This window comes from Meles meles, chromosome 10 (genome assembly GCF_922984935.1).
Source record: "Meles meles chromosome 10, mMelMel3.1 paternal haplotype, whole genome shotgun sequence".
Classification (NCBI taxonomy): Eukaryota; Metazoa; Chordata; class Mammalia; order Carnivora; family Mustelidae; genus Meles; species Meles meles.
The window spans coordinates 51,512,218-51,771,158 of NC_060075.1; the positions used below are offsets into that span (position 1 = coordinate 51,512,218).

Below are 258,941 nucleotides of genomic sequence, written 5' to 3' on the forward strand. Positions count from 1 at the left end.
ATAGAGGTTACATTGAGGTCAGTGATGTAGGAAAGATGTTAGGTTTCAAAGCCAATGACCAAGAAAGAATTCTTGAGACATCTTTGGTACAAAAAGATGGTTTTATTAAAGCACAGGGACAGGACCTGTGGGCAGGAAGAGCTGCCCTGGGTCATGAGGAGTGGCCAATTGTATACTTTCAAGTTGGGAGGGGGTTAGGGACAGAACAAACTTCCAAGGTATTTTGGAAACAAGGTTCCAAGGCCCCGAGGGGCGTAGTATTGTTAGGAAAGGTCATTTATTACTGTTTAGTAAACAAGTGGTCCTGAGACTCTACAGATGTCTATCATGCTTAGAGGAGGACAGAGGAGGATGATTCCTAACATGTCTCTTGAGGATGCAGAGGATAAAGAAAAAGGGAGCTTCCAAAGAAATTTCTGTATGTTAAAGTAGGTTTACAGGATCCTGGAGGGTCGGGCTAAGATTGCCTTTGCCCTCAGCAAAGTCGAGGCAGCTCTGAGTCCCTAGAGGAAGGTCACTCTGCCTATTTCAAGGACTTAGCACTGGACTATAAGTAGTAAGGAAATTTAATAATTTTTCTTCTGCTTTTGTTTCCCATATCAGGACTTTGCTGTGGCCTTTATCTCCAGACCAACAGCTGAGACAGATACTTACCACAGCAATGAATGGAAGTGCAGCTGGCTCTAAATGGGGACAGACTGTTGGAATTGAAATTTAAGGCTCCGTCAGGATACACTGATCTGGGCTGTTAACCAGAACATTACCTGGTGGTGACCTATATTATGCCTGGGCCTCTGAAGCCAGTCATCTTATGTACTCCCCAGGTGCTCCCTTAATGCCACTCACAAACGTTTCCAACACACATTTACTTATTTATTTTTAACATCCTATTTTTAAGTCATCTCTATACCCAACATGAGGCTTGAATTCATATCGCTGAGGTCAAGAGTGTCATGCTCTACTGACTGAGCCAGCCAGGTACCCCAAATGCTTCCAACATTTATTTATTTATTTTAAAAGATTTATGTATTTATTTATTTGAGAGAGAGCATGCACAAACATGATCAGGAGAGGAGCAAAGGGAGAGAGACGAGCAGACTCCAAGGTGAGAGGGATGCAGGGCTTGACCCCACAACCCTGAGATCATGACCTGAGCTGAAACCAAGAGTCGCAAGCCCAACTGACTGAGCCAGTCAGGCGCCCCAAATGTTTCCAACATTTAAATCCTCTCACACAGACTGACATTTCCAACAGCCAACCAGCATCTATGGTTATGACAGCATCTTACAAAACATCCTTAGAAAATCAATGAAATTTTTTTTGTGTTTAAATATTTAGTTATTAATAGTCCATTGAAAACCATTTTAATTGATTTTCTTATAAATACAAAATTGTTTTTAGTACGATTTACAAACTCACTGATTAAAAAAAAAAACAACACTGATAATATCCCTTAAACTATCACCCCAAACATTTTCAAAGCTTCCTGTCTGAGGTAAAAATGATCCCTATAAATAGGCCAGACAGTTATCTGCTACCCTTTTTCCATCCACTATCAGATCATCTGAGGTGATGAGGCTGATTTCACCACTGTATCATTGACCCCAACGTCTGATACCATCTCTGGCCAAGTAAAAGGTTTTGATGGGCTGAACCACTGATGAGCTCATAATTGCTGGTTTACCATCATGCCTCTGGGTCCTGGGTCACTCAGAAAAAGAAGTATCTGTCCCGGGGCTCACTCTGGGTGCTCCAGGCCAACACCAGAGTCCTTTAATGACAGCTCTTCAGGTGTAAATGCACACATTTTCCCCAGAGACATCACATCACAGCCAGGGTAGCTGGGCCCACAGAAGGCTACGGACGGCAGGCTCAGAATGTCCTAAGGAATCTTCTCTACCCTGATCTATGCATCTTGGAGTTCACAGTTGGGGGAACCCTTTCTCTCTTCTCATCCTCAAGCCTCAGTCTGTTTCATATCAATGGATGTGACCTTCCTTGGGGTAAGGGAACTTGCCCATTATTACATAACCAACAGTGGCTTTTAGGCAATGTCAAATAAGCCAAAAAAGCGAAAAATGACAAAATGTACAAACTGCTTTTACTTGTTTGAAGAGAGGGAGTCACCATTAACTGTAAATGTGTGACTTCGAAGTAAGTAGTAGGACCTCACAGCCAGAAGACAAGCAACAAAAATTAACTACTGTACCTGGCTTGTTCTTTTGGAAAACAAGTAAATAAAAATGTCCTTAATCTTTTAGATTATGTGCTAATTACACAGTTGTTAAAAGGGTAAGAGGAAAAAAGAAATTTCCTGGGCAGTGAGTTTCCTGCCTGAAGTCCAGATGGCATGAGGTGGGGTGGGTGGGAGAAGCAGGACTCTGTATATTGGCTAAAAGGTCAAGAAAAAGACCACTGTCGTAAAATGACTCTGTGAAGGAGTTGGTGCAATTAAATGTCAATCTCGTGCTCTCTGTTCTGTTTTGTGCTCTTCTGTTCCTGCCTAGGGAGCCTGTAGAAGCCCTTTCTATCCACTTGCTTTGGAACCTTTGCTCTGCTCCTTTCAGTTTTGCGCTGCAACATTTTTTAAAGACAGAAGGACAATTTAAAGGGAAGACTGATACCATGGTGTATGGTGGCTTATGGTGGCTTATGGTGGCTTATTTATTTATAGCCTCACAATTGCATAAGGCTACTTTCCCTCACAGTGCTACCGGGATGAATGCATATATGGTAATTGTGATTCTATCTTGATAACTGTAATAACTTTGATATTACAGCTCCAAATAGTGTCTGAGTTCTTCAACTTTCTTTCTTTTTTTTTTTTTTCAAAGTCATTCTCATTATTCTAGATCCTGTGTAGTTTCATGTCACTTTTGGAATCAGTTTGTAGATTTGATTGGGATTCTGTTGAAACTCTTGATAACTTGTAGAGAAATGATATGTCAACATTAATGAGTGTTCCACTGCATGAATATGGCATCTTCATTTATTTCAGTTTGATCAGTTTATCTTAACAATATTGTAATTTTCAAAGTATAACTCTTACACATATTTTGTTTAATTTAACCCTAAGTATTTCATGTTTTTTTAATGCAAAAAGTATTGTTTTTGTTTTTGTTTTTTTTAAGGATACTAGTGGGATGGATGACCGGTATTTAATTATTTACAAAGTACTGTGCCAAAACTTTTATTTGTTTTTCTCCACAGCACCCTAATACTGACAGATGGAATAATGTATAGAAAAGATTTTAAGGCATAGATTTTAGTCAAATGACGTTATTATATCATTTTACCATTATTCTTCTTTATGTCACTGTTATAGCTGTTAATCTTTTCAGAAAGCAGTTGTTGAAAAGCGAAGGAATAGCTGAGACTTCTCAAAGAAAAAGCTAGGAAATAGAGAACACAGGCATCTTCCTAAAATTGCTCCCTGACGACAATGTACAAGATGTAAGACGACTGAGGAATCTCGTAGAACCCCAGCTTTCATGGAGCATCAGCACGCATGCGTGCTGTGTGCAGGGACTCCATCCGCTCCTAGTTTGGGGAAGGAGGAGGAAGAGGGTCTGGAACGTTTTTCCATTGTAGGAATCTCTTTGTTGATATCTGCTGAGTTGCCACTCATGGCCGGTACATCACTAAATTCACCATTAACTTCATCATTAATGTCTTTATCAGTCAGGAACCAGCTCATTCCCCACACAGACTAGGTCCTTCGCAGAAATCATCTTCCTCTGGTGTCACCTGTTCTAACGACCCACGCAACCACTAATTGACCTAACTGACTTATCTCTGTGGTGACACTCTCCTTTGCTTGGGTCACCCAAGCCTCAGTGTCTGCGACTTCCTGCCCCCCTCCCCCACACCCCCGCAGCGCTCCTTCCTGGGGCAGTGACTGGCATTTAAACTATCAGACTGCTTTGGGCTGAACTGTTTAATATTTCACACCCTCTGCTCTGTGTGACTCATTCTATCCAAATAGGCAGCCTGAGCTTTCTCGTGCCTCTGGTTTCACTCTGAGCACATTCAAGGCCACCTGAGGGACCCCTGAATGTCATTCTCTAAGGCCAACACAGGCCCCCCTTTGGTTGCAATGCCTTAGGGAGTCATGGAGCAGAAACGGAGAAACTTCTGCTACCTTGGGCACAGGAAACCAATCCCTGACCCCCATACATCCGAGAGGTAGCACCTCCAACAGCTGAGGGCAGGGCAGAAAGCCGGAGTGCTAGTCATCCTCCCACCTGCATTCCAGCCAGCGGACCTCTTCTGCAGGGACAGAGAGGGGTTGGGGGCACTTGGGGGCGACACAGCAGGGGCACTCCTCTCCTTTAGCCTGGGTGGAAGTGCTTGCTGGGCACCTTCATGCTTTTTGACCCTAGCACTTGCTCTCTGTATCCTTTGGGCTGATATCAAGACTTGAAAGCACAGGAGCCGCAGGGCTGCATCTGTCTCACATGTTTCTGGAGTGAACACTAACTTCGGCTGTGAAGATCCTTCCCTGGCCGGGGCACTGCCGCTGGTCCCTCCAGTACTTTTTGTGAATTAGAAAAGGCAACCCTAGTCAGTGATATTCTCATAGCATCGTATAGGGACAGATGGTAGCTACACTCATAAGCATGGGGAAGTATAGAGAGAAGTTGAGTCACTATGTTGTACGCCTGAAACTAAATACTGTGTCAAAGAGACACCCCCCCCCCCCCCAAATCCTTTCCTCAAGGCTCTAGACTGCCATCTATTGGAAGGTTATTGTAATAGACATGCGCACGTACAGCCGTGAGAGGAAGACTGGCGCTCTGGAAACCTGTGCCCTGTGGTCAGAGGGATGGGCGAGGGGATAGCAGGGAGGTACGGCTTCCGTGACTTCAGTCGCCTGGGTGAGCCCCACAGTCCTGCAGAACTGGCATGTGGGCGACAGCAGTGACAGAGGAAGCCCCATCTTGCGGGCCCCCTCCGCAGATAACAGACATGGAGACCTCCAGAAGGTTAGGAGTGCGTGGGTCTGACCGAGGCGCGGCTCAGGGCTTGGCCCTAGTGTCCCAGGCTTCACGGAGGCCGCCCGCATGTCAGCAGAGGAAGGAGGGAGGTGCCGGATGCCGGGGAGCTCAGGCGGGGTCCTCTGCTGGGGAGCGGCAGTTAGAAATGTGCTCTGCAGCAGAGATGGCGTGTGAGTAGCCCCAGGTCTCCCCTGGAACCGAAAGGCTCCTGTGGGGATGGGGGTGAGGTCTGGAGCCCCTGTAATTCCGCAGGCTGGGGCTCACGCCAGAGAAATGCCATTTAGTTGCTATTATTGTGGCCGATTGTGCTCCCAGGACCCCGACCTGAGAAAACACCTGTTAAGCCATGAATGAAAACTAAAGGGGCCACCTGCCAAGGAACGAAGGCAGCCTCCAGAAGCTGGAATGCAGCCCTGCTGCCATCTTGATTTTAACCCAGGGAGACCCATTTTGGACTTCTGACCTCCAGAAATGTAAATTCGTTTTAAGCCACCACAGTTGTTGATTTGTTAGGGCAGCCATAAAAAACGATCACAGTAGGTATACTTGTCTTCATTTTAAGGTGAGAAAACGGAAACTTGAGCCAGGATCAAAATCTAATTCTCTATTACTTCGACGGCCGCACTTTCCCTATAATCCACTGATGCCCTCTTAAATTTTTATAGCTAATGTCCTTACTGAAATCATCATCAAATATTTAACTGCTGAGACAACTACTTTAGAAAGAATCACTAATGGCATACTTCTGAATATATCTGCTTGCTACAAATAATTTGTTGACAGAAAAGAAATCATCAGCCGAATCTTCCCTGGAGAGTTCATGAAAAGAAAACCAGAATGTCCAAATTTTCCTGTGGGAGCTCTCAATTCTAAGGAAACTTAAAAAAGAAAATCATTCTTTAGCTTACTTATTCACTTGGTTGAATTTATAAATTACTCTATGTACACATGACAGTATATTGGTCATAATAAGATGGATGACATCATTAATCATTAGGGAAATACAAATTAAAACTGTAATGAGATAGTTCTATATCCTTAGGATGGTTAAAATTTAAAAGACTGAGCATATAGGTGTTGGTGAGGTTGTGGAGAAACGGGAATTCTCATAGTATTATATATCTACCCTATTACCCACCAATTCAACTCCTAGACATGTCTCTTAAGATGTATACATTTGTCAAAATTCATCAGACCATTTGCTTAAAACCTTTATGTAATTTATATCTCAAGATTTGAAAAATGGGGGTGGATGGGTGGCTCAGTCAGTTAAAGCATCGCACTCTTGGTTTTGACTCAGGTCCTGATCTCATGGGTTGCAAGAACTGCCCCACTTTGGGCTCCTCGCTCGGCACAGAGTCTACTTGGATATTCTCTCCCTCTGCCCGTTCCCATGCGCAGATGCACGTGTGCTCTCTCTCTCTCTCTCTCTCTCAAATAAATAAATCTTAAAAAAAAAAAAAAAGATTTAAAAAAAGAACCGGGAATTGAAACAAGAACCTCCCCTCCCCCCACCACTCCCACACCCCCACACTGGGATTCGTCAGATGATCAGTGTGAATAGAATTAAGACTTTTAAAATGGAGACAAGTGAAGTGGTGGAAAGAGCACCAGGCAAGAACCAGAAGCTTCCTTGTGGTCTCAGTCCCTTCCCTGACTTAACTATATACACAAACTTGTGGGATTCATTTTGTCTCTATGGGTCTCAGGGTCCTTATCTGTAAAATAAATGAACGGCCTTAGATGACTCACAGTTCCTTCTAGCTCTAAAATTCTATTATTTATCATTTTAAGTGGTGAATCAGATTGCTTTTGAAGTTTCTACTTGATAGAACACTGCTTTTCCACCAAACTCTGATTCTAATCTGTGATCAGTTGATACCAGGTCATTGGCAACATAACTCTCAGAGATTACATTTTTCTATGGGAAACTTGAATCCTCTTTATCAGATAGTTCCCAGGAATATATCTTTGAGAAAGGCAAGCATGGGCAACATACGTTCAGATTATGGGCATTTTCCATATTTAGATATAGCTCATATGTATATATTAATAGAGATATGAGCTTTACTAAAGATCATGCTCTTTTTAAAGCTTTGAGGGAAAGGGTAAGGTGACCACAGTAAAAATACCACCAGACCGAAAGACCTGTAGCTTCAGACAAGCCATTCACATGTTCAACGGACACATGGATGTCCGCGCCATCTGCTTGCCCGCAGTTGTTTAAGGATGACTTGAGGTCTCACCAAATAGGTAAAGCATGTTTTAACTTGCAAAATGTTATGCAAATATCAAGTGAGTTGTTCTTACTGAGAATAAGAAGCAGGCAGGAACAAGCGTCTAGGAGGGGGCCATTCTACAAATGAGCTGAGGTCTGGTCAGTACCGATCACTGCTCTGAGGAGATAATAAGAGAGATGGGCTTTTTAAGACACAGAGGTCAAGGTATTTTAGGATTCCCTTGGTTTCAGAGACTCATAGTGATTTCAGATGCTTCCTGCTGTCCCTCAGCTCATCTCCTAGATTGTGTCGGAAGAAGACCCAGCCTCACCCCATGTGCACGATGATCAGCCTTTGGTTTGCCGGGTTAGATGGGGAAGACTCACGAGAGCTGACTGTGCCCAGCTGGAGGTAGGGAAAGAGTCACAGACGGTTCTTGGGGGAGCTGACTGCGTAAGGCTGCTGAGACTCTACCCAGTGTGGAGAGAGGATGGAGGTGGAAGGGTTGGAAGGGAGGGTGGATTGGTGGAGGGATGACCCAAAGAAAGCTTTATAGAAGATTTACAGAAGGGAGAGGTTGTCAGGAAGGGGAAGGAGAGGGAGGGATGGCGAATGGCCCTCTTCCACAGAGCACAAACTCTCCCGATACACTCTTGATATCCGACCATGTTATTTCTCTGCTGCTTTAGTTTCAAGACCTATAATGGTGTTAGCCATACAGGAATGCTTAGTAAGGACTGGCTGAATGAACTGAATGGATCCACAGCAAACGAGGATCAAAAGACAGCACGGACAGCTCCTCTTTGTCCCCACTTAGCCGGGAGAAGGACAGTCTTGACGTATCTCTCTGGTCCTGGATGCAGGAATAAAGAAGGATTCCACAGGCTAACACAGCCAGGTATCTCCCCTATTCAAAACATGCATCATTAATTCCCCTTTCCTGACTAACCAAACCTAAGAGGCATACTTGATTCGTTCCTTTCCTCTACATCTAGTAGCCCCATCAGCAGCACCCCCAAAATGTTTTTTTGAATCTTTTCTGTCTTTGCTGTGGCTCTTTCCCCAAACCCCATCATCTCCCATTGGGACCACTGCTCTGGTCTCCTAACAGGTCTCCCTGTTTCCTCTCTGCCCTCCCATCTGTTGTCTACCCAGCTGCCATATGGTTGTTTATAAAGTCACTCCTCTGACTGAAATCATCCAGTTGCTTTGAACTGCATGTAGAACAGTGCCCTAATTCCTAATTCCACAGCCCTCGAAGCCCTGTGAAAACTGACCTCCACTTTCCTTCTCTGCTGTGTCACCCACCCCTCTGCCTCACTCACTTTCCCATAGCCACACTGGGCTTCCCTCTGTCCCACAAATTTGCCAACTCTGTCTGTGCCAGGACCTTTGCACCTGCTAATTCCCCAGCCCCGGCTTATGTGGCTGGCTTTTTCTTGTCATACTTTCCCAAATAACATGCCTTCCCTTTGTCACCCACTATACTCTTATCTCCTCATCTTGTTTTTTCTTTATAGGACTAATCTCTATCTGGAAATAAGTTTAACTGTTGTTTACTTGTCTCTTGGCTCATCTTCCTTAGGAATTTGCCCCCTTCTTGAGGAGGGAATTGTAAGTGTTGTTGACAGCTGCAACCTCTGTTCCCAAAGGTTTCTGGTACCCCTAGTAGGCACTAAGAAAATTTTTTGGAAATGAATCCCTACTCACCAAGTGACCTTCTGACTCTAGGTTTCCAAATAGACTGCTTATAGAGAATGTACCAGCCAGAGGACAAGGATGTCCCCTGTTCCCTTTATTTTTCATATAAATAAATACATGCAGGCTTGCATTTGTATACTTCAGCCTCTGTGAGATTAGTTAATGTGAATCTGTCCTTAATAGATGGATTCTCTCTTGAGGCACAAATCAGGTGCCTGAACTTGCAGACCTGAGAGTTGTGCTCCACCCTGAGAAGCATTAAATGAGGAAAGGCACCCTGTTTGAGTGAGCACTGACCTTCCACCCATGACCTTTACAGCCTTACCATGAGTGTGCCCTGGGCTTCTTTTTGGGACTTCTTAAGGAACAAGCAGAGAAGAGCTCCTGATGGAGAAAAGTCTCCAAAAGGGAAAGGAAGGCTGTATAAATATTCAACAGGTCCTTTATCTTAAGCATTCGTATTTGTGAAATCTTTCAATTCTATCCCAATGTCACTACCACATGAGACCCTCTTTTTCTCCTGTTTTCCATAGCACAACTGAGATAAGCCTACACGACTGAAGAACAAGAAGGAAGACAAACTAATAGCTACTGAGTGCTTTAGTATGTATCAGGCACAAGGACTTTATAAATGTCTCACCTAAAGCAAGATTTTTAAAAACTAAGGGAAATAAAGATAATACAAACTGTGTATAAGACTTGGATTTTCAAGATAACACAAAGCGGGGGCGCCTGGGTGGCTCAGTGGGTTAAAGCCTCTGCCTTCGGCTCAGGTCATGATCCCAGGGTCCCAGGATCCCGCATCGGGATCTCTGCTCCGTGGGGAGCCTGCTTCCTCCTCTCTCTCTGCCTGCCTCTCTGCCTAGTTCTGATTTCTCTCTGTCAAATTAATAGAATATTTAAAAAAAAAAAAAAGATAACACAAAGGGTCAGGTTGTCAAATCAAACTCAGAGGAGATAGAAATCTTGCCCAGTAACAAGAGTTACTAATAATTTCAAGAATACAGGTTTTTGGGGCACCTGCGTGGCTCAGACAGTTAAGTGTCTGCCTTTGGCTCAGGTTATAATCCCAGGCTCCTTGGATCAAGCCCCATGTCAGGCTCCTGGATCAGCAGGAAGTTTGCTTCTCCCTTTCCCTCTGCTTCTCTCCTTGCTCATACTTTCTCTCTGTATCTCTCTGATTCAGATGAATAAATTTTTAAAAATCTTTTTTGAAAATACAGGTAATTGTGAGGGACAGGTGAATGCTGGAGACTCTGGCCCATGAAAGCAGCTCTCTGGGTCCTTTCTTGTTACATGAGAATTTGCTCTGGTCCAGAATAACATATGAGATCTCTAAGTCATATGTATTGTCATCACCAAAGCAAAAGAACAACTTGGGTCATAAAACATCTCAGTTTTATACTCACATGGTTACGTAGTTTATATGTGGTTTTCCAGGGAACTATGCCCCATAAAGCCTTAGATTCCAGGTGCATTTTTCATAAGCCATCCTAGACTGACCAGGTACATCCCGCTAAAAAGCTTTTCCTAGAGAAGTGCTCTCTCATTATTAAGTATCCATTTGTTTCCTTTCCAGGAGGCATATCATTAGTATATTTACAAGGAGAGTTGATCCAGTCAACTGACTTTATTTTCCTTCCTTTCTTCCTTTCTTTCCAGTGGCTTCTCAGAGAGAAAGAGAATGGTCTGCTGCCAACCCTTTCTTTCCTCCAAAGAATAGGTTTTGGTTTTAAGAATTCCACTGAAAGCAGTGCGGTAATTATTTTCCTATGTCCTCAAAGCCTTTCACCTCAAATGAACTCTTCCCCCATCTGGGGAGAACTAGCACAGATTGGTAGCTTCTCTTTAACCAGCTTCCTTCCTGTTAAGCATCTACCGTCAGCTCAGGTCATGATGAGCCCAGGGTCCTGGGATGGAGCCCCCAGTCGGGAGTCCCTGCTCAGCATGGGAGCCTGCTTCCTCCCTTTCCCTCTGCCCCTCCCCCTGCTCGTGCTCACTCTCTCTCACTCTCTCCTCTCAAATAAATTTTAAAAAAATCTTAAAAAAAAAAAGAACTTGTTTTTTGAACAGCTCTCTTTTTAAAAAAAATTATTTATTTAAGAGCAAAAGCTGTATGAGTGGCAGAAGGAGCAGACTCCCTGCTAAGCAGGGAGCTGGACACAGGGCTCAATCCCAGGACTCCAGGATCATGACCTGAGCCAAAGGCTGAGACTTAACCAACTGCGCCACCCAGGCACCTCTGAATAGCTCTTAATGGCAATGTTTTGTTTCTTTTGTTCTGCTGATAGACATCTACCACCACCAACCAGTAGGACTGGGGTGATGAAAGCAGTGTTAGCACACTGAGCCCACGTTCTAGTCAGATGTTATTGAAGCCTCCCCACGTGCCTGCTAGAGGATGAAAAAGACGTGGTCCCTGCCTTCAGGGAACTCACAGTCCACTCGGAAATGAAAATGTGTCTAGGCCCACATCCTCCGATGTTAGGAAGTCACGTTGCCAATATCTAAGTCAAAATGGCTTGTGCCCTCAGAGAGGACAGAAAGATCGTTCTCTCCCTAATGATATTCTGGAACCAATTTAAAACAATCATTTGTTCCTAATACACTAATAAATAAATAGTAGCAATGGAGAGTGTTTGGTATTGTAACAAGTGGAAGGAGGAAGTAAATAGTTCTAACTGGAGATGTAAAAGAAGGCTTAAGACTAGGCGATGGTCAGATGAGTGACTAGAAATTTATCAAGTGGGGGAAGGGCACCTCAAGCAGCAGGCTTATCATATACACCAGAGAGAGTTATGAAAAGACAAAGACTACCTGGGACCTCCCGATGATTGAGTATGACTCAAGCATTCTGTAAAAGAGAAGACTGAAAGGGAGCAAGGATGGTGTCCTAGACAGAAGACAGCTTACTGTCAGCATTTGCTAAACCTAAAAGCAAGTCAGGGATACTGTCCTAAACAATCTAGGAGTATCCCAGACAGGGACAGCGCCAAGGTCAGGCAGTTAAGGTAGTTGTCTTGGATACAAAATTTCAGGGGCCACCAAAGCCTCAGTCATCAAGATCGCATTTTAACACAAAATTTTAAATAAAGATAGGATCAGTGTTGAGTTTTCCTTTTACCTCAGGCTCTAATATGGCTCAGCAATGCAGTTCTTTATCTAAAATTTTGGCATTTGTTCATAATGGATTTTTTTGGCGCTGGTTTTGATTTTTTAAAAGAGTGCATTAAAATATTTATCTTGATGACTGAAGGGTTTTTGCGGGGAGAGGGGATTCTCTTAACATTTTTGCATCTGAGGTGAGTGAGTGCTTTACTCACTTCGTCCTAGTCCCAGTCCTGATTCCGGCCAAATTTTATCTGTTAGCCTAGATCAAAGACACTGCATGTCACTCTGGCATAAGAACACTAATTAGAAAGGATAAAATTCACAGCACGTGGTGGCTGATAGGATATGAAAATAAAAGGAAGGGAGGAGTCAAGAATTTCATCTTGGAAAAAATTATGCTCTTGGCAAATTTATAGAATACCGGGGATGGTAAACTTGAAAAGAAGAGAAATCAGTATCATATGATAAGATTTATAAAGGTAGATCAACAAAGGGCTCTGAGATATAGAGAAGCTATCGGCTTTCCCTTTGGAAAAAGAATTCAGAATCTAACATGTTAACAGCCTCTGCATAAGTATGTGTCAGGAGCATACAGTCATCCACAATGTAATATAACGAAGCTGGCAGAGATGTTCTTTAACAGGAACAGAAGTGTTGGATATCTGGTTCTCCTCCCTCTGTTTGAAGGACAAGAACATCCCCAAAAGCTGTCCTTGGGGTCAGCAGTCAGTAGCAGGTGGAAGAAGTGGAAAGACTTTCTTCTGCAGGGAACAGAGCGTCCCCCCTCCAGCTCGTGCTCACAGGCGCTGCCCATCAACTGCAACTGAAATCAATTTTCCTAAAAGGAGAGTTAAGGGGTGGCCACGGGCTCAGCTAAATGAAGGGAGAAGGGAGAGGTCAATCCGATTCTCATCAAAGAACTCAACTAATCTATCTCATATTTGAATTACAGCCTCCCCTGAGCCTCCTTGGCAGGTACTAGCTATCATGCCATTGTTTCATAATTGCAGGCCATTGAATAATTGGCACAGTTCACCTCTCTGGCAAGACTTTCCTGCCAATTCTGTCCCCAGGAGCCTGCAAGGACCGGAGGCATCATGGAGGGTTGCTGCTCTCGGTCTCCCATCTCACACACTCCTGCATCTTTAGCCTCCTCCTCTTTTCTGGTTCCTTCCCTCCTATGGAAAACATGCTATCTCTCTCTCCCCCACTTCCAGCCACCCATCCGAGTTGGACTACACGCTCCTTGGACAAAAGGCAGATGGCTGGAAGCAGAAAGGAAATATTTATTCTGCTCAGATAAATATATAAAGGGCAGCAAATGAATGTATAAATAAAACAATTCTTTCCTTGACCCTTTCACCATCTATAGCAGCTCCCCTGTCTTTCCTCATCCCATCTCCTAGCATTTGGTGCCTCCAAGTCCTTGGGTCAAACACTGGACCCATTGTCTATCTCCATGTTGGTGAATGATCTCCCCAAACCACTCTGTCCCGGCCTCGCCATGCTACTTTTGGTTGCAAGACTCAACATGCCTTTCTCCTCCTTGAGAACTTCGTCTGTGTGGTTCTTCTACCCAGAACGTTCACCCTCTGCCTGCTGCCCATGGTGCCCACTTGCCTCCTGCTCAAGTGGGCACCATGGGCAGCAGGCAGAGGGTGAACATTGTAGCTGAATTGTAGCTGAAATCTTAGATCCTTCAGGGAACATTTCCTGGCCCCTTAGGCTCCCGGGGCCCCCTGCCTGCCCTTCTCCTGTGCAGCACTGAACACATCTGTGTGCATTTGATCAACAGCTGGCTTCCGCTGGAGACAGCGTGTTTCATGAGGGTAAACTGTGTCTGGCTTGTTTGCTGCTGCCTCCCTACCACCGAGCCCAGTGCTGGCGTGGGAAGAGATGAACAGATACGTGTTGAATATTTGTTAAAACTCATCTTAGGGTTTAAAGTAGGTCTAAGAGAGACGATCTTTTTTTAATGATTTTATTTATTCATTTGAGGCAGATACAGAGAGAGAATGAGAGCGAGCATGAGCAGGGGGAAAGTCAGAGGGAGAAGCAGACTCTCCCCTGAGCCAGGAGCCCAACGTGGGACTCGATCCCAAGACCCAGAGATCATGACCTGATCGAAGGCAGACGCTTAACCATCTGAGCCACCCAGGTAGGTGCCCCTAAGAGAGGTGATCTTATGTAGTTTTTTAAAAAATTATTTTTGTTAACATATAATATATTATTTGCCCCAGGGGTACAGGTCTGTGAATTGTCAGGCTTACACAATTCACAGCACTCACCATAGCACATGCCCTCCCCAATGTCTATAACCCAGCCACTCTATCCCTACTCTCCACCACCCAGCAACTCTCAGTTTCCTGAGAATAAGAGTCTCTTATGGTTTGTCTCCCTCCTGATCCCATCTTGTTTCATTTTATCCTTCCCTAGCCCACAAAATCCCCGCCCTGCCTCTCAAATTCCTCATATCAGGGAGATCATATGATAATTGCCTTTCTCTGATTGACTTATTTCAGTCAGCATAATACCCTCTAGTTCCATCCATATCGTTGCAAATGGCAAGATTTCATTTCTTTTGATGGCTGCATAGTATTCCATTGTGTGTGTGTGTGTGTGTGTGTGTGTGTGTGTATACCACATCTTCCTTTTTTTTTTAATACCACATCTTTTTTATCCATTCATCTCTTGATGGACATCTAGGTTCTTTCCATAGTTTGGCTATTGTGGACATTGCTGCTATAAACATTCAGGTGCACGTGCTCCTTTGGATCCCTACATTTGTATGTTTAGGGTAAATACCCAGTAGTATAATTGCTGGGTCATAGGGTAGCTCTATTTTCAATTATGTAGAGTTTTTTTTTTTTAAGATTTTATTTATTTATTTGACAGAGATCACAAGTAGGCAGAGAAGCAGGCAGAGAGAGAGGAGGAAGCAGGCTTCCTGCGGAGCAGAGAGCCCAATGCAGTGCTCGATCCCAGGACCCCGGGATCATGATTCGAGCTGAAGGCAGAGGCTTTAACCCACTGAGCCATCCAGGTGCCCCCAGAGATTCTTAATTCTGATGTGTGAACATGTCCAGGGGACATTTCTTTTCTCACAATGATTGAGGGGTACCTCTGTTAACTTAGTGGTCCGAGGCCAGACCTACCAGACATCCCTCAGTGCTCAGGACAGCTTCCTGGAGAAACATTTTGCAAAGATCTCTCTACCTGTGCAGGGGAAATGTGTGAAATATGGAGGAAGAGGAAGTGGAGGTTGAAATCAGAGTGACTCGTAGGAACACTATTGCAGTCATTCCAAATCAGGAGCTGGCCAGGCAGCTGGGGAGGAAGCCTGCACTAACTTAGAAGGAGGCAGGTTGAGCGGTAACTAAGAACAGAAGCAGCAAACTCTGTGATCAGTGACATGAGTCTCCCTTCAAGGAAAGAGAAGGGATGTAAACATGAAGGAAGGTAGGCAGGTATAAGTGTGAGAACTTGTGCAAGGTACCTAACCTCTTTATGTCTAATTTCCTCATCTGTAGAGTGAAGATAAAAATAATACATCACAGGGATGTGAAGATTACGGGAACTGGGTTAATTCATACAAAGTGCACTGCCTGACATAGAGGAAGCACTAGGGAAGTATTTGACATTGTAGCTGTCGACGTATAGATAAATAGATATGTAGAAATATTAACAGATACGTGGTGGGAAGGATAGATGAGTGGATAAGTGAAGGGATAGAAGGATGGACAGACAGGTGGATGAGTGGTTGGGTGGATGGTAAAGAAATTGATAAATGAATTTTGAATGTGGAGGATGAAAGAGAGAGCGTGATCCCTGCAATGTTTTTCCAGAAGCAGTTTTGAGCACAGATTTGAGCCCTTCTACCAACAGTCTCTCCCTTCTTCCTTTATGTGCCATGACCAGGGTACCAAGGGGGCTTTGGTTTATGGAACAGAGCCATGACAAATGACAACTGACCCCCATGGGGCCACTGGAGCACGCAGTAGGCAAGGGGCTGAATGACAGAAATGGGTCACAGGTGTCTCCCGTCTTGGGCCATGCGCTACGTGGAGGAGCGAAGTCAGACAGTTCTTTGCCACTTTGGCTCAGGTTATCACAGCCTCTCCATTCTCAGCTCTCTGGACATTTTGTCACTTGCTCCCTTTCTCTGTTCTGCTGTTTACAACATTCACCATCAAACAACAAATCCAGGACTCCGTGTACATTACCTCAAAGGACACGGACCTGGGACTCAGAACACCTGTGCTCTAGCATGGACAATGAAGCTAGTTTCTGGTCTTGAAACTAGCTGGTCATGTCACCTCTCTAGCTTCCGTTTGGGGATATGTAAACTAAATGGAGTGCATTAGAATGCGCCTAAAGTTTCTTACAGCTCTAACACGCATGTACCTGCAACCTGACCAGACCCTTCTCTCATTGTCCTTGTCCCTCAACTCAACGCTCTCCTCTGTATCTTCACCTTTTCCTTGCCCTCCTCTCCTTGTGCATCCACTAACCTCCTAGACAGGTGTCAAATGTCAGTGCTACCTTCCCTGTGAATCATTCCTTTGCACCCTCCAGCTTAGATGCTTGCTCCTCTGTGTAACCAGCTACTCTGTAAGCCCCTGAATTACAGCGATATCCTCTGGGACTTGTCCACATGCCTCTCTTCCCCATAAGGTGGCATTGCCTTTAATGCAGAAATTACATTTGTATCAGTCAGGGCTGGAGGTCAGAGAAGAGAATCCACTCCAACCAGTTCAAGCTAGAAAGGATTTACTGTAGATATTATATGGCTTATCGAGTCATGCGGAGGGAAAAGTAAGCTCAAGATTAGGCTTTCAGGAACCACTCACAAAGCTACTCAGCAGATACAGAGCCCTTGCTACCTCTTCTGGTAACAGGAAATCTCCAGCTTCCCGACAGTACCATCTTCCTCTCTGCATCTATCTCATAGGCAAATTCTCAGAAAGAGACCACGAGTCTGTTAAGCCATCCCCACTCCTGTTTGGACAGTGTTTCTTGTACCAGGGCCACCCCCTAAACTTCTGACCGATATGGAGATGGCTGGCATTGGAGTCGGGAGCTGAGTGTGGTCCAAAGAACTGTAGCCAAAGGAAGTTCTGTTCATCGGACACAAACGTGGCGGAAGGGTCTGCTGGGGAAGAGGGCATGGCCACTACGTTCCCTCTTTCCTTTGGCTGAGAGCAATTTTCCCTCTGCCAGTAGGGTTCTTAGTGATCCGTGACAAGTCCATCACCTGGCAGGGTATCAGTTACATTTAAATCTGCTCTTCTAGCAACCTCTTCAGCTTGTATCTTATATAGAGCACCAACCGCTCTCACAAAATAGGCCAGGATCATAGAATCTGGGGCATCAGAAGAGGTTCAGGGGTCATAAAAATCCAGGAGTTACCAAATACTGCTTTGTAGCAGAAGGAGAAAAATCGGACGTTGTATCTACATGTATTTTATCTAAGTGTATTCAATTTATCTAAATGTATTCAATTTAAAGACCTGGCCTAAGATTTTCTTTGTCTTCCATTTCCTTAGTGATAAATGGTATTTGTAGCTCATAGCTTTTTTCTGTTTGGGCTTTTCTTGGCAAAATAACAATGAGGATGTCATTGTTAATCATCCCTCTGAGTTGCTTATTGATTTTTAATCTATTCTGATCACATCCCTAGAGGTCTATACCCCAGCTCCACCATGACCCCTTTGTCCGTTTCATCCTTCATTCCCAATCATCTATCAGGATACAGACTTCAGGGTCTCAAGACACTGAACACATATACCCGGACGAGTGGTAGGACTTCAAGATAGAGAGTCATACCTTCTGTGATTCTTTGTCACAGGCCCATCTCATGTCACATCACACAATTATTCTGACACGCTACTGTTCTGAATAAGGCCCAGCTCATGTGTGAGAAAGGAAGATGTGTGTGTAGTTCATCTTGATGTGTTCTCTCTACTTGGCCAAGGTTATTTCCCTCTTTCTCTTATCACTTAAAATATGCGTTCCACTTGTATCTATCTGAACTCCAGCTTTCATTCTACCTGTATCTGTTACATTTCTGGGACTTCTCTTCCTCAAGTGCTTCTGATGATCTCATTTCTCTTAAATCCAAACTCACTCTTTATGATAAGGGACAGGCGTCTGTGACCTCATCGATCCGTTTGCAAGCAATTTGCTTATCAAAATACATGTTATTTCACTCAAGGCTGCTCTCCTGGGCCTGTAAGCCCTCGGAGCCACTTCCTGCCCTCCCTGGGTTCTGCTCTGTGTCCCTGGGGGTGGGTGTACTCTGCAGGCTGAGCTCCTCAGACTCCTGTGTCGCCGTTTCCAGCTGGACTTGCTGGGTGGGAGGTGGAAATGGGGGAAAGTGAGGAGCCTCAGGTTCCAGCGCAAAGTGTCTCTCTCCTTGGTGGTCCCACCACTGCCCGACAGGTGCATCAAGGTCCCTGCTTCTATCAGGTGACCCTAGACCTTGGTCCTCTCCCCCTATCTCCCTTCAGCCTAGGAGCTTGAGAGGCTTCTTGATGATGGTGCTCTGGGGCACCCCTGCTATAACCATACAGAGAGATCACTCTTTTCCAGGTTGGACCTCCGCTGATATAAGGATAAATTCTCAGAAGCAGGGGCACCTGGGTGGCTCAGTCCATTGGGCCTCTGCCTTTGTTCAGGTCATGATTTCAGGGTCCTGGGATAGAGCCCCATGTTGGGCTCCTGCTCAGCAGGGAGCCTGGTTCTCCCTCTACCCCTCCCTGCTACTCCAGATTGTGCTCTCTCACTTTCTTGCTCTATTTCAAATAAATAAACAAAATCTTTAAGAAAAATTCTCAGAAGCATAATGATGAGGTCAAAACCCAGGATTTGTAAAAGCAAAATTTAAAGACATTTCTTCCTGCTGTCTTTCTCTCCCGTAAGCCCTCCCCTCTACCTGTAGACCTCCATATGCTGCCAGGCCCTTCTCCTGTCACCCCATCTCTTTACATGTCTCAGCCTCTGGGCACCAGTTGATCCCTCTGGTCACATGACACTTAAAAATTGATAAAACAAAGAGGTAAGGGGGAAAACCACCACTTCCTGGTGGTAATTGATATCTATGCTTTCAGAACATGCTCAGGCAAGTGGAAAGAAGAAGCAATTATCTGGATCATTCAAGCAAACATTAACTCCCCTTTATCTGGCATGAGTGAGTGCTGAAAGAGAAGGAAAATTAGAATTAATTATTAACATCTTTGAAATTGCCAGAATTAGGTAGAAAGTAAGTGAATTCACCACTTTTTTACAAAATTTTTTAAAGATTTTATTTATTTGACGGGGAGAGAGAGGAAATACGAGCAGGGGGAGGGGTAGAGGGCAAAGGAGAAGCAGGCTTCCCACTGAGCAAGGAGCCTGAGGTGGGCTTGATCCCAGGACCTTGAGCCCAGGACCCTGAGCCACCCTGGCACCCCACCACTTCATTTTCTATGAGAGTCTCGTGAGGGAATGATATCTGCTTGGCCATTGCAACACCAGTTTTTAATTTTGGTAGGAATCCACCAAGGAGTGAAGTGCCCTTTGCCATTTGTGGAACTGAGCCAGTTGGTGGCTTTGACTCCGCACTGCAACTCCGCACTGCGGGGTAAGAGGGCTTGGGCACTGCCTCCCAGGCCGTAGAGATGGGTGCTGGGAAGCTGAGCCTGCTTCTTTGTATCGCATCAGCCTCTGCTCTCAGGAGAAATGAAGCTGTCACCCAAACTTGGGGAAATGTCTGACTTCGGGTTGTAATTTGCCAAATAAAAGCTATCAACTGTCTTTTTTTTTTTTTTTTTAAGATTTTATTTATTTATTTGAGAGAGTGGGAGAGAGAGAATGAATGTGAGAAGCGGGAGGGTCAGAAGGAGAAGCAGACTCCCTGCTGAGCAGGGAGCCTGACATGGGACTCCAGGATCATGACCTGAGCCGAAGGCAGTCACTTAACCAACTGAGCCACCCAGGCATCCCTATCAACTGTCTTTTATAGACTGCTGGTTTATCTTCAGCTTTCTCTGGATTCGTGGCCCTTTAAAGACTCTGCTCACTTAGCAATACACCGTAGTTATGAAAAATTGTTTTTATAGCAAACCATTCTTTGAATATAAAGGTTAGAGAGGCAGTTGTAGGGGCGAGAGCCCTGATCTTGGAGTCTAGAGATCTGAGTTTGAATTCTGGCCTTGCCACTAACTAGCTGAAGAACCGAAACCCCCCATTTAATCATGGTGAGTTTCTTACCTATGAAGTGCTGTGAACGTGAATACATTAAGGTCATTAAGAGTAACATACAGGTGCAAACTAATCAAATGATGAAATAACACATGTGTTAGGGCAACGAAGTCTGAGCCACCATTGACATTGGTATACATATGAGGAATGGGGGACAGGATCTGAAGGCCATCACCAAAGTGACTCTCTGTTTGATGGTGTGCTTTCCCTATCAAACTATGAAAGAGCCCGGAGAGACTTAGATGAGAGCCTGGCCCGTGTTGTCTGCCTCCTCCCTCATTTTCCAAGTGAGTCCCCAGCAGCTCTCCTCCCATAGGGCTGTAGGGGCAGGGCACCCTCAGCAAGCCGGAGCCTGTCTCAGGCTGACAGGTGAGCTCGGGGGCAGGGAGCATGATAAATGGGAACCACCTTATGGAACGGAGCTGGAAAATAACATTATCCCAAGAGCAAAGTAGATGTCATTTGTAATTTAACATGTGGTACTACGGGAACAAGGGCATTTTTACTGTCATTGAAGCTTTGTTTTCCCAACCAGAAAACTGATTAGAAGAGAACAACTAGCAACAAATTTATCAGCTTGCGGTTTGGTTCTTATAAATGCTGGACTAGAGCAACCTGCCTCAACCTCCTGCCTCCCTTCCATCCCCTCGAATAGCCAGCAGACCTCCCCCTTCCCTCTGTGACAATGAGCCAAGTGTCACAGATGTCCCTCAGACAGCAGTTTCCTCCTTCATCTAGGAGGGTTTTTCCGAGTGGTTCTAGAATTATATCACCCACTGAGACCATGAAAATAGCATGGAAGTCAAAAACAGATTGGAGTTTAATGAACTGGTTAATTAAACAAATATTTGTTGGGTGCTTTCTGTATGTCAAGTACTCTTCTAGTCAGCATGCTGAAAATACGCCAATGAACCAGAGTTGATCCTGGCCCTCGAGGAGCTTATAGTCTGGTGGGGGCAGATAGATACCCATGGGACACAAATCATAATAAGACAGAAAAAGAGGTTGGAGAGTGACTATTTTAGGTGAAGTTGTTAGGGAAGGTATCTCAAAGACATTTGAATCGAGACTTGAATGAGAGGAGGGAGAGACTTACCTGTTCTGGGCAGGGGAGACAGATCCCACAAGGCAGGACACGATCTTGCTATGTTTATGGAAAGGCAGTGTGGAATGGTACTCTCTCCCCCGCAGAGAGTGTGAGGGGGAGAGTGCATTGGGGTCTGAACCCCACCTCCTACCAGTGAGTAGCCTTAGAAATTCTCTCAACTAATTTAATCTCTAGGAATTCTAGAGTCCTTGTAGTTATTAGTAATTCTGGTTACAGGGATACCTGGTGGTTCAGTTGGTTGAGCATCTGCCTTTGGCTCAGGTCATGATCCTGAGTCCTGGGGTCGAGCCCCCCGTTGGGCTCCCGGCTCAGTGGGAAGCCTGCTTCTCCCTCTGCCTGCAGCAATCCCTGTTTCTTCTCTCTCTCTCTCTCTTTCTGTCAAATAAATAAATAAAATCTGAAAAAAAGAAAGTACAGACAGGAAAGAACTAGAAGCAAGGTCTGGGAATAATAAAACACCACCACCCACAAAACAAGACTTGTACTTGTCACTCACCTCGGTTTCTCTCTTCGTGCCAGATTTCTTCTCTCTCTCCATAGCCGGGATTTACCTGCTCCCTCTCCACATGGACCTCCCTGAGCCCTGGAGCTTACCCACTCAGCCCAAATGCTGGCTGTCTCCCTGTCCACTCCCTGGTCCTGTTTCACCCCTGACACCAGACTCAGCACCGCTGCAGAAACAGCCTGCTCTCTGGAAATCATGAGGAACTCAACCATGTTTAAGGTTCAAGGGAAGGACGGAACTGGAGTACCCTGTGCACTGCCCAGATGCTTTTCAAATCCCCCCTATGTTCCCGGACCTTCCGGGCAGCATGCTAATCAAGGGTCCTTCTCTTTTGTCCCTACATGTCATCCACTTTGCTCCAGGGTTTCCCATTCCACACTCCACCCCACCCCCACCAGGCTTCTCCATCTCTCACCCTGTGCAAGCAGGAGCGTGAACTTTCTCCCAGCTTCCAGAGCTGACTGAAGTCTCAGCAGCACCCATCCTCCCACGGCAGTCCTCCAACAGAGATTCTCCAGACACAGCACCCGCTCTCTGAGAGGGTTAATTGTCTTACGTTCCAATTCTGTCTCTGAATCGCAATTCCAAATTTCTGTGAAAGAATGTCTGATCGGCCCACCTTGTGTCATAGGCTCACAACTCTGGTCCAGTCAGCGCTGGCCAGGGAAGAAGTTCCCTTTGTGGACAGGGAATTTGACAGAATTCCTAGAGAATGCAGGGCTCCTTCGGAGACAGGTGAACAGGTACACCAAATGTGTCTGTTACCTTCCTCACATGTAAAACGGAGACTGTGGTGGGGCGCCTGGGTGACTCAGTGGGTTAAGCCTCTGCTTTCGGCTCAGGTCATGATCCCAGGGTCCTGGAATCGAGCCCCGCATTGGGCTCTCTGCTCTGCAGGCCTGCTTCCCCCTCTCTCTCTGCCTGCTGCTCTACCTCCTTGTGATCTCTCTCTCTCTGTCAAATAAATAAAAATAAAAAATAAAAATAAATTTAAAAAACAAAACGGAGACTGTGGCATATCCTTCTCAGCTAAACAAAAATAACACGTGATAGGGGGATAGGGATGTTCCGCCATCTCTTGGACTCAGTCAACATGACTTGCCTCTTCTTTTCAAGAAACAAACCAATAAACCACAAAAAAATCTCTCCCTTGATTTTCCAGAATAATCTCAGCTTCAATATGATGCCCGGTTCTAGATTGTGCATATAAATTGTTCATCTGAAAAACATTAGTCATGCTAGGTATATTCAACATGTACAAAAAAATATATGCATATATATATATATTAGGCAGAAGTATCTAGATTTTGTCCCATCTCTCATGCCTTCTCCCCTCCTACTGGGTTTATTTTGATGTTGTCGGTTAAGATTGTGCCCTTCCTTGTCTGTCCCTACTCCAGGGTTCTAAACTATTTATCACGGGCAATTCGTTGGGAAGAACATAGAAGCAAGGATGGCAATTGGCTTTGAAAGGGAGAAATTAAGGAGAGCCACAGGAAGAGAGGTGTTTGGCCAGATTTTGAGAAGGGTAGGAAATGCAGAAGGCTAGGGAAAGAGCATTTGGAGAATTGTCACCACAGGCTATGATTTGGATCAGCTTTAATGGTATTTGAGAGATGCCAGTAAGATTGGAATTACTTCTAATTACTCTTGACGGCTGGACTCAGTCGGCAACTCCCTGTTGAGACAGAGCCAGGTGGGTGCCTGGGATTTACTTGGCCTGCATATAGATAAAAGAATCCTTTTCTCCAGGAGATTGCCATATCTGGGGGACTCTTGGCTTAAACGTTTAAATGAAGGTATGAAATGATTGAAACACAAAACAAGACATGTATGGACCTGAGTACAATCAAAGGTTTAAGCTCTATCCCAGGGAGGCAGAGGCAATCGTGAGTCACAAAATCTCCAACCAACTGCTGCTTTCTGGGCATGAAGAATATGTACAAAAATTATAGAGAGTCCTTCGACATTAAGACAGATAATCCATTCTGTGCAAAAAGCAAGCTTCCTCAAGGGAGTTTCCAAATAATAATTTTGCTTTTCCACAGTGCAAGCAGGAGTCTTTGTTGATGTGGCAGGCAGCATGAGAACGCCTTCCAGATCGCTCATGCACCCTTTCACAAACCATCTTTGATGAAAAATTAAACAGAGACTAAAAGACTTCCTGCTTCATAGCTAATGAGCTATGTGAGGCAGGAACACGTTCCAGAAACTTGAGTCACATTGAAATTTCGCATCTGAATTCCTTTAAAATAAAATATGTGCTTTCTAGAATCTTGATTATAAAAATGATGTGTACTATGGAGTACTAAGTGAGAAAGAATGAGGTAAAGCTATGTTGACATGCAGACATATTTATAATTTGAAGTTTCGTGTTTTTTTCAAGAAACATTTTCAGAGCAATATGTTAAAAGGATCACAGTGACACAGACAAACACCTAGGGAGGCCCGGCAGGTAACAGAAGTGTGAAGGGCCAGGTCCATGACAGCAGACACCAAGCTGTTTGTGTTATAGAAAAGTACTATTTGTGTAGCTATACAACCTTTTAAATCATTGTTTGGGTCAAACCAAACACTATACTGGGCGTATCCAGCTCCCCTAAGGCTGTTTGTAAACAATAATTTAAAAAGCTAACTCTGCTATGCATATTCCCTTGTAAATATGTGTGCATATTTATAAATACAAAATAAAATACCTGGGAAGATACATATATAAATTTTTCTTGGGACATATCTTTGAGAAACCAAACTTGGGGAAGTGGGTTGGTGAGAGAATATGTTAAAGGAGACTTTTGATGTTTTATTTTATCGACTTGTGCGATGGGGATGTATTATGCCTTACAGAAATAAAAAGTAGGGGTGCCTGGCTGGCTCCATTAGAAAGGCATGTGACCCTTGATTTCGGGGGGAGGGGCGTGAGTTTGAGCCCCACCCTGGGTATAGAGATTACTTAAATAAAGAAATATTTAAGGGCACCTGGTTGGCTTAGTCAGTTAAGTGTCCAGCTCTTGGTTTTGGCTCAGGTCATGATCTCAGGATCATGGGATTGAACTCTGCACGAGGCTCTGCCATCAGGTCTCTTCTCCCTCAAAAATAATAAATAAATAAAATCTTAAAAAAGAAGAGACATTACAAAAAAAGAAATTAAAAAGTAATTCATAAAGATCATAGACATTTTGGAAAAAAATTGAAAAGAATAGATGTGAAAAATCACTCATTATCTCATAAAGTCATTGTCTTTGTCTGCTTGGGGCTGTCATAACAAAATACCAAAGCCTGGGGTAGCTCAAACAGCAGACATTTACTTCTCACAGTTCTAGAGGCCAGGAGCTTTCAAGATGAGGGTGCTAACATGGTCTGTTCTGGTGAGATCTCTCTTCTTGGCTTGTCCATAGCTGCTTTCTTACTGTATCCTTTTTTTATTTTTTTAAGATTTCTTATTTATTTATTTGACAGAGACACAGCCAGAGAGGGAACACAAGCAGGAGGGGGTAGGAGAGGGAGAAGCAGGCCTCTCGCCAACAGCGAGCCCAATGCGGGGCTCGATCCCAGGACTCTGGGATCATGACCGGAGCCAGAGGCAGATGCCTAAAGACTGAGCCACCCAGGCACCCCATTCTTACTGTATCCTCACGTGATGGAGAGAAAGAGCTCTCACACCTCTTCCTCTTCCTTAAAGGGTGCTACTCGTTTTGTGAGAGCCCCACCTCATGACCTCGTCTAAACCTAAGTACTTCCTGAAGGCCCCACCTCCAAACACCTTCTCAGTGGGGTAGAGCTGTGACTTGTGAATATGCATGCGTGTGGGTAGGGGGATGCAAGCAGGTGGGAGGACACAAGGGTTCAGCATACAACAACCATATTTTGGTATCTTTCCTTCCAGTCTTTTCTTTTTGTTCCAAATGTATTTAAAATAGTTGGGATTGTAGTGTATAGATAGTTTTAGACATAGCTTTATATCCTGTCAGAAATCTTTTTCCTTGTCAGCCTTTAGCATGGATCATCACCTAAGATAGATTCATGTAGATGGAATTAATGGGTCAAAGAGCATAGACTTTAAAAAAGTGTATGCATGTTGTTAATGTGTTTTCCGGAAAGGTAGAATCAATTTACAGTTCTGCCAACAGTGTATGAAAGTACTCATTTTCTGTTCCCTTGCCAACATTGAGAATTATCAATTAGAAATAATAAAGACTGCTATTTGATTGTTATTTTTAAACCTTTTACTGAAGCATAAAGATACATGCAGAAAAGTGTCTGATTATCACAAGGCAAGCACACCTGAGTAATCAGCATCCACAAGAAAGAGAATGTACTCTCCATCTTCAGAATCCCCCTGATGCCCCAACTCTGTATTTACTCTCACAAGAATAACTACCATTCTGACTTCTAACGACGGTAGGTTAGTCCCACTTCGTTTTTCATTTTGGTGTAGGATTCTATTTTATAAATACAGTATATCACCTTGTAGTTAACTATTCTATTAACGAACATATGGTACTTTCTGGTTTGGGATTAAGAACACATTCTCTACATTTCTTTTGGTGACTACACGTATGCATTTTTAAGAGGCATGTCCCTGAAAGCAGAATTCCTGGACTATATGTTCTGCTTCAGTACATACTGGCAGAGAGCCATTTCCAGAATGGTGGTGTCAATTTTCACTTCTACCAAGTGTGTATAAGAGTACTAGCTTCTTCTAATTTTGGTTAATACTTGATAATATCAGTCTTTTTTCACCTTCGCTGCTTGGCTGGGCTATGTCGTGATACATCATTGTGGCTTTAATTTGCATTTCTTGGTGATTCGGGAGGCAGAACAGCTTTTCAGAGTTTAGTGATCATTTGGAGATGTCCTCTTTTGTAAATAGTCTATTTGAGTATTTTGTCCATTTTTAAAAAAAGATTTATTTATTTATTTATGAGAGAGAGAGAGAGAGCACAAGCAAAGAAGAGCGTCAGAGGGAGAGGGGGAAGCATACTCCCCTATGAGCAGGGAGCCCAATGCAGGGCTAGATCCCAGGACCCTGGGATCATGACCTGAGCCAAAGGCAGACGCTTCACCCATTCAGCCACCCAGGTGCCCCTTGCCCATTTTTTAAATTAAGTTTTCTGTCTCATTGACTTATATAAACTATTTTTATATTCTAGGTTATAATCCTTTGTCAGGTATCAAATATCTTCTACTCTTCGGGTTACCTTCTTCCTCTTTAATGGTATTTTGATGAACAAAAGATATACACTTTTTTCTTACCGATTTTTTTAAGTTAAAAAAAAATTTTTCCCCTTTCTTTGATTTGGGCAGCAGCATATATTGTTTTGATTTTTTTTTTAAATTCCAGGATAGTTAACGTACAGTATAATATTGGTTTCAGATATACAATACAATGACTGAACAATGGTGTACATTTCCCTGTACTCATCATGACTGGTGTGCTCTTAGTCCCCAATGCCTATTTCACTCATCCCCCCAACTGCCTCCCCTCTGGAAACCATCAGTTCTCCATAAGTAAGAGTCTATTTTTTGGTTATTCTCTTTTTTATTTTGTATTTTTTTCTTTTTTTAATTGAAATATATTTGGCATATAACATTATGTAAATTTAAGGTGTAAAATATGTTAGTTGATACACATACATTGTAATATGATTGTCATTGTAGTAACAATTAGCACCTCTATCATGTCACATAATTATCACTTCTTTTTAACGTTTATATATATTATATAATATATATAATATATATAATATATATAATATATATATATATATATATTATAATCTAGGTTCAGCATATTTAATGATTATAGTATTATATTGTTGTCTATATTCACTTTGCTTTAGCAAAAGACATACATGTAATAGATTCCATTTATAGTTAATGTATGTTGTGTTCATTTAAACAAAATTTGTACAGTTGAAAGGCCTGAACATATTTTCCTCTTATTAAATTTTCAAATTTTCAAATTTTTATCCTTTGATGCTCAGTGAGATTGAATTTTCTTCTTTTAAAAAAATCTCCTTTGGGGGCACCTGGCTGACTCAGTGGGTGGAGCATGAGTCTCTTGATCTTGGGGTTGTGAGTTCAAGCCCCACTTTGGATGTGGAGATTACTTAAAAAGAAAATCTTAAAAAAAAATTTCCTTTGGTCTTTTGGAATTTGTCAGCCCTTATCTTTTGCTTATTTTTCTATAACTATATTACTGTTATCTTATTGATTTCTAGAAAATACTTATATATTAGAAAAAAATTGCATTTTTGATCCTAGATATTTTTCATGACTTGTTAGCCTTGTACTTATTTGTAATAGATTTTTTAAAAGATTTTATTTATTTATTTCACAGACAGAGATCACAAGTAGGCAAGAGGCAGGCATAGGGAGACAGGGGGAAGCAGGCTCCCTGCTGAGCAGAGAGTTGGGCAGATGCAGGGCTGGATCCCAGGACCCTGAGACCATGACCTGAGCAGAAGGCAGAGGCTTAACCCACTGAGCCACCCAGGCACCCCTTTGTAATAGATATGATATCATACATATATATAGATATGATATCTATATATACATATGATAGGATATAGATAGATATGATATGTAATAGAAATGATAAATCATTTTTTCTTTTGTGATTATTTTCCATTTACTTTAAAACTCTTATCTGTGAGGAAAAATATTTTTTCTCTAATTTTGTGGTGTTTGTTTTTATTTTGTTTTGTTTTTCTTTTACATCCAGTTCTTTGATTTATGTGGGACTTATTTGGATGATATTGTGAGATGAGAATCTAAACTGCTTTATTTTCCCCAATACCTAAGTCAATTTCCTTTTATTAATGGGATGATTCTTCTTTATCTAGTTGATTTATAAAACTTCCTTTATGATAGAGTTGGTTTATATACTTTAGTTTGCTTTTTATTTTTTAATTTTTTTGAAACAGTTTTTTTAAATTTTTTTTTTATTTCTTTTCAGCGTAACAGTGTTCATTGTTTTTGCAACACACGCAGTGCTCCATGCAATATGTGCCCTCCCTAATACCCACCACCTTGTTCCCCCAACCTCCCACCCCCCGCCCCTTCAAGACCCTCAGGTTGTTTTTCAGAGTCCAAAGTCTCTCAGGGTTCACCTCCCCTTCCAATTTCCTTCAACTCCCATCTCCTCTCCATTTCCCCATGTCCTCCATGTTATTTGTTATGCTCCACAAATAAGTGAAACCATATGATAATTTACTCTCTCTTCTTGACTTATTTCACTCAGCATAATGTCTTCCAGTCCCGTCCATGTTGCTACAGAAGTTGTGTATTCATCCTTTCTGATTGAGGCATAATACTCCATAGTGTATATGTACCACATCTTCCTTATCCATTCATCCGTTGAAGGGCATCTTGGTTCTTTCCACAGTTTGGCGACCGTGGCCATTGCTGCTATAAACATTGGGGTACAGATGGCCCTTCTTCTCACTACATCTGTATCTTTGGGGTAAATACCCAGTAGTGCAATTGCAGGGTCCTAGGGAAGCTCTATTTTTAATTTCTTGAGGAATCTCCACACTGTTCTCCAAAGTGGCTGCACCAACTTGCATTCCCACCAACAGTGTAAGAGGGTTTCCCTTTCTCCACATCCTCTCCAACACATGTTGTTTCCTGTCTTGCTAATTTTGGCCATTCTAACTGGTGTGAGGTGGTATCTCAATGTGGTTTTAATTTGAATCTCCCTGATGGCTAGTGATGAAGAGATCCCGAATCGCTAAGGAAATGTTGAAAAACAAAAATAAAACTGGCGGCATCACGTTATCTGATTTCAAGCTTTACTACAAAGCTGTAATCACCAAGACAGCATCGTACTGGGATAAAAACAGACACATAAACCAGTGGAACACAGTAGAGAGCCCAGATATGGACCCTTAACTCTATGGTCAAATAATCTTCGACAAAACAGGAAAAAATATACAGTGGAAAAAAGATAATCTCTTCAATAAATGGTGCTGGGAAAACTGGACAGCTATATGTAGAAGAATGAAACTCGACCATTCTCTTACACCGTACACAAAGATAAACTCGAAATGGATAAAAGACCTCAAGGTGAGACAGGAATCCATCAGAATTCTAGAGGAGAACATAGGCAGTAACCTCTTCGATATCAGCCACAGCAACTTCTTTCAAGATATGTCTCCTTAGGCAAAGGAAACAAAAATGAAAATGAACTTTTGGGACTTCATCAAGATCAAAAGCTTCTGCACAGCAAAGGAAACAGTCAACAAAACAAAGAGGCAACCCTCGGAATGGGAGAAGATATTTGCAAATGACAGTACAGACAAAAGGTTGATATCCAGGATTTATAAAGAACTACTCAAACTCAACACATACAAAACAGATAATCATATCAAAAAATGGGCAGAAGATATGAACAGACACTTCTCCAATGAAGACATACAAATGGCTATCAGACACATGAAAAAAATGTTCACCATCACTAGCCATCAGGGAGATTCAAATTAGTTTGCTTTATACCTGTCTATGCTGATCCACTGATTTGTATGCCAGTTCTAATGCTGTGATAAAAAATTTAAGTTTTAAAGTCTTTGTGGGGGCGCCTGGGTGGCTCAGTGGTTTAAGCCGCTGCCTTCGGCTCAGGTCATGATCTCAGGGTCCTGGGATCGAGTCCCGCATCGGGCTCTCTGCTCGGCAGGGAGCCTGCTTCCCTCTCACTCTCTCTGCCTGCCTCTCTGCCTACTTGTATCTCTCTCTGTCAAATAAATAAATAAATAAATAAATCTTTAAAAAAAAAAAGATTTAAAGTCTTTGTGGGCTTTTGTCAGGGGCTAGGAATGTTTTTCCAACATTTTTCATCTTTTTCACCCATGATTTTGGCTATACTAGTTTGTTAGCTCCTCTGTGTGTGTGTTTTTTTTTTTTTAAAGATTTTCTTATTATTTATTTATTTGACATACACACACACACACACACACACACACAGATCACAAGTAGGCAGAGCAGCAGGCAAAAGGGGAGGGAGAAGAAGGTTCCTTGCTGAGCAGAGAGCCCAATGTGGATTTTGATCCCAGGACCCTGGGACCATGCCTTGAGCCAAAGGCAGACACTTAATGAACTGAGCCACCCAGGCACCCCGTTTAGTCTTCTGGACAAACTTCAGAATCTCTTTGTATTTTTGTTCCAAAACAGTCCTTTGAGATTCTAGATTATAATACTTTAAACCTATAGGTTAACTTGTAAAGAGCTGTTTCTTTTTCCCTTTGACATTTCGTCTTCTAAATATGTAATCTGAGAAGAAGTTAATAAAATTTTTAATAATTTTATTAACATTAAAGTCCCCTTTAATGGGACTATTTTTACAAATTTAATAAAGGGACTGTGTAAAGGGCAAGGTGTAAGGAAGCCACTGGGAGAGTGCAGTACCTTAAGGCTAGAAAGAGGGAGGGCCAGTTTCATCCCTACAGATAAGGAGAAGAGAGGCAGGTTCCCTCACCCAAACGCAGATGAAGCACATCTTATTGAGGCCAACCCAACAGGGCCTGCACCTTTTGGGAAGACTGATATCACAAAGATATGAGAAGCTGGGAACACAAGTAACCCGTGCTCAGATGGCCACTCCCCCTCACCTGCTGCATGTGCTTCCCAGCTGATGAAACCAACCTGAGTCCAGAGGGCGAGAGAGCCTGCTGATAAAGTCCAGAGCTCTGGGGCTTGGACCTGCATCAGAATCACCTGCGGGGCTTGTTGAAAAACAAACTTTGGATTTAATGGTGGTGGGTGGGGAATGGATTTTAGGGTTTTAACATGTTCTCAAGTGTTGCTGATCCTGCTCCTCAGAGGCCCACCCGGGAGAACTGCCGATGACGTCTGGCACAAAGGAAGGTGGAGGATGGTGAGGAGTGGGTCTGAAGAGGTCAGCGGAATATACCAGGTACACTCTCTCCAGTGTCATTAGTGGATCGAATAGGATATATATTTAAAGTGCTTGTCATGCCATTGGTGATAAGTAAATGTCCCCTTCCCTTGACTTTGAACCCACAGACTGGGTCCAGAATGCTCTTAGACTCCTCCTGGCCCTTTTGGCTTCTACAACTGCCTTGTTCAGAGCTCCAAGACCCGAAACAAAGGATTCACCAGGAGCTTGACTCTGAACTTGGCCTCGGTATCTAGTTTCTACAGCTTCTCTCCAGCTCAGACCATTCCTGTGTCTGCCTCACACTTGCCCAGATTCTGACCTTGAGACGTGTTCTTTCTCCGTGAGTCACTCTGATTCCAGTATGCCAACACTCTCTCTAGTGTTGCCGACCGATGCTGACTCTCTCTTTGGTTCTGTGAAAATTAGTGGAAGGGAACCTTGTTTACAATAGAATTGGGAGGTCAGAATGGGGAGCTCTCAGGCCCTACCACTCCTTGCAAACTGCAGAACCAACAGGAAGAGAAATACCTAGTAAGTCCCTAGCATGTTAGCTATTACTTTACTACCCCCAGCAGGAGGAAGAAAACTTCTCTTCCCCTGACAACAGCTGAGTCAATGAAAAACCACAATACTTTTTTGAGCGAGCTCCACAACCAGCCTAGGGCCCAAAGCAGGGCTTGAATGCAGGACCCTGAGATCAAGAGTCCACCACTTTCAAGTCTCCCAGGGGTACCAAAAGAAGGCACCATACTTTGAACTTCCAGTTTACCCCAGTGGGCCTTCTGTTTATAACCACCCTCTCAACTTCTCCCTTTCCTCTCTAGAAGAGTGTTCCTCTCTTTTAGCCTCTGAACTTGCCTATGGTTTTGCTGTTGCTGGCTTGTCCTGGATTGTAAGTGTTTGCTATTTCTGAAGAAAACACAATTTTGTTGGTAAAATAATTGGCAGGTTTATTTTTAAGACTAGTTCTCAAGATTTTTTTTTTTTTTAAGAATTTATGATCCAGTAGTTGCAAGATTTTTTGGGGGTGGGGGAAAGTTGTCTATATAGATGTTTTCTTTTTTGGCTCCAAGTGGGTAAACAAATACAATGACATTTTTGAAGGTGTAGAAAATATTTTTGTATTTCAGTGGAAAAATCTGCATTGTCTATAGCATACCATTTCAAGTTTTCAGATTCTTGCCCTAGTCCTTGTGTTTGAGCTATTTTGCAACTCTTCGTAAAGTGTAGGTAACTGATAGATATATAAATTCCATCCTGTCAGGTAGTGATTTTAATGGCCTTCCTCCCCTGTGTAGAAAAACTAGTTTGTATTTGCAATTATTGTGTGAGATAATAAATGTTTCTCATTATGTAAACTGGGTTTTCCATCACTTGCCGCTGAAGTCCTCCTGGCAGACATAGCCCTCCTAAATTGGGGTCAGTAAGACTTCCTGCCTATCCCACGAGGCTGTTCTTTGAAAGCACTTTGAAAGGTGTCTGACAGTTTTCTGAAGGATGATGTACAGTATGTGGGAGGTATGACGTGGAGGCCCCAAGGTGGCTGGATGCTCAAATACCCACCTCTCTGAGTCCAGAAATTAGAAAAGAAATTAGTTCATATACACTCTCTCAAGGCTTTAACATAGCTGCCGAGTTGGCTTTCGATAATAACTACAAAACCAGGTCTCACCTGTTTGCGGTAAATTGGAAAGTAGTTGTTGGAATTCAAGGGCAAATGGTCAAATAGAAAGGTCACCATGAAAAGCACAGTAATCAATATTCCAGGTTTAATTAACTCCTACTGCATTTCATTACCAGTGGGTCATCTGTGTTTGATTATCTGCCTCCATCCTGCAGGTGGTTGAGTTTCTAGCTCACTGTAGAACTGAGTACAGGTTTCCAGCAAGATACCTAAGACCCCTTTGTCCTCTCTAAGGGGTACCACTTAGTTTGGGCAAGCTTTTAGCACACGAACAAGTGACTGTTTATTAAATCCCCTTTGAGGGTTGGAGTTACTATAGAACCCTCTTCCACTGCTCCCTCCCTCCACAATAGTGGCAAGCACTTGGAAATTAGAGTCTAAATTCCTTTTTTGTTTGTCTGAGCATGTTCTGAAAATTGGGTTAGAGTTAGGCTTTATTAGCACTCGGTCTTTCATCCCTAATGTCCTCAGTCTCTGAGCAGCATCCATTGAATGGACAGAGAGGAGGAGACACCATCAAAAAACGTTTGTTTTCTTTAGAGTTTGAAATCCTGTGATCAGAGTCATAGTTTGAGCCAGTAGTGGCTGGGCTCAGGCTAGCTAATCTTTGCTATGGTTTGGGATTTAATATTAAATCATTTTAAAAAGCCATTGCAGACTCCTCAGACCTTCTATTCCCAAGCACAAAACTCTAACCAACCAACGTATCCATGGATGTATTGTGCTGTGTTTTTAAAAGGTCTATTTTTAAAGGGTGAATGTGTATTCTCTAGTTCCTTCTGATTTCAGATAATGTAGTATGTATGTTTGCTATTGATAAGACCTTCTCATTTCCTCTTCCTCTTCCACTGTTGTGTGTTTTAAAGCCAGTAGTGGTTCTCAATTCTGACTGCACACCATAATCAGAAATATAATCAAAGTAAAATCAGTGTAAAAATTAACAATGTGTCTCACTTTTTTTCCATGCTGAGTCTTAAAATCCAGCATGCATTTTATCCACAAAGCATATCTCAGTTCAGACCAGCCACATTTTAAATGCTAATAGCTTTGTGGGTCTACTGTGACCATATGGGACAGGCCAGATCTAGACTAGGAGAGTAAATGATTTTAAGAAAATAAAGAGTAGGTAGGGAGTACGAGCATTCTGAGAGTCTTGTCTTACTCTCAGGATTGGGTAGGTAGTAAGATACAGATCCTGACAAAAATATCAACCAGTCACCATGAATACAATGGATAAGTTCTATAAGGGCCTATTTCGCTAGAGCAATTCCATCCGGTTAAACAGTGATTTTGTTGTTTATGCAGTAAATCTTAAACTGACTCTGCCCCCCCTCCCAGGGGAACTTCCTTAAAAGCAAGTGCCAGAAACCAGTCCCAGGTAACAAAGCCCAAATACAAGGGTGGGTCAGGCCAGGTGGAGGCATCTGATCAGTGCAGGGATGCATGCATACTGTCTCCCTAGTTACCAAGGAGTATGGGCCCCGCCCTTTGGGCGCCAATTCTGACCAAGGTGATAGGCTAGTTTAAATATCTACTATAGGGTAAATTGTAATTCAATTGGTCACTTATGTGTGACCTATCATGACTGTGCAGCTTTCTCTGTGTGTTACAAGCTCTTTGGCCACATGGCCTTTGCCCTTAAAAGCTAGTCTGTAAGGAAGAGAGGGGTCGCCTCTTTGTAAGGGGTGGCCCCGGCCGGTGGGTTTGATTCTCGATGCTTGGCACGAGATAAAGCTTTGCTTGACCTTCACTTTGTATCAGTCTCACTCCTTTAATCACAGACCCATTATTGGGGGACCTCTCAGTTCCAAAACACTGGAGAAAAAAGTAGAACCGATCAAACAAAAAGCAGAAGTGAAAAGAGAATTCAAGAAAATAAACAAGAAATCATGGCTGATGGTTTTAAAAAGATCATAGTCTGGTCCAAACTTTGGAATACTGTATTATAACTTAGAAGAATAAGGTAGGCAGTCTCTGAGGGCCCCTGATGATCCCTGCCTACTAGCATTCATGTCCCTGTGTCATCCCTTGTCCCGGAGTGTGGCTAGACTTATTGATTCTTTCCTAATGAACAAAATAAGACAGAAGTGATGAGATGTCACTTCCAAGATTAGGTTATAAAAAGGATTTGGTTTCTGTCTTGGACGCAATGTCTCTCACTCTCTTAGATCACTCACCCTAGGGAAAGCCAACTGCCATGTCCTGAGACAACCTTGCAGGGAGGCCTGTGTGGCAAAGTACTGAGGCCTGCCAACAACCAGAGGAGTGAGGCTAGGGCTTGAGAAAGTTTTGTGATGGAGCATATCGGAGATCCCAGAGTAGCTTGAAACGTGTAATACGTGCTGTGAATTAGGACAACTTGAAAGGTTTTCAAGAAATGGATACTATGGAAATTTTTAAAAAATATTTTATTTATTTGAGAGAAAGAGAAAAAGCACGTGCCCAGGGGGAGTGGGAGAGAGAGAGAGAAAACACCAAGCAGACTCCCCACTGAGTGTGGACTCCCACACAGGGCTCAGTCTCATGACCCTGAAATGATGACCCAAGCCAAAATCAAGCTGAATGCTTAACTGACTGAGCCACGCAGGCTCCCCTTCCCCACTTCTGTTACTAACCACTCTTTGCCTCCTGCAAAGTAGCCAGAATCCCATCCCAAATATCATATGACTAACCCTAGTTTGAGAATTTCCCTACTTATTTATTTATTTGACAGAGACATAGCAAGAGAGGGAACACAAGCAGAGGGAGTAGGAGAGGGAGAAGTAGGCTCTACACCGAGCTTAGCGACTGAGCAACCCAAAGGCCCCTCCTTTTCTTCTTTGAAGCTATCATGGCAGGTCCACTGTGTTTGTATCACACTTGACCGGGGGCGGGGTGACAGTGGGGATGGTGGTGGTAGAAGGAGCATGATGTCAGGCTTCAGATTCAGAGAGCCCCAGTTTCTTTGTTTTTGTTTTTTTCAGATTATTTATTTATTTATTTGACAGAGATCACAAGTAGAGAGGCAGGTGGGGGTGGGGAGCAAGGGGGAAGCAGGCTCCCTGGTGAGCAGAGAGCCCAATGCAGGGCTTGATCCCTGGATCCTGGGATCATGACCTGAGCCAAAGGCAGAGACTTAACCCACTAAGCCTCCCAGGTGCCCTGAGAGCCCCAGTTTTAAATGCTCACTTTGTCATTTCCTATCTCTGTGATTAGACAAGCCATTGTCAGGAAACAGTCTCAGTTTCCTCAACTGTCAGATGGGAATAACAGTACATGTCAAACACATGGGAAATAATACACATGTAATTATTGACTGGTATTATTACTTACAACTGAGAATGTTATTTTCTATAAATCTGGATTCCTAAACCCAGGAAAATTGAATGATATGTCCAGAGTTAGAGCTGTATCTGCTATCTATGTTAGAATTTTGAGGGACTCTTGGGTGGCTCAGCTGTTAAGTGTCTACCTTCAGCTCAGATCATGATCCCAGGGTCCTGGGATGGAGTCTTGCATCGGGCTCCTTGCTCAGCAGAGAGTCTGCTTTTCTCTCTGCCTCTGCTGCTCATGCTCTCTCTCTCACATAAATAAAATCTTTAAATAAATTAGAATTTTGTAAGTTATACTCACAAAATCTTTCTCAGGATAAAATAAGTGTTGCAGGTTTGAAGACAGAAAAACAATGGAAATATATATATCCACCAAAGACAAAGAGAGGACCTTTGGTAGTTGCATTTATGGAGCCATCATTTTCTGTCAAAGAAACCCATCTGGATAAGAAGCTTCCAGCTAAAGCACTTTAGCTATTGGTTTGGCAACAGTAAAGGCCTGGTGTTGGAAATTTTAAGCACCCTAAGATTCTGAAAAGCTAGAGTCAGGATTTTTGTTCCTGGAAAAGTGATGTTAGATTGTTTGACTGTTTACATCCAGTAAGACTATTAGCCACTGATGGCAATGCATCACGGCCCTCTGGAGATGTTTGCGCATTCTTGGCTCCTGGCTGCAACTTTTCTTTTTTTTTTTTTTTTTGACACCTCAGCTTTATGTAAATGAACAAATTGTTGCCATTGGATGTACAGTATTCTGATCAGTTCTCAGGGAGGAAGTTATGGGATACAGCCGAAGAGTCCAGGGAGCCCTACACCCAAGCTGGCGGCTTGGAGACACCTTGATGTAAGGGATAGTGTTTGATCCTCATGAGCTGAGCAACTTGGCCTGGTCACCAACTTCTCTGAACGCCAACTTCTGGATATTGGTTTCCTGCATCTGGCCCATAGTAGGCTCTTCATAAGTGGTTTAGGTGTTACTACTGTGCCATAGGTTTTATTCTCCCCATTTTTCATGGGGGAGATTGAGTGAGGTTTGGAGGGGTTAAGCTCAAGGCCATGATAAAATGAGTGTTTAAACCAGGGTTTCTCAACCTCAGCAGTATTGACCACATAATTTTGGAGCAGATAATTCTCTGTTGTAGTGGCTGTCCTGTGGATTTAGGGTATTGAACAGCATTTCCAGAAGTCAATTTAAGGCTAATTGTGAAGTCAGAACATCTTGTCCTGAGTTTCCCTCTCTTGCTTTTAGGCCTCTTAATCTATTAGTGGTTCCCTCTTTGACTTCTGTCCACTCCCCACTCTGGTGCCCACTGACTTCGTGGTCCTCCTTCCTCCATCAGAATCCTTCTTCTACCTTCAGATGGCTTGAAGTTGTAGCTATTAAACGTTTGTTTGGCTGTTGTTTAGATCTGCCTTTTATTTTTTAAGACCGAGTCCAACATTTTGAAAGAAAAGCATGGACGCCCCACCGGTGGTTCTCAATGGAGGATGTCCATTCAGAGCACCTGTAGCATATTTAGAAATGACTCCCTAGATCTACTAGTGGGGACTCTGATTCAGATGGGGAGGGAGGTTGGAAGTTTTAAAAGCTGCTCCATTGATCCTAACAGGCTAGGTGCAGAGAGGCTCTTCAAAGGCACCAGAGATCACAGATGGCATTAATAGTGTGTGTCAGTCAGCATCACCAGGAGAATTTTGTTGATAAACAAACAAGATTTTATCAGGAGCAAGATTCATCAAGCCAGTAATTCTGGAACTGGGTCCCCTGGTTTATCTTACCAAGTGATGGATGTGGTTCTGATGTGGGGGCCACAGATCACCCGTGTTGAAACACTGGCAGGAGCTAAGTTTTTGGGAGGCATGTTGGGCACTGCCGTGTGCAGAACGCAGGAGCTGGGGTACGAGGTGATGCATTTGAAGCCCAATTTTCTAGTCTGAGAAATGAGGATACATCGGGATCGATCTTGAAGAGTTTCCATGAGATGAAGTGAGATGAGACCCTGGTGGAAAGCTGCAGCAAGTGTTGTGGTCATTCAAATTATTCATGGATTAAAACATCAAGCAATTTTGATGATTATTCTTACTAAGTTTTGGGTTTTTTGGTTTTATTTTGTTTTAGTTAAACCTAATGTATAAGCTATTTATAGGTTGCCTTTTTGCGGACATAGGGATCCTTTTGAAAACCAGACATAACCAAGTTGGGAGTTCCCAGGGGTGCCAGACAGTGAGTGCTGTGTGTCTGTCTGCCTCTCTTGCCAGACTGTGGGCTCCCCCCAGCGCCTAGTCCTCTTCTGGGCCTTTGCAGGGCTCTGCATACCTTTGTTGAATCGGGTCCTCTGAGTTTGCTAGAGCTACCATAACAAAGTACCACCAATGCAGTGGCTTCAATAACAGACATTTATTGCCTCCCAGTTCTGCAAGCCAGAAGTCTGAGATCAGTTTGTCAGCAGGGCTAGTCCCTGCTGAGAGCTGTGAAGGAGAATCTGTGTCAAGTTTTTCTCCTAACTTCTGGTGGTTTACTGGCAATCTCTGCCATTCCTTGGAGGCACGTCACCCCAATCTCTGCCTTGATTTTCACATGGCACTCTCCCTTTGTGTGTATCTGTGTTCATATTTCCCTTTTTTTGTAAGGACACTGGTCATATTGGATTAGGACTCATCATAATGACTTCGTTTGAACTCGGTAAAGGTCCTATCTCCAAATAAGGCCACAGCCTGAGGTACTGGGGGTTAGGGCTTCAACATATGAATTTTCAGGGCCATGCTTCAATCCATAGCAATGGTCCACTCAGTTGGGAATTGAAGACATCATGCAAAGCCAAGATACAGATTTTCCATTGCAGAGTGAAGAACATTCTATTTCGCCGCTCCCAGCCTACAGTTTGAACAACACATATCCATCATCATAACCTGGGAAAATAAATCAAATCCAGTACTACTTTGACAGAAAGTTTCCATATGATCACTAGTGAGCATCCTCTTCCTAAACAGGGGGCAACACCTTCTACATCGGATTGGCCCAAGTCCCTGCCATGACACTGTGGGATGTCCCTACATGTTTGCTGACATTACGAGGTCTTCATTTCTCTATTGGGAATATTGTTTGTGAATGTGATTTCTCATTCTATTAGCCAAGGCAACAATGGGCTTTCTTACTTGCTTATCATTAAAATAAGGGTAAGTGCTTAAAAACGCATGACCACTTGGATTTATATATCATGATGGCTAATGACACTGCTGGCAGACAAGAGGATGGGAGAAGAGGGATGTGAAGATTCTAAATGCCATTGAAGGGTAAGGCTCTTAAAAAAAAAAAAAGAGGTGCGCCTGGATGGCTCAGTGGGTTAAGGCCTCTGCATTTGGCTCAGGTCATGATCCCAGGATCCTGGGATCAAGCCCTGCATCGGGCTCTCTGCTCAGCGGAGAGCCTGCTTCCCCCCCCCCACCCACCTTCTGCCTGCCTGTCTGTCTACTTGTGATCTCTATATGTCAAATAAATAAATAAAATCTTAAAAAAAAAAAAAGACAGTGAATACATGGACTCGTAATTATCTGATTTGAGCACAGCCTCAGTAACCTGTCTTGGGTATTCTGTGAACAGCCCTACAAGGGTTTCCATATTAGCTCCCTCAGTCTAACAATGCATGGGCCCAGCAAAATGTTGCTTCATTTCCCTGAAAGCAAACATGTGGGTCCTGCCATAGCCAAGACAGGAAAGAGAACCTTGGACATGCACCTGCCCAGCCCACTCTTAAGAACCAACAATACAGGTCATTATTTTAAGGAAGTTTGTAGGTAGGCAAGCCAGGCTTCAAGTGTAGAGAGGATGTGCAGAAGAGCGAACGACAGGCCCCAGACTACTCTCCCGTGAGAGTCCTGCTCCCAAGATTGAGTGTTGCCTGGCATCTGGGCACTTAGACATAGGCAAGGTTCCCACAATTCCTTAACTGCTGAGTGGCTCTCTGTGCCTGAAGTGTTTGTGCAAACAGTGGGGCTTATGGTGAACACCTGCTTGCCTTCTGGGAGTCTGGAGCTGTAGCATATGCTAGGCAGAGAGTGCCTGTGGAACCGGCCCCCAGGAAACACCCCGAACACTTAGCCTCCTTAGTTAGCAGCACTTCACTGGGTTTTTGCAACACTCATAGTTGGAGAAATGAAGCCTGTCTTGCCCTTTGTGACTGCGTGGCGGGTGGGTCCAGATCTCGCCCCATGCGCCTTTTCTTTTTGCTGGTTTTGTGTTGTATCCTTTTGCTGGAATAAGTGATAGCCATGAGTATGACTGCGTGGCGAGTCCTGTGATCCTCCCAGTGAATCTTCCAACATGGAGGTGGTCTTGGGGGTCCCTGACACAGGGAGCAACTGTTAGCTGAAAGACAAGACTCTTTAAGCCAAATGCTTATGAAACTTGATGCTTAACATGGTTGGAACATTTACATTATTTTTTTTAAGTTTTTATTTATTTGACAGACAGAGATCACAAGCAGGCAGAGGCAGGTGGGGAGAGCAGGTTCCCCGATGAGCAGAGAGCCCGATGTGGGGCTCAATCCCAGGACCCTGAGATCATGACCAAAGTCGAAGGCAGAGGCTTAACCCACTGAGCCACCCAGGTGCCCCTGGAACCTTTACATTATTAAGTGACAGCACTACAGCTGAGACAACAATAGAATACATAGTTTGTTATACAAAAAATAATTTCCCGGATTATTAGGAAAAGGCAATCAAACAAGCAGGAGGCTCTTTTTTACCTTTTATGGAAAACAAGCCTAAGAAAACCATGGAGGGAGTTGGAAGTAGGGACCAAGTGGCTGACATTAATTAGAAACCATTTTTCCTTCTCTCCTTAACCATTAATTGGCACCTAACCTCAGGTCATAATTTACTTGGAAAATTCAATTTTGTTTTGAAGACTTAGACCAAGTTTTTTTATGCTGGAGGGACAGACACTGTAGAAATATAGACAAGCATTATCTGAAGCTTGAGGGCCATCCTGGACAAAACTTCAGAAGACTGTGATTTTAGACAGCCACAAAAAGCCCTCTAAGAAAGGAAAGCAAAAATGAATAATGAACAGTGAGCATACAGAAAGCTGAGGATGACTGTCCTCGGGGAATGGTTTGCTGGAGCTTTGATTTCTAATGTGTGGTTCTCAGATTCCTTTGAAGTGAGTCTCTCATCCAGCCTCGGTGTTTCAGAACTTGGAACTCGGTGCCACACCTGGAATCTCTCCGGGCACTTTTTACCAAATGGATTATTCTCAGGGTGCTCGGGGCAGACCCAGGAGACAAAAGATCTGGGGTCAGATATGCTCCTGAGGGGTCCATGCTTCCCCCACTTCCCTTCATCTGTGGCAGAGCCCACCTGGCACTGAACCTGGCCGCTCCAGGCATCAGTATCAAGGGGCAGCTCATGCTGTTCAGCTGTGGGAAGGCTCCTGGCTTTTGTGACTTGTTTGTTTTCACTGTGGAGTGGGCAGAGAGCTGACGGCAGCTGTATTAACGCGGAGGGCAGATCCAGCTGGGATAAATGGAAATGCGTTGCTGGCGGCCTTTGGTATACACAGCATGGCCTAGGGAAGCAGGGACCAGTGGAGATAGGGAATCCATTCCTGGCCTCCAAACCGTGTACCACTGAAATGTACATACAAGAAATTTACCCAGAAGAACAAACTGTGTATTCAAGGATTGGTTATCTAATAATCCCAACTTTCTGGAACCCAGAAAAAAAAAAAAAACCTTAAAAATTAAGCACAGAGGTCCCTGTACAGTCAAAGGGGGTGGCACAAAGTCCATATACTTTCCTCATTGCTTAAAGTACATTTATTCTTGCTTTACATAAAAAAAAAAAATCTGTCTTTATTCTCCACTAAACCTGTTCTCAGTGGACATCAAAACCTTCCTCAAGAGGGGCACCTGGGTGGCTCGGTGGGTTGAGGCCTCTGCCTTCGGCTCAGGTCATGATCCCAGGGTCCTGGAATCGAGCCCCTCATCGGGCTCTCTGCTCAGCAGGGAGCCTGCTTCCCTTCCTCTCTCTCTGGCTGCCTCTCTGCCTACCTGTGATCCATGTCTGTCAAATAAATAAATAAAATCTTAAAAAAAAAACTTTCCTCAAGAAAATAACACTCTTTATTTTATGATTTGTTTCTCTATGTAGCTTTTTTTTTTTTTTTTTAAGATTTTATTTATTTGAGAGAGAGCGGGCAAGCGAGAGAGCAAACCTGAGCCAAGGGGAAGGGCAGAGGGAGAAGCTGACTCCCCACTGAGCAGGAGCTCCTGACCCAAGCTGAGCGGAAGGCAGAGGCTGAACCACAGAAGTTAAACTGACTGAGCCACCCAGGAGCCCCTCGAGGCAGCATTTTTTAAATGTTGACTCTTCTTTCCCTCTCCCTTGACTTAAAAAAAAATTAAATTATTGATTGAGGTGGGCTGTCTGGGTGACTCAGATTGAGGTGAAATTCACATAAAAAAAAACTAACCATTTTAAAGTGAGCAATTCAGCGGCATTTAGAATACTCACAGTGTTGTGCAACTACCATCTCTATCTACTTTCAAATCATTCCCATCAGTCCACAGTCAAAGCTCATACTCACTGAGCAGCTCCTCCCCATTCTGCGCCCCCCCAGCCCCTCACAACCACAGAGCTCCACCCTCTGGATTTCTATGGATTGAGCTGTTCTGGACATTCCATATAAGTGAAATCTTACAATTCTTTTGGGGGCCTTTTGTAAAAGGCGCCTTTCACTTAGCATAACGTTTCGTCAAGTTTCAACTACATTAGGCACATCAGTACTTCACTCTGTTTTATGCTTAAATAATATTCCATTAGATAGATATCCCAAATTTTGTGTATCTAGTCATCAGTTGAAAGACATCTGGGTTGTTTCCGCTTTTTGGCTGTTATGAATGATGCTGCCAGGAACATTCATGTGCTCCCTGACTTTTATCACTCTCCACAATGGTGATGAGAATAGTACCTATTTCACAGGACTCTTAGGCTTAAATGAGAATTAAACATTTAGAATAGTGCCTGGAACAGGGTCCAAGTTCAAGAAATCCTTGTTCTTCTTGTTTTAGTGTTTTTTAATACATGAGAACTCAAAAAGTATCAGGAGTCAGTTTGCATCAGGGCAGATAATTTTATACACCTCAGTAATTATTGAGGTCATCATGTATCATGTCAACAATCACTGTAAGAAGTATGACCCTGAATCATTAGGGGATGTTTAACAGTGAAACTATGGTCAGTATTTTCTGGGTAAGAAGGCAGGAATAATTATACCACATTGATGCATTTCCATCCAAACTTAGCATTGGGTATGGAAATAAATATGACCTTAGAGGGACCTGCAACAGAATATCTTTTTTAAAAGTAATGAGCTATGAGTTTTCAGAGGATAAGTCAGCTAGTAAGGACCTTTGAGGGCTATTTCTCAAGCTGTAGGTGTGGGGAAAAGTAAAGGAACATGCCAGCATGTGTGAGCCCAATAGATTTTCATGGAAGCACGAAGACCAGAATGGATACTCGTACTGGAATTGAGGTAATAGCAAGGATCAAGGAAGATTCAGAACAAATGCCGTGAGCTCTGGTGAAGGGAGGAGTGGTGATGCCATGGCGGGTGATTGGAGGGCTGGGAAGGCAGCTGCCCCAAGTGAGGGTGCAAAGGACTGCTTTGACACCCAGCGTCAGGTGTGTCGTGTCACTTCTATGTTCAGACAGGCTTTCCTTATCCTTCGGAATGAAAGGATATACAGCAACACTCTGGGTTGCTTTCTCCACATCTACTTCTCATTTTTTTCTGTAGAAATGGGTTAAGATATGCTATAGTAACAATTCCAAAATCTCAATGATCCAACCTCAAATGTTTATATTTCACACTTCAGCTCAGTTGGGTCCATACTCCTGCATCATCATCTTCCTCACCCCCGGGGAGGCAGGCAGAGGGAGCGGTCTCTGACAGCTGTAGTGCTGGTGCCTGTGGTAGAGGATATTAGCAAAGCAAAGCAAGGACTGGCTCTTAAAGCTTCTGTTGTCATCTTATTGGCCCAAGTAGGCCATGTGACCAAGAACGACTTTGGTGGGTAGTGCTGATGGGGTTGTGGGTGGGAGGAAGGGGAGTTTAATTCTCTCTTGGTGAAAGATAGCAGATAATGGCGAAAGGTAACACAGTCTACACTATTAGCTAATTTAACTCCAGCTTTTTGTTTTGTTTTGTTTTTCTGGTATGAACCTGTGGTCTCAGTCGATCATGGCTGACAGTTGGCTGGTAACTGCTTTAAGTGTGAATGGACATGTGCCCCAATTCTGGCCAATGAAACATGAAGACCACCAGGCTGGGGGACTTGTGGGAGAGGTTTCTTTACTTGCAGAATGTGACCCAAGGAAGGTATATTCTTTCCTGTCTCTGAACATGATGTTAGTAACTGCTGTATCTGTATCACATCCAGTCTGAGGAGGAAGCCCTCACTGGTGAACTTGGCAGAAAAGACAGACAGAGCCTGAGTCTACTGCTGACATGCTTGAACTACTGAATGAACCGCCAGGGAAGTCATTAGGTCTGCAGAACTTCCTGTTATGTGAGATAATATGTCTCCTTGTTTAAGTGATTTTTAATTGATTTTCTCTTACTTGAAGCCAAAGTATTCTAGCAGACAAAAAGAACATACTTTCACTACCTTGCTAAATGAATTTAGATTGTAGTTTTGGGGGAAAATATGTTTATGTGTTTGTTGAATGAACAAGTGATAAAACATCTTCTGTGTGAGGAATACTGTGCTACGTGAAGGGAAGACACTCAAGAAGAATAAGAAAAAGTGTTTATAATCCAGAAGGGAGATAAAATGAGCATCCAACTAAATATGGGCAAGAAATGATGGTGGTTTAGACGACCGTGCTGTTGCTGGTGGAGACTGAAATGGGAACTTAGGGGGATTGGTGAAGGTCGAGGCCTTCTGGTTTACTCCATAACTACAGAAATACATCAGAAAGGATGTAACATATGAAGCTTTTTTTCTGCCAACACATTTGATGGCGCTTTGAAGGAAAAGGCAGGGTGGGTGCCATGGCTTGGTTCACTCAAATTCTAACCCAACCTCCTCCTAACGTGCCTTTCTGTCAAAGTTGAACAGCTGAAAATCACATTTCCCAGCCCTCCTTGTGCTAGATTAGTTAACGTGATTTGGAATGTACCAATCAGATTCGTTCACGCAAGGCATGAACTGGGAAAGGTAACAGAGCTGGAGAAGCAGGATTCGAGGCATATGTTTTGCTGCTGTGGCTTGTGGAGGGAGGGGTGTGGTTCTGGCAGTCCTGCCAAGTCTTTCTGGTTTGACAGGCAGCCTCCTGATGGTGGCAGGAGTGACAGAAATCTTAGCACCCTGGTTCAGCAATGGCTGCTACCTAAATGCTTCATACGTGTGGGCTGTAATTATTATACTTAATATTTACCATAAAGAATACTATAGGGTGACTGTGTGCCATGAAGAGAGTCCCTAAAGGATAATAGAAATGTTCAGCCTGACTTTTTTTTTTTTTTTTTTTTTTTTAAGATTTATCTATTTACTATAGAGAGAGCACACAGACAGGGGAGCAGAAGGCAGAGGAAGAAGCAGGCTCCCTACTTAGTGAGGAGCCTGATGTGGGACTTGATCCCAGGACCCCGAGATCATGACCTGAGCTGAAGGCAGACGCTCACCTGACTGAACACTTAGGTGTCCCTCAGCCTGACTTCCAAGGTAGTTTCGTCCTGAAGGAAGTATTGTTTCATGGTTCATCATATAGGACATTAGTGTCCCTTCACTCCTTTTATGTTCCTTTCTTACAAATAGCCCATACTCCCACAGCATATTGTTAAAAGACTGGTGCTGGTCAAATGCTTGAGAGAAAGTTAGACTGTTGTCATTAAAGATGAGCTGTCTTCCTCTAGAACATCCCAGAAATTTTCAACATCTGATGAAGAATGCTAGGAGAGTGAGAATGATCTGTGACCTTTAGATGCACTGATAGTATCTGAGTAAGGAACTGTGTCTAAACCAGGAAGCCTAACAGTGTTGCAGCTCCTGCTACAAGGATAAGTTGATGGCGATAAATAAGAATTTTTGATCTGAAAAAAAAAAAAAAGAAAAAAAAAGAATTTTTGATCCGAAAGTTAAAAATGTCGACAAAGATATGCAGGAAGTGACTCTTTACTTTCCAATTCCCAAAATAATTTCACCCTTCTCTAAATACATTTTTGGTACCTCTCTCAGGACATTTTTTCTTTCTTTTTTTTTAAAGTTTTTTTTTTTTTTTTTTTTTAAGATTTTATTTATTTGACAGAGAGAGAGAAAGAGCTCACAAGCAGAGGGAGCAGCTGCTTAACTGACTGAGCCGCTCAGACACTGCCGGGACATTTTCTATTTTTTAACCTTGTATTGGAGTTATTTATATCCATTTCTGATCTGCCCAATATATGAAACTGTAAAAGCATTAAGGGCAGGGACACCCACTGATTCATCTTTGGATCTCTTAGAGTGCCTGCTAAGAATGGATTCTTTTACAAAGAAGCCTGTCAATCTATATTTAATAGAGGAATTGGTGAGTTCTTGTGCAGTCCCTAGCCATGAGGACTAATACTTCTGTGAATGAATGCTGACAAGGTGTTCCTATGTGACTAAATACTTTGATTCATATTCCAGATTAAGGAGAAAGAAAAATGGGTACAGGATGGGGAGGGTTCTATCAGTGCTTCAGACAAGGGTTTCCTCCACCTCCCATTCACAGTGACAGTGGCAGAAAGAGGACACTTTAAGAAGGTAGGAGACCCACCTCTAATTACCCAGAGGCTGTATAATTACAGATAAGATGCTAGAACAAACTCTCTCCTCCTCCCTCATAAGAGGGCTTGATGAGGTGATGAACTATAGTTCCTTCTCATCACATTTGTCTAGTAGGCACCATTCTAGAACAATGAAGCTCTAATCATATGATGATTTAAGATCTTTATCTTAAACAGCTTAACAATAACCCACAACCTGGGTGGCTCGGTGGGTTAGGCCGCTGCCTTCAGCTCGGGTCGTGATCTCGGGGTCCTGGGATCAAGTCCCGCATCGGGCTCTCTGCTCAGCGGAGAGCCTGCTTCCCTTCCTCTCTCTCTGCCTGCCTCTCTTGTGATTTCTCTCTGTCAAATAAATAAATCTTTAAAAAAAAAAAAAAAAAAAAAAAGATCTTTATCTTAAAGTGGCTTGAAGTTCATATAGCCCCAGCATAGTAATTCTGTATCACCTACATGTGGATACCGATCCATCAGTAACAGCTTCCTTTAAAAAAAAAAAATCTTATTTATTTATTTGATAGAGAGAGGGAAGAAGCACAAGCAGTGAGAGTTGCAGGCAGAGGGAGAAGCAGGCTCCCCTCTGAGCGGGGAGCCTGATGTGGGGATCCATTCCAGGACTCTAGGATCATGACCTGAGCTGAAGGTGGAGGCTTAACCGGCTGAGTTACCCCAGGTGTCCCCAGTAATAGCTTCCTAAAGCACTGTGTTGAGAAGGATTCTGAGGCTTTATTTGGACTCAGTAGGAAAGACAGCCTTGACTTAATAGTGATGTCTGGCATGAGGCAGGGAGGGGAGTAGCAAATAAGCCAAGCTATGTCACTGCTGATCTAATCCAATGCCCTCACTTCACAGGAAGAAAATGAGAAAATAGAAAATGGTGCTCTCAGAATCAGGAAGTGGTCATGATGGGAGAGATAGGAACCCAGGTATTCTGACTCTAGAGGCCTCTGGACTTCCCCATCATGACATACTATTACCATCAGCTCCCTTTACCATCTAAATATGTACACTTGAGAGACATCTGCTTACCAATTATGAATTTCAGAGGCTTAGACCATTCAGCCAACTCTGAAAAATTCCCACCGTGGTGGGTATGTTTCCAAAGAGAAAAAGTATTTGTTCAACAGTTCAAAGAGGGTCTTCAGAAACTCCTACTATAGAACCATTGATCTCCACCAGAGTAGACATTCGGGTCCTTGCTTTAAAATAAAACTCTGAGGAGAAAGCTAATTTAAGACATTAATGCAATTTTTCAAGAATAATTAGCTCTGCGTGGGATTCAGCTTTAATTATTTTTCCTCTTGTTTTTGGGAGCTGGTGAGCCTGGAAGCTTATTTAGGAGAAGAGGAAATGAAACTATGAAAAGGCACAGTACAATTCCTTTTTTCCTTGGAGGCAAGGCACAATATGAATATGAATAACTCTCACATCCCGTCAAATTAACCGCTTCAAGTACAAATAGAAAAAACAAATAGATACACTTGGTTATTTGGAAGAAATTGAAGAAAAAGCCAAGAACGGTTTGCTAGTTTCAACAATAAAATCCTATGCAAATAACTTAGGATTAAAGGCTTGTCTCCTGCAGGAAAAAACAAACCAACCAACCCCACAACAAACCAAACAATGCTAATGAAGCAGGGTGAAGAGTGGGAGGTGGAGAGTGGAAATGAAAAAAAGAAAAAGAGCTTGGAGGAGGAGGAGGAGGAAAGAGCGAGCTTCTCTCCTAGAGAAAGAATTATCGAAAAATGGAAGGGTTAGGAAAACAAAGTCTGAGCTGCTCCGGCACTCCGGGCTGGGCGTGGGCAAGGTGCTTCCTTGAATTCATTTTGAGTGGTCCGGGCACCTCCCAGGCATGTTCGTCCAGCTGGCGCTCCTCGGGTGCGGGCGGGGTGACTGAACAATTTTGGAGTCATTAGATTTTAGATCTTCTCCACTAAGTTTCTCCATGTGTACGACGCAGGCAGCTTTCAGTGAGTTCATTCTGCAGCGTGTCCGGATCCTCCCGCCCTCGCTAGCCGCCTGCCAGGTTCCAAACTGACAGTCCCAGACATTCCGCGACAGGGATGGTTCCAGAAAGCAGAAGATGGAACGCGATGAATTAAATGTGAATAGTGTGGCTCTGGCGGGAGACAGAAACCTCAATATGGGGCTAGCTGGGAGACTGGAAATGCCTCCAGCGCCACAAGTGATACGCGGCGCTGGAATTTAACATTTTGGAGCCTCTACTCTGTGTGCGGCACCAAGCCCAGCGAACCACACTCGTTGGACAGCTGGGTCAGGTAGGTTAGCTGGGTCTTTGGGGAGGTTAAATACCTTGCATATTCCATTTCCTTTGCTTGGAACGCCTTTCCGGAGACTGAGGTGTGGTAGCTCCTTTCCCTGGTTCAGGAACCTGCACAGAAGCCAACTCCGCCGAGGCACTCAGAGCACTTTGAAACTCCCAATGCCTACTTATGAAAATTCCGCATAGCAATTACCCCCGTGGTCATAGATCATCGCATTTACTCGTTTGTTTATATTTGTATATTTTCTTGTTTATGGTGTGCTTTCCCTTAAAATCTCAGCTCCTTGAGAGCAGGAACCTGGTGTGCCATTATCACTGAAGCGAACCAGCATCTGTTCCAGGCGCACACAGTAGGCGCTCAGTAAATGCACACGGTAGGCGCCAGTAAACGTTAATTTCCTTTCCACCCAGCCACCTGCGGCACTCGACACATCCGCAGGCTCCAAACCAGCCCCAGGTGATCAGCTGCTGCGTTCTTGGTAGGACCAAAGGAGGCGGAGGAGCGAGTGGGCAGTGAAGTCGGGTGGATTTCCTTGTCTCTCAAGGAGCTCCAGCAGTTTAACTATGATGCTCTTTCTCCCTTCCCTCTTGCACACGAACAGCCTAACAAAACGACCACACTCCCTTTAAGTCTTCTCCTGGCACCCCGGCACGAATCTGCACCCACTGCCTCTGGATGCTAGGGTCACAGTCTTGGGCGGGTGTCCCAGGCCGAGTCTGTCCGTCGCCATCCGATGCTTGCAACCCTCCCTTCACTACGTCCCGCTCCCCTCCTTTGCCTCTGACTTCCTCAAGAGGTCGAGTCCTCTTTGCCTGTTCGCACGTGTGTGCCCTGGAACCGTCTCAGATCAGTCCCTCCCGCGCCGCCCTCACTTCTCCCTGTTTCTTTCTCTTCCCTCCTTCCCGGGCCTGGCAACGCCACTCGAGGAACATTTATTGAGCTCCTACGGCAGGAGGGCTGCGCGCTAGCCTGCCAGTAGCTCCTCTGCGACGCTGCTGCGGCTCTCCTCTCCCTCCTACCCTCCCATCTGCCGGAAACAGGAGTCCCAACTGCCATGACGGCGTCACGGAATCCGCTCTCTCCTTCCCAGTGCGTCGCCCCACCTTCTTCCTCAGGATCGACTCCTTATTGGTGAGAGTGTGGTCACTCAGCCGCTTTCCCCGCCCCTTATGTGGCTCCGCCCCCAGGGCGGCCACAGGCTCCTCCTCCTCGTCCCCGCCCCTCGTGCAGCTCCTCGGGCTACTCTACTGGCGGCGCGCGGAGAAGTTCTGGGCAAAGTACCGGGAACTGGCCGCGCGTCCGCTGCGCCAGAGAGCCAGGCAGGGCAGCGCAGGGGGACCTCAGCGCAAGGCGGCTAGTACGCGGCGCGGGCTCCGGACCAGCTGTCCTTCCACGAGTGCCCGTCCCCGCCTCTGTCTCCTGCGGTTGGCACGGGAACTGTCTGCTGCGCGTTGCGGGGGGACCGGAGAAGCGGGCTTTGCTTCCTCCCGGGTCTGTGGACGAAGCCCGGAGCCGCACACCAGAGAACTAGGCGGCGTCCCCGGCGGCGGAGCGTGCAGGTGAGCGCTGGGACGCCCGGCAGAGTGGTTCTGGGGTGGTGGGGGCCAAGGGCTGCGACGTGGGGGGCGCCACCAGTCGCCGTGTGACCAGGGTCTGTCTCCTGTCGCCCAAGGAAGAACCGGCTCCTGGGGCAGCCCCGAGCAGGGGAGACGGCTATCGCGGCCAGCGCCAGGCTCCGGGGAGGTAGGACTGGGGTGCTGCTCTGAAGGGGACTGTTTGGCCGGGACTGACGGCGAGAAGACGCCGAGCGCTGGAGCCTCAGTCGGGGCGCCCGAGGGTTGGGAGCGGAGAGGTCGTCCTGGGCAGCCGAGAGGCGCGGCGCCGGGGCGAGAGGCACAGGAAATCTGTGTAAAGTGGGCCGAACGCGAGGCTTTGCCACATCCGCGGAATGGGGTGTGCTTGCAGGCGCCCGCTCGCCTGCATCCCCTGGCTCGGCTTGCCCCACTCCCGGTTCTCCCCGCCAGGGGCACCCGCCCCTTGGGCGTCCCAGCGCCCTAGGAAACGTTTGCAGCCTCTGAGTCCTTGCAGGGCATTGTGATAGATCGTCCAGATATTTATTTCTTACCGGGGCAAGCCACCCTCCTTCGTTAACGCAACTTGCCGGCCACCTTGGGCACACTTTTACTCTTCCTTCTCCGTCTCACAAAGCATCAGTCTCAGTCGGGACCCTGAGCTGAGGGGACTCTGAAGTTGTCGCTCTTGGCGTGTCTGGGAACTGTGCTAAGGTGCATGAAGCCCCTCCATCACGGCCCTCCCCGATATTGGACTGACCCTCACAGTTTGAGAACTGGGTTGGGCGTTTATAAATATTTTAAGCTGCAGCTGCAAAAGAGATCCTAACACAGGTAAAGATGTAGGCCTGACTTCTGATCATCCCCACTCTATATCTAAGCTTCATACAAGGCGAGCTTCCCCCTTCTGGCCAAGGGACACCAATCAGGCAGGCCTGGGCTGAAATGCACCCTACCTAAATGATTATTTCAAACACCCCCCCCCCCCCCCCAACTCCCCAGCTTGCCGGCACTCCACACTGTTTGGTGTTCCTCATAGCACTCCTCTCTCTCTGAAATTATCTCCTTGGGCTGTTTACTGTCTGCCTTCCTCCACTAGAATGGAAGTTCCAGGAAAGCAAACACCTTATCTGTCTTGTTCATCTCCATCCCCCAAGTCAACAACAGTGCCTGACACACAGTAGATATGCAAGAAAAAATTATGAAATAAATTAATAAGAACTTCTCTGTAAAATATGGAGAATGGTGACTTCATACCTGGGTTTGATTTTCATGTTTATTTATCCGTTTTTTGTTTTTTTTTTTTTTTCCCTATTGGGAAAATTAACAAATACCAGTAACTACTACAGATTGAGTACTTACTAAGAAATGGATATGTGCTAGAACTTTATACAGATTAGCTCATTAAACATTATCATAGTCTTATTATTAACTAGGTGTTTTTTTTTTTTAATTTTATTTATTTGAGGGTGAGAGAGAGCATGAGAGGGGAGAAGGTCAGAAGGAGAAGCAGACTCCCCATGGAGCAGGGAGCCTAATGCGGGACTTGATCCCCAGACTCTGGGATCATGACCAGAGCCAAAGGCAGTGGCTTAACCAGCTGAGCCACCCAGAGACCCCTATTAGCTAGGTATTTCTAAGCAGATGGGAAATTGAGGCTCTAGCAGGTTAGCCAATTTCCCCAAGATTATCCTGGCGAACTAAAATTCAAGTTCATTTTCTGTTGTGCTGGACCACTCCCAAGAAAGTAAAATATGGTTTTCACTAGTACAACCAATAAACGGTTAGCCTTATTTATAATAACAACTATTGCTTAGTCAAAAGAATATTTGGTGCTTTATCATTATTGAGATACAGTTTCGATACTAGCTAGTAGTTACATTGTAGCTACACACTAGCAAGCTGCCAAAGGTTGCGTTTTCTCATTCAATCTTCACCATCTTATAGGCAGTGTTTTGAGGTTGTCTCCGTTTTTCGAGGTTGTCTCCGTTTTTCGGATCAAGAAACTGCAGCCTAGGTTCAAAAACTTGCCCCATCAATAGTAAATTGCTGAGCTAGATTTTGTTAATAGTCTTTCTGACTCTGAATCTTTAGCTCCTTCCACGATACGGAAATCTCTCCTGCTCCCATGATTTAATTAGTTGTTAACGATGGAGTCCAATGATGCGTTAAAACCATGTGAGGTTGGGCTGTAAACTTACCGCTGCTAGTATCAAGTGTCTAGTTGTATAGTTTTCTGAATTGTTGAGACTCTTACTGCCTTTGATTTTTGTGGTTGAGTTTATGATTTGTGGGCTTGGTAGATGGGGGACTTTTAATAAGGAGGAAAGGAAATAATTTCACTTACATTGAAACTTTCACCGAAATTTAAAGAGAAATCGGTTGGGTTTTACACATTATGGTAAATGAATTCTGAATGCAGTAATACTGTATGCCTCTTAAGGAAAGTTCTGGAAAGCCAGCTAGTTGTTCTTTTTCCATATGTAGAACCGAGGAGAATCAGAAACCACAGCTAATTCTAAATGCTTCTGCAGCAACCTTCTAGTAAAATAACTACATTTCAGCTCTTTGTATTCTTATAGGAAACTGAGGGCAAGGAGAAGTTAAATAAGAGTTTCATGGTTACCACCTAAAGGGCTAATGACAAAATAGAGGTGGAAAGGAATTTGTGATCCTTCTTTTCCCCTACTTCTATTCCAGTTTTAGGGGGTAGTATAACGTTTTTCCCTTACATGAGGGTCTGAATAATCCAGTTTTATTTATAATGTGCTTCTTGGAAGTGCTATGTTTTTAAATTGTTAATTCCATTTCAGGAGTACTCCAGGGAGGGTTGGGGAACCCTCCAACCTAGAATACCCACAGAAGTAATGGGGGTGTGTGTACAAAGGAGGATGGAAGCTGTTCAGCTGAAAGAGCCTTCCATGGATAATTGAGAGTTGTTTGTAGTTCCCTGTGAATTTCTCTTCTGTCTGCATCTTATTCATCAGCTTTTGAGCTCTCTCTTCTGGAAAATTCCCTCTTAACTTCCCAATCACTAGTGTTCAGGCCACATTCATGCGTACTCCAATTCTTGGTGCTCTCCTCCTCAGCATCTTTCATATCGATCCTTTCCTGTTGCCCCTGCACCATGATCACTGCAGGGTCTTAGGGACTTCTGCACGCTGTGCTAACGTTATTTACAGGTGGATGTTCCTCCCTCAGGCTTTCCTGTACATTACAGTCAGGTGAATTCTTTAAGTGCTCTCATTATGTTGTTCAAAGTTCCTGAGTGGCTTATATAGTTAATAATAATGAAATTAGTGGGGCGCCTGGGTGGCTCAGTGGGTTAAGCCTCTGCCTTCGGCTCAGGTCATGATCCCAGGGTCCTGGGATCGAGCCCCACATCGGGCTCTCTGCTCCGCAGGGAGTCTGCTCCCTCCTCTCTCTGCCTGCCTCACTGCCTAGTTGTGATTTCTCTCTGTCAAATAAATAAAATATTTAAAAAAAAATAATAATGAAATTGGTAACAGCAGTGCTGCCAAACTTCTTGTGCCATACCGTCCTGTGTGATATAGATGAGTTGTTCCTTTAATCCTCAGAGCAACACCAGAGTAGGCACTGTGATTATTTTTAGGTACTGTCATTTTTAAAGATTTTATTTATTTATGAGAGAGAGAGGGAGAGAGGAAGAAAGCATGTGTTGGGGGTCAGAGGGAGAGGGACCTCCCTCCATGCCCACCGTCGGTGAGCCTGATGTGGGGCTCCATCCCAGGACCCTGGAATCATGAGCTGAAGGCAGACGCATAACTGACTGAACCACCCAGGTACCCCGAGTAGGCACTATTTTTATACCCAGGTGAGGCTGCTTTACAGCTAAGACTAGGTGGATCTGAGACTGAAACCCCAGGTCCTTTCTGTCCCCATTTGAACCTGGAGCCCTTAGCCTAGAGTCAGGATCTGGCAGCCTGGGCCCAGTGCCCACCTTCACCCTTCATTCCGCAGCCCTGTGCACAGGCAGCCTGAACTTTCTTCAGCAATGGAGCATTTTGCCTTTGCGCCTACACTCCTGTTGCCTAGAAAGCTCTTTCACTATCTCTTCCTGTGAAAATCCCAAGTCTTTCAAGGCTGAACTCATAAGCCACTTCTGCCAGAATAATCTCTTTGAACTCAATCTCTTACAGCATTAAAAAAAAAAAAAAAAAAGGTGTGAGTCCCCAGTTCAGTTTCTGACCTTTGAGTATGTGGATTTCTTTCTTTAGCACTCTGTTCCTTTCATTCCTCCCCCATTCTTTTTTTTTTTTTTTAAGATTTTATTTATTCATTTGACAGACAGATCACAAGTAGGCAGAGAGGAGGGGGGGAAGCAGGGTTCCCGCTGAGCAGAGAGCCTGATGTGCTGGATCCCAGGTTCCTGGGATCATGACCCAAGCCAAAGGCAGAGGCCTTAACCCACTGAGCCACCCAGGGACCCCCTCCCACCATTGTTAACTAATTCCTCTACTGCAGTGCCTCTTGGCTTGTTACTGATTCAGATGTATTGCCTCATTTACTAGATTGTAAATGCCTTGAAAGCAGGGCTGGTATCATTCCTCATATTTCTGTCCCTCAGACCACTAAGCGTGGTATCCTATCCATAGTAGGTGCTCAATTAAAAAGAATATGAAAGTTATATTTGGTTCTATATTCTGTCAGACTATTCTGTGAAAAAAGTCATTGCAGTGTAGCATTTGTTTCCTACTTCTTTTTTTTTTTTTTAAGATCTTATTTATTTGAAGGAGAGAGACCAAGAGAGAGAAAGCACAAGCAGGGTGGGGCACAGAGAGAACAGCAGACTTCCGGCTGAGCAGGGATCCCGATGTGGGACTTGATCCCAGGACTCTGGGACCATGACTTGCTCTGAAGGCAGATGCTTAACCAACTGAGCCACCCAGGCACCCCCTTTTTTTCCTACTTTTTGATCCATGATGCTGCAATGCCTTCATCAGTTTGGGATGAAGTAAAAGAAATCCCAGTTGTTAAAATACATGGGAAGTACCCATTCTGGTTGTTTCCACCTTGGAAATACTGCAAGGAAATTTTAGACCCATTCACAAAACAAACATGGTCTGTAGAATAAATGTCTTTTATCTTATATGCACTATTTTTTCATATATGTTATTTATGCTGTTAAATCACTTTTAATGCTGTTATTAAAAGTGAATTAAAACTATTATGGAATTTAAACTAAATTTTGTCCACTATTTTATTGATAAATGGACATTTCACATTTTAGCCTGATTTACTCGATGACTCCTCTATGAATCAGCTGTGGTTCACGTTTCATCATTCGTCACTTTGCTCTGTGTTTTCCAGCCACATTGAACTAAGTTCAGCCCCTGCCTGTATCCACAGGGCTATGCGTAGTGTGCTCTGGTCTCCCAGTTTTGCATAAACTCTGTCCTCTCTAAAATCTCTTCTTCCTCACTCATGTCCAGCTGGCTAATTCCCACTCGTCTGCCACGTTACAGCATGGATGGCACATGCAGGAAGTCTTCCTCTGTTGCCTCCAAGTGGAAGTTGGAGAACCTTCCGGCACTCTGCCCCTACCCATTTCATAAGGAGCAGTTAGCCTCCCATTTTGTAACTGTCCACCACTGGCCTGAACCTTTCCTGAAACTGCTGACTCTTACTTGGTTTACATTAGAATCCCTTGGGGATCTTTTAGAAAATGTCCCTACTTAGGCTCCACTCCCAAAGCTTCTGGATCAAATGGCTTGGGGTAAGGAGGGTTGGTCAATGGAGTTTTGTTTTGTTTTGTTTTAAAGGGGTTTACTCATTCTGTATTATAGGTGCATAGTATTCCATGTGTGAATGTTACATATTCCATCTAGTTACTTATTTTTAATTTTTAAATTTTTATTATTTTATTTTATTTTTTATTATTAACATAATGTATTATTTGTTTCAGGGGTACAGGTCTGTGATTCATCAGTCTTACACAATTCACAGCACTAACCATAGCAGATACCCTCCCCAATGTCCATCACCCAACCACCCCATCCACCCCTTCCCCACACCCCTCCAGCAACTCTCAGTTTGTTTCCTGAGACTGAGAGTCTCCTATGGTTTGTCTCCCTCTCTGGTTTCATCTTGTTTCATTTTCCCCTCTCTTCCCCTATGATCCTCTGCCTTGTTTCTTAAATTCTGCCTATCGGCGATTTTCTCTGATTGACTTATTTCGCTTAGCATAATACCCTCTAGTTCCTAGTTACTTATTTTTAAATAACAGCTTTATGGAGATATAATTCATATTTTATACAGTTTACCCACTTAAAGTATACAATTCAATGATTTCTGGTGTATCCACAGTTGTGTAACCATCACCATAATTAATTTTAGAACATTTCATCACCCCAACAAAAATCATACCCATTAGCAGTCTTCTCTCTCACCCTGTAACCACTAACCTATTTTGTGTCTGTGTGGATTTGCCTATCCGGGACATTTCATGTGATTGGAATCATAGAGTATGTGGTGTTTCTGTGTGTAGCTTTTAGCACAGAAATGTATTCCTAGTTCATCTCTGTTACAGCTTGAATCAGCACTTCATTCTTTTTATTGCCTACCACCACCTCGATGTACATAATACTGTGTTTTATTTATCCATTTTGCCCTTTGAGGGGACTGGTCTTGCTTAGTAAAGCCTCGTTGAGTGGTCCTAATGTGCAGTCAGGAACTAAAACCACAAGTCCCTTGAGTCTTGTTTATTGTCCTGTCTTGGGGCTAGAGCAGTGTTTGGCACAAAATAGATGTGTAAGAAACATGTGAGTGAAAGGAGCATTTTACTAAAAGTACAGCTCCTGTTACATCAGTGTCCTCAAACAATGTCATTAAAAAGCGATCCTCGTGATTCATTGTTTAGATCCCAATCTGAGCAACGGTACAACTGCTAAAAAAGAAGATAAGGAAATTTGAACATGGATGAAATGTTACAATTTTTTAAGCATTTGCTTCGGAATAATCTGCAGTTGGGCAGGGAGTTTGGAGAGAACCAGTAGTGATGACTGGAAGCTGGGTGATGAATTCGTGGGATTTTTTAATACTGTTCTCTATGTTTGCAGTTGACTAAGGTGGTCATTGGCCACATGTGGCTGCTGAGCACTTGAAATACAGCAAATCCTTATTGCGATGTGTGACAAGTGTAACGTATAGGCTGAGTTTCCAAGAGGTAGTACGAAAAAGAACGTAAGATCATCTCAATTTTTGTTTCTATGTTCAAATGATGATAGTTTGGACATATTACAGTGATATATAATTAAAACCAATTTCACCTGTTTCCTTTTACTTTTTTTAATTGGCTACTTAAAAATTAAAATTACATATATGGGACATATTACCTTTGTGTTGGGACACTGACTTTGAATGTTGGGAAGTGCTGTATACTTTTACATATATCTGAGATTTTTCAAAATAAGTTGAAATCAAAGACATTTGATCTTTTTTAGAAGTCCAAAGTAAAATATTTTTCATAAATGACCTCTCTTATAGGAAAAGATTGAGAAATATTGATTTGTTCGGAGATGAGTCTTTGTAGAAGCTTAATAACAGATGGGCTTGCAGTGTCATTCCCGGGCTTGCTTCACCTGTGTGGACATTTAAAACCTCTGACAATAAATGGAGTAGCAGCATGAGGGACTTGTTCCTTTAGTGATTTATCTGAATCTTTTGTTTTAAAGTTGATGAAATATTTCCCTCATCTTGGAAAAATAGAGAAAATGCAATGGTAATGTCATTGTCCTTACTCACAGTGTTTATACCCTGAAATTGAATTTTCCTGGACTTGATTTATAATCACTCTGCCTAAATCTGTTTGTTTGTGAGTCAGAATGTGATTGTTTCTAGGCTCCCCAAGACCCCTGGAATATGAGCGGAGTATGATGCTTAAATAATAATAAGTGGATTTATGGCTGAGAAGCACGTTGCTTTCATATAAAATTTCTTTAGAGGAGCATTATGTCTGTTTCAGGATGTCTGTGTTTCCTCACAGAGAGTGGGCCTGAATTGAAAAATAGCTTTAATGTAAGTAGAACAGAATCAAATTGCCACGAACAGCCCAAGAGATCATCAAAGGATCTGTAACTGTCCATATAAAATCAGATTTATTATTTTGTTTATTCTCTACAGTTAACATGTTAAAATATGATTTTTTAAACAATGCGTGCATAGGGGCATCTGGTGGTTCACATGGTTAAGCACCTGCCTTTAGTTTAGGTCACAATCTCCAGGTCCTAGGTTTGAGCCCCGTGTCAGCCCGTATCGGGGGAGTCTGCTTCTCCCTCTCCCTCTGCCTCTCCCCTTGCTTGTGCTCTCTCTTTCCCTCTCAAATGAATAAATAAAATCTTTAAAAAAATGTTTGTGTCAAACACTTTTCTCCATGTAATGTTTCTCCACTTACATATTAAAATGTAGTACCACTGAAGATTCCCTTACTTGTTTTCTTTCTTGATATCAAATACTGTAATACAAGAACTTCATAGTTTAACTTCTGTAAAACACATTTTTCTTCCCCAAATTGTTTATGGTGGACAGTGATCTGAAATGTTTCAAAGCAAAAGCTACATAATATTATTTTTTAAATCTCACAAACATTGTTAAACTTGAAGTAAATGCCTCCCTGGAATGAAAACTTGGGAGTGGGATTTCTGCTCTTATACGTAAGAAGTATTTATTGAGGATGCACACTGTGTCGGGTGCCAGACTGTGTACTGGGGCTATGGTAATGAATAGACTGATGTGGAACCTCCCTTCAAGAAGCTTAGAGTTTAGAAAGGGGAGGGAGATATTACACAGTCACAGAGAATTTGTTAGTTACAGTGGGGCTTTGTGGCTCAAAGGGAACTGAGTCTGGATTTTAATTGGGACCCTGGGGAGAAAAGTTCCATTTTTCTGTAGGTCATGATTCAGGCTGCTGATTGTCTAACGAAGGAGGAGAAAGAGAACGGGGCTGGGAATCCTCAGAGGATGACTGAAGCAAAACCCTGCCCTATTTGTGTCTTTTTGCTGCTTGTGGGAGGGGAGGCCAGGTGGAACTGAGTGGGAAGAGGGATTCAGTGTCTCTTTTGAACTTTTGAATTGCTTTCTATGATGCTACACAGGTTTATTTGCTACTGGGAATTGAATCTGAAGTTGAGTTTTTACCACCTTTGTAACTGAAATTGAACAAGATAAAACAACCTGTTCTCTAGCATAGCCACAAAAGTAGCTGAAAATCACTCGCTGGTTCTAATTCCAACGTAGCTCATTGTCTAGCAGCTGAGATAGCGTGAGTCTGGGGTATTTGATGAAGGCCTCCAAGAATATAGGGAAGACCCACTTGGGTTTTTCTCATGGGTTCAGAGCTGCTTCAAGCAGAGTTCTAGCGCATATGGAATTAACTAAGGTGTCCTTTGGAGCCTGTTGGCATCCTTAGGGAATGGGGAGCCATGCTGCCTTGAAGGCAGTGATGATCATTACCAAGTAATGGAAACAGCAGTCGCAGCTAGTAACAGAAGCCCTTGCTGGGTGCCACAGACCCCTTAGATCTTTGGATAACCTGAGAGGTGGCTGTCATCATCTCAGTTTGCCAGTGACCAGACTGAAGCTAGGGAACCATTACTGGTTCTTTGGTTGTCCAGCACCCACTCACCCTTCCTGATTTCCATTTGAGGAATCACTTCTTTGCATCTGGTTTGCTGAGACCAGAACAAGGGCTCCATTCTCTTGGGCCCCGGGTGGCCCTGCGAGCCAGGCTGGACTCTGGGTCCAATGCCAAGGGCCGTGGAGATTCTGCTGCTGAGGGTGTGTCCTGACTAGACCATGCCTGTCTGTGCTACATGGTTGTGGTCTGGCTTCCATTCCTGTGCAGCTGTGCCAGGGCTTGCCTCTCAGCTCCTCCTAATTCCTTAAGCTGGTTGTGGCCAGCAAAATGGAGGCTCTCATGTCAAGGAGAATGTGTCATCAATAAGGCAAGCAGTTAAAGGTACTGCAGCTAGAAGATACCCTCTGCTACCCATGTCAGCTGATTCCCTGGAACTGATAAGGAACTGAACCAGAGGAGGTCTGCTGGGGCAGAAACCCATTAAATCCCATGAAAAGGGGAGGATTGGGACACCTGGGTAGCTCAGTTGGTTAAGTGGTTAAGCATCTGCCTTCAGCTTAGGGCCCTGGAATCAAGCCCTACATCTGGTCTCTGCTCAGCAGGGAGCCTGCTTCTCCTTCTCCCTCTGTCTGCTATTCCCGCTGCTTATCTCTATCTCCCCCCTCTGTAATAAAGTCTTTAAAAAAGTGGGGGGCATCAAACTGTCAGACTCTCCAGACCTGACCCCTCTATGTCTGACCATGTAAAAAAGGCAGATGCCAGTAAGGCTTGACGGATTGATCTCAGCAGAATGGATCCTTCCTGCTTGAACATAAGAAGCAGTAACTGCCGAGAGCTGACCCAGACCAGGCCAGAGCCAGGCCTTATCTCAACAGCATGCCCACAGACTGACTGCATGTTTGCTTTCTTAACTTCCTACACCCCTCTGTTATGTGTTTGTTGTGTGGCCCATCTTATATTCCGCTCTGAGTGCTATGTAAGAAGCCAAGTTTAATCACATGGTGAAATGTCACTGAGTTTGGAATCCTGAACTTGCTTCAGAATTAGGATTAACTTTGCGTTATGACTAAATAAAGCTGGCTTTAGAAAGACAACTCCTGTGTGTGACTTCCTAGTGTGCTCATTACACTGGTGTTTTTCCAAAATATTTTTGGGGGGTTTCATTTGCCAAGTTGCTTTCTTTGACTTCCTTGACTTTGACTTTGACTTCCTCTTCCTCTCAGAGAACCCCTGGATGTCATAGGCCTGGAGAGGCTTAGGTAGTTTACTGACAGTCACAGAGGGAAAAAGTGAACCAGCATGCAATCTGATCATCCTGCTTCTCCTGCCAGGCCCTTGACCAGAGGGCCCCTTGGTGTGGGGAGAGCCCTGGACTGGGAGCCAGAGAATCAGCAGATAGGTGCCATCCCAGCAGTGTCTCTGCCTCTGTGGCCATGGGCCATTCACTTCCTTTTCAGGCCCAACTAGGAGGACAGGATGAGATCTACCTATATCTAAATGATACCAGCTTAAGAAGATGTCCTCCCCCATGAGATGTTTGGACCTATGTTTCTAAAGGCCCTCAGTTTGAGGTTTGTGGTGTGGTCTGAGACTGTGGTTTTCAAAGTGGGTTCCAGGATTTGCTGTGTCAGCCTTCCCTGGGAACTTGTTAGAAATGCAGATTCTTGGGCCTTCCCCCAGACCTGCTGAATCTTCTGATTCTCTACCAGTGGGCCCAGCAGTCCAAATTTTTGTAAGCCCTTTGGGAGATTCTGATGCACACAAAGGCATTTTCATTTCATTAAAAACAATTTATTGCATATAAGGGGCTACCTAGAAGCAGGGAGCATGAAAAAATTGGTATAGCACTGCTCTCAGGGGACAGTCATTCCAGGAGGCAGATATAAAGGCACAATTGTGAGAGACAAGAAGGGGTGGGTGCTGGCTGGGAACAAGGTATTGCCCAGTTGCAGGAGCATGGAGGCACTTTTGCAGAGAAGTGGGCATTTGAGCCAAGCCTCAAAGGCTGCATAGGGTGAAGGAAGGGAACAGAGGGCTAGGTAGAAAGCACATCCTACAGCGAATGCAGGGTGAGTCAGGGCCATAGCATTTCGAGGAATGAGGAAACTTCCAAGGTAGTGATAAAAATGTCTTTAAATGGGGAAAGTAAAAGGATATGAGAACAGAGAGGTAGGTTGGAGCAGAGCTGGAGTGGATCCTGAATCCCCAGGAGGGTTTGGACTTTATTCTGTAGACAGTGAATACAGAGGGGACATGGCGGGAGCCCTCTTAGAGGAAGTATCCTAGTGCTGGTGAAGGTCCGAGGTTTGGAATACACGCACGGCGAGCCTGACCTGGGGTGGTGACAGTGGAGAAGAAAGGAGAAAGACAACTCAGAAATATTGGAAGGTTAGAATGACAGCCCCTAGGTACTCTAGCGATCTGGGTGAGGCAGGGGGTGTGGGGGCATTGAGGGAGAAGGCAAAGATGATTCTGTGGGAGATAATAACCGGTGTTGGTACCAACAGGTATAAAAGTTGGAGCCTTACATCATACCTTCCAGAAAAATAAATTCCACATAGATTGAAACTTTTAAGACAATAGGCAACAAATCAGGGCTTTTGTTTTTGTTTTTGTTTTTCCAGAGAACTGGTTGACAAACATTTTTTGGTACCCCATGTGGATCATACATATAAAGTATGGTTTGAAGGGTGCACAAGAGGTTGGTAACATCAGATTCCCCAAGAAAGGGAGAGCGGTGGGAAAAGGACAGGTACGCTCAGGATTGAAACTGTACCTCTTGAGTTTTGTTCCACATCAGTGTGTTATTGTGCAGTAAATATTAAAGCAAACACATAAAGGAACTTTAAAGCTTCAGGCATATGTGACGGTGTTATTTAAGGTGCCATGAATGCTCTAAGGGAAAATAGGAAGATTGAATAGATTTTAGGGAAAAGGAAAGCTTTTGGGTTTGAATGTGCTGAGCTTGAAGTGTCTGGCTGGCATCACTGGAAATGTCCAGCGGGTACCTCAGATGAGAGGGTGAGGCTGGTAATCACCTCTGTGAGTCAGCCAGTTTGGTGAAATTGTGGCAGTTGAGGTTTCCAAGGGAGGCCCAACCTGTTCAACCTTTTGGGTGGGTCTCCGGAGAGAAGGTGGGGGTTGGATGCCTGTGGTCCCTTGCGGAAGGCCAGCTAAGAGGTAGGTGGGGGAAGGGCAACCTGTCCTAAGATGGGAGGACCATATACGATAATAGTAGTAGCTTCCTTTAATAGATTATCCACAAAAAGTGAGGCAGTCTTCTCAGTACTTTTTGAAAGAATAGCACTTAATTTCCTTCTTGCAGCCACTCAGTGGTGGTGGCAGCCAGAATATTACTTCCCAGATTGCCAGTGAACGCAGGTGAGTAATTCCAAAGAGTAAACCAGGAGAGAGCTTCTGGGACAGGAGGGATGTGAACAGAGCAGGACCTTGAAATGTGGTAAGATCGTAAAGATCAAGACATTTTAGGCCAAGGGGATGTTGAGCAAGGGCTGGAAGAGGTGCTGTCTGATGTAGCTGGAGGGTAGCGATTCTAGGGAGCTTGCGGGCAGGGCAGTACCCCGGCCTCTGCAGCTGGGAGCCACAGAATGTTGTAAAAATTGGAATATACTTTCATCAGTGTAAATGCTCTCTTACTGGAGAAGGTACTTGGTGTTCCTTGGTGGGGAGGAGGGATGGTGGGAGACAGGAGAAGTTACGGTAAAACTTCAAGCTGGATCATGTTGGTGGCTCTAAGGACAGGTGTTCAGGGTCCCTGCAGACTGGAAGGATGAGGCTAGTACCAGCTCTCGCCTTTAGTCGGTTTTCTGACTCTCGGTCAGTTTGCCTATGTGATGGCATATCGTTTATCTTTTTTCTTTCATCTGTCAGTATATTATGGGCTACAGCCTCTATATTCCAGGAGGCTGTCGATGGGGAATAAGGAAAATGGAGGTGAATGAAGAGGAGTGTTGGCCGGCATATATTTTTACGCCAGTATTTTATTTATGAGCTGTGCTGAGACATCGTCTTCCTGTCTCAAGACCCAGGCAAGTCGTGCTTCTGTTCTTCAGAGAGACTTTATGTCGGCACTTTTTTACCTTGTGTCAGTGTACATGTACACAGACAGCGTACGGTTTGCCCTAATTAGGTGTTTCACGACATCTTTTTCTAGCCCCATCCTGTCTGATGTTTACTGTCTGTACATCCTTAGGAATAATGCCAGTATTGAGTCAAAGAGGAAAGGGGTGGTAGCTGTGGCCTAAACGTGGTTCAGAGAAAGGATTGCATGGGCTTCTTGGTGCAGACCTGCTAAGGAGCTGTACTCCTGACTTACAATTCCTGTTCTTCTAGTAGCATTCCTGTCGGTTTGTTACTTTCAGTGCTGCACCATTTGTTCCTGGTTTAAGCGCCTGGAAATCTCTTTGGTTCTCTGGCATCCCAAGGTTTTATTTTCACAGGTGTTTGCAGATAAGCATGGATGGGTGTCTGCCTTTTCTGATGCACAGATTAAGACACCTTGTCTGACTAAGGCCTGGGACCAGAAGGACAGAATGTTGGAATCTGGGTATTGGTAAACTGTTTGGCGGGATGGTCCTGAGGGGTGCCCTGATTTCCCTCATTGCTAAGAACTTGACAGATTAGTTGGGCCAAATAAAGCCATGTTCTTGTGTCTTGCTCTAGCTCACACTGATGCTTTCCATATCATGGCCTTGTGCACCTCCCTGCGGCTAGTACTGTGTCTCCTCCATGCTGTCAGAGGAGTTGTGGGAGAATTGGCTAAGGGTCAGTAGAGGTGAAGGGGACTCCGGAGGAGATGGAGCCACGGGGTTGCTAATGGGGAAGGAAGCCAACTGGAGGAATGTGGCCCATTTGATTGGGACTCACAGTTATCCTCGAGATCTGTCATTTTCTCTGAGGTGATGGTTCCAAGCTCCAGCAGCTCCAGAATGATCTGCAGGGCCTGTTCAAACACAGCTTGCTGATCCTCAGGCCCTAGAGTTTCTGATGTAGTGGATCTGTGGTGGGGCTCGAGATTCTGCATTTCTAACAGGTTCTCAGGTGCTGCTGGTGCTGCTGGCACTGGGACCCCTTTGAAAATCCAAACATTGGTTCAATAGGCAGAAGACTGAGTCTTGACAGTCCGGAGTCTGCTCTGACTTGGGAAAGGACCGGAGAATTCTGGTTATCATCATGGCTAGGTTATCATAACCACCATAATTTGTAGGGTATTTCCACATTTCTAAATCACATTGATCTACTTTGCTTCTCACAACAAAATAACACTGTGAGGTAGGCAGGACAGGTATTAACTTTGTTGCATAGTTGGGGAAAATCTGACTGCGGACCTTGGGTAAGGTGAGTGACTTACCTGAGGGGCAAATTGCAGAGCTGAGACTGTGTCTAGATTTTCTCACTGTAGCTGTCGTGGTCCTTATAGTTTCATTAGCCTTTACCGCTGGTGAAAAGCTTAGAGAGGAGCTGCTCTGAGAATGCTCAGACTTTGTTTTAATCACTCTCCCGACTCCAAAATAGCTTTTCATTTTATTCATTATTTTTTAAAGATTTTATTTATTTATTTGACAGAGATCACAGGTAGGCAGAGAGGCAGGCAGAGAGAGAGGAAGGGAAGTAGGCTCCCTGCTGAGCAGAGAGCTAGATGTGGCAGACATGACCTGAGCCAAAGGCAGAGGCCTTAACTCACTGAGCCACCCAGGCGCCCCAGCTTTTCATTTTAGAACAGTTTTAGATTTCCCGAAAAATACTAGATCCTAGATCCTAGATACTAGGTACTAGAGTTCCCTATGCCTCATAATCAGTTTCCCCTATAGTTACTATCTTACACAAGGAAGGTTCATTTGTCTCAGTTAGTGAACCAGCACTAATACATTATTATTAACCAAAGTCTCTACTTCATCCCAACTTCCTTGGTTTTTACCTAATACATTTTTGCTATTCCAGGATCCCTTGTTTTTGATGACCTTGACAATTTCGAGGCAGGCTGGTTGGCCATTTTGTAGAATGGTCCTCAGTTTGGGTTTGTCTGGTGTTTTTCTCATGACTAGACTAGGGTTATGGGTTTAGGGGAGAAAGATAACAGAGATGAAGTGCCATTCTCCTCACACCAGACTGAGGGTACGTACTGCCAACATGATTTATCACTCTCCATGTGACCTTGGTCAGCCACTTGAGGTGCTGTTTGTCAGGTGTCTCCACTGTGAAATTACTGTTTCCCCAACCCACTTGTGCAGGCCACACCTAAGGAGTGGGGGGTTGTGTTCACCTCCTTGAGGTTGGAGTAGCTACATACATTATTTGGTGTTTTCTGCATGTTGGGTTTGTCTATCCCTCATTTATTGATTTAGTCAGTTAATATTTATATCTTTGGGTTCATGGATGTTTATTTTATGTTTTGGGTTATGATCCAGTAATGCTTTATTTTGTCGCTGTAGTTGTACCGGTTTTGGCTGGTAGGTGCACGTCCAGTTGGTTTCTCTGTTCTTTTGACCTAAGCCCATCATTGTCGTTTTTTTTTTTTTTTTTAGGATGTTCTTACTTTCTAGAGCTACAATTTGCTCTAGATTCATCATATATAATTCCTGTGTCAGCCCTAGAACCGTGGTTTTTTTTTGTTTTTGTTTGAGATTTTATTTATTTGTTTGACAGACAGAGATCACAAGTAGGCAGAGAGGCAGGCAGAGAGAGAGGGGGAAGCAGGCTCCCTGCCAAGCAGAGAGCCCAACGCGGGGCTCGATCCCAGGACCCTGAGCTGAAGGCAGAGGCTTAACTCACTGAGCCACCCAGGTGCCTCTAGACTAGTGTTTTTAATATTGGTCTTGATCCACTAAATTTATTTTATCATCCGCTACCTAAGTCACTACCCACAGTGAAAACACGGACCCATTTCTGCCCATCATGTGTTAAAAATGAGGACATCAGCATCTTAAAAGGTGAGAGGGCTCACCCAAGGTCATGAGTAGTTGGTAGCAAAGCTGGTGCCAGGACCAGCTCTAGGTCCTCTAGATTTCTAGGCCCGGGTCTTTTCTATCATTTTCTGTTGGCAACTTCTGCCACTCGGAACCTGGGTCAGCATTCTCCCACCTCACCCACGTGCCTGTGCGTAGGCAATCAGATGTGAACTCAACTTGACATACTGCTGTCTGCCCAGGATAGATATGAGAGCGTACTGGCCACATTCCCTGGGGAGACTGCCCCGGCAAGTGTGTGTGTTTTCCGGTCAGAGTGGAGTTGTGTAATGTGAACGACTTAACGAACCCACAGAATGTGACCACTGCTGTCAGCACTTCACTACTGCGGTTCTCCGTGACTGGTCTGTTTTGTGGAGAAGTGGGGACAGAAGGGAGGCTCCTCGAACCCAGGCACTCTTCATCTGAATTCTCCCCTTTCAATGGGAGAGGCAAACAGAACGGAATTCAAGCAGCAAAACCGTCAAAGTTCACTTCATGCTATGAACTCCTGGGATGCACAAAAAGCTGAACAAAAAGGATTTTGGTGTCCTGAAGACCCAAGCAGCCTGTTATTAGGGTCTGGTGTGAATAATCAATTCCACCATAAAGCTTACTTTCCTGGAAGGAAATAATCCAGTCACCAAAAGGCTCCTAAGGCACTTGGAATAATAAATGACAAACTTATTTCATATCCATTTCTCAGAATCTTTAATTTCAGAAGATATTTTGGAAAAAAATTTAATGATTGAAGGTGTGTGCTCTGGCTGAAAAATTATTCCTATAAAGAGGTTTAAGGGACTAGGGCAGTAGTGATGCATTAGGGCATTTTATTTTTAAGGAAGAGAAACCTGTCAAGCTTAAAGACAATTTAAAAGAAAATTTGCAGGGTGCCTGGTTGGCTCAGTTGGGTAAGTGTCTGACTCTTGATTTCAGCTCAGGTCATGATTTCAGGGTTGTGAGATTAGGCCCTGTGTGGGGGTCTGCATTCATCACAGAGTCTGCTTGAGATCCTCTCTTTCCCTTTTCCTCTGCCCCTGCCTCCATTTGTGACCTCTAAATAAATAAATCTAAAAAAAAAAAAAGAAAGAAAGAAAGAAAATTTGGTGACATATGTTGCTGAAAAGTCCATGAGTAAGTCTAGCTTCAGGCATGGTTGGATCTAGGGGCTCAAATCATGTCATCGGGGCCCTGTTTCTTGCCATGTCCTACCCTGTTTTTATCTGGCCTCATTCTCAGGCAGGCTTTCTCCACCTGAGTACCTCTTGGCAGGTATTGGCTTATTTCCTACAAGCCAAGTGAATGGAGATGCTTATTGCCTCTGGTTGTCCCTGCCTTGACTCATGCTCCTAATTCTGAACCAGTAACTGGGGCCAGAGTTATCAGGGCTGTCATTGGTCAGGTGTGGGTCTGGTGTTTCCTATGGACAGGGCAAGGGATGGTTCCTCTGAGAAAGTTTGGGGTGCTGCTACCAGGGAGATGAATTGGCTGGACAAACAAGAATAATGGATGTCCATTCTTTACAGTGTTGTGAACACTCGGGGTAAATGCTTGATGGATAAGTAAATGCTCTCCTCTTATGCTCTTTATTCATTTGTTTATTTAGTCCCTTGCCAAGCTACTCATTTATTTTGTGGACTTGTGAGTTCTTTTAGAGAGACCTCCTAGTCATTCCTTGATTAATGTCTGGACTTGACTGCTAGCCCTTGTTAAGCCTTCAGCAAACACTCTTCTTGCCGTTAATGCTAATTGCAAGGCCAGTTTCAGCTAGTCATGGCTAGATGATGGTGATCCTTTCTTTGAACCTGTTTAACCATGTCAGTGTTCAACAATTTATGATTGTTTTTGGCTGAATGGTCAGCACAGATGCCTTTAATAAATCTGCTTTGCTATTGGGGGAAGGGAGATAACATCTGATCTTTTTCCCTTGATGCTATTTCTAGGTCACATCATTAGTAGTTAATTCTAATCCTTCCTTCTGTAAGGAGAGACCAGTTTTTATTTTTTATTATTACAGGAGCCAAGAATTATTTCCCAGGTTTAAGAAAAAAATTCACCTTCAAGTTTGATTATTCCAATCTCTTGCTTGTTTTCCATGTTGCTACCTGCTTTCTGCAAATTTCACTGCTTATTAACACCTTTGCCTGAAGGCAGATAAGATAAGATCAAGGAGTTTCTGTAATTAAAACATTAACAGCATCCTGTCTTTTTTCTTGTTTCCTCCTGGAGGGGCTACCTCCTTGGCAATGTTCTTGTGCAAAACCAGTTTGTACATTGACCAGCACAAACAGTGACGGATTATCTGTGAATTTCAGTTGATCATCTTTCTCCTGTCTCTTTTACAACAGGAATTTGAACGTTGGCTGCAAAATCATTCCCTCTGGGAGTTGCCTGGACTTCAGATCTTTTTCTTTGCCTTCTTCTTAAGCCCTATTGAAATCAAGTTAAATATAAAAGTAATGTCAAGTTCAAAGGAGCGTAAGTGTTAGGGTCTGTTCATCAGTCTTGGAGGGGTTGTTATTTTTATACTTCACAACCACATGGAAAAGGTTTTTTGAAAAATGTCTTCAGGGGCGTCTGGGTGGCTCAGTTGATTAAGCATCTGACTCTTGGTTTCAGCTCAGGTCATGACCTCGGGGTCGTGAGATTGAGCCCCACATCGGGCTCCACGCTCAGTGTGGAGTCTGCTTGAGATTCTCTCTCCCTGTTTCTCTGCCCCTACCTGCCCTTCAAATAAATAAACCTTTACCAAAAAAATCTGTTTTCATTCACACAGATAATTACCTTTATTTTATCTGTTTCCGTGTTAGTTTGGAGCACTGCTTGACCAGTTCAGTGCCGTCAGTTTTTTAACTTCCATTTGGAATCTCTTTGTATCTGGGTTATGGTCAGGATTCACAAAAACTGTTCTGATGAGGTTTCTCATTCATATATATATGCATATGTATGTATGTGTGTACACACACACACACACACACACTACGTAAGCAGGGCAGGCCTTTGTATTACTAGAGTATTTTTAGAACACTAATGAAGTGGAAGGGTTTGTGTTTCATTTCCCTTGGCCTTCCTCTATTCAGACACCTGCATTTGCCATTAATTACTACTCCCATGGTACTCTTTCTTTGTCTGTTGTGCAGTGTTTTAAAATAATACTGGGAGGGAAGCAAGGTTTTGAGGCACATAACTGCATTGGAATAAACAGTTTTCCTTAGGAGCTCCACAGAAGGCTCCTATAAGAGTAGTAGCTATTTTTGTACATTTTAAGGAGGTTTTATTTCTTTCCATCTTTTCTGCAATCTTTGCTTATTCCATATAGCTGATCTCCTTGGTCCCCTCAATTCTTTTTTTTTTTTTCCTCAATCAAACAAGCCTGAGTACCATTTGTGGCTCCTGCATTGTTTCAGAAATAGAAAATTGCTTTTGTTGGGATCTCTTTTTAATCGTAGGCTCTTGGGTTAAACCAAGGCACATTAGTTGGGTTTGCAAGTGGCAGATAATCACCATGATATTTAAAAAAGCATTTATACATGAAGGGTATTTAAAAAGAAATATATTCCCTTTTGGAGGTTTAGCCTATTGCTTTTATTTTATATAAACTTTTTAATTGAAGTATATGTGCAGAAAATTATATAGAGCACAAATGTGTACTTTAATGAGTTTGCATAAGATGAACACATCTGTGTAACCAGCATCCAGGTTAAAAAAACAGAATATTACTGGATTCTCACAAGTGCCCCTCATTTGTCCCCCATCCCTATCCCTATCCCACAAGGCTCTCTTAATTTGTAACGCTGTCAGATTAGCTTTGCCGGTTTTTGGAATTTACCTAAATAGGATCGTATAGACTCTTTGGGTGTGTGAGATTCATTCATGTTTTGGTGCGAAGTTGCAGTTCGCTCATTCCCGTTGCTATTAGAATTTCACTGTGTGACTGTACCAGAAATTTACTTATCTACTCTTTTGATAAGACTTGGGTTTTTCCCATTTTAGACTGTTATGATTAATGCTGCTATGAACATTCTTAGGTGAACAGCATGTGTGTTCTGCTGGCTGTATACCTAGAGGAGTATTTCTAGGTTACAAGGTTGGCATATGTGTATCTTTAGTTGATTTCTCCAAACAGTTCTCTAAAATGGCCGCACTAATTTACATTTACTCCAGCGGTATATGAGACTTCTAGTTGACCTATATCCACGCTTGACATTCTCTTTTTCATTTCAGCTGTTCTGATGGTTGTTTGATGGTATCTTGTGATTTTTAGATTACATTTCGTTGACTAGTAACGAAGTCAATCCTCTTTTTGTGGGTTTACTGGGAATTAACATATTGCTTTAAAAATACTTTGATCTTACTTATTACATTGTTTGGTCATTTAAGTCATAGGATTTTGGTGTTAAACAAACATTAAACAAAAAAAAGGATTTATTAGCATTTATTGTGATATGACCTTCTGGACCTAAGAACAAGTTCCCAGATCTTTATTTTATTATGCCCATCACTAGATTTACAGTGTTGTTTTGGAAAGTTGAGGACACATATACAATTAGAAATTCATAGTTTCTGAGGCGCTTGGGTGGCTCAGTCAGTTAAGCATCTGACTGTTGCTTTTGGCTCTAGTCATGATCTCTGGGTCCTGAGGTCGAGCCCCTAGTTGGGCTCTCTCTGTGCTTCTCTCCCTCTGGCTCCCCCAACACCCACTTGCAAGGGCTCTCTTTCTCTAAAATAAATCTTAAAAAAAAAAAATTCACAGTTTCTATTTCTACTTCAGTCTTTTGTCCCACATTAATTGAGTGAATATGTTGGTTATCATAGGGGATGGTAAGATGGAGAATTTAGTTTTATAATTTATGAAGCTCTAAAAATGTGCCCTGGGCTCCCCAAGGAAGGAGGGAATAAATCCTATGAGAGGAATACAGGAACATTTTGTAAACATCGAAATGCCTTTGAAGTTGACTGTCCAAAAAATTTTGTGAGTGGAGCTAGAAGGAACGGGTATTTCCCCAAATGTGGCCCATTTGGGGATAGCAAGCAGCTCAGAGTGTCTGGGTCTTAGGATGTGCAGAGGGATACAGAGGAAGAAAGCTAAAGGGAGCAAAATAAATTTTCTTAATATTCAGAGAGTGACTACTGATTAATAAAGGACCAAAAACAATTCATTAGAAAAAGCAAATTAAAACACATGGAGATACTGTTTTTCACAGCCCTGTTGGCTGAGATTTAACAACAATGTTTGACAAGAGATTTTATTGACAAATGTGTGGAGAAGGTATCTCCATTTATGGCTGGAAGGAGAATAAATTGCTATAAACTTTTATGGAAGGCAATCTGGCAGTCTTTTTCAAAGTTGAAAACGTGTATACTTTTTGACGCAGCAATTCCCTTTAGGAAGTGTATCTTAAGTATGTCTATACATGAGCAAAAGGCTATAACAATAAAAGATGGAAGATAACCTGTATGTGGGAGATGGGAAAATAAAATCATGGTTCCTCCATTTGATGACTTCCCGTGCAGCCAGTGAAAAGAATGGGGGAGCTCTCTACTGATATAAGGAAATGAAATAATCCCCAGGATGTACTGTTCAATTGGAAAAAAAGGTGTGTAATGGTGAATAGTATGATAGCTTTTATGTGAAAATTGGGGGAAAATGTACATGCATCTGAAAAGTAAATAAATTGATTTTATTAGTTGCTCCCTGACAGGGGACTTAGATGGTTGGTGGGAAGGAATGGGAGACTTTTCACTGTATACCCTTTGGCAACTTTAGAATTCTGAACCATGTGAATGTATTACCTACTAAAAGCAAGTAAAATTATTCTCCCTGACCCCCTCCTCCAAATAGGAAGTGAGATCACACAGGACTTTAAATTGCAGTCTAACAATTGAATTTTCATGCAGTTTGTTAGCATTTATAAATTTCTTTCACGTGTATTCCTTCTTTTCATTTTTATTTTTTTTAAAGATTTTATTTATTTATTTGACAGACAGAGATCACAAGAAGGCAGAGAGAGAGAGAGGAGGAAGCAGGCTCCCTGCTGAGCAGAGAGCCTGATGCCGGGCTTGATCCCAGGACCCTGGAATAATGACCTGAGCCCAAGGTAGAGGCTTTAACCCACTGAGTCACCCAGGCGCCCCACTTCTTTTCATTTTTATAATAAACAAGTGAGGAAGCAGAATTTATTTTTGTTCTGGAAATGAGAAACCTGAGGCTAAGGTATTTAAGCAACTTTCATAAAATCTTCCAGTGGCTGATACTAGATTTGGGACGAGTAAGTGTATTGTTTAAGAGAATCCATTTACTAGAATTTTAATAAATGGGCAAGAGGCAAAATGTGAGGGTAGTTTTAGGCAGAATGAATATGTTCTGAATGATAGTAGTTGAAGCTGTGATTTGAGAATTTATTAGCAATTTTTATCTGTGTCCACTGTTAGCACTATGATCCGATCTCAGCGCTTCAATCTAGATTCGAGCTGGGTCTCAAACTATCCCTGAGCGAAAAAGTTGAAATTCATTAAGAAAGAGGTGGTTGAAAGCTTGATAACACTTTGTTTAATGCAACCTGTGGATTTGTTTGTTTTGGGAGGTCTGGAAGTGTAATCTCGTTTTATCGATGGGAAGGATTTGTTTCTCACAAACCTTAGTTGACGATGGCAAATTTTGTGTGCTTGTGTCTGTTCTGCCATGATCTTGGCAAAGACCACATGAGCAAATTATGTTGCTTCAGCTGGATTGGGCCCCTTCCTTTCAAGCTTTTTTTTTTTTAGTAAGATTTTATTTATTTGAGAGAGAGAGAATGAGCGTGCACAGCATGAGTATGGTAGGGGCAGAGGAAGAAGCAGCCTCCCCCTGAGAGGAGGGTCCAACGTGGGGCTCGATCCCAGGACCTTGGGATCATGATCTGAGCAGAATGCAGACGCTTAACTGACTGAGCCACCCAGGTGTCCATTCAAAGTATTAAATTCCTTATCAGAAGCAAGGGGCCTATTCAAGTAAGTGTAAAGACCAAAACTTTCTAGAATGGCTTGAGAACCAGTTCCTACCCACTTGGTCTTACTTGACCTTCACAGCACCAGGTGAGGCAAAAGGCTATGGGGACACAACTCATTCCAGTCATACCCATAAGCAGTTAGAACATGCTGTTGAGTGTTTAATATTGGAGGCTTAAGTGGGGGGGAGGCATCGATGAGGAGAGAAAAATATTTGAAAGGACATGCCCAAGATCTCACTCTTTCAGTTAATGGAGCCAACCACAAACCCAGGAACCAGAAATTCAGCAGAACAAAAAGAATCTATCTTCAAAAGCAATTTCATCACCAAAGGAACTAGACTGAGAGGAAAGTAATGGCTAAGAGGGGACAGAATTTTTTAAAAGTAGAGGAACAAAACAATATATACTCATTGAAAAAATAAAATTTGGATAATAAAGTGAAATTATGCAAATAGCTTAAAAACAGTTGGGAAAGCCAAAAATATGTAGAAAAAAGGCCAGATTCACAAGGAAGAATACAAAAAAAAACCTTAAAGTTTTAAACAAAGTTTAAGTCTAACAATAAGACCAAGTTTATAAACAGAAACACCTCCTATGAGAAGCATATGCATCCTGTGTACCGAATAAAGATGAAAGAAGATGCCTATTTGCTAGTTAAGGAAGATGGGAAAGGGGACACATACCCTGGTGTTTTACTCTTCAGTGCTTCACAACAGCAAGAACATGGAATGTTCTTGGAACATGGAATGGGCAGGTGGGAAATAAAGCTAGAGGAAACCGATTACTTTTTTTTTTTTAATTAGTTGTAATCTAAATTTGCAGATGAAATGCAACAGAGGTTTATAATAGTTATTACTGGATGGTGGAATTACAGGTGCTATCAGTGTGTGTGTTTGTCTAAAATCTCTAAGTGTGATGAATATGTATTACTTTCCTTAGTCACAGAAAAGAGGGAGTTTAACCTAAAGCCTAAGAGTTTTGTTGAGATAAGATTTTCCTTCAATCCAAACTTTAGGACTGGGGAAGATTATGGTCCCTACACCCTCTGCCCTCACTCCTGTTACAGGGACTCCCTGGTCTCTGCCCTGGTCTGAGGCCATCCACCTGTACATGGGTCCCCAACGTCTCTTGCTTATTCAGAGGCTTTGCGCTGTGGATGGATCCTCTCTCTCCTGCACTATCAATTTCTGTATCACCTCGATTATTCCCATGAAGCTCTCAATGTACAAAACGTATCCTGAATCCAGTCCCTTCTCACCAGCTCCTCCCTGCTCTGAGCCATCATCGCCTCACCTTTGGTCTGCACTAGTGTCCTAACTGGCCTCTGTTTTTCCTTCCTATCCCAGCAGCCCGTCCTCCACACAGTAGCCTGTGCGAATCTAGGATGGAAGCCCCATGAGGCACGAACTCCATGTCTTGTCCACCACTGTGTCCCCAGCACCAGAAAAGTTGACTGCACATTGCAGGTGTTCAGTATATTTTTGTTGTTGGAATCAATGAATCCCTGAATGATGTAGTGGTGCCCAGTCTTATGGGTTTGGTTTTTTTTTTGTTTTTTTTTGGGGGGTTTTTTTTTTTTGGCCTTCTTAATGGGGAACTAATTGGTAAATTAATGTGCTACTGTCTTTAAGCAAATTCACGAGTAACTGCACTGGATCAATGTATTTATTCAAAAATAATTTGGGGGGAGCCTTTTCTGGGTCAGATACCGTTCAAGTGCTGGGGTTATGTATAGCAGTGAACAAAATAAAGGCCCTGTTCTCGTGAAACTTCTGGTGATCAAAGGACATCATGGGTTTTTGAGGTCATGATTATGAAGGGGATAATTACATTGTCCTTATTTGCCCAGTTGCTTTATTCTTGACTCTATCCCCTTTAGTACCATTGGCAAGAACCCTTGACCAGAGGGACCGTTTATCAGACCTGGTGTGATATTTCTTATGCTTTCAGAGTGTCTTCTGCCCTTATAATTTTTAGGTAATATGGTTTGGCTACTACAGTCCTGCTAAAAATTTCTAGGTTTGAATCGAAAGGGAATGTGTCAATGCAGAATGATTTTTGTTTGTTTATGGTCAAAGTTTTCAGTTCTTTTTACTGTGCTATTTGGACAGAACCTAACTTTTTTTTTTTTTTTTTAAACAATCGACTGACTTTTTTTTTTTTTTTAGTGGACCCAGGTGCGACTTCTTTGGCTTTAAAGCCAATTCAAGGTTGTTGGTTTTATTTTATTCTATTTTAAAGATTTTATTTATTTATTTATTTGACAGAGAGAGAGAGATCACAAGTAGGCAGAGAGGCAGGTAGAGAGACAGGAGGAAGTAGGCTCCCTGCTGAGCAGAGAGCCCTGTGCAGGGGCTCGATCCCAGGACCCTGAGATCATGACCTGAGCTGAAGGCAGAGGCTTAACCCGCTGAGCCACCCAGGCGCCCCTGGACAGAACCTAACTTTGTTTGCAGATGGTGCGGTGGGAAGGATCACAGGACTCTTCTTTGGACTCCACTCCACCCTACACTTTTTTCCTGATCTGTGTGAGAAAACTGGCCAGGCAGCATTGAATGATATGGCTGGAACAGTGAGAGTGCTGTTTGTCTAAATGCCTTCTTTGGAGCAGACATGCCTAGGTGAAGTGGGTCTGTAGGGAATGTGTTTATATGAATTCAAGTGGTATAACGTGATTCTTGGTGTAAGAGGAGCTGTAAAGACTTTCATAATTATATGGAAATTGAAAGCAATTTGGGTTTGATGCCTTACCTTGAGGCTGGAAGATTTTGACACACTTACGGAGAAAGGCTTAAAAAATAACAGTCCATGTTGGTACAGAGAATAAATAATAACTTCATGAAAAAACAATCCAAAACGTTTTACTGGAAAGACTTTTCATCACTTAATAAAGCAACTGGTTTATTCCTGGGATTCAGGATGCTGATTTTGGCTTGAGTGACTGTCTAATTGGACATCACAGCTCCTTTGTTTGCCTACATGAAAACTGTAGTCGTGGGGGAAGGTAGTAGAGTGAAATATAATGAAAGAGAAAGAAAGTTCTTGAGTAGAAAAAAGCTTCATGTGATTTACTGGGGCTGTTACCCCAGTGTTACTCAGACCCTTTCTCTGAGTATGTTTTAAGGCCTGCCCGAATGCTGGCGGGTGTGTTTCAGACTGTCCATCACTGTTGTTATGTTGATTAGCATGAAGGTGACTTTCTTCACGAAGTGATTTAACACTTTGAGCAAGAGTTATCTTGGGCTACATGTGGTATCCTTCTAGTTCATGCCGTTGAGCGTGTAAGGTGGTGCCAGATGGCAGTGACCATTTATAAAGAGCCTCAACTGTGCCTTCGTCCTAAAGCAATATGCAGTTTTCTTTCATTCATTCAACATTTGCTGAGCATCTGTTATGCCAGGTCCTAAAATAGGGAATGGAGATAAACCTGCAGCTTCTGTCCATGGCTGTGAAGTATTTAATCAGTGGCACAGTCCGACTGCTGTTTATCATGCTTCATCCTTTCTGTTAATCTCTTTGGCTTTCATATGGAGAATAATAAGCCCTCAATTAATAAACTCCTATTTAAGACGATGATTGAAAATCTGGTCATAATTTAGCAGGCAGGCTATACTTTAATAAGAGGCATTAAAACTCTAGCTCTGAGCAACCTTCCCTACAGGGATAGGAAATTAGAACTTGCTGGTATAATTCTCCTTGAAAGAAACCCCAGAGAAGAGTTGCCTGGTTTGGAGAGATATGGGCAGACTCCTTGGCAGAGCCGGGGATTGGTTGGGTGTTGGGAATCAAGCTGGAGATGGGTCATTAAAACAATTAGAATGATGACATAAAACTACTCAAGAGAGGGAAAGTTTTCACCTTTTAAGGTGGTATTATGTTTGAAATAGCCCAGAGTTATTTTGGGTGAGATAGAGGAGGGGAAAGGGAATTGGGTGTGTGTGTGTGTGTGTGTGTGTGTGTGTGTGTGTGTGTGTGTGTGTGTGTTTTAGATCTGGGAACACTGACGGTACTCTTATTTATAAATTTAGTTAATGATTTGCAGATTTTAAGGCCAGGGAATCCTGGAAATTACTTAACCAGAACCTCGTTAGGGTTGATGTAATACATAGAATTAAGAATGTTGTAGAATTTTGTCTATAAATATACTTCTTCCTGGCATGAATTATATTGAACTAGATGAAAAATTTAATACCTAGTCTCTTGAGATGGCTCATGTGAGGCTTTCCTTATCAGTAAAGCAACACCAAAAATTTCACCCGATTTCATGTATTAAGGATGTTAAAAATAAATTTTCAAACATGGAAGGTTAGAACTTAACCTTCCGAAGTTTCAGTCTTCTATTGTGCATTATACTGAATGACAAAGAAGACACAAGGTAGACCTAGATACACAGCTGTACGGTTAGTGGTTACATGACATTGGGCAGATATGAGTCTGTCTAGGGGCCTCAGTTTCCCTGCCTCTAAAATAAAAGGCTCACCTCCTGATGTTTGACTTAGCTTCCTAAATTCCTTTCCTTAATCTTGTGATTCTTGATCCTAACCCAAATCGAATATTAGTCTTGTTCATAGAATTTTGTGCCTCATTCTGGTACCTGGGTAGTTCAAGGGCCTCTTGACTATTGCATTCTAACAATATCCATGTCTGAGCTCTCTTTTCCAAGCATGGAAGAATGGCTGGGAGGAGGACCCTCCACATTCACTAATATTCTTCCTTTTAGTTATTTGGTGATATCCACTTATTAGTATCTCCAAGAAGTGTTGCTGTCAACAACACAAAAGCTCTCTACAGTCTTATTCGTGCTTGAATAACATGATTCCATTTTATGTTTTAAGAAAATAAAAACAGTTGAGGTCTTGCTGGAAGTGTTTACTCATTCAAGCCGAAAGACGTACTGTGCGTGTTATGTCTGATTTCTGAGAGCTTTTGCAGCAGGTTGGTGTCTAGAGTGTTTTTCCTCTGTTTATTTGTATTTGTTTAGACAGAGATTAATAAAGAGCTTTTCTTGCAAACCATGAGGATGATTAATACATGTTTCTCCCCTGTGGTTCTTTTTGTCAGCCCTTACATGGAAGAAAGAAGTGAAAGAGTATTGTTTCTTTCAGCTCAACTCTTACATCTTACATTACCCCAGTAAACTGGGGAATTTGGGGAAAAGAGAAAAACAGAACATGGGCAATAATAAGGTTTAGGTCATAAACACCAATAGTCTTCTGACTTTTGTAAACAATTTTTTTTTCCTGCCTCTAAAAGTGTTTTTTGTTTTTGTATCCACATTTATAGTCATGGACAGTAGGTATTTCTTTAATATTGCTGTATGACCTTTTTGGTTTACATTTACTTTTCATTTCGTTACTTTTGAACAGAAGTCCTATGAAATTAAATACAGATCCTCTGTGCACAATTGAAAAAATAATTATGTATACTTTTTTACTTGGATAAGGAGTTTGTTTCTTCCTTTTTTTCCTTCTTTTTTTTTTTTTAAAGATTTTATTTATTTATTTGACAGACAGAGACCACAGGTAGGCAGAGAGAGAGGAGGAAACAGGTTTCCTGCTAAACAGAGAGCCCGATGCTGGGCTCCATCCCAGGACCCTGGGATCATGACCTGAGCCGAAGGCAGAGGCTTTTGCCCACTGAGCCACCCAGGTGCCCCCCTTCCTTCCTTTTTTAAAGGAGTTGCTTTTCTTTGAAAGCACTTTTATTTTTAAGAAACTTGAGAAAAGATCACTTAAGGATCCACTTATGTCAAGCCATGAAAGATTTTTTTTTTTTTTAATATTTTATTTATTTGTCAGAGAGAAGGAGAGAGAGAGAGAGCACACAGGCAGGCAGAGAGGCAGGCAGAGGTGGAGAGAGAAGCAGGCTCCCTGCTGAGCAAGGAGGTCATGCGGGACTCGATCCCAGGACGCCGGGATCACGACCCCAGCTGAAGGCAGAGGCTTAACCCACTGAGCCACCCAGGCGTCCCAAGCCATGAAAGATTTTTACATAAGATTTTGATTACTTTCTTTGACAGTCAATTTCCACAATTCCAGATTTCTTCATTTCTCTCCTGTCCACTTTCTATCCCCTGATGCCACAATTATTAGTAATCAGAGTTAGGAAAGTCAGTCTCCCTCCTGCCCTCCTTCCCTCCCTTCTTTCCTAGAGCTGTTAAGGTTTACTGTCTTAATAACCTCCTTTTTTTTTTTTTTTTTATTACTTTCTTGAAGGGTTTATAGTTTTTTTTTGTTTTGTTTTGGTTTTTTTTTTTTTTTTTTTTACATGGTAAAATCTTTTTTTTTTTTTCTCATTTTATTTTTTTCAGCGTAACAGTATTCATTCTTTTTGCACAACACCCAGTGCTCCATGCAAAACGTGCCCTCTCCATTACCCACCACCTGTTCCCCCAACCTCCCACCCCTGGCCCTTCAAAACCCTCAGGTTGCCCCAACCTCCCACCCCTGACCCTTCAAAACCCTCAGGTTGTTTTTCAGAGTCCATAGTCTCTTATGGTTCGCTTCCCCTCCCCAATGTCCATAGCCCGCTCCCCCTCCCCCAATCCCACCTCCCCGCAGCAACCCCCAGTTTGTTTTGTGAGATTAAGAGTCATTTATGGTTTGTCTCCCTCCCAATCCCATCTTGTTTCATTTATTCTTCTCCTATCTCCTACCCCCCCATGTTGCTTCTCCATGTCCTCATATCAGGGAGATCATATGATAGTTGTCTTTCTCCGATTGACTTATTTCACTAAGCATGATACGCTCTAGTTCCATCCACGTCGTCGCAAATGGCAAGATTTCATTTCTTTTGATGGCTGCATAGTATTCCATTGTGTATATATACCACATCTTCTTTATCCATTCATCTGTTGATGGACATCTAGGTTCTTTCCATAGTCTGGCTATTGTAGACATTGCTGCTATAAACATTCGGGTACACGTGCCCCTTCGGATCACTATGTTTGTATCTTTAGGGTAAATACCCAGTAGTGCAATTGCTGGGTCATAGGGTAGTTCTATTTTCAACATTTTGAGGAACCTCCATGCTGTTTTCCAGAGTGGTTGCACCAGCTTGCATTCCCACCAACAGTGGAGGAGGGTTCCCCTTTCTCCACATCCTCTCCAGCATCTGTCATTTCCTGACTTGTTCATTTTAGCCATTCTGACTGAATAACCTCCTTTTTTTAAAAATAGAGAGAGCCAGCACACGAGCGAGTGTAGTGGGGATATGGGGGGAGGGGTGTTGGGAGCTGAGGGAGAGGGAGAATCTTAAGCAGGCTCCACACCCAGCACAGAGCTGATGCAGCGCTCCATCTCATGGTCCTGAGATCATGACCTGAGCGAAAATCAAGAGTGGGATGTTTATTTATTTATTTTTTTAAGATTTTATTTATTTATTAGAGAGAGAGAGAGCGAGCAAGCACAGGTAGACAGAGTTGCAGGCAGAGGCAGAGGGCGAAGCAGGCTCCCTGCCGAGCAAGGAGCCCGATGTGGGACTCGATCCCAGGACCCTGGGATCATGACCTGAGCCAAAGGCAGCCGCTTAACCAACTGAGCCACCCAGGCATCCTAAGAGTGGGATGTTTAACTGACCAAGCACCCAGGAGCACCCCCCACCTCTTGGCAACTTTTAAATATGGAATACAGTATTCTTAACTCAGTGACCATGCTGTATATTACATCCCCAGGACTTACTTATTTTATAACTGGAAGTTTGTATCTTTTGACTCCCTTTACTCATTTTGCCCACCCCCCACCCCCCACTTCTGGCAGCTGCCAATCTGTTTGCTATGAATTAAGTTCTCCTTCCTTCCTTCCTTCCTTCCTCTCTCGCTCCCTCCCTTCCTCTTGCTCTCTCTTTCTTTCTAGATTCCACATGTGAGTGAGATCATACAGTATTTGCCTTTCTCTATCTGACTTATTTCACTTAGCATAATAACCTCCAGGTCTACCTGTGTTGTCACAAATGGCAAGATTTCCATTTTTATAGCTGAATGATATTCCATTGTATATAAATATCACAACTTTTAAAATCTATTCATCCAACAGTGAGCACTTAGAGTGTTTCCATATCTTTGCTATTGTAAATAATGCAGCAATCACCATGGGGATGAAGATAGCTTTTTGAGGTCATGTTGTGATTTTCTTTGGATAAATCCCGGATGTGGAATTGCTGAATCATGTGATAGTTCCATTTTTAACTTTTTGAGGAACCTCCGTACTATTATCCATGGTGGCTGCACCAATTGACATTCCCACCAGTAGTACACAGGCTTCCCTTCTCTTCATAGGCTTGCCAATGCTTGTTTCTTGTTTTGATGATCACCATTCTAACAGGTGTGAAGGGCTGTCTCATTTTGGTTTTGATTTACATTCGCCTGATGATTAGTGACACTGAGCATCTTTTCATCTACCTCTTGGCCATCTGTATATCTTCTCTGGAATAATGTCCATTCAGATCCTGTGCCCATTTTTGGTCAGATTGGTGTTTTTGCTATTGAGTTGCACGAGATCTTTATATATTTTTGGTTATTGACTCTTTATGAGATACATGATTTGCAAGTTTCAGGAGAGTCCAGTTATGACAGTGGTGGTGGTGGTTGGTCATGGTTGGTGGTTGATTAGAGGTTAAATGAACAAATATTAATTGTAGGGATTTAATATAATTTCATATAAATGTAATTTTGATCTATTAAGATTTAAGGCTTAACTTTAAAAAATATGAAACTAATTTTTTTTTCAACTTGGGTTTCGTCTCTTGTGATTTTTATAACTTGGCTTTTAGCTGTTAGGCATTAACTTTAAACAGTCCTTTGTGGTGATCTGAGTTCCATATTATATAACCACTTTAATTCTGAACACACTTGTTTTGAATGGCCGTCTTTGTTTCCTTCAACTCTACCTTAGGCCAAGAAGTTTTACATGTTTTGTGTTGAACTTAATTGTCTCTGTTTTCCCCTTTGAGAGCTATGGTGAGTTCAAGTTTTTGTTCCCTACCTGGATTTGAGGCCAGGTATAAGAACTTAAATAAACACTCTGCAGGCATTTTGATTCTTGAAAAATCCCCTTTCACCAGTTTGTTTGTCTGTAGGTATGCACGTTGGGGTGGGGTGAATATTTGTTCTGGGAGTCTTCGTTGCATAACGAAATATTTTCTGTGGTTAGGAAATACAGTGCGGTAAAGTTATGTGTTTCCTTAGGAAGTTTTTTGCTGGTGCTTTTGCAGAATAAATACATTAATGGCCTGGCTTGGGAATCTAATCATTTATAGCATTTCTGTGGGAAAAGTAAATCGCAAATGCCAAAGCAGTTCATTTACAACATACTTTTGAAGCATAACGCACCGAAAAACTGGAGGCTATTTATTTATTTAAAAATAAAATCTTTTAAAAAAGATTTTACCTTTTTGTCAGAGAGAGAGAGAGCGCGCACAAGCAAGAGAAGCAGCAGGCAGAGGGAGAAGAAGGCTCTCATGCTGAGCAGAGAGCCCAACGAGGGACCCTGAGATCTTGACCTGAACTTAACTGACTGAGCCATCCAGGGGCCCCTGGAGGCTGTTTAAATAGTGCAGTCCGGTTCGTCTCTCCAACTGGGGCCAGATGTCTGTGTAAGTGACATGTCAGGTGAGTTCTTTAATGTGATGATCGCACCATTCTGAAGCCGATCACACACCAGCTGTGGCATCTCTGAGCTTTTCTTGCTTTCTCTTTGTCTCACTTCAAAGGCCTGGTCCTATATTTACCAAAAAGTTGAATGACTTAGTTTTAGAATATCAGAGCTTGTGGTGTGACGAATCACTTAGCCTCAGGAGAAAGAAAGAGGTGGTTTGGTCCTTTGGGCTTAAGAGGTCGCCCTTATTATGATATAAAGGAGAAGGAGATCCTTTGGAGTCTTAAGAATTTGAGCGTTGGAAGGAATTTTAGTTCCATTTTCTCATTTACAGATAAACTGAGACCTAGAAATAACTGAAATGACCAGCACCTTAGTTTTGATTCCCCCCCGAAGTATATAGCCTAAGCAAGAAGTCGAGTGCACGTAGTTTATCGGAGGTGATCCCAAGAAGCAGGAGTGAGGGAGCAGGGAAAGAGGCAAGGAGGAAAGAAAAGCCAAAATAAGAATGTGTGAGGAAGCTGATACTGCAGGCAACTAGGGCTTGATTCTACCCCCAGATTCCTCCTTTGGAAAGGAAGGACACTAGAGCATTTATGCAGCCAGCCCTGTTCCCTTCTAGTTGAGGTTGTAACTGGGGCCATTAATGTTCCCACGCGTTTGCCTTCAGACTGAGCGGGTGTCCATTTTCAGCGAAGGCCCTGGAAAACCAAGGAGATCCCTGTGTGCCTGTGGTGGGAGTCATCAGCCTGTATCTGTCCCACTTGGAACTCCTTACCATGACTATGGCTGAAATCAGAGCTGGGCTAGGGGACTTTGATGACAAGCATCAAGAGTATCTGCTGCCAACCCCAGAAGTGGGTTGGTTATATAAACCACAGTCAACTATATCAATGAATCAAAGGCTCTTAATGGTAAGATCCAGCATTAAGTTATATGCCACCAAAGAAGAAAAATATTCTGCCAAGTAAACTTGGATGACCGTTAAATATGAGGCACGCCTAATATCAGGGATGTTAAAATGCAGGAAAAAACATTTCCTAAAATGGATGAAACAGTATATGATGAATACTGTGGAGCTGTGCATAGGTCGGTATGTCTTATCATGGAAAGATGTCCTAGTCAATGAAATCTGTAGAATGCACATGTAACAACATATAAATATGATTCCATTAATATAAACAGATCAGTAAATTCTAGGTGGATTCACATCAGACTTCTAACATTAATTCTTCCCAGGGTGGTGAGATTACTTAATGATGGGGAGAATGTACAGGGTACCAAGAAACTTACAAGGAGAAATAGAGGCCCAGAGAAATCATGACTTGGTGGAGTCTTTTGGTGAGTCATTAGCAGATCATGACAATCATGCCTAAAACTTTCTCCTGAATATTGTTCAATTAATTACTGCTCTGTTGACTAGGGAATGGCAGTCACCACTAAGAATAACTGATTTCCTTTGCTGAATCATATGCAACCAAACGTTCTGTATGTACATCTCAGAAGAGCTTTTTTTCCGGAGAGCTCCCCCATATGCCCTCCCAATTAAGATGCGTTAATCAGAGTTTCCTAAGTATCTTTTTCTCTATTTTAATACATTTTTGGAAGGAGGGTAGTGAATGTTAATATTTCACAAATTTATAGGAATTCAATTTTCCTTTTATTTCATAAATCCTATATTACATCATTATGGAGCTCTTACTCAGAAAGACCTTTAGAATCTTTGAGTCCAACCTCCATGGGACATTTTGATCCTCTTTAAATCCCTTGAAGACTCGATGGTCATCGTCAGAAATGGGGGGCCTCCCGTCTCTGTTTTAGACAGCTCTGAGCCTCTCTACAACTCAGCAGTCCAGCCTTTGTAATCCAGATGGTCTTGTTTCAACCATTTAAAAGTATGAATGGGGCAAGAATAATGAGCACTGAGACTCTGAGTGCAAGTCAAAGAACAGACCTTTTTTGGGGTGCCTGCTGGATGCTGTGGGAAAGAGAGAATTTAGACAGTTCTTAGCGTCACAAAGCTAATGATAGAGACGGAGTCTCTGTCTGTCACTGCCTCGGCTCCCACCTGCTTCTACCGCTCATCCGCCTGAAGTACATGATGAAAAGTGAGGGGAGCAGAGCAGAGAAGGGAGAAATCACTGCCATCTGGGGTGGGTAAGGTGGACCCAGAGCCTGTCCTTAAGAAGTTCTAAAGAGAGGGACTTTGTGCTCATGTGGCCTTTTGTTGCTTAAGAGCCCCAAAGTTTGAAAGCCCTTCGTGACCTTCTTGTTAGCTAATCAGTTAAGCTTAACTTGTTTAACAAAAGAAAATATTTGGACCGAGCCAAGTAGCAGATAATATTTCTCTCATAATGACTCGTATCTTGAATGCGGTATTTTGCCTCCCCACATTTTATAAGTAATTGAAACTTATCCTTTAAGAACTGTGGCAATTTTTTAGAAAAATGGCCAGAATTCTCCTGACATTGATAGATGGGGTCTGTGTACCTTCTTCTTGAATATGAGTTAGTTTGTGACTACTTCAACCAATAGAATATGGCAGAAATGACACTGTTGGACTCAATATTAGGTCATAAAAGGCCATCCACTTCCACCTTCTTCTCTTGGGAAATTCTGGGGAAGCCAAATGCGGTATAGAAATAGCATGACTCTGAGGTCCACATGCTGGAGAAGCCATATGAAGGAGCTCCCAGCCTCATGAGGGAGCGAGCCCTCTCGACATCCCCCTAACTGGGGCTTCAAATGACTCCAGCATCTGAGACCCTGAACCAGAATTGCCCAGCGAAGCCTTTCCTAAGTTCTTGACCCTTCCAAATTATGCGCCATGTAAAATAGTTGTTCAAAGTTGCCAGAGTAATCTGTTACATAGCAAGAGTAATTGGAACACGTACAAAGAAAGAAAATATTTTAAATCAGCTGTGCCTTACATTTCTTGAAAATATATTATCTATACTTTTCTATTTTTAATTTATTATTATTTTTTATTTTATTATTATTATTTTTTAATCTATACTTTTGAACAGAGTGCAGACGTAATTTGAACCTCATAATGTAGTTATGGCCTTGAGCTGTATAATGAGCTAGATGGCTCAGCTTTTCAAAGTCTTGCACATACTTTTAGCTTTTTCTTTTCCCTAGTTGTCAGTAATCATTACAGCATCTCCAAGTGAGCCATTTTCAAGACGTGAAACCTCAAGACGTGAAACAATATTTGGAATATTGTGTTCAAATGCAGGCTATACATTTCATGAGAGGTGTTTTGTTTTGTTTTTTTAAGTGAGTGCTTGCTTTGTGTCGGGCATTGTTCTAGGTGCTACATGAGATGCTAAGCTTTGAGAGAGCCGTGACTTTGCCGGACGTGTAGCCCTCGTTCCTAGAGTAGTGCTTGTTGCTCACTAAGCCTCTGTTGAGTGTGTAGATACAGGACACTATGGCAGACAGTCAGAGCACATACTCACCATGACTCTGCCCTCAGGGGAGTGACCAGGATGGAGAAGGGGCAGGAAACGGTGTTGTGGGAGATGAGTGAATGAATTGGAGAAGCTCAACCTGGAAAAATAAGGCTTGCTTGAAGGAGGGAAAGCCTGTCATGGGGAAGAGAAATGGTGCTTGATTTGAAATAAAGTGGATTGTCTTTTGTCTCTTTATTATCAAATAGTGCCTTAGGTGGACTTGATCAAGTAACTTGGCCATGGCTGTTTTGGCTGACGAATGTTGCTTGCTCAAATACAAGAAAAAAGCTAACCATGGAATTCCCGAGGGGAAAAAAAGGTTCCAATGTTGACTCATTGGGACAGAATTATTGCTACGTGTTTTATTGTTTCGAAAATATTTTTGATGACAGTGTAGATGCAGGTTGCTCATTAATTTATATGTCACCATTAAAGAAAATAAAAGAAGGAGTCATGTATTTCCCCAGGTGAGAAAAATAGAAACACAAACACCATTCTGTGGTACAAACGTTTGGATAAATAGAAGCTTACAGAAGAGCCCTTGTCTTTTAGAAGGGAGAGATGGGTCAGGTTTATTGAGCATTTTAATTCTTAAATAAAGGCTTTTTTAACATCTGAAATTTCTTCTTGTTAGCACTGCCGCTGTGATCTCAGTAAGCCAGTCAGGTAAGCTTAATGCAAATAGGAAAATAGTAGCTCTTGATCAAAGTTTTATCCTAAGCTCGGGAACTGTTACAGCCACATTTGTAGCTCAGAAAGTCATATTTTAGAATACACAGAATGCGATCGCCCCATCCCTCCAAGTCAGACTGCTTTTTAACCTTTGGTTTCTGCCCCATAAAATTGTTTTCTTTAATTATTCTTGACCTCAGATTGACAGATTTTAATTTCTTCCTTGGTTTTCTTTTGCATTTGAAAGGAGATTGTTGACTTCTTATGGCTTCCTATTCACACAGGGAAGACTGGTTGAGTAAAGGATTCTTAATTTGGCTATTATTGCCTCTTCTGGTTTGTGTTTAACCTGAAACACAAGATAAGCGTCATAAAAGGACTACCCTAGAGTACAGTGATGTGTGCCGAAGAAGATTCAGATGGACCAGCCAAAGTCCCATCTGTTTATAATACTGACTGTGGGTAGAGACCTTTTCAGTAGTCCATCCCAATTTAGTTGTGACATTGTGAAGACACAATCAGCATCAGGGAGCATGAAAGCTCTTCTTAGAGTCACATTTTCATTTTATTAAATTCTACTTGCCTGGTTTCCTTCAAAATTGAATCTGTTTCTTAGCATGACTCTAATATTAGATGGGTTTCCTTGGAGATATGCATAGATATAGATTTATAGCATTAACCCTGATCTTACCTAGTTTAATGGTCTTCATAAAAAAGTATGTTCTTATTTAGGTCGTTAAAATTTCCACAAAAGCAAATATAGAAGCTGCAGAGATGAGATTTGCGGTGATGCATTTCTCCTTTTGAATTTGGTGTTCTGTCATAGGGGCGATTTTGAAGGTAGAGATGAGGATGGGGGGAATAATGGCATTATCAGCTATCACAATAGCCAGGTCTTCCAGAAGGAACAGATTTTGTGTACCTGGCAAATCCCAAGCCCCATCCCAGCAATTTAATGACCATTGAAAGAGAGTGAGCGTGTTACTGACATTTTCTATTTATTGATAAGAGAAAAAGGGTTCTGCTTTCTCAGTTGTAAACTTTGAAGCCTAGAGAAATCTAGAAGGAGCCTGGGAGGGAATTTGTGACATCTTGCTCAGAGAATTGAGGTTGGTTTTTGTTTTTGTTTTAATGCTGGCCAGTGTTTTCTCCAAACTAAGCCAAACACAAGTGTGTCTCTGTGCTGAAGTCTAATCTGCAGAGATGCAAATCGACATGGTTCATAAATCATGAGACAAACCCGACATAACCCCTCGATAACTACTTTTATAGCCCTCAGGCTGTTTTCTTTGGTCATGCATTTCAACAAATGTTTCCTCAAACTACTTTATTTACATCTCTGGGTATGCATATGCCCCGTTTCTTTTCTGGTTCATTTCCGTTTGTTTCCTGTTGTTCTTTAAACTTTCTGCTGATTACTAAATACTGGTTGTCAGATGGCCAGGAAGCAGTATCCTGGGAAGTTGTATGTGGGCCTGTCCTCCCGCTCAGTGATCTTTGGTGGCAAGGGGCCGGTTAAAAGCCAGCAACCTTTTTTGTGATTTTTGTTTTGGAATGAAATGGCTGAATGAACGAATAGACTGAAATGCTCCCCCCCTAGGATGAATGAGCAGATACGCAAAGCTGCCTGTGTGCTGTAAGCATTCTTGTGCTGCCGGCCGGGGTGTGATGCGCTGTGGTCTGACCCAGAGCACTGTGGAGCTTGAGCCCGACTCTTCAGTGTGAATATTGCCACATTGCATGGTGTATGGTGCAATTATGGAGGCGGCAGAAATTGCTTAAGTCCTAAAACCAGGCGCTACCACAGTCCGGATAGAGTAGAATAAGGAATTTGTGATATTTAGTCCTTGAAATAACCAATAAGTTGGGGAAATTTGTAAGTTATGGGGGAAAGCTCCCGAACTTGCATCTGATCTTGATATTTGCTGTGGCCCTTGAGTCCCGAGCTGCAGGGAAGACGGGCTTTTCAAGCAGGCATTGCCATAAAATCATCTTATCTTCGCAGAAGGCACGACAGAAGTGGTCACCTTCTTGAGCTCAGCATTGCACAGTCATTTGTAACTCAGTCTCTTCTCACAGCTGTGAAATCTGAGCAGGAACAGGTTTTGATTTGCTTTGGTTTGGGTTTTTTGGTCGCTCATTCGAAGGCCGAGTCTGACCTGAACTTACAGGAGGCTATTTATGGTGGTGGTTGTGGTTAATAAGAATGTTCCTACATTTCGCTACACCATATTTGTCTATGAGATGCTGCTCCAGGTCCTGCTGGAATGGCTGTTACATGATATGCATACCCTATTCCCTTTCTAAAATGAAAAACAAAAAGAAACACAATTCTGAATGTTTCTGGCCTCAAAGATTTCAGCAGAAGGACAGAAGACTTGCACCTAACAGGGCGAAAAATGGCCATCGTCATAGACACTGGAAACTTTTGTACTTTGCATTTGTCATAATTTCATGTTTCAGGGACTTAGAATTTTCTCTTGCCAGCTAAATGAGACCTGATACCAGGATGTTCCTATTCTGGTGAGCAGCAGCATGGAATGTGTGGATGGATCATCATGTGACCGAGAAGGGGCCTGGGAAGGATCTAAATCCAGAAACAAAAGAAGCAGAGTGTTTAGAGAGGAGCTAAATTTTCTGTCTAGACACTGAAATTTCCACAGTCATGAATTTCGTCACCCATGGCTTCAAGGGGGCTTAATGCTGTGTCCGGGGGTGGGGAGTGGGGAAGACACCTCTTAGCTTTATTTGAGCTCTATTCATTATTGCCATATGTGAGAATGTCTATACTTCAGCTGACTAGCTCGTAAATTTGGTATAGATTATTCCATACTCTGCAAGTTCTGTTTTTTTCAAGTAATCCATTTTTCTTTATATAAAGTTTCATAAAATAACTTCTTGAGTTTTTTTTTTTAAGGTTTTATTTATTTATTTGTCAGAGAGAGACTCAGAGAGAGAGGAAACACAAGCAGGGGGAGTGGGAGAGGGAGAAGCAAGCTTCCTGCTGAGCAGGGAGCCTGATGCAGGGCTTGATCCCAGGACCCTGGGATCATGACCTGAGTCAAAGGCAGGTGCTTAATGACTGAACCATCCAGCACCCCAACTTCTTGAGATTTTTTTAAGGTAAATTTACTTGAATCAGGTGGACTCAACATACATTTCTGGTGGTGCCCAAAGTAGGTGAAGTAGATAAGCAGGGGACCCCGAGAACAAAGTGCCCCCTACGTGCTGTGTTACATGTGACGCAGAGAAATGCGAGCAAGATTCAGCCTCGTGTCCTTAGGGAGTATCAGTGTGGGTACAGATAACTGTGAAGTCTGTCCAGCTGGCTTTGCATTTAGGGTAAGTAGACTACAGTGTGCGAGGCAAGGTTGGCAAGGATCGGGCCAGAACTGGGGAGGGTCGAACACCGCCTTTGCATCGGTGGACTTTATTTTGTATATCATGTTGTCACAAGGTTTGCATGTGGAAGAATTCCACAAAATGATCTGTTATGCTTTGAGTAACTAAATATATTACGTTAGATTAGCTATCTCTTCTATGAGATGGTAATGTGGACAAGAGGGAGTCAGTGCCAAAAATTAAGAAAATATAAAAACGAGAGAAACTTAAAATGGAGGAAAAATATCTGTTACCTCTATTTTTTTTTTTCTATCTTCAATTTGAGAACCGGTTGCATCATTGGATTTTTGTGGAGGGAGCACTTGCCCCCATCTCATGGGCTATAGTGGCTCTAAGAGCTCAACCTGAGAACCAGAGCCCTAGACAAGGTGAGTGCAGGCACACGTTTGCCAAGCGGAAGGATGGGCCCAGGGAGATGCTCTAGGAGGGTGGCTTTCGTAAGCATGTAGGGGACGGTTTGGCTGGGAGTGCCCAGTGGCTGACAAGCAAGGTAGGAGCTATTGTCATCATCTGGGCAATAAGCAGCAATTTCTATCTGAGCCTGGCAGGCGGTGGTGGGAAGGGAAAAAAGAGAAATGCTGGAAGCAGAAACTTTAGGAAATCTCTTAGATGCAGTTTTCTCATTTCATTCCTCAAGGGCATTTTAAATTGGTAAGAAGGAAGACCCAATTAGAAGGAGTTGTCTGATAGCAGACGGAGTTTTTGAGGATTTTCCCAGGGCTCAGGGCCACATTGTGTGTGTGTGTGTGTGTGTGTGTGTGCACGTGCACGCATGCGTATTTGTGTTTATATATAGAGAGAGAGAGATATATATTGGTGTGTGTGTGTATGCGTGTATGTGTGTGTGTGTATATATATATATATAAATATATAAATATAAAGTTGTCTGCCTGGAACTACTGTGTAGGCTAGTAGAGTTCTCCTTTTTTTTTTTTTTTTTTTTTAAAGATATTTATTTATTTATTTGACAGAGATCACAAGTTGGCAGAGAGGCAGGTAGAGAGAGAGTGGGAAGCAGGCTCCCCGCCGGGCAGACAGCCTGGTGCAGGGCTCAATCCCAGGACCCTGAGATCATGATCTGAGTTGAAGGCAGAGGTTTAACCCACTGAGCCACCCAGGCGCCCTAGAGTTCTCCTTTTTAAGGAATCTTTGGATTCCACAAGTTTGGGTTTGGGTAACGTCAGCTCCCAGTTAGTAGCTGTGTCCTGATTTCCTTTGATCTCTTGGCTTGTGGTGTGCCGCTTTGGGGGACTAATTGGACATCCTCATTCACTGTGCCCCATCTCCTTGGTGTCCGTGACCTTCCCTTCCACGCCACCTCAGCAACCCACTCCATGACCACACCCTGGGACTCTGGCGTCTTAGATATCTTCCCTCTGTCAGAGCCTCCACATTTCTCATTTGCTTTCTCGCACTAAACCTGTTCTTCAGACTTTGTGAATTTATTCCCTTGATACCCTGTTTTCTGTCTGTCTGCGCTTGACTTCCCCTACTCCTTCTCTTTCTCCCTGGTATACCTGGACAGTGTGGTCGGTGATTTTGATTATCTGTCAAGGGGACAGCGATTTCCTCCCCACCGATCTTCCGCAGAAGTACTCACCTTTTTTTCTACCTCTGAATCAACACCACAGCCTCTTCCATCTCTGTACTCACTCTGTAACTGATCGCAGGCTTCCTTACAAATATATGGTTTTCATAAGAGACTCTTAATATCAGGAAACAAACTGAAGTTTGCTGGGGGTAGGGGGAGTAGGGTTAGGGTGGCTGGGTTATGGACATTGGGGAGGGTATGTGCTGTGGTGAGTGCTGTGAAATAATGTAAGCCTGATGATTCACAGACCTGTACCTCTGAAGCAAATAATATATTATATGTTCATAACCCCCCCCACACACACACAAATGTATGGTTTTAAGGTTACCACAACACTTGATATTACTTGGAAATCTTTTTGCTGATCTGAGGTTTGTACTCTTTCCCATTCTCTGGAGCAGCCATTCCAAGCCTTTATTATTCTCTTCAAGGATGCACCTTTCTTCTTCCTCATTCTCAGCATTTGAACTTGTCCTTGTTTTGTCTAGAGACAGAGGTCCCTAAGAAGCAATTCTCCAAACTTTATATACAGCCCCCAGAGTTATTGATATTTCCCTCAGTGATGGAACAGTGTCATTCCATTCTAAATCCCATGTCCCAAGGCCTCCTGGTGCCATCCTACCTGTCTGTAACTTTTAATACTGTTGACTTTCTATCAGTTGGGTTGATTTTGGCTGAAATTATAGAAAATTCAAACACAAGAGTTTTAAAGATTTTATTTACTTATTTGACAGAAAGAGACAGCGAGAGAGGGTACACAAGCAGGGTGAGTGGGAGATGGAGAAGCAGGATCCCTGCTGAGCAGGGAACCTGATGCAGGACTCAATCCCAGGACACTGGGATCATGACCTGAGCTGAAGGCAGACGCTTAACGACTGAGTCACCCAGGTGCCCCCAAACACAAGAGTCTTAAATAAGAGGCTACATAGGGACGCCTGGGTGGCTCAGGTTAAGTGACAATGGGCTCTTGATTTCGGCTCAGGTCATGATCTCAGCGTCCTGAGCCCCACATTGGGCTCCCTGCTGGGTGTGGAGTCTGCTTAAGATTCTCTCACTCTGCCCTTTCCTGCTTGTACTGGCTTGCTCACTCTCTCTAAAAAGAAAGAGGCTATATATGAGAAGTCTGGAAGCAGGACAGTTCCAGATTAGCTTAATTGAATGGCTTGGCAGTGTCACTAGGACCTAGTGTCTTTAAGCTTTCCTCCTGCCAATCACACCATGTTAGCTGTATTTTCCTCTTCAAACTGACCCTGGACGCCCACTGGCCTTGAGTGCACCACATTTCCTTGCCTAAGCCAATCAGTTCCAGGGGAATGGGATTTCCTGATAGATTTGGAATTGTCTAGGTTTCTAGCCTGGAGTTGGGGAGGGGCTTAGGCTCCTCCCAAATATGTAAATTTTCAGTGTCTGAACAAAACTGGAATTCTGTTAGCAGTGAAGAAGCCAGGGAGAATGGCTGTTGGGGACACAGTTTCTAGTGGCTTCTAAACCTGCTTCCTCAGTGCTCAAAGACTTTGCTCTTTTTGAATTATGAGCACTGATTTCCTTTCTTCTCTGAATATTCTCTTTCTATATGTTGGCTTCCTTCATTGACTTTCCTCCTTCTTCCTATTAAATCTTGGCTTTCCTGGTGTAGTCACCTCACCACGTCTTTTTCTTGATCCGTGGTGTTTTCCAGAACTTAGTCACTCCTATGATTATATCTTATAGCTCCAAATCTGTTCTTTTTTTTTTTTCTTAGCAAGAAACAGATTCTTTTTTTTTTTTTTTTTAAGATTTCATTTATTTATTTGACAGACAGATCACAAGTAGGCAGAGAGGCAGGCAGGCAGAGAGAGGAGGAAGCAGGCTCCCTGCTGGCAGAGAGCCCTGTTCGGGGCTTGATCCCAGGACCCCAGGATCATGACCAGAGCCGAAGGCAGAGGCTTTAACCTACTGAGCCACCAGGCACCCCTCTGTTCTTAAATCTGTATCTCTACATTGACCTCTGTCTTTTGAGCTTTATTATCTTTCTTCTTGTCTGTTCTTGTGTTCTGTATCTTGGTTAATCATATCATTTATTTACAGCAAAGAATTTTGCCTCCCATCATACACTTTTTCATTAGTAACAGAATCTTGTTTTCTTCCTGGGCACCTTACCTAAAAACAAACAAACACAAACAACATAATAAAACCTCATTATCTAATCTTCCTGGAAGCTAAGTATGGCCATAGAACTAAGATCTGGCCAGTGAATCTTACCAGAAGTCTCGTGTGGGAGTTCCAGGAAGGCTAAAAAAAGAAGCTCTTTAGCTGGGAAATAATGACCTTTTTGCCCAAATTTCTTTCCTTCTTCTGGCCTTCCAATTTGAATTACGACTAGAGTTTCAGAAGTCATCTTTGACCCTTAGGTGATCTTGAAGATGGAATTCAGGATAAAAGGATGCGGGGCTCTTTGTGACCACAGAGCTGCCTGCCATATTAGCTTTGGAATGCCTTCTGGATTTTTTCATGGCATGTAAACCCTTGTTTATTTAGGCCACCATTTGTGTGTGTGTGCATGTGTGCACATGTGTGTGCGAATTGCAGCTAAATATAATTTCTACAGATATTTCTATGCTTGTTACCCAAGCAGCACACCCAGTAGTTTTTCTCCCTCCCCCTCACTACCCACATTCTAATTCATGGATTATATTTTGGAAATAGCTCTAGGCCCTGGAAAGAGTAATATAAAACCAGGACAGGGATAGCCATTCTACACTCACAGATTTGTTAAAATTCAATAGTTTAACTATACCAAGGGTGGACAAGGACATGTAGAATGGAATCCCCTCTTTTTTCTATGGGAATATCATTTGGAGCAACCATTGTAGAGATTAATTTGGCAAGAAATAGCTTGTTTAAGATGTTCAAACCGTATAACTCCTTAAACCAGCAGTTCTGTTTCCAGTATGTTAAAGTCTCATAGACATGAACAAGGAAGTAGATACACTCTGTTCCCCACTCTGTTGTTTGTTAGAAAATTGGAAAATTAGAAAATTGGAACCGATGTCAATGTTCATAAATGACATACGGATGAGTGATCATGTATTCAATTAATTAAATTCTATAGAGCTTAAAATGAAAGAACTAGGACTACATGGGTCATGACAGGTAAATCTCAAGAATAATGTTGAACAAAAAGAGTCAGGTTGTGGGTTATATACAGCATGATGCCATTTATATAGTTGGAAAAAGTACAAATCAAATTTATTAATCTGCATCCTTCTCTTTTACAACTGCTGTTGCTGCCCCTATTCAGGTCTCATCTTTCATCTAGGACACCAGTCAGAGCTCAGTAATTTATCTTTCTTACAATTCCCTCCTAACTCACTTTAAACACTGCCAGCAGTCCCGTCCTCTGCTTAAAAATCCTTGGGTTTTCTACCACATGTAAGATAATGCTGTCCAGAGGCATCTAGGTGGCTCATTTGGTTAAGCATCTTGATTTCAGCTCAGGTCTTGATCTCAGAGTTGTGAGTTTGAGCCCCATCTTGGACTCCATGCTGGTCTATGGAGCCTACTTAAAAATAAAAAAAAAAAGATAATGCAGTCCAAAATTTTAGCATGGTATTTAAGATTGTTTCTAGAATCATCTCTCTTCACATCTTCCCTATCTTGTAGGTATCTGTCCTTCAGCAGGTCCTCAAAGTTCCTATGCCTATAGCAGTCTCTCTGACTGGAATGACTCTTTCCTCTTTCCTCATTCCTTTTCACTTGGCCCAAATATAAGCTTTCAAGGCCCAGATCTAGAGTCATCCTTTGTTTAGAATACTTCCACCTTCCTGCTCCTGGACAAAATTTGTGATTTACTCTGCTCTCTACTCCCAGGACTTTATTTTTCCTGTTGATATAAGAACTTGGCATATTGTATTACAATTTTTTTAGAAGATTTTATTTATTTGATAGAGAGAAAGCAGAAGCAAGGGGAGTGGCAGGCAGAGGCAAAGGGAGAAGCAGGCTTTCCAGAAAGCAGGGAGCTGGATGCAGGACTCAATCCCAGGACCCTGCGGTCATGACCTGAGCTGAAGGCAGATGCTTAATGACTGAGCCACCCAGGTGCCCTTGTACTGTAATTTTTATCTCATTGAGAGCAGGATATTTGTCTTCTGCTTTTTGAGGTCCCTCGGACCTTTTTGCATACTTAGCCCACGGTCTGTGGTCATTGAAGGTTATAGCAAAAGAATGTGTTGTGTTTTTTTTTTTAAATTGTGAGAGGAAAAGTTAGCCCTAAATGCAGTCTGTATGCAGTGTCTCAGCTTTCTTTGGAAAATTCACACATATTCTAACACACTGAGCTTCAGAAGGAAGGCCTTTTCAAGTTCATTTTTAACTAGAACTGATAGCCTGAGATCCATTCATTACAAACTTGATTGACATTGCATTTTAAGGGAGTGATAAAAAGGATTGCATTGGAGATATAAAAGTTAACTTCCCAACCAGGAGAAAACGAAGAATGAATTAAATGGTGATTAAAAAAGACTCCCTCCTGGAGACTGTATGTACTTTTTTTGTTTTGGGATTTCTTTTTCTTGGTACGTAGAAACATAGACTTGTACAAAAATGGGATTCTCTTATAAAGACTGTTTTGTAACATTTTTTAGCCTAATCTCTCTGGAGTAGTTGCCCATGTCAACCAATAGAGCTTTATCATCATCATTTTTTAAAAAATTCAGACATAAATTACATTCTAAATTTCGTAAATGTTAAGAGTACAGCATAACCATCACCCAGATTGACAGAGAGAACATGTACTAGTGCGGCAGGAGGCTCTCTTTTAACTCCTCTGTGGTGATGAAACATTTCTGTGTGTTAGTTGTGGTGGGTACCTGGATAAAGGAATATACCTGTGAGAACATTTTACAGACCTGCACACGCTGCACACACACGCACACAAAATGAGTGCATGTGAAACCGGTGAAATCCGAGCAGACTCTGGTCTGGCAAATTGTATTGCACCAATGATAGTTTCCTGATTTGGGCTAATTGTACGGAAGATATTATCATTGGTGGGAGCTAGGTGAAGGGTACACTGCACACTCAGTTTTGGCAACTTCTTGTGATTCTTTTATTTTTTTTTTTATTTTTTTATTTTTTTTAAAGATTTTATTTATTTATTTGACAGAGAGAGATCACAAGTAGACAGAGAGGCAGGCAGAGAGAGAGAGAGGGAAGCAAGCTCGCCGCCGAGCAGAGAGCCCGACGCGGGACTCGATCCCAGGACCCCGGAATCATGACCTGAGCCGAAGGCAGTGGTTCAACCCACTGAGCCACCCAGGCGCCCGATTCTTTGATTTTTTAAGTTAAAAAAGCCTTCCTTGTGCCTGTCTTATTATTTTAATGGATGTCTTACAGGTTACGTTAGATACATAAAAGCTTACATAACTGATTCTCTGTTCATTTTTGGGAGTAAAAATGAATGTGTTTTTCAAAGGGGTCTTATCTTAACAAGAAAAAGCTACTACAAGGTTCTTGAAATCATTTTTCATGACTATATAAAATTTTTAAGATCATGCAGTTCATAGGGTGAGACAAACCTGTGCAGTGGGGATAATCACCTCTCCCAGGAAGATGGCATTTCAGCATAATTGTAATTTCTGGCTTTTCTTGCCAGAATTTTCTTGCCCAAAGCCCAAGGATATTGAACTCTGCACCAAGGAAAAGAAGATATAAATGGACGTGCAGCCTAACTAAAACATAGGTCATTACATTGTTTCTCAAGGGTGAAATATTTTAGAAGATTCACTCAAAGGTAAGCTGCTGGCAAACTCTATTTTACAGGCTTTATTTCAAGGACAGAGCCATCTGAACAATTATACTAAGTTTTCCTGCTATTGTTTATCCTGATTTTTTTTTTTTTTTTTAAAGTAAGCTCCATGCCCACCTTGGGGCTTGAACTCAATGATCCCAAGATCAAGAGTCACGTGGTCTACTGAATGAGCCAGCCAGTTGACCCTCTTCATCCTGATTTTTAATCTGATTTTAAAAAGACCAGCCTGGACCCAGGCTTCTGGAAGCCATAATATACTCTGTGCTCCTCCTCAGAGGTTAGGGGGAAAATAGATATATTTTTGGCAAAGCACCTGTTAAATGAATGTTGTTTTCCATTTTGGCTCAGCAGATACCTTATACTCTAATAATTGATGAAGGTATTTTTTGGTTGTTGCTGTTTTTATGCACTTGTTTTCATTTCACGTCTGTTACTGCTAGTTTGTCTTGGATCCCAGGAACTCAGTTGTTTGTCATTAACTCAGATACAAGAGGAATATAATGAAAGATTTCTGCATCTCAGGTGGCCAGCAAAGACTCACACTTGTCAGTGAGATCGGCATTGAGCGTGCTGTGGTTACTTGTTAATATTTGAATAAAAACATACTGAGGTCATTGATACTGATGTTTTTCACAAGGCCTTCATTGAAATGGTGAGATTTACCTTTTCACCTGTGAAAAATTACTCTCACATGACCTTATTTCCCATCACTTCCAAACTCTTACTTTCAACTCCAGCTGAGAAAATTGACTTTCTCTCCGAGTCCCATTTTAGAGCAATGACACATATGGCCTGCCTTTTCTCATCAGCTTCATCACATTCTGTCTCTTCCTTCTTTTAAACTTTGCTTTTCTCGTTTTATCCACGCGGCTATTTTTAGACAAAACCACTGTAATGCCAACGAATCTTAGTGTTTTTTGTTTTACTCTTTCTATTTATGCTGTATGTAACTCTTGTATGTATCTTTGCATAGGTATGTTTGACTCTTTGGCTGGAATACCAAATTTTGATAGCAAAAGCAGATAGTGATTAACTTTGTAAATTGCCCATCTGTTTACTTGTCTAATAACTAATTATGTAAACGTTGACTTCAGAAGAGAACAGGGAACATATGCAAATACTTGCCTCACCTGGAATTTAAGATAGATTAATTATGAAAAAGCAAATTTTCTGTTTCTTTGCACAACATGCTTAAACTTTTGCTTGACTGTTAGTTTTCCTTGGGAACAGGGGTATAATCAGAAATATCATTAATGACCTAAGTGTTCCATATTGTGGGGTTATTCAAGTTTGGTTTTCTAGACGGGCCTACAATTGTTGGTCTCTTTATGGTTTTCTGGGTATTTTTGTTCCCCTTTACATGTTCTGTTTCTTTTAAACTATTCATAAGCATAAGATGTGGTTGTGCATATGAAATTTATTTGGCAGATCTGGGGACTCAATCAGAGCCTTTGAGAGAGAAGACATTCCGAAGGGCTTTTGTTTGCATGGTTGCTTTTTACCTTTAGGTCTGTTGCTTTTGAACTCTAGGACAGTGTTAATAAATTGTGGGGCTGAATTACCTCATATTTGACTTCCTTTCTGGGAGTTTGCAGGTGGTACTAATGATTTTTCCCTCCTTGAAAACGGGTAATGAATGTCCTCTTTATTCTCCATTGTAACCTTGGGCCGTGAAACCCCCTCTCAGCTGGGCCCCAGTTCTGCAGGCATCTGCCTGCTTGGCCTGTTATTACTCCATGATTCATTGCTGGCCTTATTAAACTATTTTGGGCAGCAGCCTTTCCATTCTCCTCCCGTGAACCATGAAGACTAGAGTTGCTGTAGCAGTAGAGACCCAGAGTGGAATTTGCATGTGAAGAAAGGAAGTTTCGCTGGTTTGGAACATGGCCTTCTACCTCCTAGAACAGTAGGGTGTCTGCCCTCTGAGCCCACTTTGTGTCATGAAATGTTTCTTTTGTTTTAAAAAGTGCTCCCAGAAAGTTCATCCTTGAATGTCTAGCATTTAAAATATTTGGATATGAGGCAATGTAGTCTCCCCACCACCCCCAGATTTTCTTTCATTTTCTCAAGCATCTTCACGATCCTGGTTGGTGTTGGTGGTCTTCTTCAGCTCTTCTAACCCGTCTCAGATACATAGACTCACAGCGTGAACCCTGGCTCAGAAAGGCAGCACAGGGGGCGCCTGGGTGGCTCAGTGGGTTGAAGCCTCTGCCTTCGGCTCAGGTCATGGTCTCAGGGTCCTGGGACTGAGCCCCACATCAGGCTCTCTGCTGAGCAGAGAGCCTGCTTCCTCCTCTCTCTCTGCCTGCCTCTCTGCCTACTTGTAATCTCTATCAAATAAATAAATAAAATCTTAAAAAAAAAAAAAAGAAAGAAAGGCAGCACAGTACTGTGGAGAAGGAAGTGGCCCTCCATCAGACATGCCTATGTTCAGATCCCAAAGATGGTGGGCAAATGACCTAACTTCTTTAAGGTTAAAACAGGAAACGTGAGGCCAACCTCACAGAGTGGTATAAGGATTAAGAGGAGACATGGAAGCAACTTCACAGGGTGGTATAAGGATTAAGAGGAGACATGGAAGCACTAGGGAATGGGAAAACTGGCCACTGGTTAGAACCAGTCAGTAGAGAAAGCTCTCTGGCCTTTGTTAAGGAGACATTATAATTTGTGTAATCTACATGTTTCATGTTAAAGATCAGTCACTGAGACCCAAAGAGGCTGTGCTTGCTTGATGCCCAGAGTTGTACGTTGGAAGAGCAAGGATGAGAACCAAAATTTTTGAATTCCTAGTCCAGTGGTTTTTCCATGATACTACTTAACTTCCCCATGAGTTACTGGCTCAGGGCCACATTTGAACTATCCTTAGCCTTGTTCATGGAGGTATTATTTGTTGTTCATCAGGAAGTACTTGTTTCATGTGCTGTTCCTTTGTTTCCTTAGCATCTTAAAGAAAACAGATGGAGAATGTGTTAGCTTCCTATTGCTGCTGTAACAAAACGAAATTGTTGAGTCTTGTGGCTTTAAATGATACAAATGTATTCCCTTATGGTTCTGGCGGTCTGAAGTCTAAAATCAGCTTGTCATCAGGGCTGTATTCCTTTTGGAGGCTCTTGTGGAAACTCTACTTTTTTTGCTTTTTCCAACTTTTCCAGGCTACCTACATTCTTTGGCTCAGGGTCCACATCTCGTCTCATTTTCCACCATCCCATCTCATCACATTGCAGTCTGCTAACGGATCACCTGTCCCTCTCTTAGAAGGACCCTGTGCTTGAAATGGCCCTACATGGATAATCCCAGATAACCCCCTCATCTCCAGGGCCTCACTTTAATCACATCTTTTAAGTCCATTTTGCCATATAAGGTAACATTCACTGGGTCCAGGGATTAGGCTCTGGATATATTTGGGGTTGTTATTCTACTTGCCACAGACAGACATCTGCCCTATAAGCCAGAATTCTCAAATCATCCTTTTTCACTTGTATTTCTGAATGTCTCAAAATTAAATCACATCAGTTTGTTCCCATACATTTTTCTAGCCATTTACTCTCCTCCCTCTGTGCCCCATAAAGAATTCCTCCTTTTAGAATAAACCTGTTCTAGAAATGGAAGGTACTGACATCACCCACTCAAATGACTATTCATACTTGGCTTACTCTGATGTTGGAGGGGCAGCCATTGGAAAATGGTTGTCTGGGAGCAGACAACCTTTCTACCTCTGAACATATACTTCTTAAGAGAATGTTCAGTAATTTTTAGAATTAAAAAAAAAACAACAAACAAACTTTGGGGCACCTGGGTGGCTTAGTCGGTTAAGCATCTGCCTTCTGCCTGGGTCATGATCTCAGAGTCCTAGGATTGAGCCTCATGTCATGCTGCCTGCATGTGGGGAGTCTGCTTCTTCCTCTCTCTCTGACCCTGTTTGTGTGTGCTCTGTCTAGCTCACTTTCTCTCTCAAATACATAAATAAATAAAATCTTGAAAAAAAATTTTCTGATTCTACCATGTACGATATTGGGGATTTGGACTAGGAGACATTTGCTTTCGTCTTCTTGGATACAGATTCCGTTTGAATTATTGTCAGCAGAAATCACACTGATGAATTTATTTAACCAGGGCCCTTCCTCTAGTCCTAGGATCCCTAAACCCTTAAAGACTCCATGGAAGGCCTTCATGGAGCTGAACCTCTTGGGGCTGGGCAAAGCCATAGGATTGCTTTTCTGGAAAGTCTGCATTCTAACTTTCATTAGACTTAAAGAGGTTAGTAACCTAAGAGAGGTTAATGATCTACTCAACTGATGGCAGGTAGATTATTCTCCTTTTCCCCTCAATGGGTACACTGGAAGTGTACACTGCTCATTTTTTTTTTGTTTTTAATAAATGATGTGATCTTTTTTTAGCTGCAACTCCACTTCCCTCATTCATATTGAAATAGACCTCCTACTGAAGCCCATGTCTTTTTTGCTGTCAGCAATAAAAAGTTTATTCTGTGTCTGCTGGCATATTCTGAGATATCTTTAGAACAAACAAGATATGGGAAACCTTTGTTAAGTGTAATCTGAATCTTGGGTAGGCAATATATGATTTACGTAGATAGGAATTGAAGGTAAGAAGTGTTGTGTTCTTCCCCCCATATCTCCCTGAACATGATGTTTTATCTGTAGTTTCTTTCTTTCAGTACATATTTCTTTGGAACTGAAAACTCATTTCCTTTAGTGTTTTGCCATGTATTCCCCCCCTTTGATCACTATTTACCGTTTCTTCCAACTCCTTGGGTTTCCTCATAAAGAATGTATGATGCATTCCTGCTCTTATCATTAACTTTGTCTTCACCTTCACTTTACCCTTACCTTGCCATATGGGAATGAAAAGGATGAGGATTAACTTTTGGAATTTGCTTAATATCTGTAAGTTGCTAGATAGATGAGACTTAACAGTAGTAAAGAAATATTGTATATGCATAAGGCAAAATCGCCAATGAAATCCAATAATTTGCTAACTGGGTCACTATAAGCAATTTAACGCTTAGTCAGCAAAACTTAAAAGATCAAAGGTGATTATTTGTGTTTTATGAGTTAGAAAGGTTTTTTTTCAATTTTATTTTTAAGTTTTTTTAAAAAGATTTTATTTCTTTATCTGACAGAGATCACAAACAGGCAGAGAGGCAGGCAGAGAGAGAGGGGGAAGCAGGCTCCCCGCTGAGCAGAGAGCCCGATGAGGTGCTCGATCCCAGGACCCTGAGAGCATGACCTGAGCCGAAGACAGGGGTTTAACCCACTGAGCCACCCAGGCGCCCCTCAGAAAGTTTTTTTTTTTAAAGATTATTTATTTATTTATTTATTTGACAAACAGAGAGATCACAAGTAGGCAGAGAGGCAGGCAGAGGGAGAGGGAGAAGCAGGCTCCCTCAGAAAGGTTTTTAAAAGCAATTTGGAAATTAAGCTCAGAGGACTATGAAAGGGAATTCAGGAAGGTTAACTGATTTAGCAAGCCAGCTTTGTAGCACCAGGCAAAAGAGGGAGCCTTACATTAAATGGAATCTCCTTTCTTTTTTTTCTTTTAAAAATTTAAAAATTTTATTTCTTTATTTGACAGAGAGAGAGAGATACAAGTAGGCAGAGAGGCAGGCAGAGAGAGGGGGGAAGCAGGCTCCCTGCTGAGTAGAGAGCCCGATGCGGGGCTCCATCCCAGGACCCTGAGATTATAACCTGAGCCGAAGGCAGAGGCTTAACCCACTGAGCCACCCATGTGCCCCTTTCTTGATGGGTTCTTATCCCCCCTTTTTAAATGTGTGATATTTTGGAGATAATTTATTCCTTTGGCATTGAACAGGACAGATAAGAATTCTCTTTGAAAACTGTGGGACATTATGCAAAAATAATGCTTAAATATTATGAAAGGAATATGTTGCTTTTGATAAAACTCATTTATGCTCATTTTCATTTAGAACAAGAATTTAAGTCTCCTTTGGGCTGACTTAACCCTTTTATAGATGGAGCAAAAATGAGGTCACGGTAGGTGATTTCTACAGCATTATGCAACTATTTAGTGACAAAGTTGGTAATAAAACTCAAGATTCCAGAAACTAACCCAGTGATCTTTTATTATAGCATATTGCCTGTATTCTATAGGCGGAGAAGAAGGTTGAATGATGTTCAAGGTTGATGATCTACCTACATAGATCAAGCTACGGTGAGGTAACCCTGTACCTGCCAGCATGTCTAAAATTTAAATGACTGACAATACCAAGTGTTAACTATGATATGGAGCAAGTGGAGAGGTCAGGAGGCATGACTGGTGGGAGTTAAGAAAGACACAACCACTTTGGAGAGCAGTTTGGCAGTTTATAATGTTAAATACATTCACCCTAATGCCTCGGAGTTCTGCTTCTGTGTATTTACCCATCAGAAAGGCCTCTATGTGAATGTTCATTGCAGCTTTATTATAACAATTAAAAGCTGGAAATAGTTCATATGTCCCTCAACTGGTGAACAGATAACTTGTGGTGTATTTATACAGTGGAATATTACTCAGCAACCAAGGGGAAGGGATTGCTGATACACTGTGGCTGGAAGTCAAGAATGCATTGAAAGTAAGAAAGAGATACGAAAAGAGTATATTCTGCACAATTGCATTTATGAAGCTCTAGAACAGACAAAACTAATTGATAGGGTTGGAAATCAGAAGGGTGAGTGAGTGTGGGAGTTGACTGTAGAAGGGCACTTGTGGGTGAGGGAAGTGTTCTGTCTGTTGCTTGAGGTGGTGCAAGTATACACATTTGTCCAAACTCATCACACCTAACACTTAACAGGGGTACATTTTGTTGCATATAAATTATACTTCAACATAGTCAAATTTTTTTAAAAATAAGAAATACGATTATGAGAGGCTGAGGTGTCAAACAGCAAAGCACACTTGGTATAAGGCAAAAAATATTTTTACCTTGCCTTTGAATTTTCTGTGGTTCCATTTCGTCACCCAAACTTGTGGTCCTTCTGTTGTCATCCCCTTGACACTTGTCTGAGAACACAGATATAACTACAAGCAAGCATACCATTGTGAAAAAAACTGAACAGTCCACCCATGCACATTTCCATGAGCAAGTTTCTTCTTTGTTGGAGGATATTTTGCCAACTTAAGCCGTAATCATAGGAATCATTTAGAACTTCAGTTATTAATTCTTCTTTAGTTACCAAAATTTTACCAGCATCATTATACATGCAAATAAAATAATACCCGGAGAAATGCCAAGTGTTCTTGGCATTTTTCTTGAGGAGGAAGTTTAGAGGATTTGTAGATTGAGTAGGTTGAATTTATAGCCATCTTCTCTGCTAAAAAATCTAAAAATAAAAACGTTGGCATCATGATTGGTGTTCTGAGTCATATTTTAAATCCTGTAAGCCTGTAACTTAGCAAAATGCTATTCAGAAAACCCTAAACTGCATATATAATGTATCCTTGTCTTGCCAATTCTCCTGCCAACTTCTTTCAGAGATTTCTTTCAGCAATGTCTGAGACTAGAATTGAAGTCATAGGAGTCCCCTTGAAATGAGTTCTAGACATAAGATGAAAGCAGCATTGCTTCTCACCGAGTCAGAAATTCCCAAGAGCTTTCCCTTTAGTGTGCTGGAGGATTATTCAGTAACTTTTAGAACCTAAGGTACATGATGGAGACTCTAACTGAATAAAACTGATTTTTGTTTATTCATGTTTTCTTTTGGCAACAAAATAATGCCAATGCTATTATTTATCACATTTTTGGCTATAGTACTTTCATATGGTGCATTTATTAGTTTATTTACAAAAAAAAAAAAGATTGAGTACCTATCACATGATAGGTATTTTGCCTGACAGCACGATATAAAGAGGAAGAATGATGTCTGTCCTCCAGGAGCTTACCGTTCATAAGGAGACATGCAAACAAATACTTTGTTGTGATGAATGTGATTGCCAGAATCAGGTGTGTGGAAGAGAAGTCTGGTGTGTGCCCGCCTGGGAAGGTTAAGTCCATCTAGTCTAACTTGTCACTTAAGGCTAATGTTTCCTTATTGATCTTCTGCCTGGATGATCTAGCCATTGATGAAAGGGGGCATTAAAACCCCCTGCTATTATTGTATTGCTTCCTGTTTCTTCTCTTAGGTCTGTTAATATTTGCTCTATCTACTTAGGTGCTCCTATGCTGAGTACATAAATATTTACACATTATATATCTCTTGTTGGGTTGACTTCTTTATCATTATATAATGACCTTCTTTGTCTCGTATTACAGCCTTTGTCTTAAAGTCTATTTTGTCTGATATAAGTATAGCTACTAAGTTTTCATTTCTATTTGCATGGAATATCTTTTTCCATTCCTTCACTTTCTGCCTGTGTGTGTCTTTACTTCTGAAGTGAGTCTTTTTCTTTTCTTTTCTTTTTTTTTAAATCCATTCAGACACTCTCTGTCTTTGGAGAATTTAGTTGATTTACATTTAATGTGATTATTGATAGCTGTGCACTTTACTGCCCTTTCGTTCATTATTTTCTGGCTGTTTTGTAATTCCTTTGTTCCTCTATTCTTCTGTGGTTCTCTTCCTTTGTGATTTGATGCTTTTCTGTAGTGGTCTCCTTGATGCCTTTTCCTGTATCTTCTGTGTATCTGGAAATGTCAGGGAAGAATGGACAGAAAGCCTCATTGGAGCCACACCCTAGATGTGGTTAACCTGCCATACTCACCATGAGGGCAGGAGTGACTGCCACAAAGGCTCAGAGATAGTTGGTGAGAAACTGCAAGTGAGCGGGTGTTGTTAGAAGATGGAATGTGAGGTGGGTAGTTACAGGAATTGAGGCTTGTGTGTCGTAGAAGGCTTGAGACCTCTTCTCTTAAATTGGTAGTCCTTAATCCTGTGCATTTTATTTTATTTATTTTTTTAAAAAGATTTTATTCATTTATTTGACAGAGAGAGATACAGCAAGAGAGAGAACACAAGCAGGAGGAGTTGGGAGAGGGAGAAGCAGGCTGCCCATAGAGCAGGGAGCCCGATGTGGGACTGGATCCCAGGACACTGGGATTATGACCTGAGCTGAAAGCAGATGCTTAAATGACTGAGCCACCCAGGTGCCCAATCCTGTGCATTGTAACCATCTGGAAAGCTTTTTCTTAAAACAAAAAGTTCATCCTTAGATACCAGGACCATTGAATTAGAATCTTCAAGAAGAGGACTGGAGCGTGTTTGGTTTTTTAAATGTCCGCAGATTCTGATTCGCAGATTATCTATTATTTATAGGTAATGAGTATCTACCGAGGAAATTTGAGCAGGGGCATGACATGCCCTGACATGTTCAAACCAAATATTGGAGAGCTTTTTATAAACTGGTGTCCATCTTGCGAACACTGTTTCTATAGCTGCAGATAGATCACTGTTATTTCCCTCAACTCTGAACACCCAGAGGGTCTTTGTTCTAGATATAAAGAAATAGTGGGTTCCAATTACCACCACCTATCGAGCCCTATTATGGGAGTCCTAGTCATGGTGTCTGCCTCTTCACCGCACCAGCGCGAAACCGAAAGCTGATAAGCTTTCACTCTATAGCTATTTAAGGATTGTTTTAATGCAACAGAAAAATTGTTATGTCTTTTTAACTCCAGGTGTGTCGGCCTGTCTTAAAAGTGATCCAAGGTGGGATTGGGAGGGAGACAAACCATAAATGACTCTTAATCTCACAAAACAAACTGGGGGTTGCTGGGGGGAGGTGGGATTGGGAGAGGGGGAGTGGGCTATGGACATTGGGGAGGGGAGGCGAACCATAAGAGACTATGGACTCTGAAAAACAACCTGAGGGTTTTGAAGGGTCAGGGGTGGGAGGTTGGGGCAACCTGAGGGTTTTGAAGGGTCAGGGGTGGGAGGTTGGGGGAACAGGTGGTGGGTAATGGGGAGGGCACGTTTTGCATGGAGCACTGGGTGTTGTGCAAAAAGAATGAATACTGTTACGCTGAAAAAATAAATAAAATGGGGAAAAAAAAAAAAAGAAATTCCGTGAGCTGTCCAATATCTTTTCAATAAATTTCTTTTCTACTTAAAAAAAAAAAAAAAAAAAAAGTGATCCAAGGAAGCCAAGACAGTTATTCTAGTCAGCCTTTTCTGTGTCACAAATATGGGTCAGATAATGGCTGTGGGGTTGCACGTGTCAAAGCGGCCAGCTCTCTGAACTGTAGCCACAATGAAGTGTAAAGGAGGAAAGCCTGATTTAAATAGTTAGTAGAACCCAATTCTCTCCCTGTTTTTTCCCTCTTCTGCGGAACCCTGTGATGGCCTCTGCTACAGACAGTGACAAAGACGGTGGAATGTTCCCAGGTGAACAGGAAATGTGGAAAGCCATGTTTAGCCCTAAGAAGCTAGAGATTTCTCCTAAGGGGAAGTTTTCCTTCCTCAGGAACTGAACCTGAAAGAAAAGCCATCTGTGTAGAAATCACTGGAGACCTTTCAGTACTTCTCCCTTCGAGCAGGCCTGCCCATTGGCCTCTTGGGGGGAAGAAAGATTTTGTTGTTCATTGAGAGGCCCAGAAAGCAGAGGTTTGGAAAATGTCTTGGGTTTTTGAATATCTGGGCTGGAATTGGGATATTACTTCTAGTCTTGAAAGGGCATCTGGCCACATATTATAATAGGTGGGCACCCTTTTTTTGTGTTCCAAGACCTAGACAACAAATAAGAAAGTCAGGTAAGTATACTGACCTTGCCACCCTCCATCTACACTGGGCTGCATGTTGAAAGGGGTGACTGAGGAGCCTTTGTTGTTATGGCTACAGGTCAGTGAAGAGCCTACCAGAAGAATTTTTCTTTCATCTCTTGGCCCTTGTTAAGCAGACTTCATGCTCACATATACGGTATTTAAAACATTGAACTCTATAGTCATACAATTTATTTAGCAACCTTTAATAATGTTTTTTGAATGTTAATTATGTATATAGGCCTACAGTGCTCTTATGTTGTAAAGACCTGAAGATGTATATAAAAATGATAAATTGCTATGCCTCCTCCCTTGTCCCCTTTGCATATATGTATGTATGCACATAAAAAAGAAATGGAAAAAAGAGGACATTAATGGCAGCCAAATAGGGCTGATTTGTATTATCCCCAAAGGGAAAATAGCAAAAGCAACCAACCTGAGCCAGGACAAATCTGATTCCTGGGCAGAACCTTGAGTAACACTGTTACTCAGTGTCCTGACCACTGGTGCGTTGGTGAGCCTCTTGCAGAGGCCTTGGGGCTGCAGATGAAGCTGGAGATCATTGACATCATCAAAACATTTAAAAATGGAATGGCTGGGACACCTGGGTGGTGCAGTTGGTTGAGTGCCCAACTCTTGATTTTGGCAGGGGTTGTGATCTTGGGGTCATGGGATCCAGCCCCGTCTTAGGCTCCGTGCTCCCTGTGGAGTCTGCTTGGGATTCTCTCTCTCTGCCCCTCTTCTCACTTGCGTGTTCTCTCTCAAAAAAAAAATAAATAAAATTTTTTAAAAATAAAAATTAAAAAAGATGGAATGGCTGTCTCAGAAAGTAAGAGGAGCCCATCAGTGTGTCTGCACCAGTTAAACCCAGCCTTATACAAGGTGGGCAGACATTGAGGAAATGTGTAGTTAATAAATACCCACATGACAGCGTTGGCAAGAAGCCTCACACTGTTATTAGAGTCGGTAGTTCTGTGGAGGAATCCAGAGTGGGACCATAGCTATAGGGTAAGTCACAGCTTGAGAGAAACAAGTGTGAAACTGTGAGGGGATAGACTCTCACTACTTTCCTCCCCTTATTTTAAGTGATTATATCATCTTGAATACATTCTCATAAAAGTATTGAAAATATATTAATAAGGAAGAGAGGGGGAAAACCACCTTGTTTTGATAGCCAAATGTAGCTAGCCCCTCACTGTCTTGTTGAGTCTTAACTAAGGTCTTTATTTTCAGTATACATTTTTACAAAATTGTCTGCATTTTTGTATTTAGCATGTTTCTTTTAACATGAACAGGTTACAGGTTACGTTCTTCATAAATGATTTTAGAGGCATTATTATTCCTGTTAGGAAATAATATATTCTAGTCTTAATTTGCTTAACTTTTCCCCTTCTGTTGGGCATGAAGATTGTATCAACTTTTTCCCTATTATAAATATTGAGTAAAAGGTTAAGAGTGTTTTATAACATTTGAATAACAGTTGCTCAATAGGTTTCCCAGATCCTTTTACTTATTCATACCGTAATCAACAATATGTGTCTAAATTTCCCAATCCTTCCTCTTCTTGGGTATTGATATATATATATATTTAAAGATTTTATTTATTTATTTGACAGACAGAGATCACAAGTGGGCAGAGAGGCAGGCAGAGAGAGAGAGGAGGAGGAAGCAGATTCTCTGCTGAGCAGAGAGCCCGATGGGGGCCTCAATCCCAGGACCCTGAGATCATGACCTGACCCAAAGGCAGAGGCTTAACCCACTGAGCCACCCACATGCCCTGGATATTGATATTTAAAATTACTTTTCTAGGGGTGCCTGGGTGGCTCAGCAGTTAAGCATTTGCCTTTGGCTCAGGTCATGATCTCAGGGTCCTGGGATTGAGCCACGCAGCATTGGGCTCCCTGCTCAGCGGGAAGCCTGCTTCTCCCTCTGCCACTCCCCCTGCTTGTGTTCCCTCTCTCTCTCCCCATGTCTCTCTCTATCAAATAAATAAATAAAATGTTTAAAAATAAAAAAAATAAAATTGCTTTTCTATCTGCACATGTGGAAAATAGTACATGCAGTGGGATCAGCAAAGGGAGGGTGCTTCTGGATCAGGGGCTTTTGGAGGGATGCAGGGGTCGTGCCCAGGGCAGGTGGTAGAAAGCACAGCTGAAAACTGGCAGGACCTCAGACATCGCAGCAGTCCCCCAAAATCTGTGTCCCCCTACCAGGTTGCCAAGCCCACGAAACCTGTCTTGATTTGTCTCTTTATGTCCCTCTTCTTTACCCCTGGCTGTGCCTTATGGCCCTCGTGTGTTGTCTGTCTTTCTGTGTCTCATTCTGCATGACCTCTCTTTGTCTTCCAGCCCCTCTCTGTCTCCGCACCCTGCTGTCCCATTCTCTCTGCTTTCCCTGCATATGGTTCAGAATAGCATCCCCAGCAGTCCCACGTGTCTCCCAAGCTAAGTGTCATTACAGTCAGCCTCGCTCCCCTTGTCTGCCTTCCAAATTCTGGACAAAGAGAATGATGTTGGTGCAGGTGAGTCAATACAGGTGAGGCTGCCCTTGGTTTGGGTGACTCCGGTGGCCAGGGAGGGGCTGGCTATCGGAGAGAGGGGTGCTAAGGAGAGGAGTGCCTCTCACAGGTGCCTATAATGAGACTGTGGCACGTCCTGCCCCCACCTGCCCCCACCGACCCGTCACGGTGAGCTCCTCTCTGCAGAGAGAATTCAGCAAGCAGGCCTTGTGTTCTTTGTGGGCCTATTAAAGGAAGAGGATAAGTGCAGACCCTTTCTTGATCGTTTCCATCCATTGTGATAGATGACCTATCTTTTAGGATGAGATTTGCCATCCCTGAAGTGGAGAAGAATTTGCTGGGTTGGCCCCATCTCTGACATTGTGTGTGTGTGTGTGTGTGCGTGTGTGTGTGTGCACGCACACACAGGGGAGGTGGGTGAGGCATATGGCAGACTGATGGCCATACTTACAGGTTTGCCTTTTCCTTTTCTTTTCTTCAGTTCCTAAAACTCTAACTCATCCAGCCTTTTCATTGATTTTTCTTTCCTTTCCTTTTTTTTTTTTTTTCTTTCGTATTGACTCAAAGGTAGGAAGCTCATTTCGTATTCAGAATTAACCATGGGGTTTTCCACAAGGAGGACGATTCCTCACTCTGACCCCGGAAGCCCCGGGTCAGCACCAGCTTTGGCAGGCCATGGCAGGTGTGGAGACAGAGCCTTCACCAGAAAATCTGACTCGGGGCTAGGGGGATTAGTGCTGACCTCAGGGTTAATGGCAAAGCTGTGAGTCAGGCTGGAATGAGGTCAGACTGAAGAATGGGGGCAAGCCGGCCACGCAGGGTAAGTCGGAGGAGAGCCGGGAGGTGGTGGGAGAAGAGCCAGGGGGGTGGCCTGAGTTAGCACATGCTTCCCAGCTCTCCTGTGGGGTTGCTGGAATGATCGATCCCCAACGCATCCTATTTCTTCAGTTGTTCGATGAGTGATAGCTATTTGTGAAACCACATTCTACAGGCATCAGGGGCGTCCACTGAATACTCAGTTTCCCTCCCATCCTGGCCACTTGGCCACCCAATTCCCTGAGTGAGAATAGTTCGGTGGTTGAGGAAATTGAGGCACCAAGAGGCAGATCTCAAGGTCACACTGTGGCGAGGGCAAGCCCATCTTTCTGCCTCCCTAGTTTGTGCTGTCCCTGCTGTATCCCACTGCTTCCTGTTGAATTCTTTATAACACAGTCCAGACACTGAAGCATTTGATGATAGTGATTATTTTTTTAATTATCTGTTTTCTATTTTCCACCTATATGATATCTTTTCTGAGGCCAGGCCATTCCTGTTAGTCCCTATTGCAGTGTACATAAGTTACTTAGGGTATTTTTTTAAAAGATTTTATTTAGGGGCGCCTGGGTGGCTCAGTGGGTTAAAGCCTCTGCCTTCGGCTCAGGTCATGATCCCAGAGTCCTGGGATCGAGCCCCGCATTGGGCTCTCTGCTCTGCGAGGAGCCTGCTTCCTCCTCTCTCTCTGCCTGCCTCTCTGCCTAGTTGTGATTTCGCTCTGTCAAATAAATAAAATATTCTTTAAAAAAAAAAAGATTTTATTTATTTATTTGACAGAGCACAAGTTGGCAGAAGGGGCATGGGGAGAGGGAAAAGTAGGTTCCCGCTGAGCAAGGAGCCCGACATGGGGCTTGATCCCAGGACCCCAAGATCATGACGTAAGCCGAAGGCAGACACTTAAGCTGCTGAGCCACCGAGGTGCCCCTATTCTAGGGAGTTTTAAAAATAAGTAGCAGGCACAATACTAACGATGTTAAAGGTACAGAGATTTCATAGATGTCTTTGAGGGGCTTGCTATGTGCAGCCTCTCTGCTATCTGTTGGACTTAGTAGTATTGAGGAATGGAATCTGCGCGGACTGTAGAAATATATGAGCAGTTGCTGAAATTCACTACTTTTCATGTATCTTCTCTACAAAATGTGTTTTTAAAAATTGAGCAATATAGGGATGCCTGGGTGGCTCAGTCAGTTAAGCATCTGACTCTTGATTTCTGCTCATGTCATGATGTCAGGGTCGTGAGCTCGAACCCTATGTCCGGCTCCTGGACAAGTGTGGAGCCGGCTTAGGATTCTCTTCCTTTCCCTCTGCCCTTCCCCTACCTCTGCTCACATGTGTGCTCTCTCTCTCACCCCCCCCCCCCAAAAAAAACCCAAACCAAAACAAAACAAAAAAAACAACTTTGAGACAGTAGCAAAAATCACAGATCCCCCAGCCTTAAGGTCCTTGTGAAGAAGGATTCTTTTGTCTGAATGGGAGTAGGGAGGGATTCCCACTGTGGAACATGACCTGTATTTGTCCACCAGGTTAGAGTACCTGGGGAATGATGGGACCAGAGCGTTCCTATCCTGTTTCCTGATGCTGCACTTGGGGTGCTGCCACTCTGAGCTACATTCTGGAGTTGACTTCAAAGGCATCTTCCCCCTATAAGAAGTACCATCGTCTCTCTAAGCGCATTGAGTAGGTCTCTCTGGACTAGCTTGAGTACAGGATCATGAGTTAAAAGACTTCTATAGAAAAATATTTTGAGTTTGAAACAGCTGATTTAGAATACCTTCTAAAACATAACCTCTCAAAAGTTGGAATTATCTGTGCTTGCTCAATTTTATCCTGTTCTTTATTGCAGACAATAGAATCTGGGCTTTTATTTAACTTGGGGTGCTCTTTGGACTAGTGATGGGTTGACTTGTGTGAATATTTTGACCTACATGGTGGTATTTCTGAGAATTGAAGTCATAGTAAAAATAATTTTTCTTTTTAATGTGGGTCTGAGTCATTACTGAATGTAAAGCAGGAGTACAGATCGAAGATCAACCAACCGTTTCAGAGCCTGAAAGTCATTTTAACGTCACATCCAGATTTGGCTTTCAGTTGTTCTGTAAGGGTTTTAATTAGACCCAATTGCTTGTAACTAGGGCCTCGGTGATGGAAGCTGTTACTGCTACCCACGTAGAAGAATGCCTTTGAGATCTTGGAGGGGGGACCAGTGTTTCATTTCTGGGTATGACTGTCAGCAACCTCTCAAATGAGGAGGAGTGTCCACAATCTATTCATTCATGATTTCTAGGATGACTAATGTGGTAGGCAGGGTTGACAAGTCTTGTGATTTTTATTGGTATTTCCATGTGTTGAGGTTGCCTTTGACCTTTGACTTGGATATTCTTTCATTCATTCTTTCCTTTCCATGAGTTCATTAGAGCATATAGATTCAGAAGCTTTATGTAGACTGATCTGAAATGTTGATATTATATTGCTCACTGGGTTTTTTTAAAAACTTATTTGAGAGAGAGAGAGAGGCAGAGAGTGAGAGAATGAGCGGGAGGGGCAGAGGGAGAGGGAATTTCAGGCAGACTCCACTCAATACAGAACCCCATTTGGGGCTCCATCCCATGACTGAGATCATGACCTGAGCTGAAGCCAAGAGTTGGTCACTCAACCAAGGGCACCACCCAGGTGCCTGTGATCATTTGTTTTTAATTGAATACGCTGTTTTAAAGCACTTTCAGAACACAGATAGTTCTTTTTTTTTTTTTTAAAGATTTTATTTATTTATTTGACAGAGAGAGATCACAGGTAGATAGAGAGGCAGGCAGAGAGAGAGAGGGAAGCAGGCTCCCCGCTGAGCAGAGAGCCCGACGCGGGACTCGATCCCAGGACCTGAGATCATGACCCGAGCCGAAGGCAGCGGCCTAACCCACTGAGCCACCCAGGCGCCCCATTCTTTTTTGAATCTTAGGACTAAATATCAGTGTCACGGGGCGCCTGGGTGGCTCAGTGGGTTAAAGCCTCTGCCTTCCGCTCAGGTCATGGTCTCAGGGTCCTGGGATCGAGCTCCGCATCGGGCTCTCTGCTCGGCGGGGAGCCTGCTTCCCTCTCTCTCTGTCTCTGCCTGCCTCTCTGCCTACTTATGACCTCCGTCTGTCAAATAAATAAATAAATAATCCTTTAAAAAAATTAAAAAAAAATAAATAAATATCAGTGTCACAGCTGGTGTCAAATTTGACTCCACAAAAGTGGATTTACCTCATGCCAGTGGTTTTTGTGGGAGGAGATGGATAACTATATGTTTGATTCAATTGATTCAAAGATTAAGATTATTTTTAGGAAGGGAGGATTTTTTAAATTGTGTAATTAAATTACACAACTTAATTGTGTAATTTCACATACCACAAAATTTACTCTTTTAAAATGTGTAAGTCAGTGGTTTTTGTTTTTTTTTTTTAATTTATTTACTTGACAGAGAGAGAGAGGTCACAAGTAGGCAGAGAGGCAGGCAGAGGGAGAGAGGTGGAAGCAGGCTTCCCGCTGAGCAGAGAGCCCAATGCAGGGCTCGATCCCAGGACCCTGAGATCATGACCTGAGCCGAAGGCAGAGGTGTAACCCACTGAGCCACCCAGGTGCCCCAAGTCACTGGTTTTTAAAAAAAAATTTATTTATTTGACAGAGAGAGAGCAAGTGAGCACACAAGAAGGGGGAGTAGCAGGCAGAGGGAGAGGGAGAAGCAGGCTCCACAGAGCAGGGGGAGCTCGATGTGGAACTCAATCCCAGGACCCTGGGACCACAACCTGAGCTGAAGGCAGTCACTTAACCAACTGATCCACCCAGGTCCCAGTGATTTTTTTTTAAAACACATTCACAAAATTGTGTGACCACCATCATCATCCAATTCTGGTACATTTCTCTTCTTCCCCCCCCCCCCCCCCCCCAAAGAAATCCCATTCTTCCCCATTTGGCCTATCTTCAGCCCCTGGCAAACACAATCTACTTTCTATAGATTTGTTTATTCTGGACATTTTATATAAATGGAATTACATAATGGTGTATGGTCTTTTTTATCTTTCTTCCTTCACTTAGCATGTGGTTCATCCATTTGTAGCTTGTTTTATTCCTTTTTATAGATGAATAATATTCCATTGTCTGATTTCTTCGTTCGGGCTGCTGTGACAAATCACCACACACTGGTTGGCTTAAATAGCAAGCAACCATCTATTTCTTTTAGTTCTGGTGTCTGGGAAATCTAAGATCATGGTGCCGGCAGATCTGGTGTCTGATGAGAGCCCACTTCTAGCTGTTATCTTGCTATATCTTCACATGGCTGCGAGCAGGGAGAGGAATTAAGGGTTTTTTTGTTGTTGTTGTTTTAAGTAAGGGCACTAATATCACTCATGAAAGCTCCACCTTCATGATCTAATTAGCTTTCAGTGGTCTCAGCTCAAATACCATCACACTGGGGATTAGGCTTCAATTTACGAATTTTGGCCGACACAAACATTCAACCCATACTATATAGACAGTCCACTTTTTGTTTATCCTTAGGCAGTTGATAAACATTTTAGTTTTTCCATTTTTTAACCGTTATGAATTATGCTGCTATGAACATTCTTGTACAAATTTTTCTGTGAACTGATGTTTTCAAGTTGCTTGGTTATCTACCTAGGAGTCGAATTGCTGCATCATATGGTAACTATGTTTAACATTTTGAGGAACCATTAGACTGTTTTCCAATGTATACGTTTGCACCAAAGTGTATGAGGGTGCGTTTCTCTAGGTCCTTGCCAATCTGCCTTTTGTTTGTTGGTTGGTTTATTTATTTATTACCCTGGCTATCCTAGGGGGTGTGAAGTGGTATTTTTTTGTAGTTTTGCTTTGCATTTTTCTCATGATTAATGATTTTGAGTATTTTTTCATGTGCTATTGACCATTTGTGTGTCTTCTTTGGAGAAAAATCTCTTCAGTTCCTTTGTCTGTTTAAAAAATTGGGCTGTTTTTCATTATTGAGTTTTAAGAATTCTTTATATGTTCTGGATACTAGACCTGTATCAGGTATATGATTTGCAAATATTTTCTCCCATTCTTGGAAGACATGGAGCTCAGTTCCATGACCCTGAGATCATGACCTGAGCCAAAATCAGGAGTCAGATGCTCAACCAACTGATCCGCCCAGGGGCCCCCAAAGTTTTTTAATTTTGATAAAGTCAACTTACTATTTTTTTTTCTTTTATTGATTTTGCTTTAGGTGTTGTATCTAATAGACTATGACATAGTTTAAAGTCAGGAAATTTAATCCCTGCGTTTTCCTTTAAGGATTTTATAGTTTAAGCTTTTATGTTTAGGTCTTTGGTTTATTTTGAGTAAATTTTTGTATATGGTATGAAGTTAAGGTCCAGCGTTATCCTTTTGCATGTGAATATTCACCTTTTTTCAATACCATTTATAGAAAAGACTATTCTTTCCCTGTTGAATTGTCTTGACACCTTTGTTCAAAATGAAGTGACCGTATATGGGAGTTTAATTTCCATATTCTCAATTCTGTTCCCTTCTATATGTCTCTGTTTATGTTAGTATGCACTGTTTTGATTCCTGTAGCTTTGTGGTATATTTTAAAATTGTGAAGCATGATTCTTAGAAGTTTGTGAGGAATACCTTCTGATGTGATATTGATGTCCTCTCTTCTACCTCATGTGTTTTGACCCATCTTTTCTCCACCATCATAAAGTCATATTAGAAATGCTGTTTTGGGGAACGACTGGTGGCTCAGTTGGTTAAGCCACTGCTTTTGGCTCAGGTCATGATCCCAGGGTCTTGGGTTCAAGTTCCGTATCGGGCTCCTTGCTCGGCAGGGAGCCTGCTTCTCTCTCCCGCTCTGCCTGCCACTCTGTCTGCTTGTGCGCTCTCTTTCTCTTTCTCTCTCTCTGACAAATAAGTAAATAAATAAAATCTTAAAAAAAAAAAAAAGAAAGAAATGTTGCTTTGAAGTGGCCATGAATTCTGTTTCAGGTTAAACCTCACTATTCTTGTATAAAAGGCATGGATTTGGAATCAGGTATATTATAAAAGTTTGACCACTAGATCTATTTCGGTTTCTTAACTGTAGACTGAAACTTAAAACCCAAGTCAAAGGATAGTTCTGAGAATTAAATAACATAACATATGTAAAAGCATCTAGCATAGTATCTGGGAAATGACAGGTACCAAATAAATATCTCTTGCCTTTCCCATACGCTTCTCAGAGATGCAAGAAAACTTTCTTTGTGCCTTATAAGATCATTTAAAATTCTTCCTTAAAATCAGCCTCTTCAAGTTAGAAACTGTTTCCCCCGAAGTTATCATGTAGATTAGTATTAGTGAGTTTTCTAGTCTATAGTATTGTTTGTAGCACAATATTTCAGACTTTGCTCACTGCTTTATTCCCACTGTCTAGAGTTGTCCCTGGCCAATAGTAAATGATGAGTAAACATTTGCAAAGTCAGTACTAAATGTCGATCCCATTTTCTTGGGATTCCCATTACTTGGGTGAATATGTGCAAATTGCTTGAGCTATGTTTTTAAGCCTACATAACAGTTGTGTGAGTACTTAATTTCTGAGATAATTTCCACAAGATTTCTTCGAGCATTTTGTCCAGTTAATTAAGAGTGCCTCTCTCTGAAGTGCTACTTCTTTTCTCCAAATGATATTTTACTTCCCATTCAGATGTTTCCTCTTCAGGGCAATTTCAGACTGTGGTAGAAAAGATTGAGTCTGAGTATAAACTTTAGAAAGCAAGAGGGGAACGAGAGTGGAGAAGTTGGGTTTGGGGGAAGATATGTGATAATGAGAGACCAGAGAGGGCCTTTTAGAGGACTGTTGGGTCAAACAGGGAAGCATGTTCCTAGTTTCTGACACTTGCTTTTGGTTTTTATGGGATTTTCATGGTTTCTCTAGACCAAGTCTAGACATGAAACTGTAAACAAAGAATGTCTGTTATTTACCAGTTGTTGTGTGCCTAATTTATAACCAAGAAGTGGTACCTGTGCATACTAAGCTACTATCTACATGACGGATAAACCAACCTTTAAAAAAGTAAGAGTTCAGATAATTTCATGGACTCAGGATAATTGAGTTTTAAAGTTAGGCAGGATTGTCAGGCTGAAGGACTATTAAGTATCACCTCAAAGAAGACATTCCGTGGTCACGTGTGTTTGAATGGTTTCAACAAAATAAACAGGCATTTGTTTTAACTGCAGGACTTCTCAGAGCCTTTGATGTGCCAATGTGTATCACACTGTGTCTTCAATAGGGAAGGTAGGAGCAGCAATCACCAAGGTCACTGGTCTGTGGGGAATTATATTTCACTGCCACAGAGAACCCTGTTTACCAGAGCACTATTTTTTTTTTTAAAGATTTTATTTATTTATTTGTCAGAGAGAGAAAGACAGAGCACACATACAAACAGGGGGAGCGGCAGGCAGAGGGAGAAGCAGGCTCCCTGCCCAGCAAGGAGCCCATGAGGGACTCCATCCCAGGATGTTGGGATCATGACCCAAGCTGAAGGCAGATGCTTAACCGACTGAGCCACTCAGACCCAGGTGTCCCTAGCAGAGCACATTTTGAATAATTATGATCTAGAGTTGCTCCTTAATTTTTCAGACATGAACTCTAATTTTTTAATCTTTCTGAGCTGCTATTTCTGGGAAGCCATGACTGTTGGTACATAGAAACTGCTTATGTCTCTCTGTTGTGTTACTATGAGACCTATCCAAAAAGAAAACATTTAAAGTAGGAGCTATAATCAAACTCCTGAAACACCACATATATGTATATATAACTTAAAAGATACTTTATAGCTTCCAAGAGCTACATATTTATTTATCTTTAATCTGTCCTGTGTATAACTTGGTTTGTGTAGGGCCTAATAATCCCTGATCTAATGAACTTACAGAATTTGATTCTTGCAGCTTTTACTGTGATATGTACTCCTTAAGATAAAGGGCAGGAAGAAGGAGGAGAAGGCCACTGACTTCTATGTTATTGAATAAACAGAGCTCAGAGGCTACCTTGTTCTGAGTTGTCAGATAGGCGTGTTATGGCTGGAACGCATTCCTGGGGTTCCTGGTAGAACAGTGTGGATACAGGCTCCTCTATTCCCCTCCTAGTTCCTCCCGCTGCCCTCCTTCCACCCAAACACTCCTTGCTTCCAAGTCCCATACAGTCTGTTTCTTTAACTTTCTTTAAAGAGAGGGGGTGAGGGTTCAGGGGAAGAGTAGGGAGAGAGAGTCAGAAGGGGACTTGGTGCTCCAGCTGCCTTCATGTCTGGTGGGCGCAGTGGGCTGGTGTGTCACCGCTGTGGTGAAGCCGCGCAGGTGGGTGCTCGGTGTCAGTAGTTTCCATTCACACCACATGTTTACAGACCCCAGCACCACCGCTGGTCTTATCTCCGTTCTGGGGGGGTGGCCGCCTCACCCTGCTTGACGCCTGTGGGGAGGCCTGACGCAGGCAGATTCTCTCTCTGGGAGCCTAACATGTTTCCAATGAGGGAGACAAAAGCCGGAAAGAAAGAGGATCAGAGAACGCAGAGGATGGGTTGCGGGTATCTGAGTTCGAACCTGAGGTTGGTGACATTGGGGGAAGAAGGTGAAGCTGGATCGGGTGACCTTTTGAGGACAGTGAGCCATTCAAGTCAGAAAGTAATTGCTTTTTCATTTTTGTATCAGTGACATGTGTTCCTTATGTTTAAAAATCAAGCAAAACAAAAAAAGGTCAAAGGAGAAATTAAAATATTACCCCAAAAATCTCAACCAGAAAATAACCAGTGTTGGCCTTTATTTCAGGCTTGTCTCTGTACCTCTAATGAGAGGGATGGACAGATAAGTAACAGACAGAAGTAATTGTGTATGAGATTGAGCTCATAGTAAACGGAGTTTTATTTTTTATTTCTTTTTTTTTTTTTTTTAAGATTTTATCTGTTTGAGAGAGAGAGTGATCGAGAGAGAGCGAGCAAGCAAGCACCAGCGGTAGAGGAGTGGAAGGAGAGGGAGAAGCAGCTCCCCACTGCCCAGGGAGCCCGACACAGGGCTGGGTCCTTGGACTCTAGGATCATGACCTGAGTTGAAGGCAGGTGCTTAACTGACTGAGTCACCCAGGTACCCCTAAATGGAGTTTTAAAAGTAAAATATTCTAGTTGATCTTACTGGAATTTAACAAGAGGAAAATAAATTGCCAATCCTCTGAAAAGTCATCTTTTATCTGAAGAGGGTTAGTTCTCTCAATGCAGAAGAGAGATGAGCACCTCCAGCAAGTTTGGGAGTCAGAGTGAGTTGCGCACGCTCTAATAGTATGATAAACAATCTGTCGCTTTTGCCCAGCCTCCCTGCCCTGGTTTCAGATGGTTTTCCCTTGTTTTATTTTTATTTTGTTAGGATTTATACTTTTGACCCCAAGAGTCATAATTCCCCTGGTTATTTCCTCACTGTTTCAGTCATAATCAATGCACTGTTAACTATTGGTCTTTCTCCATGACTTGGTCATTCTTGGCCATTTAACATGTGGTGGGGGGGCCTCATTGTCATTAAGATTTGTTGGAAAAGGGCGTTTGGATGCCATGTTTTCTGAGTGGTTTTATTTTTGGAAGTTGCCTATTGTCTTTATTTTTGAAACACAACCTTGCTATTGCCCACGTCGTCTTCTAAAGGGGTGTCAGAGTCTACTAGCAATTTATGAGAACACCTGTCATGAATTGGGAACTTTTGGGAATTTGAGGCAAACAGACAAACAGAAGAGGTTATTATACTGGGCAGTGGTAAATTAAGTTGGTAAATCAGATATTGGATTATGGAAACACTTGAATATTAGGAAACTGGGAGATTGGCTGTTTTCTTGGTTAACTTCTCATTTCCTTGCCAATCTATAACTTTCCTGCAGGCCAAATGACAGTTACCGGGCAGATTTGTGGAGCTGTTTCTAGGACTTTGTAAATTGTGCAGGAACCTCCTCAAAAGGGCTTCTCGCCTTCCCTCCCCACTCTCTGTGAAAAGGCACCTGGCTGGCCAAGAGTGGACCTTGTTGCCTTCTGAAGATAGTAGAAAATGGTAAATATTTTCATCTACCAAAAAATTAACATCTGATAATTGTGTGAGCTAACATCTTTCTGTTCCAAAATACGACCTTTGCCTATCACTGACTATTGTCTTAAAACTAAGCAGCCATTATAAGCCATTCCTAAATGACACATGACCTTTACACATCTTTTTATAACATTCCTAATGGGTTATGAGTTGGAGGATCTGATCCTTTTAAAGAAGCTCATCTCCATTCTGACATAGTTTGAGGTACCTGTTAGTGTAGGTTGGGCTTATTACTAAAATTCCCCACTGACCTTATGTACTAGCTTATCTCTCCCTGTAATTCATTCTCAAATGGTGGAGGGAATGGGAAAGCAAATGGCCCAGATGAGTTACTACGTTTAAATTTTGGCCATCATCCTTTATGGTGATGAGCCGCACACCAGCCATTGAGTTTTTCTAGTTGGTAGGGGTGAGAACACACCCGGAAGATTTCAGGGGCGGCAATGTCCTTCAGGACATTCTCAGTTCAGGCCAAAGAAAAGCTGGGAGGAAATCAGGAGTTTAGAATGGTGTGGTAAAGCTGTGTTGTGTAATGGCAGCTACCAGCCACATGGGACTATGTATATTTAATACTTAAATAAAATTTAAAATTCAGTTTCTTATTTGCACCGGCCACATTCAAGGGCTCAAAGCTACCACTTGGGGTGAAGAGGCCTTGGTATCAGACAGCACTGAAGATTCTGTTGGCTACCTCTGGTTTCTGTGCTGGTCATGGTGTCATGATGTCATGGTTAGGGCTCATTACAGTCCGCATGAGTTAGTCTTCTGGCTTTTTCCCCTCCGTCTCTCTGCTTTCAATCATTCTTCGGCTCCAACTCAGATGATGAGGGACTGCTCTCTTTAATGCCTTGTTGTCACCCTCTGGTCTCTGAGCTTAAATAGCCTGCTGGGAATCCTGTGTGTGGCCCAGGTTAGATCTTTGCACTGAGGGTCAAGTAGGCAATGGTCTGGCCAAGGCCCAAGAGCTAACCAATGTTCTTACCAAAGGATTCAATGGGGCTTGGGATTTTGACTCTTTTTTTTTGTTGTTAAAGATTTATTTACCCATGAGAGAGAGAGAGAGAGAAGGGGCAGAGGGAGAGGGAGGGAAACTCGAGCAGACTTACTGCTGAGCGTGGAGCCCAATGTGGAACCCAATCCCACGACCCGGAGACCATGACCTGAGCCAAAGCTATGAGTTGGATGCCCCACTGACTGCCACCTAGGCACCACTTGACTCTTTAATTTAACAACAAAACTGCTCTTCAGAAATATTTAATGTATCTGCTCCGGACTTTTACTTCAATTCCCTCTTTGTCTCTGGGTGTGTGTTCTTGATGGAGAGTATGGTTCTGGGTTCTGTCCTAGTTGTACTCCCATGACTGACCCTGTGACCTCAGTAGGAATGTCTCTGTGGCTCCTTGGCAAACTAAGAACTCACTCCCAGCCTAAGCAACTGATAAATGCCAAATGATGAGTGAGAAATTCTGTGGTCTGTGCTAAAATGTATGTTTAAATGGTTCTTAAGGGTTTGTTTGCCTTCTCATCTTTCCCGTTTTAGATTCCATTGTCCCATTTGTAGTTTATGACCATCAGGTACACAGCCACCTCGATCAGCTGATTGACCCACATGCTCTACTGTGTGCTTCGTGTATGTGACTTTCTTTTTTTTTTTTTTTTTAAAGATTTTATTTATTTACTTGACAGACAGAGATCACAAGTAGGCAGAGAGGCAGGCAGAGAGAGAGGAAGGGAAGCAGGCTCCCTGCTGAGCAGAGAGCCCGATGTGGGCCTCGATCCCAGGACCCTGGGATCATGACCTGAGCCGAAAGCAGAGGCTTTAACCCACTGAGCCACCCAGGCGCCCTGTATGTGACTTTCTAAGGCAGGTCTGGCTTTGTTGACTAAGGAGCCTGCTTCCAAGTCTAACTTACATGACAGAAGCACCATGCTCTGGTAGGAGGAGCCTGCTGGCCTGAGGGCCAGGAGAAGGGGGCATTACTGCTCATTGTTCATTACTGCCCATGTTCTCGTGCTTCCCACCCGGAGGAGGGTCTGCTACAGTTCTTGCCTAGTGCTATGGTTATGTGATGCTTTGTAACAAACAACCCCAAAACTTGATGGGTTAAGACATGAATATTTTATTTAGCCCTCAAATATGTGATGCGAACAGGATTTGGGGGTTGGGAGGAAGCTGGCGTCTGCTCCACTCAGGGTCAGCTGGGATGGTGAGAAGGCTGGCAGGGGGAACCTCTAAAGACTGACTCATGTTCCTGAGAGTTAGTGGCGGTGTTCAGCTGGTGTGGAGTGTGGCCTCAGTTCTTTTAGAAACGAACCCCTCCAAGTGTTCCTTCTGCACTGCCCAGTCTGGGCTTCCTCACATCATGATGGCTTAGTTGAAGATGGAGCATCCTGAGAGACACGGCATCAGACAGAGACTGTGTTGCCATTTCTAATGTAGCCTTGGAAGTCACAATGGAAGCCTTGGAGAGGGGGGTCACTTTGGCCATAATGACAAGCTCAGTCAGGTCCAAGGGAAGGGAACAGTGGGGAGTATTTGGGGATGAGGTGTATATTGGTGTCGTCATCTTTGGAAACTGTGTCTTCTACATTGGTAATGATGAATCAGAATTGGCATCAGCTCTCTTTAAGCCATAAATATAAGCCCTGAGATCTGACCTGTGTCTAGAAACTGGGGCACGTCTCCTTTCCAGGAGAGGATTGTCACTGCTCTGTGCTGGCGTGGCTCGTGGGTATGAGGGTGGGGGGTTGCCGTTTGCATAAAGCTGGGACTTCTTTGATGAGAGATGCTGTCTGAATACAAAACAGGACATTGAAACCCTTCCAGTGTGTTCACCTCCCTGACTCAGCCTAGGTCTGCAGTCCATTGGGGAATTCTGAGTGTAGAGCAGGGGTCTGGCTGCTGACCCTCATTTTTTAAAAAATGAATCTGATGGAATCCAGCAGGAGTTTTGATACGTTATTTACATCTCACATTCTGACTTCGGTTTTCTTGTAATTCTTCTTGCTTATTACTTTTATAGTACCCTCAGAAGACGCAAACTTCTAAACAGGATCCATCCAGACTTAACATTATCACATTTGATAAATGGGGACAGATAAATGAGAATATTTCTTCTTCAGTTTCTAGATTAAAATAGATTCTAGTAGAAATCTAGTAGCTAGTATAAGGGGGAGGGGAAACACAGGTCATCCATTTGATAAATGTGTCACACGCCGGGTTCTGTGCCCATTGTAGGCGATGTAAAAAATAGAACCAAGAAAGAATAAAACATGGCCTTCCAGTTGTTTCTGATGTATATATACACTCCTGGAGAGAAAAAATACCACGACGTTGTTGGCATGAGTTACAGAGAGAGGTGCTTTTACGTTTTTCTTCCCTTTTTAGCTCTAGTCTCCTTATATCCACCCCAGTTTTTAAAAATCTCTTCTCTCTGCCTTTTCCATCCAATTCTTATAATTTTGTTCCACTCGCACAGTTTAAAAGTGTTGTGTGTTCACTTTCTTGCAGCAGCCTTCCCTGAGTAGTAAAACTTCCTGTATCGCTTTCTCTCCCCACCTGCGTTCACCGAATTAGTGAATTCTTGCTTTCCTTAGAGCCTTTTAAAACGCCTTGCTTATTATCGCCCCTGCAGTTTTGGAAGGTCGCCCCCAAACTGTATCTCGAGAAATTCATTTGATAGAATTTTTTTTATCAGCTTAGATTCTTCGTCCTCAGGTTATTTTTAGTTAGACGCCCAGACGAACTTCAAGTGTGCCCATCTGATACATCGGTCCCTGGGTATTTAGTTTCTTGTTACTTGAGAAGGTTCAGGTGGCTCTTACAGACCATTGTTCATGTTTACATTTAGCTTCCTGTTTACATTTCTGAAAAGACAATTAGTAGATTTTTACAGTTGATAGAGAATTTTAAAGTTGGCATTCATGTTTCACAGTGACTCGGCTGATCGCCTTTTTAGATAAGTACTGCAAGGCAGCCTGTGGTTGCCACTTGTTAAAACTCTACCCTGCTTCCGCCAGCAGTTGTCAGTTACGGTTGGTTAACAACACCCACTGATAAAATTCAAACCACAAGATGTTATTTTAAGTTCTTGGGTGGCGCGCTCTCTTCTTACCCTTTAAACTGCTAAGTCACATCCTGCTTTGCATTTTAATTTGCTATAAATTAGATGCAGGAGACGTAGGTCTGGTGTTAGATACCAAAATGAAATTTAACGCCAAAATAAAAGAAGGCAGTTTTCTGTGGAGTAAATCTTGCTGTCATTCCTGGAGGCCAGATTGAGGGTAGTGGTTCTCAACCCTCAAGGTGCATCAGAATCACCTGGGGAGCTTTCCAGTGCCTCCCCCACCCCCCGGGGGCTCAGGCCTCAACCCAGAGCTCCTGGATGAATGGGTTTGGAGGGGGGCCAGACTGGTATTTTGTAGAAGCTCCCCAGGAGGATCCTGTCCTGCCACAATATTTCTCAGGCCTGGCTGCAGGATGGGATCCCCTTGGGGAGCTTCTCCCCACAGACCACCACTTTCAAGCTTTTGATTGCAAATCAAGCCCCATTGAGCTCTTCCCTGTGACTGCCCATAACCCTGACTAGATGTCCCACGGTGAACTGGGTTCTGACTTGCTTCATCTACACGCCGCTTATTTCCTTGATCAGAGTGGTTTCCTCCTTGCGTTAAGCTTTGGTCACTTAGTTTCCATCCATCCTTTACGGGTTAGCCCTGGATGCTTAGTAGGTACTGTATAGATGTATCCTGAGCTCAGTTTTCATCAGGGTAGCCCTTCATTCTCCTTTGGCTTGTTGTGTTTTCATGATCACTTTCTCCCCTCTTGAGAAATGGCAGGGCTAGTCAGAGTGGCCAAATGGCAGGAGGGGGAAACCCAGACCATTGCTGGTTTTGAGGTTCAGGCCTGGAGGGATTGACCTGTGGACTCCTCCTTCTGCAATCAGAACACTCGGTCATCCTGTTCCTTAGTGGCTCTTAGGGCCATGTGGTCGACAGATACAACATGAGGGGGGCTGTCCTGCTGGAGAAAGCGATCGTGCTTAAAGGAACAGATCTTTAGGAAAAGCCTGCTAAAGAATATGGGATTGTTTCAGCAGAATATGCCCTGAGGACTGGAAAACAGTAGCTTTCTGAACTTTGTCTAACAGTTGAGGATTCTCACTGCCAGTGTTTCAAAGGCTTGTTTCTGGCCCAGAATGCTGACCAGGGAGGGGTGGGTGACGCCCTCCTGTGGAGGGGTGCGGAGGTTACCAGGACTCATAAGTTTAAGTCATGCTGCCTTCTTAGGGCATATGTTATTGGCACTCCAGCTCTGTCACTGACAGACACACAAATTAGGTGGTTTTAACAAGATTGAAATTTATTTTTGTCTTATATAACTGTCTGGATGCAGTGATTCCTGAGTGGGCATGGTAACACTATTCTCTTCAACCAGTGGCTTTCGTTTCTGGTTCCAGTTGTCCCCGTCTCTCAGCCCTTAGGAAAGGACAGAGAACAAGTGTGTATCTCTTGTTAGCACAGCGTTTTCGGCACCTCACTGGCAGAACTTGGTCATAACCCCCTTCCCCACCCCGCCACGATGCTGCATTGATGGCTGGAAATGTAGTTTCTAATTAGATTACCTTGTGCCCAACTGCAACTTTGAGAGTTCTCTTATGATAGGAACGGAGAATGGCTATCAGTGAACCGTAAGCCAGGGTATATTAGCATAATAATCTGCCAAAATAGGAGATCTACCGACTATCACCCCTGTTGCTTGGTTTGGTTAAAAATACATTAAACTATTAAAAGGAACCTCAGATGTATTTCTCATGCTATAAAGTCATGGTAGGACACCGAAGGTCTCCAGCAGACCAAGTCATGTTTCTACATTTCCGGGGAAGGGAGCCAGGAATTGGAAGGGGTTGTGGAAAGTGGACATCTAACCATAACACAGGGGGTGTTGACAAATGGGTTTGGTTTGTGGGCAGCCTCTTGGCATCTTTGTAAACAAGCATGTTTGGCAAGAAACTCACCAACCTGGTCAAGAGAGTTTTACTGAAGTTTAATGGCAAGGAAGAAATGTTAAGACCTGATTGGATAGAGAACGGTAGGCATCGAGAAGGTAAGAGTGCTAACAGAGGAGAACTTTAGTAGTAATTCGTATGGACCCCTGGGAAGCGAGGTGGTCATGTACCATCTGTCCCAGTGCAGCCTGTGAGGGTGAAGCAAAGTAGACACGAGGCATGAAAACGTGGGCATAGATATGTAGATACAATCATCTGATCATCTCATCTAGAAGGTGAGGGTTGTTCTCATGGCTAAAGTATGATTCTAGAAGGGCGTATTTTGCTTTAATGAAGCAGACCTATGAAAATCCAGACCTTGCGGGTGAATCGCTGGGGAAGAGGGGATAAAGCCACAGGGATCGATATTATGGATTGCTGGACGGAGGTTATGGATCATGCTTTCTCCCCAGAGACTATATGTCTAGGGCGGCTGCCAGAGGTACTGACGGAAGCACCACAGTCTCATTCTGCTCATTTCTGGTCAACTCTTGGCTTGTTTTGCCAATCATTTAATTTTTCAGACTGGGAAGATAATACAGGGGGTGACATCTCTGAATCTCTTTCTGATCCAACAAAGAAGCGTTGGCCAGTGCTGTAAAGTGACAGAGCCAGGAGGTGAAATCCCTGAAGAAGCGTGCTGTGGGCATAGCCATGTACTCTAGAAACATTTCAACAGTCGGGACGAAAGAGAGAAATAAACTCTCTTGGGGCCAAAGACAGCATGGTAAGGAGACCTCACAAAGAAGGGATGGTTAGAATGTTCTGAAACTCCCATCAGTGTGGCTCAGCAATCACAATTATTATTGTTACTGTTGCTACCAGTCTTGGTAAGTTTGCTTTCCCATAGGATGTAAAGATGAGGAAAATGCAGTCCCCCAGTTAGAGGTAGACCTAACACCTAGTGGACAGTGTATCACTTGAATCACTACAGGAAACAGAAGACAGACTTTCAGAGAGCACAAAAGTAAAGCAGGGGTTCAAAAGAGACCCAAACCAGAGGTGGGGGTGGTTTCAGAAAAGGTTTCATGGAGAAGATGACGTTTGAAGTGCTTTTGGAGGGTGGAGGACATTTCCACAGATGGGGGAGAGAGAGCGTGCTTCCCAGGGCGCTTCACGGAGAGAAATGAGTCAGGCTCAATCAGAGTGGGCTAGTTGTAGGTGTTTCTATCTGCTAGAACACAGGGTGTGCTTTGTGAGCTTTTGGAGATGAGGTCTGAGTGGCAACAGCCTAAGTATTAATGGAGTGACGTGTGCCAGGCACTGTGTCAAGTGCTTTCCATGCACTGTTTCAGTCCGTCTTCGCAAAAGCTTAATATTACCGTTCATTCTCTTTTCGGATGAGACACAATTCAGAAGCTTTGTCACGCACAGTGAATGGGAGGTAGAGCTGGAGTCCAGAGCTAGCTAAATTTAACCGAACTATGAAGGGCTTGGGGATTTTAACCTAGTTCCAAGATCAGTGGGAATTTTGAGCCGAGAAGAAACACTGGAATCTTTTGGGGAAGGTGAGTTGGGCAAGGGAAAGTAAGGTAGATTGACGTGCCGGGAGAGACCCTCAGTGGAGGTCTAGGGCGGACGGATGCTTGTGGGAATGGAAGAATGGGAAACTAGTTGGGAGTGCTGAGGTCAGTGTCAGGTCAGAGTTGGAATCTATAGTATTGAGAGATCTGGGCAGAGGGCTTGGGGTGGACCAGGAGACAGTGAGTGTCTCAGAGTCCGGGAGCTCAGCCCAGGTGTCAGCATGTGGGAGTGATGAGTTTGCACTTGAAGTAAGCAGTAGGCTTCATGTTCCAGTGATAAATCCAGGCTGTGGTCTGGAGAAGGGTCAAGATCACAGAATGGGTAGACAGCTGCCTTACTGAAGTCAGGGGCATGGGTGAGATGACCAAGAGCTAAAGTTCAGAGATAAAAGCAGATGAAGGACAAACCTTTAATAAAATGCCCGTGTGCCTGGGAGAGAAGAAGAGGAGCCAGCATGCCACCCGTGGAAGAGGAACGAACTAAGAGTGTCACACGTGCTGGAATAAAGTCTGCAGAACTCATGTCAGGAATGAGCTGAGGCTTCCAAAAAAATATTGAAAAGCTACAAAACAGCTTTTCAAACATATATCCAGAGCCAGATGAACAAATGAAAGTAAGGTTCTGGGTGTGGACACTTTCTCTTAACAAAATATCAGGAGTGAAAAGAATTATTCCAATTCCACTTTTAATCCCCCCTCTTAATCTGTTTTCTAAAGGAGAAGCACCAGCTAAAAAGAATTAAATACACACAAGAGGAAAGTGAAACCCAAGACAGGGGAAGGGGTAGGAAACATGTACCTCACTCTGGGAGATGAGTTCGGGGTGTCCGTTCAGACCAAAACACACCAGGGGACTGAGTTCCTCCAGTCTTCACAGAGCCTCTGAGAGCAAGCTGTGCTGTATGAAAGAGGATGTGGTGGGTTCCCAGTGGGTAGATGCTGTCAAGATTGTTATAGAAAGAGAAAGGAAATTTCTGAAAACTCTAGAACAGGGCTTCTCAGTCCTGGCTACACATTGGAATCTACTAGAGAGCTTTTACTGAACTGTTGCTGCCCATGTCCTACCCCCAAATTTCTGATGAAAGGGCTGTAAGGACATTCCACCACCCCTTAGGACATTCCCACAAGCACCCAGGGCTAAGAGTCCCAAATGCACGCGATCAGTTCCGTCCAGCCACTGCAGAATTCTGTCATGTAGTATTACGAATCAGGTGAACAGTTTACATTTAGAAAAGGAGTTGGTTTGGGTGCTTGGGTGGCTTAGTTGGTTGGGCAACCGCCTTTGGCTCAGGTCATGGTCCTGGAGTCCTGGGATCGAGTCCCACATTGGGCTCGCAGGTCCACCGAGAATCTGCTTCTCCTTCTGACTTTCTCCCCTCTCATGCTGTCTCTCACTGTCTGTCTCTCAAATAAACAAAATCTTAAAAAAAAAAAAAGAAAGAAAGTAAAGGAGTTTGTTTGGGTTTACCCTTGTGGTTAGGTTACCATATGGTAAAAAATGAATCAAGAATTAAGAACATCACTGATAGAGTAGATCTTATTTCTACCAGTCAACTGGGTCATCCTCAGCTCAGGAACTTGTCCTGGGAGAGCTAGGATGGGACGATAGGTGAGATCTACAACCCTGGGAACCATGGGGAGAGAGAATGGTGAGAATATGGAACTGCTGAGGAGAACATAGCCTGATGAAGTCACACCAATGGCAAAAACCACTCTCTTGAGGGAAGTCGGCAGTTGGGGGCAGGGGGGGAGGGGTAAGTGCCAAGAGTGGAGCCCACGTGACCAGGACTAGGGGCTCTGCATGGGAGCAAAGCCCTGGGCATCAGGGTGGCCAGCTGGTATTGCCAGACAAGAGGGTTTTGGGGAGCATGCTCCTTTCCCGTTTTTTGAGGAGGATGTCAGACTTCTCAAAGTGTGTTTGAAGTATCTGCTAACGTATCCGTCTTGTGATAGCCTTGTGAAACTAAGGTCTGAGTCAAGAGCTTCTCTTCTGGTGAAGGATAGGATTCATGTAGGTGTATGACATGGAATTTTCACAATAATCACTTGGACAAAAAATAATCATCATTTGGAAACTACCTCTATTTCCGTCTCCATATTTGCATGCAAGTGCTCCGTCCTAGGAAGCCTGCCAGCTTGGAGCCGCCCATCTGTACACTCGGAAAGGCTAGTGTGAGCAGCCGTGGCCACTACGTTCTTCCCCAGTTGTGCTGTCCTTTGCCTTTCTTCACCACAGCTACCTTTGATAGGCCACTCTCTGAGTCTGTGAACTCTTTATGTGTCTATCCCTCCCGTCCCTCACTTGTTCTAAGCATCTCGGAGGCATTTGGATGGTCAGGTTGAGGCTGGGGCTCCCCCACAAGACAGCATGGGGGCATCCCGGCGAGCTGAGGAGAAAACTGCCCACTCTCAGGACATCTTGCCAACAGCAGGTCGCATAACTTTCTAGCTAAAAAAATACATTTTTTATTTAAATGTCGTATTTCACAAAGTATTTGAAGTGGTTCCCAAGAATATGCACACAATCCAGGCAAATAGGTGGGTAGTTGAGAGAATTTGAGTACAGTGACAGTAAAGGTGAGCTCATCTTCACCACGGTGGTTCTCTGTCCCTCCGCGCACCCCAATCAAACAGGGATATGGTGTCATATATATATTCCCCGGTCAAGGGGCGCCTGGGTGGCTCAGTGGGTTAAAGCCTCTGCCTTTGGCTGGAGTCATGATCCCAGGGTCCTGGGATCGAGTCCCGTCTTGGGCTCTCTGCTCAGCGGGGAGCCTGCTTCTCCTCTCTGCCTGCCTCTCTGCCTACTTGTGATCTCTGTCTGTCAAAAAATAAACAAAATCTTCAAAAAGAAAAAAATAAATTCCCCGGTCCAAAAGCTGAGAATAAGTCATTTAGGAACAACACTCTGATCCTGAGACCTGGCTATTTCATTATCAAGGTCCTTTAAAGAAATCCTTGTCCAAGTTGGTCATTGGCCATTTTGAGGAGGAATTTAGACTATCCAGCAAAACCTACCTTTAAGATAGAGTCGTTCCGCTTATTTTAGAAAATCATGCCACAGCCTCACAAGGAGCAGACCCTGCAGCTCTGTTTTTAAAAGCCAAGAATCAGAGACGAACTAAAGGAAGAATAAGTTAAACAAGGCATCATCATACGACGAAACTGTGCGGCACGAATGAGCTGCGGTGTGTGTGTAACAGTTGTGAGCGAATCAGCCAGCTGCAGAAAGAAATGTATGGTATGATCCTATTTATTTGACACAAGTTTTTAAAAGCCAGAAAAATAGTAGGTATAGAATATAGTATGAGCAAGGATGGAGACCTGTTGATGCTGGGTGGTAGGAATGTGGATATTTGTACATATCCTTTTTTTTTTTTTTTAAGATTTTTATTTATTTATTTGACAGATCACAAGGAGGCAGAGAGGCAGGCAGAGAGAGGGGGAAGCAAGCTTCCTGCTGAGCAGAGAGCCTGATGCAGGGCTCGATCCCAGGACCCTAGGATTGTGACCTGAGCCGAAGGCAGGGGCTTCAACCCATTGAGCCATCGGGGCCTCCCTGGACATATCCTTTTAATTTTTCTGATTTCAGGAGCAGAGCAGCCGTGGTGATGTTGTGCACCAGAGTGACCACAGCATCGTACACTGGCTAGCTCATCAAGTGATGACGGCCCCGTCCACCTTATGTAGACTTTTCTATGCATTAACTCATCTAATCACCTCAACAACCCCTTTGCGGGGGATCCTTTCATTATTTCCATTTGTCACATGAAATACAGAGGATCTAGAGAGGCTAAATATTTGCTGAAAGCCACTTAGTAAGGTTGGCTTTGGACCCAGGCAGTTTGAATCCAGAGCTTATGGCCTCAATTATTTTATTATTTTCTTAAAAGATTTTATTTGACAGAAAGAGACACAGTGAGAGAGAGAACACAGCAGGGGGAGTGGGAGAGGGAGAAACAGGCTTCTTGCCGAGCGGGGAGCCCGATGCGGGGTTCGATCCCAGGACCCTGGGACCACAACCCAAGCCGAAGGCACATGCCTAATGGCTGAGCCACCAGGCGCCCCTCGTGACCTTAATTATTATACCACTCTATAAAACCTCCCAATATCATCAAGTAGGTTCGTGGTTTATTTTCGTATATATGATCGCTTGCATTGTAGGCAAAGGGCACAACCCAGAGGGCAGTGCAGGCAAAGTGGTTCATCAGAGGTGAAAACAGTGCCATGGGGCCAGCTCCTCCATCTGATGACCTGGCTTGAGCTATGTGCATTCATTGTGTTACCTTTATAGGGGCGCCTGGGGGGCTCAGTCATTAAGCGTCTGCCTTTGGCTTAGGTCATGATCCCAGGGTCCTGCGATTGACCCCCACATCAGGCTCCCTGCTCAGTGGGCAGTCTGCTTCTCCCTCTCCCTCTGTTGCTCTCTCTGCTTGTGTGCGCGCGCTCTCTCTGTCAAATAAATAAATAAATAAAATCTTTTTTTTTAAAGTTACCCTTTTAAATTATTACTGATGCCCCTCAACCCGGGATCCCCATCAGAGTCACCTGTGGAGGTCTCAGGAAGTTCAAAGCCTGGCCCGACCACGAAGTCCACCACGCTAGATCATGGGCAGGGCCTGGTCCCCAGCATTTTTAAAAGCTCCCTGCATAAATCTAATGTGCAGTCCAAGTTGAGATCTACCGCTCTCCAGAGTCTGGACAGTGCAACATTCAAGCTTATGATACTTGGCGAGCGCCTCCAGGGAGGCAGTTTGTGTTGAGGATCAAGGACAGATCCATATAGGGTGATTCTCGGGATCAGACTGCACTTAATGTCTCATGAAATGATCAGGAAAAGGGAATGCCTGGACCTCCACTGACCCCACCACGTCCACACAGGCCTGTGTAGGATGGGATCTCTCTGTCCCACTAATGTCTTTTAGTTTTCTGGAGGTTGCCGTGGTGATTTAGCGTGGGAGTGGGGACTGGAAGCACGTGGATCTGGTATTTGCCGTCCCTGGCTTAAAGGCATCGTTAGGCAGCAGGACAGAATCTTCTTGAGAGGAGAACTCAGGGTCAATTTCTGACAAATATATCCCAGAAGCCTCAAGATTCCATGAGGAGAAGAGTATTAACCTAGGGCAGTGATACTTAAACTTGTGGAGAACTTACTAAAAACACATTGCCGGGTCCCACCCTTAGCCCCTGCTCTGCGGGCTTTGGCAGGCTCTGAGAACTCGCATTTCTAGCAAGCGTTTCTAACAAGGTGATGTTGGTACTGCTGGCCTGAGCACCACGTTTTGCAAAGCATAGGCCTAGGATAATAAAAGAGCTTTGGCTTCCTACCTACTTGTTACATCACAGATACACAGAGAGAAGGATCCGCTTGGGGTCAGAAAAGCAGGGTTAAGAACGACCAACTCCATCACGCACAAAATCCCACAGAGACTGTGTCATGCGTACAGGATATTGGGCCCATCCCCAGATATTCTGATTCAATCCGTCTAAAGTGGAGCTTCCAAAATCTGCATTTGAAACAAGAACCCTGGAGGTGGGAAGAAGGTGGATCTGGACACTTTGGGAAATTGGACATGGCTATACAGTTGGGATTGACTGTGGGTGGGTTGGCAACTTTGAACCCAGAAAAGCCACTGAAGGGATAAATTAGCATCAAGCATGGAAAGGATTTTAGTACCCTTGGTGCTCTTCTTAGGAAATCTGCTGGTAACATCTGTTAGATGAGGACAGAATCCACATGCCTAGGCAGTCTGCGAATGCTCCCACAAAGGAAAAGCTGGCCGAGACCACTGAATGGCGACCGGTCTTCAGAAATGTCCTAACAGACTGGAATCAGGGATCAAAACTAATGTGAGGAAATACAGTAATAAAAAAGAATAGGCAAGTCCCGAATTTCAGCCAAAGGAAGGAAAGGAGTCCTTTCCTAAGAGAAGAGCCCAGCTTCTCCACAGCTCCTACCACATCAGAGTCCTAGGGAATGGTGGGGACGGCGAGTGTTAAAAAGAGGTGTGGGTGTCCCCAAAGCTCAGGCAAGCATAGATCGTGGTCGTAGCTATGGCGTGTACGTGGCCAGGGAGGCTGGTGTGCCCGTCCCTCCTGCTCTAGCCAGGTCACACCTGGAGCTGGTCTCGAGGTCTGGGCACCCTTTGCAGGGAAGCACAGACAAATTGATGTGTGATCAGAGTTGGGTAGCTGTGATCATTAGGGTCACATAAGACACAGCAGATGAAAATGTGACTGTTTGGTCTAGAAAAGAAAAGGTTTGCTGGGTGGGATGGGGAGTGGTGGTGGTTCCAGTATAGGGACTGATGAAAAAGAAATTGTTAATCTTGTCCTCTGTCATGACAGAGGGCAGGTCTGGGAATAGTGTCTCCTCCTAGTGAGATAGATTTCAACCCTAAATGAAACACCGTCTAGAATAGACTTCTTTGGAGATGAGTTTGCCTGTGAGTCTCGGGATTCACCGCCCCCCAGGAATAGTCAGCACCGTCCCTGGATCAAGTCAGCCGTCCAGGTTGTTACAGCAGATTGATCGGCATGACACACAGAGGTCCAAGATCAGCCATTTGAGGGCATTGTGGCTAGAAACTTCCTTCCAGAAACCTCTGATTAATTTATGGATCTTAGAGCCAAATGACCAGAGGTGTACTGTTGATCATGTAACATCTTGGAAATCAAGGGGTTTCAGCAGGCATCATTTCTAAAAAGATACACATACAGGATTTGAATAATTTTCCTTTACCAAAGAAGACTGGAAGACCAAAAGTGGATATTCCATTATAATTTTTTTTTGGTGTTAATTTGGGACATAATTCTTCTATATATTTTACTGGGAGATGTTAAACTAACTGGAACTATATGCCATCTGGTCTTCATGCAAGTTGTTTTCAAGGATGGAAGGAGAACCTGTTTCTTGGCCAAACATGACCGAGTGTGTGAGTGCAGGCTGCCAGGCCTAATAGAATAATAACTACCTGTGTTATGGGTCACTGTTTCAAACGCAACTAGTTAATATTGAGTTGCTTCCTTGGACAGCCAATGGTGATGAATTAATGTGGCTTTTATCTTTTTGCATCTGTGTCTTATTCAAAGTAAGCATGCTGATTTGATGGTTTAAAAATCTGTTCACATTTGTGATACAGATTTGGGGAAATGTTAATATGTTTTAAAATTCCGCAGAGTCCTTATTTGTTTTTGGTTGCAAGGAGAGTATGGGATCTTGGTGCTGTGTGTGCCATTTCCAGGAGGCCAGGAGAGGAAGAAACGGAACTAACATCAGTTGAGTGTCTATTCTATCCACACGAGACACCTTGTCCTCATTTCTCATTTAATCCTTAAGATGCCCCATTTCCTACATAAAAACCCTAAAGACCACAGAAGTTTCTACGCATGTCAAGGTGTGCATAGAGTTTGTAATTAGAAAACACTAAATGCAAACTTAGGTCTGGCTCCTTCTGAGTCACATACATCTTGGTCTGTGTATCTCCTTTGCATCTTTGCTCAAACTCTGTTCTTTTTTAAGTGAAAATGGCCAGAATAAGTCTTAAAATCAGCCTTTGTGGCCAAAAAGCTTGGTAGCGCTTGATCATTTGTTCTTCCCGATTTTTGGTAGAAGTCAGAGTTCTCTTTTCCCTAATGGATGCTCCACACTTACATGTCTCATGCATTGGACTTGTAGTGGGAACACCATTTTCACCTGGGCCTGACCCATCAGTTTCCCAGGTGAGTAGCAGTGGTGAGAGAGGACCTAGCTCATTTCAGAAACATATTTTAAATTTTTTATTTTTTTAAAGATTTAGTTTATTTATTTGAAAGAGAGAGCACAAGCAGGGGGAGCAGCAGAGGGAGAGGGAGAAGCAGGCTCCCCACTGAGTAGGGAGCCTGATGTGGGGCTTGATCCCAGGACCCCGGAATCATGACCTAGGGTGAAGGTAGATGCTTAATGACTGAGCCATCCAGGCACCCCCAAGTAGGACATTTTTCAACTGACTTAAGTGCATTGAGCTTCTCATCCCTGTTGGATTTGGCTACCAGCTGGTTCGTTGAAATGAAAGCAGATCCCACGCTGACTTCTGTCATGCGTCAAACGGTTGTATCAGGCAGACGGCACAAGAGCAGTCCTACAACCTGCTCCTGTGAGTTTGGGAAGTCCCAGCTGTCTCTCTCTAGGGCACAGACAGGTAGTCCCCAGACTACCTGACAGGTTTACTTGGGGCAGGTACCACAGCATTCAGCAGGAGGATTAGCCCCCCCACCTGTCAGATCAGTGGCCAAGGAAGAACCTTCTGAGGAGGCTGCAGATGTCCTATTTTTTTTATCTGGGTGGTGATTATTTCAGTATTTGCAAATGTAAATTTCATAGAGCTGTCTGTGTGCTTAAGATTTGTTCACTTTACTATGTGGAAGTTATGCTCAGTAAAAAAATCAAATAAGGGGGAAATAAATGATTGTCCTTAAGTTGTTCACAACTTGTGAGTAGGAAAACTATTATATTTTATACAAACCCCTTGAGTTAGAGGTTTTCCATGGAATGGTCACTGCGAGAGGAGAAAGCCCCACAGCTCTTTCACAGGTCCCATACCCCTGAATCAGGGACCTTCTCTCCTGGCCAGTATCCATCACCCCTTAGGGGTCCATCTTCCCCATTTTACTAGGTCAGCACTGCGAAGTCAGCTAGGTGGAGTAGGAGACACCAACCTTTCGTGTGACTCCTCTTTGTTAAGGTCCTCTGTCTTGGGACTCCTGTCAGGGTCTTCCCTCTGAGGACCCGCAAGCCAGCCCTTAGGTTCTCCAAGGTTGACACAATAACTACCTCATTCCACAGGACACCCTCATTCCTGGGACATCTCGGTCTCAGGCCTCTGTTGCCTTCACGCTCTATTCTACCCTGTTTTAAGTATTTCCTTTTCTCTGAATTTGACCTCTTTTGCCCTTTACGCTGTAAAGGAACTGAATTTTATCTGGTGATTTTAACTGAATTTCTCATGAGGCTAGGCTGGAAGGTTCTGGGGGATGAAACAAGATATAATTCCCTAGGTGATAATCCCAGACTCACTGGGAGATGGATGTGGGAGAGGCTGGAGTCTCACCCTCTCTTTTCCCTGGAGAAGAAAAAGAGGCTTGTGGTGCGTGCAGAGGCCTTACCTCAAAGTGCCAACTTAAATGAGTATGGGCTTTGGCCGGCTCCCAGCCCTGGCCCTGGTAGCTCTTTCCTTCAAGGTGAAATTTGGTGGAGCTGAGCCATAAAGACGACGGACCCTTTGTATCAGTTGCCTCTGGGATGGGGTGATTGTGTTTCTAATTCGGCAGTTTCAGAATTGCTGGGACTCTCTCTTACCTGAGTATCCCTTTCTGCCCCTTCTGCACATGACAGACCACCCCTCCTGGTCTCTCTTGTCCCGAGCCCTCCCTGTCAGAGCCTCGGCTTTGAAAAACATGACAAAAATGCTGGCGGGCACACACACAGAAACCCTTTGTTGGCATTCTGGATCTGCTGTGGAATTGGTTGTCATGGCAACGGCTGCCCCCACACGCAGTTCATCGTTTGGGGTTCCCATCATGTTTCCTTTGCCCTCTCTTTCTTCAACAGCAACAGCCAACATGCTATTAAACCAACTATTAATATATCCGTACAGCCTTTCTTGGCAGTCTTGAACTCGACTGCATTGGCTTCTAACTTCGGGTCCAATTAGTCACGCCCCACAAGCCAAGCTAACTTTGTGAAGAGGCTGGTGTTGGTTTGGTTTTATTTAGTCTTAGTTATTGTTGGATCCAATATGTATGAATACAGAGATTTGGGGGGTTTCTATGAACGCAGCATACGAATTGAGTTCTCTGGCTATACACTTACCTTAATTTTATTTTCTTACATGATACTTCTCATTGACTTGGTTTTAGTTGATGACTTTGGCATACTCATTTGTTTTTGTTTTTATTTAAATCCCAGTTAACATACCAGATAATATTAGTTTCAGGTGTACAATCTAGTGATTCAACACTTCCTTACAACACCCAGTGCTCATCAGCATACTCATTTTTAAAGAACTATGTGTCCATGGGAAGCATAGGAGATTGAGTACTTATGAATGAACCAAAGGTTTAAAATAATATCTAACTAGCTGGGTCCCGGTTATATCATGTCATAATTATATAACGTGCTTCTTTTAAAATTAAGACTATGTGAACACTAAGGGTTAAATAGATTGAAGATATATATCTATCTTTTTTTATTTTATTTTATTTATATATATAAATATTTATTATATATAATAAATATATATTTTGTTATATATATAATTTTATTATATATAATATAATTATATATTATTTATTTATTATATATAAATAAATTTTATATTTATTTTATTTTATTATATATAAAATTTTATTTATTATATTTTTTATTTTTATTATATATATTTTATATTTTATTATATATATTTATACTTATTATAAATATATATTTATTTATTATATATTTTATATATATGTATATTTTATATACAAAATTTTATCATATATAATATATTTATATAAGGTATTTATAATTATATATTTATGTATTGTGTATGATATAATCATATATTAAATATATTTATGTAATATATTTATTATATATATAATCATATATATTATATATATATAATTGTTGTTAACATGCATGGGAAATTTACAGAGTTTGTTTGAATTTCGTGTGTCAAATAAAAGACTGGTCTTCTGAAGCCAAAACCAAACATGTTAGTCACCCTTGACTCAGGGCTGCAGATGAAGGCAGTGGTTGAAGGAATGGGGCAGGGCCTCCGTGAAGCTGGCTTACGATGTGCCCCCTCCTGAATCTTTCTAGGCAGTTCCTCAGTTCTGTTGGGTCCCAGAGTTGGGCAGTAGCTGTTATTACCACACCCGGCTATTAAAGGGCTCATTTCCAACACCAAGGTGAAAGGTCTGGCGTCTAGCCTGAATGCCATCTCTTGCCAGCTGTGTGGTTGGGCAAGTTACTTAACTTCTCAGAGACTCTGTTGTTTCCTCTGTGAGAGAGAGATAATCTCCCAGCAGACTGTTGATTAAATGAGATCATGTGTATGGGAAACTCTTACTATGGGACTTGACAGTAGGTAGTGTGGGTACTCCAAGGTGATTATTGTTTCAGTTACTGGGATACTATGGACGATGTGGGAAATTCTGTTTTCCTTCATAGTTTTGTCACACTATGTAATGATGTTTTAAAAGATGTCTCCAAACCTTTGGTAGAACAAATCTTCCACCCCATCCCTCCAAAAAACAGTTGTGTGTGTGTGTTTTTTTTTTTTTTAATTATACTGAAATACATATAACATAATCAACGTTTAGCCATTTTCTGCTATAAGTTTAGTGACATTTAGTCATTCACAGTGTTGTACAACAACCACCATTTTCTAGTCCCAGAACATTAATCACCCTAAAAGGAAACCTCATAGCCATACCCTATTTCCCAATTCCCCCAGCCCTTGGCAACCACTACTTGGCCTTGTGCCTCTGTGGATTTGCCCACTGTGGTTATTTCATATAAATAGAAACATACATATGTGGTCTTTTCTGTCTGGCTGCTTTCACTTAGCGTAATGTTTTCAAGATTTATCCATGTTGTGTCATGTATCACCTAACATCATTCCTTTTAATTCCTGAGCAGTGTTCCATTGTATGGCTGTGCAGTCCTAGTCCATTTGGGCTGTTATACCAAAATGCCACAGATGGTTGGCTTATAAGCAACTGAAATTTATTGCTCCCAGTTCTGGAGGCTGGGCGCCCAGATTGAGGGTGATGGGCAGAGGGCCTTCTTCCGGTCATAGACTTACTGTATCCTCACATGGCAGAAGGGGTTAGGGAGCTCTGTGTCATCTTTTTTATAATTAATTGCATTCATAAGGGCTGTGTCCTCAGGACCTAAGTACCTGCCAAAGGCCCCACCTCCTAACACCATCACATTGAGTTTAAGATTTTTAACACATGAATTTCGGGGGGACCCAGACATTCAGACCGCAGTGTATACCATATGTGCTTCTTCCATTCATCAGTGGATGGACATTGGGTTGTTTCTACCTTTGGCTACTGCCAGTAGCGTTACCGTGAACCTTCTTGTACAAGTTTTTGTTTGAACAGACAAAATTTTGTTGGATCAGACGAAAATTCTGCTTCACTTTTTTAAAAACTACCGACCTCTTTCTAACTACGCTGTACCATTTAATGTCCGTACCAGCAATGCCTGAGGGTTCCAGTCCCTTCCCATACTTGTTATTTTCCATTTTTTTAAAAAAATTATACTTATCATTTAGTAGGTATGAAGTGGTAAATCTCATCATGGTTGGATGGTTTTTTATAGTTCTGATTTTGTATGTGTCTGGATTCAAATTTTCTTACTACTGTTCTTAATTCTGGCATATTGCAAAGCTACATGAAAAACCCGTTATACATAATTTCCAGTAAAAGATGGGTGTAAAGCATCTTTTCCTTCATAGCTCCTGATACAACTAAGCATAGTAGCTTCTGTGATCTGTACTGTAGACAATCGGGGGCTAATTACAGATGGTGTCTGGTGCCTCTCATCTTCTCTGTAATCCTTTTCTTTTGCTTTTAGAGATTTCCTCTGGGTGATCCAAAATGCTTTTAAAACAAACTGGATAAGAACTGAGCCACCTGCCTGCATGGGACTTCTGTACTCTCGGCTCCACTGTCTTTGGATGGAATTTTGACCGCACCAAAGACAAGTGACCCACTGCTCATGATGAGTGACGAGAGGAACCTCGGCGTGTCCCAAAAACTGGTCTCACCTTCAAGGAGCACAAGTAGCTGCTCCTCCAAGCAGGGAAGTCGACAGGTAAAGTTTAACCAATGCAAATTTTAAGATGCAAATTTATACCAAGAAATTGGCCGTTTAAGATGTGTGCATTTACTGGGGATCCCCTACTTCTCAGCGAAAGAGCGTTTGCTTTCAGTCATATCTTAATTACATGAGAAGAGTAAACTTTAGGTACTTTTAATAAGGCAGCTTGAATGCTTACCTGATGGGAAGGAACTATTGTTGGCTCTTTGCATTATTTTTTTCTGATCCTTGCAACTGTCCTCCAACACAGATATGCATATCCCTATTTTCTCCCCGAGGAAGCTGAGTCGGACCAACTGAGTTATTTGCCCAAGGATACACAGCTAGCCAGTGGCAGAATGAGAAGTCAGAACTCAGTCTGACTCCAGAACCCACACTTTCCTTTGTACCATACTAATGAAGACAAAAAAACAGTCACTGTTCCAGTAAGTTTAATATCCTCCTGCCCTCCTCTACCTTCCCCTTCACCACAGATTGCCATGTGGGTGACTTTGAGTCTCTCCTGCTCTCTTTCACCCCTGGAGGAGGGAATTAAAGCCACAGAGAAGTGGTCAAAGGAATTCAGTAGGAAGAAGAAAGAAGTGAAACAAAGAGCTGAATATGTAGCGCCTGAGTGCCAGCTGTAATTATATGTTATTTCTTCATTTTCTTTCTAAGAACTCTCTGTTGGCAGAATTCACTGACTTTAGGTCAGTGGCAGTAAATGCATGATAATCATTATAATTGTACCACCTTCAGTGAAGTAGAGAGTGGGCTGTCAGGAAGCTGTGGGTTCATGACCACAGTGGTCTCTGAGCCTTTTCAGCATTTGCTGGCTGTGTTGGCATTGCCTTTCCTCCACGGGAAGCTCTGGCCTAAGAATTGGCCCAGAGTCCTTGGTTCCAGATTTGGAAGCAACAATCTGGCAACCTCCCACCTCAGGCATGTCCGCACATTCTGACGCATCATCACAGGTCTCTCCATCTGAGCACTGCCTGGGACAGGGAGCTGGCCACTTCCCAGTGCCGCTTCATGTCATTAGAATCTACGATTCTAGACAGGTCAGATTTTGCCCCAGGCTGGACATTTGGGGAGCTCTCCAAGATCTCCTGTGAGGGGTTAGGAAGACAAAAGATTTTTTTAGCACTGTAATCACTTCTGTCTGGGGTTTTTAAAAAATGACTAAAACTAGTCCTTGGCTAATGCATCGTGGCCCCCTTTGGAGTTCTGGCTTCAGAAGGGTGAGGTAGCTCACTCAGCTTTCCATGGGGTGCTTCTCTCCCTGAGCCAAGAGTCCAATGGGGATTAGAGCCTGAATGTGAGATCTTTCCCTCACCCTTTGTACCTAGTCGCGTCTATTGCTATGTCGTTCTTGGATAAAGAGAAGGAACATGGTACATTTAAATGGCTGATGCTTATAACAAGCATAGGAATCAGAGCCGTGCGGTGACCTTCTATAACTGAATACTACAGAAATTTTCTTTAGCTGTGTTACTTGAATTGATGAATTTGGTTTTCGCACAGCTTCTTCTGAGCCTGTCCTAAAGATGGAGAGGAATGTGCATGAAGCCTCGATTTTTTTTTTTCCTGCTTAGAATGGACGGCCATTCAGCTATTCATTCATCAGATGGTCATCTTCTATATTTAGGATCTCCCACTTTACAGTACATGTAACATTGCTTTATAGACATAAACGCTTCGTGGCGGGGCAGGTGGAGAATGTAATAAGTTTATTCCAACTCTAGACTGAATCTAGTTCTACAGGCCATGTTTAATTTCGGGGCCATTTTCTTATTCTGCCCACTTTCCCATCCTTCTATCAGAGAGAGGTGTTCTGTCACAGGAGTGGCTTAAATATTCCATCCATATCGTCCACTTCAGCAAGCCATGTCCATTCCGCCATCACAAGCTGTCCCAAGATTGCCTTTCATACTCTAAAGGTGCTGGGGAGGTGCAGGCACCTTGGAAGTTCAACCTTCATGGCTCTGAGGGAGCAGAGACATATCCCGTGGTCTCACAGGTGCTAAAGATAGTAACACTGTGTTTCTAGTCACTTCACTGGACAGTACGAGTTCAACACTTAGAATTTCAAGATTTATATAATGAGAAATTTAATGTGAGGAATGTTGAATTCTAGCTGATAAAGATGATCTGTGCAACAACCTTCTTGTTTTTTAAAGCTTCTGTTTAAAGTCACTATGAGGCTGTTCTTTACATTTTGTGGTAGGGAGGGGGTGGGTAAGCCTGATGGTGACCGTGTTGGACCCTCCTTAATGCTGGGTTTTCTCCTGTGCTTTGGAATTATGCTTTAGAGGGTCATCTTGAGTTGAGTTTCTTTCCTTGCACCTGCCCTGCCCTACCTAGGGATTTGCTCTTACCTGCTTCTTACCTCCGAGGACCCCAACCCCGAGCCAAGGGTTATATTTGCAGCTGGAGGCTTCTGTTCCATGTCAGTGATAGAATGTCCAAGATCCACCGCCAGGCCAGCACACTTGGCCCAAGTCTGGTTGTAAGGCTGTGTCTGCCTTCTGCCACCTCCCTGGATAAGGCAAGTTTTAAAGCCCCCTTTCACTGTGGTGTGGAGCCCCACTCCACATTTGTTTATTTCCAGCTGTGACCCTAACTCAGGTCCCAGACTTTTCCTACGGACATTTTTGGCCCCATTAGCCCACAGAAGCAGGACTCCTAGACACTTCTGTCTGCAATTTTCTTTTGCATTTCTATTTTGATCCATGGAGATATTTAAATTTTTTTAATCACACAGATTTAATCACACTAAGCCCCTACATGTCTATAACTTTATATATTTTTGCTGTTTTGGACCTGGGGTGGTGACAAGAGAGGGTCACTGAATGCGCATGCTTACAACATAGTCTTGGCTGAAAGACTCTGTTGTCTTAGGTTGTTTTACTTAAATTCTCTTCCAGCATCGCTAGGTGACATTGAGAGTGTACGTACTCCAGCCACACTGGCTTTCTTTCAGTTCCTTGCACTGAACTTGCTCTTGTCCTTGTTTCTTGAACTGAATTTGAACTTGTCCTTCCCTATCCCAGAGTCTCCTCACATGAAATCATGAGGAACTATGCATTTATATAGAGGTATTCCTTATCTGTATGTCTTGTTTGAAGAGCTTGCTTCCCTGAAGGACAGAATGATCAAGAATTGTGATTGGTGTCTTTGTTTTTGCTTCTGATCTAAGACAGAGTTGACAATTTAGAACATGAATACCCAAGAAGGATTCTGTCATCTTTTAGCTTAAATACTAGGGCTTTTGAAATTTAAATACAGCATGCCTCATTTTGTCAGTATGGGAACAACCTACAAATATAATCTTCTCGATATGATTTTGGGAGGAATATATGCGTTGGTGATTAGAACTTGAACTCTCCAGCCTCGGTTCCATCCATTCATTGGTTCTGTGACCTTAAATTCTTAAACTTAAGCCTCTGTTTTCTCATCAGTAAAACTGAAATAATAATAGTTATTTTCACATAGATTATTGTGAGAGTGAAAACTAAAACATCTAATTCAGGGTCCGACTCATAAAAGGTCCTGAGTTAATATTAACATTCATTTTTGTTATAGTTAACATTAATTTGAACTTCATTCTTATGTATGGAGAATGTAAATACTCATAGAGAATAGTTGAGCTTTTTGCCCCTAGGAACTTCTACAGGCATTGTACATGTACCTACCCAGTACTGGTTAGTGTGGTACAAAGGCACACAAAAGTATACAGTGTATCTGTGAATATATACTTTTAACATAAAAAAGTGCCTTCCTTTATACCCATTAACAAAATGCTTTTGTTTATTCATTTATTTTAATTTTTTTTTTTTTTTTTTTTGAGAGAGAGTGCATGGGTCGTGGGGGAGGGACAGAGGGCAGAGAGAGAGAGAGAGAATATCAAGCAGGCTCCATGCCCGGTGCAGAACCGGACACATGGCCTTGATCTCAAGACATTGAGATCATGATGTGAGGCGAAATCAAAAGTAGGACGCTTAACTGACTGAGCCACCCAGGTGTCCCCGAAATCTTTTTGAGAAGAGTGTAATAAGATATTTAATGTCTGGGCTGCATTTGCAATCTTCACTATCTGGCCTAATCCTTACCTACAATAAGTGAAGCAAGTTGGTGAATCCTCACCCCTTTCCTGTTCTGCCGGGCCTTGTGCTCTCATGGGTATAAGTGATTTTTCCTCTTCCGTGCCAGCACCTATCTGTTGGGAGCAGCTGCTTAGAGCCTGGTTTTGGGAAGGATTCTGGGGTTGAGTCTGACTCGTGGGGAAGAGCCCCATGTTCTCAGCTCTAGCTTGCGGGTGTGGGCAGGGTGAATGGTGGCACAGGTGTTGCGTTTGTCGCCCGTTAGTGCTATTAGAGGGTTGAGATCGAGCCCTCTCTGCTAGAGCTTTATATTCTGCTGTTGCAAGAACTTTAGACAAGTGAAGTTTGCCTCAGTTCTTGATCCATGAAATGGAGACAAAACTCCCCTCCTGCTTCCTCTCCAGGGTTGTTATGAGAAAAAAATGGAATGTTTTTCCTGACTAAAAGATGTTAAAACTCTTTGGAGGAAGATCCTCTGTCCATTTATGAAATTCTCACAATTACAGATCAGTTCCCTTTGAACTGAGGCTCGTTCCCGAGCCAGAAGGGAAATGGTCTTGTGTTAGGAACCCTGACAGTCTGCGGAAGAGATGGATCTCTTTGAAGAAAAGCAGAACATCCTTCTGATATAGTGCCTTCGTCCGCAGGACGGGAACCTCTTCTCCCTGAGGAAATCCCCAGTTAAAGGAACCAGCTTACCCAAGGAACAGGCGGTCAGCCCCTTCTGACTGTCTTACTCATACCCTATTTTTTGTAGTGTGCTAGGTCCGTCTTTGCTAGTGTCCCTCCCTGTTCCAGGCTTTGCTTCACCTGCCCCTCTAGCTAGATTGAGTCATATGAAACTGTTCTTTCCTTTTGAATTTTGTGATTTTTCTGGAAAAGAATCTTCATTTATCACTTTTATTTTTATTTTTTTATAATTAAAAAAAAAGATTTTATTTATTTATTTGGCAGACAGATCACAAGTAGAGAGGCAGGCAGGGAGAGAGGTGGAAGCAGGCTCTCTGCTCAGCAGAGAGCCTGATATGGGGTTCGATCCCAGGACCCTGAAGTCACAACCTGAGCCGAAGGCAGAGGCTCAATCCACTGAGCCATCCAGGCACCCCTATCACTGTAATATTGTTAAAGTAACTTATAAAAATAATATGTACTCCCTGCAGATCATTTCCAAGATATGTGCAAGTCTGTGTTGAATTGCAACACTTTAATTCATTTACTTTTAATGAATGCTGCTGGTAGTTCCAATAAATTGAATCCTGGAAATGACCATTGGTTGTGGAGGTCACTAGTGCCATTGTCTAGTGGGAGAGGTAGGTGTGAAAGTCTGGTTAGAGCTCATTCTCGTAGAGAGAAGAGGAGCAGAGAAAGAGGGCAGCCCAATTCTACCAAGCCCCAGATAGGATTTGAGATAGGCCTTCACATGTTCCATTTGGGAACCTTGAGTTTGACTAATGCCAAGCTAAACACTGCCCTTTTCTCTGCTCATGTGGATACCCTCTTTTGATTGATTCATTGGTCGAAAGAGTGTATACTTCTCAGAATTCTGAGTTTCTATTTACACATCTTTTTAGTCCTCACAGAACCTAGCACAGGGCTTTGCACATGGCAGATGCAAATTATTGGACTAAATTTACTGAATGCCAACAGCAAGAATCCATACGTTAGAACAATAGGGCCAGGTGGGCATGGGGAGTGGGAACAAAATGCCCACCAATTCCCGAGCTCCCTCCTTCCAGGGGTGTATCATGAGGATCTTCAAAAATGAACAAAGGCCTCGCCATTGAATTTCTTCTGGCAAATGATGACATTCCTAACCGCTTTCTGTACCCGTAGTCTCTGAACCAACACTCTGTTGGAAAGCGTAGAGCAGACGTAAAGGCGTCTTGTTGCAACTGACCTGTATTCACATGGGCTCTGCTTTTTTGCTAGCTGGCTGACCTTGCCACGTTACCTAAAACCTCTGAGTCTCAGCTCTTCAGCTGTGAAATTGGGATCATTGTGCTTACTTTGGAGAACTAAGTGAAATAATAAATATGAAGAACCTAGGGTAGCACATGGCAGACATTAGGTAAGTGTGGATCAATGAGTGAATAAGCATGCCATTGCTAGGTTGAGAGATAACTGTTCAGAAAGCTCTGTGGATATATTAAGTAGGTTAAGGGATACCTAAGTGGGAGAAAGAATTGCTATTTCTGAACTTGTAAAATATGAGTAATTTCCTCTCGCCTTCTTTCCACTGCCCCCTTACATTTTTTTTCCTAGAACTTTCAAAGTAACACATTTCAGAAACCAGACTGTGTTAGATAAAGATGAGTAAGTTTTGTCTTTATTGAAACAGTCCAGTATGCCCAAGTTTTTAATTCTTTAGGCAACATCTATTAAGAAGCTATCATTAAAAGACCCTGAGCAGGGATATATGAAGCTACCAAGGACGGGACAGCTGAATAGACCACTAAAGTTAAGAAATCAACACTATGGGGTGCCTGGGTAGCTCAGTCATTAAGTGTCTGCCTTCGGCTCAGGCTCAGGTCATGATCCCAGGGTCGTGGGATCAGGTCCCGCATTGGGCTCCCTGCTTGGCGGGAAGCCTACTTCACCCTCTCCCACTGCGCCTGCTTGTGTTCCCTCTCTCATTGTGTCTTTCTCTGTCAAATAAATAAAATCTTAAAAAAAAAAAAACCGACACTGTGGGGGAGACTGCTTTGTAAGGAGAGCATGCTTCCTTTCTTTCCTAATGTGTTGTTAGTATTTGCTATATAATAAGTTAGGAATCAGGAAATGAATCCTTTTAAAATAATTGGCAAGTGTTTCACTCTTGATTGTAGGGGATTTAAAATGGAGAGAGAGAGCCATTGCTAGGTAAGTCTCCATATAGTTATGCAGTTTGCTCTGGTCACCCGCCTGGTCCTGGGCTAATCCGAGATGGTGTTTGAGTTCTCCCAGGGTCACCTGATGAGGGTGTATTTATGCAGGCTATTAGAATATGTTGTACTTCCAGGAGCCCAGGCTGTCTGGATTTGGTGCCAGAACCCCTAAGACTTGAGGCTGAGTGGGAGAGAATATGCCACGGAGCGAAAAATGAATGAAAGCTCCAGTGCTCCAGTGTTTATCGAACTTGCGTAGTCCTCGGGTATTGAACATGCTTCATCCTACTTATTTCTGTTATATAATCATATCTTTAGAGACGCTGAGATTTAACATCTGCCTTTTAAAAGTATGAGCTGTATAAACACTGCAAGGAAGACCAACCAGTCAAGGAGGAGAGACTTGAGAATGTCGTCATTGTATCAGTTATTATTCTGTGATGGTCACAAAAGATGACAGGCGACGAGCATGAACTCCCTTGGATGCTGGAGGGCCTGAGTTATAACCTCGGACTGTTGATAAACAGTTTGACCTTGCACAAGTTACTTAACTCTCTTTGCCTTGGTTTCTTACAAGGCTGTGCAAATTACACGAAAGGCTTCAGGCAGTAGGTTCTGTGTAAGTGTCAGGATGCATAAACCATTGACCTTCCAGAAGCAGGAGTCCCAAGCGCCCTCACGCAACACCTCATGGTGACTGCTTCCCCACTTCCTCCTTTCCGCAGCCAGCTGCGCGGCACAGCAGTCACATGGCTGGGCTGCTTCTGTCTGGGCTGGTCTGAGAGGAAGTGTTAGTGAGGGATACCAGAAATTAACAAGTGTCTGTTAGCGTTTTTTATAGCTCATGTATCCTTTCATACTATCCCCTGGAATCTCAAAACAACGCAGCGAGGTCTGTATTATTTTCTACACTTGAGAAAGAAAATATGGCTCAGAAATATTAACTGACTTGTTCTGAGTCACACAGCTTGTAAGCGGTAGGGGACCAGGAAAGCAGCTATTGGGAGAACACCAGATTTCGGATTTCGTTAGGTACTAGAAAGCTGCTTTAGACATTCATTCAAGTTTCATGTGCCTTAGGTACAAAAGATTGTTATTGAAACAAACCTCCATAGGCAAACACCTTTGTGGATGTAAGGACGAGAATAATGCAGAAACGTTCTTAGGATCCCTGAGGTCTCTCTGGAGCTGCTGTTCTGTTTCATTTTTGTTTTTTGTTCCTGGTGGACCCAACAGAGCAAAATAATTAATTATATGTTTTTGTGTTAGTTTTCCAGATTCTCACTTTCTGGCCCTTTTATTTATTCTTGCCCTATTAATTTATTATTCTTTTAATAATAAATAAATATAATTTATTTATTATTCTTTTAATAATAATAAATAAATATAATTTATTTATTATTCTTTTATTTATTTATTATTGCCTACCTTTTGGTCATACCTAACTAAGCAAGTCACACTGAGAAGAGGTAGGGCAAAGATACAGGCTCAGTTCTCAATGTGTCCCCACTCTAAGTCTTGGAAAGAAAAAAGCAAACAAATGTTTGGTAGAAGAGGTAAAGACTTCAGCTAAAATGACATATTTGAGTTGTCAGGGCGTCTTTGTTACTCTCCATGTCCACAAATGATAAACTGTCAGCTACATTCCACACTGTGAAAAACAGGAGAAACCGAGCTCCTGTAACACTTCTGGAAGTTGCTGGACTGTTTATGCTGTTGTGCAGTTGCAGGATGACGAGCACAGAAACTATATTCCAGTGGGATTTAGAAATACTACCTCGGGGCCGCCTGGGTGGCTCAGTCGGTTAAGTGTCTGCCTTCTGCTTCAGTCATGATCTCAGGATCCTGGGATCGAGTCCTGCATAGGGCTTCTTGCTAAGCAGGAAGCCTGCTTCTCTCTCTCTCCTTTCGCCCCTCTCCCTGCTTGTGTTCTCTCTGCCTTTCTAACAAATAAATAGTATCTTTAAAAAAAGAAAAAAAGAAATACTACTATGATAGAGACTACATGCGGTGCTTTAGGAATTCTGTTTATTTATTTACAGTTGGTATCAGCCATAGTGTAGTATATATGAAAGCAGAGCAGTGACCCCAAAGCTCTTCTTGAGAGCACAGCTTACTGGCTATGCAGTTACTGGAATTTTCTCTTCAATTTTTATGCAGATATAAACTGAACCGACTCAACAGTTCTTTCCTAGGGAGGGAGAGTCTAAATCAACTTTGGTGATAGGCTGATATTAAAATGCTGAAGGCCCAGAAATGGCAGTATAAGAAGTAGGACCGTGGCAAAACAGAAGCCTTCTCTAGAATAATCTGACACCCTCCCTAAATCCTCTACACGCTGGCCCTGCCATCAAGAGCAGCTGTGTCTCCCTTCACATCTGTACACAAGTCTGCCTCCCAACTAAAGTCACCTTCTGTCTGTCCCATGTCAGAGCGGGCCCATCCCTGGCGCATCTCTGGCTTCCTGGTTCCTTTTGTCAAGTAGTGGGGGAATGGTGTCCCCATCTCCCAAATGTTACATCCACAGCCTAGTCCTTGGAACTTATTTGGAAAGAGGATCTTTACAGATGTAATTAATTTAAGGATCTTGAGATGAAGAGATCATCCTGGACTATCAGGTTCAGCCCTAAACTCAGTGACTGGTGTCCTCGTAAGAAGCACACGGGAGAATACAGACATGGATATGAAGGCAGAGGCAGAGGTTGGAGCGATATGGCTCCAAACCAAGGATGCCAGTAGCCACTGAAACTGGAAGAGAGGAGTAATGTTCTCAGTGGACTGAATGTTTTCATTCCCCGCCCCCACTTTCATATATTGAAGCCCTAACCCTCCTGCTGGTATTCAGAGGCAGGCCTGCAGGAGGTAATTAGGTTTAGATTACGTTCTGAGGGCTGGTGCCTTCAAGATGGGATTAGTATCCTTATAAGAAGGGGAAGGACACCAGCGCTCACTCTCACACACCAAAGGGCGGTGGGAGCACAGGGCGGGAAGGCAGCTGTCTACACACCAGGAAGCAGAATCTCACCGGGATCTTGGACTTCCCAGCCTCTACCAAGTCTGTGGTGTTCTGTTACAGCAACCTTAGCTGATACAAACACATTCTCCCTGAGAGCGTCCAGAGCTGCTGTGGTTCTGCTGAGCCCTTGACCCCCGTGTCCATATTTCTTTGAGTCCCAGCTCAAGGATTCCTCCTGAGGTGGGTCTAGCTCATGGGATTGTGCTTGAGAACTCTGGTAGCACGTTCTTTTGAATCTCCCATTCAGCATTTCCAAGTCTTCAGCCTCATATCTCTTTATTTTAAATATATGCTAACTTCTGGGAAGCCAACCCTGGGTTTTCCGTCTTTCCATCTCCAGTATCTGGTGCTAAGCCTCAGACCTCTGGGTAGAGCCTGCCTTATTAAATGGAAGGTCAGTTACAAACCGGACTCTAACTTCCGTAACACCTCAGTCATTCCTTCTTTGATTCGCAAGGCTCCCCGGGATGTTATCCTGTCACTGGGTTCTCATTATGAGAACGTTATTCTTGTACAGACTGAGGAGGAAATCGCCGATGATTTGGATCAGAGACAGGAAGAGCCTATTCTGGTACCTACTCCTATGATTCTAAATTATATGCGCATTAGTTAGCCAGAATGTGTCTCTACTTTGATTGCAATTTCAATTAGTTCTGGAAAAAAAACCAACACAGTTTTGAGCACCCTCGCCGGAGAGAACACCGTTATCAGCTAGCGCCATCCAGCAACGAAGAGGGTTTTCTTCAGGAGTTGTGTGTCCTGTAATTGGAGAGCAGATGTGTGATGTCTGCACACACACACACAGTCTGCGGTTCTCTCCAGGCTGACACTGAAGTGCAGAGCTCTATGATATGCCAAAGACAGTATGATTTTTAAGATTTTATTTATTTGTCAAAGAGAGAGAGCACAAGTAGGGGAAGTGGCAGGCAGAGGGAGAAGCAGTCTTCCCACTGAGCAGGGAGCCCGATGCAGGGTTTGATCCTAGGAACCCCAGATCATGACCTGAGCCGAAAGCAGATGCTTCGCCGACTAAGCCACCCAGGCGTCCCTACAGTATGATTTTTTTTTTTAATGAAAAGGTAGTAAAGATAAAATATTAAAATGGTGATGGGAGGTATACAATAAAGAGTGCAAGAGAACATCCGTACTTTGTGCGTCTGACTGAGTTCCCTTCACAGAAGCGTCTGCATGGGAGAGTTTCTCGGGCCTCACATGCACCTGCCCCTGTGTGGGGAGTGAGCCCGGGGGCTTTTCCGTGAGACCAACTGCCCCTGTGACACTGAGGGAATTCTTAGAAAAGGTAGTGGGAAGGGCACTAGGTCGGAGTCCTCAGAAGTCCTTCACTCATCTTCGTGGTCCTACACAAATATTTTCTCGTAGCTTCCTCGTCTCTCAACGAAAGAGCCGGGAAGATGACTTCACATTCTCTTTCAAACTCTGAGGTTTAAAAGAATGACTCCACGACTCTGCAAGGGAAAACTAATCATTCCTTCTGTACCCAGAAAACTAAATAAGCCTGGAAGAGACTCTTGAGTCCCTTGAGTTCAGAGTTACCCTGTCCTCACTGCCTAACACGCGCGCCTGTCAAGTGCGGGAACATGAGGCAGACTGATTGTGCTGGGGGGAGAGCAGGCCCCGGCGGCGAGGAGCTGGACTGGCAGGGCAGCAGGTGGCCTTGGGTGGCCTCTAGTATCCTCGTGGGTGATCTTGTCCGAGTGGGCGTTGGGCATAGAGGTTGTGTGTGCGGTCTGCAGACCACAAATGGGACCCTCCACTTCACAGCGGGTGATGTTGGTCAGACTCTGTGCACCTTCATTACAGAGTCATTGGAGACGCGCAGACCATCAGGCAGTTGTAGCTGATGGGCTGCATGGCCCAAGCGCGGTGACATTTGTAGGTTTGGTGTCTCCATCTTTAACAGTAGGTGCAGCTCTCAAGAGGCCCTGTTGCCAGAGCAGAGCATCACAGAGAACAGAGCCCAGTTGGTGAAGCTTCTGGATTCCTTCAGGTCATGATCTCAATGTCCCAGGATCAAGCCCTACATTGGGCTCCATACTCAGCAGAGGGCTCTGCTTGCCCCTCTGTGCCCACCCCCCATCATGCTCTCTCTCTCAAATAAAGAAAATCTTTTAAAAAAAATCAGAAATGCCTTTAAGATCATTAAATTTGTTAAGTTATGCTCCATGTGATCTAATGCTGGGTATTGTTGCCTTGTGAATTTTAAAATCCTGAGATTAAATAATCTAGAGCAACCCACTCCCCAGTCATGCCAGATAGGGAGAGGCAGCCACAAAACTTCTTCCCCAACACTCTTCAGCTGCAGGAAGAATGGAAGTTTTAAGTCACTTTCTATTTCTGACATCACCGCAAGGACAGCACTGAGAATCCAGCATTTGAAAGTCGCAGAGGAGACGTACACTGTGGAAACAGCTGTGCTGGGCGGGGGGGGCTGGGGGGGCGCTTTCAACTCGTGCACTCAGCAATATGGAAATGAACTGTGCCAGCTCATGAGCACAGATAAATGCTTAGTTGCCTTTCCAACTACAAAGCAGCTTTCTATATTTGGCACTCTTTTGACATTCAGTAAAACAGACTGAATTTAATGCCGGACAACAGTGCCAGACTGTCTTCAGTTAAACTGAAGCGGAGATCTTAGGAAGCCGCTTTCCCCAGCCCCTGTCACATTTCTCTCTCCATCTGATACTCATTGTGAGCTTTCAGCCTGACAGCCTCAGGGCACATCAGCCAGCCGTGTTGGGCTAAGTCAGCAGGGCCTCGATCTCCCCCGGGGGCCCAAGGCCTCCCTGTCCTGTATCCTAGGACATTCAGCTCAAGGTGCATGCTCTACTCCCTGGTCACCAGGTGTGTGGAACAGAAACAGCTCCTTCGGGACGCCTGGTCCCTTGAGCCCAGAGAAGCTGGCATCTTTGCTTTTTTCTGTCCTGAGTACCAGTTCACCCCCGTTCCAGCACACCTGATTAAAATCCCTCATCCTGAGGACTCTGCTGGGCCCTTTTCATACCCCCTTGCTCCTCAGACTCGTTCATTCAGTGAGTATTTTATTCAGGCCCCATACGTCCCCAGTAGTGAGATTACTTCATAGAGGACCTTGTCCCTGGTCGCACGGAACCATGTTCTGGCTCAGAGAGAGACTCATTTGTGAGGTTTGTGGAGGTGCTGATGAGGGAGAGAATTTGTCCCCCAAGGAGAAGGTTTGGGGCAAATGAGAATTCGCAGGTTGAGAAGTAGATGGGACAGACATTCCAAATATAAAAAAGTGAAGAAGCCAAGAATTGGCAGTGTTAAAATGCACAAGCTGATTTCCTGCCCTCATTCAGTGGGACTGCAGGATAGGAAACATGGTAGCTCTGAGCAGGACCCCAGACCTTGCTTGTCTCTACCCGTAGGACAGTGTTCCCTAACTCCTTCAGACTGCTTCAGGATCTTGGCTGCTGCTTGGCATTTACCCCAGTTCATCATCAGAATTTATATATTCAAATTATAGCAGAATATGTGTTATATTATAATACATAGCAGCCTGAATAAAAACGGAGGTTCTGAAGTCAGGTGGCTTTACTATTTGGTGGCTTTATCACGTTAAAGAAGTTACCTAATGCTCTCTTCCTCATTCCAAAAATTTCCGGAAGTTTCCACATTCCAACAATAAGGATACTAATCCAACCTCACAGGATAGGGCAAGGATTAAGTATCATAATGTAAGTATAGTGTTTAGCACACAACCTGGCAGATAGTACATGCTTAATACATTTAGTTATTGTGTTTCATGTATTTGTTCAACATATTTATTCATACCTACGTGCCCTAGTAAGTAGTGAGCAAGGCAGAAAAGATTCCTGCTTTCATGGAGCTAAAAACTGTTCTCCAATTATTTTATGTGATTATTGTTTATATTGTTGTTGTTTTAGTCGACTCCCTTGGGTAGTATTTCCTGGCCCTATTCTTTTGTGTTTTAAATGTCAGCCTATATAGAAGTATGGGTACGACTTAATACTTCCTAGTTAACCATCTATCTAGCACCATTTACTTGGTTTGAGGACTTAATCCATTTTCTTGGGTTGAAAGCCCAATAGTTAATAAACCTGGGAGAATTCTTTTATTTGAGATATATATATATAGCATATAGCATAAATATCACATATATAGCAAAAATTTTAAATATATATATAGACCATTGCTGGGTTTCTAAGCAGTGTAGGGTTTTCCCCTATAACTGTTTTGAGGAGAAAAAACCAAAGTCCTAGGATAAAAGTAGGGAAAAAAAATCATGAACCAATGAAACACTAAGTCATTTGATAATAAATAATACTACTTTATAGTATTGATTATAATATAATGTCAATAATAATTATTGATAATAAATAATACCATATTTACAGTAATATATAGTTGATGTGGGTTGGATAATTTAGGAAAATTTCAGAAACTGAACTAAAATTTTGAAGGGTTTGCATGGGTGGAGAAGATCAAGAGAAGATTCTGGGAGGCTCAAACAATATGAATAAACCACCAGAGTGGAAATGCAGACAAGCATTGCATTATATTCATTTGTATACTGCATGGAGTATAGGGCATAATGGGGCCCCATAAATGATTATGGAAGTGGAGAGTCTTGGGAAACCAGGTTGGATGAGAGCTTGGGTCAGGATAGTGGCTGGGGAACAGAGAGGAAGGGACAGAGAATATAAACATTTTTGAGGATGAAAATGACAGTACTCACTTATGAGAAAATTAATTAAGCCCTCTCAGTTCCGAATGATTTCACTGCACCATGAGGGCATAACATTTCTTCTCACAGAATTTATGTCAGGTTCAGCAGTGGTCCTTAATCCCAGCAAAACAATATCCCTTTATTGTGACCAATATTTTAGTGACCCATTACTCTCCTCAAATGAAATTCATTATTAATTCATAATGAATAATAATTTTGAAAATAATCACTGTAATGCTTTGCTGTAACATAAAGGAAAACTCAGAGAAAGTGGTTAATATTAAAATATTTATTTTAAAATATAGAAGTCCACAAATGATCATACCAGAAATATAATGATGTGGTCAGATATACCTATATGTAAATCATGATAGCTACTAATGCAGACCCATACCAGTGTGTTGTGCTAATAATTCAGATACCACAAGTGACACAGCCTTCAGTGACACAATTCTCCAGAATGGCAGGTGATGCTTGTTAAAGTCCCTAACAGAAGGAAATAGAGCCTCCCCTCAGTTACCCAGTAGTTACAATATTAAGAATTCAAAGTGTCTAAAAACCTTGCAGAAATACTTCAATATAGAGTGAAACAGAATCAGATTTTGTGCTCAAGAAATTAAAAACAGGTTCCACCTACAAAAAAGTCCACTGGCACTTTGGAAAGTCTCATGGGAAGTGGGGCAACTTTTTCATTGTCTGAGATGGAGGCCCTGTGGGACTTTGACCATTCCTGGATCCCATCCATTAGATCTGGGGAACCGAGACAACAGGAAGTACCCCACCACTTGACAGCCCCGGACGGAGAGGTCTGCCCCCAAGGAGAACATTGGCTCTCAGGTTTCAGCCGGGTAACTCAAGGGTGGTGACAGACGAGGAAGTTGGAAGGGGAGGATTTGGATGGCAAGCCCAGAAAAGGAGCTGGCTGCAGAGCTTTCTTCCTTGAGCAGAGTCTCCACTTCCTTAAATACTTCAAATCTGGCTTTTCCAACCTGGTGAGCGTTTTAATTTCTAAGCCCAGGTAGAAAATAAAGTAAGGAAAAAAGATGATATTTTGTTTGGCATAAATGCAAACCGTTTCTGGCTTATTTCCTTTAAATGCTAACAAATGCAGTCTGATTCCCTGCCTTCCACATTGGCTCATTGGCAGGAATGTATTATGTCTCAAGAATTCAGGATAGATCTAGTTCTAACATGAATCCTTGAAACATTTTTGAAATTTAATTCTTATTTTTCTTTAAACTATAGATATGATCTTGTTCCATTTTTTTCAGTTTTGTAAAGTATGCAGTTAACATCTAATCCCTGTTGGCATTTGCATTCTTCACAATTGAATGTATTGAGCAGACATGCATGATTGTCTGGTATTATCACTGCATGTTGCCTTCTGCTTGGGTGTTTTAAACAAAGGGAAAGGACTTGATCCCCTGAGAGTACTTCCCAAAAGATTTTGAGCCATTGATTTCCATTTAACAACAATAACAGGCACATATACCCTCTTTTGCAGATACAAATGTGCTGTATTTAACTTTTTTTTTATTTTTTAATTTTTTTTATTTTTAAAGATTTTATTTATTTATTTGAAAGACAGAAATTACAAGTAGGCAGAGAGGCAGGCAGAGAGAGAGAGGAGGAAGGAGGCTCCCTGCTGAGCAGAGAGCCTGATGCGGGGCTCGATCCCAGGACCCTGGGATCATGACCTGAGCCAAAGGCAGAGGCTTTAACCCACTGAGCCACCCAGGTGCCCCTGTATTTAACTTTTAAATAGTCATTTGGCCCAAAGATATTGGGCACATTTCAAATACATGCTGATTTATAATGTTCCAAGGACATAAATCAGTTTGCAGTCTTATACTAAGACCAAGTTTATTGATTAGCCAATCAAATGTATACTATTCAGGACAGCAGATTGAGCACAGTGAGGAAATCAGAAGTGAACTAGATGCTTTACACCCTCAAGGAGTCTGTTGTGTAGTAGGGATGATAAAATCTCACATATAAAGGTAAGTGGTAAACCACTGGTAAGGTAAGATGGAGTGTGGATGAAGTTTCTGAGATGAAATAGTACTGTCCTTTGAAGAAGGCTTCCTGGAGGCAGTGGAATTTTTAAACTCGAACTTAAGAATTCATTAAAATTTTGGCAGGTAGGACATGTTAAATTTTGAGGAATGGCTTTCTAAGCTGAAATACGTGTGAACAGAAGTCATGAATGTGCATGCATGTGTGTGTGGCTTCTCATTCCTTAATAATACACATTCTCCATGTATCATCTGGGTGTAATTAAGTGACTTTGAATAATTGGTGTGATAAAGAAATCTCATTTGACGTTGCTGCCTTTCTGAAAAAGTCCTCCAATTTAAGAGCTAAATATAAGTTTTGCTTTTTTCCATAGAAGAATTCCCTTTTACCACTCTAGCTCTTGGGATCCTACTACCATTTCAGAAGTGTGGAATGTGCCTTTAACTATATTCACGGTAAAGGGCAATCAGATAGAAGGCAGATCTGCCAGGATTGTCATAGAGTTCAGTTGCTAAAGTAGAGAGGTGTTCTCGATACCACGTGTTTCCCAGGTATTGAACTTGAGGACAACGCAGAAACTGAGCCAGGGACCCCAGACCCCTGTGGTTCCATGCCCTTCCATTGGACTGTTTCCTGCAGCTTGAATCAAATTGCTTCTGCTCCCTGGCGCTGGTCCAGACTTACTATTGTCCATCTCCCAATTCCTCTGGCTTCTACCTGTAACCCTCACCTGTAGTCTGGACATTTGACTAAGAGCACGTTAGTCAATATGAAATCTTGGCCAAAAGGACACGTTTGTCTCATGGAGAGATAGCTGCACCCCACGTTCATTGCAGCTTTATTCACAGTAGCCAAGACAAGGACACAACGTAAGTGTCCATCAGTGGATGAATGGATAAAGAAAATGTGCTACACATACAAAGGGGAATATCGTCCAGCCATAAAAAAGAAGGAAATCCTGTCTTTTGCAGCAACACGGATGGACACCGAGTGCATTAGGCTAAGTGAAATAAATCAGAGAAAAACAAATACCGTATGTTATCATTTCTATGCAGAATCTAAAAAAGCTGAACTCAAGGAAAGAGAGAGTGGAATGGTGTCTCCTGGGAGTGGACAGGGGTGGGAATGGTGAAATGCTAGTGAAATTGTTCAAACGCCCAGCTCTAAATTAAGTAAGTTCTGGGGGATCTAATGTACAGCACGGTGAGTATATGCCTTATTATATTCTTGGAACGTTGTGAAGAAAGTAGATCTTTTTGTAGTGATGGGGTAGTGATGGGGGGAGGTGCAGAGAGGAGGGGTATCAAAGCATCCCATTGTATACTTTAAACTTGTGTATGTTATATGCCAATAATATCTCAAAAACATTGGAGGGGTGGGGGAGGACATGTTTGTCAAAACTTAATTATGTGTTGGAAATGTTTCTCTCTGATCTGGATGGTAGTTACTGATGGTATAGGTGTATAAATTCATCAGTTGTACTTTTAAAATTTGTGCTTTTCGTGTATATTTCCCAAAAGCCCTCTCCTAGAAAGGAATGTTTTTTCTCTCTTTAGTGCTGAAACACGGCTAACGGTAAAGCTTTTACTGGCAGTTCTATTTTTGTTCCCTTTGACATCATCACACAGTTACTGTTTGTACACCGCTAGACTTCAGTCTGAATTTTAACTAAAGGCTACAGCCATCAGGTGGGAATATGGGAAAATTGGCTTAAGTACTGGCTGAGAAGTATGAGACTGAATGCAAGCTGTAGCCTTTCAGCACTAAAGAGAGAAAAACATTCCTTTCTAGGAGAGGGCTTTTGGGAAAAAAAAAATCAAATTTGATGCCATTAAATTATAGCATTAAATCCATGAAGTCCAGGACCTGTATGAAAATTAAAGTTTAACTTCTTCCCCCCAGCCAGCCTCACCATCTCGGATGGATTTACCAATAGGATGAAGTAGCTTCTGAATGTTGTTACTGTTTTTGAAGGTAGCCATTTAGCACGAACTGTTTTATTGGAACAGGACAGCTGGGAAGTGGTGGAAGGGCTGAGAGGAGAGATGAATTACACCCAGGAGCCAGCTGTTCAGAAAGGATTTTTGCTGAAAAAGAGGAAATGGCCATTGAAAGGTTGGCACAAGGTAAGACACTGGCCTTGGACTCATCTTTATTTGCACCCACTCAGTACATGGTTTGTAGGTGTGTATAGTGTATATTTAATTTGAAGTTGAACATTGGGATCAAGAGAAGGGTGCATGTTTAAATGGGATGCCTTAGTGAATTACTCTTTCTTCCCTACAGAGATTTTTCTATCTGGACAAAGGAATCTTGAAATATGCCAAGAGCCAAACCGACGTAAGTCTTCTCCTTAATCGAATATGTTATTAAAGAATTCTGAAGGGCTCATTGTTGTCAGCCCATGGATGAGATGGTACACATTGGGGGATTGCATTTCTCTGAACTGGAAACCATAGCGGGTAATAGTTCCTTCACATGGACCAGAGGTGCCAGCTTCTCACCGTCCCAGCCCTGGGTTCTGGGTGGGCTCAGTTTGCCCACCAAGTCAAGGTGGAGGGCTCCTCTCAACACCCCAGTGGGTATCCAGGGGTCTGTTGAGGTCTTAGGGTTGGGCTGAGGGGTCCTCTGGGTGGGAAAAGACATTTTCCCAGCAAGCTAACAGGAATAAAACATAGGACAGGTATCACTCCCACAGTTACAGTGACTGAGGGGTTTGGTGGAGAAGGCCCTTGATGAAGGAGATAGGAAGCTCCCTGTTGCATTAACATGAGGGACACAGCCCACAAGGGCTGGAATGACTGTTCGTCCTGTCCCTTGTATGGGTCCTCCTCTCCCCCTTCACTACCTACTTCCCTTCTTGCTTCCCTTGCCTCCTAGAGCTCATGTCCTCGGGTTGCCTGTAGAAAACCTGACATGAGGCCTGACCCTTGGTGGTTTGTCTTAGCCTCCCACCTTTTCTCCCCTTTTTGAATCACTTCCAAATGAATTTAGAGAGTGGGAACTAATTCTGTGGAAGTCAGTGCAGGTAACCGGTGAATTCATCGCCGTGGGAGTCCATTCATGGGCTTCTTCTCTTGCTTCCTTACTCACTGGCTGTGCGAAGAAAGCACTTGTTACTTAACCCCCCCGTAGACTAAAACAGGTAATGCATGGAGAACACTTATTTCAGTACCGGTTCACACTAAGTGCTTGGTAAGTCATCGTTACTATGTTTGTATTCGTGGAGGGGAGGCTAGAGGAACATCAAGGATGTTACTACTGTTTTTAACACCCTGCACCTCAAGTGGCCCTCTTCTCATGCCTCTGCAGATCGAGAGAGAGAAGCTGCATGGCTGCATTGATGTTGGGCTCTCAGTGATGTCCGTAAAAAAGTCATCAAAATGCATAGATCTGGATACCGAGGAGCACATCTACCATCTGAAGGTGAGGTTACTTCCCCGGCATGATCTCCTGTCCCACGGTTTCTTTCGGTTGCAAAGGGATTGTCAGTTACAGTGCTATTTGGTAATGCAATTTGTTTATTTCAAAAGATCCAACCAACGTGTAGAAGATCTTCATTATGAACGTTATTTCTTACAGACGCTATTGGTATTTGGATGGATCGTCTCACAGGCTGCCAGAGGTTTAGCATCCTTGTCGCCCACCCCGTAGGGACCACACCCTATACATACCATGATTATGACAACAGTCAATAATTACTAAAATCGCCATGTTTCCAAATAACCCTACCTTCCCCCAGACTGTAGCGCTTTTAGTGAAGAACCATGTACCATGGGTTAAAGTAGGTTCCCTGAAACACAATATTTAGTCTTACCACTTTAGCTAATTTTATAGGGATTCCAATAAAATTCTCATAGTACAGTGAATGTCAGGAACTTTTCTCCTAAAGTATGGGCCTCCAATTAGTACCTCTGAAAGCCTCACTCGTCCCTTCTGCCCTCTCCCCTGCCAGGTGGTAGGGTCCAGAGGTCCAGATCTGGTTCAGATCTTGACCTGGCTACTTATAGGCTATTGGCCTTTGGCAAATTTTTTAATCCTGAAAGTCTCTGTTTTCTCACCACCCTTCCCCAGAATGGGAATTATTATAGTACCCGTGTTGTACTGCTGCATGGAGGAAACTTGGCATGATGCCCAACCTGCTGTAAGCTCAAGAACTTTAGTTTTTGTGTATAATTATTAGATGGGACCCAAACATGAGGAGTTAATTGAGAAGATTTTAAAAACTCTTTTCTTACCTCGAGCAAATTACTTGGAATAATGAGCGTGGGGGTTGGGGGTTGGGAAAATGAGCATGAGATGGTGAGCTCCATGTCTTAGGATGCCCCTGCTCTCCTCATAGGACCTGTGTGGTGCTTACACAAGTATATGCCTAATACATACATGTGGTCAGTCATGCTGCTGCCTAGCCTAAGGCCTGAGCAAAGCAGGGAGTCTCACCCTCGGCGCTACTGATGTAGTGGGCCGGAGAATTCTTGACCGTGGGGTCTGTCCTGTGCAGTAGAGGGTGTTGAGGGGTATCCCTGGCCCCTCCCCACTAGATGTTGGTAACAAGCCCCTTTAAGTTATAACAGTCCAAAAAACATCTCGCATTGCCAAATGTCCCTTGGTTGGTAATTAAAAAAAAAAAAAAGAAAGAAAAGATAAAACAGCCCACCCTCCCACCCCGTCTCAAAGGTTGATTCGCCTCCTCTAGAAGAGTGTCACTTGTGTCTCCACGAACTTTCAATGACCCCTACTTACTTCTGTCTTGACATGGTCAGGTTCATCCACTATTTCACATAATAGAATAAAAGTAATTATTCATTCCTAGGTTTGGAAGAACCTGAGTGCTTAAAATAACATTGTGTGCTAGTATCGTGACAAACAGTTTAGTATTTCTCTGTGTTGATTTACTCTAAGTTCTGGTCGTGTTTCTTGTTCATTTGATTGAAAGTGAGCTGTGAGTGTTCATGTAGGTGCGAGCTATTGTCTGAGGGTCCTCATTAGTGGCCTCAGAGTCAGGCAGCTTTTAAGTGGCAGCCACTCAATCCCATTCTCTTATTTTCTAGATGAATAATCTGGGCAGCTGAAGGGTTAAGTGGCTGTCTGCCCACGGTCCTTAATCTGCTGGTGGGGTTGGAACAGAATGCCGGACAGCTATTTAATAAAGTGCTTTGATTCTTCTACCTCACTTAACCAATACAAAAAAATGAGTGAAGACAAATGTTCTGGGCGCCAATTTTTAAGGGCCTCTGAGAGCAGATCAGCGCAAAGGGTGGTGTCAGATTTCTGTGAAGTTTCTGCCATAAGCGTGTCTGGGAAGTGAAATACATTTCGAGGACATAATTTAGGGCGAATAAATAGATGTCTGTCAGTTGATGTTGCTTTTTCCTGTAAATGATATATTCAGTAGCACCGGGGGGGGGGGGGGGGGGGTTAGGTCCTGCATGTCCTTCTAACCAACACAACATACCTAAGAGCTGACCTAACGTTTCCTAAATGAGTGAGTGATGGCCACAGACATCTTTGCTCTCAACAGTGATGGTAAGAAAGATTTGAACAGATTGACCTGGAGTTTGCTTCTTGGAAGATAACCTACCGTGCATCCTGTTGGGTGATTTTAAGTTGGCACTTCATGAAACTCTGTTCCAATATATAGGTATCTATCATTTTCCACTTTGAAAATATTAGTACACTCTCATGCACACAAAACATGGACTGTGAAGAAAGATCTAGTGCATAGGTGCTTGTTACATTCTTTCTAGTACTTTTATGAACATTCGAATTACTTTATAATAAAAGTTCCTAGTTATAAACATTATTCTTCCTGCAAAGAAGACACAGATACTCATTTATGGAGAGCGTAGCTAACTGTTTGTGTAGGTGTGTTTGAAAAATCTTGGAAATCTCCAATAATAGTTTTTCACATTTTTTTTTCCTATTTCCAAGTACAGGGGAAATGTGTTTTTAAAAAACCTTCACATTCCTCACCAATGTGTTCTTTGTCAGAGAAGATTAACAAGGTTAAATATTTTGGGAAGAATTTATGAATTTGTTCCAGTTCAGAGAAGATTGATCTGAAAAGTCTGAATTATAAAAGAGTTTAAAAAGAAACATGGCGGTAGTATTTTCAGTAAGAATGGAAGTGGGGGCAAGTGAATTTGGGGATATTTTGAGACAGATCAACATGAATTCTAGTTTATTTGTTGTTTAATATAAGTAGTAGCGTTTTGCTTTCTTAATAATAGCATGATAACTGGGCCCTTTCATTGAGAACCTAAGTGAAGCTTATGAAGACCATTTTTATTCTCCATTTCCTCCTCAAACATATTGCTATAGAGCACATAAATTTAAACTAAATCAATAAACTCATATTTCTACATTTCTACAGAGGCCAACATGTAAAGAGAGGGCGTCTCAGTTTAATGAAGAAATTGTTCCTTTCCGTGAGTGACACTCTTGTTTCCTTCTTTTTAATCAATTTAGGTCAAGTCAGAAGAAATCTTTGATGAGTGGGTATCCAAACTGCGCCACCACAGAATGTATCGTCAGAATGAAATTGCCATGTTTCCACATGAGGTTAATCACTATTTCCCAGGATCCACTGTCACAGACTCAGCGTCTGGGGTCTTGGACTCCATATCAAGTAGGAAGGTAAGAGTTTGCCAATAATGAGTCTAGAAGAAGGTGGTGGCTTTGTGCAAGGGAGTCCCCACTGGGGGCTCTGTCTGAAGAGGAAGGGCTCGTGGGAAAGAATCTCTTTGCCCAGCTGCTCAGAACTAGGGCCAGAGGAGCATCTGTTGTCACTGGGACAGTAACTGAAAAAACACACAGAGGAATTTAATTGTGTCTCCAGCTCTCCCTTGACCATTCTGACTTAGGTTTTCTTCTCTGCTTGTAAAATGAAGTATGCATGTTAATAGCCATATAGGATTATGAAATTTCTCAACATTTATATCATGATTTTGGTATGATTATCATTTGACCGAAGAAGAAATTCAGGACTGCAGCCCCAGGCATGAGAGCATGGTATGCCAGGCTGAGGCGATAGCCAGAGCTTGGGGGTCTCTAGTGGGGTGCTTTCTTAGAAGTTTCTTTCCCATTATAAGCCAATGGCTTCTGTTAGCGACCAGCTCACTCTGTTGTCCTTTATCCTAACGTGTCCCCACGGGGCTCTGTTTTCATTTATAATGTGCTTTTGTCATCTGTGGAACAGCGTAGCAGTATATCAAAGCAGAACTCGATTCAAACCGGAAGCAATTTATCATTTTCTTGTGCTGGTGAGACACGAGTTCCATTATGGTTACAGTCTTCAGAGGACATGGAAAAATGCTCCAAAGGTAAAGTGACTTGAAACCTCTGCTTCTTTCTGTCATGGCTCTCAGATGGCACTCATTGAGTATTTACACCTCGGGTGAATTTTCCTATCACTAGTCTACATTTCCTCTCAGAGCTCGCTTACTGAGTTTGCACAGGTGATGACCAAAAGACACTCTCCCTGCAGAGCTTCCCATCTTCACCTGGCTGTGCGTGCAGACAGATTTCCTTTCATATTCTTTAAGTACCCACGTCTGGTTTCCATGAGGACCTACTAAATCGCTCTCTCCATGGGTGGGCTCTGGGCAGCTCTTTGATTGTTGTCGTTGTTATTGTTTTTAAGTACCAAAACTGACTCCTGTGTACATCCACGATTGGGAGTCATGGCTCACAGTGAGTGGGCGAACCAGATGGAGATCCCCACGAATAGGAGTTCTCTCCCCTAGTTGCCCACACAATCACCAGAAGAGCACTTGAAAGGCAAGAATATCCACTCTCCAGAAGAATCTCTTTAAATTGGTCTGCACTTGGGCCCTGGCATCACTGATTTTCTACAGGTTCCCAAATGACTCTGATAAGGAGTCAGGATTGAGAACTCTTCCATAAGGAAGCTCAGTGTTCTCAACCCTAATTAGCTAAGAACCACACAGGGAACTGAAACAAAACAATCACTAGTGGGATTGGGGGTGTTCTGATTTAATTATCTCCATATGGGAGTCGGACATACGGAATTTAAAGAATTTCCCCAGTGGATTTTAAAGCAGAGCCATGATTGAGAACCATGATAAGAGAAAGATGCCAGGTCTTGAAAAGTGCATTTTCTCCGTTGAATGCAGATACTATCACACGTGGGGCCCTATAAGATTTGCCCTCCCAGTAAACGTCACGCAGGAGCTTCACTGAGTAACATTTTTGGCACAGGTAGTCCTTGAAGTGCCATCTCTAGACCAGCAGCCTGGGCCTGGCCTGCAAACTTATTTGAAACATGAATTCTCAGACTGAATCAGAAACTGTGGGTGGATCTCAAGGATCTGTGGTTTAATCCGTTTTCCAGTTGATTCTGATGAGGCCAAAGTTTGAGAGCCATTGGATCTTGATTTCTCAGTGGAAACAACCACCATCATACAGCAAACAGCAAATTAAGGACTGTCTTTTGAGTTAGGGACCAAGGAACTGGCGTGAGAACTCTTAGGTCCTCTCAGGTCAATGTGCAGACAATCACCACAATCTCACGTAGGTCCCTGATCGACAGGTATCCTTGGAGACCAGTACAGCCTTCATCTTTGTTTCATTCATTTAGTTGTCTGGAGTCCTCAGGAGCAGAGAATGACACCCTGTTATTGCAATAGTAGAAATAATGATGCTAATGATGGGAGCTGATTTACTTACTGCTCACAGGGTACCAGCACTCCAAAAGCATGCTGACCTATGTCAGCTCACAAATATCCTATGAAGGCAGGTGTATAATTCTCTCCCTTTCCCAGATGAGGACACTGAGGCACAGATGTGATGTAATTCATCCAAGATTCAGAGTTCAGGACGTGTTCAATCCAAGGCCATCTTGTTCTCTAAATCCATGCCCTTCACCATGGCAGTGCACTGCCTCTTCTGTCTCCATACAGATATAAGTCAAGTAGTAGAGAGAAATTTAAGAAGTAGTTGGATTGAGCACAGGGCAACCTGGGTGCCAGGATGAGGGCTTATGAATCTTCCTTTTGCTTTTGTCCCACAGACCTGGCCCATTGTCATGCCTACCTGGTGGAAATGAGCCAGCTCCTGCAGAGTATGGACGTCCTGCACCGGACGTATTCGGCGCCTGCCATCAACGCCATCCAGGTCAGCCAGATCCCTCTGCTGTTTGCACTACGGTGTTTTTCTGCTTCCCTCTCTTCTCCTCAGCCTTGCGCTAACAGTGGGACGTTGTCCGGTCTTGGTTGCTTCTGCCACATTCCAGGGGATGGAGGTGGTCACTTTGCTGTACAGTTTTCCCTCTTTGGTCTGGGAGGCCTTACTTTCTGTGCTCTCTCTCCTGTTTTGAAACAAAGGGTACAGCTTTTGAAAGTCCCAAAAAGGAAAAAAGATCTCACAGGAGGTGGCGGTCCAGAGCTATGGGCAAAGATACTACAGGAACACTGCAGGTAACCGTTGCTTCCCCTGCTCTCCGGGCCGCATGCTGGGGGCTGCGGGGACTCCGATAGGATTTTCTGCAGTTGTGCTCGCTAATAGCCTGTGCAGAGAGAAATTCAATCACTTTGATTTTCTGGTTGCTACAATAAGCATGTAATGGAATTGGGTAAGAGGAAACGGCATGAGGATGAAAGGAGTTAGGCCATTTCTTGGACTTTGGTTTCACCTTCTTTAATTCCAAACCCACCTGCCCTCTTCCCTGCTTGCGTGTGTGCTCTGACCCACCTCTTCTGTGGCCAGTCAGGGGATTCATCATCCCTCTGAGCCCACTGGAGTCTCTGGAAACGGGACATTGTGCAGACTCTCTTTTGCCTCTGTGTCCAACCTCCCAGACCCCCATCAGAGTTTCACTGTTACACTAGCTGCCAATTTCCTGAGTGCACAGCTAAGCCAGAGGCTAAGATTTGCATCTCGGTCATTGCATATTAAATGGGGACATTGTTAAGGTCACATAAATCAGAGACTTAATGAATAAGTCATCGGCTATACTCTTGTATGTTCTTTGGTTCAAAGCACTTTATGGGTTGAACGTAAGTACTTTCAAAGTGAAGAGTGATTTGTGTACAAACATGTGAGAAGTTAGCTTTTTGGAAGCACCAGATGCAAATTAAGGAAACATTCTAAAACCTAGCCACTGTTCACAACCTAGGTACTGAATGGCTATTGCCAGGAGGAAGGAAATGAGAAAGAGTGTGGCAGCTATAGCTGTCATTTCCAACCTAGAGCTTTAATGCTTCGATCATTTGCAAAAGAATATGTGATTTCTCACCCATTTTTATTTTGCAAAAAGCCAGAGAAAGTTGCTGGAGAAAGTGCTTTCCTGGGTTTTCATTTATTTTCTTTTACATTATCACTCGGTAGAAAGATTTACCTATAAAATATTCTTCTACAAAATTCTAATCTTAGTACCAAGTAAATATTCTAAGCCTCTTGCATCTGAGAAGGAATGTCTCCCTTTGGTGTCACTTCAGGTCCCCAAACTTTTCTCTGGCCCAGTAAGACTGCATTCCTCCAATCCTAATTTGTCAACATTAGATTTTGGAGAAGAGAAAAATTACTCTGATGGCTCCGAAACCTCGTCAGAGTTTTCTAAAATGCAAGAAGACCTGTGTCATATTGCCCATAAAGGTAAATGAGTTTTCTTTCTTCCTGATGTGTTTGATGAAAATGTCAGAGGCTTGTCTGGGTATGGGATGTCCTTGGAGAGGGGATCTTAGTTGGTTCATCTTCTGCTCTATTAGGATTTGGGGCAATCTAATTTTTTATTTTATTTCCCTGTACTAGGGAGTGTACTGACAGGAAGTTTCTTTTTTAAGCCCTTAGGGGAGAGAGTGAGAGCGTTAGGTATTCTTTAATTCACATGCTGCTGGTGGCGGTATGAATTAGTGCTTTTCTGGAGAGTGATATGACATTATGTTTCGAGTTAAAAAAAAAATCTGCCTATCCAGCAATTCCACTTTGAAGAATTCATTCATAGAAATTACTTTAGAATTTATCCAAATAAAGAGATCTCTTGTAGCATTGTTTATCATATCAAAAATTAGACATAGATGTTCAACATCATTAGCCATTAGGAAACTGTAAGTTAAAGCCAGGATGAGATATTACCATACCCCTATTTTAGCTCCAAAAAGATGCAAATGCCAGTGAGGACATGGAGAAACTGGGTCTCTCACCTGTTGCTGGTGGCAATGCAGGATGGTACAGCCACTCTGGACAGTGGTTTGGCAGCTTTATATAAAACTAAACATCACTTACCATATAACTCAACATTCACATTCCTGGCCATTTATCCCAGAGAAATGTAAACTGAAGTCCATACAAAAACTTACACATACATGGTCAGAGCAGCTTTGTTTGTATTTATTTGTATAAGCCGAAGATCGGAACAACCCAAATGTCCTTCAACAGGTGCACGGTTATGTAAACTATAGGACGTCCGTACAATGGATACAGCTCAACAGCGAAAGGACCAAATAATGATGTGTATGCATGGCTGCCTGGGGGGATCTCAAGGACATTATGATGAGGGAAAATAGCCGGTTTCTAAAGGTTGTGTAGTGTATGTTTCCATGTACTAACACTTTTGAAGTGATAAGATGATAGGAATAGAGATTAGTGGTTGCCAGGGCTCAGGGAAAGAGAGAAAATGTGGCTGTGATCATGAAGAGGTGGCAAGAGGGATCTTGATGGTAATGGAAGGTTCTGTATCCTGATTGTGGTGGTGGTTCCATGAATCTACACATGTGATAACATTGTGTTGATGTGTATTTACACACATACACAATGAGAGCCCATAAAACTGGTGACATCTGCGGGTGAGCTATAGATGCGGCCAAGGTCAGTTTCCAGGTGTGGATACTGTAGTTCTGTAAAGATGTCACCACAGTCAGAAATGGGCTATAGGGTACCCAGGATCTCTCTGTACTGTTTTTGCAACTTCCTGTGAATCTATAATGATTTCAGAATAGAAAGTTGTTTTTTTTTTAATGGAAATAACCTAAATGCCCAACAATAGGGAAATTGGATTTTTTAATGCAAATATAATTGTGTGATAGAAGAGTCAACAGCACAGGAATAAACATATGGAGCACATAGCTCTGAGGTTGGGTATTCACTAAGTACTTTACATGCACTGTTTCATTTCACTCCAGCAGCAGCGTGTGGAGCAGATAGTATTGAAATCTTCGTTGCACAGATAAGAAAGCTGTGGCTCGAAGAAGCTGAAGAGCTTCCTGAGTAAGAAAGTGGTAGGAAGTGACCCACTGACACTTGAATCCAGCCCTCCTGGTCCAGCGTCTGGTGTCTCACTGCCCTTACACAGGACTACTTTTATTTTATTTTTAAAGATTTTATTTATTTATTTGACAGAGAGAGATCCCAAGTAGGCAGAGAGGCAGACAGAGAGAGAGAGACGGAAGCAGGCTCCTGCCGAACAGAGAGCCCGATACGGGACTTGATCCCAGGACTCTGAGATCATGACCTGAGCCGAAGGCAGCAGCTTAACGTACTGAGCCACCCAGGCACCCACACAGGACTACTTTTATAGACACAGAAACATGTTCACGACACATCATTGAGTAAAAATACAGGTCTTAAAACAATGTATAGGTAGGATCCTGTCCATTCGGAAAAAATGACCTATATAAATCTGGCACATATAGGTGTACTAAAAGACGGGGAAGCTCTACACCGGCCTTTTAGTGATGGAGGCTGGTCTTGCAAGGGCTTATTATCTTCTTACTGCTTATCTTTTTAAAAAATGTGATATATTTATCATTTTTTAAAGATGGGTTTAAAAGTTTTAAATGGGAAGGAAGTGGGGTGCCTGGATGGCTCGCTCAGATAAACGTCTGACTCTTGACTTTGGCTCAGGTCATGATTTCAGGGTCATGAGATGGAGCCCCTGCATCAGGCTCCGAGTTGGGCATGGAGCCTGCTTAAAACTTTCCTTCTCCCTCTGCCCCTCCCTGCCTTAAAAAAAAAAATTTTTTTTTAAATGGGAGGGCAGTGCTTGAAGTGAGAGGAAGGAAGATACAGGCTCTGCTGCTTTATTCTCCTGGCCCCGTGTTTTTCTGCTATGACACTGTTGAACCTTTCAGGTCTCTCTTCCTTTACCCCACAATCATACCAGAAACCATTTCATGTTCTTTACAAATCCCCACCTCAACCAAACTCGTGTCCTAGTTGCTGTAATCGTGTGTTGCCTTTTAGGCTTTATGGGAGGAAATCCCTGAAATAGAGCATGACTTGTCAATAACACCAGCTGTCAGGGCACTTGGGTGGTGCTGTCGGTTAAGCGTCTGGACTCTTGGTTTTGGCTCAGGTGGTGAGGCTGCATTGGGCTTGCACTCTGCGTGGAGTCTGCGGGAGATTCTCTCTCCCTCTCCCCCTCCCACTCATGCTGTCTTTTGCTCAAATAAATAAGTGGATCTTTTTTTTTTTTTTAAGATTTTATTCATTTATTTAACAGAGAGAGAGATCACACGTAGGCAGAGAAGCAGGCAGAGAGGGGGAAGCAGGCTCCCTGCTGAGCAGAGAGCCCGATGTGGGGCTCGATCCCAGGACCCTGAGACCATGACCTGAGCCTAAGGCAGAGGCTTAACATACTGAGCCACCCAGGCACCCCAAATAAGTGGATCTTTAAATTAAAACCCCCCTGAACTGTCTTTTTACAAATGAGAGGGTAATGATCCCGTAGCAGGGATATCCTACATTTTACCATGGAAGAAGCTGCTCCCTCAGCAGAGAGAGAGGTTGCCATGTGGAGTCCGGCCCCCAATGCCTTACCCCTGCAGAGCGCTCAGCCTCCTGGACCATCTATAATGGGCTGCAGTCAGCTGCTCTGCCTTTCAGGCTTTGTCAAAAAACAGCTGGCTGCAGAGCTGCCACACGCCTAGACGAGGTGGAGATCTGCGCTCCAGAAAGGTCCAGGTGTGCTCACTCAACAACAGTCTTTGCCCCGTGGCTTGCAGACTCGAATTGCACCAGGAGCCCAACAGGCTGTGTTTCCCTGCTGTGGTTTTCAAGTACACTCGCACAGACTGAAGGGTCTCAGGGAGTCCTTTTCACATAGGCTGTGACTCCGAGGCCTCATGGGATGGAGACACTGCTCACGTTTGTCCTCAGTCCCACATGCTTGCGTGTTTGCTCACTTCCATATATTCAGACTCAAAGCATCTTGACCTTTCCTTTCTTCCTGCCTGGGCCTGACCTGGTCAAGGACGGGTTTTGTGGTACTTTCTTGACTGTATGACTAATCTATCCACTGTGATTCCAGGGAAGGTGAACTAAATGTAGGAATTCCACTGATGTTGTAACATAGTCTGTGTTACCTACTTTTTCTTTAATTTGTTAAATGCATCTGCATTCTCTGTTTGTTAGAAGATTAGATCAAAGGTTAGACAACCAATATATACCCATCATAGGTGAAAAAGTCCTTATATATTATAAATGGAATTTGATTTTTATGGCATATCTCATTGGTTCATGTGTCTGGCTTTGAGCATATGTTGACACACATCTAAGTAAGCAGAGAACAAAATGTGCTAAAACTTAAAAGTCATTAAGGAATTTACATTGCATATATTGTTACATTTCTCCAGATATATTTCACAGAACACTTTGTCCATAAAATGCTTTTAAAAACAAAAGAATTGCATGGTTAAAAATGTTTGGAAAACCCTGCTGACTATGGTCCCCTTTGAATTTGCCCAAGAATAGTAAATATTAAAGGCCCTGAGAAGTCCGGCAGCAGAGAAGTCTGTTAGCTTTGTTTAAGTCAGTGATTTTCAATGTATTTGGAAAACTTTACCTCGCTTCCCCAGTAGCTGTTGACATCAAGGAACTAAAGTTCTTAAGAAACATAATGCAGGGAACACAGTAAATAATAAACCTTTATGGAGCTAACCTTCTATACCATCTGAATCAAAAGGCAGACTTTCATTCTAGGCCACTCCGTTATGACTAGCTGTGGAATTTTGAGCTCACCAGTTATCTTCTCTGGGCCTCAGTTGCCTCATTTGTTAGATGTCCTAAAATATGGGGTGTCTGGGTGGCTCAGTTGGTTAAGCAACTGCCTTCAGCTCAGGTCATGATCCTGGAGTCCCAGGATGGAGTCCCGCTTCGGGATCCCTGCTCAGCAAGGAGTCATCTTCTCCCTCTGACCTCCCCTGTCTAATGCTCTCTTTCTGTCATCTCTCTCTCTCTCTGTCAAATAAATACATAAAATCCTTTTTAAAAAATCCTCTGTTAAAAAACAAAAAATGTCCTAAAGTAGTTCTCCTGACTTTTGGGTCTCAAATACTGTAACTATTTTCTGTGATTGGTTGTTTTGTTCTGTATAGAAAGAATTCATGCTGTTGCTTATTGTTAAAAGAAGGTTTTATGAGATAGTGTTCTATTCTTAGCTGAAATAGAAATGACTGAATATGGTGAGCAGTTCTAGGATAGGAAAGCAAGGACTAGGATAGGACCAGGGTCCTCTGGGAAAGGGGCGTTTATGTTTGGCTTTAGAAAGAAAAAAGTCTTACTGATAACTTTCCTGAAGGCATTTTCAGACAGGGAAATCCCGATTTATAAATGAAAAGGTTAAAAGTAGAACAGAATTAAACTGTATTCCATTATTTAGTATTCTTTTGTTTTTGATTCTTTTCCTGTGTTGAGTTTTAATTGTTGGAGGATCATTTTCTGAACTGTTTTGAGTTTCTGGAAGCATTGGATAAAAAGCCAAGCATATCACAGTGATATCATTTTCATAGATTAAAAGCTAGAAGCAACATAGAATTTGAAAAAAGCCAGATCATTTATCAAGCATAATTTAGAATTCAGCATAAAAATATGCTGAGCACTTGTGTTTAAGTAAATTATCCAGAAATAAGTAGGACCATTTAATCAAATTACCTAATGTATCTACATGAAAGAACCATTTGGGTAGAATATCAGAAAGTATTTTAAAACCATGGATATCTTGTGAGGTTTGAAAATGAGAGGAAGCAGATTACAGAAGGTAAAGCCACCCCAGATATTTTAGGTATGTTATCATTTCGAAGAAAATTCAGCAAAAAGTGCTTTTCATTAAAAAGAAACTGATGTCTGGGTGGCTCAGTCAGTTAAGCATCTGCTTCGGCTCAGGTTATGATCCTGGGGTCCTGGGATTGAGTCTCGTGTCGGAATCCTTGCTCAGCGGGGAGCCTGATTCTCCCTCTGCCTGCTGCTCCCCCTGCTTGTGCTCTCTCTCTTTCTCTCTCTCTCTGGCAAATAAATAAAATCTTAAAAAAGGGAGAGAGAAAGAAAAGTAATGAGTCCTACTGTGGGTTGGGCACTATATGATAATATGTTTTCTCAACCATTTCCTTAAAGCACTCATGAGATAACGGGCACTATCCCCACATATGGATGTGGAAACTGAGGATTCATCCAAAATCTAAATGGCAACCAAGTGGTAGAAGTAGAATTTTGGTTTGCGTTTGCCTTATTACAAAATGTCTTTCCCTTCTGCCACACTGCCTCCGTGGATGTGGTGTCCATGGCATTACTGTCTTCCCCCAGACTTCATTCTTTTTGATTCCCAGAAACTGCTAGAGAAGGAGCACCTTCAACAGTAGAGCTCAGGTAGTGTAAGTACAGGTGTCCTTCAGTACCAAACATGCTAACTACACTCTCGCCATCTAACTCAACAGAAGAATATCATGGAAACCTGTGGAAACCGGGAAGGTAGTGGTTCAGGAGTCAGTTGTATGAGGTGTAAGACGTTTCCATTTTGTCAGAAATCAACCTATGTCCCACTCTCTAGTACAGTGAGAGGATCTGAGAAATGGCTAAGGACAGTCTGGGAAAGATGAGTACACAGAGATGCCATGATTGCCTTTCGAAATTTGAACACCGCATGAACGAATAGGTAGTGCTGTTTGCTGATGAGGAGACACTGAGGGACATTTTGGCTTGGGAATGAACAGGACTTCCTTCCCTGCCACAGAGCCTAGCGGCAGAGCGGACTGCTTTAGGAGACAGCAAATGGTCTGAAAAACATGATCCAAAACCACAGGCAACGAGGTTTGGAGGCAGAGAAGAGTAGGTCATTCCATATGGTGGGTGGCCTTAGTGATCTTTGGGGTTCTTTGTAGCTCTGAGCATTGAAGACTGTCTTTCTTTCTTTCTTTTTTTTTTTTTTTTTTTAATATTTTTTATTTATTTTATTTGACAGAGAGAGGTCACAAGTAGGCAGAGAGGCAGGCAGAGAGAGAGGGAGAAACAGGCTCCCCACTGAGCAGAGAGCCCGATGTGGGGCTCGATCCCAGGACCCTGAGATCATGACCTGAGCCGAAGGCAGAGGCCTAAACCACTGAGCCACCCAGGTGCCCCTCTTTCTTTCTTTTTATGATTATTTACTTATTTATTTGAGAGTGAGCGAGCGAGCGAGCAGGTGAGCAGAAAGGGCAAAAGGAGAGGGAAAAGCAGATTCCCGCTGAGCAAGGAGGCTGATGTGGGACTCAATCCCAGGACCCTGGAATCATGACCCGGAGGCATGATTGAGTGACTTAACTGACTGAGCTGCCCAGGCACCCCCATTGAAGCCTTTCTACGTGGTTTCAATTTGTTGTCAACTATCCATAGATGCAATGCATTCATTTGGATCGCTCTGTTTTTGTAAGTTTTTTCTTTATTTTTCTCTAGCATCATGTTAGACATTAGTAAGAAAGCATTCTGTCACAGAGAATATTCCTCACCTCTGGGATCCTGTGTCTTTAACGGTTAATATAAATACAGTCTCCTGCAAGCAGCCCCCACAATGGCTCTGCGTGTGCTGGACCATCAGGCCCCTGCAAATGACTATCTTCTTGTCCTCTGAATGGCCTCACCAGTCGTTTAAGAAATTCAGTGTATAGCAATCCTTTGTCAGGTGGTTTAGGAAGCACTTTACACGTGAAAATTAGATATAGTGACTATATGAGTTTCTGTTTATTTTATGCCCACCACAGTCTTATCAGTTCTCCATTTTTTTTAAAGATTTTATTTATTTATTTGACAGAGACACAGCAAAAGAGGGAGCACAAGCAGGGGGAGCGGGAGAGGGAGAAACAGGCTTCCCACCAAGCAAAGACCCCAATATGGGGCTCGGTCCCAGAATGCTGGGGTCATGACCTGAGCCAAAGGCAGACGCTTAACCGACTGAGCCACCCAGGCGCCCCAGCTCTCCATTTTGAACAAAGGAGTGTGTATTCTGCCAATTTTAAATGGAATCTTTTCATCAGGCTGAAGGCCTTGCTTCACTGCAGGCTGTCTGGAGGCCAGAGGAATGGATCTGGTAAAGTGGTAGCCAGCTGAGTGCCACCTTTACTTAATCTAAAGCGATAAACATGACAGTGAAAAAAATTTTTTTTCCTTTGTAACAGTGTAAAGTGACAGATGTTCCCTAGACTTATTGTGGTGATCGTTTTGCAGTGGATACAGATATCAAATCATTACGGTAGACACCAGAACTCATAGAAGGTTAATGTCAATTGTAATAGCAAATTAAGGAAACTTATACAAAAGACCAAAAAAAAACAAAACCAAAAAACCCATGGTAGGGGCGCCTGGGTGGCTCAGTGGGTTAAGCCTCTGCCTTCGGATCAGGTCATGATCCCAGCGTCCTGGGATCGAGCCCCGCATCGGGCTCTCTGCTCCGCGGGGAGCCTGCTTCCTCCTCTCTCTCTGCCTGCTTCTCTGCCTAGTTGTGATTTCTCTCTGTCAAATAAATAAAATATTAAAAAAAAAAACCTATGGTAGTGTAAAGGTGTTCCCTCCCAGGACCCACTCAGAAGGGCATGGGTATCCTAAGGAGTGTGTGTTGGAGATGCCTATCTACTGGGACGTAAAGTGTTAATTGCGGGGCTCATTGCCCCCCAGCTGAGGCTGCTCTTCCACTGTTGAACAGATTCCAGTCAGTCCCTCATTCATCAGACCCTGTACCCTGCACGCCTGTTATTGACAAGTGTTGTTCTGGCGAGAGAACAAAGTACTCTCCTAACACCCGCATTCCAGTCCCCACCACTTCGACCCTCGCATGTTGTTTTTATCACCATCACTGTTACTATGGCAGCAACACTTATTATTTATTATAGGCTGTCCATGGGGTTAAGTGCTATCCCCACACTGTCGTCTTTAATCCCCATAATCATCTTATAAAGTAAACGCTCTCATGACCCCCATTTACAAATGAGGGAAGGGGAGTTCAGGTACAGCATACATTTGCCCAGGGTCCTGCAGTGCCTGAGTGATAGAGCTGGGAAGAATCCAGGGCTGGTTTGGAGCCCACACTCTGGTTCACTCTGTTGTGCAGCCCATTCTTTTGCTCGACGGAATTGTTTAAATCAAAGCGCTAAGTGTGTTCCTTAGATATTTTTGGAAAATTTTTAGCACTTGTTTGCCTTTAGTACCTATTTACCCTGTCTTCTGTTGACAGAAGGGAGGAAATGAATTGTACTTAATAAACTAAGGAAACTGTTTGCATGAGTGTGTGTTTAAGCAAATTGCTTATTTGTACGATGACTTTCCGAAGATGGTCTAAATCCATCACTAAACCACAACCTCAGACAAGTTCAGCAACAACTTGTGGAGAGGTGCAGTTGTCCTTGTGGCTGTGGCAATGAGGGAAGCAAGTCAATAATGCCTATTTAGTTCTGCAATACTGAATCAACCACTCTTGAATGACAGTGCTTCTAAAGATGCAACCCCCTGGAATTCAGGAGTGTCCTCTGTCTCTGCTTCTTCCTTCTTGCTACCTTTCGAAAACAAAATGTAACAAAGAACACTGGAAAGATAATGTTCAAATGTCATATCCATGATCAGTAAGTTAGATGCCATTTCCCCATTCCTTGGGGATAACTCATACAAATGTGATCAAAATTTGATGAATTTTTTTTCTGTATGTGTTAGCAGGTTCTAAAAACTTCAGTTCTGGCATCTGTATGTCTAGCAATGCTAAGCTCTCATGAGGCTGAGTGCTCACCAAAGTGAACAGAGTAGCTGAATGCCAAGTTTAGAGCCTGGGGATTCTGGATAAAGCAGCTGGAAGACTAACAAGAGTATAGGCAACACCCTAAAATAATTTCAAATTGACAGAATAGTTGCAAGATAATACAAAGAATTCCCACAGATCTTTTGCCCCAGTGTATCATTTTCCATATTTTGCCGCATATACCTTACCTCTTTTTCCACACACACTATATGCATGCACACACATATGTTTATTTTTCTGAATCGTGTGAGAGTAGGAATCCTACCTCATTTTTTTAAATGCCTTTATACTGTAGTATCTATTTCCTAAGAATAGGGAGAGTAATAGGGATAGTCTGTGATGTAGCCACAGTACAGTTGTGAAATTCAGGAAATTTAACATTGAAACATGACTTTGATCTCCCCTATTTACGACGTTTAGATGTTGTCAGTGGTTCCAATAATGTCCTTCAATAGCACTTTTCCCCTTCAGTCCAGGATCGAGCCCACGATCATGTGCCGCCTTAATTGTCATGTGTCTTCAGTTTCTTGCCATTGGGAGCAGTTCCTCAGTCTTTCTTTTTCTTTGATGAAACTGATGCTTTTGAAGGATACAGGCCAGTTTTTACATAGATGTTCCTCCTTTTGGAGTGGCCTACCCCTGGCTGGTAATGCAACACAAACCAAGGTGTATCTTCTTCAGAATATAACACCCGGAGGCACACAAGTCCATCTGAGCCCCACCGGAGATTAATTGTGGTCACTTGGTTAAGATGCTATATAGTTTCTTGGTTTCTAGTTTCATGACTCCCCAGCGACCAATGAGCTTTGTTTTCAAACAGTTTCGGTCTTTAGGGATAGAAACAAAATTAAATGCTGATAATTGAGAATCCAGAGGTGTTTTTTCAAGTGTCAAAATATCTTGATAGGTCATCAGTTCCTAGAATTGTATAGTGGATAGGGGGTTTGGAATTGAAAAATATGTACGCGGTTAAATTTTTTTAATAGACTTTATTTTTCAGAGCAGTTTTCGCTTCATGGCAAAATGGAGCAGAAAGTACGGAGTTCCTTATAACCCTCCCCCTCCCACCCACACACAACCTCCCCCACTGCTAGCATCCCACCAGCGTGGTCCATTTGTTAAAATCAGTAAACCTACAACAAAGCAGCATTATTACCTAGAGTCCATAGTTTCAGTTAGGGTTCACTCTGGGTGTTGTACATTCCAGATGTGTTCTTTAATGTCAACTTAGAGTGTCCCTTTGCTGTACTTTTCAGTTCAGTTTGGGGCTGTTACTTTTCTAAGTTCCTTCATAAGAAATATGTGTCTCTGTGTCTTGCGTTTAATTATGCCTCTTCCTTTCCTCCTTTTTATAATGATTATATCTTTCTAGTTTACTTCACTTTAAGGTCAGCTTTTAATACCCTGTCAGCGGAGAGAGAGAAGATGAAGCAGCTGATGGAACAGGATGTCTCCTCCCCGCCCTCTGCCCAGGTCATCGGCCTGAAACACGCCCTGTCATCCGTAAGTTGCATGCCTGTGTCACAGAAATGCCTGACCACCTGGCCAAGCTCATGAATCTTTTTCTACATTTTCCGACTCCGTGGTTGTGTTGAAAATTCACGAAAAAAAAACAAACAAATTATCCAAATTCTGTTTTCACCTTGTATCAGATCTGCTAATTCTGAGCACCAACACCGAGCCTACCTCCAGTCTTGGTAGCTCGTATTTCATGGAGTGTTAGAGACTTTTAAGTTTGGTTTCTTTCCATTTATCTTGATATTTCTGTTTCTGTAAAGCGTTTGTTGTGTGTTTGTGTGGGTCTCCCAGATATCTGCTTCTCACTACAAAATCTGGCAGTTTGGTGGAGGTTCCTTACCGAAGACTTCTCAAGCTTAGACTGACTCTGCAAGTGACGGGGAGCAAGCGGCCATTTTACATTCTCTGCTGCCCAGCTCTGATCCCGTTTACCACTCCTTCAAAGTTGTTTGGAAGTGATTTGATATGATTTGGTTATATAAACATTTAGCTTCTTTTTCCTGCACGGGCACAAAGAGATGAGTCATAAGGAATGTCAGGTAATCATTGTGTTCTCATCCCAACAGAAAAATCACGGTCTAGCCCCACGTGTTTTTCAGTCAGCCCTTCTGTTAGTCACTCTCCGATTTCCCCATGATTCCTGTTGGGCTCCATTCAGGCACAGTGTCCTAGGACTCTCCTTTGAACAGCTGGAGTTGTCTGATTGCTCACTTTGTATCTATTGGAAAGCTGGAGGATTTTAAAAATAGCATACCATTTCTGTTATTTCTATTCATTTTACTTATTTATATATTTCTTTTATTTTTATCTTATTTTGTTATTTTATTATGCCCCTGGTCTTTGCTTGTCCTTTCAAATCCCTACTGCAAAGAGAGTGTGTGCACACACGGGAAGTCACCAGCTGAAGCAATACAGAACTTTTTGTCTAGGCCTGGTTTGGGGAGATGAGTTTCAGGATCTTGTTTTCAGGAGCTGATTCAGCCTTTGAGAGAACTAGAAAATATCCGTTCATCTTTTCATGATATTACTGAGAAAAGTAAAGTAATGATTGTGGTATGACCTTAATGGGAAACACATTACATAGTACATATTTGCTATCAAAAAATACTTAAGGAATATCTACTCAGTTGGCGTTCCGAGTATGTTATCTTTGAAAGTAATAAAAAATAATGTGGACCTAGAGAGTCTTAATGTTGTCCACCCTGAGGAGCTTTGGGTTTTCTAAGGTCAAAGAGAAATACCCCTTTTTGGATTGCAGTGGACAGCTAGCTGCACACTGGGTGCTGTTTGGGTTTGAGAAAAAAGTGAGGTGGGTTCGTTTTTGTTTGTTTTTTTTTTTTTAGTTTATTTTTTAGTGCTACAGAGCATTTCTTCTTATTCCCGGTCTTACTGGTTTTTAGTACTTTTAGAAAATACCTCTGACGGGCTCCCTCCTGACAGGGGTCTTCTCTCTTCTGCTCTCCTCCCTTGGGGGTCTGGCCTCATTTCTTAGTCGGCTTGTCTGGTAGAGGGCATGATATCCTAGGCCAGAGTTGTTACCCTTCTAAGGAGTTTACTCTCTCCTATGTTCAGGATTTTTGGAAACTTAAGATATAACAAAAGATATAACAAAATGATCCTTTCTTTTTTGCTTAGATTCTGGATTAGATTCAAGACTTGTTTTATAAAATAACATTTTTGCTTGGATTCTGGATTAGAATTAGATTAGAATTAGAATTCTGGATTAGGTTTAAGACTTATTTTATAAAATAACATTTTTAGCGTCATCTCAGGGCTATCAGAATGCATATGTTTGTGCTGTATGTGCAATCTTGGCATTCTTCTCTCTTCTGCCTGTGGTTTACAAAGGGAAGAGAAGCTGCTAAAATAACACATTTTCCAGGCCATACTACAAGTCTGGCCACTGGTATAGATTCTGGCCACGGATGCTAAGATGCCAGCAATATGTCGGCCAGAAACAAGTGAGTACTGCATAGAGATTGTTACATGTACATGTGTGTGTTAAGAGCATTTACTCAGTGACTCCTACATGATCCTCAAGAATTTCCAAATAACCCATTCCATTCCTGGGTATTAAAAATTAAAACCAACATCCTGTCTGAGATGAAGGCAGTAGATCAGACCATGCCACATCCTTCTGTGATCTCAGCAGGTAGGCCCTGTGGGCACTAATGGATGGGAAAGGCTCTGAGCTTCTTGGACGAGAGCCTAGAAGATAGACAGGACAGATCTGTGTGCAAGCACCTGGGGAGCTGACTGTGGGAGTGTCTGGGGGAATCAGTCAGGCACACTTGTCCCTTTCCAAAGACAGATCATTTGGAAACATCTTCTTCTACCTTTAAGCCAGTTCCTTCCCCTTTGGGATGTCGGGATAGAGAATCTGACCTGCCCAGGGGAGGGTTTACATGTGCCCACCTCCCTCCCCCCATTCCCAGGGCCCTGGTCCTTAGCCTTTATCCAGGTAAGTGAAAGTGCGTAGTTGATTTTCAATAAAATGTCTTAGTCATGAAGAATGAATAAAGCAATCATTACCTATGTTGGGAGATAATAAAATTACTCTTCCACAAAATCCTACTTCCCAGCCTACTACCTAAGATCCAGTTCAACTGGTATGAAAGTTACGTAACATTAAAAGATGTCCAATCATAGGGTGTGGGATAAGAGAAGCATGGGATCATAGGGAGGACGCTGGGGAGGGAGGGCCGTGAAACCACTAGCCCTAGTAAGAGCTGAAGGTGTTGGTGATTTCCTTCTCCACGGAAAGCAAAGCCTCGCCAGCCCCTTCTTCCATCCCGGGAAGTGAGACCAGAGAAGGGATATCACTTCCAAAGTTTAGTGTCTTTGATCTCCTTGGCAGTTCAGAACCGTATCCTGTTGGATAACATTCAAGAAGAAAGTTCTGGAAGTGCCCTGCTAGGGGCTCCGTCCCCGTGGCCCCCCTGCAGTGCTTTTCTGATACATCCGTTTATTAACAGAGTCCCACTATTTTTAACATGTTCCAGGCCCTAGCACAAAACACAGACCTTAAAGAACGCTTACGCAGAATCCATGCTGAGTCTCTGCTCCTCGATTCCCCCGCTGCTGCCAAGTCGGGTGACAGTCTGGCAGAGGTGGGTAAGGCTTCTCGCCTGGGAATGTTTCCACGACCGCCACCCCCTCACCCGACAGCCTCTGTACAGTCCCTGAGCCCCTCTTTCCCCTGGGGAGTGGGGAGTGGGGAGTGGTGCTCACATCTGTGCCTGCCCCGCAGCTGCTTCAGGGTCTGAGCCCCCACCCCAAGGCTTTCTTACATACTCCTGTGCTAACTGCATTGTTCAACTGCTCCCCCCCTCAGAAGTTGTCTTCCTTTTGTATTTCTTTACCCCATTTCCTCCTAACAATCACCTTTTCACTAGTTATTCCTACAGTGGGAATGCCCAGAGGTATTTTCTTCTGTTACTTCTAAAGAGGCCCCATTTTCTCTGCCCTGTGATATCCCAAGTCCCTGCTAGTATCCTTTGCCCCCTCTGTGACATCCCCTCTCCCCTCTCTTTGTGGCTGTTCCATTCTTCTCCTGTGATTTTTTTTTTCTTTTAAAAAAGCACAGCTGTACCCTGTGAAGGAAAAAATATTGTATTACAATTGAAATGTCTTGGTCAACTAATAATATGTTAAAATGGCTTTTCTCAAAACTCAGGATGTTTATACAAAAGGTTCCTTGCATGTGTTTAAAATTAGAAACCACAGAAAAGATACAAGTGGATTACTCAAAAAATAAGTAGAAAGGAATAATAAGGCTTAAAACTGTTTTTAACTATCATATTTATATGCCTGCTCAGATATGCTATATTTTTCATTAACAAACTTATTAGACTGAGAACATTTATAATGAAAAGATTTAAGGTAATATACAAGGCTTGTGTGTGTGCGTGTGTACATTTTTATTTATTTATTTATTTATTTTTTTAAAAGATTTTATTTATATATTTGACAGAGAGAGATCATAAGTAGGCAGAGAGGCAGTCAGAGAGAGTGAGAGGGAAGCAGGCTCCCCGCCAAGCAGAGAGCCCGATGTGGGACTCCATCCCAGGACCCTGAGATCATGACCTGAGCCCAAGGCAGCGGCTTAAACCACTGAGCCTCCCAGGCGCCCGTGTGTACATTTTTAAAAGGAGTTTCTAATGTTGAAGCTTAATCCCTCTTCCTCCTTTTCCTGTCCTCAAAGAAAACAAAGCCCTCACATAATCCTTCACTCCATGGGAAACCCCAGGAGACTAGTGGCTGAAATCTGTCAGCACCAAGGATGAGGCCTGGGCATCCGCAGCCACGGAGACCATGGGCTCGGCCACACGCCAAGGGGACTCTGTTTTCTGACGAGGGACCTACACTGTCTCCGCAGAGGCTCCCAGGCTGCTGTTACTTCTGAGACGCATCAGGAGTTGACCATGACATTCCTCTGTTCACTCACTCCCCACAAAGAGATCTTTCCAGTCATTTTAGCCCAGACTAAACTAAATCATCTTTAAAGTTGAGCACCTGAACATTACCGGGCTGACCTTCATTTTAGGCCTGGACAAGGGAACATGCGTGGTCGTTGAAACAGGGCGCAGTCACTCTGACCGGCCATCGCTCAGTGTTGTTGGCCGCCAGGTACCATGGTGTTCCGTGGGGTTGCATACCTGTTGCGAAGCAGTACTTACCTTTTAAATGGTACTACCACCTAATTGTATTTATCAGGTTAAGCAAGCTGACCCCTCATTTATGGCTCTATGTATTTATGCTCGGTGTGCATACTTGGGCTGTTTGCATTTTGGAAAGGAAACCAGAATCTTTACGATGCATGTTCTTAAACTGATCTCACAGGATGTACCTGAAATGTACTCTCAGGAATGTACCTGAAAGCTCAAGTGTCTTTGAGGGGGAGCAGTGGTATCCCCCATATTCACACTTTCCAAAACAACCTTCTGGAGTCTTGATGATGGAGTGTTCTCCTTGCTGTTTCCTCTTTCAGGGATTTTCTGTTCTCCATGTCTTATCCTGCTTTTCACTTGAGTGACTCAGGCTCACTTTTCCAGAAAGGGAAAAGCCATTCTTGTCTTCAGGAAACCAGAGAGTGAGTGGAAGTGGCCGCCCCAGAGCCTAAAAATTCCATTCCCACTTTTTTTTTTTTCAAGATCTTATTTATTTATTTGATAGACAGAGATTACAAGTAGTCGGAGAGGCAGGCAGGAAGAGAGGAGGAAGCACGGTCCCCGCTGAGCAGAGAGCCCAATGCGGGGCTCAATCCCAGGACCCTGAGATCATGACCTGAGCCAAAGGCAGAGGCTTTAACCCACTGAGCCACCCAGGTGCCCCTCCCACTTATTTTTCTTAGATGGCTCCCAGACTCCCTAAGCATTCTGTCAGGGAATGACAGTCCCCACAGTGGGGTCAGCCCAGGGTGCTCTCTTCTCTGTGTTTCTGTTTCATCCCTTACCTCTGAGTTGTGCAGATTACCCGTCTTTGGCATTGAACCTGGCTCCTAGATTCTAAAATGCCCCCTCTTCTATCAGAAATTACTCCCACGTTCTATTAAGTTCTCCTCTTTTGTGTTTCTGAATGTGAATGTTTAATATTATCAGCTTATTAGTTCTTACATTATTTTAGATTCCAAATGAAAGGCTAAGTGACTTTGGGTGATAACATTCTACTAAATCTACAGTCCGTTGAAGAGACTAATTAGACAAGAACTTTAAAGCAATGTCTGAAAGAGAGGAAGGGAACTTCTTCTAATTGCCTGATGGCTAAAGTCCATATGCAGTTGAATGCATTAACTCCAAAATCCTAACCACAGTTCTCTGAGGTAGGTGACGGTAGTTTCATCTTAGAGACAAGAAACCAGAGAGGTTAAGTAGCTGCTCCCAGGGCACACAGCTAGGTAGAGACCTAGTGGGGATTTCAGTCCGCAGCTGGTGAGTCAGAACTGTTTTTTCAGGAGGATCCACTGCTATATATTGAGGAACGTGCCAGGCCGGAAAATATGACTGAGTGAGGTTCCAGGAGTGAAGATACGCTGGGGATGGTGTGAGAATGGACCGAATGACTATCTCAGGCATAAACACCATTTCGTATAAAAGAAACATATATGATAGAAGAGGCTCGAAAATCAGTGGTGAAGAGATGGATTATTCAATCAACTTGGTTGGCGTAGCTCAAAAGCAATTTGAAAAGCAGTTTAAATCTTTCCGCTGCACACTAAAATGAATTGCTAGTGAATTAGAGTTAAATATAAAAACCGAAATTGAAAGATTGATTTAAATATTTATCAAATGGCTAGAGCGGGGAGGACTTCCTAAACTCGGAAACAATAGAAAAATTACAAAAGAAATGTTGACTTGATCTGATGGGACTTTTTAGGGAAAAAATGGTGTGTGTGAAAATATAAGGAGACAAATAATACACAAGGAAAAATATTTTCAGTGAAAATGACAGACTCAGATAATGTGAATTAGGTGATAATGTCTTTAATATGTAAGTAACAGGTAATCACAAGCAACTGAAGACCTCAACAAATGAATGAAAAAAGGGACACAATTTACCAGAAAACCCAAATACAGATTTTTTTTTTAAACTTTGGACTTTGTAATACTTAAAAATTCACAAGAAAGTGCAAAGAAATGCAGAGTTCCCAAGTACCCTAGCCTAGTCTCCCCCAATGTTAACATCTCTACAGCGAGTTTTTTAAAAGAAAAAACTGTTGACCTAATTCTTAACAAAGAAATGCAAATTAGAATGATTAGATAACAAGAATTTTTCTAAATTATATTATTACTTTATGCCCTTAGAGATTTTAGAGAAAACAGAGGTTCTCTTATTTGTTAATGTAATTAGGTAATATATATATTATTATAAACGTTTTTAATAATTCTACTTGTGGGTAATGATTTTTTTTTTTAAGATTTTATTTATTTGACAGACAGATCACAAGTAGGCAGAAAAGCAGGCAGAGAGAGGAGGAAGCAGGCTCCCTGCTGAGCAGAGAGCCCGATGTGGGCCTGGGCTCTATCCCAGGACCCTGGGATCATGACCAGAGCCGAAGGCAGAGGCTTTAACTCACTGAGCCACCCAGGTACCCCCTGGGAACTAATTCTAAAAAATAATGATAATATCTCATTATTTACAAAAGACATTTGCAAACATGTTCACCATCTTTACAAATTTGAAAACACTCTTAATTTCCAGTACATAAAAGGGTCACTCTGTAACACCCATTTATAATAAAGTATTATCTATCAACTAAAGTTAATGTCTCGAAAAACTAACAACCTGGGGAAAAGTTTACAATATAATGTTAAATGAATATAGCAGATTATATGAAGACTATATATAGTGATCCCAGTATTTCAAACTTAAATCTAGATATCCATATATAACATACACATATGCATACACACACACAAATATTTTAATATTAAAAAATATACCAACAGGCTAATAGGGGCCACATCTGGTTGATGAAGCTTTAAATAATATGTATTTTGTTTACATTTTTCTGTACTTTCTATTTTGAACTCGAACTACTTTTATCCTCAGGATAAATGTTTATTTTTTTAAAAAATGTACAGTTTGGGGAAAGTTTTATATATATATATATGTGTGTGTGTGTGTGTGTGTGTGTGTGTACTATATATATATATATATATATGCACACACACATACATATACTCAATCATTTTAAAACAAAGCAAGACCACATGTATAAAAAGGATGGGAGAGGAATGTATCAAAATGCTTATAGTGGTTTTAGTGTGACAGGATTATGAGTGTTCCTCTCCTTCCCTTTTCTCTGTTTATCTTTATTTCAATGTAAAAACTAGATAAACAACCATTCAGGCCTCCTAAACTTGTGGGGAGATTGTTGAACTGAACTGTCCAAGTTGACATTTAACAAGCGTGGTCCTGTGTCTGTAGGGTAGTGTGCTGGGGCATGGGGCTGCTGCAGTCCCACTGAGTTTTCAGTGGGTATTAACAGGAAGTGTCCGGAGGGGTGGAATGCCAGAAGGGGCTAGGGCGAGGTGTATAGTTTTCCCTGTTGATCAGCCCATCCGGATTCACCAGTCTAGAAGGAGGATGATAGAGAGTAATGAATTAATGAATAGAACAGGTAAATAAATCATTAGAGTCTTGTATGGCAGTGGCACATCCAGACACAGGAAGATTCTATCATTTCGGTGAGTACTGAAGGAGCTCAGTTATTCCCTATGGCGTCTCCTCTTGTGAGGAGGTGTGACTTTCTCTTGAAGGTGATAGCTGTGGTACTTGTTTGTTGATCCTAAAGTGATCTCTGTCAGGGCAGAGAAGCAGCTTGCTTTTCACGGGCTGTAGAGATAGTAAAATTGGTAAGACCTTTGAATGACCAGGTATCCTATTTAGAAAGAATCCCTGAGGTGGGGATAGCCCTTTAAATGTGTTCCTGAAACAAACATTCCACACCCGGACCACTTTGAAAATCTGCCGTGGCCTCCTGTTATCGAATCCCCATCTTGGACATAATTTGTTTTTTGTTTTTTTGTTTTTTAATATTTTATTTATTTATTTGACAGAGAGGTCACAAGTAGGCAGAGAGGCAGGCAGAGAGAGAGGGAGAAACAGGCTCCCCACTGAGCAGAGAGCCCGAGGCGGGGCTCAATCCCAGGACCCTGAGATCATGACCTGAGCCGAAGGCAGAGGCTTAAACCACTGAGTCACCCAGGCGCCCCCATAATTTGTTTTTGAAACTGAAGAGTATAGCCTGAACTCATGAAAAAACTTCTGGAAAAGACATAATCCGCTTTTACTTTTGTTCCCCAGATTATTCTGGGACTCATTTATCAGACTCACAATGATGCAAAAGCAGTTCCTTTATCTGCCCCCGTGAGAAACGTGAGCTGGAAGGAAGTTCAGGGCAAAAGTCTTCTCCTCTGATTTGAAGGAATCGAGTCCTCTTGTGCTGAGTCTGTTCTCATTCCTCAAGGTCCAGTCAGGTGTCACCTCTTCTGTGAAGCCCTCCCTAAGCCAAAGCCCGAAACAGAATCTATCAATCTCACCTTCGTCTTCTCTTCTGTAGTACTTTCTGTTCCACAGTCTTGGTCTCCTGTGTTGGGGGCATTCTCTGTGCCGCTCGTTCAGGCCGGAAACCTTGTCTTATTCATCCTTCTATCTCCCCAAAGCCAGCATAGAGCAGTTGTTCAATTTATTGAGTTGTATTGAATTTGCACTTGCAATTTGACTAGAAAGCGCATTCCCAAACAAAGTATTTCGGTCCTTCCCAGAGGGGAGGTTTATACCCAGCAAAGTAGGGAAGGGAGGACCACGCAAGATGAGAAAATCATGATATGCAGTGGTGTTGTTTGTAGGGAGGCTTACAGAGGGGATTGGGAGTTTCCTTCCCTCTCAGAGTCTTTGTGGTTAGAGAGAGACTGACAAAGAGTATTTATCTCATTCATGCATGAATAATGAATGATCTGCCACCAGGGGCATTTCTGGGGCAAAACACTGTATTTATCAAGGGATGCCGCAAAAGCAGCATGTTGGTCTCTGGGAGAGTGTGGTGGCAGAAGAAAGCACATTGCCCAGAATCAGCCATGCAAGGACATACGCTGAGTACAATTCTGAAGAAATTTTAGGATGAAAAGAAACATCCTGCAGTGGTAGAGAATAAAAGGATATGATTCAGAGAGTGTTGGAATTTTCCCCCTCTTAAATGGAATGAAGACTGACCTGGACAGTCTGCTTTGGCTTTGAGATTTGTTGCATGTACCTTAAACAATGATAGTGCCTATGAAGTGAGGGGCCCATTTGGGGGAGACCTTTGTTTCTCATTTTGTTTTGTGTGAGACTTGCTTCTCCTCGACCTGGGAGCTGACCTCTGCTTTGAGCTGCTTGTTTGCATGCATCTGTGACCTTGTGTCTTATGCAGTGAAATCAGTTGTATATTTTGCTTCTCTTGAGACTGTTTCTAATTATACACAATTTTATGTTTGTGTTTCAAATAGGAAAACTCCAGAGATGACAGCCGAGCTCTGGTCCATCAGCTTTCCAATGAGAGTAGACTCTCCATCACTGACTCCCTTTCCGAGTTTTTTGATGCACAGGAAGTTCTGTTATCTCCCAGCTCTTCAGAAAATGAGGTTTGAGCCCTATTTTTAGTTAGGTGCCTCAAAATCTCTTCTTTTGCTTTACTTGTTCAGTATACCCATCATTAGAAATACTTAACTCGATGGCCTTTTTCTACCATTACATTCTGAGGATCTTCCTGTAACTCATACGCCCCAAAACACAAAAAGATACAAGACCTTAGGGAAGAGGTTGTAAAAGTAGTAGGTGTTGGGTACTTCCTCATTTCTGTTACTTGATTTGTTCTACTTCTTTTCAATTACTTGTTAATCAGTTTAACTGTTAACTATTTGATAATGTGATATTTCTACTGCAGGGCCCGAAATCAGCATCTTGGGTTTTTTTAATCGACGAATTTATCAATATTAATTTATAACATGCCATTATTATATTATGATAATTCTTATAATATGGCTATTATAATAATTTGTTTATAATATATATAATAATACTGTCTTAAATTGATGCATAAAAATATTACTTTCCTGAACAAGCAAGTATCGTAGTTGGCATTACTTTGTGAAAATGCAAATTGATAATTTTACCCCTTTAGTATAGAAGTACTAATCATATTTAATTTTTAATTTTCATAGAAGATTCTTTTCTTTAACAAATGGTTAAAAGACAAATTAGAACTCATTCTGTGCAAACACATGTGTAAATGTGAATTAATAAGTGTGAATTAATAAGAATTTCTGTAATACTATAGTCTCAAGTTAACTTATGCTTTCTTTGGGATAACTGGTCAAAGTATATACATTTTAATAACAGGTGTTTATCATGAACACCTTCTAGGCAGACTGATGTATGGGTCTCTATGAAAACTCAAAATTATTTCTGGAGGTTTATCATATGGGCTTCAAGATATTTGATGATTTGGAGTAAAGGTGTGATGATAATCTGGTTTGTTTCTTACTCTAATGTATGTTTCTTTTCCCATAGATTTCTGAAGATGACTCCTATGTCAGTGACATAAGTGATAACCTTTCTTTAGACAATCTCAGTAATGACCTAGATAATGAGAGACAGACCTTAGGTAAGATGTAAATTATTTGATATCTGAAAGCTTGGGTCTTCACAGAATACTAACAAGCATATACAGAGTATCTGCTGCAGGCACTGGACTGTAACACATACTGTATAAGAAAAGATATGCTCCCTTCCCTTGAGGTTTATGTAATCTAGGCAGGAGACAGCACCCATGTGTGAAAAATGTATTCATTCAGGTAAATTTGTCTGCTCATGAAAATGTCTGTTTTATAAAGCGAATGTATACCAATGATCATATAAATATCAAAAATTAGTCCAACAGATACCCCGGATATGGTCTCATGTTCTCTCAGCAAACATATTACTATATAGCTTTTTGCCTTTAGGTACCTAGTGGTTTTCATGATTTAGGAATTCTATAGGGATCATGTAATAAAAAGGTCTGGTCTAAGTGGTTATTTATTTATTTATTTTTAAGATTTATTTATTTATTTGAGAGAGAGAGCAAGCATGAGCAGGGTGAAGGGCAGAAGGAAAAGCAGACTGCCCAGTGAGCAGGAAGCCCATGGGGCTCGATCCTGGTACTCCAGGATCATGACCTAAGCTGAAGGCAGGCGCTTAACTGGCTAAGCCACCCAGACTCCCCTCTAAGTGGTAATTTAGCCTCAGATTCTTCAAGGTAACACATTTAAAAGTAACAAAAAAAAAAAAAAGGAACTGCTACTTCCTAGAGGGGAGGATGGGGCTGTCAAGGTATCCTGAGATATTCTTTTATTACTGCTTGATCCCAAGAGCAAAGTGATGCCCAAGAAATGTTACTTTGTACCATGGGATACCCGGAGTGTCTCCCCAAACAGTCCTGGTGTAGGAGCTGAAGAAGCAGACTGATGTCTGTTTAGGAATGTGCCAGCCCTCTGGACAGTTCTCTGCATGGATCCTGCACCATCAGATGTTTGCAGTCCTGGTACTCAGTACGTGTTGGGGTCTTGAGGTTTGTTTGTATCACATATAGGACACCATCTTTTTTCATATCTATCCAGAGGAGAGGGACCATGTCAGTGCTTTTTCTGTGTTGGTGCTTCCCAGGTTAGTAAGTATGTGTGAATTACGATGATGATGAGTTGCCCTCTGAAGGCCAAAGATCTTGCCTTCTCTCCAGGGACCATGAAAAAGACATAATTTTACCATTTTCTAGCAAAACATCATTTTAGCATCAGACCTGCTAGAAGTTTGATGCTCATTACACTCTATCTTGCTTGAAATGTTCCTGGAGAGATGAACCCTTTGGTGGAAAAGTCTGAGAACCAGTGGTTCAAAGGAGAAAGCCAATAATATGGGAGCTATTTGTTTTTCTAGAAAAACAAGGAGGTGAATTGAAAGAGAGATGAAGAAACATCACATTCCCTTGACACACAGCTCACACAGTAAAATGGCACTCTCGCCATGCATGAGGACGACAGACAAACGCTGAAGCCCTCATTCTCTTCGAGGCCTTGGGGAGGGGCCAAGGGGAGTGCAAGGATAGAAGGGTCAGGGGTTATAGTTGGAAATGGAAGACTTGTCCCAGAACGTAGGACCACAGCTGTGCTGAGCTGACATCAGCCAGGAAAAGCACTAAAGCTAGGGCTGGTTCACTCCATCCTATTCCACAGCCATTTTGCTGGAATGCTGACCAACACATTGCCTCGGCTTGAACAAACACTGAGCCAAATCCAGCTTTCTTCTTCAGCAGTATTTAGCAGTAAAAATAGGTGTCCTCCAGTTTAACTATCTCCACTGAAGATTAGACTTCTAAACCTCAGTACTCTACTGAAAAGATTGGATGTAGAAATAACATGTGCATTGTATAACACACTTTTGCCTACAAAAGGAAATAGGGATTGAATCCAGTTCTTGATAATTTAAGATAGGAGAATTTTTCTGAGCCCATAGTTAAGGCTAGATATTTAGAGTGCTTCCTGTTAATTTTTTCCCTCCCCAAATCAGGAGGTAAATATTAGGATCCCCTGTCACTGTGATGGGTGTTATGGGAGGTTCTGGGCTTAGGAATATGGATTCATGACCAAATTCTCTTGGTTAACCTCAGCTCTCCCATTCACTGGTACTGTGTTCTAGGGCAAGTTACTTAAGAGGTGATATATGTAAAGTATACATACAAATATGTAAAGTAGTATATGTAAAATGCTTGAAGACCTGCTGCTCCAGAGTAAAAACTAGATAGATATTAGTCATTTGTTGATAATAGTCTTCATGTACTGTTGTTTCCAAATCTAGGTTAGTGTAATCAGAGAAAATATTTTGAGATGATGTGGAAAACTGTTCTTAAAAATTACTTTTATTTGCAGCTATCTACTTGGATAATCAGATTTTTGCTCATGTCAGGCAATTAAATTCAACAATTAATTGGATGCTTGGGTTACTGTGAAACTGCTAAGTATGACCCCAGTTTCATATTTTTCTGCTCATCAAAGCAGCCTCTTTATTCGGAGCTATTGGCTTTACAATGAGTAAATGTTAAATATTTCTTTTTAACAGATAAATATATGCAGATAAAATGCCCCCTTCTCATATGCTGGTGAGATTTTGTTTGAAAATAGGCTCGGTTGGGATGGGAACAGAATGTCAGAGCCTGAGCCAATGCAAGTGTCACAAAGGAAAAGACTGGTAGATGCAAGTGTTTGTTTCATCAGTGAACCACATGGACTAAATTCAAAGATACATGCCAAACAGTGATTTGATTGTAAAACAAATATGAAAAGAAAGAAGTATTTCCTGGTTAGAAATAGAAAAGCGGACAATGCAGAAAAGAAGTATTTATGAAAGCATTCCAAATCACCCTAGGAATTTTTTTAATGAAGGTTGAAACAAGGAAATAACACTGTCCAAATTTCAAAAATTTGGTCCAAATTGAAAACAAATGATGATAATCCTGGAAAGGTCTCAAGAGATGGACACATATGTGCTGCTGGTAAATAGGAAATTGATACAGCTTTTTTGAGGAGCCATCTGATCCTATGAATCAAATGTCTAAAAATGTTTATAGTCTTTGACATAGTAATTGCATGTCTGTATATCCTAAGCAAATACTCAGAGGTATAATCAAATCTTAAGAATATAAATAGTCACTAGTGGAATTTTTTTTTTTTTTTTTTTTGCCTCATAGCAAAACATTGAAACAAATCTATAAGCCCAATAATAGAGAAATGATTTAGTAGATTATGGCATATTCATAGCATGGAATATCTTTTACAGTCATTATAAATGATATTTTAGAAAAATATTAAATAACATGGAAAAATAATTAAGGGATAAGCAGAACACAAAACTAGATGTGCTATACGAGCTCTGTGGTTGGAGAAAATACTACATGAAAATATTCCAAAATATAAACAGCTACTATTTGTAGGTAGTGGGATTAATGGACGACTTTTATTTTCATTACCATTTTTTTCTGTAATAAACAATTATTTTTATCAGAATTTGAAGAGATTTTTAAAGGGGGCTTTAGAGTTTTTAATCAGGGACACCTGGGTGCCTCCATTGGTTAAGCGACTGCCTTTGGCTTAGGTCATGATCCCAGGGTCCTGGTATGGAGACTGCATTGGCTCCCTGCTTCTCCCTCTTCCATTCCCCCGGCTTGTGCTGTCTGTCTCTCTCGCTTTTTCAAATAAATAAAATCATAAAATCTTAAAAAAAAAAAAAAAGATTGTCTTTAAAAAAGCAGAGTTTGTAGTGCTTTCTAAAAATTAGAAGAGCGGGGGTGCCTGGGTGACTCAGTGGGTTAAAGCCTCTGCCTTCTGCTCAGGTCATGATCCCGGGGTCCTGGGATGGAGCCCCGCATCAGGCTCTCTGCTCGGCTGGGAGCCTGCTTCCTCCTTTCTCTCTGCCTGCCTCTCTGCCTGCTTGTGATCTCTGTCTGTCAAATAAATAAATAAAATATTTTTAAAAATAAAAATTTTTTTAAATTGGAAGAGTTTAGGAACACCTGCGTGGCTTAATTGGTTAGGCATCTGACTCTTGATTTCTGCTCAGGTGTTGATCTCTGGGTCAGGAATTCAAGCCCCCTGTCGGGCTCCACTCTGGGCATGGAGACTACTTAAATAAATAAATAAACAAAAACAAAAACCTGAAGAGTTTAAAAGTATAGATAGTAACTGCTGTGAGCATAGAAATCCAGTTTCCAGTTTTACCCTAAGTATATTCAAGCTTTGTGGCACTGGCTTCTGAGTCGGGACTTGACCGCCCTGTGAATAAAGTCCATGGGTTTTAGCACATGTCATTTTCAGTGCTTAATTGAGCTCTGCAGAATTCTTTTCATTTTCTGGCTTTCAGTCCTGGATAACTGAGATTAACAGTAGAATCGAGTACTTGTTGGGTCAGGTTTTTATTTCTGTGTTTTTCTTTAGTAATATAATAAGTCCTCTAGAAACCACGGGGCTGAATTCCCTTTCAGGGCCCGTGCTCGAAAGCGGCGGGGAAGCCAAGTGCAAGCGAAGAACTTGCTTGCCGGCACCGTGCCCCAGCGCCAGTGCCGTCAGCCTGTGGAACATCCTGCGGAATAATATCGGGAAGGACCTGTCCAAAGTGGCCATGCCCGTGGAGCTGAACGAGCCCCTGAACACGCTGCAGCGGCTGTGCGAGGAGCTCGAGTACAGCGAGCTCCTGGACAAGGCCGCCCAGATCCCCAACGCCTTGGAAAGGATGGTGAGGAGTTAACCTTCCTGCTGGGTGGTCCTGTCGTCCCGCGTACCCCGCAGCCTGGCAGTCCCCAGGCCCTTCCCACGGCCCAGCAGAGCTAAGCCGGGCTGAACCAGAGCTCTGGGCACGCCTCTGCGCATCGTCTGGATTCTTCTGCGGATGGGTTCCTGTCTCACCAGCTTCTAGTTCCCCTGTGGCTAGCGGTTCACAGTCATGTGTCAGGAGTTGGTGCTTGTGAGGGAGCTTCTCTGTGACAGCTGGTGCCTCTGGGTAGTTCGGCTCTGAGGTGTCTCGCTTCCTTTTTCTCCAGAACCTTCCAAGGGATTGTCCTGATATGCCTGACTGGAAACCATATTTTGAAGGCTATCTGCATGTTTATTTTTTACTATCCTGGGTGGACAGAATTTAATTTCCCAAGCTGTTTTTCCTGTCCAGGGTGTATTTCCCTTGAGAATGCTTTGTGTAGTCTTGGAATGGTCCCACAATCAACTAGATTTTTGAAAATAACATTCATAGTGGAGGCTTTTACATAAGAAAGATGATTGTTCCAACCCCACTCTGATGCTATAGAGTAAGTTAAAAAAAGAAAAGAAAAACCTCGTCTTGGAAAAATTCGCCTTCTGTTCTTTACTCAGTATTACTTCTGATCAAGTGCTGCGCTGGTCAGTGAAGGGTTCCCCAGGTGTTTCTCGTCTTTCCCCTGTCTTGTGGGATGGAGAGTAGGGACCCTGGTGGTCGGGTGACGGCCAAATCCGCCCTCTCTGTGACTAGCTGACTTTGTTCTTTGACACTGAGTGTCCCTTCCTCTCTCGGCTCCCTCATATGTTACCTGCTTCACAGTAAGGTCATTGTTGGTATGGGTGGCTGGACCTGTGTCTTCCCCTGAATGCAATCTCTGTCCTGGGCATTTGCTCGTGGGCTAAATTGAGTCAGCGCACCTCCCTGGGCTTCATGGACCTGACCCTAAGTTATCCTCTCACTCATGGAGGAGGACACCATTCTTTTCTAAATTCTAAATGTTTCCTAGTTTTGACCCTTACTGAAACTTCTTTACATTAGTGATTTGAAGATGAAAGGGTATGGATGCCCCTTCATCTTCTGTGGATGAAGAGACCTGTGGACGAGAGACGCATCCCACTGTTCCACGGTCTCCAGGGACTTCTCCGTCAAAGAGACTTTCTTGATAACTAATGATAATAAGACTAAGGAAAAAGCTGCTGTGTGTTTTTTATCTTCTTTGTTATTCTTTCCTAGAGAATTTCTGCTGAACAAAGGGAGGCAGATGGCTTCTAAAGCAAGTGTGGAAAGCCAACATTTGTGGACAGCTCTTTTCTTAAAAGACTGACTTTAAAGATGAAAATATTCTTCATGGTGTTTCATTCTTTTAGAAATTTAGAGACCCTTAGAGTATCAGCTGATTGATTGGTGGACTTGACCTTGAGAAGGACTTTGAGGGAAGGTTTTGTGTTCTAGTACAATGCACCTGGAAGGGAAAGGACAGGAAGGCATTGCACAAGAACCATAGCTGTGGGTTGTTCACTGCTCTGTAGGTCTGCTCGTGCCCCTGCATGGGATCCTTCTCAGGTCACCGGCCTAAGAGGGGGATGATTCTGTGTGCCTGCTCCCTCACTCCCTTCTCCCCCCAGCATTAGGAATGACACCAGATTCTGTTATATTTTAAATTGTGCAGGTGATTCAGACTTTATTCAACATTCCATATAGACAGTGTGAGCTTACTGTTTTAACAGGTAACCAACATGTGGGGAAGCAAAGAGAGGCACAGATCCCCAGATTTCCAGAACAAAGACTGAATTGAGCAAACTGAATTGATTTTTATAAGCCTCCAGATGCTCTACAGTATTCTGTAGTATGAGTGGAAAAGTGGGTCCTATATGCAAAAGGCTTAAGAAAAGTTGTGTGACTAGTGAATGTTATGAAAGGCGCTCAGCTTTCTCTTCCAGTATAAGAAACCTCCTGAAATATGCTGGGAGGGGGAGGCCTTGAGATTGTTACTCACTGGTAGAAAGGGGAAGTTGCTCTCACTACCTAAGTTCAATGTTCTGTACTCGCCCCTCCCCAGAAAAGACTAGAAAAATAATGTGGGTTTTTTGGTGGCCTGAAAGGAGAGCTGATAAAAATGCTGAGAGCATCACAGAGAGTGCTTATTTCCTGTTTATCTATAGCGTGTCCTTCCTTTGCCTTTTGATTTTTCATTTTTCCTCCCAGAAAAGCCAGATTCTTTCAAAGGCACTGTGTCCTGTCCCGTGGTTTGTTACAGAAAACTCAGGACATTGCTATCAAAGATTTTCTTTTGTCAAAATGAGTTTGTAGGTTTCCATGGTATCTAGTTAGGAATGGTTGCTTTTCCTGAATTCTGAGGGGAGTTTGGCTCCTTTAATGTTTTTTTTCTCTCCTTACTGAGAATTAAGATTATTATGATTATCAGGTCAGAGCTACTGGACTTGGCTGAACAGCTCAAAAACAGGGGAGCTCACTTGATAAATATCATCCTCTTGAAAGCCTCCACCAACTGACATTAGGACAGATGGGCCATTTGCAAATGTTTGGTTTGTTTGTCTCTGGGCCAAAATGAACTTTATTTAAACCTGCCACTTTAAACCAAAGTTGATTTGGTTGTCTCTAAACCAGAGATAAAGTGTTGGCTTTCCAAAATAAACCATCAAGGGAGAAATTTGTTTTGTTTATGTCTTTGTTTGTTTAAAAAAAATGTTTGTTTGTTAAAGAAATAATTAAGTTCTTTCCTCCCTCTCCTCAGGTGTACGTGGCCGCTTTCGCCGTCTCGGCATATGCGTCTAGCTACTTCCGAGCTGGGAGCAAGCCCTTTAATCCTGTTCTCGGAGAAACGTATGAGTGTATCCGTGAGGACAAAGGCTTCCAGTTTTTTTCAGAGCAGGTGGCTATCTACCCTTTTTGTTTGTTATGTACCCCTTTATATCAGCTTTCACTGAAGGAATCACTTACGCCTTCCATTACATGTGCTTTTGAAGTATTTATTGTCCGCCTTTCACGGGCTTTAAAGCGGTGGAGATAATTACAGTGCATTTACACATAAAGAGAAAGACCGATTTCCCTTCCACTGAAACCTGACCACCCCCATGAGCAGGAAGGCACTTGCGAGGCACAGCCCGCCTTTGACAGCAGGCATCAACAGTGCCCTCTGTGTAAAGCCATAGGGAGACAGATTGTCAAAGGGTGAAGCATTTGCCCAAACTGATCTAAAGGTTTCAAGTGTGCACCCTTACTCATTGACCTTGTCCTTCTGGGGTATGAACATCACTATGGAAATGGGTAGCACCAAAGAAAGACACTGTTCTTGATTTTATTAAAGAGGAATCATTCATTCATGTATTTATTCATTCAATCAATAACTATTTCTTGAGCATGTAACTCCTACCCAGCATTATTCCGGGCGTGGGGAGACGGCAGTGGGGTGGGGGCTGGGGGCCAGCAATGCCTGTTTTCATCTGATGGGTGGACATACTTTATACTGATGTAGCCTGCATTCCTTGAAGTTCGTTGAGACTTTCCCACGTAAGCATTAGCAGATAACAATATTCGAGAAGAAAGAGCAGGGTCTCTGGGGTCAGCCTAGGTTCAAATCTCAACTCTGTCTCTCACCAGGTTTGTAACCCTGGGCAAGTCGCTTAACCTGTCTGTGCCTCAGTTTCCTCTTTAAAGCAGAAATAATGACAGTGGTTACAGACCTCAGATGGCTTTGTGATGATTAAATGAGATCCTCTTGATCACGGGCTCAGCATGGTGTCGTACTGGAGGATGAAGTGTGATAGGAGTGTTCGTGGTCGTGATTGATACGTGACACCATGGTTTGGAATAGTGGGATACTGGAACATCCTGAGTATCTGTCAGTAAGGAATTGTTTAGCTAAAATAGGATGTCCTGATACTGAAAATAAAGAAGACTCCTCTCACCTCTAGTTAAGACAACAACCCAACATGTCCACCCTCTGCATATCCCTAAATGTCAGCCTGGGAGCATTAGACACATTTGCTTCAGTATATTTCTCTCCTCCCAGTTCTTGGAAAACTGAGGGAAAATGGGTGGGACCCTAGCATGTTATTTCCTTCCTGTTATCTTGCTGCCCCCTTTGTCAATGGATTTGCATTCTGCAGGTAGAAGTGGAAAGACCTGTAGCTGAGGGACTTAGGAGGCTGGTGCTGGTCTTCATGGTCAAGGACAAGCAGTGTTCTCCAAGACTCAAAGGCAAAGGAATATACCACAATCCCAAAGCACATTTTTAGTAGCTTTCCAGTTAGAAGCTAAAACAAATTAAATACAGATATCGAGGAAGTGAGAGTTAAATCAGTAGTTAAAAGGAAAAGATAATTCGATTCAAATTCAACTGGGTTTTTTAAATACCAAAGCTAAAATGGAATGGGAATAAATGAAAATATAATTTGGTTACCATGGCATTATATGCACTCATGTGAGGAAATAACGGCCCGAAATAGACCAGACTACAGCAGACAGTCAGGACAGGATGAATGGTGTGAGGAAAGAGTAGTAACGTGAGCTTCGCGTGAAGCTGAGCTTCCGTCCTGTGAGCCCCTGACGGGGTAGGGCCAAAATCAGGATCTGCTTGCGCACCTCCAGTGGTGGCACGGAGCGAGAAAACAGAGCTGCTGGACGTGTGTGCACAAAAACAGAAAGAGCATTACATAATTCAGTCTTTGGTTCCACGAAATGGATCTCCAGGAAATAAGCAAGAAAGAGATCTGGTCATTGTTAGCAGTATAGGGTGTGCGGGTGTAATGGAGACCGCTTTCATACCCTAACCCCAGCACTACTTCTGTGTGTGGCCTCGGATAAGCTACTTAAACTTTCTGAGCCTCAACAGTGTCTTTCTCTCTAAAACAGGAATCATAATGCTGAACTCCTAGGCTGTAGTATGGCTCAGGCAAAGTGCGACACGGAGGTATAAAATACTCCCACTGAAGACAGTGAACATTCTGCACTTGGCTGTTGCTCTCATCTTGAGGGCAACGTTTTGAAAATGCTTTTTACTGCACTGTGTTAAGAATAGTAAATAAGGTGTATAATTTAAGGGGTTTGAAGTGGGCGGACTGTCCCTGGTGAGTCTCTAATAGAAAGTCAGCCATGTGGGCTCACCAGTCCCAATCATGCTGGAGCCCCATCATCTGCCTGGAATTTGGCCTTAGGGCCTCAGAGAGCTGGTTCTTCGAGGACACCCAGGAATGGAAGAGTCTCTCAAGGACAGAGTCACCCAAGCTAAGCCTTTAAGAAGCCGATCTATAAACTAGAACTCCATTCTGTGCATTTGCTGTAAAGAATAGGCCTGACCTGGGGATCCATAGGCTTTGATCACAAGACCGGGCATCCCTTTCCCCATACACAGATGACTTGGGAAACCAGAATTTCATCACCGGGTGAGTGTAGAATGAGAAGGAGAGGCGGCTGTTGAATTTGAGGTGCTCAGCTGCCCACAGCCCCAGGAGTGGTAGGGGTTTGGGACAGGGCTATCTGTTTCCTGGCCCCCGGGAGACACATCAGCTCAGCCTCCTGCACTCCCTCTCCCAGCCTTGTTTATGCCGACCCGCTGACTCACTGCACGCGAAGACCATCTATGTCTAATTTCTTAGACTTAGACACACGGACAGAGCACGCCGGGCTGCTTGGTGGGTTGCATGTTGGTACCTGCCGGTGTGGCTCTTCCTGCTCCTGGCCCGGGAGATGTTCTGCCTTGAGGGAGACAGCACACCACTCCCAGCACACATTACGTACGGGCGCTACACGTCGGCTTTCAGAGCTCGGGGCCTGCTTTGCCTTCTGGTACCTCTCTACAGCGAGTTGCGTGTACTGAATGACTAGTAAGCTGGGTAGGACTCCCAAACTAGTACTTGTGGGTGGGATTTTACTCTAACAAGGATGCTGATGGAACTCACTTATCCCAGAGAAAGGAAACGAGGCTAACTCGGCTCTTCTGTGGAGTTTTCGAGATTTGAAAAGCTACATCTATCCTTTACTCCAAGCCTTTGGACAGTGTTGTTCTGTGGTTTGGGTGGGGATGTGGTTGTTTGAAGTGGTCAGTGGCTGAAGACACTGAAATAATAGCTTCTTCACAGAGTTTGGCTCCATACCAGGTGGCTCCTCTGTGTCGTCTCTCACCCCAAAGACCCCGAAATGCCCCATCAAAATGACTCATGCGGTCAGAAACCAGAGGAAGCAGTTGGCTGCTCAAATTTTCCTCACAACAATGAACAGTTAGGTTCAGAGTCCTTTGTGCTTTTCACACTCGCATAGACTCTTAATTTGATTTTCAAAATACCCGCTGTGTGGCAGGTGAGGTGAGGGTGAGTCAGAGGCAGGAAACCGAGGCCTGGAGCTTTTGCCTCTCCCGGTGCCCATTGTTTCCCTGCAGTGGCCTTCCTCCCTCACCTGTCTCGGGGTCTCTCATAGGTGTAGTTACTGTCCTCCAAGCTGCCGGGGTCATTGGCTTCTGGTAAGAAAATAGCGCCCCATATGCTGATCAGACTCTGGGACTTGGCCTGCCCTTGTTACTTAGACCAAATGCACGTAGGACTTTGTGCCCAGCTCCCATTGTGCTCTGGGGTGTGGCCTTTGTGAATAAGCAACATTTGGAAGTAAATCATAAACATTCCTGTCCTGCGTTCCACCCTCCGGCTGTACACCTTCTCCAGGGAGGAGTTTGATTTGTGCCGAGAACTGTGATTCAGCCTTGGCCACCTAAATAAGCTCGGAAAGGGGAGAATTCAGACAGGACTTCCTTTTTCTCCTCAGGGATCAAGTGTCCTACCGACAGGTTCTTCCTGACTTGGTTCTCCTGCCGCCTGGCAGACAGCTAAGCTGCTGGCTTGGAGCGTCGTCGGAGACGGGGTTCAGATGGGACTGGTTCAGAAAACTGATTTCAGTTAGCTTTGCTTCTGTTTGTAGACCTTTGGGAAAGGTCTGGTATCTAAAGGCTGTGCAGTTAAGCTATTACCTAAAAGATCGTTCCTGATGATCTGGAACTTCAGTTCTCGGATGACTATTGGGGCCATTCTAACCATTTACTCCCCCTGGATCCCCTCCCCCAGCCATGTGCTATTTAGAGTTTAGGACTGAAAAGTGAAACGGAGTTATTGGCAGTCACTAACCCATAAAAGACTCAAATGAAGTCTCTTTTTTTTCCCTTTGCTCCCTGGCCTCAGCCCTCCTTGCTTTTCTGTTACTCATCACGAGAACTATGAGCATACGTTCTTGGATGGACTTATAAATACCATACTTATCACTTCTCTCCCTGCGTGCTCACTCACAATAAAATAGCTCTTTTATCTATTAGCAGGCAGAGTTTGTCACTACTGATTAAAGTGGCATCTTATTGAAAGAGGTTTTCAGAAGGGAATATCAGGCTGTTCAAAGAGAACTAACGATGGTCAAATCCAGGGCTGCTAAACCAGTGCCCTCCACTTCTGGGTCAAGTTATCATTTAATGTGTGTTTTGTTTCCACTTTTGAAAAGAAGCCATGGGCTCGTCAAACAAAGTGATGAACCCTGAACATGCAGGAAGGGAAAATAATTGGCAACTGCCTTCTCCTCAAAAAATCAGGCCAGCAACCTTGGCGTCATCCTTAATAGCTTTTTCTTAGAATCCATATCCTATTGATCAGCAAATCCTGGGGTCTTCCTTCAGAAGCCTTCCTTCCACAGCCAGCCACTTTCACTGGCAATCCCACTGGTGTTGGCCTCCAAGCCCAAGCCAAGGTAATCAATGACTAGGATCATTGCAGTAGACTCATTAGCTTGTCTCTTGTTTCCATAGCCAGTTTCTCACCCAACAGTCAGAGCAATTGCTTCAAAACAGGAGCAATACTTGCTCAACACCCTCCAGTGATTTCCCCTGTCACTTGGAATAAAATCCAGAGTCCTGGCCATGGCCCCACAGAGCCCTCTCCCCTCCCCCCCGCCCCAAGATACTAGCCCCGGAGAGGATATCTCTCCCACCTCTGCTCATTCAGTGTCAGTTGCACTGGCCTTCTGCCTCTCTTAAAACATACAGAGCGTTGGCTAGCCCTGAGCAGTACTCGTGTTCTCTGCCTCTGATGCACTTCTCCTGTTTTCCACATGGTGCACTTCCTTATTTCTCCTAGCCCCAGATGATTCCATGGTAGAGAGTCCTGTCCCTACTGCCCAGTCTGGAATAGCACATCCTCCCATCCTCATGCCTTGCATTCTTCTCCTTAACACCTGTTACTACTGGCAAATTTCTTTATCCATGTTATCTATTTCTTTATTTCCTTATCTATCTTGCCCACTTATGCACCAGAATGTTTTCTACTCCCAGGGATTAGGACAGCTCAGGACACATCAGAGGCAGTCAGTAAACATGAACACTTGGGCACTTGCATGATTCTCACCTGGCATTCATCCTCTCTTCTACAAGCTGTCCTTTGAGGTTGGAGGTGAGCCAGGGACTAGGTAGACTCTATAGTTAGGTCTTTGGGCAGCTGCAGAAGTGATGTATTTAAAGGAGACTCTTCTAAATCTGAAAAAGATATACTCACAAATACACAAATATTAAAATACACTCTTTCCCCATCTGCTTCTCCCCATACCACTCACCTCTTATATAAAGTACATTTAAAACATAAATAAAAAATGTCAGGTCAGGGTAAGAAAGTCTTGAGAGATACAAATAAATGACAGGAATTCTCAACTAGTAGGGGAACTCACTGACTTTGGGCTTGTAGAAAGAAAGCTACATAAAAATACCTGAACAGTAAGGACATATATACTAAATTCCCGAATGTTTGGGGGATCTTTACCAGTTAGAGATTGCTCTGATTTGGGATGGAGAGGAAGAAGCAGAGAGGGATGCTAGAAACCTGTCTAAACTGGATTTACCCTGTAAGCTGACAGACACTGTCTCCTTCAGGGCTGGGTCAGTTCAGACTCAAAATCAAATAACTTTCTGAGTTACATCTGGGTTAAGATGTAACAAGAATAGAAACTCAACCAAATCCAACACTAAGGTTAGATTGTGCTCGCCATTCTCTGTTCCAGTAGATTTTAGAAAGATTGCCATCAACAAAAATTAAATCATGAGCCTTGAATTACCCCCTTTCGGTGGGCCTTCAAGTTAGTCAAAGCCTTAGTATAATCTTTTCCTAATTGGCTGACATCCGCTGGTGCTGGGATTTGAAGAGACACTGAGAATTAGATTTAGAGCATTTTGAAGTCAGACCCTCAGACCTCATTTTACAATGACATAAATGAGATTCAGAGAAATTGGAAGTTCAGACTCAGAAGATTCTTTGTCTAAATATCCATAAGATGGGATCTTAACAGTGTGCGGAGGCTTTGGGGAGGACCAGAGCCCAGCTTTGAGAGCAGCCATAGAGAGACAGCTGGGGAATAACGGAAAAAGCACTGGATTTGAAATCAGAGGACCTTGATTTAAAGCCACCCCCAATTAACCATGTGGCATTGGAGAGGTTCTTTGTTTCCTAATTTATAAAATAAGACTAATGAAGACACGAGGTCAAGGTCACCCTGATGACTAAATGGAAATACTACTCATGAAAAATGGTTAAAATTTAGTCCCTGCACACTTCATACCAGCACAAGATCCTGTAATTTCATATGTCTTCTTTTTGTTTGCAAAGTCAGTGGTATGAGCCTTATTTTATAGATGAAGTAACTCAGGCCCAGAGACTTAAAAACTTGCCCAAGGCCCTTCAGCCATTAGATGACGTTGCCGAGTTAAGACCTGCATCTCTGGGGCTCCAGAAGCCCTCCCTCATTCCCTGATGCTAGTGCGGCACACGGCACGTGCTCCAGAAATGTTTCATGAATAAATACCTGTTGTGAGAAAATATATCAAAGAAAAAAAATCAGACCTCACTTCAATTTTCCTGGGAAGCTTTGTAAACTCCTTAAAAGCAATGTGCACCAAAAAAATCACTTCCAAAGGCCCTTTTAAGCCAGGAAAAAAAAAATAAGCAAAATCATTTATATTTGACCATTGAGATTTATCCGTTCAGAAAACAGATTTTGAACCCACATAAAGGTCTTCTGCTAAGCACTGATTCATGTATCTGACACAATAGTTTTAAAAGGTCAAAGTTGCATTTTTATGGGTGGGTATAGATTTTATGGTGTGATAGAGCTTCTTTTATAGTTCATGTGGATAGTATATTTATCCCAGTTTTATGGGATTTAAAATTATTACAGAAGAGGTTTATAGTTTGTATATACTGTACTTTGCTTTGATGTTTGATGTTTGTAGCCAGATTTGGCCACACCTATGAAATGCCAAATTCTTAATCAAGACTGCAAACCCTACATTTTTTACCACATTGTTTATGTGGGAATGACTATGATCTACTTTTAATTATCTACTTTAAAATATGCCTATGTTCTGAGGGAAGGGGGATGTTCCGTAGCTTCTCACCTGCTGCACTGGGTAGTAGGTTGGGTGGGGGAGGGAAGGAAGAAATAGGGTGCAGGTGTTGCCTTTCCTGGTTTTTTTTTTTTTAATATTTTATTAATTTGACAGAGAGAAATCACAACTAGGCAGAGAGGCAGGCAGAGAGAGAGGAGGAAGCAGGCTCCCTGCGGAGCAGAGAGCCCGATGTGGGGCTTGATCCCAGGACCCTGGGATCATGACCAGAGCCGAAGGCAGAGGCTTTAACCCACTGAGCCACCCAGCTGCCCCTTCCTTGGTTTAGTTTTATATGATCCCAAGGTGTAGTAGTTAACTCCACTACTTTCATTGAGAGCTGTTGGGGAAGGAAGGGGGAACAAGAATGCTTCATTTTGTGATATTAACTATCTCCAAGGAGTTCAGTGAAAAAAAGACAATGAAGGCCAGAAGCCTTAGACTTCTAAACCCTGCTAAAAGTGAATATTGCCCTAAAAAAATCTCATAGGGGGTACCTGGGTGGCTCAGTCGTTAAGTACCTGCCTTTGGCTCAGGTCATGATCCCAGGGTCCTGGGTTCAAACCCCACATTAGGGCTCAGGCCTGTTACTCCCTCACCTTCTGCCTGCCGTTCTGCCTACTTGCACTCTCTCTCAATCTTTCTGTTGAGGGGAAAAAGTTAACAAAAAAAAAAAAAAAGAAAGAAAATTCCATAGGCACAGAGAGGGGCTACATTCTTAAGAGGCCTGTGGGAATGAAAGCCATCCAAGGGGTAGCAAATTTGCATCTCCTACCTCATATCAGATCTGGCATTTATGTTCCTTGAGACCTGAAAGATACGTGGACTATTGAAATCTTTGTCTCTACTTTTCTTCGGGTCAAGTTTGTAAAGTTGAAATTCTGTCAGTTACGTGTGCATGCGGAACGACTCTAGACTATCCTATCCTATCCCAGAGGTCTCTACCTGAGGAACAGGCCCATACAAGTGGTTTTCAGACCCTGTTCCTCATTACAGCTGAGGGTCCAGGGCAAGGAGAGTGACTGGAGATGGGTCACCTCCCCACTGAAAACCACTGATGTAAACCTAAAGTGCTGAGGTTTACATCTGTTTCTTTCCTGTCGGTGTGTTTGGGAAACACTGCTGAATTTTTCTGATGTTGGTCTCCTCTTGGGTAATATACAGGCATTAGTTAGGCTAGATGCTCTAAATGTAAAATAAAAAAGAGCCAGCTAAGTCAGAGAAACTTTGAAACGCTGCTGACAGCATTCGTCTGGTTTCACTGATCCTGAATTGTAATATGTACACCGCTCACTTGCCTCCAGGTACAAAGATAATGAGGAAACCCCACTCGGGAGCTGGGTTTTCTCTTTAGCTTCTTCATTAGTGAACAGCACAGAAGCAATGACCCCCAGTGACAAAGCCTAGAGAAATGTACAACAGTCTCCATTGTGGGGAATTCTCTTTCCTGGAACAAAATTACATATTTACTCAAGATTTTTTTTATCTTGACAGAATATGAATTAAATGTTTTCCTTAGCAGTTGGCTAACATTTCTTCAACAATTGCTTGGCTCTTTTTTATAGAAACATTATTCTTGGGGCATCTGGGTGGCTCAGTTGGTTAGGCGACTGCCTTCAGCTCAACTCATGATCCTGGAGTCTGAGGATCAAGCCCCACATCGGGCTCCCTGCTGAGCAGGGAGTCTCCTTCTCCTTTGACCTCCCCCCACACCGTGCTCTCTCTCTCTCTCTCTTTCAAATAAATAAATAAAATTTTAAAATAAACATTATTCTTTTAAAAATTTGTCTTGAACCAGTCCTTTTTTTTTTTTTTAACAATTTTATTTATTTATTTGAGAGAGACCCTGCTTTTGTTCTTACATCTTTCAAAACGTGTCTCTATCCCCAGCATTTACCTCTTGGCTGTTTTTCTTGTATTCAGGAGGCTTCCATGCACCTGATTTCTTCTCAGTCCTCAGCAAGATGAGCAAATTGGGGCTGGCTGTATGAGGAGCGCCCTCTTGAGGACCGATATGTTGAAGGAAAACTGAAGTTTTCATTCACTTAGACACTGTACACTGTGTTACGTCTCAGGGCAAGGGCGAAGGAATGGATTTCATGAGACACAAAAGTGAACTAATTTTTTGTTTTCTGGCCTTTGTTTCCGTCAGGTCAGCCACCATCCACCTATCTCTGCATGTCATGCTGAGTCTGGAAATTTTGTTTTCTGGCAAGGTAATGTGCTCATATATTTGGCCTGTGTCGCTTTTTGTAATGTTCTAGAACTACTGCAGGTGCTTTTGAAGATCACAGGTAGGCCCTGGACTTGGGCCTTGTTGTATGGATCTACACCACTTGGCATTCTTGCCTGTCACCCCTGAACAATTACCAATACCTGTCTACTTCATAATTAAAGATTCAGGAAGATAATCTAGTTGTTCCCTTAAAAAAAAAAAAATTCTCCATCTGTGTCTGGGCCATCACCACTTATTCCTATAACTTTTTCTCTAATTCCACAACCACTTGAAATGCCTTGTGTATTCAAGAGACACTAAATATTTATAGGTATTTATCCGAGTTTAGACAACAAGGTTCTTCTTGCTTTTGAAAAGTTTTAATTTTATTTCTAAACAGCATGTTTTAGATTGCTGACTTTTTTTAGTTTGGCAGTTGTCTCCGTTTATATTTTGGATTTGGGAGGAGGGTGAATTGTTCTGAAGAATAAGTAAGACTGCAAATATTTTCTAAATGGATTAATTAAGTTTGTTAACATATGTTTATTCAAAGGGCAGAGTGTACTATAGAAGGAAAATTTGAGCATCCTGGTTTTTCAAACAATGAGCACACACATCAAATTTTAAAGCATTTTCCTCTGTCAACAGTGATGACACTTGATTTACTCCTTTGCCATTAAAAAAAAGCTCCTTCCCCCACCCAAGTTCCCAGCCAACCAGTTCCTTTCTCTGGAGACAATATTACCAGTTTAGGGTACAAGTACTATAGTACTTTTTCTGAATCTTTGCTATTAAAGTTTAGAAGAGAAGCTTGACTATAAACATCTCTAACTTTCACTGAAGCCCTCTGGGAATAATTCTTATAATATCTCTAACCTTCTAATTGCTAAATGTCTTTGACCCTGTAAGCCCTTTATTATTATTTTTAAGTTACGGATAATATGTATTTTCTCCAATTAGCTTCTGTGTTTTCCTTACCTTACGTGACAGTTTTCTCCTTTGCCCTCTTCTTCTCTTCCTCATCAGCCCTTTCCTGGGAAATCGCACGTATTCGCATAGGCTCACAACTCCTAAATCTTGCTTTTTAATCCAATCTGACATTTCTCTATACCTTTTAATCAGGTTGTTTAGGCCATTTACATTTATTATCTTTATGATGTAGATGGATTTAAATGTGTCCTCTTAGTATTTGTCGTATATTTGTTGCATCTGTTCTCTGCTCCCCTTTTTTTTCTGCCTTCTTTTGAACTGAGTACTTTCTATGATTCCATCATATCTCTTTTGTAGACTTCTTAGCTATACCTTTTTGTTTCATTTTTTAAGTTATTACTTTAGGCTTTATATTATATATGTTTAATATATCATAAGTCTATCTTCAAGTAATAATATGCCACTTACGTATAAGAAACTTACACATATGCTTCCATTTCCCCTCTCTTAACCTTTGTAACTATTACAGATGTAATGTTTATTTATGTATGTTATAACCCCCATAATACATCATTACTGTTTTTGTTTTAAACAATTATCGGGTGCCTGGGTGGCTCAGTGGGTTAAGTCTCTGCCTTGGCCTCAGGTCATGATCTCAGGTCATGATCTCAGGTCCTGGGATCGAGCCCAGCTTCCCCCTCTCTCTGCCTGCCTCTCTGCCTACTTGTGATCTCTTTCTCTGTCAAATAAATAAATAAAATCTTTAAAAAAACAAAAACAACAATTACCTTTTTTGGGGGGGTAACAACTTTATCAAGGTGTAATTTGTATATTATACAATTCACCTAATTAAAGGGTATATATAATTTAGTGATTTTTAATATATTCACAAAATTTTACAATTATCATGACAATCAACTTAGGAACGTTTTTATCACTCCAGGGGTACCTAAGTGGCTCAATCAGTTGATCATCTGGCTTTTGATTTGGACTCATATCATGTCAGGGTCATGGGATTGAGCCCTGTGTTGGACTCTTATGTTCAATATGGGATATATTGAGATTCTCTCTCATCCTCTCCCTCTGCCCCTCCCCCTGTGTGAACTCTATTAATAAATGAATGAATGAATGAATGGATGAATGAATGAATGAAATTCTTAAAAAAAGAGAGAACATTTTCATCACTCAAAAACATATATAAAAACAAACCCCACCCTTTAGCTAATACCTATTCCCACCCCAACTTCCAATTTCCATCAGCCTCTTCCATCCTTAGGCAACCCCTTATCTACTTGCTATCTCTATAGATTTGCCTATTCTGGATATTTTATGTAAGTGAAATCATATATATGTGGCTAGGGGCTGCCTGGTCCCAGCCCTGTCCTTCTCCTGGTTAATGGCCGTGGCCCCCTACTGGCCTCCCTACTTTCACCTTGGCTCCCCCATGGTCTGTGTATTGTCATGCAGCAGTCTGTGGGATCACCGGTCTATGCCATCCTTTTTCTATCCTTTTTAAAAATTCAATTTCTATTCTAGTCTCTCATTTTTAAAGATATTTATTTGAGAGAAAGAAATTGAGAGAGAGAGAGCTATCATGAGCAGGGGGAAGGGTAGAAGGAGAAGCAGGATTCCCGCTGAGCAGGGAGCCTGATGCGGGACTCAATCCCAGGACCCCAGGATCATGACCTGAGCCAAAGGCAGACAAGCTTAACTGACTGAGCCATGCTCTACTCTATTCTTCTTCTGTTTTCTCCTTGTTGGTGCCACCATTTATGCAAGTGAGACAGATATGAAATCACCTACAAATTCTCCCTGTTGTTCAGAATCTGCATCTAATTTGCCATCTAGTTCTGTTTCTACTTCTTTCAGGTTCTGGGATCATTCCCTTCTACTCTGTCTGCTACTGTGTTAGTTCACTTCACCCTCACTTACCTCTTGACCAATTACAGCAGCCTTGTAACTTGTCACCTTCCTTCTCATCTCTTGTGCTCCTGGTGCACTAACTGTATTTCTCCCAATTGTCTTTGCAACGTTTGTATATAATCGCGTGCATTTTCTGTCTAAAGAAATATCTTATTTCCCCCAAGGCATACATACCAAACTTCTTTGCCTGGCTTCTGGAGCCCATTGTTCTCATACTCAATCTTGTCTTTCTGCTCTTCTCTCTAAACAATCCAAGACCCATAGGACAGAAACGCACCCTGTTCTTTTACACCTCTCTCTCTCTTTGGACAAGCTGTCTTCTGCCTTCTGTCACTTTTTCTCTGCCTGGTGAACTCCTGCTTATTCTTCAAAGCCTGATCTAAGTTGCCCTTTCTGATGCTTTCCCCAAGAGTGTTGGTCATTCCTGCTTCTCTGGCTCCGTTTCATCATACAGTGTACCTAGCTATAGCCCGTGCTTTTCTTTTTGAGCATTACTTGTTTTCACTTTTGTCTGCCTTTCATACCATGAGTTCTTCTAAGAGAGGGACTTCATCTATAATTTTAGTTTTCCTGATTCTGTCCCAGATACTCAGTTGGTACTTGTATTGAATGAAATGTTATCCTGTAATGTAATGGACTTTATTATGGAGAGACTGTTCTATATAGTGATTATTTATCCAGCCCAAGAATTCTTTGATCTGTGTAGCTTGCCTGCTAGATATGCACTAATCGGTATTTCTTTTCAGACGTGAGATGGAAAAACAAATTCTGGGGCAAATCCATGGAAATTGTTCCTATTGGCACAACCCATGTGACTCTGCCAGCGTAAGTTCTTCTGTGGTTGGGAACTGTGTGGAATTTAGGGCCAAGATACAGCTTTAGGAATGGGATTCCCATTATACCCCATGGTGTTGAGTATGTGTTTTGTTTTGTTTTCTTTTTTTTCCCTTTTAATTGGTTTGACAGTAAGGTCAAACGGAGCTCGTTTCGACAAGCTAACATTTTCTTTCCTTCCCATGGGAATGCTACCTAGAAACCAAAGTTCCCGAGCAGAAGCTTTTTAAAAACTTATTTTTACTTCCTAACAAAATTAGGAATGGTGGTTTTGCTTTAACATCATTGGCCTACCTCACTGTCAAAATTCTTTTTAAGAAGAACATCTTGATTCTACAGGGATTACTGACCCTCATTTATAAAGCAAAGTGGCTGCGAGGGTGGCTTCCGGGTTGGGGCCCACAGGACTCGGATGCTCACTTAGCAGTTGCAGATCCTTGGGTAGGTTCCTTAACCTTCCTGAGCACTCGTTCCGTCATCTACAAAACAGGACCACCTACTCTACAGGGCTGTTGTGAAGACTAAACAGATAATATCTGTAAAGCACTGAAGAAAGTCCTTGGCACAGAGTCTATGCTGTGTGAAGTGTTTGGTCTTATTACCATTATCCTCATAACTGTTATATGACTCTGAAAATAGTACCTGAATACTTTCTCATCATAAAAAGATATATGTGTATATTAAGATTTATATACAAGATAGTTATGTCTCTCTGCATAGACTGTATACATACACATATGTGTATATATATATATATACAATATATAGATATATATGTATATACGCATATGCATGTGTGTGTGTGGAGAGAGAGAGGAGATTGTGAGATCCCCACACCTTCCCCATTGCCTCTTCCCATCTCTATCTGAGGATTCAGACAAGTCGCCTCAGGCTCTCGGTTTTCTCCTCTGTCAAAGGAGAGAGTAGGTTTTTCCAGGAGATCACCAGCTTCTAGTAAGTCCCTGGCAGCTTCCACAGTGTCCAGCTCTGCCCGCTGTGGCTCTCTGTGGCCTGCGTGTCTCCTCAGAGAGTAGAGGCTCAGGATGCCCGGCACAGCTCAGGCCCTCAGTCAGTGTTGGTTCTGTAAATGAAGGAATGAGTAATTCATCCTGGGACTTTATTTTTTTAAAGAGCAATATTTGTTTGCATTTGCTGCTGGATCTTCTGGGAATTGTTAAGGTCACTGTTGCCTCCTTTTTAGCTTCGGAGATCATTTTGAGTGGAACAAAGTGACCTCCTGCATCCATAACATCTTAAGTGGCCAGAGATGGATCGAGCACTACGGAGAGATTGTCATCAAGAACCTGCATGATGACTCCTGCCACTGCAAAGTGAATTTTATCAAGGTAACCCAGGTGGCCTCGTGAGTTTGACCCCGGAAAGGCCTTGGCAGAGCTAGGGCCCGAGGGCATAGGGAATCTCAGGGAACTTTTCACTTTCACCTTTGTGCCATTGGGCAAGCAATGCCAGGGGCTCCCCGGTGTCCCCCTCCCAACCTCTCTCACCTCTATCAGGGCCATGGCCCCTCTGGCCTCCCTCCTTCTTCTCATACTTCCTCATGGTCTGTCCTCAAGGCAGTGGCCAGAGGGACACTTTTAAAACATAACTCATCGTGTTACAATATGGATGAACCTTGAAGACATTATGCTCCATGTAATGAGCCAGACATACAAGGACAGATACTGTGTGACCCCACCTGTGAGGTACCTAGAGCAATCAAACTCATAGAGACAAAAAATAGAATGGTGATTCCAGGGCCTGGGGGGCTGGGGAATGGGAGTTAGTGTTTAATGGACACACAGTTTCAGTTTGGGAAGGTTCTGGAAATATATAATAATGATGGTTGCACAACATTGTGAATGAATGTGCTGAATGTCACAGAATTGTATGCTTAGAGATGATTAAAGTGGTGTATTTTGTTATGCATGTTTTACAAAAATTTAAAAAAAGAAAGTCATGCTGTATATCACAAAAATCCCCCCACAACTTCCATCTTTCCCAGTATAAAAGCCTGCCTCCAGACATTGGCCCCCAAGGCCCTGTGCGGTATGCGCTGCCCCCTCACCCCTGATGTTCACACACGTGCACATACATGCACGCCTGCACGTATACATACATGTGGACACACACACCTACACATGGTTCTGTGTCCGCACATGCGTGCACACGTATACCCACTCCTTTCTCTCCAGTCTCAGCTGCCACCATACCCCCCTCCTCTTCCTTCCCCACCATCTTCTGACGACACTGGCTTTTCTCTCTCCACCTTCTTTTCCTCAGGCCCCTCTCCCCAGATCCTTATGTCATCAGCCCAGCCTTGTTAGTCACTTTCTGTCATATCCTCTTTTCTTACAAGTGTTTACTCCCGCCCATAGTTAACTTGCCCACTGTTGGTTTACTTGGGTATTTTCATTTTTGGTCCCTGCACCCTCCTCGCCGCCCCTGACTCCGGAAAAGCAAAAGCCTGAGCTAATCTTGCTACTGCTGTAGGCTGATGTCTGGAGAGGCTTATGAACATTCATAGGGTACGTGAACAGATTGGCCGAAGGCAAAGCATGGAATAGTCTGCTTACCTTTCCAAGTGCTTTGATTCCCTTAGATTCCTCTTGCCCTTAAAAATTTCATGTGTTTAAAAAAAAAAAAAAATTTCATGTGTTTAAAATGGTCTTAAAGGAATATTTGCATTGAATTAAGATCAAAATTCTAAGCAGAGAGATGAGGCTCTAACTGTGGAATTTCACGCAGTACCTCTCGGCACCACTTAGAGCTGCTGGGGGACTCAATGGAGAGCTAGGTCGGGGTCTTTCTTATATCCTAGAATTCAGACCTAGACAGAGAAAAAGCTAATGATGTTTGTGGTGAAATAAAAATGAGCCTGCCTTGAAAACTTCACGCAGGCTCTCTGCAAAAAGAAGCAAAGGGCAATCTGTTCCAGGTGAGGGCCACGGCTTCTCAGCAGCTCCGCCAAGGAAATGGGCTCGAGTCCCATTTCCACCCTCCATCTGGTACTCACACACTCAGGGCTAGAGAATCCATTTCTGTAGCTACGAGAGAAGAGGGAATTAGAATACTGGACATGCCCCTGGTGTTGAAAGAGCATCTGAAAACAGATGCAGCCTTCCGGTGGAGCGTGAGCGCCTTCCCCCGTGGCGTCCCACCGTATTGCCAGCATTGGATCTGTCAGGGGCATCTGTAACAGAAAATCCGGCTCCCGCTTCAGAATACACTTAAGAGCCTAGACACTGTTTGTTTCCTTTTTCCTCCATGTTTATGTGAGTCGAGACCCCAGGGTAATGCTTCTGATGTAGCTCTGTGATGCTGCTGTCCTCTGGCCTTCCTCCCGTCTTCCCCATAAGACACAGCATGGGGAAAGCAGACCGCCAGAATATGACCCAAAAATGTCGCTCAGTTTTATTGGTTTCCAACTATGGATTCTGTTTGGGATGAAAATAGCACTAGGAGTTTTGATTTATGAAGTAATGCCTTCCATTCTTTCCTGGGGATTTTTTAGGGCAGGTAACTGGGAGACTTGGGGGAAAAGTCAACTCTAGGGAGTTAGACCCCCCTCTGCTGGCCAGCTTGCGGTACTGTATGAAACCCGCAAGGCTGAGCCGGACTGAGCTGCTCTGAGATCAGGACCTATCCACAGGGGAAATATGGGTCGCATCATGTTCCAGTGGGTTGGATGAGCAAATCTAGTTTGGGGGAGAAATGTTGGAGAAACAGAAAATGGGTTGCTTTACAAAGGAGCCCTCTTTGTTGGTTTGCAAAAGACTGTCCAATTCCTGTTGAGAAAAAATATATATGAGTTAATTTTGTCTTCACTTGTATTAGTCAGAGCCATGGTGACGTCCACAGAACAGCTTCTCCAGACGAGTGGGCTTAGGAGCCAATCGTATAACTTGGCTAATGTGTGAGCCCTGAGCCTTTCCTTCTGATGTTATATGTAGCAAAAGTAGAGGGGAAACCTGTACCTCTCACAATGTCGACTGTTGCGTCACAAACTATAAATAAAGGGTTAGATATTAATTTTTATTAAGTAATTAAAAGTATGATTTTTTTAAAAGCCAGAACCCAGAGCTAGCAAATTATATGCAATGTAGAATCATTCCTATGCTTTTTTCCTCTAGACTTCTTTTTTTTTTTCTCTTAGTATCTGTCGTAAGTCGACTCCAAAGTACTAAATAGATAACTCTCATTGGAATCCTAGGCAAAATACTGGAGCACTAACGCCCGTGAGATTGAAGGCACAGTATTTGACAAGGATGGAAAAGTGGTGCATCGGCTGTTCGGGAAATGGCACGAAAGCATCTACTGTGGGGGCTCATCCTCGTCTGTGTGTATCTGGAGAGCAAGTCAGTGCCCCAGCTAATCAGTCTTGGGCACGGGGAGGGGGGTGGGCACGGCCAGAAGAGCTGCAGATGGGCTGGCCTCCATGTCTGCCGTCCTGGGTCTCCAGCCTCTACCTGCTTTGAATGCTGTTCAAGTGACCAGCCCTTCTTTCACTCCCCAGTCCTATCTCAACCTTGTCCTCATGCTTACCAACAACACCTCAGTTGGACTGCTAGGTCCTAGTTCTTAATCCCAGAACAAAGCCATTGCTAATCCATGGTCACTCTCTTGGAGGAAGTCTTCCAGGCTACGCATGTCACTCCCGTGCCTATCCTGGGCACTAAGAAGGAGTGTCAGTGAAGTACGAGAGGTCATTGTAGAGTAAGAATGAGTAAAGAGAAAGCAGTTGCTAGACAAGAGTGACCTGGGCCTTCCATAAAAGTTAGGGGTCTCCCAGATTCACCCAATACCGTTAGCCTCTCTGATCTCTCCTGTAATTGTAGAAAATACTGAGCCCTCGAAGCAGCCATGGGGAGGACTAGGGAAGCCAAACCTTCATAACATGTCCCCCAAAATATTAAAACTCTTGTCCATCTTCTAATCTGATAGGTATATTTCCAAGTGTTGACCATATTATAAACTATTGTTCTGAGATACCAACGTTATTATGCTTTAGGCTGATCAAAATAAAACAAAAAAAAAACCATTCTAAGAGTAACTTAAACCATTAGGATGTGTGCTGTTACTTAACAAGTAAGGGGTTGGATGGCCCCACATTGGTTATACAGACAACTTACGCCTGTCAAAAGCACAGACCACTGACAACACATTCCTCTACTCCCAATATGGCAGTGATGTGTCCCCTCATGGGTGTAAAATATTTGTCATGATTCAATATCATATCCCCATGCGACAGGTCACTAAGCAGGAGAGAAGCCAGAACAAAAGAGCTATCTTCTCTTGTAGCCTGTTTTCAGGAAACCTTTACTAGGATTCCCCAGCAAAGGTGTCACTAAGTTTTGTCAGCATCAAGTGGGTCCAAACCCATCCAGTCAAGGGCAACTGGGAAGACAGGAGATTCAGATGGCCTTAGATTCACCCCCTAGGGAGGACACAGTGCCACACCAACAGATCAGTTTCCCATTAGCAAGTAAGAAAGGGAACTGCTTAACTGTAGGGTACGCAACCAACAGTGTTGCTTTCCCCGGATGGCAGCCATATATAGCATCCACTGTCGCAGAGGTGGCCACGAAGCCGGCATGAATTGGCACCAGTGACCACCTTCCTAGCTTTGGAAGTTCAGAGGGGCACTCACTGTCCTTTGCTTAAAGTATGTTTCCGAGATGAGAACAACCTTCCTCTCTGGGATGTTAAAGCAGCAGCTGGACAGAGCACGTGTTGGGTGTGGGCTGTACGCTTGTTGTGGTTGCTCGCTGACTTTGTGTTTGTGCCTTGGCCATGAGCGTCTCTGGCCCATCTTCAAGAAGAACCAGAGTAAAGAATCTTTACTCTGGTGGTTGGGCTGGATTTGTGAAGGCTCAGTAGGAAGCTTTGCTACTATTTTCATGACTAGGATGCACAGGACATTAGACTTAAAATTAGAAAGGACTCCCAAGGCTTGAAAAACTGGGTTTGCAGAACAGTGCATGGAAAACATTTGTATTTGTATGTGAGAACAACTCCTGCTTAGACTAGAGGTGGCCTTTATTAGCCTACATTTGATTTACCCAGTATGTAAACTTGGTATTTTTAGCTTGATGTTTAGCTGGGATTCAATTCAGGGCAATACACTTGGATATACACTTGCTTTAACAAATACCACAGATCAGGTGGTTTAAACAACAGAATTGTGTTTTCTTGCAGTTCTAGAGGCTGGGAAATCAGATATCAAGGTGCTGGCAAATTTGGGTTGTGGAGAGAGCTGCTTCTTCGCTTGCAGACAGCCACCTGATTAGGGCTGTACCCCTTGGACCTTATTTAACCTTAATTACTTTCTTAGGCTCCTTCTCCAAATATAGCCATACGAAGGGGTAGGGCTTCGACATACGGATTTTGAAAGGGTACAAACGTTCAGCCCATGACACTACCCCTGGCCCCCTCAAACTTCACCCTTCTTACATGTCAAATATTCCATCTGAACAGCCCCCCAAATCTTAACTCATTCCAGCATCAACTCTAAAAGTCTAAAATCCAAATTCTTAGCTAAATATTATCTAAATCAGGTACGGGTGAGACTTGAGGTCTAATTCTCCAGCCTCTCCAGCTCTGAACCCATGAAACAAAAATGTGCTTCTAGATATAATGGCAGGACAACCATAGGATAGACATTCCCATTCCAAAGAGGAGAAATAGGAAAGAGGAAAGGGGCGATGGCCACCAGGTAAGTCCCAAACCCAGTAAGAAAAACGCCATTAGAACCTAAGGCAGCAGATGATACTTTTTGTCTCGACGCCCCACCCTCTGAATGCAGGGGCAGTGGCTCTGCTCCCAAGGCCCCCAAGGCTTTGGGTGGTGGCAGCAAGGCAGGTCAGAACTTCTGCGGTAGCCCCGCCCTTTGAAAGGTGGAGGCAGCCTTCCCCGCTGGGCCTGTGTAGTCTGGACCTGTGGTGGGAAGGGCAGCCCAGATGTTCTCCGAATCACCTTTGCGTATTCTTCCCTTTACTTGAATAACACACATTTGCAGCTGGAGAGTGCAAGGGTCCCATCCTGTAGAATGCCAGCGGGCCAGCAGCCTTACTTCCTTTGGTCCCATATTCTCTGTCCCCTTCACCTCAGGCAGCATTTCTGCTGGTGTCATCCCATGTTTATTCCTGGCTTCTGCTGAACTAGATTTAAATTTAAATGTGTAAGATTTAGAGGGACAAGAGTTGGTAGAAAGAAGGTCAGGCATAGAAGAAAAGAACAACCTTGACCGCTTGCTAGGGCTTCAACACTATTCTAGGAACAAGAGAGAGTTCCAGGAGGATTTGACATCTCTTAAATGAAAAATGGATTCTCCAGAATCAGAGTCTTGTTAGTCAGGAAAAAATGGACCCAGAGTTCTTTTTAACATGTTTATTTTTGTAAAATTATTTTTATAGCTTACACAGTATAAAAACTTCACGGCATTACATAAATTCCCTATATGACCACACAAAAAAGGTCTTATCCTTTTAGGTAGAAGAAAACTTCTAGAGAAAAAGATTTATAGAGGAACATTCACCACCAGTTTGTTAGCCAGGATTTAGTGCTGAGAGAGAAAAATTATGGCTGGTTTGGGATGAAAAAGAGGCAGGAATTAAGATGTATTGTAGATGAAAGGCAACTTAGAGATGAATGATTTCTTTTTCTTTTAGATCCCATGCCAAAGGGCTACGAGCAATATTATGGCTTCACACAATTTGCCCTGGAATTAAATGAAATGGATCCCTTGTCAAAATCTTTATTACCACCTACTGACACTCGATTTAGACCAGACCAAAGGTAAGCACTTTGTAAAAGATCTGTATCCCCAGAGATGTAAAACTCATTGGGGAAAGCCTTACTAACAATTCCCACCCCACCAGAGGCTCCCAAGAGAGATGATGTCATCAGGAGTAGAGGCCAGGGGGCCTTGAAGCACTCAGGTCACTAAAGGAAGGGACTCAGGTCATTGCTCAGTAGCGCCTTATTTCAGTTGATTGAAATCTCCAAACACATGTTAATTTTTAAGAGTTCTGTTACACACAAGACAGAACTTACTGTGTATCTGGAAGAGCGAAAAGCACCCAGCTCCCCTACCCCTCCGATTTCACTTATTGTGGCACATAAAAATCTAACGTCTGATCCTATGTTTGCTGGCAATATGCTGTGTAAACTTTCTTAGTTTCTTATTCTGTAAAATGGAAACTATTCTCTCTGTCCTTGGGCCTATTTAAGACTCAAGACCCAGAAAGGGAAAAAAACAAAAATTGTATATTTGACTTTATTTAAGGAAAAAATCCTTCTTCGTGGCAAAGTAAAAAAAAAAAAAAAGTATATATATAAGTGTATGTATATACACACATATATACACATATGTATATATTTTGAATATTTTATATATTTTTTATATTTTTATATATGTGTATATACACATATAAATGTATTTTACATATATATACATACCGAGAATTAAATAGTTAAATGACAAACAGAAATGTGTATTTACAACTCATTGAATGATTTGGTTCCAGAAATCAAGATGAACTCATTAAAAAAATGGACATAGGAAAATGAATTGTTCACAAAATAGGAAATGCAGCTCTCTCTTAAACATATGAGAAGATGCTCAGTGTCCCTGAAAGAAATGCATATTTTTAAAAACATGCTGACATATGAATTCATAACCTACCAGCTAGCAGAGATTCAACAGTCTGATGGGCTCTGAGGCTCCCACGAAAGGGCATGGTGAGGAAGCAGGTGGGATGAGGGACGGGGACGAAAGGGACAAATTCCTTTTTATAGATACAATTTTTTGAACCATGTATTTATCACCAGTTCCACAAAGAATATCTTCCCTAACTACTGTGAAATACTGCTTTTAGGCTTGGAGAGGGATCTCATGGGTAGGGAAGCATGTTGAATCTCCAGTTCTAGACCCATCATTCTAGTAGTCACAATGCCGGTGTTATCTTGGAACCTGCGTTCCCTTGTTTCCCCACTTACCGCCCCAGGTTCCTGGAGGAAGGGAACATAGAAGAAGCCGAAATACAAAAGCAGAGGATCGAACAGCTGCAGAGAGAAAGGCGGCGGGTCTTAGAAGAAAACTGCGTGGAGCACCAGCCACGGTTTTTCAGGTGTGCGCGCCCAGCACGGGGGTCTTGGGCTCAGTTTAGACACATCCCTTTATTAGGAGAGGGAAACCAGTGTGACAAAAATCTGTGTCCCCAAGAGCATAGGAAAACAGGCAGTCTCCCCTTTTGCTTCTTAAAACATGTAATATCAGGCAAAGTTACAAATGCTTGCACTCTTTGACATAGCAGTTCCACTTACAGGAATTTTCAATGTAACTGTACTCATGTGCATACAAAATTACATATTGTTGTAGGTCTACCTTATTATTAACATATGTCTGGGATAGCTAGAGATTTAAAAAAACCTCCCAAAATCTCACCAGTAAGCTACCTGTTAAATTGTGGTCCATTTCTACAATGGAATGTCATACAAGTGTTTAAAAAGAAATCAGGATTCCTTATGGTCAGGGTCACCAAATGTTTCCTATAAAAGACAAATGGTAAATATTGTTAGCTTTGCAGGCTATAAGGTCTTTTTTTTTTCTCTTAAAGATTTTATTTCTTTATCTGACAGAGAGAGGGAGAGCAGGGAGAGAGGGAACACAAGCAGGGGGAATGGGAGAGGGAGAAGCAGGCTTCCCGCTGAGCAGGGATCCCAGTGTGGGGCTCCATCCCAAGACCCTGGGGTCATGACCCGAGCTGCAGGCAGATGCTTAATGACTGAGCCATCCAGGTGCCCCTTCAGGCTGTAAGGTCATAGTAGTAATTGCCCAAGCCCCCTGCACAGCATAAAAAGCAGCCATAGATGATAGTTAAGTGAATGGGCATGGTGGTGTTCCAGTAAAAAGGGATTAAGATTAAAGGGTATCTAAATATAAATAAATCACAGAGATGAAAAACAGCATAAGCAATATAGTCAATAATATTGTAATAATGTATGGCGGCAGATGGTGACCACACTTACAGTGGTGACCACTGATAGAAGGACATGTATAGAATTGTTGACTCAATATGTTGTATACCTAAAACTAATAAAACATTGTGTGTTAATTATACTTTAATTTAAAAAAACCAATAATACAAAGATAGGCAGAAGGCAGGATGTGGCCCTTGGGCTATAGTTTGCTGACCTTATTGTGACAATGGAAAATGATCTCCAGTAGATATCATTACGTCAAAATCTCAAGGGGTGGGACGCCATACAGGGCTGTCGTTGTGTAAAAAATGGGAGGCGTGGAGTGTGCACGGGTATGCATGCACGCTCAGACATGCATGAAATTTCTCTGAAAGAATGAAGCTTATAAGAGCGTTGCCTCTGAAGAGAAAGGACTAGGAGTCTGGGAGATGGGAATAGAAAGAAGACTTTTAGCTATCCACTCCTTTGGACCTTGTGAATTTTTATCTATTTAATATATTATCTAGTCAAACAATAGTGAACCAAGGCTGTGCTCTCCTGACTCTTATGTCTTCCAATTCCTTTTGTTTTTAATGTCAACTTATAACTTGCTGTGAACAACCCAGCTGATTCCTAGCTTTTACATAGTCTCACCCAAGATGGTGGCCATCATCTCAGCTGTGTTTTACACACGACAGACTCTTCCCTTATCCATGTTTCTCTCAGAAGCACCATTTGTCATAGCCTGTAAGTTTGAGAAGGGCAAGTCAGGAGTAACAAAATGGTTTCCAAGCTTCCTGGTCCCTGACAGTCCCCAAAGGAGACTGTCAGGGATATTGTCTGCGCGTGAGAATGACAGCCAGGCCATGGGGGCGGGGAGGGGGGGTATGGGGAGAGGGAAAGAGAAAGAGAGAATATGAAAATATTTTCTATAGCTTTCAAGAAATTCTTTTACCCCTATAGGAAATCCAGTGATGACTCCTGGGTGAGCAATGGTACCTATTTGGAACTTAGAAAAGATCTCGGTTTTTCCAAACTGGACCATCCTGTCTTATGGTGAAAAAGGAAAGAAGAAAATGATACACCCTTTTACTTCTCCTGCGTTTGCTTTCTGAAGCCACAAACCTGTGTCTATGTACTTAGAAGAAATTATCTAGAATGATCACCTGTGCTTAGCTTAGCATTGTAAGTAGTTAAGTATGTCTTTTCTTCAGTAGGTTTCTTTACAATATCAAATGTTATCACGATTGTTTATATGAATGTAGAACACCTTGATATTTCATTTTATATATAAACTATTTAATAAAAATGCAAGATTGAATGTTAATGTGTGGGTTAAAAAAGAAGCTTTAACACTAATTTTCCAAAGGTTAGGAAAATTCAAATTAAATTTATGCCTTATAAAATTGCGTTGGAGACAAATATGCATTAAGACAAATATGCATTAAGAAACATGGATACCCAAGGTTACTCACTCATGCATAAGCTACCCGAGTTTAATTTGGTAACTCGGATCTCTTTTTGGCTTCAGCAGCTCTGGAATGGCTCGTAGGAAACAATTCTGCTGGTGCTGGAGTCTGAAGAATATTTGCATTTGCATTTTGGTTGTTGGGAGGATGGTACAAGAGTAGTGGAATGTATGTTTTTAATATCGAACAGATACAGCACCTTCCTGAAGAGGAGGAAGCATTTGAGCTCATCCCTCCCTAGAGGTGTATTGCCTTCTGTGCAAAATTGTACCCTGTTATGCAGAGAAATTGTCATCAATCTGAGACATTCCCATTAATTAAATGCTATAGTGGCATCCCAGAGACACGGTAGGAAATTTCTCCTTAGTGAGAACTGAACTCTTGACAAGTTAAACTGTTTTCTGCTTCCGACCCCCACCCCTGGGTTCCTCATCCTTTACCATAGCTCTGTTGAGTATGGAATGTTCCAGTTTAGCCTAAAACATACAGTGCATTCCACACAACAGTTGGACTTTCTAAAGTTTAGCAAAATAACGGATTATTTTACATAATGCGTTTTTTTTAAATACTGTTTTGATATTTTCTACCTCTTAATAACACCATATTTTAGATCTTGTATAAAAAGTTTGACCATCTGCCTTATAGACAAATGTAGAGAATTGATGTTCTTCTTTGTGTTGTGTTCTGACAAAGCTTTGTCTTACCTCTTTCCTACACCTTCTTCTTACTCATTTTACTCTTCTGTGAGTTTTGCAGCAGTCTTGAATAATACAGATTATAACTACTAAAAGGGGAAACTTTGTCTTTTTAAATATGTTACTTTAGTGTACAATAATACAATTTGTGCAGTAGTTGAAGTGTGTTATCAAAGCAAAGCCAACTTCTGCCCAGATTACATTAAAACCAAAGCCTAATTTTTAAGACTTTTAGTCTAATGTCCATAACAATCCTATGGAATATCAAGTATAATGGTGTAGTTAAAAGATTTCTCCAGAAAACGCTTATAGATAATTAAATAATTTCAGAGCGTGTAGAATTCTGTGAACGAAAAGTAGAAAAAGTGATGGGGAAAAGAAGCATGATTTTTTCCAGTGTCACACCAAATAAACAAGTAGTTGGATAGCACTGCATTCTCAAAATGGAGTTATTTAAAGTGGGTCAGTAGCCTTTGGACTCTGCAAGTGATTAGCATTTAAAAACAATAAATGGCTCATTAAATACTACATCCGTTCCTTCCATATCAGGAAATCAAGATGAATACAATGTGAATATCTTTTCCATTTCTAAGCAGTTTAGATGACACAGTCCAGTTCTTTGGTATATGTGCTTTGTTCTTTTCTTTTCAAGCATGTATCCCAATTCTCCTCACAGACAGGAAGAAGCATTCTGTAGATTTAAGGAGACTCAAGGGAAAACCAAATTTAGTTTTCACGTTATGAAGGAAAATGCAGACTTTGAGCAATACTGACTACTAAATGGGCCTCCTCCAGAAGCTGGCTCAAAAAAGACCAAAACAAAACAAACACCCACCACAAGAAAAGCAAGACAGGCAGCCTGAATGGCTGTGGCTTTGTCATACAGTATCTGGAAATGTTTCCATTCTCCCGCTATTTCAATTGACCTTAGGCTTTATTTTGGTATCACAAGCATAAATGGACCAAATACCACCTTGGTAGTCATCTTATTTGAGAGGCAAGTGGAGATAAATTAGAATATGATATGGAACCCTATGTAAATTTAGAAAGGAACTGGTCAGTAGTACCAGCCCTATGAAGGGCGTTTCTGAAATTTAAATATCTTAGTGATGCATCCTGTTATTATAGTCTTAAAACCACCTTGAAGGGGAAATGGTTTCTTTTTTCCTTCAGTCCCTTTTCTCCATAGCACCTTCCCATCTCATCTGTAGCTCAAGGGCATTTTCTATTTTTAAGACAAAGAAAACAGAAAGGTGTTGTTCTTTGGGAAGAATGAGGGTAGAATTTAACTTTCTGGACTTTGAAAATCCCAATCCAATAATTGCGATCACCGTGCCATCTGAGATACATGCTTTAACCTCCATATTCTTCCTGATTATTCTATCCCAAATTGATGGTGAATTATGTATGTATCCTTGAAAATGGGACTCTGGGCAGTCGACTGCCTTGTACTTTGGATGTGCCTGTGGCCACTATCGATTAACCCAAGCTGCAGGAGATCCTTCTGGAAGAGTCCAGCAGCCTCCGGTGTGGTCTGACAGCAGATCCCTTCGGCTGCAGGCCCCAGAGCAGAGGCCGGTATTTCCCGAGTCAAATGTAATCATCGGAATCCCAGGGCATCTCTCCCGGCCCTTCACCCCCCAGAAGTCAGGCCGGTTCCGGGACTAACTGAACAGCCGAGTTCACTTTAGGACAACAGTCCAGTTCTCCATCAAGTCGCTAGAGTGCCCCAATAGCCCACAGTCTTTGTGTGCTTCCCATGGGACTCTCTGGAAGAGAAAAACACACAAGCTTAAAAAAAAAAATAAAAAATCTCTCCATGTTTACTTCATTTGAGCTGCTGCTTTTCTTATATTCTCCTTGTAATGACTTCCAGTAAATCACGTGCTTGGGCTTCAAGGACTGTCCCTCATCTGTTATTTTCCAGATTTACGATGAGTGGTCTTGTTCTGCTATGAACAGTCTCCACCCTGAAAGAAAAGAATCAAGTTTTTATTTGGCTATTGAACCTTGCTGTAGGCCTACTACATATTCAGTGAGTTATATTATGCCCTCAAGCTATCAGAATTTTCTCCGACCTTTTAGTTGTGAGTAGGAGCAATAAAGTTGTTGTTCTTATGATGTTAGGAGTAATAGTTCCAATATATTAGCATAATTTATTTGAATGTCTTTAATTTTGATATTAACATGGGCATAAATCTATTTTTGCTACCAGATGATAGCTATTTTCATGCGTTCAACTTCCCTCTGCATTGTATAAATCTGTTACTTGCTGTTAGTCTTTATTTTTCTGTGTTGGAAATATTTATCACATGAGTATCTGTAAATCATGACAGAAAATCCAAACCATTTTCTGAGACTTTTGTTGTGGGTTACGTAATGGTAAGTTGCTAACTTATTCATGATGATTTTATCTTCCTCCATTACCTTCAGAGGATACTATTTTTTTTAAGAATATCTGTAAATCTTCTATCTAGCTGTGTATAAGATTATTTTCTGCTTAAATCCCACCCTTCCACCCATATACTCCATTCTCCCCAAAACGTTTGTGCTAATTTGTTTATCCTCCTCATGTAGCTTAGTTGATGGTGAATAAACAATATGGAAAAAGGGCCACCTTTGTCTTTGTTTTTCCAGGTTAACGAGTATTGGTGGCTGCTAAAGGGGAGCAAGACTCTAAACTAGGGTTATCTAGAAACACGCCTGGTTGTCTAAAGTGATAGAGAGGGGCGCCGGGGTGACTCAGTCTTTGGGCACCTGCCTTCCGCTTGGGTCATGATTCCAGGGCCCTGGGATCGAGTCCCACATCTGGCTCTCTGCCCAGCGGGAGGACAGCTTCTCCCTCTCCCACTCCCCCTGCTTCCCTCTCTTGCCATCTCTCTTTCTCTCTGTGTCAGATCGAAAGGTCCCCCAATAATGGGTCCATGATTAAAGGAGCGAGACTGATACAAAGCGAAGGTCAAGCAAAGCTTTATTCCACGCCAAGCATCAATAATCAAACCAACCGTTCGGGGCCGTGCCTCTTACAGAGAGGGTGAACTCTCTCTGCTTTACAGACTAGCTTTTAAGGGCAAAGGTCATGTGGTTGGGCCTGGCCACGCACAGGTGGCCAACGAAATTCTAACACACAGAGAAAGCTGCACAGTCATGCTAGGTCACACATAAGTGACCAATTGAGTTACAATTTACCCTAGTAGATATTTGAACTCGCCTACCACCTTGGTCAGAATTGGCACCCAAAGGGCAGGGCCCATACTCCTTGGTAACTAGGGAGACAGTATGCGCCCCCACTGATTGGATGTCTCCAAGGGGGCCTGACCCACCCTTGTATTTGGGCTTTGTTACCTGAGACTGGTTTCCGGGACTTGTTTTTAAGTAAGTCCCCTGGGGGGAGGGGGGCAGGGACAGTTTAAGTTTTACTGCATAAACAACAAAATGACTGCTTAATCCAAGATGGAATAGCTCTGGCTAAATAGGCCCTTACAAGATAAATAATCTTTAAAAAAAAATAAAGTGATAGAGATTTGAAGTAAGAATACCCTGGGACAGAAACTGGAAAGCCATAAAGTTGCCATAATACAAATGTAGGTCCCTCAGCCCTTAGGAGGAGGGACCTGAGGCAGCCAGAGCCCCCAAACAGCCCCCAAGGAGCTCCCTGTGTTTACCCCAGCACAATACGGAAAGAGGGTGCTCTGTGTGCCTTAACATGAAAAAGGAAACTACTGACTGCTCTTACCAGTATAATGGCCCTTATGAATGACTGACTCATCTCCTCCTCCCATATGCAAGTTGTGTCCTTTGCAGTGCCAGGAACATTTCTTAACCTTCATTAAAGACCCATCTGGTTCACTGACATTATATATCATGGTACACAGGATGCTGGATCGCAGTATTATGGGCATAAACTCACATCTCTGTATCTCTAAAAACAAAGAGACAACCAAAAGCAATTTATGAATCTTGATTGGATCATGGCTTAAAAGAAAATAATTTTCTTTTCTTTCACTGATTATTTTGAAAATAATCAGTGAAATTTGCATAGAAACATAATGAAATTCTTTCCAATTTTCAATATGTGTTGTTGATACTGCCTGTTGTTCTGAATCAAATCTGCCATCAGAGGAGGACCGGTTTCCAACATTATTCAGAATAATGGGTTATGAACACTAAAGAAAATCTTAACAAGCAACCAACCTCAGAATACTTTAACATGTTAGCCATTGCTGGAATACATATCTTCAAGCATCCTAAGATGTCAACTTTGAGGAGGCAATCAAATTTGGAGGTACGGGTTCTAGGCCATTGGTTTTACAAACTCAGTCATACAATTTTCTAGTCATACTGATAAAAGGACTGCGTGCTGAGGACAAAGCAGAAGCTGACACCCCACAACACTCAGGTACTCCTGGCTGCCCTAAGGAAAAACAAATAGTTAACTAACAGATTACAATCCTAAAAGACAGGAGTCTTCCTCAGTTTACAAAAGTCTTAGCAATCTACAAGATGGTCTAGCTTCTGGAAGGGTATGTACATACAGTTAAATGTCCTTATAATCTGCAGCTGATTGACTGGTACTTGAAGCCCAGAGAGCGTAATGTTCCTCTAGGAAGCTCACAACTGTCTTACTGTTAATGCCTGACTAGAAGAAAAAACAACCTTGACAATGGTAGGTCCTCTTTAGCATATGAAAGTTCTTTTGAAACCTCCCTCTCCCTTACCTCTTCCAACCCTGTTGTATATAATCCGCCACCCCACACAACCCTGGGGCCGCAGCTCTTTCTACCCACCGGTCCTATCCCTGTGCTTTAATAAACCCCATTTTGCACTAAAGATATTTTAAGAATTCTTTCTTGGCCTGGGGTGGGTGGAGCACCTGGGTGGCTCAGTGTTAAGCATCTGCCTTCCGCTCAGGTCACAATCCCAGTAGATCGAGCCCCGCATGGGGATCCCTGCTCGTTGGGGAGACTGTTTCTCCCTCTCGCATTCCCCCTGCTTCTATTCCCTCTCTCACTGTGTCTCTCTGTGTCAAATAAATAAATAAAATCTGAAAAAAAAAAAAATTCTTTCTTGGTCATAGGCTCCAGACCTCACCCCACCCAACCTCACCTATATTCCAAAATTCCATCAATACCGTTGGAATACCAGCACTAACGTGACTGATGGCCATCAGAACCCACAAGTCCAGACATCACCGTCTCCCTCCACACCCAGACAAGGGTTTCTTTTCATGGACTTGGTAGCTGGGGTCCCTGCAGGAAACAGAACCTAACTCCAGTATTTCAAGAGAGGAAAATGAAGGGGCTACTTGGCTGGTGGAAGGCATTTAAGCAAAGCAGGAAGTTGTTAGCACAGCCGGAAGTAGCTGGAGCTTCAAAGAGGGGAAGGGCCCATCAGGAGCTGTAGTGGAGGGACACCCAGTCTCTGCTAGAAAATCCAGCTCAGAAGAAGGAGGAAATATCCCAATCTCTGTCTCCTCGGTCCTCCACCGGTGGCCAAACCCAAGTAAGCCCCGAACTTACCTACCCCGCTGTTCTTGGTGCTCAGCCCCCAGGGTGGTTTGCGGGGAGGGCCCGGCAAGCAGTAGAACAGGCACCTGAATCTTATATCCACTAGAGGAACTGGAGCCTGGGCTTTGAGAGGAATCTTCGGTAAGGAAATAGACTTAAGAGCCTCTTTCTTCTTCTTCTTCTTCTTCTTTTTTTTTTTTAAGAGGCTAGAATTTGGAAAATTATTTTGGCTCCTGGCTATTTACCAAGGATAAATTATGATTAACCGTACTTTAAAAAACAAAACAAACTCTGGTTCTCTGATATGGTTGTTGTCAAAGTTTTGATGAGTTAAGGGCAGCCTCTCTTCTTTGCTAAATGCCATCATTTAAACAGATACCAGCCTAGGAAAGCTCTGTCAACTTCAGCAGTGATTCCCAAATTTGGATAATGTGCTGGGGTAATTTTATACACAAACACACACACACTTCCCAGGCAGCCCCACATTTGCTCACCACTGAGCTGGGACAGCACCTTCTACTTTTATGATTGTTCTAGGTCTTTAAAAGTAGCATGTTGGTAACAGCTATGTTTCTTTTCATGAAATGTATATTGTTTTTGCACCATCTCACAAGTGTCAAAGTAAGGGCCTTGTCACCTCTTTCTCCTGTGACACCTCACGGGAACTATAAAAGGGGCTTCCACAGAGAACAGCCAGCAGCGGCTGTGGTAGATTCTTGGAAAGACATTTGTCCAGCCGGAAGTGGTCGCAGACACTGGGAATACACTGTCCTCCACCTTGAGGAGCTTCTGGTCTGGTGGGAAGCCAGTGAGTTGGTCGACAACCAGTGTGGTAAGAGGGCTCTATATAGAGGACACCCAAGTGATGAGGGGAGAGGTGATGGGGCCTCATGGATGTACGCTGAGAGGAGGGACAGACCTCAGACAGTGAAGAGAGCAAGAGGGCTTGACGACAGGGAAGGCCAAGGCTGGGGGTGAAGGGGAGATGCCCGTATGACTCACAGTTCCCCTTTATGCCAGTTAGGCCACAACACTGCTTCCCAACTAACAACACAGTGAAATTTTTGATGTGTCACAGTATCTGGGATTTCCTCAGCCTGGAGCCATGAGGTGAAGGGTGGGAAGTGCTCACAAACAGTCCTGAAGGGACTGAAGAAGGCCAAGGAAGGCACACCCAGGGCAATGACCTCGCTTTTTCTCCTCCGCTGCAAGATCACATAAGCCGCCGTGTCCAGTGTTTCCCCCTCCCGTGTGTCCAAACACCGTGAGGGAAAGTGAGGTCATGCCTGAAAAATCTGAGGGGTTGATCATCTTTCTAGAAGTGACTAAGCATGACCAGAGCAGGATGTCCGAATTATATGAATAGACTAAGTTTTCTCATTTTAATTTTTTATTGTGGTAAAATATACATAAAAATTTACCATTTGAACCATTTTTAAGTATACAGTTCAGTGGCCTCGAGGACACTTGCGTTATTATGGGACCATCACGACGACCCAGCTCCAGAATTTTTTCACTCTCATACTAAAATTCTGTACCCATTTAGAATTTAGATTAAGTTTTTTTTTTTTTAAGATTTTATTTATTTATTTGACAGAGAGGGATCACAAGTAGGCAGAGAGGCAGGCAGAGAGAGAGGAGGAAGCAGGCTCTCCGCTGAGCAGAGAGCCCGATGCGGGGCTCGATCCCAGGATCCTGAGATCATGACCTGAGCCGAAGGCAGAGACTTAAACCACTGAGCCACCCAGGCGTCCCACCATTTAGATTAAGTTTTAAGCAAAATTGGATCCTGAGTTAATTTTTTTCTAGCAAATTAGGATGCGGGAGACCAGATCAGATAGCGGCAAGATGGAAGCACTGTATCTTCCTGACTTGGGTCACAGCTTCACAACCACGCTGAGGCGGTCGCCAGCGTGAGTTAGCCATCCCCATTCAACAGATGAGTTCACCGAGGACCAGAAGTTACGCAACTTGACCCAACTCTCGCAACTAGTCAGTAGCGATCTCGGGATACACCGCTGACTTGTCCGAATCCAGCTCCTGCTACAGAGTGAGATGTGAACAATGTAACCCCAACAAACACCCTTTTCCCTTCCCGGTGTTAAGAACTTGTTCTCCAAAGATTTTGTCAGGTTTTGAAGCTAACACAAGCAGTTCAAGGACGGGAAAGAACCATGGGATGGGACTTGGGAAACCTAATTCTGGTTAGTGGTGAGAACTTAAGTAAATCACTTGCCCTCCACAAATCTCATTTAGCCCCAAAACCAAATAGACAGATTATCCTTAAGTTGCTCTCTATGCTGCCATTTTGTGATCTTGAGAATAGGTGGAAATGTTCTGTGGTCGATCAACAAATATTCATGAGAACCAAGCATGTGCCAGACGCCGTCCCTGCCCTCATGGGGCTTATCTACAAATTGCAGAATCTGCTTTAAAGGATTCTTTTCTATTTTTATCCTGAAAGTGGTAATTATATGGCCACATGGAAAAATGTCACATATTCAGAAAAAGCTGTCTGCTTTTGAATCATTGTACTTTTCTGGAATCAAAATTATCCAAGAGTGAGCAATTGTCACAAAGCCTCTTGATAGGGTCCTTTGCCTGCCCCCATTCATTCAGCCAATGGTACGGAATGCAGGAGAGAGAGAGAAAAACTTAAGTTTCTGTTCTCCTGGAGCTCCGAGTCTGGTGGACAGAGGGTGGAGTGGAGAGGGGAGCAGGGAAACAGACAAATATGCGATGTAACAGACACCAAGGTTTGTGGAGACAGACCCTCAAGCCCCGTGGGAAGGTGTCCAGGAGGGTATTGTTGTATGTTACATGGAGTGGTGAGAGAAGGTTTCACCTGGTTCAGGACTTGAAGGAACTTGTAGATAGTGTAGAGGAAAAGTGGAAGAAGGTTTTGGGTCCTGGGAATAGCACAGACCAGCCTGGAGCCAAGTTGTGTCTGGTGCAGCTGAAGGAATGGCAAGGAGGCCGGTGTGCGGGAGTGGGTGAGTGCAGGGAGGAGGAGGATAAGTCAAGACGAGCGCTGGGAGGTATTTGAGGTCAGAGGGCTTTGGTTTTTACTTGGAGTGAAATTAAAAGTCATAAAGGGGGAGCACCTGGGAGCCACCTGGTGGCTCAGTTGGTTAAGCAACTGCCTTCAGCTCAGGTCAATCCCATCCCAGAGTCCTGGAATCGAGCCTCACATAGGGTTCTCTGCTTAGCAGAGAGCCTGCTTCACCCTCTCCCTCTGCCTACAGCTCTTCCCACTTGTGCTCTCTCGTTCTCTCTGTGTGTCAAATAAATAACGTTTAAAAGAATTTTCTTAAAAAGTCATAAAAGGTAGTGAGCAGAGGAATGACATGATTTGACTTCTGATCTAGGGGAGACGAGGAGGCACAGGCAAAACCAGGGAGCCCAGGCCAGAGAGAGGTCGTGACGGTGGTGGGACCAGGGCAGAAGTATTGGAGGTAGAGGGAAGCAGTAAGAAACTACAAGTATTTTGAGGGTAGGATTAGTAAGATTGGCTGATGGGTTGGATTGGGGATATATAAGGAACAAAGTCAAAGACAAATCCAAGTTCTGTGGCCCATCGGCTAGAAGGATGAAGTTGCCATGAGCTGAGATAAGGAACACTGTGGACGGAGCAGATTTGGGTGCTCTTGGTGAAAAATTAGGTGGTAATTTTTTTTCCAAGAGGAACTCTTAAGTAGGCAGCTGGATATATGTGTGTGGTGAAGGGTAATGCGGCTGGACCGGGCTTATTCAAATCCTGCACATGTGAAGGAAGAAAAGACTGGCCCTTGGCCATCTCCTGGGGGATACCCTCTGAGCCTTTGGAATATCCCTCCACATAAGAGTGGCTTCGTTACCCGGGACCTTGGCCGTGCCAGATAATTTGTGCTAAAAATGTGTTTTATAGTGGGGCTTTGGGTACAGTGGGGACCCTGTATAACTTTGACCTCTGGACAAGTCAGAGACTAAATAAGTATGGTCAGGCACAGCAGTGCTCCCACCTTGGGTCGGATGACCCAAGGTCAGATGACCGACCCCGGACACCAAGACTTCCCTGGCTGACGGTACTCTGAATATATTGTCACACACGATTGCTGGGATTTGTCCTGTGAGAAACCAGGAGAGGTTCTAGACTCCACCGTCTCCCTCATCCGCACGCTCATGGGGACCGAGTCCTGGCCAGCCTACCTGTGAAGTCCTTCTTCCTGAGCCCCACTGCCCCTGCCTCAGGTGGGCCCTTGTCAATTCCTGCCTGGCGGGCAGAGCCCCCGTCCTGCCTCAATCTCTAAGCTGCAAACAGAGCGGCTTTTCTAAACCCTGGTCCTATCATTACTCTCTGTGATATCCTTCTCTGCTCCAAACACCTCAGCATGGCGTGTGGGTACCACAGCGATCATAGGCCCAGACTTTGGGGTCCGAGAGACTTGGGTTTGAATCCCGGCTCTGCTATTCTGAGGGTCTGCTTCCTCCGTTCCAAACTGGAGTTCATCCCCAGGGCAGCTGGGAGGAGCACTGCGTGCTGCCCTTCTCTGAGCGCTCGCTCGGTGTTAATCACTACTTCAAGTCTCCTTTAGAGTTGCGCTTTACCTAGGAGGAAACTGAGACCTCGCTCAGGGTCACGATCTCCTTCCTGCCTGTTAAAGCCAGGAGGCAGGTGCTCTTGGGCCTCTGGGCGAGCACTTCTCAGAGAGTGGTATGGGCACTCCTGCGGGCCCTCAAGACCCATCCAGGGGAAGCGCAAGCTCTCATGGTTGCATCATAATATTAAGACACTATTTGGCCTTATCACTCTCATCTCATGAGTGTACAGTGGACTTTTCCGGAAGCTCCGAGCCGTGAGCATGCAGCAGGTCAATGCAGAAGCAGGTATGCTGTGACCAGCAGTCTGCCTGTAAGCCAGACACTTAGTGATGTTTGCAAAAATGTAAAGCGATGTTATTCTTTGCTAGATTTTTATTTTTTTTATTTTTTAAGATTTTTATTTATTTATTTGGCAGAGATTACAAGTAGTCAGAGAGGCAGGCAGAGAGAGAGGAAGGGAAGCAGGCTCCCTGCTGAGTAGGGAGCCCGATGCAGGGGCTCAATCCCATGACCCCGAGATCATGACCTGAGATCGTGACCTGAACCGAAGGCAGAGGCTTTAACCCACTGAGCCACCCAGGCGCCCCTTGTTTTTTGTTTTGGAAACTGTAGCTCTATTTCATTGAAAGTATGTTCTTAGTTAACATACAGTGGGTTTTTTATTGACATTTTAAATACATTCATATTTCTAAAGTGCTTGAATTTCTGATACAGTGAACATCCATAGATAGAACCAACCTAAAATGTAAGCTCTCCGGGGATCTCTGTAACTTTTAAGAGCACAAGGTTTTCCTTGAGAGCATAGAGTTTTTAATAGTATGAGAGACAGAGCACCAAGCTGTACAGAATACATGTCATTGCCGTGGGCTCAGCAAATGGTCGTGTTCACTATTTTATGGGGCTGCATACATGAGTATTAAATTTACCAACTTCTGACTCCCCTCAGCCTTCTCATCACCACCCCCATGTGTCCCTGTTCTGTCCTGTTACACTGAGCTCCTTGCAATCTCGGATCCACTGGTCCACACTCTACACCATGTCTTGCAATCACCGGTCCACACTCTACGCCCCGTCTGCCAAACTCCCACCTCCTCACCCACCAGCCTCAGCTCAAGCACCTACAGCTTTTAGAAGATGGTTTTGTGTCCGACGCTCCCACTCTAACTCCCTGTCCAGGGGTCTTCTCACTGAACCATGTGGGCTTGGGCAGAAAATGGAGATTTTGTTGATTTCCTTGGAAAGGTTTTATAGAGAAAGGTTTGTGATTGACCGCCCATTCAGTTCACTTGAGAAAAAGGCCCCCATCTTGGTACATGCCAGTCTCTCCAGCACTAGAGCAATATACGCAAGGAAGATCATGGGCCCGGACAGGTTTCCCAAAATGTGGTCTGGACCCCTGGCTTCCAGGTCGCTCAGGCACAATATGCAGATTCCTGCCCCTGTTCATGACCTACTGAGTCAGACTCTGGGGACAGGACCTGGGAATATGATTATTTTCTAACTTCGTGAAATTATATCTCTCTAAAGCTGTTCAGACAAATACGCACATATTTAATACTACAGTCCTGAAATACGTTCCTTGATTGCCACCAACCAGTAATACGGTAGGTAGTGTTCGTAAGTCAGCTGTAGGTTGCTGCTTCCAATTTATTAGGCTAAAAACAAGCTTAGATGGCGAAGGAAGTCAGCTTTCTTTTATTCTGTAGTGTGTGGGGCTATATTCTAGCTGAGAATAGGATTTTTAAAAAGAAAGTCTTGTGTTGATTTGGGGATTCTTATACACAGTAAAGTCTGAAAACCATTCGTCTAGATACTGGTAGGTTCCAGAAGAACCACCCTGCCATCCATGGGACAGACAAAAATGACTAAGAATTATAATACAATGAGAGAAGAAATATGGCCTAGAAGGAATATCGGCCACCTGTGAAACTTCGCAAAAGAGGATTTGGGTCTGTTGGGATGGAGATCAGGGAGGATTTCACAGATGGGACACTTGAATGGTTTTGAATGGGCATTTCTACATGGTGAAAGACAACGAGGGTGTTCCAGGCAAGGAAAATAATGTGGACAACAGGAAAAAAGTGTGGAAGTGTGTGGCACAGACATAGAAGGGCACCAAACCACCCGGCACCCTTTGCTTTGATGTTATGCTCAACCAAGAAACTTCTGGATATTAATTTGGCTATTTAGCTATTCTCTACTGGATAGTAAACATGTGTTTTCCAGCCATTGGAGAGACATTTTGTGCATACTGCATTACGAACCAATAAACTGTTATCCCAGTGTATAAACTGACCTTTGGTGAATCAATACTCCAGAAAGTGTCAGGTGGCAAAATTATGTTTCTAACCCTTTAGTGTGATTCCACAAGACCTGACCCACCCCCAGGAGGCTGACCAGAAGAATCAGCTGACCTTCAGACCTCCTGCCTCAGACACCATAGATTGTTTCCCAAGTCACCCATTCATCCTCCTTCTTACGTACTAACAGAAATTGGGTCTTTTCAGATACGGGCAGCCTTGTGTTTGAGAGGAGGCCAAGCCCATCCCTGGCCCCGGCCTCCTGATCAGGCTAAGCCTATATGGCAATAATTCCTCCGGCCGGGGACTGATTTAGGAAGGGACATGAGATGCAGTTCTGGGCAGCAAGAAAGAGCACGGGACTCACTGGCAGCTTTAGAAATGTTTTCCAGGGGTGCCTGGGTGGCTCAGTTGGTTGAGCGGCTGCCTTTGGCTCAGATAATGACCTCGGGGTCCTGGGATCAAGCCCCACATTGGGCTCCCTGCTCCATGGGGAGCCCGCTTCTCCTCTCTCTGCCTGCGGTTCCTCCTGCTTGTAGTCTGTCTCTCTATCTCTTTCTGTCAAATAAATAAAATCTTTTAAAAAAGGATAAGAAGAGGGGCGCCTGGGTGGCTCAGTGGGTTAAAGCCTCTGCCTTTCGCTCAGGTCATGATCCCAGGGTCCTGGGATCGAGCCCCGCATCGGGCTCTCTGCTTGGCAGGGAGCCTGCTTCCTCCTCTCTCTTTCTCTCTGCCTGCCTCTCTCCCTACTTGTGATCTGTATCTGTCAAATAAATAAATAAAACCTTTAAAAAAAAAAAAAAAAGGATAAGAAGAAAAGAAATGGTTCCCAGTTTCACAGAGGGATAAAATAAGGACAGTCGCCCTTCCAGCCGTGGACAATCACTTATGTGGATTGTTTCTGCAGTCATCCTGAAACCAGGACAAGGCGAGCCTGAGGACAGTGCCAGCCTGAGGACAGTGCAAGGGGGCTGAGAGTGGCAACGAGAAACAGCAGGCAGAGCCCTGGCTGTGGGTGACGTCACCGGGTCTCTGACTTAGCCTTCCTCAAACTGCCCTACCTCTGCACATCTTGATATATGAAATGACAGATGTCCCTACTCGGTAGGCCATTTGTAGCTGGTTTTTTTTTTCCCCAGCTGAATGCACAGGCATGGCACCCCCCCACACACATACACACCCAATCCCTCCCCACAAACACGACATACCCTATTGTCACTTGCCCGACCTGGGAATGGAAATTAAGGTGTCACCCAGCATGGAGGAGCAGCCTTCCTTCCAGGCCTCTAGAAACTGGAATGTATTTATGGAACTAGAAGATTATATAGCATCCCACCCACTTCCATTAAAAAGCTTATCTTTTCCTCCTCAAGGACCAGTGACTTCCCCTTCTGAGTGTGTCTCGGTGGTCCCGCCTGCCATCCTGCAGGTACCAACCGCTCCTCACCTGACCACCGTTTCTCTGGCTCAGTTTCCCCAGCCTAAATTCTCTCTGTATATCTTTCAGTGTCTGCCACTAAATGAATGCAGAGTTCCAATTTCCCAGAAATGGGTCACACCCTGGTGTGTAAGACTGTCGTGTCAGACCATCTCCTCAGCTACTGACGGCACTGTAAGTGCCCACACTTGGGTCCTCGGCCCAGGACTGCACTGAGCTGGGGCCTGGGCAGAGGGTCACGTGGTTACCGGTATGACAACTTGTGCAGGGCACCACTCTGAAGAGGCTCGTGGATGGTGGCAGGCCTTGTGAAGTATTGTCTGCTCAGTATGATGGCGGTTTACCAGATGTTCCCATAGTATTGAGTCTCCCCTCAATCCAAAATAATAGAAGTTTTGGTTGGGCACATGGTTACCAGCTAGTGACATTTCCCAGAGTCCTACTCGGTATGGCTGTGTGATTGTATCCTGACTATAAAGTTGTGAGCAGAGGGAATATGGGCAGTTTCTGGGGACTTCTGCTTCGCTGCAGACTGCGCACAGACTGAATGATGAAAACCAGAGCAACTGTCCTACACTTGAAGGTGGAAACTGCATGTTGGCAAACCACCAAGGACAGTGAACCTGGCACCCAATACCCAGGGTCACCAACTTGTGTTGATTTGCCCAGAACTTTCCCGGTTTAACACTGAAAATCCCATAACCAGGAGCCTCCATGGTCCTGGACAAACTGGACATTTGGCCCCTACTCCACCGAGCTGCTACATCAGCTCTGGGCCCCCTTCTCAAACTCCTGTTCAAGAGAGAGCCAGAAACAAATGAAACACTAAACCCTTCCCTCTTGATGAAGCCACTGTATCTGGGGGTTTCGTTGTCTACATTACCTTCTCCTGTCTCCTAATTAATACAGATACGTTTGGTCTAAAGAACAAATGCTTTTTTGTTGTTGCCTCCTCACCCCCCCCCCCCCCCAAGGTCCGATGCTACTTGGCTGGGCTCCCAAGACCCTCCCAACTGCTTGGCCCGTGTCTGGGTTCCAACCTCTCACTACTCAGCCTCCTGGGGAGACTGAGGCCTGAACATCTTCTGGCTCTGACCTTGTCCCTCTCTTTCCCTTTCTTAATGGGTAATCACTTTTTGAAACCTACTGATTAGTCACACACACGCAGACACACACAATCATGTGCGTGTACATGCATGCGCACGCACACACACACACACTCTCTCTCTCTCTCTCTCTCTCTCTCTCTCTCCTCTTCTCTTGCTCTTTCCCTCATCCCCTTCCCTATCTTTCGTACTCAGCCTTTCACAGGGAGCCTTTGTGGGGAACAGATTAGAAGCTGAAGTAGATTCATGGGCAAAATAAATTTGTTTATTTTTTTAAATCACATAATACATGTTCTTTGCAGAAAAATTGGGAAATGGAGTTGGTTCCATAAACTTTTTTTTTAAAGGCAGAATAAATGCAAACAATAAATACCACTCATTAGGGTTTAATCTCCTGTGACACCACTCTCATATCAAAGGCACTTGAGCTGCGCTGGTTATCTGGGAGTGAGGGGGGAGTGATGCTTCGTGGGAGCAGAGGCCTTCAGCTCACAGACAAGTACGGCCTTGTTTTTCTAGAAGCCACTTGCAAGGATGGCCCCGACAGGAGCCAGTGACCGTCCTCTATATCTCTGGGTTTTCCAGGAGGCTTAGTTTCAAGTATCCTATCTCCTGTCCCTAAGAGCCATTTAAAACCCCAAACTTTGAATGGTTGGATTTCTAAGCTATGTTTCCTCTGCTGCTCCCTGCTCCCGGCTGTAACCCTAGGGCCGTCGGGCAGACCATGGATATGGTTTGGGTTCAGATCACATGCAGGGTGAGATTTGGGTCTATCCATGGGCACAGCAGAAAACTGCAAAAGAACTTCCAGGGTGTCCAAATTCTGTTGATTGATTAAAATGTTTTGTCTACTTTTCACTTACCCTGAAGTGTTCAACCTGTGGAGGGGGCCTGATAAGTCATTTTCTATAAAAGCTTCTTTGGAATTTATATTCCTCATGGTGGACCTTTTTGCTCCCTTTCCTAATCATAAAAATAACCCGTTACTTTTAGAAATAGAAAAAATTTAAGTAATTATAAGCTACAAGGAAAGAATAAACTGGAAATTTCCTGAGTTTATAACATCCTGGGAAAATGTTGTTAATGTTTTGGCATATAATTTTTCTCTTTTTAGTCCTTCTATTATACACATTTCTGTATCACACAAATAAATAAATCTGTGGTCTTTTAGGCAATAAAAGACACAATCTGCATCATACTGGATTGGGAAGTAAATCTTTGGAGCTGGAGGTAGGAATAGTGACTGAAGAAATGGCAAAGTGAGGCCGACGCTAAACTGACACTTCTAGTGTCCATCTCATGGGTTCCTTTGTGCAATAGCAGTTTCTATCTGCTCCAGGAGGCTTTAATTAAGGCAGCCCATTAAGGCTTTACTTTTAATTGAAAATTTTAATGACATAAGAGCAATTCTTGATGAGGTGGCAAAGACCTGGTCATCAAACGAAACCTAGGGTTTGCTTCAAAATAAAATGGTGGTGGCCGGGAGAGGGGAGGGGTGGAGGCACATGAAACAGAATTGTCTATGAGTTGGTAATAATTGAAGCTCGATGATGGATGGATACGGGGAGTTTAGTACACTATTCTGTCTTTGATACATATTTGACATTTTTCTTTTTTCTTTTAAGTAGGCTCTATATCCTGTGTGGGACTCGAACTCATGACCCAAGAGTCACACGTTCTACTGACTGGGCCACTCAGGCACCCTGAGGTTTGACATTTTTTATAACAAAAAGTTAAAACAAGAAACCGTTATTCCCAGGAACTGGCTTACAGTGAGAGACAAAGTCCATCTTCCCATTTCTGAGACTTCTCTTTTCCCAGAGGCCCACCGCTATGACCACTGTATTAGTCATCTAGGATTAATCAGCACAACCCACGTGTCCAGCACCCAGGAGCTCTTCCTTGCCACAGTGCATCCTTAGCAAGGATTCTAAGAGGGAGGTCGGGGCAGGTGGGGGTTGGAGGGAAGGAGAAGCAACCTTGAGACACATTTTGCCAGCGTGAAGAATCATGGAATTCTAGTTGTTCCACAAATTGTGTTGATTTAGCCTTCTGTGAACACTGTGGCTTTTAGGCAAATTATTTAATCTCTGAGCCTCAGTGTCTAGGTCAATGAAAAGAAGAGAACCGCTTTGACTTCACGGCACAGAAATAAATAACATTGTAGAAAACGATCTAGCAGGATGTCTGACACACAGTAGATGGCCATTATTCATGTCCTTCCCTTCTCCTGAATTATTAAGAAGGCTCTAAGAAGGTCTTTGCCTGGGCACGTTTTGCATGGAGCACTGGGTGTGGTGCAAAAACAATGAATACTGTTACGCTGAAAAAATAAATAAATAAATTTTAAAGTTAAAACATGCAAAAAAAAAAAAAAGAAGAAGAAGAAGAAGGTCTTTGCCTTCCTAGACTTAACACAGAGGTAGGAAGATGATGTGGCCGTATAATATTGTGTAACAGGATGAAAGAACGATGACGTAAAACCTGGCATTGGAATTCCTCTTAGGAGAACTGTCTTCAACAGGAAAATTAATTTGAAAAACCCTGCGACACACCAAGCGTGTGGCTCAGCCGAAGACAAACCACCGAGACAGCAAAATGCCGGTACCACCTACTGTGTAATTCTTAGTTGCTCGTTGCCTCTTCTTGCAAGCTCTCTTTATTTCCCCCAAGCATTTACTAGCATCTTCCACACACATATGCCTTGGCGAGGTGATATTTGTGTAAATGAAAGACAGGGACCCAATTCTGTCGCTGGATCACCCCCAAAGACAGGAGGGACTAGGTAAGCACAGGGCAGTTTGCAGACCCAGGATCTCAAAGCCAGACATGTGGGGATGAGATTGAAATCCTGGGAAGTGCATGAAAGTTTTGGAGAGGTCCTGGTTCTGGTTTGAATTTTTGGATTTGAATATTTCCAGGTGAAATATGAATTCTCTAAAAAGTCAAGCGAGTGACCATGATCCTATTTGTGGGACGTGGCAAATGAGTGATGCTGCGAGGAAATGACTCGCAGAGAGAGGGCGTCCTTGGAGGGGTCATGATGGAGTTATGGGGGAGACTGAGGGTGGACAGTGCCTGGAACCCTCCAATACTCAGACCGCTACAAGGTAAGAGTCTCTTAGAAAGACCATCTGTTCCCCTCCTGAAGAAAGCAAGATGATTTATCGCCTAGACCCCACATACCTTCGAAAGAGATTTGTGCATCTAAGAGATACACATGTATGGAAACACAGGGAGATTAAAAGACAGAAAGATAGCAGAAACCATGAAGTATAAGCAAGGAGATGGTTGTACTGGGGACAAGAGAAGATGTGGCTGGGGCATTTGCATCTTCTGGCATTTGCATCTACCCCAGGAAGTAGGAATCACAGAACTTTCTACAACTGACAAAGGGAGTTGGACCAACTCAGAAGGAGCATACTAGATTCTAGAAAGAGTTCCTTCCAAGAGATGTTTCCATCTGTATCTATGTAAACTTCCTGATTTTCCAAACCCAAGGGCCCATGTCATCACTATTTCAGAAGAAACAGAAAGGCTACTAAAGTCTTTAACTTTTCTTTTTTTAGGGAGGTGGGTGGAGAGGGGTAGAGGAGGAAAGAGAATCTAGAGCAGGCTCCATGCCCAATGTGGAGCCTGATATAGAGCTGGATCTCATGACATCGTGACCTGAGCCAAAATCAAGAGTAAGACTCTTTACTGGGCCACCCAGGCACCCCTGTAAAGCCTCTAACTTGTAAAGGTGGGTGAGAGAGGGAGCTATACTGACAAATTACAATATGACTATTACTGTTAGTCTTAAAAATTCCTTATATCTGCATAATATATCTGAAGCTGAGAGTCTCCAGAAAACCTATGAAAACAAGAACCGATTACAAATCAGTAAATGGAAGAAGAGTGTGAATTGCCATTAAAGATGAACACAAAGTGAATTAGTCATAAACTATATTAAAATGAAGGCCATGGATATGTAGATTTATGATTGGCACTAAAATGTAAAAGAATAAGAATAGTACTTTATCTTAAGCTATCAAACTTAATTTTTTCAATGTGTTTCAGATACTGGCTATATGCGTTGAGATGTCTAAATCATAAAGTAGAATTATAGCCTAAGTGATCTAAACAGCAATGTAAAATTAAACATTGGGTTTGTTTCTACTCAAGAACTTACATGGGCCTGACTGGAATTGCATTTATGATGAAAATATGTTTTTATTGTCACTGATGAGCTTCCAAGAGACTAAAGACAGACTCTTCAGAAGAGGAGGTGGGAAAAGAAAAGTTCATTCTGTTGCTGAGTTCCATCTTGTACACCACCATTGCCTGTAGCCTCCCAGACCACAAAGGCGGTTCAGGGTTCGAGAGCATGATTTCCTCTAACAATTCAGTCCTGTACCCTAACCAGCACCTACTGTCGGCCTCATTTCATTCCCACAGGTCCTTGAATGGTATTGGGTATTTTATTGTTTGAAATAATCCAAGTCCCTGGCTACTGGAGCCTTCATCTTCTAAGATTAAGTCTCATGTCATGAGATACATATATATTGTTCTCATGTCATGAGAACAATACATAATTGTTCTCTCATGCATACGTATACATATATGTTTATATATAAATACATATATATGTATATACACACACACATACATACATACATATAGATGTACGTATGTGTATATATATGGCTTTAGCATATAGCAGGAGAGGCAACAAACCACAAAAAAAATGCCCCTCTAAATTCTAGTGACCTAGATTGCTGAAGAAATTGCTGAAGTATATGGAAACCCAGTTCTAAAATCCCAACAGCTTTTGCAATGAAATAAACCAAGTTAGCCATAGCAACTACAAGCATCCAATGAGAAATACATCCATAAAATCAGCAGCTATCCTTTATCAGACAGTAAATATATGCCAATTATTTAACTGTGCCATTTGCTTAATCTAGAATGTTCTCTAAGCAACAGCCACTTGCTTGTTCATTCATTCATCTATGCATTCAGAATAAACTTGGGGAGTGTCTTCTCTGTGCTAGGCATTCTGAGAAGTTCTGTGGATGTAGCAGTGAGCAGAGGTCAGCTTGGCTCTCCCTCTTACAGAGCTTACATTCTAGCTGGAAAAACAGACATTAGGTAGTTACACACCAATGAATTAATTACAATGAAGAAAATTACTAGGAAGAAAGATGTGAGCACAAATAAGAGAGAGCTTCTTAAGGCTATGCGTCAGGGAATGCTGCCAATAGAAAGTGAAGTTGAAGCTGTGACCTGAAGATAAACAAGGGGCAGCCACGCAAGGAGCTGGGGACAGAGCGGTCTTTGTGGCTCTCGGTCCTGTAGAAAGGAGCTGAGCTGGAGATGTGGACTGGAGGCCCAGAAAGTCAGGTCACCTGCTCCAGGTCACACGGTCTGTAAGATCCAGGATACGGTCTAGTTACACCAACTGCTCGGGGCCTGTTACAGGCTCCAAATTTAAAAAGCATTCTTAAAGTGTCCATGAATTCCAGAGTTCACAGGAATTTGACTAAAAGTTCTCCATTCCAGGGAGGCCTTCCTTCACCACTCTGGAAAATTCCAAACCTTTCTCCCTCCTCCCTCTATAACTCCTTAGTCCTCTCTTGACTTCTTTCTCTGTTAAAATTTGCCACTATCTAACACGCCTTGTGTTTTATTTTTCCAATTTTTTTTCTTTCTCTTGTTTTCTGCAGTCAGAGGAGGCTGTGCTCAGGTCTAGTTTTTTGTTTGTTTGTTTGTTTGTTTGTTTTTTGTTTTTAAGATTTTATTTATTTATTTGACAGAGAGAGAGAGAGAGAGATCACAAGTAGGCAGAGCAGCAGGTAGAGAGAGAGGGGGAAGCAGGCTCCCTGCTGAGCAGAGAGCCCAAGGTGGGGCTTGATCCCAGGACCCTGAGATCATGACCTGAGCCGAAGGCAGAGGCTTAACCCACTGAGCCACCCAGGTGCCCCGCTCAGATGTAGTTTTGGGGTTTTGTTTTTTTGTTTGTTTGTTTGTTTAATTTGTTTGGTTTGGGTTTGGGTTTGGATCTTTTGGGTTTTTTTGGTTTTTGTTGTTTTTTTGTTTGCCTATTTTTTGTTTGTTTTTTGTGGGGGTCTTTTAAGGTTTTTTTCTTTTCTTTTTTTTTCTCTTTTGGCCTTTGTCATGCGTAGTGTTCTCTGAGCTTCCTGGATCTGTGGTTTGGAGTCTAACATTAATTTGGGGAAATTTTCGGTCATTATTGCTTCAGCTATTTCTTCTGATCCTCTCTCCGAGTCTTCTTTTTTGTATTCTCATATATGTCATACCTTTTGTCATTGTCTTAGAGTTCTTGGCTATTCAGTTCCTTTTTTTTTCCTTCCAGTTTTTTCTCAGCTGTGCCCACTAAATTAGCAATATCAAAGGCATTCTTCCCTTCAGTTACAATATTTCTGATCTCTGGTATTTCTTTATAATCCTTTCTCAGAACTTTCCTCTCTTTGCTTACATTGCTCTCAGGTTCTTTCTGGAGTGTTTTCTTTCTTTCTTTCTTTTTTTTTTTTAAAGATTTTATTTATTTATTTGACAGAGAGAGATCACAAGTAGGCAGAGAGGCAGGCAGAGAGAGAGGAGGAAGCAGGCTCCCTGCAGAGCAGAGAGCCCAACGCGGGGCTCGATCCCAGGACCCTGAGACCATGACCCGAGCCGAAGGCAGCAGCTTAATCCACTGAGCCACCCAGGCGCCCCTCTGGAGTGTTTTCTAACACCAACCAATTCACCAGTCCTTCAACACCGAGTGGGTGTCCAAAAATTCAATTCAATTTTGACACCAATTCCAAGAATTAGCACAGACCCACAGGTTAGGCGCTCAGTCCCACAAGATCGCCCCCACCTCAGACACCAGTTACAAGTATCAGGTCCCCAGGTCACCCATGCTTTTTTTAGCTTCATCATAAATTTGGAGATTCCCGCCACTCCCTTCTTGGTCTTGATAATTCACTAGAACAACTCACAGAAGTTAGGAAAGCACTTTAGTTACTATTACCACTTTGTGATAAAGTATACCACTCAGGAACACTCAAAGGGAAGAGACATATAGGACAAGATATGGGGTGAGAGGCCAGAAGCCTCCATGCCAGTGTATGACCCTCCTAGCCCTTCAATGTGTTTGCCAACCTGGAAGCTCTTCAAAGCCTATTTATGGGTTTTTATGGAAGTTCCATCACATAAGCATAATTGATTAAACATAATCTCTAGTCCCTTTCTCCTCTCCAGAGATCATGAGTGGGGTTGAATTTTCCAACCTTCTAATCACATGGTTTTTCTAGTGAGCATCTCTCATCCCAAAGCTATTAGGAGCCCCTCAACCAAGAGTTGTTTCATTAACATGCCAAAGACACTAATCACTCAGGAGATTCCAAGAGTTTGAAGAGCTCTGCACCAGGAACCAGGGACAAAGATCAAATTATTTCTTCGTATATTACAATTACTCGTCTGTTATTGAATGCTGTCTCATTTTTTTTCATCAGAACCCTCAGTATAGTTGTTTTAAATTCCTGGTTTGATAATATAAACATCCCTGCCATATTTGAGTTTGGTTCTGATGTTTACACTATCTCTTCATGCACTGTTTTGTTTTTGTTTGGTTTGGTCAGGTTTTACCTTTTAGTATGCCTTGTGGTTTTTTGTTTAAAGCCGGGCATTAGGTATGCACTGAGTGAAGAAACTGTGATACGTAGGCCTTCCGTGATGTGGTGGTAAAGTGGTGTGGGGGTGGGCAAATAGTTGTGGTCCATAGTTGTGCAAGGAGATCTCAGTCTTTCAGAGAGTCTATGCAAGTGGGATATGAAATTCACAAAAACTTCTCATCCCTACCCCCTGGGGGGGGGGCAGGATGACTGGAGGAACTGAAGTTGGGTATTTCCCCACCCCCAGGTCAGTGAGGCTCTAATAAAGCCTCAACAGCTTAGGCCGTGGTGAAATAGATTGCACTGAAGGCAGTTAAGGAGAGTGTTAGGAAGAACTGATGCACTGGTATGGTTTTAGATGGTGACTCTTCTCCTTTCACTGCTGGAAGCTTTAGAAGATTTTTCTCCAGTATTCACTGTGAGAACCTCCTAGAGGTCCTAGAGGTAAAACTCACAAAAGTGTAGAAAGTTTTTAACTCTTACACTTGTCCCCTGTGAGCCTCCAATAATTCATCAATTCTAGACCAGGTTTTCCTCCCCGGCCCTGGTTCCTGCAGAGGGTTCTGGTTAGTTGTGATTCTCCGTTTTGTCTGTCTCCAAGACAGCTGTTTGCCCCATGACATCACATCTCAACAGATTCACGAAGAGTTGTTGGTCTTTCAGGTTGTTCAACTTTTCACTTATTAGTAGTACGGCATGATGACAGCCAAGTTTCTACATGCCAAACTGGAAACTGGAAGTGTTTTCTCTATTTTCCTGTCTATTGCCATTTTACCCATTAGAATATGAGTTTCACGAGGGCAGGAGTTCTAGTCTGTTTCTGTCTGTTGTTTATAGCTGTATACCTCATGCCTAACCCAGTGCCTGACACATATGAGGGCCTCAGTGAATATGTATGTTTAGTGCATTTTCTCCATCTTCATTCATCCTTCTAATTAACATAATATCTAATACAACTTAATATAATTGTCTTGGTTCTTTTGGGCTGCTATAACAAAATATCAGCTTCTAAACAATAAGATTTATTTCTCACCGCTCTGGAGGCTGGGAAATCCAAGATCAAGGCAGATTTGGTGTCCAGTAAGGGCCCAATTCATTGTTCACATGACAGAAGGGGAAGAGAGCTCTGTGGGATCTCTTTTGTGAGGGCACTAATCCCAGTCAGAAGGCTCTGCCTTTATGACCTAATTACCTCCCAAAGGCCCCACCTCCAAATATCATAACACTGGAAATTAGATTTCAATAGATGAATTTTGGGGGGAGACAAATATTCAGCCTATGATATAATTTAATATAATTGTACAATTGTATAATTGCTTGTAGAGTAATTATATAGTAATACAAGCAATTATACAATTTACTCTAAGTGCTTTAAGCTTGAACTGCAATGGAAACCATTTGCTAAGCAAATTAATATGGTGGGCCAGATCAATTCAGGGCAGTGCTCCCAATATTTACCATATCATGGCACGCATAGAAAATAAAGTGTTTCTGTAATAACCAGCCAGTGACTCATCTCAAGGGCTGAAGGTCTCGATTTCTAGGTCCACTCATCACCCGCATGCTATACTGTTTGGAAAACTCTGCTTTAAGGGTAATGTTTAACCCACTAAGGAGACCAATCTCTTTGGCTAGACCTATGTGAATGGTTCCCAAGGACTAAAGAGAGCTAAGGCCAGGGAGGAGGGAAATGGTGTTAAAGATCCAACTGTCTGTTTCTCTTATCAGGTAAAGTCCTCCCCAGTCTGCTCTCTGCCTATGTTTCCAGTCTCAGTTCTCCACTCCTGCCCCAAACCCTATATATTGCTGCACCTGCCTGGCTCATGCTGTTGCCCCTTCCCACCCATCCTAAATCATTAGTTCCCAGGCCACAGCCAGGAAGTCTTGACCAGCCACCCCCATACAGAATCCTGTCCCCTATGTTCCTGGGATTTGGGTCCACAGCACTGCATTTGAGCTTCTGACCCCGAATTTTAAAGTTTGAAGTAATCTCAGAGATTGAGTCCAGCCTTCAGTTTTCAGATGAAGCACATGGGGCCCAGAGAGGCAGAAGGACTGTGCTGGCCACAAGACCAGCTCGGGGCAGCCTTGGGACATGTGTGTGTGTGTGTCCTAGTGCCCTGTTCTTTCCACTATGCAGTGTAATCTCACTTTTGCTAATCATGACATTTGATAATTTATTCACGGGTGAGAACCTACTCATTGGAGAATCTATATGATCTATAACAACTGCCAGATGGTCCTTAATAAAGCATTAATAAAGCAAAAGCAGATGGTATTTAATAACGTATATAAATAGTAAGTATCATACAAACATGCCTGAGAGTCATCAAAAAACATTTTTTTCTGGACTCCCTGAGAATCATCAGACAAGACATAAAAGAGGAAATATCAGCCTCTAAATTGTAGACTGGGAAAATGTTTTAGGTTTTGTATATTATGGATATTATGGATAATAAAAGATTTTAAATTTATTTTTATCCCAATGTCTTAGCCCAACAATGACTGTCATAAGGCAATTTTAGAAAAACTGACAAAAGCTTTAATAGAAACAAAGGGAAAGTTTTACAACTTTCTCCCCCTTAAATTTTGGCCAAAGTCAGGGGCTACCCAGTTTTCCTGCTTTCCTAGAAAAAGAGGTTTCTAGATAAAAATCATGAAGGGTTGTTTCAGGAGTCAGTGTTCCAGAGAAACTTTAGGAACAGAGGTAATAATCTGTTTTGATTGATACTTAATTTACCTGAAGGTAAAAAGTTGAACTTTCAGAATTATGTTTAATGTTTGACTTCTTCCCCAAATTCACTTATTGGGCAGTAGTTGAGAAAGTTAGGGCTTGGACTCGGAGCTGAGTTTAAATCCTGGTATCAGTTATGCCAGACTTCTAAGCTGCCTCTCTAGGATTTAGTTTTTTTCATCTATAAAACAGGGATAATAATGCTTCATAGAGTTGTACAAAGATTTAATGAAATGATGTATGTGAAAGACCATCCTGGACACAAAGTGAGCATTCAAAGGATACTGCAATTATAGCTATACAACCTGGTGCCCACTGTTCTAAATAAGCTAAAAGTAGCAAAGTTGAGAAATAACTAGTGGTTTCCGAGCTTTCAGCTTCTTGATCAAACCCTGCTGTCCCAAAAGAATCTGCATCAGTTTTTATGTCTTATGTGATTCTTTGTTGCATTGTAAGTTCTCTTGGGAATATTTGCATTCCAGTCTACTTCTAATTCTAGAATGTGCAGCTAGTCATCGTTACAGGGAATGTTCGGCCTTATCCTGGTGCTGGCAGGGTTTTTCTGGTGGGGAGGGAGAAAGAAGAAATGAGGGAGCTTGCAAGCATGTGTGTTGGATTATCTGGATCCTGTACGTCAGCGTCCTGATCCAAGAGTCATCTTTCCAAAACACATTCCCACACAACTTCCCCACCCAAATCAGAATTACTAGGTTCTTTAACAAGCTTCTTTAGCAAGTCAGTCCTCAAATAGTTGTGAACTTCTTAAGCTTTTAACCGGCTGCCCAAAGTGATGATGGGATGTTCTTGTTTGGTTGGCTTTTGGTGTGTGTATTAGAATTCTCCAGAGACAGAGAACCAATGGGATACAGGTAGCCCTTGAACAACCGAGGGGGTGGGGGTCATGGTTAGCTCTCGACTCCCCCCAAACTTGACCACTAATACCCTACTGTTGACTGGGGTGCCTTACCAATAAGGTAAACAGTTGATGAAACATTTTATATGTTATATGTAGTATATACTGCATTCATATATATATACATATATATATATTTTAGATTTTTATTTATTTATTTGACACACAGAAATCACAAGTAGGCAGAGAGGCAGGCACAGAGAGAGGAGAGGCAGACTCCCTGCCGAGCAGAGAGCCTGATGCGGGGCTGGATCCCAGGACCCTGGGATCATGACCTGAGCCGAAGGCAGAGGTTTCAACTCACTGAGCCACCCAGGCGCCCCAGTATATACTGCATTCTTATAATAAAATAAGCTACAAGAAATGTTATTAAGAAAAGCACAAGGAAGAGAAAATACATTTATCTACTATATGTCTATTTATTGAAAAAAAATCTTCATAACAGTGGACTGGCCCAATTCAAGCCCATGTTCAAGGGTCACCTGTATATCTGTATAGACAGAAAATTTCCTGGGAAAATTTTTCTGTGTATCTGTGTAGAACTACAGATGCAGATATATCCTATTGGGTCTGTTTTCTTCTATATATAGACATTGGGATTATATCTATATATGAGGAGATTTATTTTAGGAATTGATTCACATGATTACCGAGGCTGAGGGTCCCACAATCTGCTCTCTGTGAGCTAGAGAACCAGGGAAGCCGGGGGTGTAATTCAGTACACGTCTGCAGGTTGGAGAATCAGGAATGCCAGCATCTGAGGGAAGAAGATGGATGTCCTAGGACTCAGGCAGAGAGAGGAAATTCACTCTTCCTGCTTAGTGTTATCGTCAGGCCCTCAAGAGATTGGATAATGCCCACCTGTGTTGGTGAAGGCATCTACGTTCTTCGGTCTACAGATTCAAATCTATTTCCAGAAATCATGTCTAGCCGGCTCTCTAGGTGTGCTTAGCCTAGTCAAGTCAACACATAAAATTAACCGTCAGTGTCGATGTTTCTATTGTTTTTAATATGGGAACGTACGCAGAGGAAGCGAGCCTTCTTGAATTGGGAAGTCTGTGTATAGCTCTGCCCTCCCATGTGTAGCTAATTCCTCAGAGAAAACTAGCCTCGCAGTAAGGTGAAGATTTCAAAATAGGCTGTTAGAAAAAAGAAAGTCCACCTCTCCCAGCAGTTTGAAACAAAATAAAAATCTTTCGTGGTGTCAAGGGTGCCCAGATGTGGCAAGGGTTGAACTTGTGGAGTTCTTTTCCCTTCCACTGTTCAGACTAACAAATTTATTGTACTGGTGTTTCTTGCAGTCAGTCAAGATTGAGTCAGATGGCAAGAAAATTTTTGTCTTGCCAACTTGCTTTTTCCGTTGTAATTAGCCTTTTTAAGAACCTTACTAAATCACAAATGTGTATACAATTCCCACTCTCCCCCTTCAATTAAAACTCAGCAAAGAAGTTTTATCGGTAATAACTATTGAAGATGAAAATCCCACCCTCACCCACTTTAGCATCAGTTTCTCCAGTTTTCTTACATATCCTTTAAAGCAGGTGTAGGATGGGGATGCCTGGGTGGCTCAGTTGGTTAAGCGGCTGCCTTCGGCTCAGGTCATGATCCCAGGATCATGATCCCAGCGTCCTGGGATCGAGTCCCACATCGGGCTCCTTGCTCCGTGGGGAGCCTGCTTCTCCCTCTGCCACTCTGTCTGCCTGTGCTCTCTCTCTGACAAATAAATAAATAAAATCTTTTAAAAAAAAGCAGGTGTAGGATGAAGAAAGGTTTAGTTTTTTCATACTATGTGTTATATAATCTGAAAACAAATTATCTTAACTAAAATGCTTTAGCGGTCTGGATTACCCTTATTGGGATCCTTTATAAAAATGAGGAACTGTCTCCCTCCCGATCCCATCTTGTTTCATTTTTTCCTTCCCTATGCCCTATAAGAGACTCTTAACCTCACAAAACAAACTGAGGGTTGCTGGGTGATAGGGGGGTTGGGAGAAGGTGGTTGGGTTATGGACATTGGGGAAGGTATGGGCTATGGTGAGTGCTGTGAAATGTGTAAGCCTGATGATTCACAGACCTGTACCCCTGGGGCTAATAATACATTATATGTTAACAAAAATAATTTTTAAAAAATGAGGAACTTGGCCAACACCTGTTTGTCCTCAAAAAGCGATTCGAAGTGGAGTCTGCTATGGCTCTTGGGAACTGACTTCATCTTTTTTTTCCTGGGCACAGAGCCTACATTTTCCAGCCTCCTTTGTGGCTAGAGGGACCGTATGACTAATTTCTGGCCAAAAGAAGTTACGCAAAAGTGCCAGGTCCATGAAAAACCTCCCATGAGAGAGTCTCCAGGTTCTTTCCTTCTCTGTCTGCTGGAGATGTCTGTGCCCAGAAAACCAGGGCAGCCTTGAGCTTTTGAAAAGGGCAGCGTCTTCCCCAGTCTGCTTCCGGAAGGAAGTCTACCCTCCTCCTTCACCACCTCCCATACTCTGGAACTGCCTTCAACTATTTGTGGAGAAAAAATAAGCTGCTATTATATTTGAGGCATTATCATTTGGGGGTTTATTTGTTTAGTTTTCCCTACTTGACTTTACTTGATCCAGATACCTTTCCTTCTGTACTGTGTCTGATGGTCTAGCCAAACCTAGCCATGCACCTGATCATTGAACTTCTCACCCTATATCTGCATTGTTTATCTGTCTGCCTTTCCAGATATACTCCCAGACTCTATAAGGGCATGAACTTCATGTCCCTCTCTTACTTTTATAGCCCCAGGATCTAAGATAGGGCTTGGCATACAGGACATCCTTAACAAGTATTTGTTAAATTAACAAATTTTGGAGGTATCGACTTTGTCTTTCTCTGTGCTGGATATAGCTAACTTAGATGCTGGACAGACTTTAAGAACAATGAGAAGGGGGCAAGAAAAGAATGTGCAGCTCTGAATTGCACTGTTCTTGAAAGTTTCTATAAACCTGACATCTGGTGGACAACTCCTGGTCTTCACTGCAAATCTCTTTAATGCTGACAATGATATATGTTTCCACATGAACAATGGACAAAAATATAGGAGTTTTTACTGACTTTATTTAATGCCATTCTCTTTCGTAAAAACAAGTGTGAGAGATTGAAGGTGTGTGAAAGTTCTTTGCATTTTCTCCCACTGAAAGGTAGAGTGTAATTCTCTCTATGAATCTGGGCTGGCTTCAGCTATGGAATGTTGTGGAAGTTGCTTGCCAGGTCTTCAGGGGTTAAGTAATAGAACATAATTTCTGCCTTGGTTCCTGGAACACTCGCTTTTGGAGACATGAGCCGCTGTATAAGAAGTCTGATTTCCCCCAAGACCACTGTGATAAAGAGGCTATGTGTTGGGGGTCTGCTTGATAATCTCAGCTGAGTGCTGCCTTCTAGCCATCCCTGCCAAGGCATTAGACGTGTCAGTAAAGCCATCCTGGACCCTCCAGACTAGGTCCTTCACTAGCTAAATTCTACTGAGTGATCCCAGTCAGAGCCACATGGAACTGAGGAATCATTCTGCTGAGCCCTCCCCAAAATTCTGACCTGCAAAATCCTGAGATGTAATAAAGTGATTGTTATTTCAAGTCATTAAGTTTTGGGTAGTTTGTCATGTAGTAAATTATAATTTGAACAACAAATTCATTTTTGAAAAAAGATTTTGTCTGAGAGAGAGAGACAGACTGCACAAGCAGAGGGAAAGGGAGAAGCAGACTCCCTACTGAGCAGGACCCCTGAGATCAGGACCTGAGCCAAAGGCAGACACTCAACTGACTGAGCCACCCAGGCACCCCCAAATTACTCCGTTTCTTTATTTGTCCCCATTAATATTTGCATTGAGGATTTACATTTTGATCATTTTGGTTGGTCATTTGACTGTCACCAACTAAATTTTAGTTTTCTCCTGCCTGTATCTACACCTTGCAATTGAACAAGAGATGGTTGAGCCCCCAAAATAAATAGGCTGTTCATTCTGGGCCGTATTTAACCCTCCATAAAGGTTTTTATTTTAAAGCAGTAATTGGTAATACGCTTTGGCATTACGGTTTCCAGTTAAAACACTTTTGGGATTCAGGGACATAAATCGATTTAAAAATATATATCAATGTATGTCAAATTTTATGTTAATTTATGTTAGTAGCTATGTTCCTCTGGGAAGACAAAATTGTACCTAGGTGAAAAATTTTAGACTCAACTTAAAAGTGACATTAACTAGAAAGTAATTAATAAACAAAAGGAAACTAACTTTTATTGATGGTCTACTAGGTGCTGAGTGCTTTTTATACATTTTCTCTTTTAATATCATGACAATACTATAGGTAACTTTTTAAATTAGGAAGTTGAAAATTTGCTTAAGGCCACTCAGTTGGTAAGTGCTAGGCTGGATTTGACACAAATTTGTCTGATCCAAAGGCTATGCGTGTTCTTTCTCTTCCACAGTGCCTGTCCATCTATAAGAGTCCAGGGGTCCCCAAAAGCGACTCCCAAAGATCTAGAAGTAGTTATGGCAGCCATGCAGGCCAGGTTCATTGATGTGTTCATTTATATCATGCACCCCATTAATGAATTTCATCAGTATGAAAGTATATCAAATCAATGTGTTGTATACCTTTAATATACACAATGTTATATGACAGTTATATCTCAGATGGTGTCAGATGATCTGTTTACACCTTAGCTTTGTTACTTCCCAGCTTCATAAGCTCCTGGCCTGTGCCTCCATTTACTCATTCGTAAGTTAGACCCCTACTCAGTTGTCGTGAGGATTTAAATGAGCCAGTCAGTGCATGTAATGAACTCAGAACCATGCTTCATGATAGTACCTAGAGAGTGTTATATAAATATTAGTAGCTAATATTATTACTATTCTCAGACATTTAACTGAAATGCAGTGGATGGGAGAAAAAGAGGGAAAGAATTTGAAGTCCCTAAGGAACCGTCGCAACAGAAAGCTCCTGCACTCTCAGTTAGAAGTGGTAACCGATCTAGACTGGGGGGGCTTGTTGGCGGGGACTTTGTGAACATGCTGTTTATAAGGATGTTCTTAAGGTTAAGAGCCTAGGTCTGATAACAAGCCAGAGTCATCACTATACAATTTTATGAACCCAGAGAAGTGATAGCATGGATGAAAATTCTCTTTCAAAAGCCAGCACTGTGGTTCTTTTTGTCTTCCAATACGTATTAGTTTGGCAAGACAGAGGACCCCCCTCTCTCAACCATTTCTATGTATTCACTTCTCCAACCACCACTAATGGTTGCACCGATGAGTAAGACCCCACAGTCTCGTTGGAAAAACAAACAGGAGGTTGCATTACTTAATTTAACAATTATTTATGATCTACATTCATCAGCTACTATGCTAGGTGCTGGGTATAGTGAACAAAACAGACGTAAGTCCCTACCTTCATGGAACTGACATTCTAAGGAAGACAAAGATAATACATGAAGTAAGTGCGACGGGTATAGTCTCTCAGATGGTGGTCGGTGCAAAGGAGAAAAATAAAGCAGGCAAGGAACTAGGGAGTGCTCCTGCAGATTGATGGACTGGCTGTATTTTTTATGGGAATAGTCAGGAAGCCTTTCCTGAGACAAATACAGGAGTGGGGTAACTTTGAGGGATAGACTTAGAACACCCCCCACCCCCAACAGCCGGCCCAATCCCTGCCTCTTTTCCTGTCCCGTGGAAGGTAGCAACAAAACTCAACACTCCGGAATGCAAGTTCGCCAAGGACAGAATTTTATTTTTTCTTGTTAATTGTTCTCAGCTTAGCAGAGTGCTGCTCAGAAAAGATGAGCCATAAATACCGACCGAAGGGATATGTGTTTAAGTCAGTCAATCAGCACCAACGGCGCTCAGATTCACTCATTAACTAAGCACCTAGTGAGGGGTGCCGGGCACTGGCCTCGAGGAGCTTAGAATATCGTTGCATGAATTATTAATAACGCCAGGACTAGTGTGGGCGCAGTCACACCACAAATGCGGACACTCCCAGGCCCGGGCATCAGGGGCTCCCACAGGTTCGAGCAGCCTCAGACTTGCCCGGTGGAACGATGCAGCCGCGGTGCCAGGCGGCACCCAACTCTCGATGACGGGGCCCGGCAGGCTTGAAGCCCCACGGTACTGAGGGCGGGAGAGGAGGCCTCGGGGAGGGAGGCCGAGCCCACTCCTC

The 258,941-nt window shown here is 42.9% G+C and overlaps 1 protein-coding gene across 6 annotated transcripts; it reads left to right on the forward strand.

The window, feature by feature from the left end:
* Positions 1–48,843: 48,843 nt before the first annotated feature.
* On the forward strand, positions 48,844–229,134 carry OSBPL3 (oxysterol binding protein like 3). Of its 6 annotated transcripts, none has more exons than XM_046020812.1 (23): positions 48,844–49,858; positions 143,800–144,039; positions 162,762–162,878; positions 163,039–163,092; positions 164,065–164,178; positions 167,221–167,388; positions 167,951–168,074; positions 169,784–169,887; positions 170,097–170,189; positions 171,210–171,366; positions 182,112–182,242; positions 185,260–185,367; positions 192,250–192,384; positions 193,313–193,406; positions 197,814–198,064; positions 200,835–200,972; positions 210,649–210,712; positions 214,311–214,389; positions 215,600–215,744; positions 218,609–218,753; positions 222,066–222,192; positions 223,404–223,526; positions 225,322–229,134. In XM_046020812.1, the coding sequence occupies exons 2-23, from the start codon at positions 143,944–143,946 to the stop codon at positions 225,416–225,418; spliced, it is 2,664 nt and encodes an 887-aa protein (XP_045876768.1). In that variant the 5' UTR covers positions 48,844–49,858; positions 143,800–143,943; the 3' UTR covers positions 225,419–229,134. The 6 variants fall into 6 exon arrangements, with proteins under 6 accessions (XP_045876768.1, XP_045876766.1, XP_045876771.1 ...); XM_046020810.1 differs by lacking the exon at positions 48,844–49,858 and adding an exon at positions 51,129–51,423; XM_046020813.1 differs by lacking the exon at positions 48,844–49,858 and adding an exon at positions 84,415–84,591.
* Positions 229,135–258,941: the final 29,807 nt, after the last annotated feature.

What these genes read in the sequence shown, in the direction of transcription:
- OSBPL3 (XM_046020812.1), top strand. Translation starts at nt 143,944, where the DNA reads ATGATGAGTGACGAGAGGAACCTCGGCGTGTCCCAAAAACTGGTCTCA. An exon ending in ACTCCATATCAAGTAGGAAG is followed by an intron (nt 167,389 to 167,950) that starts GTAAGAGTTTGC and finishes TCTGTGGAACAG; the next exon opens with CGTAGCAGTATATCAAAGCA. An exon ending in CACCAGCCACGGTTTTTCAG is followed by an intron (nt 223,527 to 225,321) that starts GTGTGCGCGCCC and finishes TTACCCCTATAG; the next exon opens with GAAATCCAGTGATGACTCCT.